Genomic DNA, 288,358 nt, shown 5'->3' on the forward strand with positions numbered 1-288,358 from the left:
CCCATCACTCCAGCTCTTTAGTAAGCAGAAAACAGATGTTCTATTCCATACCTACTGACCGCCAGAGGGTGCAGTGTTTTTGTTTTCAACAACTGAAGGATGCTTATTTCCATGTGCCAGTGTGCGCATGCGCGTGATGTATATCCAGGTGTTGAAAACACTGACGCGTATATTCTTTCTACGTCCGAGCATAGACATGGAAACGCCCCGCCTGCCTCTGATTGGCCTACCGACACTGCCCGTCTTGCCTGTCCTCCGAGATGCAAGGCTACTTCGTGGTGGGAAATAATACAAGTACAAGAGAATGGCAACACGCAGCAGTAATTTGTAACTAACTAACTCACACACCCACTCACACACCCACACACACAGACTTTTTGTACGACCCCTCCGTGCACATGTGCACTGCGCACTCTTGGACCCACTCTTGCACGCATGCACGCACGCACGCACGCACGCACGCCCGCCCGCCCGCACGCACGCACACGTCCGACGCGCACGCACGGCGCACGCTCGCTCGCTGTTCTTCTTCTTCTTCTTCTTCTTCGGAGGAGGAGGAGCAGTCGTCTCGTGACGACCCCTGAAAAGTTGAATAGAAACCGGAAGCAGTGTTTTGACCGGAAGCCGCGTGGAGAGACACACGCGTTGGTCTTCTCCTATGGGGTATGTACTCGCATGGACCCCACAACGCTCACCCGTATACATGCCTACATAGATACACACATACACATATACCCGCGCGCGCATGCGTGCATGCACCCACGTGCGTATCTCCATACGCATATGTGCAGAGGGTCAACAGCAGTCGTGGTAATTGTTACTGAGAGGTGACGTCGCGTCTTCCTCCAGACCCGAGCATGTTGTATCTCCCGCCTAGTCTGTTTGTTGACAGGGGGGCGGTCAACTAACTAATTTTTGTAGAAGAGGCAAAATAATATTGTTTGTGCCGTTTGCTTTGATTGAATAATTGATTTTACACTTAGGCCTATGTACTATGATTTGATTTGGCTGTGTTCTAAATTAAAGTGTTAGTGTACTATTATACTATTAAAGATCAACGGAAATTAGACTTTTTTTTACAGTACAATAATGTTTAAAGTTTACACATGTATACAAATAAACAGGCCAACAGCATAATCAATATTAGTTTACCTCTTCTACAAAAATAAAAGTTGCTGTCGCGAATGCCAAGCTGTCATTCTCTTGTAGATATTATATATCGTACTTGACTTGTATTATTTATTTCCCACCACGGAACCTCGCGCAGCAGACTATCCAGTATGTATCTTCCACCTCGGCTGTGTCGGTAGGCCAATCAGAGGCATGCAGGCGGGGCGTTACCATGTCTATGCTCGGACGTAGAAAGAATATACGCCCTACTGACAGGCCAGAGGGCGGTGTTTTCAACACCTGTGCATGCGCATAGGCCACTGGCATGTGGAAATAAGCATCCTTCAGGTGTTGAAAACACCGACCCTCTGGCGGTCATCCGGTATTCATAGAACCTTAGTTATTATGCAAAACTGTCGTTCAGGTCAGAATACGATCCAATCAGGAGAAAGAACACCTCAAAATCAATTATAAGCTTACATGTTATCGTGTTCCAGGACCAATTGTGTTTTCTTTCCTCATCACTTGTTTTATCCATTCCTGTATCTTGAGTTCTCTCTTCTGATTGTATAGAATTGCTATCCCAATGTAAAAATGCATTTTCTGTTCACTTAAGACCTGGAAAATAACCGAAAACAGCCGATCTGCAAGCTAAGGCATTACATCACAAAGTGATGATCTGCTAAATTTCTACAATCAAAGTGCATGGTCATCATCCACTAGCTATGCTGAGAATGCATGCAAGTGTCCATCTGCACACATAAATGTTCACACAATGATTTGGACACACACACACACACACACACACACACACACACACACACACACACACACACACACACACACACACACACACACACACACACACACACACACACACACACACACACACACACACACACACACACACACACACACACACACACACACACACACACACCTCTAAATGAAAGGAATAAAGTGATAATGGCGCCATTATGCCGGCCGGCTCACATTATTGATAAAGACTGACAGCTGTGAGCGGAATAAATTAGGTATCAACAAGCCAAGCCTTTTATACAATATTTCACATACTTATGCAAGCCATTTGCATAAGGTAATAACAAGATAGGATATAGAAACTAATTTGGAAGTTTGGAAGTTCTTTTTGTGTGCCATATTTGGCAACCAATGACGTGCAGTCAGACAGTGACATAGGCCAGTGGTTCTCAACCTGTGGGTCGGGACATCCAGGGGGGTCACGACATGATTTTGACAATAAAGTGAGAATTTAAGGACTTTTCAAAATAAAAAAGACAGTTACTGCCTCAAAAGTAATGAACAATCTACACTACAAAAACTGGTCAAACATTGGCCAAATTGTCAAATAAATAGACAAAAATCTTGCAACCAAGGAATTGTGAGCTTGTAGATTTGCTATTTTCACAATATGTATCTGTGGAACAGAGTTTAAAAAAGTAAATGAATGTGCCAACTCTCACATTCACAAGTGTTATTATGTTGGATTCACATGTGTATTTCTAGACATTTAACCTTTTAAATCCTCAATACTTTGTAAACTTGACCTTTGGCTCTGTACTGTCTAGTGTCTACTCTATTTTTCCTTTACACCAAGCCTCTTCCTGCACTCGCATGGAATTCAGACCAGCCTCTCGTCTGTAGCGAAAATATAAAGAACGTTTTAGCTACTCACAAATGCAAAGGCGGCTTGTGTTACTAGAAAGCTTACTTTCCTTTGTGAGCCCCCCACCTCTGAGCCCCCCACCACATGTATAAAATGCACTTTTTTTTACCAGAAAGGGATTTGTTTTTCACCGCAAGGAAAAATCTTGTCTATGGGGGTTTCTCTTAGCAATATCGGTAGAGGGCGCAGTGGAGTAACTAACATTATTTTTCTTCAGGTGATCCCTTTATGGCCAAAATGTGCATTTCAGAGTGCGTCCACTAAGGAAAGTAGGCTGTCTTATAACACAAGCCGTCTTTGTATTGCTGAGTAGCGTAACTTCGCTACAGACGAGACGAGACGCTGGTCTGCATTTCATGCAAGCGCAGGAAGAGAAGAGTATAGCATAGCTCTAATGCACATGCATTAGAGCTATGGACCAGAGCTTCACAGTAGGGATGGAACTACACTTTTTTAACCACTCGAACCCTAGTTCAAGTGTACTATATATTTACTGGCCCCCCTGTAGTAAATCTGAGGGCCCCCTATTGAAGACCTACTGTATGAGCTAGTGCATATGTATGGCAGACATATTATCTCCTTGACACATGAGAGATCATAGCCAATCCCCATGGAAACCAAACTAACACCCCCTTGAAGCCAAATAGCCCAGAGCCTCACATGCAGGATGTGAGGTGTCGTTTGGGTTTGACAGAGACTAATAGAAAAGCCGTGCAGACAGTTACAGTGATGTTACAGGTGTGGAGTAGTTTTTTTTGATCATCAGACATTTTTATTGACACCGAGTTTGAGACTACTACTGTATGTTAAACGCAATCAATGCCAACCTCGAGATATCTTGTGAATAGCTATTCCATTACAAGATTACGAGATTTGATTAAAGAGCATTAATCCAGTTTTTAAAATAAAAATTTCCTTTTCTTTCCTTTTTTTTTGTACTCTCATGGTAGAAACAGCCTACATTCCGACTGTGTGTTTTATTAGTGTGTTTTGTGCTCAGAATGGGATGAAGTGGCCCGGGCAGCTGGCGTAGCCATCTGGGCACCTTGGCTGGTAATCCAGTCTGGCAGTGTGCCGCGGGTTCGACTCCCTATCCCGACGGCCTTTACTGCGTGTCCGCCCCATCTCTCTCCCCATTTCCTGGCTGTCAGCCTGCTGTATACCTATCCCTCTATAAAAATAAAATAAAGGCGACATTTCTTGTGCACATTCAACAGACTCACAGACCCTCTTATAGACCAGTGGTTCCCAAAGTGGGGTCCGGGAACCCCCAGGTGTCCTTGAGGGAGTTCCAGGGGGTCCCCAACTAAATGATAGTTTGGAACCAAATGGACCCTTATGGGACTGTAACTCTGAGAGTGTACAAATGGAACCAAATGGACCCGTTAGGGTCCATTTGTACAACATTGATTTTACAATACAAATTGCGGGTCCCAGAGATAGAAATGCCATTAAATGGGCGGTCCGTAGTCAAATGCATGTCAAACTGGGGGTTGGTGAAATTAAACGGGTTGAGAATTTCTGCTAGAGCCGTAAAAGTCCTCTCTTATGGGGGTCCCTGCATGGCATATCTCGCGTCCGCGGGCTAATTAGTGTCAATTTGGGGGTCCTTGACATGAAAAGGTTTGGGAACTACTGCTAAGACAGCATCGCGGCCAGAAAGAAATCCCCCAAGTCTGACGTCCTTGGCTGTTTTGCATTCATAGTCATTAGTCACTAAGCCCCTTTGAAAACTTCAGCTATAGCACATCTCCTGTGGGAAAAGATTAGTCGTCTTCCTATTGCATTTGTATTGCACAAAAAATGAAGCTATAGCGCGTTTAGTGCCCAGTTCAACACTGGCCCATTTCAATGCATCTGCTGCTACAGTAGGTCATTAAATATGGATCTTCTCCCCAAAGACTGTCAGAATTTACTGCAGTGGGAGGATCGAGGGAAGAACAGTTATCAGAGGATGGGGCTGGGAAGTAAAGTGCAAGCAAAGCACATAGCATTTACTGTTCCCCTGTGCATGGCTTTAATTTGATCCATAACATAGTGATTTGTATTCATCTTAAATCGTATAGTTTTGGGTTGTATCGTCCTTCTCACTGTACTATTTCAATCTGGCATCCCAATGTTTGGAATATGATTGTAGGCAAAAATATTTCAAACTTCAGGAATAGCTCAAATAGCTGAGCTACAGTACAGTATATACAGTTCATTACTTTGTGTAACACTTACACTGTTATACGATAAGGTAACCGTGGTTAAAATACATTGAGCTTGTCAGACATAAAACAGTGAAACATAATCCTATATAGGAAGTGACATACCACTGTATATATGAAGGAACGTTGAGAGCCTTAATTTCCCATTTAGTTCGCCATCAACTTCCACCACCACCCCATGACAGCCTGCCATTGATCCCCCGCCCTCCTGCCTCAAACTCACTGACCTTGTGGTTTTGGGGATTTAGGCCAAGTGATGCATCAAGTATCTCACTGCAATGCTGCTGCAGCGCTCTGTCTCTCTCTCTGTGTGTGTGTGTGTGTGTGTGTGTGTGTGTGTGTGTGTGTGTGTGTGTGTGTGTGTGTGTCTCTCTCTCTCTCTCTCTCTCCCCCTACCACAGAGAGAGAGAGAAAGAGAGAGAGAGAGAGAGAGAGAGAGAGAGAGAGAGAGAGAATCACCTTTTCTCTTTTGTAAAACAATGTCTTTGTGTCCTACCCCCGATTACAGGCACATGGTTTTCACAAACGCTGAGGAAGGCCAAACAGGCCGAAACGCGTACGTTTTCAGTCTCAGAGGTAAATAAAATCATGTCAAAGTGCTGCGGGTTGTCTGCTACGGCAGTACTTCTCTCTTAGTTCACATGGTGAGAGACCACATTTCAGCGAAGATCCAATATGTTAGCATACTCTACCGTAGCCTACCTTTCCCCCCCCCCCCCCCCCCCTCTTTTCATTAAAATAAGTTCCGGATTGCAGTTTTAAATTTACACGATGGTATCAAGTTCAGTCATCTCAGTCTTTTCTCTTAGTGGGACTGGAAACAAAGCCGTTTTCACTCACAACAGGAAATTACATTTAGCTATGGAAGGACACAGGAGACTGTCCTGACGTCTGAGGTGCCTATATAGTCATAAAAAACCTCCTGCAAGAATGGCAATCGGCTTCCCACGGGTGAAATGCAGTCTCAGGCTCAGCTACACCCAGCTGAGCCTGGGTGTAGCCTGGGCACCATTTCATTTCGACTACAAAACAATACTACAACATGACGTAACGATATCATCCTCTCCCGACAGGGACCAGAGACCAGGCTTTCCTCCGAGGTGGTGGAAAGCCTGCTGGGCGAGGTTAGCTGATGTCTGCTCAGATGGTCATGAGAGCCGAGGAGGACAGAGGAATCGATCAGGTTTAAGGAACGGGAATGTGCCTTGTTGAAGTGATGGCAATCGCTTACGACGTGTCACTGCTATGGCCTGGAGGGCTGTCATGTTGTGGTGGAGAATTTAACATCACAGGCAAAAAAAACCCAAACAAAAACAACAGAAAAAACTGCCCCTTTAATATAGCAAACGGATACAATCAGCATACCCCAAGATGAGACTCCAACCCACGTAACATGAACTTTGTTATTCACAGAAGGAGCATGGTGGGAGGGGGGGGGGGGTGCGTGCAAATGATCAAATAAAGATAAGAATGAACTGTTATTCTGATGCTGTGGTTTGTTTTAAAAACTGCAAGACTCCATCATTGTTACAGACTGAAATGCATTTGTCACCAGAGTGCCTGCCTGTGTCCTTGTCTTTCAGCAGACACTGAAACAAACAAACAATAAATGCACACAAATGTGTGTGTGTGTGTGTGTGTGTGTGTGTGTGTGTGTGTGTGTGTATGTGTTTGTGGCACATGCTTGCGTGAATGCCCAATCTCTCCATGTGCAGAGTGTCCAAGAGTCACCTCTTCACTTCAAAGTCAGAACATAATCAATCATTTGAGGCAGCTCCATGGGGGTCCGCGTCCATCCCCTGCAGACGAGGCCCCCCCGCCGTGCCCACAAAAGCAGCCCGTAATCAACTGAAAACGCAACGCTATTTCTCTCAACACAACACGCCTTTAATTGCTCGTGTGAACAAACATATTGCGGCGGCATCGGGGGAGGTTGGCAACTTTTTCAGCCTATTAAAATGAGTTAGTTCCAACCGAGCAAACACTTTTTAAATGCAGAAAAAACCTGACAACAAAGACAGCATGTAGATTGTATCATGCGGCCATGCAGCGCTGATCAAGCGAATTCCTGCATGGTGGACTTTGTGATGTGGTTATTATTATTGCCTTGTTTTTAATTAAATAATGAAGTTGATCAGCCTGGCAGCTAACCACACGCATTGACCCCGGAGTGACTCATGATGATAGCAGCTGATCTACAGCTGAGCTGATTAAGAGCGCTAACTACTGTATACTAATTTCCACTTCCACTTCCAGTCTTTTGTAATTAATGAATGTACCAGTGATGGAGAAAGTAGGCCTGTACTCACTTTACTTTTTTTTACTAATTAAACATTTACTTGAGTAAAAGTACAAAGGTATTGGTATAAAATGTACTTAATAGAAAGTAGTCATTGCGCAGAATGTCTCGTTTCTGGAATATACTGTACACTTCAAGACAATGGAATTTGATCAAATAATATCATTAACCAAATAACCACTTTGACCTGATCTCCCTATGTTGGGAGAGTTTCAAGATTTTCCTAAATGTTTCAAATATTGTGCAATATCACAACGTGTCAACATCGCAACATGCTTGTAGATTTTTCATTTTCACAATTTCCATACGACAAACTACAAAATAGGGCTTAAAGGTATATTCAGTGATTTCACTCAAAAAACCTTAGGTTTCGTTTTTGGCTGTGGGACCCAGCCTTTCGTCCAATCAGGATAGAGAGTCAAAAACGAAACCTAAGGTTTTTTGACCCCCAGGGGTTAACTGGGGACAGGAAGGAACTCCTTATATGGTCAACACACTCTATAGTATAGAGGATTATCACAACAAAACAAAAAAATAAGTGATATTTGAATTAAGTGAAATCACTGAATATACCTTTAATTTAATCATAATCATTATGAAGTATGAAAGTGTGGACAAAAAATACATGGGCACACTGTCCCTGCATTCCAAACACTCAATTTAGTTTATAATGGCTTAGAAACTAATGAGAACTTTGAGAATTCGTTTTCACAAAGAAACTATATGAGATGAAGTCTTTATTTTAGAATAATTATGTAAAGTTGTACTTAACTTCACGCACTGTGTGCAGCCAGCCAGCCAGCCACTGTTCTAAAATCTCAATCATGATGGTGTTGTTATTACTGTGCTAATCCGTACACACGCACACACTTTCAACGGAAGTCAATCAATTAGTATTGGTTGTCATTCATGTCAACTTGTTTGCTGTATTATATAGCGTTCACAAGGGCTCTCGCCTTCTCCCCCCCCCCCCCCCCTCTCCCCCCCCCCCCCCGGGCAAGCGTCAGGGAATGGTTGATTGTTGTACGACTAGACGGAGGACGCTATCAGCTGTGGGGCCTGATGGTGGGGAACAACATGCTGTAGTGATGATGAGCAGGTCAATGAACCACCTGGGTACTGGTCACACTGCTCAGTCCCCAAAGACTGACAAACAAACGCACGCACACGCGCACACACACATATTGCCATGTTTTTTGTTCTTGCTTAATGTAAATCGCTCTGGATAAGGGGCAATTGCCTAAACTTTACCACAGAATGTGATGATTTGATTGGCTGGTTAACAAACCTCCTGCGGTCCCCGAGGCTGTCTCTGGACTAATCTCTCAGTCAGCACCACTGCCCTAAACATGTAGTGTTGTTGTTAGTATGAATAAACACAGAAGCACATGGGAGGAATTGGACTAACAAAGACAGAATCAAAGGAAAAACGTTTTCTCCCTCTTTGTTTACCAAATGGCTTCTCACACACACGCACACGCACACGCACACACACACACACACACACACACACACACACACACACACACACACACACACACACACACACACACACACACACACACGTTCAAAATCGCCTAAATTCCTGTTTAACCCTGAGGGTGTACAAACGAGTGTACCAATGTTGTACATTCTTACGAGTTTGTAAGGCAAGTCAAGTTTATTTGTATAGAACATTTCAACAACTGGGCAATACGAATGCTTTATATAAAACATAATACACAGACGGTTAAGATAATGCAAAAGAAACACATTATAAGGACATTCAGACATAATGACATAAAACACATTTTGTGTAAACGCTGAATGCTAAAAATGGATAAAATGAACACTCATTTAGTGTGCTTGCATCCTATTCCAGGCCCATCACAAGTTAGTGATTGGAAGCCCTGTCCCTCTGCCAGTAATATGTTTGGGAACCCATAATAAGGACCACATTTCCCAATTAGGAATGATGCATGCGGAGAGACTTGGTATAGACGACGCTGCCACGATTGCGATGCCGATTAATATCACATTAATGTCCTCATGGGTCATCTGACTCGTCTCCCAACGACTCAAGCTTCCATTTGAAATGTTTCCCTGCACGTTGTATACATTGTGCATTTAATGTGCCATGTGCAAAGCAAGTTAATTATAGTTATTCATTAGTTTTTTTTTTTTTTTTTTTTTTTTATATATATTTTTTATCCCACAATTTTGTAACCCATTTTTTACCCCTGTGTCAATCATCTAATGTGATCCTGGGCTCTACACACCCTCCGCCAACCTGGGGAGAGCAACGGACTTAACTCATGCTTCCTTCATGCTTGAGTGTCCAAGTTGCTCCTTTACACCTGACAGGGGGGAGTTTCCCTGGTTGGACGTAGCGCATGGAAGGAACACGTTATTCCAACCAGTTCCTTTCCCCTCCATCAGGCGCCCCGGCTGGCCAGGGGGAGGCAGTTTAGAGACCAGGATTACTGCATGTTTTTGTGAGGGTATCTACCCTAGGGGACACGGGGAGAACATGCAAACTCCACACAGAAAGGCCCTTTCGCCAACCCCGCCTTTGGGTATGGGCACTGATGACGCGGAGGAGGAAACACGCCGCCAGCACCCACAGCGCCCCGAGCGGGAATCGAACCCAGGACCTTCTAGCTGTGAGGCGAATTTATTATTTATTTTATTATTATTTTGTTTTTGACTTGTGTTTTCAATTTCAGTTTAGATTAGTTTTTAAAGTGGGTTTGCAGTTTAGTTTTAATCCATTTTAATGTGAGCTTTCGTTTTTTTTTTATGTAATAATATAAAGGTCAGAAAAATTATTGTTTTTAAAATAACCATTAACCCATTAAAGGGTTAGTTCAGATTTTCGACTTAAAGCTGGAGGAAATTACTTGCCATTAATATATTGGTTGGCTGTTGTATAGGCCAGATTGAAGAAGTTTGCTTCACACACTCGCTTCACAAACTACTTCCATCTGGGCTCACTGTAGCCCAATCGCTACTTTCAAGCTACTTGGCAGGTGATTGGCAGATCCCGCCCGTAGCTGCAGCTGATTGGTCCGAGCCGTGGTCGGCGTGTTGTGGACCATCGCTACTGCGTCAGCGATTCCAGATGGAGGCTAGCGTTGTGAACTTGTGAATCAATACCCCCATCCCCATCTGGCGGAGTCAGGGTCGGCACTGGGGGCCACTCTTTAAAAATAAATGAACCCAAAACTCGCGTCATTTGTATTGTTGACCTATTTCTACCATATAGCACAACTTTGTGCTGCTGCTGGCGAACTGAACACAAAAAAATTGTATCATGTGACAGAGGGGTCAAAGTTGAACAAAAGTTGCGCTATGGTAGAAATAGGTCAACAATATAAATTACGCTAGTTTTGTGGATTAATGTATTTTTAATACGTAGCCCCCAGACCCCCACCAAATGACTGGAACTACTTAATATTAACCAAAACCAGACCAGAACTCCCACCATGGGACCCAGGCAATTAATAAATAACCTTGAACTAACCCTTTAAAACCGGGAAAGAATCTGTGTCATTTTAGATTTTTTTTTTTACATTTGCTATTCAAAAATAGCTGAGGATTGATTTCTGACTGATTCAGGTCATTGTATTGCATTTTCCTTTTTGAGGGGAGCTATCCCCTCCTATATGCACAGCTTTGTGTGTTTGTGTGTATGAGCATGCAGCGCGTGTATGAGCACGGAATGTGCTCAGCTGATTGGCTCACGGAATGTGATGTATGATGATGAGAGCGCCCCTCACTTCACACGAGTGTGATTATTTTGTTATTGAAGATGGTTTGAGTCCTGGGGGGGTGTGTTTGGGAAAGGGTGAGCAAGTCAACTGTATGTGTGTGTGTGTGTGTGTGTGTGTATTGTGTATTTGCATTGTACTGTATGTGTGTATAAGGTAAGGCCCCTCAAAAATGAGATGCTGCATCACCAGGGGGTATAATAATATATATTATATATAATAATTATCCCCAATAAATTCTGGCCAGATTCAGACCAGATCCAATGGAGGAGGTGGGGATGGATTCACTGGTCTGTGGCGTAGTCTGCAGGACACTGTAGAGGGCAACATCCATCCTGTTGACCCATGGGGGTCTACGGCATTGAGACCAGACTGCAGGACCAGTCTCCTCTGTGGAAGTGTGCAGTGTCTTTGCCACGCAGTAGCTCATGTGGCACGAGCCTGGTGGTGTAACGGCTCAGCACAGACAGTTCAGCTTTTACAAGCAAGCACATTATAGAGAACTGCTCCAGAAATACTTCTGTCTCCATTAAGCCTGATTTATGCTTGTTGGGGTGCCTTCTTGGTGCAGATCTCACAATGCGTCACTTTGCGACATGTTGTGACCCTGTAGATCTTCTCTTTTTGGGTGCAACAGCAGTACACAATCAAATATAAATAATTTGTCTGCTGAACTGGGCACTTATATAGAACTGGTCCTGGCCGATTCACAAATGAATCACTCATGAACAACTTTTCCTGAATTTCCCAGGACGTTTGGTCACACAAAAACAGGTCCTTACAAAACAGGTGTGTTCATAATTTGCATTAATCTAAGCTGCTATTTGTACCTCGTACAAGGTTTCTTCGACTATGCATGCACCTCCTGGTACCACAGCACCTCTAAGGCCCTTAAAACTAGGCTCCAGACTTCCCAAAACAAACTGGTCAGGATACTACTTGGCCTCACTCCCCGAACCCACCTCACCCCTGCCCACTTTGACAGGCTTACGGTTGACGACAGAGTACAGCATCTTGCAATGGGTCTGGTCCACAAGATTTGATACACCACCAAGATACCCATGTACCTGCAATACTTCCTTAATGTCAACGAATTCCACACCCACAACACCAGGGGGAGTTAAACTAACCATGTGCAACCCAGATTCGGCACAAACAAGACTAAATTAATTTCGCTCCTATGCCACCAAAATGTGGAACGCCCTACCAACAGTCATTAAGACATGCGAATCCCTTGACTCTTTCAAAACCGCCCTCAAAGGGCACCTACGGACGGCTGAAATTAGAAACTGGCCTCCGTAAAATCTGAATCCCCCACCCACCCCTTTTTCCCCTCACTGTATATGTTTCTTTTCCCTTTTTACCTCCTCTAAGATGATTTCCTGTTTTGACTATATAGTTGTGTATATTCGTACGTCTCTAATTGTTTTGATGAATTGAAAATGGTGGGCCCTATTGTAAACAAGTGTAATGCTTTATGGTGTCGTCCACTCACAGTTAACAGTTGTATTGAGTTGTATTTGAAATGTACTGTAATTCTGCAAACGGTTAATAAATCAATCAATCAATCAATATCAATCAATTAATCAATCCTCTGAGCCTGGGGTGCAGTGAGGCATATCCAAGAAATCACAATGGAAATGTGGTTGTTTTGAAAGGAGCTCAGAGGTTAATTAGGTACTTCAAGGTGCTTGTACTCTGTGTATTCATTCAAGGATGCAAGATATCGCATTTGCATATCTGTTGTGGTTTTTGGCCTATCTTTGGCTTCCGGTGTATGTTCATCATCTTTACATCTTTATATCATTATGAATATATTGATTTATTGATACTATGTTGCGGGTGATTAGGTGGGGAGGGAGCGGCTAGTTTTAGGAGAGCTTTGTTGTTCGTTTTGTTCTTGATTATGTCTGCATGAATGTACATGGATGTATTGTTCTGTACATACATGTACATACGTACATGCATACATACATACATACATACATACATACATACATACATACATACATACATACATACATACATACATACATACATACATACATACATACATACATACATACATACATACTTATACATATTTAACCAGAATTAAATATGGTTTACAAATTACAAACTGTAACACCCACTGGTCTTAATGAAAGAAGTAGATTTTTATCCCCTTTCTGTTCATTTTTCTGTACAATAAATAAATGGTATCCAGGCCTTGCTGTGAACTTTTACTCCTGTATGGTTTTAGGTTGTTTTATTAATGTCCATTTTTACATCCATTTTATCATTTGGTTTTAGAGTATGGTTTAGGTATGCGGTCTAGCTTAAACTTGGACTCAGGGGGGTGAACGCCTCTGCCTTGCATAGTCCCCAGTGAATAGGCAGTTCGCCCTTCACTGGTAACCTAATTTTAAATATATGAAGGCATTTTAAAATACATACACACATACATACCTACATACATACATTTCAGAAGTTTTAGCAGTTTTTAAGGACCCACTTTTAGGCCAGTGCACCAGAGCAAACTCTTGCCTTTATTTAAACCCTACCCATTTTAACCAAATACATACTTATACATATTTATATGTTCTCTTGATAGCAGCATCAGCATGTGACTTCAAACTGTCAGCTTCTTCTTTCACACAGCATTCCATTAGGAACAGCTTAATTTATCATCGATGGTGTGAGAAGGTGTCTCTTGTGGAGCTTGCCAGTTCTTTTTGGCAAGAAAAACTCTTGTAATACATAAATTAGGATTCATTTAATGGCTTGACACTGCTGACATGTCACAATAGATTCTTCAAATCCACAATCTCAGGTTTTCCATCAAAGTCGATGATTTATTCCCAGCATGCCACCACAATATGATTCAAACCAGCAAGGCCTCCCGAATGACGCTGTGTGACGCAATGATACAATGATGCTAGTGTCACACTGAGCACTAAAACTATGTGCAGTATGTAGGCCTATATAACTATGAGAATATAGATTTAAAAATCAACGTCAAGTGGATGGCAGAGTTGAATTCACACCGACTATGTAAAATAAAATGGTGAACGATATAGTTATAGTTGTCTTATCTTTATAGTTCTCAGAGTGAAATTTTGGAGCTCTGGCTCATGGAATAAGAACCACAAAGAACTGAACCGGAGTGAATGACACTCACTTCTCACTAGGGGCGCTGCGGAAAACGCTAGAGAGTGGAGAGGAAAGGAAAAATAAAAAAAGGAGGGAAGGGGGAAAGGAGAGAGGGAGAGAGGAGGAACAGAGGTTGATTCATTCATTCATTCATTCATTATGTCTGTTGGATGTATTGTTTTACTGTGAGACTAGAGTAAGAGTTATTGAGGTAACCTATACAGTCAGGCTGAGTTTTTCAGTGGTGCAACCACTCCTACAACCAGCAATGTCCGTGTACACCTATGTACCCATGTGGTACTGTATGTATGTACCCATGTGGTCATGAGCACCAGTATATGACTATAGGGTACCAGTAGGGGACGCCAGAAACGTGATAGAGTGATAGTGCTGCAATGTTGCCTGCTAATATATGAGAGAGAGAGAGAGAGAGAGAGAGAGAGAGAGAGGGGTGGGAGCTGCACCACTCAGTTCACACGGGTGTGATTTATTTATTTATTTTGGTATCGCCTTCAACCAAAGAAAAGTACCAGGTACAGTATGACTTTTGCCCAGTGAAAAACCAAAAAAGATGAGCGGTCGAGTCGAGTCAAGCCAGCACTGTGCAGCAGAAAAACTACAATAGAAGTTTGAAAAAATATATTTTCAATTCTCTGTGGAGTTCAGAGGAATATTATATATTCAATCCGTTGTGCAAAGCAAGGAAGATCCTACGGTGAGCTGCAGATCACTGCCAACACCAGCATGTTTAATTTAGTTAGTTTTAGAATTTAGTTCTACTGAATCCTTCGCACCACTTTCTGTCTGGACATTTTTTTACACTTCCATCGACGCCCATGGGCACAACACCATAGGGAGCTCCTCTGACCTTGTGTCCCCCCCCCCCCCCCCCCCCCGCCCCCACGGATGTACAGTATCAATAGTGCTCGTCGTCATCTTGTCATCTTGTACTGTGAACTAGATCTATACACACTTAACACTGTGGGCAGCGCCTGCAAAGTGTCCTCTCTACAGTAAACATCAAAAAGAACTGGTAGCAGATTTGATCAGAAACGATAGGAAAGAAGTGTGCTCTGCGGCGCTATCACTGACACTGTGCCATCAAGTTCAGACACAATTCTCAGCTGGATTATTTCTCCAGTATTACACCCACTCTGTCGAGTGGAAGCCTCAAAACAGTTACTTTTCAGGATTCAAATTCAGTAGCAGTAACAGTAGCAGAAGTAGCATATCGACGAGATTGTGTGTCTGCTACTCTTGATGCTTTTGTTTTTTGTGTTGGGAAAAAAGAGGACAGACAGACAGACAGACAACTGACCTGGTGGTGTCAAGATAATAAGCTCCAACATCAGCAGCGTCAGATGGTGGAAGCAGGATGATGCTCACATCAACATGTCTCCAGTGAACAGAGTGAACAGCCTGTTCAGTGAGTGATTAAGGACCATTTGGGCATGAAGGCAGCGAGACCACGACTCTCCTTCCTGCATGGTGAGCAGAGGTGGACACAACAAACTACATTCACTCGAATAATTAAGTACTTTTTGAAGTATCTGTATGTAACAACAGTACAACCAATATGCCTGACTATAAACCTTTAAAATGTTGAAATGTGACTAACTACTGTAGAGGCATGAGGACAGTAAGGCAAAGATTACTTTGATAGAAACAAAAGAGCACACACATCCACTAACTAAACGCCAGGTGCTGGGCTGAGGAAACTAACACAAAAGAAAGTAAGGTCTCTGGACTGAGCTCCAAAAGCTTACGGTTTTATTTTCTCACCACAGGAGACATTTTCGTTTCGAGACTCTTCATCAGGCCGTTTGATGAAGAGCCGTGAGGCTCAAAATGTCCTCTGTGGTGAGAAAATAAAACCTTAAGCTTTTGGAGCTCAGTCCAGTGTGCGGACCTTACTTTCTTTTCTTTCAAAGATTACTTTGATGAAATGACAAGATACAAGATACTCTCTACCAAACGACTAATGGAGAAAGACAGGGAAACACAGGCCTGGCACCAAACAACATGCAATTATAAAATCATAGATATTCAATAAACAGCCGTGCAGTGTCCGGGATTAACATACTCACCAAAAAGTTCAGTCCTAGGACAGAAAGGAGGCCATGTGTATCAGGGCAGACCTGGCCTTGTACAGAGTCCCACTGTAACACAAAGAGAGGAGAGCAAACTCATTAAAACAAATCACTGGCATCAATAAAACCTGAAAATCTATGCCTACCAACTACACCTCAACTCATTTATAAACAGCAATAAACAGTGGCTGGACTGGTCCCTTTAAACTGGAAACAGACAGAGCACATTATAGTTGCCAGCTCCAATATCACAATCTGTTTGCACATTGTGGAATTAAAACATTTGTAAAAAGAACATTCAACATAAACCTACTTTGCTTGCAGTGACATAGAACTCCTGCGGCACAACAATGACAAAACATTTTTTCTTTTAAATACACAAGGGAACACATAGAACACAGAATGTACTGTATGCTGTTTTACAACTCTCAACGTCCTGCTGCCTCCTGTATTATGTGCAATTTCAAGACCGGTGGTATGCAGGACCGTTGAGTGATTTCCACTCAACACCACTTAATAGTTTGGGTCAGACAATTGGCAAGTGGTGTGATTAATTACCCAGCACCTATCGCAAGTCTTTCAGCAAGTGGATTCATGAATGTTTGTATATCCAATACGCATGTAGGACCAACGCATTGCTGCAGAAGTGAGCGGCAGTCGAGTGACATAATCCCCCGGCAGATGCCGGCCCTCCCCCCGGCAGCGTCGCATCTCATTGCCGTTTCCGGAGAATGCACTCGCTGCTTCTGGACAGCCGGTCACAGCAAGTGGATTCATGAATGTATAGACAATATTTTAGGCCAATAAAAAAAGACCACTTTAAACAAGAAGCCTGTTGGCTGTCAGACTAAGAGTTCTCTAGCCACAGCAGTATATGGAGGTCAGGTAAAAATGAGTTCTCCTTCACCCTTGTACAACTTCCTGATTCACCTTCTTCTTCTTTGTGGGGTTTTATGGCGGTTGGCATCCAAATAGTTGCATTACCGCCCCCTTCTGTTAATATGTTAACCAGTTTCTTTTATAAATCTAAACACTGTGCCTCGAGCTCCCCGCATTATCCTCTGCTGCACTAATTATCCTTTTAAAAGTGATCTCTTCTTCAACTCCCACCTCCCTCAGCTCTTCCACCATACTCTCTCTTTCTCTTTGGTATGGGCTATCGACTACAGTTCATCAGCGACGTGCACACAGACATCAAAGGGGGCTTCAGCCCCTGCCCTTTTACCCATCTGTAAAACAACTGCCCTCTCCAGACCATGAATGCAGCATTTACTACGGTGAAAGAAATGCAAAATGCCACTCCTTTCCATGCCATACATACCGGAAGGCAGCATTCAGGAGAATTTCTTCTCCTGGACTTGGAACACAGCATTATGCGCTGAACAAATTTGTCAAAAATCCATGTTGTACACCGCATCTCCACTAGCTAAAGAGTTCTGGGTTGCGCTCCGAAAATAGCTGATCTACAAGCTCTCAACGCGTCGCAGCGCGTGCGATGAGAGCTTGTAGATCAGCTATTCTCGCTATATCTTTGTCCAAAAGTGCCCTCTTACGGGATTTGAGCCCCTGCCCCTCTAACACTCTCTGCACGTCCCTGCAGTTCAAGGGCATGCTCCACCGACGCCTCCTCCTGGCAGTGTTATCTGTCTCTGCAGGCCTATAGTCACTACAGCATACATATAAATAAATGCAATAAACGTAAATGATACAAACAGCCTCCTAAACAGAGTCTGAAAACTGTTTGCCTCTTGTCAGCAACACCTGCTGGTTGATTGAGACCTGATTGACCACACCCCTCAGAGGACATCATTGGACACAATTAGGAGGCTCAAAAGGCGCTTACAGGGACCCTGTGCCTCCTTGCTTGGCACTCAGCATCAAGGGTTGGATTATAAATCCCTGCAACATAGTGTAGTGTACTTAATACTTATACATCATGTCGAGGGGGTGTACATCAAGCTAGCTGCCTGCCTCACGCTAGTGTGTGTGTGTGTGTGTGTGTGTGTGGAGAGGGGGGGGCACAAATGTCAAACTCATAAATTTGGTACAAGTGGATGTGCGTGCGTATACGTGCGTTTGTGAGGCACAGCACAGTAGGCTGCAGAGTGTGGTCTTGACCAGCGAGGACCACTTGCCTGCTTTCTGCACTTTGATGATGTGATGAATAATGTACACCTGCTGAAAATAGACACACACATAAGCTTCAGCCAAACATCATGCAGAGACACCGGGAAAGCATGTTAGCATCATGCACTTGTGCAATAAAATATAGGGTACAGAATGAATTACTTAAATAGCATTGGCTGGATAAACTGCTGTGTGTGTGTGTGTGTGTGTGTGTGTGTGTGTGTGTGTGTGTGTGTGTGTGTGTGTGTGTGTGTGTGTGTGTGTGTGTGTGTGTGTGTGTGTGTGTGTGTGTGTGTGTGTGCACGCATACAATCCTTTGCTGTTTTGATCATGTCTGATGTGAACATATAGGGAGCCGAGCTGCCGAGGTAAAACGTGCAGGATTCTATTTTTAGACACATATAGCTGCGACCTGGGAGGAGATCAATCAACCAACCTGGTAGCGTTCCATTGTACCACTACCAACCTGGCTGTTCCTGCAAAAAAAAGAAAAAAAGAAGGGTGATAATGAGAGCCTGTCTCTGTCCAGTCAGGAGTTATAAGGGGCTCTCGCCACATGCTGTATGTGGAACCGGTGACATCCATGCCTTTCTGATGGACTTTGCGCTTATCCTCTCCAGGAAAAAGCACATCAGTGGAAGAAGATCGCTACAGAGGATAACTTTTTCTCCAAGAATGCCAAAACATACTCTCCTACAATAACAGATGTCGCTAACATTTGGGGACTTCATGTAGTCAGTCGTTTTGATATTCTCACACTTACAAAAGAACACTGCTGCTGCGTCTCTGGAATGTTATAAAGCTCTAAATAAAGTATAGGACACATTTAGGCGCCTGCTACGTCCATTCTCCTCAACCCTTTACCCCTCTTCTTGAGCGGACCAGCAGATCTTTTTTTTCCTCCTTTTTATTTTTTGCTCTTATGGGAATTAAACACTCGTCCCGCTGCATGCTGCTCCGGAGAAAGATGGCGGAGTCGGACAGTACTGAGGTAAGTAAAGAAATAAACGTATCTGATTTTGTTAAAATGTCGACTCTCCAGCTAGGGGTAGGCTAATTAATTTGGAGCTAAACCCAGAGCGTCTCACCTTGAGAAGTCGCATGTGGTGGTGCTGCTATACCGAAATTAACTCCAATCCTAGAAAATCACACATTTGGGCTATGAAGTGAAGTTCATATTGTTTGTTTTACAATTTACTCTGGGTTAAATTAGCATAATTTAATAGTTTTCGGTTATCGACATTAGTCTGACTCACGTTGTCCTGTGCAACAATTCTTCACATTAATTGGCATATAGCATAATTAGGCTATGACTGGCAGTCTGGCACAATGAGCTGGACAGGACAACACGGATAGCTGAACAGTGCATGCAGCGCACCGGCCAGCTGGCTGCTGCGGTGAAACTCCAGGCGCTGTCCATGGTCCTTTACTGCTCCACACTGTTAATTATACTGTCGAGGTCCAGACAGTGTTATTATGGGTCCCACGTGTATGGGTGGGGTCCCAGGTTCTCAGTGTGACTATATAGAGTTAGAGTAGATGACCATATGCACACTGCGGCCATCTTGCCAGCCAGGTGGTATAACAAACTAGCTGCAATTTCCTATTGACAGCCCATACATCCAAACAGAAGATCATAACATGTGGATTTTTATGAAACAAACACAAATTCAAGCTTTTCATACAGCTGCAATGTTGATTGCAGCTAGTTATACCACCTTGCTGGCAAGATGCCCACTTTTTAATGACAAGGACCCCCAAATTAATATGTATACCAGTGGCCAGTGGAATCCTATCAAGGAGCCCTGTGTGTCCCCTGGCCCCCCACTTTTCAAGTGCTGAAATACACAACAGCCACAATTATACAGTAAGTTTGTAAGTTAGAAACTCAAATAAAATGAATGAATTATACTTTTCTTTTGCAATGCAGAATGAACTTATAGGTCTAGAAGTCTGCCGAGATATTATCTTGATACATTAAAGGTATAGTGATTTCACAGGCCTTGGTGTGTGTGCCCCCCCACTGTAGTGCGTGCATGTGCACATCTTGTTACCGGGGCGGACCGGGGTTTTTTCCAAATCACTAATGCTCCTTTAAAGGCTTTTGGAAGCTTCACTCTGACTCATCAATGTTCATTTACCATCACTTTCTTCACGGAGGGAGCAAGATATTCTATAGGCTGTTATGTATATAATATAATATTGTATAAGCGACATCTGATACATTATTAGAGGCCTAATGGACCACTCCCCATCAGCTGGTCTCTGTAATGTAGGAATATTGGCAGTATATGAGGCACCTGAGTGCCATGATGGCAGCATACCAAATTCACAGTTGAATATAGGGGGCTAGAGTGCAGTAGCACATTAGATAACTACAGTGATAATCCCCATACTGTATAACTTGATAAGTGCTTACAGTAAGTCATACAATTATGTTTTCATGCAGTTCAGATTCAGATTTACCTTTATTTGCCATTGTGTATACAGTACACACATAGGATTCCTTTTTCACAAAAAACACATGACTGAGTGAGCAATGGCATTGCAATGTGCATGAAAGTATAAAAAGGAGATCTGGGAAGAAGCAAGTATTAAGAGGAAAGAGAGTACAAACTAGAAAAAGTGCCCTTCCGGGCACAGGTCTCCACCAGGTTATCCACAGATCCGTGCAGTTAGAGGTAAAAAATACTTTTCGGCCAGTTATAGCGCCACCTTGAGGCTGAGTTGAAATTGTTCATGTGGCATTTCGTCCTCGGCCTAGTGGGAATGTGGGTGCACAATTTCACGGAAATCACGCGATGTGTTCATGATTTGCAGCATTTTGTTTGAAACGGAGCACTCCTGTGAACTTTGGAAGCCAATCTTAACCAATCAGGATGGAGTCTGATAAATCTGAAAGACCCGTTTCGTTGAATGGCTCTAGAGAGACTGTGTACCAATTTGCGTGATGTTTGGACAAAATCTGTAGGTGTACTGTGCAAAAACTTGTTTTGCACAAAGCGGCCTCCTGGTGGCGCTATAACAGGCCGTTCTGGAAAGTTTGGGGCAGAGGTTCATCGTTGGCATCCAGGGAGTGTGTGTGCAAAATATGGCATCGACCGGGTTAACGGTGGCCGAGATTAGCTGTTCACGGACACACGGACGGACACACGGACGGACGGACGGACGGACGGACGGACGGACACGCGGACGGACGGAGTGCAAAACATACTCTCCCCACATGCCTTCGGCCTGGTGGAGACAATGATTGGATCAAGGGTAAACTGAGACAAATATAGCTGGGGAAGAGCTATACCAGCCTCAAAACGTTACCTTTGGTGGTCATATATATTTTTTATATATATATATACACAATTACACAGGTCTATACTGTTGGAACTGGATCCAGTGTATGAACTCCATTTTCTCTTACTATACACTTCTTATCAAAAACTTCACTTGTCCAGGTGCACACTCGTCTAGGTGGGCATTCTAGTTATACTGTATAGGTGTAAGATACCGCATGATAGGACGATTCACACTAGGATGCACGTCATGCTGCCCCCCTCCGAAAAAACCCCAAACAATCTACAAGCACATTGTGTCGCGCTGCCACACGCTGTGAGCATATTAATCTGGTATTTTCAGTGCACATCACCCTTTATGTTCTGCTCATCCCTTGCAGCAGTCATTGAGACAGGTGTAAGCCTGTAAGGTGACTCTTTGGCACGACTCAACCGCATTCATAGAACCCCACAAGAAAATGTCCTTCTCCGATACCACCACTGTCTGGAACCCGAGTGTATAGACCGATTCACAGAGGTTTTCCTGGGTGCGGCCATTACTGAGGTGTACCATTAAGCGCAACAGCACTGATTAGCTACACCTGGCCTACGGAGCACCTGCTCCATGGATTACACCTCAGTAATGGCCGCGCCCAGGGCACCCCTCTGTGAATCGGTCTATAGATGTGAGAGAAATATAACTCCAAACCAATTATCTATGTTCGATGCAGCCGGTCTCACCTGGCACAGCACAGCACTGCTATTTTCAGGCTTGCACTCTTTATCTACTGGAGATATGAATTTCGAAACAAATTAGTTCAATGCAAAATGCTGCGTTCAAGTTCAGGAGACTTCGGAAAAAAATCAATTCTCCTGAATGCTGCCTACCGGTATGGCATGGAAAGGAGAGGAGGGCATTTGCATCTCTTTCACCATAGTAAATGCTGCATTCGTGGTCTGGAAAGGGCAGTTGTTTTACAGACGGGTAAAAGGTCAGGGTCTGAAGCCCCCTTTGATATCTATGTGTGCACGTCTCTGCTCTAAACCATTCATAACTTTGTACATAGCAGTTTTGTCTCTGCATTACAATATTTGGGGGGGGATCTGTTTAATGCCATGTACTTTGTATCACCTTTTCAGTCAGCAGTTTTTCATCATGTCCTTTTGATTGGAAATACCATCACAACATGACTCACTGTCAAGACACTAAGAACAAGATCAAATACAGTACAGCATTAGAGTGTGAATAATGTATGAGTTTTACACCAAAGCAAATTCATCTACAGTTGTGTATAGTGTCGGGCCTGGGATGGAAACAAGCATTTTTGCAAGTTTGTTAACATTTTTAGGGTTATAATAATTTATACACAGCAAAGAGCAGAATGTTATAATTTAACTCATGGGGGTAACACTTAATCTGACTCAGGATTTTGCAGCATGGGCAAGGTTGATGATCTATGAATAAAACACACCTTCAGCTTACATAATCATATCTCCTCGAAGACACACTCTGAAAATATCGAATGCAGGGACGTACAGTAAGCTTAATCTTAGAGATAAGCCAACAAAGTTCAGCAGTAATCTGCTTCACAGCGACTTCCTTGTCACAATGTTTCGTGACAACATCAAAAGTCTGAACTTCACTCCATACACAAATGTTGCAAAAACCTCTCCATATTTCAATGTTTTATGTTTTTTTATAAATGAATGCCCTACTTCACCATGCAAGAGTGTTGCACATAAAGTAGTGAAAATTGCAGATATACAAGCTTACAACGGCCCAAGCTCTGCTATTTTGACTATTTTAAGTTCCAAGTTTCCACCCAACAGCGACTAAATGTTGATCTAAACATTGATTTTGCTAATTTATTCATTCATTCATAGTGTTTGTCTGCTGCCATTTTCAAAAAAAGCGAGTAGATGTTTTTCTCTGCGCGTTCTGAAACACAAAGGATATAATAACATCTTAGAATGTTTGCACGAATGGTTCTGCATGATAAAAACTATTCCTGTATACCGTACACATTTTGTTTGGAGCGAAGCGCCATTATCATCCCACCCAATACTCAATAATGGTCTTCTCCAAGCCAACACAGCTTGATCAGCAGGTCTTATGAAAGACGGCTTTGTGCCAAATAAAACCAGATTGCACAGCAGTAACAATGGTTGGAACATATTTTTTTCTACTTCTCAGGAATTAAGTGGCTGCATGCTGTCAATCGTCAAAGCCAAAATGGACCACGATGGAAATAATCAGCCATGGCTTTTATGCCTTTATCCTTTTGATAATGGTGTCACAATGCATGTATTTTTTGTTATCAATAAAGATGTGAAAGCTTTACCACTATTTTCGTTGTTCCCGATAATTGAGAACGCTGTTGTAATATTAATGCATCACTATCACTTTAATACCACACTTATTTTTGTCCACCTTATACATTTCCTAGCAGACATTTTGGGAAAGGACATCTGAAAGTAAACCACTGCTTAAAGGACCACTTCACCACTTTTCCACCTGTGAATTCATCGATAGGGAATCCAAGCTAATAGACACTGTAGGCTTTCTATTCCTGAAAAGTTGCAATGCGAAAATGGAAGCCATCGTTCTCATGATAATGAAAATCTAAACATCTTTGAAAAATAAAATGTTTAAAAAAAAAGTCTGCCTAATGATGATGTCACTGGAGGACGGTTTCTAAACTGCCCACAGCCCTCCTATGAGACACAGACTGAGTAGAAAAACATCGTGCAATTTTATCATGATTATTAGTGAGGACCAATTATATGAAGATAGGTTGAAAAGTGGTGAAGTGGTCCTTTAATGAAATACCCCTCTTTGTTCCCTCCTTCCATCCTTACCAGGGACGTGCACACATAGACGTCAAAGGGGGCTTCAGCCCCTGCCTTTTTACCCGTCTGTAAAACAACTGCCCTCTCCAGACCACGAATGCAGCATTTACTACGCTGAAAGAAATGCAAATGCAACTCCTTTCCATGCCATGCCATGCCATGCCGGAAGCACCATTCAGGATAATTGCTTTTTTTACCGAAGTCTCCTGAACTTGAACACAGTACTTTGCGTTGAACTAATTTGTTTAGAAATCCATGTCGTACAACGCATCTCCACTAGCTAAAGACTGCTGGGTTGCGCCCCGAAAATAGCAGACCTACAAGCTCAACACGTCGCCGCCTCTTACGGGATTTCAACCCCTGCCTCTGTAACACTCACTGCTCATACCTGATCCTTCCTGCCCCTTTCCTTTGCTCCCTCCCTCCCTACCTACCTCATTCACCCCTGTCCAGCAACAGCAGCCACAGCCAATACGCAACATCCCCTCCCAGTTGGCACAACCCACTCCGCTGCCTAAGCCTGTGCCCTCCGTCCACTGTGCCCCTCGACGCCCACCATACCCGCCTCACACCCCCCATGTTGCCAGCCTGCCCAGCAGCTGCCCTGGGCGAGGAAAGATGGCCAAGTTCGTCTCCGAGGAGGAGATGACATCCAGAGACTACTACTTTGACTCTTACGCCCACTTCGGCATCCACGAGGTAGGTCTAGTCCGGTTGTTTCCTCACGGCCATCATTTCCTGTGTCCAAAGTAAACTATTCATAAGAGAGGTCAGTGTTTCTCAACCTTTTGAGAGTTTCAAGGGGCCCCTGTTCCAGAAAAGGTTGAGAAGCACGGCACGTAGATGATGCCTCATACAGATCGATGCCTTTATCCACAGTTTTGTGTTGATGTATTCATGACACAAACAACAGTTTGTGGAAAAGCCTTAAGCGCCATTCATTTCCATTATTTCAGTTCTCTGAAAATGCTTGACTTAGCCACATAAGCTGCCACTCTGGGGGTGAGAGACACGGAAAAGTGGAGAAGCTTACGTTGTACGTGAGAACCATATAGCATCCCTATTCTGGGGAGCAAACATTTGGCAAAAAAAACAAACGTTATTCCCAGAATAACGACGGTAGTGGTCAAAAAAGAGCCTCATTCACTCACGCCAGTCGCCATGATGTAGCTCCATGATATTATGTCACTACACAACAAAACAAAACAAAACAAAACAAAACAAAACAAAGAAGGTGCAAAAGCGAAAGCGGTGCAGCCATCTGTCACTGTGCCCGCCAGGAGATGCTGAAGGACGAGGTGAGGACGCTGACCTACAGGAACTCCATGTATCACAACAAGCACGCCTTCAAGGACAAGATAGTGCTGGACGTGGGCAGCGGCACCGGGATCCTGGCCATGTTCGCCGCCAAGGCGGGTGCCAAGCACGTGTACGGGGTAAGACAGACACAACATAAAAGTCATCTGTTAACTTGAATTTAAATATTCGCCTCGGTTCGTCCCGTTTGTGCTGCGCCAGGTCGCGCTGCACCCGTTTGTGGCGCTCGCGCAACTCGTTCTCGTCTTTGCATTGACTTTGTATGTAATCGCGCCGCTCTAACCATCCAGGTCTGAACCTTCGAGTATATATGAATAGAGATGGCATGTGTTTGGGTCCACGCTGCAATACCAAAGTCGGCCACTATGTCCATTTCGCCTCAGGGTTTCCTCTGGGTGCCGTCTCTATTCATATACTCTAAGGCAGGGTTTTCAACTGGCGGACCGCGGACCACCTCTTTGCGGACCAAAGAAGTTAATAATATAAATAACATCAGATGGTATACATTTCTCATGTGAAATTGCTGTAAAGGCCCCCAAAATGTCCCCCAAGGGCCCCCAAAATTCTGGCGCGCGCTACGCGCGCACAGTGTGGCCTGCCAGGGCGTATAACTCCAGGCCTGATTTGGAGTTCCACTCCGGGCCTGCACTCTGCACCCCATTATTAGTTGGGTGGAAGGGGATCTGATTTGTATAAGCTTGGCTTGACCATACTAGACGGGCATAGAGCCCGCTCTCCGATGGACGCCGCGCATGGGACCGGACCTCTGTCTTATTCAAAAAGATATTTGTGGACCTTCATCATTTCTAGTTGAGGACCCCTGCTCTAAGGTCTGAACACACCTTTACAAGTAAACGTCCTGTATTAAAATTTCACTTGAGTAAAAGTATTTGCATCACAGTATACTTACAGTAACAAAGTAAATGTCAACATTTTCAAAATGTAAAAAAATCTACAATAGGGCTTAAGTGGTTTATGTAGCCTATGTTTTGTAATAATTATAACTATACATCTGCAAAGTAACCTTTTTCTTAATGTTTTCAAATAAAGTAATCGAGTACAAGCCTGAAACGGCTAGTGCAGTGCATCACAGGAACAGGGAGACGACACTGGAGCAGCTCATACAGCTTAAGCCTTTTATTCAGGTGCTAGTACCAGTAAGGGCAGTGTCTTGAGTGTACAGGGTTTGATGAGGGCCCCGGTAGGGCCGGGCCTTCATTTTCGGGCCTGTAGTTTTCGCCGACTGCCGGCTGCAGCTGCACTCAGGGACGGATTAACCCCCCGAGGGCCCCTGGGCCGTTAATTTTTGCAGGGCCCCCATAGCGTGCGTGCGCGCAATTCTTTTGTGTTTTTCCGTGTTTTTATCATCTTTTTGACCTAAATTTAACAAAATCAATGGCCAATGAAGGGCCCCAGGAGCCCTTTTCAGGGCGTCAATCCTAGTACCTTACGGTCCAATTTCCCTGAAGGGCCCCTGAGAGCCAAGGGCCCCTGGGCCACGGCCCCACTAATTTGTCCCTGGCTGCACTAATAACTTTGGGGCGGGCCCGTCTAGAGTTTGAATGGACAGGTATCAGTTAAAAGGGAGACATCGAAGAGGAAGGACGGGTGGGGAAGGATTAACATTATGGAACGTCAGAACAGGTCAGCTCCATATATGGATATCTAAGGGTTTGAAGTTTGAGGTCAGATGTAGAGTTGCTGGTCGGCTCCATAGATCTAGGTGATGATCCAGTCTTCTCCATGTATGGCTATCCAGGGTTTAATGAGGTCAGTGTCATGATCTTCATACGCTATATGGAGACGGCCATATATGGAGCGTGTCACATATATGGTGCTTTGAGGTGTCACAAGGCATGATGTCACAAGGCATGATGAACTGACAACCATATATGGAGGTGTGACTGACTGATCGACGGATTGACGGACGGGTTCTGCAGGTTTTCATAGTAATCTGCGACCTACAGTCGCAACAAATAATGTAACGTTTTGACCTGACTCTGATGAAGACCATCATGGGGGGCACGTCCGGTCTTTAACCTTTTTTTTTTTTTGTAAATCCTTGACATAGGCAGGTTAGTTACTGAAGGTACTTTTTCAGATTTTTTTATTGGTTTTTGATTTAAGGTATTGTTGGTTTGGTGGTCTCTGTTATCTTTGCTTTGAACAGACGACTCGGCTTTCCTAGTCTCGGACAAGAACAAATTGCAAGTTGAAAAAGCCCTTAGCTCCGAGCTTGGTCAAATCTGCAATGGCTCGCCGATAACAATCTCTCATTACACCATGGTAAAATCTGCACATGGCTCACTGATAACAAACTATCAAATGCACATGGCTCGCTGATAACAAACTCTCATTACATCTAGGAAAAATCTGCACATGGCTCGCTCGCTGAATCCACTCTTTTTGGGTCCAACATTAACCTCAGTAAGGCCAAAGACTTCACCTCAGAGTGGGTTATAATGTTATCACAAGAAAAGAGGAGATTACGCCCACTGAATTTATAGCAGCCAGATAACGTCTTATGTTGTTTACTTCACTAAACAGACATTAAAATCCATAGACATGCCTGGCAAAATAATTTCATCATAACTGCCCTAAACAAACATTAAAGTCTATGGACTTGGCTGGCAAACGGTTATTTTTAATAAGGCTAAACACTAAAAGTCCATGGACTTGGCTGTCACATGGAAACATTTCAGAAAGCCATGCATTGGGGTTAGCGCCCCTTAAAAATAAAGAAAGAATGAAAGACAAGAAAAAGACAATTTCTGCATCAAAAGTAATCAACAAACTATTAAAAACTGGTCAAAGATTGGCAAAATGTCAAATAATATAACATTGTGAACATAACCCATTAACAGTTTCCGTGCCGCGAATGGATTACTCCAGGTTAATGTCGCTGCCATAAAAGACTTACGCGACTTTTGTTTTATGTGTTTAATCCGCCGTAATGTAAACAAAAAAAATAAATTTCTTTTTCGCCGCTTAGGAAGAGAGGAGGTGCATTTCGTGTTGACAATGAACCGGAAATCGTCACATGCTGTGAGCTGCTAGGGCTTCTGGGAAATTGAGGCCAATGCAAACGCATTGGGTTCAACGCCTCATGGAGGCGGGTCCTGTGCTGCCTCTTCTCGGTGTAGCAAGATGGCGGGTGGTTCGATCGTTCATAACAAACGGGGGGAGCTATTTTCGCTCGATTTTCGCGGATTAAAAGCCCAAATAATTCAGCGTGTGCTCTAAAGGTAATACAACAATCTCGGCAGTGAAGGGGGGTTGATTAAAATGCGGGTTAATCGTAAAAAACAGTCAAACTGTTAAAGCCTGGAAATCATCTGTGTTATTTTAGATTTCTTTGGCTGTTCAAAATAGCAGATACTGTATACAAGCTCATAGTGTGTCACTTCATGCCGGTCATGCTATGAGCTTGTTTTGAAAAATCTTTGTGCAAATCTGTGTAAATTTTTGAATATACATATATTTTTAAGGCGACCATTTGTAGAGAGAGGTAACACAAATCTTCTATTCTGGGGGTCTCTGAAACTAAGATATTTTGAGACGTGGGTCCACATCCAAATACATATCATTTTGGGGGAATGTAGGATTTACTAAAGATTTTGTGAATAGGCCTCATGTCATAATGGTTACCTCGAGTCACCCCTGGTTTGACAGATTGGAGGTAAAGGACTGTGTCCTCTCAAGCTGTGATGTGGACAGGTATATTTCAGCTCCCCCAGATGCCATGTTGTGGAGCAAGAAGCTATTATCCACTCTGGGGCATGTGTGTGTGTGTGTGAGTGTGAGTGTGAGTGTGAGTGTGAGTGTGAGTGTGTGTGTGTGTGTGTGTGTGTGTGTGTGTGTGTGTGTGTGGACCAGGTGGATTGCGATAACCAGGTGGAGCTTTTTTCGGCACGTCGCCATTCTTCACTTTAGGAAATGATTAACATTGAATTGCCAGAGGGGGTTTCTCTCTCGAGTCACACAGTTTGAGTCACAGACTCTGGTTGCTGAAACTTCCAAATGAGATACCTGGCCTGAGAGCTCCGGGCCTCGGTCCAAGTCTCTCCAGCAGAACGTCATTCTGTCAGTGTCAGACATATAGTTCTATAACAAGCGATCATGATAATACTCCACTGAAATGCCTGTAAAGAAGCGAAGACTTCTCTGGCAATAGAATCCAAAAGGGCCATTGGCCAGTGTCAAAACTTAAGGATAATCCCTGACCTTGAAACTTGAACCTTACTCGACAATTTCGATACTGAGGCACTGTTTAACTGCCATATTGGGAGATTGGTGTGCAAAGGCAGAGTGGGACTTTAGCATCGCAGACTGTGGACGGTGCCCATGCTTAATGTTGTGTGAGCATTTATGGGACAGTTTTAATTAAGTGCAAGCTGCATGCTCTTTCTATAGTCGGTTGTTGACCATCTGCTTAAACATTTATGTCATGACACCCTAGGGTCTCTCAGCAGGCATTCCAGGATGCCGCGTGGCCAGTGTAGATCTATCAGGCTATTTCCAACTAAAGCTGCAGGTTAAAGGTGTCAATCATGTGAGTGTCCACCCTTGCCCTGGCATACTCCACGGCGGAGTATGAGTCACAGCAGCCATACAGCCTCTATTGATGTTGTGCTCAACACCGCCATGAGGCTAATCAGTGGTGCCTTGCCATCAACCCCTGTCCAGAGTTGCTTGTAAATATTGGTAGTTGCGGGTTGCTTTTTTTTTTTTTGGGGGGGGGGGGGTGCTTGTTTCTAAAGTGTATAGTTGTTTATTTGGGCTTGTTTCCTAAATGTTGTTTAAACCAGTGGTTCACAAACACTTACATGCCAAGGACCCACCAAATTAATATTTGATTGTATAGGCGTATATCCCCATCTGAAAACAATTTGTGCCTGGGATGCCATACCAGATTTGTGTTGTTAAACTATTTCAAAAATATTTCAAATGTTTCACCTTTTTCCAAGGATTTATTTTGAAAACAGCTGATGTGTATAGGTTTAAACTAAAGGGCTCATGTGTTTATTAGTCGCTTATAGACCCATGGTTGCTTATTTCTCTGGGTGTCAAAATTTCAGTGAGTGTGAACACTTACTTTAAGTAAGGGAACATATTTATAATTATTATTTTAGTAACGTGTATGTTTCTGTGTCACCACCTTGCAGCCGTTGTTTGCATTTGTTTCCGACGTTCTGTTCGTGGTTCAATCACTGTGTTTTGTTGTGGCTTTCCTGCTGTCCAGTTCAGTTAATTCGCTCATAACATTAGCAGCTGTTGTCGCTTCGAGCTGCGGTCTTAGAGTGGCTGCGGTGCGACGTTGCCAGACTTCTGCGGTGCGGGGCAGCCAACTAGGTCCTAGGCAGCCAACGTAGTAGCGACCTACAATAGTCGCTACTACGTGATTGGCTACACGAGTGGTTGCAGACTCCCATTGGCTTAGGCAACGTTTCAGTATAGGCTTAGGCGGCATGGGGTCAGACTCCCATTGATGACTATAGGTCGCTTACATTTCATGAACTGTTATATGCCAGGTTTCACCTGACAAACAAAAAACATAAATATGGGGACAAAAAGGCATACAGGGATGCTACTAAACTCCTAAAAGTAAAATGAAATGATCAAAGGAGAAATTCAGCCTGATGGATGGTTGGTATTCTTGTCTGTGCCATTAGAGAATGTGAGAGCAAGATAGAGAGCACTAATAAGGCTGTCCTCATTGTTACAACCTCTAAAACAGCTTGCTAACATCAACTCAATAACATAAACAGACAACTTATCGTGCATGCCAAAGAAACAAGCTGGGATTATTTTTATTGAAACACGATAATATAAGCTGTATAGGCCTACCAACCAAATTAGAATCATCACAACATAGAACAGAAATAGAGGATACAGGCCAACATTATCTCTTGCCACGCACACACGCACGCACGCACGCACGCATGCACACACGCACACGCGCACGCACACACACACGCACACACACACGCACACACACATGTGCTGAGAGAGGGGAGTTGCACCACTCAGTTCACAGGGGTGTGATTTCTTACCAGGGACCCATAAGAGAAGATTTGTCAACAGTTGCATCGTGACACATTCAGATAGGTGGAAAAAAGAAAAAGAGCTTGTTTTGCTGGGGACCCCTAGAACCACTTCAAGGACTGCCTCAAGTCCACCAGACCTCACATTGAGAACCAGTGTTGTAGAACAACTTTTTCAAATTCAAGAACCCCCTATATGATCTGCAATAGGCCACAGGCACAGACATCAATTTCATAATCCCTGCGGGACAGAAATCTATGAACATTCTTAAACGTTAAGCATGATTTCATCTGATGTAATTTGTTCCAGAATATAAAGATAACAGTGAAACTTGCGTCATAATGGTGTAAGCTTAACTATTCATTGGGGATGGGGGGACCCCTTGGAACCCCCCTCAAGAACCCTGCCCTTACTTTACTTTGAGAACTTTTGCTATAAATGTCAGAATGTTCCATACACAATTTGGGGAGATTATTTCTTGGAGCAGGAAGTGATAAATGATCAAGGCTGGCATTCCTAGTGTAATAATGGTGTGTGTTGCATGATATTAATAACTGTTTGCAAAAATAATCGATATCGATATTGATTTATGTTTCTGAAGAATATGAGGAGACTACAAAGCATTGTGTTCGACAGATAACCAGGACAGGCGTGAATGCATAATATGCAATGTTGAATGGTGTGTTCTGATGGCTTTCCCTCTCATTTACACGATCTATTCAATTCACAACAATCTTCTCTATGCCTAATTTATTCTCTGCCGTGTAGCAGTGTCGCGTTCTAGTCATATTTTGTACGCGACACCGTCCTATCACCTATGGCTCGAAGTACAGATGGTGGTTTATGTCAAGCTGACATTTGCATGGTGGTGGTGGGTGTGTTTGCTCTGTACAGATCGAGTGTTCCAGTATCTCAGAGTACTCAGAGAGGATCATTAAGTCCAACTATCTGGACAGCGGTAAGAACTGCAAAATGCACGCACGCACGCACATATGACTATGTTATCATCTCTTGTTTCTTTCTCCCCCTGACAAACGTCCCACAATGACTCAGTGGAGATTTTCACGTATCTCATCTTCTTCTGTCTCTTTATTAGATTCAGCTTCGTTCCCATGGGAGTACTACACTTTACCAATAATATGTATTTGTCTGTGAACCCCCATATTGATTTTTTTTTTTACACACACACACACACACACACACACCCTCACACACACACCCTCACACACACACACACACACACACACACACACACACACACACACACACACACACACACACACACACACACACACACACACACACACACACACACACACACACACACACACACACACACACACACACACACACCCCTGATGTAATTTGTTCCAGACTATAAAGTAACAAATAACATTGAAACTCACGTCATAATGGTGTAAGCTTAACTATTCATTGGGGATGGGGGGGGGGGGGGGCCTGGAACCCCCTCAAGAACCCTGCACTGGGGGTCCCCGCAGACCTTACTTTGGGAACTATTGCTATATAGAGGATAAAGAAGGAAGGTTGGGAAGAGGGGAAACTGTAGGAAGAGCAGAAAGTGGTGTTTCACACAAAGTAAACCTCTTTGTGACTCTTTGGGTCGCAAACCTCCCGGTATATAAGCTGTTTTGTTTGTTTGTGTTTTTTTTGGAACTGACGCGAACCATGTCCACAAGCGTTGATTTTTGCAACAACATCCATGCAAATGTAAAAACAAATTGACTGACTGCCACCCCACTGCCATGGCATCTATAAAAAAAAAACAATAACAATACCTACAATATACTGTAGGCTAGCACAATGTCAGCAAAATGCATGTCTGTATCTGTAAGCCCATGCATATCAAGTATGCCAGCTGAAATTGACTAGAGCGTCACTAGGATGTTTTCTGTGGTGTGTCAGGTACCATAGAACACAGCCTGGGTCATAAGTCAATGTCATGCTAACCAGGAGCAACTAACCAAATACATTTACTCAAGTCAAGTACTGTACAATATTGAGGTAATAAGAGCACCGAAGTCTGACGTCAATATCGGTAGAGGGCGCAAATCATCATGTACTTTTTATTTGCATTGTAATCCCCATAGGGGGATTTTAGATCGCCTCATAGGAACTGCGTTCAATCAATCAACTGACTGAGAGAAAATAGCTATTGTTACTGCTGCTGAATTAGTTACATTTTCGCTAGAAACCGACTGTATCATACTGTACAGTATATGAGTGACTGATACAGAGACACCTCCCTGACAATAACGCAGAGACAGCTTGTTTATTTTTGGACCACAATGCTAATATGAAACGATTTTAAGATCACCCCATGTTATTCTCCATAGAGAAATGACTTCTGTGAACCGGGGGAATCACTGGGTCACTGGGTCCTTCTTCAGGAATCCTTCATTCCTGAAGAAGATCCCAGTGATCGAAACGTTGAATCAATAAACCAGTGGAGCTGAGTTTTTTCTACCAGTGTTGCGGACTCTATTTCTTCCTCTAGCCCTGTAAACAAACACACAATGTCATTCAAAGTTAAACATTGTGCTCAAGAGCGTTTTTGAAAACATTTGAAGCCGAGAAATACAAACTGCAGTATCCGAAAATGTATTTGATCAACACTTACTTGTTTTCCAGGGCCCAGAGCAACTATTTATTTTTATTTTTCTTAAATAAATAAAAATGTGTGAACCGAGTGTTGCAACTCCCCTCTCTCTCTCTCCCCCCCCCCCCCCCCCCCCCCTCCCCTCCTCCTCTTCTCTCTCTCTCTCATTAGCAGCTGGTACTCATTATATGCTCATTAACCAATACATAGGCGGACACATAGGTTAACCACACATAGACACGGACATTGCTGTTCCTTGGAGTGGTTGCACCACTCAAAGATATATTTAGAAAATCTGCCTATATTGACCTGACCAAAAATAGGGACGGTGGGGAGGAGCTGCTCCTGTACTGTGCACAGATCCCAGCTGCTCTGATTTCATATAAGAACCACAACATGCATACTGTATGTAGCTACATCTTCACGCACGCATGCACATACAGTACAGCACAAGCCTATGAGGTCATGTGCATGCAGATGAGCCCAGATGGATGTGGAGAGTTGCAGTTGGCGTACATTCAAGTGATGGGCCAATGGGCCACCTGCTCATTACAGCATTACTCACTCATTTCATTCTGGAGCTCATAATATATTTTATTACATAATAATAACAGATTTACAGTAACTTAGCACATCCTTCGAGTGAGTAGACAAGCCCTACAGTTTTAGTGCCATGTGCGCTTTTTATCTGGTGAAAAGAAGTATTTATTCACAATCACAGCAGGCAGGACATACGTTTTGTGTGTACAATCATGTACAGTTTGTACACACATTCGCACATTCAGCCCCATTTCCAAAATTTAACAAATAGTGGATCTATGATCTACAGAGCTTGTATATCTACAATGTTGGAGGGAATGGGGGGGAAGAGAACATGTTTGCCAATAATGACATGCCAAGAACAGGGATGTCAGGTTGACAGTTAAGTGTTTAATATACATGTGTCCCACCAACCACCATGCATGTCACATGTACAGTAGATGGACGGGCATGGATTGAGCATTGATCTGGAATGACACTAATCCGCAAAGAATGTTCAGAGTTTGGGAAAATATGCATAAAAATAACTTGAACTTGTGGTTAAAATGAACACTATAGGGGGTGGCACTTGCCATGAAGACCCCAGTTGATGATGCCCCTGACCTGCACACAGGTCAGACCTATGAGCGTGCTAAGGCCATTGTTCCACTAGTGGGCCTTGAGGGGGTTCCAGGTGGTCCACAAAATAGATCTTCAACTCTTGAGAGCGTAAAATGAAATCAAATGGACCTGTAACACTCTCAAGAGTTAAATTATTGTTAAACATCTGCATTTTAAAATAAGTCTACACAATAGAGAATGTAAAATAATTGTTACTTTGATCAACGTTTGCCTGTTATCTCTCCTAATGGTACCAACATCAATACAGCATGGAATTGTGGACATCTTATCCAACATTAACAAAATATTATTTCGTTTAGAGAGGCTAAATCTCATCAACATCAAATGGTGGTCTGTGCGGCTCAAATGCCCAATAAATAATGGGCCTTGATATGAAAATGCTCTGGTGTTTTGCAGTGATCACTATCTTCAGAGGCAAGGTGGAGGAGGTGGAGCTTCCTGTGGAGAAGGTTGACATCATCATATCGGAGTGGATGGGTTACTGCCTGTTCTACGAATCTATGCTCAACACCGTCATCTTTGCCAGGGACAAATGGCTGGTACAGTATACTGTGTAGCTTTCTGTGTGTGTATGTGTGAATGTGTGTGTGTGTGTGTGTGTGTGTGTGTGTGTGTGTGTGTGTGTGTGTGTGTGTGTGTGAGAGAGTGTGAGTGTGAGTGTGAGTGTGAGTGTGAGTGTGAGTGTGAGTGTGTGTGTGTGTGTGTGTGTGTGTGTGTGTGTGTGTGTGTGTGTGTGCATGTTTGTGTCAATATTGCATGACATTTTAATTGGTGTAAAGCAATTTCATTCGGAAGGTGTAAAAAATATTTCCCACTTATTTCAGAGCTAAATGAATACTCAGGGTTCTGTTGTGTGGTAACAAGATGGCCGTGACTTGAACTCGCATGTGGTTTGTCTCACAACTAAGGCACACAGATGAGAAATGACACGTTCATGTACTGTACCTATGTGGTTATGCACAGTAGATGTTTTATGATCACAATTACACACGGAGCTGCCTCTCTCGTTTGTCGAGCAGAAACCAGGTGGACTAATGTTTCCAGACCGCGCGGCTCTGTATGTGGTGGCCATTGAAGACAGGCAGTATAAAGACTTCAAAATACATTGTAAGTCCATTGTGTGTGTGTGTGTGTGTGCGTGTGCGTGCGTGCGTGCATGCGTGCGGCGACCATCAGACAGTTAAGAGGGGTTTGATATTTCTCAGGAATACTTTTTGTGTGCATGTAACCTTCCCCAAGGGTAGCTTTAACCCAGACTAAACTGTATGTTTCCATGTAACGAACCATCAACATAGAACAACATCACACACACAGCATTTCGCTGGAGGCAGTGATCAATTTCACAAAAGCCAAACTCTCACCACCCCGATCGGGTGTGCATGGCATTTCTTACTGGACCAGAACAGAGTCAGTCCAATGACATCCTGCTCACAATCACCAGACTGTACATTGTGTATCACAGACATTATCACAGTGTTGATTTTGACAGCACATTTTTATTTAGTTTCAGTCATAGTCGTTTGACTAAAATTGTATTTAGTTTTAGTCACATTTTTGTCATCTGAAATGTTTTAGTTTTAGTGTAGTTTTATAGTCGACTAAATATGATAATATTTTAGTCAACTAAATCTATAGTTGATACTGAAATGTGTTTTGGCGGTTGGCATAATGGATGATTTTACACTTGGTTGCATGCTGAAAATAGACAATATACAAGCATCACAACCCGTCATAGCACGAGGCGTTGTGAGTTTGTAGATTTGCTATTTTCAAAGCAAATACCCGAGCACAACCAAACATAAAATTACTTGTCTTTTAGTTTTCCTGGATTTCTTCTCAACTAGTCCCTTAATTTTAGTCATCATAGCTTACTTACTTACTTACTTACTTAATCCTCTTCGTCCCAGGTGGGACATAAGGCCTTAACGATCTTCCTCCATCGGGACCTGTCTTGTGCTGCATGTTGTGCCTCACCCCATGTGAGGTTCATCTCCTTCAGCTCAGATACCACAGTTCGGCGCCAGGTTATTTCGGGCCGACCTTTCTTCCTTTTCCCTACAGGAGTCCATGCTAGAGCGACCTTTATAGGTATACGATCCTGTGCCATACTGAACACATGGCCCCAGCCATCGGAATCTGCAGTGTTTGATCTCCATCACGACTAAGCCGTTGCACTTGGTCATCCGGTGTAGCTCTACGTTAGATATCCTCTCAGGCCAGAAGATTCGGCAGATGTTCCTGAGGCATCGGTTGTGAAAGGCATCGATCTTCTTCATATTCTGAGTTGTGACTCAGTGAAAAAATTTAGTCGACGAACATTTTTCGTCATAATTTTAGTGGACAAATCAACACTGCATCATAATCACTATAGACAGATCAACAACGATGCGAAGGCCTGTGGATCTAGTTCAGGACAATTATTTCCTGATCAGCTGCTCTCCATCTGTTTGGAACGGGCTCTGTTCTCATGATTCTCTTATGGGGGTTCATTTCATTCCATTCCCTATACAGTAGTTGGCAAATAATTTATTATTCATAATTCATGCTTGCAGGGAATGAATGAAATGAGACAGAGCCGTGACGCAAACTATACTTTTACTTTACTTAAGTATTTATATTTTTTTGATATAAATACTTTGACATCTCAGAGGCAAATATTACTTTTTTACTACACTGCAATTATTGAACTTGTTACCATTTACTGTACTATTATTATAGGTACAGTATGCATAGCAGTACATACAATAATACAAATCAGGCATATATGAGCACATTAATGCATTAATAATTACAATCAAATAATATGATTGAAGTATATTTTGATGCCATTTGATGGACTTTTACTTGTTTTAACTAATATTGTATTTCTACATTGTGGTATTGCCACTTTTACTTAATTCTATTTTATTTTTATTTTTTTTCCCATCGTTTTATACCGTTTAAATGGGACTGGGGTGAATGGCGAGGCATGCACACATATCGACCCGCAGTCTTTTATCTACCCAGATCTGGTGGCCTCTACTGTATATGACCTTTAAGAGAGGCTATTGGGCAATCCTGGAACAAGTCCGGTTTGCAGAGACCATCCTAATGGTCAATAGTGCTGGGCTGGAGGCCATAATATACTGCTTTGTTTTTGTGGACAGAGGGAAAAGGGAAATTTCCAACATTCTCGGAAATGTGTGATGTGTTCAAATGGTTCTTCTCCCCACGGCCTAATGGATCACAACGCGCACGCACGCACGCACGCACGCACGCAGCACTGAGCACCATGAATAATGCAGACAGACATCCAGATTAGGGGTTGACTTTATTAGCCCATTAAGACCTGAGGCCGGTTCTCATAAATGTCTTCTAAATCAGTTTTGAAAAAGTGTATGAATGTATTTGGTCTCAACTCAAAAGATCAAAAGATTTTGATCCATGGACTCTCAGAAGCAAAGATTTGAGATAAAAAATGTTTGCTTATAAATATATATATATATATATATATATATATATATATATAATATATATATAGTCAAAGAATATCTGCTATCTTTGATTATCCAAAGTATAATATATGTATAATATTTATAATATATGTAACATTTGATTTTTTTGCATATCTGCTATTTTTGATTATCCAAAGTATAAAATTAAACTTAACATTTAAATTGGTTAAAAGTTATCAGCCCACATTGTGACATTTCCTTTAGACATCGTAGAGATTTCTTGTGTACAGAAAGGCTAACACAAACAAGTCGTGGGTACTTAAACGAGGGTCCATTTGGTTACAATCGAATGCGCTCAGAGTCAGATTAACACTGAGGATTATATTGCATAATTGAACACACTGTGGTCGCCATGCCGGGTGGGAGAACGTGTATTGAACACATTGTGCTCGCCATGCCGGGTGGGAGAACGTGTACTAAACACATTGTCCTCGCCATGCAGGGTGGGAGAACGTGTATTGAACACATTGTCCTCGCCATGCAGGGTGGGAGAACGTGTACTAAACACATTGTCCTCGCCATGCCGGGTGGGAGAACGTGTACTAAACATATTGTCCTCGCCATGCCGGGTGGGAGAACGTGTACTAAACATATTGTCCTCGCCATGCCGGGTGGGAGAACGTGTACTAAACACATTGTGCTCGCCATGCAGGGTGGGAGAACGTGTATTGAACACATTGTCCTCGCCATGCAGGGTGGGAGAACGTGTATTGAACACATTGTCCTCACCATGCAGGGTGGGAGAACGTGTACTAAACATATTGTCCTCGCCATGCAGGGTGGGAGAACGTGTACTAAACATATTGTCCTCGCCATGCAGGGTGGGAGAACGTGTATTGAACACATTGTCCTCGCCATGCCGGGTGGGAGAACGTGTATTGAACACATTGTGCTCGCCATGCAGGGTGGGAGAACGTGTATTGAACACATTGTGCTCGCCATGCAGCGTGGGAGAATGTGTACTAAACACATTGTGCTCACCATGCAGGGTGGGAGAACGTGTACTAAACACATTGTTCTCGCCATGCCGGGTGGGAGAACGTGTACTAAACACATTGTGCTCGCCATGCAGGGTGGGAGAACGTGTACTAAACACAATGTGCTCGCCATGCAGGGTGGGAGAACGTGTATTGAACACATTGTGCTCGCCATGCAGGGTGGGAGAACGTGTATTGAACACATTGTGCTCACCATGCAGGGTGGGAGAACGTGTATTGAACACATTGTGCTCGCCATGCAGGGTGGGAGAACGTGTATTGAACACATTGTGCTCGCCATGCAGGGTGGGAGAACGTGTATTGAACACATTGTGCTCGCCATGCAGGGTGGGAGAACGTGTATTGAACATATTGTCCTCGCCATGCAGGGTGGGAGAACGTGTATTGAACACATTGTGCTCGCCATGCAGGGTGGGAGAACGTGTACTAAACATATTGTCCTCGCCATGCAGGGTGGGAGAACGTGTACTAAACACATTGTGCTCGCCATGCAGGGTGGGAGAACGTGTACTAAACACATTGTGCTCGCCATGCAGGGTGGGAGAACGTGTACTAAACATATTGTCCTCGCCATGCAGGGTGGGAGAACGTGTATTGAACATATTGTCCTCGCCATGCAGGGTGGGAGAACGTGTACTAAACATATTGTCCTCGCCATGCAGGGTGGGAGAACGTGTATTGAACATATTGTCCTCGCCATGCAGGGTGGGAGAATGTGTACTAAACACATTGTCCTCGCCATGCAGGGTGGGAGAACGTGTACTAAACATATTGTCCTCGCCATGCAGGGTGGGAGAACGTGTACGGCTTCGACATGACGTGTATCCGTAACGTGGCGATGAAGGAGCCTCTGGTGGACATAGTGGACCCCAAACAGGTGGTGTCCAACTCCTGCCTGATAAAGGTATGTCATTGTTCTAATTGAAGATGTCTGAGATGAAGGGGATGATGGCCGCGTATAACAATACAGGTCGTTTGTTTTTGTGTGTTTACGGAGCCCGAGTTGGAGCATTCACCAGTTTACATCTCGGTGATCCTAAAAAAAGTGAATTATTTCACCAGCTAGTTTACCCAATGAGTGAATAACTGTTCAGGTTCCACTCGGCTCACTTATAACTTATTTACATCATGATTTAACGATTGTATAAAAATAGAGAAAAAACTAGAAAAGGAGAAAAAGTTTTAAAACATTATTTTGACAAAACTGAGAGCAGTAAGTCGAAGCCCGATTTTCTTTTTCTGCCTGCCTCTCACTGAATACAAGTTTGGAGCATCTTAAAGTGAGTTGCGAGCCCCTGCTTCTTTTTCAGCCTAGAATCAAGCCGTCCAAGATCCTGGTGAATCATGACCATAACACCTTTGATTCTGTGAAGAAAGAAAGAAAGATGAAAACCCCTAATCAAAGGGTATTTATTAAATATAATATAATATATCATTAATTATGAAAACGTTTTTTTCTCCACAGAATCAAAGGTTTTATGGTCATGATTCACCAGGATCCTGGATGGCTGGATTCTATCAATATTCTTGTAAATCGGGAAAAATTACTGGCAGATCTTTCAGTGCGTAGCAGGGAATATACAGTACACAGCACATGAAAACGCTGTCAAATAATGTACCACCGCGCCATGTTTACCGCGCATGCAGCAATCATTTCTGACGAGCAGGACCCCCCCCCCCCTTACGCTGCTGCGTTAATGATTTGCCGGCTGCTTCTGACACGTGACGTGAGAGATGAGAAGTGAAGCGTAGATAGATGGAGATCTGTACCCATCTGTTCGTGTCTGACCGACCGCTCCGGTGGGCGGGCAGGATGAGCGAGGCACCAGATGCCCCGTATAAAACGTGTGACTGGCTGCAACCCCCCCGGGGGGCATGTCATGTCACAGAACCTGCAACACCACGGCTGCATGCGAAACGCTGCATGCCTGGAGCACGGCTTTGACCCTCCTCATACCAGGTGACCTCCCCCCATAAAGGTTTGACCCTCCTCATACCAGGTGACCTCCGCCCATAAAGGTTTGACCCTCCTCATACCAGGTGACCTCCCCCATAAAGGTTTGACCCTCCTCATACCAGGTGACCTCCCCCCATAAAGGTTTGACCCTCCTCATACCAGGTGACCTCCCCCATAAAGGTTTGACCCTCCTCATACCAGGTGACCTCCCCCCATAAAGGTTTGACCCTCCTCATACCAGGTGACCTCCCCCATAAAGGTTTGACCCTCCTCATACCAGGTGACCTCCCCCCATAAAGGTTTGACCCTCCTCATACCAGGTGACCTCCCCCCATAAAGGTTTGACCCTCCTCATACCAGGTGACCTCCCCCCATAAAGGTTTGACCCTCCTCATACCAGGTGACCTCCCCCCATAAAGGTTTGACCCTCCTCATACCAGGTGACCTCCCCCCATAAAGGTTTGACCCTCCTCATACCAGGTGACCTCCCCCCATAAAGGTTTGACCCTCCTCATACCAGGTGACCTCCCCCCATAAAGGTTTGACCCTCCTCATACCAGGTGACCTCCCCCCATAAAGGTTTCCCCCGTATAATACACCTTCCCTGCCGAGCCAATTAACCGTTTCAGTTCATACGACGAGTGAGGCCGTCATAAGGATCCCGAAAGATTAGTGCCTACGACGTCTGTGGACGTCCTAGCGACGTCCTAGTGACACGGGGCGAGATAAGAATATTCTGAATTTTTCCAATTTTTTTTTTTGGCATTTCGCTTTTCGCTTTCCATACGCTAACGCTCTGTGCAACTATTAGCTTGTCATTGACTCCCATGTTAGCGCGGTGGAAAGAATGACTCGTATCTCCTAATCCAAGGCGCTCTCCGTGGTGATGAATGGATCGATATGCTGGCACTTCATTTCTGCTCCTCATCCGTCTCTCCCGCAAAATATGAATGCTTTTTGGAGCGTACATTTTTTTAATTAAGATGATCGGGGATGTGAGGTCACTTTGTAAAGTCAACTTTTTTAGGAAAGTGTTTCCGGTTCATGGCTTTCAGAGTAAAAGCGATCAGACAACTCTGGCACCCCGGAGCTTCTATTTTGATGCACTTCCGGCACTAAATGCGTTGCTTAAAGAGGCAGTCAGTTTGCATTTTTTGTGGTGAGGCCATTATTTTGTGCAGGTACAGCCTGGATATATGTAAAGATTGTGTGCATACTGCGTACTGTATAACCATGAAACAAGACGGCTGATGTGTACCACAACAAGCAATTCTGAACGGGTACAGGCTTTAGTTCCGACTCAAACCTCAAACCTCAAACCTTAACCTAATTTAGAAACTCTTAGTGTTTCTAGTAAGACTAAATCTTAATTGTCCAGACTCTTCTTCAACAAAGATGACGGAAGCAAACATTCTTTGTTCTGTACAATAGTATGGTACAAAACACTGAAGTCCTTCAACCAGAAACCTAACCACAAGGACGGGAGCAGCGCATGTTTGACAGCATTTCCGACCGTTTTCGGTCCGCATGTCGGACCTTTGGTGTGTCGGATCTGCATATGCATCCCTGTACTGAAGCTGCCCCTAAACATCAAGCAGCGCTGGTTGACGGAGACGTTGTGGAGAGTAAAATAGGAGTGTACAAAATGCACTCTTTGCAGGACCGTTTTATCAAGTATAGAGGGTTTACCAAACTAGTACTGTACTGAATTTGCAAAAAAAGCTAATTCATCCTATTGTATGACACTGACGGAGTACAATTTACGATAAATTGTAATCTCTGCGATACGATTATTGAGAGCTTGAGAGTTTGTTTTTATCACGATAAACCATAATAATCTTTAACAGGGTCAGGGAATGTGAAATGTTAATCCGACGCCTCGCTGAAAGCTTATAAATAACTCTAGCATTTTTACTAGCAGCCGGAGTGCAGAGTCCAGGTGTTTGACAGGGGTCTCTCTCCTCCTGCAGGAGGTGGACATTTACACGGTGAAGACCGAGGAGCTGTCGTTCACCTCTGCCTTCTGCCTGCAGTGCCAGAGGAACGACTACGTCCATGCGCTGGTCACCTACTTCAACATCGAGTTCACCAAGTGTCACAAGAAGACAGGTTTCTCTACTGGTAATAATGTCTGCCACTTTGTTTCCGCTTTGTTGGTTCCTTTTCATGCAGAAGGGTGCGTGTGCATGCTGTGTGTAAAGTATATTAATGCTGGTGTTTGTTTGTGTGTGTGTGTGTGTGTGTGTGTGTGTGTGTGTGTGTGTGTGTGTGTGTGTGTGTGTGTGTGTGTGTGTGTGTGTGTGTGTGTATTTTACGAAAAGCATCTAATTTCCGATATCAGACTGTGAACAAACAGGATCGACCGCTGGTCAACAACCACTGAAAGCCCATCTCTTCTTGTCTTTGCATTGACATTGAGCCTCTCGTTTGGAATATTAATGCTTCTAGAGAGACTTTAGCGTGACCAGCGCAAGGTAAGAATGGAACTTTATGCCTACCCGTTTTGGTGGGGAATGGAAGGGGGAGACCTTTCAGAGTAAAATCTCTGCAGGCTCTCTAGAGCTCATATTTTCAAAATAGCAGCTCGGGGTGCCGCGCAGATATGGCAGCTTTTAATCTGAAAGCCCCCTTCCGTTCCGTACAAAAACCGGGAGAAATAATGTTGCTTGCTTACCTCGCTATGACTACGATAAAGTCGCTCGAAATCGCTGGATCTCCGACGCCGGTGATGTAACGAAAGGCGCCGTGTACCCTCCATGCACGTCAGTGGTTAGAAGAGGCGTGTGTGTGTCTGGGGTCGGCGATCTCCCGTGGTCGTTTCACCAGCACCACCTCATGGCGAACAAGTTTGATCCGCAAGTGGACGACATTGCCATTAGATGTGTCGAGGCGATTCTCAGTTTCAAAGCGTTGAATGGTTCCCAGTTCAATCCCGGGGCTCCCCCAGAGTTAGTGTCGAAGTGTCCTTATTGGGCAAGACTCTGAACCCCCTATAATTGCTCCCGATGAGCAGGTTGGTTGGTGCCTTGCATGGTTTCCTCCACCATCGGTGTGTGAATGTGTGTGTGAATGGTCTAATGCAGGCTTTCCCAAACTGTGGCGCGCGCACCCCTTGTGGTGCGTGGACGACCTGCAGGGGGTGCGTGACATGAGAAGGGTAATGGCGGACAGTTTATTTATAGTGTTATTTAACACGAACGTCACAATCGGGTAAAACACCGTTTTTGTATAGAGCTGCGTGACTCGAGACGGGAGAGCAGCAGCAGCTCAGTCTCTCTCTCTCCCTTCATTCCTCCCCACAGCCCCCCCTTTCCAACTTAAGTTCTCTCACACATCCAGCGTCACAGTTTCAACTCAAGAGGACATGAAGCCAACTCACATTGTCCATTATTTGTCCACGCTTTGCAAAGTAAAATCCATAGGGTGTAGCATTAGTATTTAGTAGGCTGTGTTAACCCACTTTACATTAGACTCTAATGTTAAGTGCTTTGGATAAAAGCGCTAAATGCACCATTTACCAATCACCATTGACTTGTTATCCTTCAGAGATAATGTGATCAAGATCTATGAGTTTTGCACAAAATCTGTAGGTGCAGTAGCAAAAAGTGTGTTTTTGAGGGGTGCCCAACTTTCCGGGTTTGTGTAAATCAGTGCAGGTCCCCAAACCTTTTCATGCATGTGAAGGACCCCCAAATTGACACCAATTAGCCCGCGGGCCCCCATTTGAAAAGATATGCCAGGGACGCTCATGAAATATATATATTTTTTTACGGCTCTAGCAGTGATTCTCAACCAGTTTAATTTCAAGGACCCCCAGTTTGACATGTATTAGGCTAAGGACCCCCATTTAATGGCCTTTCTATCTCTGGGACCCCCACTTTATATTGTAAAATCACTGTTAATTTAACTCTGAGTTACAGACCCATAAGGGTCCATTTGGTTACTGTCACACCCCTGTCTGAGGCTAGGGTTGTATGAACAAACGGATGGCAAGGCACGCAGTTTGGCAGAAGTTCAAGACGATTTATTAACCCAAGTGATACAAGTGACAACAACAAAAGAGACCAAACGTCTGCAAAATAGAAATAAAAAGGTATATTCAAAACAAAGTACTGCATATCATATATAACACCATAAATCAAACCAATCATTTCCAAATAAGTCATTATCATATGATAAGCATTCTAAGTATTTATAAATCCGGCCTTTTCAAATGTAAATTAAATTATAATATATATAATATATACAACATAATATATATATAATAATAAACATCACAATAATAGATCTATGTAAACAATGGCATCAAACCATAACATAATAACATCACCTCCTCAGAGACAGCTTCTTCCAACACCAGCACCAGCAGAGTGAGCAGACAGACTGACTGGGATATTCAGTCTCTGAGCTTTATACCCCCCATGGCCCCTCCCACTAGACTGGACCAACTGAATAGGGGTCAACATGATCCACCACATGTCAACTCTGCTTGGCACAAAACACATTCATATATATTATTCACATTCAGTTCAGTTGAGCTTGTAGCTCTTCTATTTGGAAGCACTTCTAGTTTTCCCAAAAGTCCTTTCCTCCTTTGATGTCCCTCTGTGACAGGCAATCCTCCCCCTCCCCAGAAGGGGAGCTGGCCTGGCCCAAATTGTGTTCAGCTCCCCAAAGCGACAGGAATCCAATGAGCAGTGTGTGTGTGTGTGTGTGTGTTCAGTTTGCTGCTTCTTAGTAGTCTTTGCATAACCTAACAGTGCGCGCTTACTGAAAGGCATGTACACTAGCAGCAAACAGTGACAGGGTGGGGTCACACTGTCACAGTTACAAACTATAATTTAGCTGGGGACCCCCTGGAACTCCCTCAAGAACCCCTGGGGGTCCCCGGACCCCACTTTGGGAACCACTGGTGTAAACACAAACATTGAAGATAAAAGTGAAGACACAAATTGTGATGTGCCATGCAGAATGAGATGATGTATGATGATAAGAGCGCCCCTCACTACACACGGGTGTGAGTTTTATTATTTTAATTATAATAATAATAATAATAGTAATGCACAGTGGAAACAGGGAGAGAGAGAGAGAGAGAGAGAGAGAGACACTTGAGGAACTCGGGACTCAAACCATGCGCCTGGACCGCTAGGCCAGCGGGCGCCCCATCAGAAGCCAATCTTTTCTAATCAGGATGGAATATGAAAATCACACCTTCACATAATGTGAAGTGAGCGGTGGGTGCCGTTGGAGTCAAGCACAGATAGATTTTTTTAACCACTTCAGCCGTGTATACAGTATATTTCAGCCATTTGAAAATAGCCAATTTACAAGCTCTATATTTATTTTTTTAATCCCACAATTTTGCAACCCATTTCTTTTCACCCAGTGTCAATTCAATTATCTAATGTAATCCTGGGCGCTGCACTTCCCCTGCCCCCTACAAGCATTCATAAAATTACTGTCCTAAAATGTAGATGTTCTGTTGAGTGACTGGCCGGTGTGTGTGTATGTGACGTGTGTGTGTGTGCACTATGCGCGCACATGTGTGTGAGAGAGAGACGTTCTCAGTGATTACATTACTTTTGTAGTTCCTTTTGCACTCAGGCCTTATTATGCACAATAGCTTCGAATTGCTATCAGTGCGAAGCAGCTCTGCTTATGCAAAGCAAAGGCCTCTCTATCTCTCTCCAGCCTCGCTCTGTTTCTCATTCAGTCCAAGCCCTGGTAGACCTGGCTGGTTAGGGCCTTATCCTTGAGACTAATTACCCCCTGGTAGGAGATTACTACGGCATGGCTAGACTGTGGAGCAAAGGAATCCTTGCAGTCTCTTCCTGGCAGCTGTTGAGGAGGTCCCAGGCCTTGCGCTCATGCTGCATTCTATATCCCCCCGTGAGGGCAAGACGCAATCTCAGGCGGAGAGGAGGAGGGACAAAAGACTGGACTGCAAATGAGGTCTGTGATAAGGCTCCTAAACTAAGGCCCGAACCGCACGAGCAACACAGTGAATTGGAGCGGTGTGGAGAAGGCTCCTTCTGCATGATCCAGAGAGAGAGAGAGAGAGAGAGAGAGAGAAGGGTATTTTCAGAACAGGAGTTAAGGCGTCGCTGTGACTGACTGACACCTAGTGGCGATTTGTTAGAAGACATGCTTCCTTCCAAATCAGAGGCTATGTCAGAAATCACCCACGATCATGATATATCGTGCAGACTGATATATCATAATAAGTGGAAGTTTAGATTAAGCCATGCTTCGACTGTTAATAACCTTCTTCTGTGCCATCAGTCAAGAACATATAGCCATACGATGTAGACGAGTGTTACGAAAGAACCTCAAAACTCTCTTGTGTCGATTTGTTGGTCTGCCATGCTGAATTGGTAAAATGCCGTGCTAGCCGGCCTTAACTCTAGGATAGCAGATCTAAAAAACGTATGAAAAGCCAGCGTGCGTGCATGGGCATTGATTTCCCATGAAATGCCACAGGACAGGCTGTATCGGCGGATTGCAGACTCACAGCTCAAGGAGAAGAAAGGGGAAGGAGGGAGAGGTCAACGATCGGGACTCGTTGCCAGTCAGGGGGAAATGGCATCTCCCAACAGACAGCCTTATAGAGCCTTGGCCACGTCAATGTCTGTCCATACTGAGCGATCATCATGCAGGGTGTCGGTAGCCGTAGCCGTCGCACTGATTGGCAGCTTGGCATTTATCTCCGGGCCTTCAAATAAGACTGGCCAGAAGGCAGAATGTGTGCGTTGACTGAGGACAGATGGCACAAATTCCATGTTAAGTCTTATTGACCCGGAGGACGCGCACATTAGTTTGGTCAGTTTGGGCGTCCGTTATCAGCAGTGAGCAAACGGAGCTTCACATTCAAGAGTAGACGAGCACAATGACGAGTTGGTTTTGCTCAACAATGAATGCAGCGGCAATAACAACAGAAAGCATTTAGAAAATTAAGATAAAAGATAGCAAAGTATGTAGTCGCAAGACTCGCAACTAAACATGTGAAATGACAAATAAAGTGAACCGATTGGTCACAAGACATTTTGTGGTGCATGAAGGTGCAGTGTGCATGGTTCCTATACTTCTAAATGTTATCGATACGTACTGTGTGCACATATACGCGTTTCATAAACGGGTAGGGCATGCATTCCCAGCTTGCATCATTCCAGAGTAAGCTGATCTTCCCATTTATAAATAACCTATTGAATGTATATGTTAATAGTACTGTGGTAACGGGTACCTACTACCGCACTGGGTACTACAACAACGGTACAGTGAATACTTTGGTACAGCAGGTATTGCATAACCACGTTCTCAGGCCATTCCATGCATGATCCTACGAGGAGGCAGGTGGTTCACTCTGGTCTTTAGATCACTGATGACATCTTAGGTTCAACGTCAAAGTTGAGACAGTTGATACAAAGGACGAAACAAACAGTTGTTGAAGGATTACTGATGTCAGAGTGGTTTCACCCTCAAGTGTGAAGCAATCAGGGTCTATCTAATCTCTCTCTCGGTGTGTGTACCTGCCTGCCTCGTGCGTGCGTGCATGCGTGCATCATTGCTTGCATCACACCACAGAGCAGGTCATACTGCTGTAGGCCAAAGTATTAAAGTAAAGTACCGAGTGATGTGCTTATTGTATCATGAAGACATGATTTTGTAAAAAAATGTAACTTTACTGCACCTTTGTGAAAGTAGCCAATCTACTGTACAAGCTCACAAGTGACCTGAGAAGATTGGGAACCCTTGTTTTATGTGGCCATACTGTAAATGAACTGTACAATGTGTGTGTCCCGCCGCAGCACCTGACGCTCCCTACACCCACTGGAAACAGACGGTATTCTATCTGGAGGATTATCTGACCGTACGGAGAGGAGAGGAGATCACTGGCAGCATCGCCATGAAACCCAACGACAAGAACATTGTGAGTTAATGTGTGTCACATACCTAGGCTGTTGACCCATTAGGTCACATTCATACCAGAGAGCTTTGCTGCGATTAAAACGAATTCTGCTGCGCATTTTCAGAAAGTGCACTTCATTTGGCAGGTGTGAAGGCTCATTCGAACCGTAATGCGTATCAAAGAACCGCATTATACTCCGAGCAAAAACGGGGGTTTCGCTTCGCTTCCAATCGCACTTGATTACGATTCGGTGCAGGTGTGAATGCAATCCGCAGTAAATAAAGGAAATTAAGCAAACAATGTGGCGGGTGAGGAGCTGAACACAGTTGGAGACGGAGGAAGCATATTTTACGCAGCGCAAAGATGTCCCGTTACCGTGGATAGACGTGGTCGAATGAGGAGACTGAAGCCCTGATCGAAATGAGGACTAGTACATTAATCAATTGCTTAAGAAAGAAGAACACTGCAGTGCAGTGTAATAGTATTATAGCCTACAGAATATTCTGTCTGTCTGTGCGTGTCGTAAACATGGAGTGCTGTCACTGTGTGGGGACTAGTGGGGAGTAGGAACTTTCATCTCAATAAACGTGTAAACATTTTGCGCTGCTGTCTGTTATATCAGTGCGCTCAGCGCTGTGCCTGCATGCCCAAAAGAACAGTGTGTGGCACTGTGGCTGCGTGCGTATAGTGAGAGAGAGAGGGGGGGGGTCCAGTCCCAGACGGCACGACACATGCACGTTATGAGTATAATTTTATAGATTTCACTGTGTTGTAGGCTGTGTTGTAGGCTAGGTTTATGAATGGAACACATTGATAAAGGTCCCCCCTGCTGCGTTTCCAATTGCTACGGATCAGTGTGAAGGCAAACCGCAGCAAATTAAATATGCAAGAATCCCAAAGTCTCCGCCCATACGCATGAGTCTACCGAAGTATTAGGTGAGAATGTGACCTTAGACCAGGCTGCATGAGGCTGATTCTCACTCCATTTCTTATTTGTATTTTGTATATTCTAAAAAGGTGGGTTATACTAATTAATTAACACATTAAGATTCCCTTCTGTCTAGGGGTTATCAAAGGATGCAACAAGGCTGGCAAGTGAACTGTTGTTTATTCACAGTGCTTCAATAAGGTTATATACCAGACAATAAATTACAACAGGTATAAATATATGGGAGTATCTATTATCTTCTATCTAGACAACCATGACGGACTAATAGCGATAGTTTAATGGGTTTCCAACCAAATCAAATATCTGGGGCTGAGCACTCTGCTCGAGCCGTATCGAGTTACAACTTAAATAAAGATAATGTTATTTAAATTATATATTGACCAAAAATGGCTGTATGGAGCAACCCAGAGAAACAAACAAAATGAACAATCCCTAACCTGAATGCAAATGAACCCTCTACCTAAACCTAGCCAACAAAAGGAACATAACTGACCCCAATCTCAAAATCTTGTTTACGCCAAAATATAGTTCAAAAACCACTGATGTGCACAACGTGTTTGGACAAGACAAAGTCAATGTACCGTGAGCTGCACAGTGCAACAGAGTTCAACTTGACAGTCATAGCAGTGCAGAACAAATGTTTTGATCAGTTGCAGTCTTGAGATGACTAGATTTACAGCCTAGATCATCCTATTCCTTCCCCCGTCTGCCACACAAGAGATTTATTTGCAGGTATCTGATCAAGGTCAAGGTGGCGGCAGCATTGTGATCACATCTACTCTCTCATCCCAGTCGGACATATAGACAGATAGTTTGCCTGTGTTCTAGCGATCAGTCAACGCTATCTTCAGCTGACCTTTTTGACTCTTTGAAACACTGATTAATTGGTCTTGCCACTCACAGTTTTTTATTTCTTCCCGTCTGCCTTCTCTATCGTCACCGACGCCGCCATGCAGCGAGACCTCGACTTCACCTTCGAGTTCGATTTCAAAGGACAGCTATGTGAAGCGGCCGTAGCTCACGACTACAAGATGCGCTAAGTGTCGATTGGGGGCAGGGGGGGTTGGTACAGTGCGGAAGCACACCCCCCAAGTGCAACAGACACATGACGTGATGCCAGAGGTGCAGCTCTGAGAAGGAGTGAAGCAGGGCAAAGGACTCATTGGAGTGGTTGTGGCTCCAGAACCTTCCTGTACCGGCCATGACCGTCTTAGCCTGGAAACCAGACTAACCTGCCAGTACCCTCTGCAGATTTGGTCTGGCCCTTATTCTGTTATTATTAATCCTCCCCCTTGTTCCACAACAGAGGTTTCAGACTTCTGAAAAAGCTATGTTTCTATGTCAGTCGTACTTCGATTTTTCAAAAATAGCAGACCTACAAGCTCGTAGTGTGCCACTCGGTGGCGCGCTATGAGCTTGTAGATCTGCTATTTTTCAATAGCTAAAGCATAACATGATGCTAACACCAAAAGGGGTTCCCGTTAATATCTACGCAGTGATATTAGTCTGGCCATGCCAGGGTAAGACCGTCTAGCTGCCAGCACAACCTTACCAAGGCAGCATGTTGGCTTACTGTTTAAAAAAAAGGTGATACTTTGAATGTAACATTTTATGCTTTCAACAACATCTCCTGTAGTCTGAGTGTTAATTATTGGACATTATTGTACATGTGATTAGGGTGGTGGTGGTGCTGGTTGTTTTATCAGGTTGTTTTATGAACGCAGTGTTTTTTCTACAACCGGTCCTTGACAAAAGTAAATCACATTTCTCATTTCATTTGACATCCTATAGTACTAGATGCTGGTATTTCTATTATAGATGGGATATTTTTGTGTCGTGGGGAAGAATTATGAAAGAAACAACCCAACTTGTATTATTTATTTGTGTCATTTTGGAAAACTACAGTAAAGGTCAGGCAAGGAAAAACAAATCTATTAAAGTGTGTGTATGTGTGCCTGTGTGTGTACAATCAGTCTGTACAGTACTAGATGCTTCCCTCGCTTTTTGGGAGTGTAACAGATGTGTGAAATGTTACACTTTTGCACAGCATGGATTGCATACATTCGCCTATAATGACATTCCCACAATAGGGATGCTATAGGGTTAATGTGATTCATTGCCTTCAGCTGTGCCTGTCTCTACCACAGCATATTACCCAATAATTTTCAATGTTTTTATTTTCTCCATACTTAATTGAGTTTGACTGTTCCATAGATGGACAAATTTTCACTATAGAAACAACTAAAATTGTCGTACAAACTGAGTGACTTGATGTAAATAATCTAATTTGATATTGGTTTGGTTGTTGACTCTCAACTGTTCATGCTGTTGCTGCTATGACACCTGAATTTCCATCCAATGGATCAATAAAGGTTTATGTTAACTCAGCACCTCTACAGGCTATTTTGTTTCAACTACCACACAACATACTGTATTACATTGTGAGTAGTTAAACTATAGCTTAACAAGTTCAACAATGTGATTTGAGTTGACGTGGGCTTAACCCTATTATGGTCAATTGGTCGAGACACACGGAGCCACTGGCCAAATACAAACTTCAGCTTTGTAGAATATATAGTGTCAAATATAAGTGAACCCAAACTGACAAATTTAGAGACTAGCTTAGACCTAACCTCGCATCACCAGGCTTTCCACCTCGGAGGAAAGCCTGGTCTGTGTTACAAAATTGCTGTGTGAACCGTCTGGAGCGGATGATATCGTTACGTCATGTTGTAGTCAGTTCTGTAGGCAGGAACCTAGCCTGCCCCCAGCCCTGAATTGCTAGCCACGCCCATTAAGAAAATATACTCTGGCGATTCATGAAGTGAAACGAAATTAAAATTCAGACTGAGTGTCAGGCTAGCAGGAACCATCAACCTTTCCCTCAAACCGTTAGAATAACAATAAAAGCTCTCGTAGCCTGTGGCCTGGGGGGGGGGGGCAAAAGTAATATAATATATTACTCTTGAATCCAAGTAAAAAGTCATATAATAGTATGTATTGTTTAAGGAGTAATATAATATATTACTCTTGACTAGTAACAGGTCTAAATAGATTAAATGAACACGCATGGTCATGCATGCCCATGATGTTATACTGCAGGCTATACAAGTTGGTGGACACACATGCATGCATGCGCACCACAGGGCCATGCAGTCAGTGCCCAGTACCCTAGTAGTGCCCACAATGCTTTGGCACCCACTCTTCTGGCATTAAACAAGAAATGATCACAGTGATATTTGTCAGGTGAAAGAAGTGCTGGTTTCTTTATATAGTAACGAACACTCCTCTCAACTGGCTGGTCTCAATCATAACATTACTTTTCATAACATGGTTGCCGGTTCGATTCCCCGGACGGGCAGGAAAAGTCTGGGTCGGGATTGGTCGCATTACTCACCCAACACCGCTGAAGTGCCCTTGCGCAAGGCACTGAACCCCCAACTGCTCCAGTGGAACTGCTTAGTGGCCAACAGTATTTAGACTGTGGTGTACTGCTCAGCTCCCAGGTTTTAATATGTGTGTCTGTCTGTGTGTTTCTATATGTGCAGGGCGTTGCTGAAAATGAGCACTTGTGCTCAGCTACTACCCTGGGTAAATAAAGGGAAAGAAATAACAACATGGGTGTCTCTAAAGATTTCTGTCACCTGCTTCCTGTTACCTGTTTCCTGGTCATGTGACCTGAGTAACCAATACAATGACAGCAGCATGTGTGGCAGCCATTCAGGACTAGGTCCTCAGCATGACTAAAGCCAAATTCCAATACCCAAAATCGGCCACTCACTCACTTCACACAACTTACATGGAGGTCTTTAAATATACCGCTAGGTTGAACTCTTCTAATGAACAAACCATTAGCATCCGGCCACTGACATTATGTGATGTCTATTGTCTACATACACGATTGTCACATATTTCAGCAGGTCACCAATTTCACCGTAACACCACCATGCTGGAGTGAGCGAGTGAGAGCGGCAGAGATTTGGATTTACTATGACACTATGGCATATTAGGAGTTGTTTACTACAACACTATGGCATATTGTTTACTACGACACTATGGCATATTAGCAGTTAATTATTTTCAAAGACCCCCATACCTCTGAGAGTGTACACATGGACCCGTAAGGGTACATTTGGTTCCATTTGTACACTCTCAGAGTTACAGACCTATAGACACGTCACCTAATGGTCATTCAAGGACAAGCTCATTAGCTTCTGGATATCACAAACATAGGGCAAGCTCATTAGGGCAAGCTCATTAACCCTCTAACACCCGCATTAATTTCTACTTGCAAAAAATAGATTTCAACCTTACTACTACTTTGTACTACTAGGACTAAGACTAAAAAATATGTTAAAAAAAATAAAAAAAATGAAGTTTGATGAAAAATGTATAATAATTATATAATAATATAATAAATTAATAATTTACATTTTGGGGATATCTTTCACAATAATGAATAAAACATGTTATAGACATTCTAATGATCACAAAAAAACATATATTACAATTATTTTACCTACTTTTATTAGGGTAAAGGTCAAAAAAATTTATTTGTGTGAAGTTCAGCCTCTGTGGGGGGTATTTATATGCAAATATCATGACCAATGGCATTGAAATGGCATTGCAATGAACATCACTGATGACGTTTAGGTGAAAAAAGAACAGAAAAATAAATAAAAAATTAGTAATTTAAATTAAATTAAATTAAAAAATAAAATTGTTAATAATCCATTTTATGCATATCTCAATGGATGTCCATGGTGTTTTGTTCTGAGGTCAATGACCCCTCAAGGTCACCAGAGGTCAGTCAGAAAGTGGTTCCACGTCTGAAATCAAACCTTGGGGTGTGTAGATGATATGCTGAAAGTTTCATGCTTTAGTCATAAAATGCACAATTGGTTGGGTTATCCGCCGCACTACCTTGCTTGGATTGTTTTACACCAATGGCACTACATGGTGTTAAGAGTTGCAATCCATAACTTTATTATTTTGTGAACAAAATGATATGTTGCCCAATCTGTATGGTAGAGTATGTTGAATCTAATTGACACAAGTTAACTGTCCCCCTGCTCTTCTATTCAGACATGTATACCGGTATCTGTGGTCTGGTAGGACACCTACTGGTTGACAAAAGGTACTGTATTACATGAAGGCCAACGTACAGTAGATCAGCTACTTTTGTGTAAATGCACTGTAATTTATGAAAATAAATAAATGACAATAATATGTTACTTATTACTCCTTAGAAAAAGTGATATTATATTACTTATTACTTGGAATCAAGAGTAATATAGTTACATATTACTTTATATTACTTTTCAACCGGGCCCCTTCCACCCACAAAAGAACACAATCTGTGTTTAGCCAGCTCCTTTTACAACTGAATCCAATTAATTGGAATAAGAAGTCTCCAATCAGCCAAACTGAATCATTGCCAGATATAAAACAAAGTAGTCAACAGTCTCCCATCAGTCTTTTTCTGCTACATATTCCACATTTGGAATTCAACATAAACAATCTGAAATGCACACACATGGCTGCAGCATCTCAAAACAGACAGTATATATTGTGTACGGTGTTGGGCAATATTACAATATTTTCTTTTACAAAGTAATATGGTATAATATAATATTAGGCCTACGGTTTTGGCAGAGTAATACTGTACCTAGCCTCGATACCCAGGCTTTCATTTCGTCTGCGCGAAAGATGAAAGCCTGGAAAAAGCCCTGGGCTGAACCAGTCTAAAAGTGGAAGTCAACCCTTCCGGGTGGGCGTCGCTCTAAATGATGTGACGTAGCGCTGCACTAGGGGGGAGAGGAGGGGCCGGGGGTGACGGACAGATCGATGAGATCCAATCAGGGTGCGCGCTTTTCTGAGGCGCGACCCTCCCATCTAGGCCAGAAATGTCTCTGCTTAGGTCAGGCTATACTGTACCTTACTTTACTCGTTACTGGGTAAAGTAACAATATTACAGTAATATATTACTAGTAAATAGTTACTGCCCAACACTGTGTATAAGTAAATGTATTTTGTAGGCCTATGTTTAATCAAAAGTGCATTAATGACGGTAAAGAACACCCTCAAATATTATATTGCAATTATACAACAGTTACCCTTAAAACTAAGATATTCGCAATATATTCTTGTAATGACAGATGTAGCCACTACGACCACAAATGTCCCATGAAACTCTCTAGCCTAGCCACCCAGTCGGCTGCGCTCCGGGAGAACAGAGCAGCTGATTTCTATGTTTTGATTAGGTGTTCCATTACACTCGTTTAATGGCTAGAAGGCTGTTTCAAGTTTCAACCAATCAGATTGCTTCCTCCAAACGACCTGTTGTATAATATCTGTTAAGTCTAGTTGAGTAATCCTCATCTACATGTTTTCCTGAGATGAATTGTGTGCTGGGGTAAAACCTCGAGTTTGAGTAGCCTACAAAGGTATCACTGATGATTCTATGATGATTAATTCAAAAGCATGATCATTGATCATGTACCCTGTTTCAGAGATGCATGCAGCCATCATTTTCCCAGTATGGCTACCAGAAGTAGCCTATAATTTATAATTACCGGTAAGCCCGTTTGTTGTTATGATGTTGGTCATGTCATTTTCTTTAAAGCAGCTATAACATGCATTATTAAAATGTTTTTAATAATTAATATCATATCGTTTATGTCCCTCTAACTTATTTCTAATGGTTTGAGCATTTCTTTCTGGACTATGAAAGCAGTTTTAGCTGTAATACCACAATGTCCTGAGGAGGTGGTGGCGCTGATATGCAGATTACTTAATATTTTAGTCATAATACTGATGCTAGATAAAACCAGGCTTGTTTCCATTCCATGCCAGCTTGGAAAAACAATGGCAGACATTGTAAACCAAGTGGAAATGCAAATTTGAACTGAAGAGGGGGAGGAATTGTACAAAGTAGGGCGATACTGATGATCATACATACGACCAAAATCAGTTGAGCTATTCCTGAGATAAATTTCAAAATTGCGTATTTGTGGGGATAGAAAACACATAGCCTATAGGGGAGCCCAAAACCCCTTTTATTTTTTAAGTTGAATTTTGTTATAGGTCCTAATATATTATAATAGGTCTATTGATTAGTTGAAGCAAGTTCCACGGTTTTGGGCAAGAGTTGGTAAAAGGGCGAGTTTGTTGGTATTCATGCCCATCCATGGTACAAACATCAGAAATGTGAATAAAAGTGAATCATTTTGGAGTTGAATTATGTGGTTTTGCATATTCAGGTATACCCCTAAAATGATACTCAGCTACTCTTCTGAAACAGGCTGCTATCACTGCTACATTTTATCACTCCTGGATGTCAGACGAACAAACTGATACCACACGTTTTGCATCTTAATGGTACCAAAATCTCACCTGGCCCATCATACCAGGAAATGGGGGAAACAATTAAATAACCACTGATCCGTTTTAAACAGGTTTACTTAAAAAAAAGAAGAAGTACATCACATTTTTACAATAGACATCATTCTCTTTTTAAAAACTTTACAGAAATGTATAGAATTACAGCTTTATATAAAATCCTTGTTTGTTAGTATCAGCTCACAACTAGAATGTGATCGAGACAATACATTATTCCAAAGGCTTTTTATTGGACATACTGGTTATGAAGTATTGTGTAACAAAAAAAACAAAGATGGCAGGTTCCCCACAGATAAAGAGAGTGTTAGAGTGAGAGGCAGCAGTTATCAGCTATTAGCAGCTGGCGGCAGGATAATAAAAAGTCACAATAAAGGCCATGTAACACATTGCAGGTCTTGCTCATGGTGATGTTATCTATTCACTGGTTGGTTTGTAGGAAGAGAACAAATAGCAGATCTACAAGCTCTCCGACACTGTGAGCTTGTTGATCTGCTATTTTAGACAGTCACACGTACGATAACACATAAATCCTCTCTTATACTTGACCATCTTTTGACAGAATTATGGGTTTTTTAGGCTACCGTAGAAAGCTTCACATTGAATGAAGGTTTATCTTTCATTCTGAAACATGTAGCCTACAGAAAACGTTTTTTTTTTACGTTCAGGCATCAGTGCAGCATTTTTACGCCCCCGGGTCAAATCCGGCGGTCGACCTTAGAACCAAAAAAGGGGGGCGGTTGTGGTTTGGGGTGAGCGCTCCGGTCCAACTGTTGTATTATTCCAACCTGAAAATGCAACAGTGTTATGTCAGTTGCACTCATGGGTTGGACCAAGTCCAAGACTAAAGGGCCACCGAGCATACAGGCTACGTAACTTACTGTAAAAGTCAAGTGGAAGGCAGAGAGTCCATCACAACTATAGAACAAAGACAACGGTGAAAGATATAGTTACGGTTATCATTATAGGTTTAGCGCTCGACGACCCTTATAGTCAGTCTGCAGTGGTTGATTGTACATGATCCATTAATTCATGGCTTCCGATCCCCGCAATCATCAGAGATCAGCACTGAGTGACAGAAAACGCCAGATTAAACAAACATCGGATCATAATAGTACAGTTCTGGTCACCATTATTGGCTCCTCCTATATGACAATATTTTTTAAGTTATAGGCCTATATCATGTAGTCTACTGTATAATAGCTCCTGGTGAAAAAGACACTCACAGAATGACAAATGGAGCTGGCCTGGAACATGGAGCGACGGTTTCACTGTGTAATCAAAGACTGCACTCCAAACCACTTGAACCCCAGCAGGTTATTGGTTGGGTAGCCTATAGCCTCCAAACTGTTCTTGTAATCATCTAAAAACACCGGTTCTCAACCTGGGCTGGGCCCAACTGGTGGTCCAGGAGGATATTTCAGTGGGCACTATCCCCACTATTTCCACTCAATGGCAGATTTCAGCTCTCCAATGATTTTCAGTTGGATTGAAATCAAGACTCATTGCTGGCAGTTTAAATCTCTCTGTGCTCAAAAACGGTCAGGAACATTGCCATTAGCACTGGAGAGTGGAGACTGGCAGGTTTAATGCCACTCTAGAGGAAGAGAGATACTGATGGTTCTGTGATCTTGGTGAAATTGAAAATGAGATCCACTGTTTTACTGTTCTGGTGACATGAGAGAAGTATTTGTTAATAAGATGTCTTCTATCTGTACGGATTTCCTTGAGTCAGATGACTATGAAAAAATGGAGATGTTTTGATGAAGGAGTTTGCCCCCAGAATAGGCATTGAAACCTCTTATCTCCATATTATTAGGGTTTTGTGTTTTGTTCCTATAATGAACTAGTTTTAAAACGTAATAGATTAATAAGAATGACATTTATGATGTCTCTGAAACAGAGTTGCATATCTCTGCTGTCGGGAATAATCTACAAAATATTCATTTTTCAGAAGATTTAAAACCCTATATTTTGAAAACAAAGCAATACTGCCTCATCAAAGTTGGTACTAGTTAAGGTTTCGTCCGAAGCACTTTTTTTTAACCAACACACAGATGTAAAGGGTGTTCAATATATAGCATGAAAAAAATCTTAACCCTCAAAAATTGGTGGTTTCCTCCAGACAGAAACTATATGCTATTTAAAACTGCAGTATTGGGTTTAGCTGGTATAAATTACGACTTTTTGCCTGCTAGGTCATATTTTCTAATTCTTTGAAATTAAAATAAACTTATTTTATTTGTATTACTCCAGGCAGCCAATTAAAAGATTCTGATGATACAAGCTCGGTACATTTCAATTTATTACTGAAGATATTGTAGCCTACTGGTTATACAAAATAAATGCCAATAATGGTTGGAGACCAGTACTGTACAAAAAAAACATGGCTTCTATTGAATCATTAGAAAACCAAAACTTGTGCGTTTCAACAATTCTGAGCGATAAAGAAACGTACATGTTGGCCATCTTAGCTGTAGGCATCTTCAAAAAAAACTAAAACAAAAAAATCATGAAACATACATTTCAGACAAGAATCAGTCAGAAACAAACAAATTAAACAATTAAAATCTATTATAGCAGGGTGCTGAAATAATGTTAATTTATGGCACAGTTGTCATTCTCCCCATATAAAGGGAATCAAACTGGCCTCAAACAGTGACCTTCTGTAAACATTACATTTTCTAACAGAAAACGGCAACAAAAAAATATATTTGGCAAATATAAGACTATCACACCATTAGTACATTCTGTGCCTTCGAAGGAACGGCATCAAATGGGCCTCAAAAGGCTCAGTTCAGTGTTAATTACCGTGGGCAGATAAACACAGGATAAAGCACAGCTTTGCTAATTAGCTAGTTAACTTTTTTTCCCCCTCAAACCAGCAGTAGAGGGTGTAACCTGAAGTTTTCAAGTACTCATTTGGTTTGACACTAAAGGGGGGTTTGTTAATACCTTTGAATTACAGTCTTTTCCCTGGGGTACGCTTTTATGTGGATAGACTTAAACACACCATGACACTTTGGTACAGGTTTGGGTTGTGCAGTTAACTTGTCATGGCATACTTAACTCCAATAGTTACTCCATACAATTATGATTAAACAAAAAATACTCCTCATTGACAATGTCTGGTGAAAAAGGACTCAAAATCACTTTTAGCACAACAAACAAACGCAAAAGTAGATCTTCAAGGTCAAAATTTCGAGCTTGCAGATATGCTACTTCTGTGTGACATTGTAGTATGATCAAGTAGGGCGTTCATTTAGTTGAAACCGGTTTCACCATACAATGTACAGTTAGTCAATGATGACTTAATGATGAATTTTTGGATCATCAATTTCCAATCAGCGGAGCAACTATTAAATGTATCTCGCCAGTATTTGGAGATAGATCGCATGCCAAGTAAACAATAACCTAAACCTCTACCAAAGCATAATTCTGCTCCGACATGATCACCAAATAGATGACCATCCCAAGGAGGTGCTATGAGAAACAAGTTAAAGCAAAAAGGACTAAGCATCTGGTTAACATTAAATCTCCTCCGAAATGCATCGTTGAACATTCATATACAGTACTGCATGTCCAGCACTGCCATAGATCACTCTCATACATCGTTACTGACAAAGAAAGGTACCATACATTACAATGTAGAATGCTGATGACAAAAAAAGAAGAAATTACACTAATTTTCATTGACTTCAAGTTTTTACAAAAGTCCTATGTGAAATGCATAACAGCTCTTTAAGACACAGTTAACATATATCAATGCTTAATTCAAATTCTTAAACATTTCCATGTACAAATGGAAACTACAAAACAAATCGTATGTAGACAAAGGCCTATAATATCGGTGCAAAGGTACTGACCTGGAGCCTCTAATGATCCAACATGGATTCCGCCTCAGAAAATAATAAAAATCACTAACATCTTAATCTTGTGTGCTGTGCTGAAAAGACAACTCATGTCGCTCTTCAGCAAATCTAGGCAGATTTTCTTTGTTTCAATCACCATTTTTCCTTGATATTGGGGCTCAAGACTTAAAACTCCTGAAACAACAGGGGGGGAAACAAATAATAATCGTAGGAATTTTATGAAAACTACTACATTTCTCTTTTTTGTTTTTAAATAACACCTTAAAAGTCAACAGTGGTGCACGTTCCCTTTAACTTTTCACATACATATCTCCAGGTGTCAGTTTAGGAAACTGTTGCTGACCATCCATCCATCCACCAAGCCGTTTCACAAGAAAAATACCAGCTTTTTCTCCAGCCTGATCCATGCATTTCAGTCAGATTACGACTCTTCTGCATTATAACTAGATTGCACAATGTATTAACTACTTAAAGTAAGCCCTATGTTTATACTTCGTCATACGATTTTGTCACGTCAAAAACAGCCAAACTACGAGTTTACAGCTCGCCGACGGCCTATTCTTGCCTCTAGTGACACTGAAAGTGGTTAAAGTAGACAGAAAGAAACACTGCACATTCATTCATTCATTTTTGGGAACATATTCATTTTCGGCTCATTTATCCAAGAGATTTTCAGTCAGTTGAGATATTTTTTGTCAGTAAAGGCTCAAGTCAAGACATTCAATAACTTCAGTGATACACGTTTTGACTTCCGTGTCGTATTGTAATGTAGGTGTATAGCTTTTAACATTTTAGACAATTAATATTTCATTAGTGTTGGAATGAATCGACTCCATCCCTGAAAGTGATGAATGGCAATGAATGTATCAACTACAAGCTGTTTTGGGGCAGCAATCCTTATAATAACCGATAATAATAATAAACCCGGGAAAGCATCCGTGTCATTTTAGATTTTAGCGTTGGCTATTCCAAAATAGCAGATTTACAAGCTCACAGATCGTCACTTCGTGCCACACTGTGACCGTCTGCTAGCTTTTTAACATTTTTGAAAAATCTTGAAAGTGCGAGAACTACTGATTTAGAAGGCATTTGTAGATTCGGCCTCAGGTCTTAAAGGACCACTTCACCACTTTTCAACCTATCTTCATATAATAAGTCCTCACTAATAATCATGAAAACATGGCGGAATTATTTTCTACTCTGTCTGTGTCTCATAGCAGGGCTGTGGGCAGTTCAGAAACCGTCTTCCAGTGACATCATCGATGGGGAATACACGCTAATAAAAACTGCAGGCTTTCTAGTCCTGAAAAGTTGCAATGTGAAAATGGAAGTCATCGTTCTCACGATAATGAAAATCTAAACATTTTTGTAAAAAAATCTTGTTTAAAAAATAATCTGCCTAATGATGATGTCACTGGAAGACGGTTTCTAAACTGCCCACAGCCCTCCTATGAGACACAGACTGAGTAGAAAAAAATCGTGCCATTTTATCATGATTATTAGTGAGGACCTATTATATGAAGATAGGTTGAAAAGTGGTGAAGTGGTCCTTTAATGGGAAAAGTTACTCCTAATGTGCCAGTTGTGAACCTAGTATAAATCTATAGTACAGCGTGTGGCTGTTCTTCTGAACACTGAACGCTGCTGTTCTGGAGCGCATGTTAGCCCGCTACTCCATTTGTTCCTTCCAACATTTCTATGGGCTCTTTGTGAGTGTAAACCCAGAACCTTCTTTGTTTTCTCCGTTCTAACCAGAACCAGGGAGGTAAAATTAAATAAATAAATAATTATAATTAAAAACAAGTGAAAATGGGCTGGTCTCACAAGGCCTGTATGTGAGCTTTTCTTCATATTTTTGGATTTTCTTTTTTTAAAGTACAAAGTTCTGGGGTTCCAAGAGGAAGTTTAGCGCTGTCATCTCCTGAGCAGCACGGCGCAAATAAGGTTCTGAGAACCGTGTTTGAAACCTAGCCGTGTAGCGCAATGGAAACAAATCCAACGCGCGTGAAACATGTTCACATGGCACGACACCGTTCACGTAGTTATTGAAGTTGAGAAGAGCCGTATACGTTTTGCAGCTGGTGATGCACGGGATCACCTGCTGTGCCAGTTGACAGGATACATTTAAGAAGACGCTTGTGCTGTTTTGAAACCTGACAGGGTCCCAGCCTTATTCAAAAGAATTACAAAAAACACAAAACGGAACCTGTGGGACAACTGTTAATAACAACAACCAACAGTGATAATGGCGTTCATATCTAGAATTATGTGCCATTTCCCGTCACACAAAAACAGTGGGGATATTCTCCTACTGCACACGTACGTACATTAGAATGTTTGAAGTTACTAAAAGAAATAACGAATACCACCGATTATTATTATAGAATTATTTCCACGTACTGTATGCCTTCCAGTGACCTTCCTAAGAGTGAGAAAACACCTCACTTTTCACCCTCTAGTGCCACAATGTGGCGTTCCGTGCAAAATTGCTTGACCGAGAAATGACTGCGACAGAATTGCGACAGAGAGGCATTGAGAGGGACCTCATACATTACTGTATTATGCTCTAGAAATAATTCCCACTTGAATGCAGACGGTCGTTCTACACAGAGCAATAGCCTCTACCCCTTCATAGTGAGTCTACAGGTTGTAAAACGGGGAACATCAAGGATAAAGATTGGTTTATATCTAGTTTCCCGTTGGCAGCTACTTAAAGGAGTTCACCCGAGAAATAACTTTATTTCTATGGTTTACCGACCTACTCTTTGACTCACGGAGAGTTTCCGTTTGTTAAACATTTAACGGTGAATCCAGAATGTAAAGACGATAAATGGAATTAATCCGAGACAGGAATCAACCAAAGTCATTTAGCCCATTAAAACCGGGAAAGCATCTGTGACATTTTGTTGGCTATTCAAAAATAGCAGATTTACAAGCTCACAGGAGAGATTGTAAAGCGTATCTGCTATTTTTTAACGCTTTTGAAAAATCTTGAAAGTGTGGGAACTACTGATTTAGAAGACATTTTGTAGAATCGGCCGCATGTATTAATGGGTTAAAACACCTGAACAAGTTTTGCTGTTAATTCGGGATTAATTCTATTAATCAAGTTTCTTTCTTCATTTGTGGATTCTGGAATGTTTAACAAACTAAAACTCTCTACCACTGGGTAGGTAAACCATTGAAATAAAGTAATTTCTTGGGTGAACTACTCCTTCAACTTGGACGTGCCTTGGCCACGTAAAACAACATGTAAACTCCCACCACATTTAGTGATAATCCATAACGCTGACTGCAGTCGCCTTATCTCTACTCCTGTAGACATAGATAACGCACGGCTAAATGAAAGGCAGTGGTGTACGCCATCTGTTCCTAACGAGGCCACAGAAAGACTGGAGGGCTTTCATGAACGTGAACAAACATAAACAAACAAACAAACACAAGGCGTAATGTGCGTGTATATATAGCAAGTGAAATACTAAAACAATTTGAAAACGTTGTAAAGACATAGTAATACCAAAGGCAGACGCAGTGAGGGCTGCAAAGGACACACGCGCACACATACACACTACTTTGAATGACAGGTGGCTAAAGCCAGAGAGATGGATGGAGAGCCAGCCTCCATCCCATAGTTCAGTCTACACAGCAGTGTTTAAAAGAGATGCTGCTACCTATCTACCGCCCTCCCACCACACACACACACACACGGTCAACCAGACAAACACAAGCAAATACACGCACATACTGACGATTGTGTACAAGCAGGCGCGCGCACGCACGCACGCATGCACGCACGCATGCACGCACTCACGCACTCACACACACAAAATACCTAGGTTATCATCAACATCATCATCCGTGTGTCGTTTTCTAGGAACCATCCTTACAAGCCTGGAGAGAAGGAGCTGCTCCTCCTCCTCCTTCCTCCCTCCCACCTCCTCAGCGCTTCGAGGAGGTCCGTGGGGAGAAAGGTCTCCGTGTTACTGGTTGACACTACGGGTTCTACCGGCCGCTGGCCTCGGGTCAGCTAGTTTTGATTGTTATACAACGAGAAAGTTCGATGGCGAAACGAACGCAGCGTGGGCGGCCCGTCTCTCGTCCCGTGCGCCCCCAAACTACTACGGTAGAGTCGCTACTGGTGAAGGCAGTTCATTCTGGTGCGCACCGAAAGAAGAAGAGGTCACCTTTGTTTTCCGTACAAAAAAAAGCAGCCGCTATAGACTTAGGTGGTGCTAGAAGTGGAGCGAGTTTTTTACTACTGATGGAGAAAAGCAGCCGTTTCGCCAGTCGTATTGGTGGTGTGGGTGTTGGCAGCGGTGCTCGTCTCCTCCTAGGTCTCCGTGCTGCTGCTGCTGGCCACCGTGGTCATGGTCAGGATCTTCATGTACTGCGTGAAGATGGCTTCAAAGGCCTCGTCCCGGTGGATCATGGCGCCAAACACCAAAGGCTGAGAGGGAGAGAGAGAGTCAAGAGATATTTGTTATACAAACATTCGCGATTAATAATTTCATTGTGTTTTTTGGCAGTAACCTCATATCTCAAAACAAAAGCTAAGACACAAGTCGCACCCTTCAAATTAATTATTTTCTTGCCATCTATGCTTAAAAACATAGCTAAGCTATTTGGACCCATCTATGTATGCCAGCTACGTTTATAAGCGTAGACATTATGTTAATCCATTATGCCGTCGGTCTGTTTACCTTTTAGCATTGCTCCGACTAGTATAGCACCTCCTCCTTCACCAGCAGCGATGCGATTTCTAAATCCAGCTCCGTTGAGCCTCCATTATAACCCGATTTTCAAAGCACCGTATCTCCAGGTTAGAGAGCTGTCCACGGTGAGCCGGCGCGCACCCGACGATCGTAAATCATTTGAGATTTTGTATCACATCGCTGAGAAAATGTAGCTGGTTGTTCTGCTAGCTAAAGGCTGTGGGCTGTGTTGTGTGGTGTCGGTCCACTTCTGGAAGCCCCCCACCTTCCTGTTTAACCCGGAAGGACAACAAGCTCCATAGAGTGGGCCTAGACGGGCGGCCCCTGGGGCAGTACAACCATGCTAACACTAGGGGCAGCAAAGGAGTTAAAACTGTGTTTGAAAGATAACCAGACATGTGATCACATATACTATTTTTTATAGACTAGGCCCACTCTAAATTAGATTTTAATATGTTCTATTGTTGATTGATAATGTACATTGAGTGTTGTTTTTAACTTATGTTGTATCGTTGTTATATCACTGTATCGCTGTATCGTTTCTTGTTTCTTTCTTGTTTTTTCGGCATATTTGCACATTGACAGTACATATTTGCATCAGAAAGAGACAGAAGGGAGAGAGAAACATCGGGTAGAGGACAAACAGGAGACAGTAGTGTGAAAATGTCAACCACAAAGCAACAGAGCTGTCACATTTGACGTGCCATCAGACGATAACAGCTCCACAACACTTCTCACACATCTGACGAGCAAAGCAGAACGACTCGAAGAAGTAGACTTCGAAGGTTTTTTTTCCTTGTCTGCAGTAAAGCCCATGGCTCAAACCAAGGCTGCATGGAGCCTAAGTTATTAACACAAATTATATATAATACTTGTAATACTGTGCAATATAGATCTGCATATATATATATAGCCGGCCAGCAACTCTACATCTAACCTCACTGACACCAGATTAATAGTTTAACTCCTGCATCTCAACTGTGCCGTATTAAGAAGCTCTGTTGTCTCAGCGCGACCTCCGTCGTTTACTCGCCCTCAGGGTGTCTTACTGGGATTATGTAATTCAATTCATCATAATCAAGTTGTCAACTTTTCCTTGCACAGAATAATTGCAGCGTGACTGCTGCCAGAGTACCGTATTAGTCAATGTTATATGAATAATATTATTGTGATATTTTTATAATGTCCTACACATGCTCCCATAAGGGCAAACCTCCTACCTTCTGTGTGGATGGAGTTGCTATAGAGATACCCATTCCAGAACCAGGCAACACGGACAAGACTTTATACTGTGGGCATCATGGGAGAAAAAGGAGAGAACAGAACATATTATTTATCATTTAAGCATTTAGAAATAGAAATAATAATAATATCTGGGATTCATATAGCGCTTTTCTAAGTACTCAAAGACACTGTACATGCTATTATTGGTGCCTTTTAGTCTATTCTCACCAATAGACTATACAATGTAGCCCCCCATAGGATCTATAATGAGTTGCAGCTTGGTAAAAGGAATGAATTTCGGTGCTTGAAGGTACAAATATATATTTTAAAAACAATAGTTCGGACGTCTGCTTGAAAATACCTGCCGAAGCTCGAATCCTAAAAACAGGGCTCGGGGACAGCCTTAATTGGCACACACCGATGCACTTAGCGTCGATTATGTGTTTTGGCCAACAACTAGCTTCGTTGATCCAGCAAGTTTGCCTTCCATGCCTGTCTGAACTAAGTAAACCTACACAAGAGGATACAAACGGAGCCAAAAAACATACCTTCTGAATATCTGTGATGTCGATCAATTTGATAACTTTGTTCTTCTTGGTTGAGCCAGATCTGGAGGAACTGGAGCTTTCAAAGCACAGGTAGCTGGTAGAGATACAACAGTAGAGACACAACAGCAAGGTTTAGCAGTAAATAAACCAGAGGAGAATTATGACAGCAAGGTTTAGCGGTAAACACAATTATTAATACACTAGCGCAGTCGTTCTTCAGGCTGCGGCCCCAAAATAAATTCATTTCCGCACTGTTGACAGTGTAAAATGTAAATGGTTGTTTCTAATCAATGCATTATTGTTTTAAGCACATCAAAGGCTCTTTGGCGCGGATCTCCACTTAGCTCCACTTGGACTACACCCTGACTGATGTTGTGCTGGCATTATTCCTTCTAGTTTAATTGTAAATGCCTGGCAGCAGCCACTTAATCCAGTGCCTGTGTGTGTGTGTGTGTGTGCATGTCATCACTTGTTGTTCGTTGTGGTTGGTTTGAGATGGAACAGCTTGCAGAAGCTAATGAGAGGCTTACTTCTCCGTGACAAAGAGCACTCCGTTGCGGATGTAGTCTGTGGGCATCTTTCTGTCCCGGTTGATGAGACAGCATCGCCAGCCGTTCTCGCACACTACAGGAAGGAGGAGACGTTTAATACAACGAGCTGTAAATGTACTAGGCTGCATAAAGACTGGCGTGCATATTCATCAAGAGATTTGGTGTAGAGGGGGGGAAAAGAGTGGACGAAGTTCAGAGCCAACTCAGGCCACATTTGCCAAGTAGCACTTGCCCTGCAAAGACTACCATTAAACCTGACAGGTTCATTTGTTGACCTGGCTAAACCTATAGTTTGTATAGTTTCAATATACATATTATTTCTTTTTTATATTATACTGTTTAGACTGATGATGAGTTCTTAGTTTACTATTTCTATGCATTTGATGTATTACCTCGTGTTTTCCTTTCTTATTGTAAATCTGGAATAACTTTAGAGAGCGTCTGCCAAATGCCTAAATTGTAAATTGTTATAGTGGGGACTTTTCTGTTTGGATGTATGGGCTGTAAAGGCCAGAAAGTATGTTTTTTGACACTCAGTAGGCGTTCCCGCATAACATCCGGGTATGATGATGTTGTCACGCATGCCCTCTATTTACAGGTTCTTTAACCAATCAGATTTCGAGTTTGCCCTGCTGGGCGTTGTCTTTCACGTGCCAAGGCACTCTAGCTGGCCTAGTGGCCTACCTCCTGACCTTAACATCTTGCTTGCATTCCATCGTTGGGGGAATTTGTCCAATGACAAAAAAGAACCGGCTTATTTCAAAAACTTCTGCGAGTTAGAAGGCGAGTTAGTAGACAGACAAACCGAGACAAACAAACGTAAAATGGCTGAAGGGTTTGTGGTGAAGTTACAGGGAAAGCCTTTTTCAAGAAGGACTTTTCATGAAAAGCTGGACATTATAAAAAAGAGCTACCTCTGACAAAGCAAGAAAAGGGATTTGTCCGACATTTGGCTTACGGGATTGCTGACACATTCTAAATTATTTTGCTGGGAATGCATGTTATTTTCAACTGACAGACAGTTTGGAACCACGCCTTGCCTTACCAAGGCAGCAAACAAACACCAAAATACAGCAGGACACCTGCAAGCAACAGTGATGATGAAAACTTTTGGGCAGACCAGGGTGGATCTACAACTACATGAGCAAGAAAGAAGGGGAACTGAACTGCACAACGAAACGGTTAAGAAAAACAGGGAAATACCGAAGAGACTGATGGACAGTGTCATCTTCCTGGAGGAAACAAGAGCTCCCGTTTCAGAGACACGATGAAAGCAAGGAATCTACGAACAAGGGCAATTAGGTCGAGCTGTTTCAGTTTCTAGCGGAATATGACAACGAGTGTTTACAGGAACTTCAGGGAAGATCCAAAACGATCTGATTAATGCCATAGCTGAAGTGATGGGAGATAAAGATAAAAGAGCAGATAAAAGCAGCACCATTTATCGCAGTTATGGTGGATGAAACGACAGACGCAAGTGATGCAGCACAGCTTGCACTAATGGTTCGTTATGTGACAGTTGCTGGTGTCAAGGAACAGTTTGTCAGGTCTGATGATGTGAGTGGTAGTGGTAAGCGGGCTGATGACATTGCTTCTCTCATTATCACATTCCTGGAGGAACATGGATAAGGTTGTGGCACAGTGGCCTGGGACGTGGCTCATCGGTCCAGGCACCTTGGCCGGTAGCCCAAGTCTGGCAGTGTGCCGCAGGTTCGACTCCCGATCCCGACGGCCTTTACTGTCACCCCTCCTTCTCTCTCCCCCATTTTCTGTCAGCCTACTGTCTGTCCCTCTAGAAAACAAATTAAAATAAAGGCGAAAGCCACAAAAAACATTAAAAAAAAAGGGATCATCGAAGCTTAGGGAATGATTTATTTTATTTCGGTTATTTATTTTCCGACTCTAAATGGCCTAGCTGCCCTTTTTTCTAACCAGGTCTCCTAAACACACGCAGCTTCTAGATGACATCTGTCATCTAGAAGCTGCGTGTGTTTAGGAGCTGCGTGTGTTGCACCGACAAGGTGGAATCTCACAGAGCTCACAGTGATGTATGCTATGGCTGATTTTGCAGGCAAAACCCCTGCTGACCTCCTCCTCGATCTACAGTATGTAAAAGTCTGCATCAGCTTTATAAATGTTTGGCAGTGACATTTCCAGTATCCACAGCCTCTGTAGAGCGCTCATTTTCTTTTTCGCAGGACAGGCTCGACTCTCAGCGCAGAAAGAAAGAAGGATGGACTTTGTCTTCAAATGATCAGCCATGGTAAGTTTAATGGATCTTTAAATACATGCTGTGCCTTATTGTTGATTGATCGTTTTATAGGCTATGGTTGTTGTTGATATGTTGTTGGTTCTGTCAGTGTGTGTGGCCAAGTCTCAAGTTCAGTCCCCGCCTGGACTTGGATGTGCTGTTTGGATCGTGCACGAGCACGTGCGAGCGGCCGTTCCGCGACCATCCTGGACATATTTACTTACTAAAAAGCTTTTTACTGCACTTTTAATCATGCATAAAAATAATAAACAAAAACATGAGCAGGCTGCATGCAAGATAGATACAATTCTGGCCATGAGTTCCAACTGTACTTGGTACGCTCTGTTTTTCACTCTACACGAGATCTCTTTGCCAAAATTAGCCAAGTAGATCCCCCCCTCTCCCCCGCCAGTATTGGCATGCTGGGGTTATACAAATGGTTAGAACAATGCAGTTCCAACTCCCCCCACCTGGTAGAGGGCGCTCATTCTCAGACAGGTTGAAGACTTCGTGGAAAGCCGATTTCTTGGTGCTGTACGCCCGGCCCGCATCGTCCTCTCGACCGACGCCCAGGGGAATGCCGGCTGCCAGGCTACCCCGCGCCACAGAGGGAGTCACCTGGGGACAGGAGGGGGGGGGCATGGGAAGGTTAGGATTCTTCTGGGGGCCACAGTTATGTGGGAAACATAATATAATTCCACTATAATTCATTTTATGTGCCGAATCTTCATTTGGGTACATACGGAAATAATATAATTATGCTTTCTGAATCCATATGCATTTCTTGGAAAGATGGAGAGTAAAAACCAAGCTACAGTTTTTTGACATTATTAAAGCCAATCTTATGCCTTATAAAGCCAATGAAATACCCATGAATTAGACAGCGCTCAAACAAACGTAGATTATCAAATGAAGACATTGGAAGACAGGACTACTGCTTGACTGTTGCAATGCTTTGTGTGTGACCATGGTTTCAGACTAAAACAAACTACATCTACTTCACTAGCTACACTACAATACACACTGCTAGCTCTGAAATCACCTTACCTTGAATTAAGCCCAGTTCAAACACATACACACACACAGTCACACACACACCAAAATGAATGAATACATCTGTAAAATGGACCAAAATATTCCTGATTCTCCTTTTGAACCAAATTTTGGATACAAATGCCATTGCATTTAATTCGAATGAAACATTTTTGGCAGAGGGAGAGAGGCACATATTTTGATCCTTCACAGAGACACTTGTACACGTTAACCATTTGTGTACGCAGTGTCTCTCTCTCTCTCTCTCTCTCTCTCTCACGCACGTACGCACGCACACACACACACACACGCACACACACACACACACACACACACACACACACACACACACACACAGGCTGTGTCAAAGCAAAGGGCACACTGGGAGGACCATACCTTTTCAAAGCCAGAAAGCTGAGAGAGGGAAACACAACAACTCATGTGATTGGAACCAAAAGAAACAGAAATAAAAAAGCCCCACTGGTGTCACTGTCAGTGAATATACTTTACAATGAGAGCACACAAAACACACACACTTGTGAGGATATCAACATTTACTATGTGTACTATGTGCTGCTTTTGTTGTTTTGGTGTTGAACAGACCTGTGAAGATGAATATCCTTCGGGACAATAAAGATTATTATTATTATTATTATTATTATTAGCCCGGTTCGATCTCCGTTTCGTTAGCCCCCCCGCCCCCCGGAAGCACCCGGAAGACTGCCGGAAGTACAATTATAACTCAATGGCTCGAGCGAGCAGAAGTTTAGCCTAGCCTAGCCCGGGACCCCAAATTTGAGGCTTAAGTACGTGAACGTCTGTCCACCTCCATGCAATTCCACATTTCGCCAATAGGTGGTGGCAGCTTCAACGTTGGATAGCCTTACTGGGGACTTGGTTATGACCCATAAATCCCCACATACATTTCTGTGCTGTCACTGCTGTCGTATCCTACTGACTCACCTACCAGTGAGGAGCCCCCACCGGGTGGACGTAGAAGAGCCTTCGTTCTAATCCTCCCGCCCAACAGTCCCTGCTGACAGGCTCTGTCCCCAGAAGAATAGAGCATCGCAGCCCCCGATGAGCAGCCCGCTCGTTGTTCTGAAAGGGGGCGGGACTGCAATGCTCTATACATGCAGAGACATCCTCCAAGGGCCAAATGTTCGTACAGATGCTTGACAGTCTATACAAAAAATACTTTTACCACCACACCACCCGAGCACCTTAAATCAATGGCCCTTTTAATAGATTTTGACATTTTTTACCGTAAAACATCTGATCGCACGCACGCACACACACACGCACAAACACACGCAGGCTCACCCGTCTGGCCAGCATGGCGTTGGTGCCCTTCAGCTGTGGGTCTGTGGGCAGGTTGGTCCAGATGATGTGTGGGGTGTCGTACTTGTCCCTCAGCTTGGGACAGCTCTTGAAGATGAAGTCGATGACGAAGAACTTGATGCCCGCATAAAGCCCTGCATGGGAGGAGGAGGAATATTAGAAGAAAGCAGGTGGTGTGAAGGAAGAATATGAACTTAAATATTACAAACAGTCAAGCAAATCAATTTGCTGGATTATAAAAAAAGATCAATGCCTCCGATAAAAGATGAAGCATTAGGCGGGTCCGTGACTTGAGTATGGTAAACGGTAAACAGGTGCTCTTTGGGAAGGGTTTAGTTTCAAGTTCATAATTCAAGCACCATACCACTGGTCGTTAAAACTCGATGGAAATTTGGTCGGATCAACGGTTGTCCAGAACCAGAAATCCATTTATGTATGTATCTGTCTGTCTGTCTGAGTCCACAGAAATCGGCTTCCCCGATTGGCCAAACCCAACCGACCGCATTCACGGATCAGCCAAGCTTTGGATCATGTTTAGTGTCACTGTACTAATTGCAGTCACATGATTTATCTTTCATACCCATAATATGGAGATCCTGGCATAATAAACTAGCCTTTATGATACTAATGGGTCACACACTGGCTAATCTGATAAATGGGTACAATGAGTTCTCTGCCCACAAGTACAACGGATATTGTATAACCAGATAATGGCATGTATTATTGCATTTCCCAGCTTGCGTTGTCCCCCCACTTACATCGTGTCTCGCGGAGGTCTGTGCCTGATGGGCATGGGAGACGCTGTCTCATGACAACCGGCTCAGTTATCAGCCCAATCATTTTATTAGATATGAATGCTAATTTACAAGCTATATTCAACTTTCGTTTTTGTGTTTGTAATGTAACGTTGAGACATCGGTTATTTTCGGTGCAAGTATAAACGAGGCTATTAATTAGTAAATATTATCCTGGAAACTAGACAAATTGGCCACAGGAAAAAAAAATACTCCCTGGTGAGATTGGTCTGGCACTTTTGATTTGCTCACCCCAGAGTTGTGGGTGACCAATCAGAGCCCACTATTCAAAGAGACTGTATTTGCTGTGAGGTTGGAATCTGTTTGTTACCTCCCCTTGGAAATAAATGTTCCACACCAAAGTTCCAGACTAATATCTACACAGTGATATTAGTCTGGCCATGCCAGGCTAGGTTAATATAGCATCACAATCATTTAGACAAACTTTAACAATATTTGTTTTGACAATTGGAACTCTTTTGCTGACAACTTGTGGCCACAGATGGCGGTTAGCTTTACTAAAATAATAATTAGAAGTGTGGGGGTCTTCTAATCCGTCTGGGGGTCTTTGGCACGAACCACTGGTTAATTTACTGTTTGTAATGTTCGACACGTCACAGCCTCATAGATCAGCTATTTTCGGTGCAGCTAAATATAAGTAAGCCTTATCCTTTCCCTTTGTGTACATGAGCCAGCTCTGTCTGGGGGATGCCGAGGTGTTCCCAGATCCCTCCAGCTGGTCCAGGGTCTGCCATGTGGCATGCTCCTCGAGTCCATCCAGCTGGACAGGCCTGGAAAAACCCTCCCTGGGGAAGCGGCCAAGACACACCAGAACCACCTCCTGTCTACAGCTCTACACTAAGGAGCAGCGGCTCTCGGCTATCACCAGGCTGGTCTTGGACCTACCAGTGAATTTGCCCTTTTGCAGACTAGGTGTCTGCCACACGCTGAAACACGGCACCTTAATGACGTGTACAAAGGGTTAGTCCAGATTTTTGGACTTAAAGCTGTAGAAAATACTTGCCATTTAATATAGTAGTGGTTGCAAAGATATTAATTGATTGCCTGAGTGGGATATTTCTGGTCTGGTTTTTCTGAATATTAATAGTTTCCAAAACAAAACAAAAACAAGTGCTTGAAATAATAAGAGGGAAATATCACCGCTCCGTGCGTAAGAGCTTAGCCAACTTAAACAGATCAGGATGCGGGGATCGTCCGTTGTGGAAGGGTTGCAGCTCTGGGGATTGTCCACTTCAACAAGCCAGAGTCTATGCCACTTTTACGGACTAAACGTATCAAACAAACATGGTGAGAATTGAGGGACTGGCTTCCTCGTCCACACACACACACACACACACGTCCAATGCTGAATGTCTCTCTCTCGCTCTGTCTGTCTGTCTCCACACTCGCACACCAGGCGCAATCAACGGGGCATTTAAAACAGGCGGTTGTCAGGGGTGAGTGACAGGTGTCTTAACCACTAGACCAAAGGGATATCCCTATGGACGGGGGAGATATTAGACCTTTGAGGTCATCAGGCAGGGGCTCTGAGCCACACACACACACAGGTTGAGAATCACACCCATGCACACGCATAAGGTACGGTAAGTGAGTGGCGTGCACGTAGCCTACCCATCATGAAGCCCACTAGCTTGTACGGCAGCACGCAGGACGTGATGAAGACGATCCACAGGCCGATGTACAGCTTCTGGGTGATCTCTGGCTGCACCCACATGAATAGACTGGACACACACACACACACACACACACACACACACACACACACACACACACACACACACAGTTACATTTCAATTCAAAGGAGCTTTACTGTCATGATGAGAAAACATACGTTTACATTGTCAATGCAAGTGTTAGAATATAATAAAAAGAGTTTAAGGACATGGGGCTAAGTATGTGCTGTACAGTTGGAGGGGGTACAGCATTGTGTTAAACAGAGCTATGTCACAATGCGTTAATACATGTTATATTCAGCGTAAATATTTTGAGACAAATAGCAGAAATCTTTTGCAGTAGCAGCAATTTTCTCTAAACTATTTGAATAGTCTATAATAGATTTCAAATGCACATGCGCAAAAGACGGGTAAACCAAATACAAAAGCATCTGAGAAATATTTGATAATGACTTATTAGCGGATGATAAGCAATGTTCGTTAGCACACACCCCCACATTCATTAGAGTAAAAGGAAACATTGACTCACTTCTTGATTTTCTCAAGGACATTGGACATCTTCCCAAACAGGTTCTGGTCGAAGGAAGAGTAAAAAAAACATGTTTGAAAAGTTAGAGTTAAGCTTGCCAGTGTTCACGGCCCACCCATCTGACCACTTAACTAATGATATATAACGGGATAAATCTTTTAACAAATCTGGGGCAGTGGTGCAATATCAAGTGAGGCAATAAAAATATGACTGTAAATGAAATGTCATGTCGTATCAGAGTGGCATAGACTGGAATACTCGCCGATACAAATACCAGCATTTCAGCCAGTATTGGCAGCTTACTGATATTGGTACAACTCTTAATACCCCAATCGCCCAGGATGAAGTTCACCGTCCTTTCTATTAGTAACACCCAGCGCCCAGGACGAAGTTTTATCCGAAAGACGAAGTTTATTGAAATGAAAACCGATCGCATCGCTCCACAGCCTAGGAGCACCTGTTGCGCAATACTCGATGTCGTGTAACAGTGGGATGTCATCAAAAATGTTCCCCAACTGTTTAGCCGACGAGAACAGAAATCTTAAAACGTTAATAACTCGCGATCTAAATCATCCCGTCCAATTCTAAGAAAAGATCATGTGTCCAGTCGCTAGTCGCGGTAGATTTAATACCTCCCATTGTTGTCGATCGGCTCTAGAGTGTTTTGGCTACATTTAGCTGCTACATCCACATCCGGGATAACATCCGGTCCGTCGGTAAAAGTGCTCCGCTGCTATAAATCGCTTGGGCGCTATGATTTAATAGAAGAAAAAGGAAGATTCCAGGCTAGTGAACACAGCATTTACAAAACTAAACGTCAGTTCACGTCACCATCCATACACTCACAGCTCACCTGGGCCTTCTGCGCTACATCAAGTACCAACTGAAACTTCTCCGAAACCGTCAGGTCTTCTTTGGGTGGCTCCTGTCAAACAGAAACATGTAGTTATTGGACCTACAGTAGTAAAGGGGACCATACCTCCAACCACTGCAGATGCACTAGTTACATTGTATCAGGATATTTCGCTTCCAAACAAGTTTGGGGTAATTTTAATTATGTACTCTGGCTTTTGTGTTTCACCCCAGTTTTTAAGATGCTTGATTCAGTATTTAATTTCCCTTCCTATACGAACCCATTGTAACTTCAAACTCCATTTGAACCATGTTAGGGGAAAAAAAGAAAAAAAAACACAGTCCCAGCCCTCACGCAATTACAAGGACAATATCAGGTGCCAGAACCAAGGACAGGTGTTTTCAAAAATCCATCATGGTTAAAATGGAGTTTGAAGTTTGTATAGATATTAATATGAAATTAATCAAGAAACTTAAAAACGGTCTGGGGTGAAACACAAAAGTCAGAGTTAAATCATGTTAAAATGACCCCAAACATGTTTGAAAGTGAAATATCCACAATTCTTTATTTTCTATCAACCCCATGAAGCCTTGAATTCATGGAGATTCTCTTTTGGTTTTGTCACATTCCTGAGCCAATAATTTGATGGAGACTCGAGTGTCTTTGAGACCCGACTCCGCCGATCATCAAATTATTGGCTTAGGATTGCGATAGAAAACAAGTTCTGAATATATGAACAGCAAATGATGTTCAGTGTGGGTAATGTGATGTAATACATTACATTATATAAGCTATTAAACGGTGAACGCGGAGGTAGGCTTTTTGGGCTGCAAATCAAGTTGTAGTTTGCTTTTGTTCTTTATATAATCAGGTTAAGAATGAGATGTTTTGTGTGATTTCGGAATGTGTCATTTGTGAGCTACTGAGCCAGCGTTGGTGATTGCATCTGTCTATGCATTTTTGTCATTGTGTTGTTCCGACGGCACGGGATCTGGATTCCCCGGATTATAGTATTCATATGTTATGATCCAACAGATATAAAAGTGCACAGTATTGTAACTGTTGCAATGCCCCGTCCGGGTGGAGTTCAACCCTGTTGTTGTTGCGTGCTAACGGTAGGCGGTTAAGAAAACGTCTCCATTAGTCCATTTGGCCACCCCGAGTCCCCGACAGATAAGCATGGGGGATGTTGCGCGGAAAACTGTGTCCCAGTATTAATCAGTGTCCGGCCCAACATGCATTTCACTGAGTTGTTTTTGACGCAAATTAATTTAATTAAGATGATTGTTAGGCGTGTGTAATGCAGGGCAGATTGAGGTTGGAGGACAGGGCTGTGCAGCGCTAGGTTCAGTGAGGCGGTCCGTGCGTTGTGGCGTTGTGGGGAGGCGCTTTGTTCTATGCGGAAGTGGACTGACTGACTGACTGACTGACTGACTGACAGACAGTGGTTGTTGAATTTAATAATAATAATAATAAATATATATATAAACTCGGCAACAAAAGTTCGGAAACTTAACTTCGGTTCATTATTTCTCCACTTTAATAATACCAATATTATTTTAATCGTTGATTATTCACCTTTACAACGATGTATAGATTGTAAGGATCGGGTGTTCGTGGAATGAGCAACACAGCTAATCATGTGAGAAGCGCCTCCAAAAGATGTGGTTGGTACTATTCACCCTCGCTTTGAGTTGCTTAGTGGATTGGATGATTGCACTCTACTCTCACACAGTAATAAGGAGGAAAGAAAACACAGGTAGGGCATTTTTACACTTTTTATAGTGTTAGGGAACTCAGTATAGCGGATGGAAAATCCAAAAGCACCTGCAACAGCTTGGCACCATGCTGGTCACCAAACCTAGACACATTTTGCTGCGGCATGGCATCCCATTCCTCAACCCTGTTTTGTTGCAAGTCATCCAACATGGTTCTGTTGGTCACTCTAGCACATACAGCACGTCCAAACTGATCCCAGGCGCTACCCACACGTTTAGCTGTTTTGCTCATTCCATGAACACCCAATCGAATCCTTACAATCTATGCCTCGTTGTAAAGATGACTAATCAACGATTGAAATGATATAACATACAATACCACTTGTAGTGGTATTGTAGTTTATATATATATATATATTCTATCATACAGATTGGTTAAAATAACATTTTATTTATTGAAAGACTGCAGCTACAGTAGAAGTACTGCTCTCACCATAGGCTCTGAGACTTCAGGCACTATACTCCACTGAATCCTCCAGCCTCTGAAAAGCACCAGAAGGAAGAAAACAATGTCATAATGCTAGTTAGGGCTTCACACTGACTGCTTACTGTAGAGATCGCCGTTTACCAAACAGTGGGTCGGGACTCGGGACCAATTATTATGGGTCACGAGTCACGACTCGAGTAACAAATCCCATTTATTTTACCTACATTTAAAAATATATACTGTATATATTTCAAAAGATTATATATATATATATATATATATATATATATAATAGAATCTCCAAATTATTGTAAATTATGTTAAAACAAACAATGAAAACAAATCTACGAATAAAAATATATATAATTAATAGTCTGCGAAATCCACACTGGTAAATAAAGGTGAGTGTGATCTGAAATGAAGTGTATATGTGTCACCTTGCTATGAGGAAATACAGTGTATATATGTCACCTTGCTATGAGGAAATACAGTGTATATATGTCACCTTGCTATGAGGTAATAGTATATATGTGTCACCTTGCTATGAGGAAATACAGTGTATATATGTCACCATGCTATGAGGAAATACAGTGTATATATGTCACCTTGCTATGAGGAAATACAGTGTATATATGTCACCTTGCTATGAGGAAATACAGTGTATATATGCCACCTTGCTATGAGGAAATACAGTGTATATATGTCACCTTGCTATGAGGAAATACAGTGTATATATGTCACCTTGCTATGAGGAAATACAGTGTATATATGTCACCTTGCTATGAGGAAATACAGTGTATATATGTCACCTTGCTATGAGGAAATGCAGTGTATATATGTCACCTTGCTATGAGGAAATACAGTGTATATATGTCACCTTGCTATGAGGAAATACAGTGTATATATGTCACCTTGCTATGAGGAAATAGTATATGTGTCACCTTGCTATGAGGAAATAGTATGTGTCACCTTGCTATGAGGAAATACAGTGTATATATATCACCTTGCTATGAGGAAATTAAGTGTATATATGTCACCTTGCTATGAGGAAATAGTATATGTGTCACCTTGCTATGAGGTAATAGTATATATGTGTCACCTTGCTATGAGGAAATAGTATGTGTCACCTTGCTATGAGGAAATACAGTGTATATATGTCACCTTGCTATGAGGAAATACAGTGTATATATGTCACCTTGCTATGAGGAAATACAGTGTATATATGTCACCTTGCTATGAGGAAATAGTATATGTGTCACCTTGCTATGAGGAAATACAGTGTATATATGTCACCTTGCTATGAGGAAATACAGTGTATATATGTCACCTTGCTATGAGGTAATAGTATATATGTGTCACCTTGCTATGAGGTAATACAGTTTGTATGTGTTACTTTGCTATGAGGTAATACAGTGTATATATGTGTCATCTTGCTATGAGGTAATACAGTGTATATGTGTCACCTTGCTATGAGGTAATACAGTGTGTATGTGTTACTTTGCTATGAGGTAATTCAAGGAGAGCCTCAGGATGGCGAGGAACAGGAACATGGGGATGGCCCAGCCGTGCCAGGCGGCATACATGTAGATCTGTGGAAAACACACAGAGAGGGAGAGAGGGGGAGAGAGGGGGAGAGAGAGAGAGAGATAGAGAGATAGAGATAGAGATAGAGATAGAGAGAGAGAGCCCCCGTTTACATTTATCAAGTGAATGAAACATTTTACACAGTGTTGGAAGAAGCACTGTAGCAATACCACAATAGCAGCTTCTGATAAATGCTGATGGTGTGATGCTGATGTTGTCGCTGTCGGGCAGAAACCCTGTCTTTTTCTTTTCTAACTTAATGCCCTATGTCATCAAACTAACAGTGTCACACAAAAGTATTAAAAAAAATAGCAGATCTACAAGCTTAAAACATGCTGTGACTCGAGATGGCACATTTTGAGCTTGTAGATTTTATTTGATTCACTGTTTTTGGACATATTGAGGTTTCCACTCAGCAGCAACAGTGCACATACACTGTTCATTGTATATATGCTGATCTATTTTTATTATCTCATTTGCATTGCACTGTGTGTGTGTGTGTGTGTGTGTGCACGCGTGTGCATGTGTGTGCGCTCGCATGTGTCTGCCTGTACTGTATGTCAGTAATCCTGAGTTAATGCCGGGCACTAATGGGCAGTCTTTATATCAAACCATCTCCTTCTATGAAGTATGAACATTTCCCCGTAGTGTTTGTGTCTGAGCTAACAAGCAGAAGTCACTACAGTGAATAATGGATGCCGAGATGCTTTCAGGGAGCAGGAGAGGATGCTTCTATAAATAGAGAGAGCAAGGGGAGATGGGAGGACAGGCACTGTGCTGTGATCTAAACGACACAGTTACACCGTATGACCACAAGAGGGCACACTGAGTGCTGGTGATGTGGGTTGTGGTGGGAAAACAATAAGTTCTTACCAGTAGGGTTTGTTTTTAGTAAAAGTACCAACAATATTGACTTAATAAATCAGTGCTATTAAACACCCTTTAGGTCTGTGTGTGTGTGTGTGTTTTACAAATATTGAACTAATGAAAAGTAATCTGTTCTGTTCTGACTAAACCTCCTAACTCGAATGGATCCTCAAACTGTCAGTCAAACCTCCTAATTCCAATTTTGGACTCCAAGTCAGATGGGGGAAAAATAATCTTTGCATTAATGGTCAAAAAAGTAGAAGTAGTCACATTTGTAAAGTATCTGAAAATGGAAATAGTGTGTATATTTTAACACTTTTTTAAATAGTAAAAATACTACCCATTATTTCAACCAGTGTCAATTATCTAATGTAATCCTGGGGGCTACACTTCCTCTGCCAACATGGGGAGGGCAGCGGACTGACCTCATGCTTCCTACTATGCATGAGGAGTCCAAGCTGCTTCTTTTCACCTGACAGGGGGAAGTTTCCCCGGCCGGACGTAGCGTGTGGAAGGAACACGTTATTTCCGACCAGTCCCTTTTTCCAGGAATATTGCATGTTATTGTGAGCGTACCTACCCTAGGGGACATGGGGAGAACATGCAAACTCCACAAAGAAAGGCCCTTTCGCCAACCCTGCCTCGGGTATGGGCACTGATGACAGGAACACGCCCCCAGCGCCCACAGTGTGCCCAGCTGTGGAAACGAAACCAGGACCTTCTAGCTGTGAGGCGACAGCACTACCGACTGTGCCACCTGCCCCCTATATTTTAACACTTTATCATTGGCTATTCAAAAGTAACAGGGTATACAACAAGCTCACAGCGTGTCACTTCGTGCACTGCGAGCTCGTACATCTGCTATCTTTGAACATTTAAATTTGTTTTACATAAAATGAAAGCACTAAGAACAAAATAAGTACCTACAAATTGCACTTAAGTACAATAAGATTCCAACCGACAATGTAGAATAGATCCTCCTCTTGGGAGTAACAGGGATAATAGGCTGTATATATGAGCGTGGTTGCACGCATGCCTGAGTGCATAAGTGGGTGTGAGTGAGTGTGGTGCCTGTGTGTGTGTGTTACAAAAGAAAATCCTGAAAAGTAACAGTTTCGGACATACCAGGTTTCCACCCGACAGAGACTTTAAGTGGGTGTGTGAGAGAGAGAGAGAGAGAGTGAGTGAGCGTAGTAGTGCGTGTTGTGTGTGTGCTGTTTTGTTTGTCTTTATTTGTTGTCATGAGCCTATTCCCGCTGCAACTCAAACACGTCAGTTTGTCCCTGGCGGGCCTCCAGCTGTGCGTACGTCAGTGGAAAATAGCTCTTAAAGACGTTTTCCATGAGGTCTTTCCGCAAGCCTCGTGGAGATTTCCGGAAACGTCTTAGTAATTAGAGCCCGGACCGGATGCCACAAATTTGTCTGGGGGTCCGATGCCGATGGATTACTGATGATTTTATTTACATTTTTTTAGATTCTTTGAAAATACACGTCATTGGATGTCCTAATGCATGAGGGGGTTTTGTTTTTGCATTTGTTTTTTTATTTTTTCATTTCCCCCACAAAAATATAAAAACACGAATGAAAGAGTAATATAAAAAACACAGCCCCCTGACACATTAGAAGGACAACATCCATCAGCAGATCAAAGGACGTGTAATAGCAAACATCTAAATACTGAATCAAGCAGTGTTGTTTTCGGCAGCAAATTTTGATTTTAGTTTAGGTCATAGTCTCTTGAATAGTTTTCATTTAGTAGTCACCTGGAATGTTTAAAGTCTAAATATCATAAGATCATAAATATCATAAATCTACAGGTGATTTAGTAGACTAAAATGTACATTTGCTGAAAATAGCAGATCTACAAGCTCACAACGCGTCACAGCGCGAGGTTGTAGATCTGCTATTTTCAGCATGCAACCAAGTGTAAAATGACTTATACTGGATCTCTTGTCCACTAGTTCCTTCTAGTTTTCATTTGTTAACGAAATTGTCAATATATTTAGTCTTTGTTTTAGTCATCATAGCGTAGTTTTGATTTAGTTTCCATTTAGTTTCAGGGTCCAGGGTGTTCACAAAAAGTCTGAGTAGACGTTACAATGTTTAACAGTGGTTTATCTCATGAACTGTGTTGAAACGTTGTGCGTTTCACTGTTTACACAACGTGAGCTCCCCCCAAATTCCATGAAATCATCTCCATGCTTGTTTTACTTACATGCTGTATCTGGTGTTGTGCAACTGAATGACTGAATAGGTGAGTCCGTTTTTTGTGTGTGTGTGTGTGTGTGTGTGTGCGCGTGCAGTCCAAACAACTGTAGTAAAATTCGAGAAATAAATGTGTTTACAATTATCCTGGTTTTATGGTTTAAAAATATTTTTTAGACTGTAAAAAAGAATATGGTGTTCTCCGGTCTGATATGGACGTAAGATAAAGCCAGTCAGTCACACAAAGGGAAATGACAGAGCTTGTATTTTTCAGCTACTTTTCAGCTAGTATTTTCAGCTAGTCTTCACAAGTATAGTAAAACACAGGTGTGTGTGTGTGTGTGTGTGTGTGTGTGTGTGTGTGTGTGTGTGTGTGTGTGTGTGCGCGCGAGTGTGTTTGTTAGTGATGTACAATATTGAAAGACTGGATACTATTTTCCAGTGGGGATTACCTTAAACCTGTTATGCAAGGTAATCAATGGGGAGCAGGTCATTATTGAGAAACCAAATAAACCCTTTAAATACCCCTGAAGGGCTTTATTTCTCCCACAACTGATTATGCTGCTTATTACATGGCTACTAAAGAAATACATTTTTCATTTTATGCCAGGTGCGTCCACGCAGTGCAACGTGATCTGCTTCCCGATAGACACTTACTGACACAACTTACACTTACCGAAAAAACAACAGTAAGTGTCGACTACCCACGGGTGTCTTCTGAAAGAATATATATTAAAAGATTTGTGCCGCATTTTCATGATTTTTCAAAAATAGCAGATCTACAAGCTCATAGCGCGCCACCGAGTGGCGCTCTACGAGCTTGTAGATCTGCTATTTTTCAATAGCTAAAGTATTACATAATGCTTAGGTAAAACACCAAAAGGGGTCCCCGTCCAGGTTAATGTACTGTAGCGTGACTAGCGTCACAATCATTTTTATCATCTTTTACATCAATCTTCTTACATCAATCTGTCCCTGCCTGGCACAAATAATTTTCAGATAGGGGGTCCACGGACAAATATTCGCGGTATATCAATGTATATCAATTTTAGAGATTTAACTGTGATTGTAGTGTGTGTGTGTGTGTGTGCGCGTGCGTGTGTACCATAGACTGTAAACAAATATGGACAAAGCGTTCCCCGGGTCTAACATGGACGTAAAATGAAGCCTGTTATTCCTGCACTGTAAGTCGCCATCTTTCTAGATCCGATTGGGCCCAGCTGGCCATTGGCTGGCTCCGTTTTGGCCCAGCTGGCCATTGGCTGGCCCAGACACGAGGCGGGACTTCCCCCCTTCTTCTCCGTTGGTTTTTATTTTGACTCGAGTGGGAGGGGAATCCCGATCATAGACTGTAACGGTAGCCACGCCCCTCAGAACCTGCGCGACTTTATGGTCATTTTTTTAATAAATGGGACCATAATTTTCCAAAAAGAATATTATGACATTAGAAATGACTCTTTAAACTAGTGACTGGAAGCAGAAAGTATTCATGACCATGTTTAAGGTAATACAGTCTAGGTGAAGTTGGGCCCAAATACATGGACTTCTATGGGGCTATGGGTTTTTCTGGGTCCAATGAGAGCGCCACAACAGGCCATTATATGAACTTTCAGGAGTTTCAGGCTTCACAAAATATCTGTCTGACTGCCCCCCTGGTGTGTACTCACGATGAAGGCGATGGCAGACGTGTACACCGAGTGCCAGCTGGATAAGGCAGAGAGGTTCCTCATGAAGTTGGTGACAGGTTTGGCACCGCGCTCTGCAACCAGGACAAAAGAGACAGAGCGTCAAGGTGATGTCGCCAACATTAAGAAAAGTCAACAACTCATGTATGTATGCATGGGGTCAAGGGTTTCCAAACCTCTCAGGCCCATCCCCTGAAAATAATCAAATTGGAAATTGGGGACGCTCCCCCCCCCCCCCCCCCCCCCCCCGCCCCCCCAGCTCACAGTGAATTGAGCGAATTTTGATGTCAATATCTTAAAAATAAAACAGCATAAAAAGGCAAATAAGTATTACTTTCTACTCAGTAACAGTTATTCAAGTTATGGATTTAATGACATGCCCAGAATGTAGGGCTACTAGGGTTAAGTGCTTAACCCATTTAGACCTGAGGGCGATTCTACAAATGCCTTCTAAATCCTGACAGTTTTCTGAAAAACCTGTTTCTATGTCAGTGGTTCTCAAACTATTTCATGTCAAGGACCCATAGAATTATATGTATTTGGCCGCCGACGCCCATCTGATAATATGTAGTTCCAGGGACCCCCCCAGAAGCAAAGATTTGAGTTAAAAACGTTCGATCTGAATATATATATTCAAAGATTTGCGCCACATTTTCACGATTTTTCATGAATAGCAAACATACAAGCGGCACTGAGTGCCGCGCTATGAGCTTGTAGATCTGCTATTTTTCAACAGCAAAAGCTAAACATAATGCTTAAAACACCAAAAGGGGTTGCCATACTGAAACTGGTTAAAAAGCAGATATGGATGTAAGTGATCACTACTTACTGAGTCGTCTCATGTTTTCCGTCAACCTGAAAAGACAGAGAGAGAGAAAGAACAGTTAGATTTTCAGAGCAAGTTATAAGCTATATTAAGAAGACCAAACCATTATACACTGTAAAGTTAAATGGATGGAGGGATTCTATTTCAGAGAATTCAAATACACCGTCTTGGAACTTCCGTTCCCAAAAATGGAACTGGAAAACAAATGCTATTGGGTGGAAGGGGAGCGAGGGTGAGGGTTTAAAATGACCTCTTTGGGTATCTCTCTATACAGTACTGTCTCTGAATTGTTGGCGTAATCGGCAAGGACAATATATTGCCTTGATTGTGTTGAGCACAGCCCTACAATCCATCCATCCATCCATCGCTAGTACTAAAGTGACCTTGTTTTCATTTAGCAGCGACTGTGACTCACTGTCTTCAGTGTCTTGTCGTGAGGACTGAATAACAAACGAGAGAAGGCGAGTGTAAGATTCAGCCTCCTTAGTACTTAGTCGAAAATAGCCGATGTATAAGCACACAAAGCGTTACGGACGCGACACGCTGTGAGCTGTACATGGCTATTTTCGGTGTGCGACAAAGCACGCAACAAAGTACAGGATATCTTTCGGTCTCTCTCTCTTCCATTTTATTTTCCAGTCTAATCGTCAAGGTCAGTGTCTGCTATTGAGTATACATTAGCTCTCTCCTGCTCTCTTCATAACTCTGTTGTTTACCCTCTTGACATGATTAATACTGTTCCAAATTTAGCTGGTGGCCCGCCGCAACCCTGGAACCCCACTGAGAGCCACTGCCTTGGTGTATAAAATGTAAAAAAAAAAAGAAAAAAAAAAAAAGAAAAAAAAAAGCGTCACAGCGTGAAAGTAGAGCAAAGAGACTTCTAGCAGGCCTAGAAGCCACTGAGCGGCATAGATTATACACACACAGACAATCCTCAGCCATTTGTATTCAAATCCACTCCTTATCGCGACAGCCCCACTCTCAACCTGTGATATCAACACTCATTATAGAGTACCACAGTTCTGACGTCACTCCAGCACTGCGTCTTGGTTCAGGGAGTTCTTTTTGTACAGGAATCCCCATGGGCAAATCTCAGATCGTGTCATATGAGAACCGTGTTCCAAAAATAAACAAACCACCCAGGAGATTTTGTCAGGTATGTGAAAAAGCCACCCACTGACTAATCTAATATACGGCAACCTTCCCCGTGTCTCTTCACTAGTCCGATCCAGAAGAACACAGTTTGCCGGCCATTGCTACAGAGCTGACAACGAGCTTATATCTTCCCTTCTTCTCTGGAATCCTGCCTCAAAGAAGACCAGAGGTAGAAAACTGTCCTTCCCTGATGTCGTCGCCAGGGACACATGCATCAGTAAGCAGTGAACTGGGGATGGCAATGAAGGACCGGAAAGTCTGGCGTGGCATTGTGAAATCCATGATCTCGACCGCGGTCGAAAAATGGTAATGTGTCATTTATGATAATGAGTTATATATCTGATAAAGTCTGTGTTTGGAGAAAATCTATCTATGAATGCAAGTCTCTGTAAGTGTGTGTGTGTACGTCTACAATCCACGTAACTCGCCCCACCGACTTCAAATTCGAAACACGCGTTACACACCCCCACAGGGAGTGCAGTGCGGTCGAGTCGGTCGGACCCACGGTTGTCCAGAACCACCACAAAAGGCTCTGGTCAGGCTCTGCCAGTGGACCTAATGAGCCTAAGTCCCCTCACATGTAGATTCAATGTCGTCGCACTGAGATTAGGCAACACAGTTCAACACAGAACTAAGAATAAAGGGACACAGAGAGACAGATACATTACATCTCCATATATGGGCATGAGGGACACAGCCAGATGGGTAGAACGGGTACTCTGACACGGGTATAACGGGTATTGCATAGCTGGGTGGGGTCTCCAAAATAGCTGGTTGGAGACTGGAGATGACGTCACAATTCCCACGACCATATTGCCGAATTTCGTACACAAGGCACAGAACTGGAACAGAACTGCCAAAACTGTGAAAAATGGTTGTACAAAAACAAAAGGCTTCACCCCTAATAACATCTGTCAGTTGATGCTTCCATATGAGTAAAACCGCCGGGTGATTTGTTTATTTTTGGAACACAGTTCTTATGAAGCGATCTAAGATTTGCCTATATGCAAAATCCAATAGAATAGAAAAACTAAAACAAAACATGAGGTAATGCATATCAAACGCTCTTGAAAATAAAAATGTTTGAGAACCACTCCATATTACGTTTATAACGTTTTCAAATAAAGGACCCCCAAATTGAAACAAATTAAGCTCTTGAGTTAAAATAGATTTAAAGGAGAATTCCATGCTAGAATGCTTTCTTATCTTTCTTACCTTTCTTTGTAGTCGTTACGTCCCCACCATAAGCCCTCAATGAATTGCATTGGATTGAATGGGAATTGAATGGGGCTATGGGGTGTTATGCCAGTTCACTTATTTCCATCGAAATAAGTATTAAAGTGTGCCGCTTGGGATATTATTTACATTATGAAGAGAGGATGTATACAAAGAAATTATAATTTTGAGCGATGGAAATAACCTAATTAGCACAACACCCCATAGCCCCATTCAATTCCCATTCAATTCAATGCAATTCATTTAGGGCTTATGGTAGGGGAAATTGCCAATCAGGAGCTTTTGCACAAAAAAACACCTGGACCTCTTTGATGGGGACGTAACAACTACAAAGAAAGGTAGGAAAGCCTTTTAGTATGGAATTCTCCTTTAAGTGTTCATAAACTGCTCCTAAATTTGCAGGGAACGCCCCTGGAATCCCTCTCAAGGACTGCAGTTTATGGGGCACACCACCAGAGGTCAAACACAATATTAATCATGCACGCACGCCCCATTACAAAGCCATCGGTTTTATTATCTCTCTCTGTCTCTTCCCCTCTCTCTGCCTGTCTCTCTCTCTCTCTCTCTCTCTCTGTCTGTATGTCTGTCTATCTCTTCCTCTCTCTCTCTCTCTCTCTCGTAGGTGGAAACCTTGTATGTCCAAAACGGTGAGTTTTGAGGCCACGGTGGGAACAAAGAACCTACGTTCTAATAGATCCAATTACCCTCCATTGGTTGCATTGACACACACACACACACACACACACACACACACACACACACACACACACACACACACACACACACACACACACACACACACACACACACACACACACACACACACACACACCACTGTCAACGTATACAAGCTCACAACGCATCTGCATGACACTCTTTCTATAGGAGTCGTTAGCACCACTCAACAATGAAGAAAAAGGATATACAAGCTGCTTCCCACCCTGAACAGAGGAGGACGGGCCCAGCATTCCACTGGTGGAATGCTGAGGTGATCTGAATAGATGAACACACACAAGAATGTCATAATAATGATAATGATGCTGAATGAATGGATGAGGTAATAATAACCACTACTCACATACAGCCTAGAATGTTATGATGCTGATGTTGGAATGGATGGATGGATGGATGCGTGGATGGATGGATGGAAGAATGAATGAATGAGGTCAAAATGAATGAATTAAGTAATAACCACTACTCATATACAAGAATGTCATGACAATGATGCTGGAATAAATGGATGATATACCGGTAACCACTAGTCATGTACATTTAATAATGTCATGATGCTGATGTTGGAATGAACGAACGAACAAACACTACTCACTCACACAGGGCAGGAAAACACAAAGTAAGTGAATTTGTTTTCAGGAAATGGAGAAATGGAGAACTGAGTGGTGCAACTTTGTGGCGTTTCTCCATTGGTTTTCCGAAAAACGCGTCCAGTGTGCAACCACCTTTACTGTGTGGGGGAATTAGCAGAGAACAACCTCCCCCTCTCACCTCTCTCCCCCTCTCTCTCTCATGTACGCTCCACATTGTAATTAGCAGGCAACAGTGCAACACTATCGCTCTCTCTGTTTCTAACACAACAGCGCCACTTTTGCCCCTACTGGTACCCTAAACATAGGGATGGACATAGGGACATTGCTGTTCCTTGGAGTGGCTGCACCACTCAAAAAGTTAGGGGCGCTCATATCATCATATGCCATCTCATTCTGGACAATAATTAGTCTTTTAATGTTTGTGTTTACACAAACACTCAAAACTGGCCATTCATTATCAATGGCATTTAATGTTTGTGTTAGGACAAAGTTTGTGTTTACACGCACACTAAAAGCTGGGCATGGGAGGGGCTAGCGCCCCTCAGAAATGTAGGTTAAAATAGGTACAAATCCTTGTGCACGTGCCCCAGCACAGATTATTGCATTATGTGCAAATACAAAACAGTGAATACGATTATGGTGTTAATTTTTAATTGACCATGATCTGCACTGATAATGTGAGCTGTTAAAGGGACGCACTTTTTCTTTTAAAGATGCCAATGGGGACATGGGGATCCCCTGGAACCCACCCACAGACCCCTGCAGGGTCCCCGGACCCAACTTTGAAAACCACTGACTCAAGTATTGCATGCTTTTGAGGTACTTTTACTTTGGAAGCCAGCGACATGAAGATACAAAACAGGATGGGAATGTCTGGTTTATTACACCTCACTAGAGGGCAGCACGGGTCCACCCGGACCCGAATACCCGAGATCCGACCCGAGAACAGAGTCCGGGTCGGGTGCAAAATATTGACGTGCCGTCGGGGATCGGGTCGGTTCCATTTCAAAGCTGCGGAACTCGTTTCGGGCATCTGAAATGCAGAATACCCGAATTAACCATGAGGATCCGAGATTTATAAATTAAACCCTTCAACTTAAAAAATAGGTTTCAAAAATAGACCTGCGTTACATTCTAAGTCCATATTGTCTGTTGAACAGAGTCAACGAGGGCTGGGTCTCGTCATGCACCTCGACATGAGCGAGAGCGCTCTCTCTCTCTTTCGCTTTAGGCCATCAGTTTATACCACAGGCATGCAATATTATTTTTAAGCAGTTTCTTCACAAGTATTATGGAGTTGGTTACCTTGTACAGGTTATGTACATATACTTATTGGGAACATCAATTATTGCATAAAGTTGGTTGGAAGAATATTCGCCAATACATTTTCACAATATGTATGAATTTTAAGCAATTTCCTCACACTTGATTTCAAATCAGAATATTGAATTGTATTCCCCATATATGAAAACATAAAAAATTATACTTCAGTCTATATTTCTACCTTGTTTAGTCAAAAATATAGGCGTTTTATTACGTTTCATCATAATGGTGGCCACCATCTTTAAATGGTCCATTTTGAGGGCTTAGCATCCATTTTGAGTTTGGCATACAGCAGATTTGGATTCAGCAGACCTTAATACCCCTAGAAAACATGTATGCCATAAATTAACACGATTTGCCTTCAGCACTTTAAATAAGCACATTCTCTGAAATCCTGCCTTAACTACTTGCACACAAACATATATACATACATAATATGCTATATTAATGCAATCATGGAGGGCCCCTTCAGCAAGCGAGGTGAAACGCAAAGCAACAAGCAATGTGGGACTAACCTCGCATAACCAGGCTTTCCACCTCGGAGGAAAAATGTGGGACAGTTTTGTTGCAACCCGCCTCCTCCGCTGCGCTGTCTCGAGAGGCGGTGGGGTGCACGTTGCTCATAGAGAGCAGTCTCATGTCATGTTAAAGCATATAATATTGCAGAGAACACACTATGGGTCCGGATCTCGGATCGGATCCGCGCCGTTTTGACAAAAACAGTCAAATCCTTCTCGGCTCCGTTTCGGACCGGACCCAAAACTTTCGGGTCCGGTTCCGGGCCGGGTGCGGCCAATTAGAATGCTTCTCGGATCGGTTCGGTTCCGATATCACCGGGTCCGTTTCGGACCTGGTCCAATTGTATGGACCCGTGCTGCCCTCTACACCTCACCTCTTAGCACTGAGTGGCTCCTCGGCCTCCACAGTGCTCTCTTCTGGCTGGAAGCGGAAGTCCTCGATGTACGCCCCGAAGCGCTCGTAGAACCACCGGTGCGACCGTGCGTACAGCGTCTCCTGTTTGTCTGTGTGCACACAAGAGGTCAAATCCAACATCTTAATCTAGGACAAAAAAATCACACCCGTGTGAACTGAGTGTTGCAACTCCCCTCTCTGTGTGTATATACAGTACAGTTTGTTGATTACTTTTTACACAGTAGTGGTCTTATTCTTTTAAGGGCTTAAAACTCATGTGAAATGTGCAGATACCCTGCATACACATATACTGTATGTTGGAATGTCCCCTGATCCACAGGTTGACAACCACGTGAGCTAAGTGCACAGCAACTAGTGATGCTTTCGTCACTTTTGAAAACCTAACCTCTAGGTCAAGTTATTTTGTTTGTTTGTGCAGCACTTTGTAACTTTGTTTTGAAAAGCACTCTACAAATCAATTCACAGGATCATTATCATTATAAAAGAGGTTTCCGACAGCGAGGATATCTCAGCAGTGTGCCGTTGCTAGTAGAGAGCCAATTACCCAGAGAGCATCGCAAACACGGCGGCAGCACCTCCGCAGCACAAATAGCAGTGTTGTGCTGTGTGCCGCCGCGTCCAATTAACCCATTCTGACCTGAGATCAGATTCATACAAGGTTTCCGCCAGACACACACTGGTCTGATGAACCCATTCTGACCTGAGATCAGATTAAAAAAATGTCAGTCGCTCTTCGATTTTTTTCAAAAATAGCAGACCTACAAGCTCGTATCGCGCCACTCGGTGGCGCGATATGAGCTTGTAGATCTGCTATTTTTCAATAGCTAAAGCATAACATGATGCCAACACCAAAATGGGTGCCCGGTCAGAATGGGTTAAGACGGCAGACAACAAGGTTATGTCCCATGAGGGAGGCACATAAAACAGCTTAAACTGGTGCCAAGCATATTACAACTGAAGGTCAAGAAAAGGTGGGTAGGGGTTGGAATTAGGGATGTCCCGATTTCCGTTTCCGATCCCGATACCACAATTTCTGTGTTAGCCGGTACCGAATACCGATACCATGTCCTGTTGTGTTTATAGCTATCTAGCTATATCGTGTTGTGTTTATAGCAGACTCCTCACTCAAATGTGCACTTCCAGGTTGGGCAGCTCCAAAGCAAACTCCACATGCCCCAACATTTTATTTACCTGCCATAGTGCCAAGTGCCAACCCCTTATCCCTGTGACGGATCGGTGGTTAGACTGGCATTTTCACTGATACCGAGATGACCCGATATCACAGATAAGGGCCGGTACAGATACTTTTCCGATACCGATACAGTATCGGGACATCTCTAGTTTGAATCCACCGCGGTGCATCTGGATTTGTCTAGCACCTACTGTATACCGTAGGTTGTCAAAGTGGGGTGCACCATGGACCCCCAGGGGTGCTTGAGGAGTTACAGGTCTTTAAGTCAGAGAGTGTACAAATGGGGAACAATAACTCTGAGTTACGTAGGGTTTTATCATGTATATTGTGGCCCTCAGAGATAGAAAATTATATCAAATGAGGGTCTTTGGGCCTAATGCATATAAAACTGGGGGTCCTTGAAGGTAAAACATTTGAGAATCACTAATCTGCAGAGTAAACAGAAATACAAAAAAGAAAAGAAAAAAACAAACGTGAGTGAAGGAAAGAGACAAGTGGCAAAACAGAGAAATAGAGACATAAAAACAGACGAGCGAAGGAAAGAGAGAAGAAGAGGAGACGGACAGAGCTGTAGAAGAAGAGTGGGGCTGGGGTGCATGAAGTGGTGACGTCCGTCTACATCTTTGCAAATTAGAAACTGTCACAACTGCCATGCAGCGTGCTTCAAAAGGCTGCCGGGATTGTTCATTATTCATAAGAAATCTCTCTGAGGGCCACAAGCTGCAGTTTGACAACATACTTTTGGTTACGAGACCCGCTGCCATGGCAGTGTTAAAACCAAACAAAAAAAATACAGGGGGGGAGGGGTGTGTAATATACAAATCTAATTCACTGGTTCCTTACAGAACACTTAAATAAAAATACGTTAAATACAAAAATAAAACATATGCAGATAATTCTGCATATGTGCGTTTATGACCTAAACACATGTTTTATACAATCCGGTATTCATTACACACTCTTCACCCTAAAGGTCTTAATGATGAGTTGTTGCTCAATATAAAGCTATAATTATCTTAACTGAACTTGTGATTGTTATTGGAGGGTTGAACTTGCCTCCTCCATCTTTTGAACTTTTAGCCTGTTTCTTTGTGCATTTCATTGTATTTTCTCTATATCTTTCCATGTTATTGTCGTCTTCCTGTGTATGTCCTTTCCTTTTGTATTTCTGTATTTCTTTGCGTCATTGGAACTCTGTGTTCTCACATCAATGATGTATGGTGTTCTTCTCGAATGATGTCAGTGGCCACTGATCACCACAAAGGTGAAGGTGACTTGAGCCACAAGAGGCACCACTGAGCGAGCTTAAGTGGCACCATCCAAATGATGTCCCGATCAAAGATAGTTGACTAAAACTAACGGAATAACGAAAACTAAAATTGAAAAAGAAAACATTTCCGTTAACTTTACCAATTAAAAACTATAATAAAAAAAAGATAACTGACTGAATCTACATTGTGTGCTTACAAACCTAACTGAAAAGAACCAAAATTATAGAGAATATGAACTTAGTTTTAGTGTTTCTTGTTGCCAACAGTAATATATATCTGTGTCTACATTTGGCAAAGACACAGTCATCGTTAGAAATGGAGCTCGTTCATTTTTATTGATATAATGAGCACCTTATTGAGCAGGCTTATCGAGCCAGGCTTTTATCGATCTCACTATTGAGTATTTTCTATTATTTTTTGTGTACTCTAGGTTGTCCACACAGCCCTCCATTGTCGCTTCCAGTCATCCCGGTTCTCCATACATCTGGCCAGCTCGTTGGTGCTTTGCGCCCTGCGTTTTTCTTGTGTACATCCACATATGTTAATGTGGGACGTCCTTGTGACCGATGCCCAGCACTAGTTTGCTGGCTAGCAGCTCTTGGTGTCTTTGGCAGTGTCTTAGTCCCATTCTCCTGGCTGCTATTTTCTGGCTCACCCTTGGCATTCCACATTATAGTCTGGCAGCCGGGGGTGTGGAGTGGGACATTTGGTATATATATATTTTTTTATTGACATAAAATATTGTCTATATACATACATTCATGAATCCTATTGAGCAATTTGTTTTTTATAGGGGTTTGTAAAAAAGTGTCAACATTTCTGAATCCATTCCAAGCAGTAGCTTTGCACAAAAAACACTAAATTTGTGATGACGGCTAGGTCAGCACATTTTGGGCACATTTGGGCAAGTGTCTATGGCCGTTTTTAGCCCAAGGAGTGTTTTTTGTGCAAAAGCAAAACTAATGCTTGGAATGGATTAGAAATCATGAAAAGTTCGATTATAATACGGCCCCGTTTTTTAGGATATTTCCATTGGAAAAAACAGTCAACATTCAGGCCAATAGGGTATATAGACAACATTGTAGGCAAATAAAAAAAAACTACATACCAAATTTCCCACTTTAAACAAAAGAAGCCTGTTGGCTGCTGGATTAATACAGATTATTGTCGGTAACAAAGGTATCACAACAAAGATGCTTCATCACGCAACCCAATCTTTGACAAGATTTTGGAAAGATTTTGAAAAGAATTACGCCTGGTTTCATGTTGCTAAGTGTGTTTCTCCAGCTCACCTGTACCGTTGGCTGTGGTGGGGGATGCAGATTTGGGGGGTAGAAGAGGTGAATCTTCAGGTCTGAAACATGCAAAAAGCAGAAGACGACCACATCACATACACATACTATGCGTTACAGTGTTTCCCATATATTTTATTCCTTGGGGGCTAGGTAGAAAAAAAGGTAGAAAGGTAGAAAAAAAGTGAAGAATTACAATTTGACGGATATCACCACTCAACGTTAGAGGTCCTATGATTAAAGACGGCCCTCAATAATATCAGAATTGGAGGCCAGAAACGTAAAAAAAAGAAAAAGAAAAAAACTCAACAAAGAACAGAATACCCATGAGGCAGTCATGTTTTATTTATTTTTCTTTTTATAATTCTCTCTGGCACAAAGCAGTACTGTAGTACGAACGCGCACACACACACACACAGTCACACACACACACAGTCACACACACACACACACACACACACACACAGTCTGCACTAGGAGACGCCGCGTCTTATGAAATAAGGACAACCATTGATAGTGCAATGTCCTAAGTGAGCGCAGCTGACAGCGGACCCCTCGGGGGGTGTCGGGGGTCTTACTGTACGTACCTGGGGGTTTTCAGCACTTCGTTCATCTTCTGCTCCAGATCCAGCCTCCGGGTTCTCTCTCTCTCCAGGTCCTGCTTCAGCGTGTCGATGTTGGTCTCCTCTCGGAGCTTCCTCAGCTCCTCTTCTGCAACACAGAACAGGAGGAATAAACACACGTGAGGATCCGCTGGAGCTTCAACATATAAAGGATCCTGATTCCACATTCGATTAAGCTGCTGATTCAGAAAGCATGCGGGTCATGTGCAATACATAGGGAAGTGCAATCAAACCATGCAACAATATATGTTGTAAGTTGTAAGTTATGTTTGGGGGATATACGGTAAAATGTATACCGTCGGTCGGGTGGAAACCTCTTTTTGCGTTTTTAACTACTTTAACTACTCGATCATACTACAGTCACACAAAGTATCACTTGGGATGCAAGCAGAAGCCTCCACGTGGCGCATCCCGGGCAATGCTAAAGACAGAAACTGTACCACAGTGACTGACTTGAAGTAGCCAATTCTGCAACCACTGACCGTCAACGACAGTCACGTTCTTTCCTAGCCACTATGCCAGCGCTACTAGTAGTGACCTCAATCAATGTCGAGGGATATACTAGAACGAAGGGTGATGTGCTAGCGGCCAGTTGCAATGGAAGCGACATCGTCTGTATGCAGGAGACTCACCTGGGTCAGACGAGCAACCGGCCAACACTACCAGGGATGAAACTGGTAGCTGAGATCCGCCATCCCAAGTACGGATCAGCCATTTTTGTGAAGCCCCTGCTGGACGTCAGGGACTTCCACACTAACAGTAGAAAGACCCCAACCTCCCCAAAAGCTACCGGCCCATCTCCCTGCTATGCACCACCTACAAGCTTTTCGAGAGACTACTCCTCAGTCGACTATCCCCCCAGATAGACGCTGAGCTAATCCGAGATCAAGCCGGATTTAGACCGGGAAAATCCTGCACAGGCCAACTGCTAAACCTCACCCAGCACATCGAGGACGGCTACCAGAAGAAGCTGATAACAGGCGTTGCCTTTGTCGATCTTTCGGCAGCTTATGACACCGTCCAACACAGGCTGCTGATTAAAAAACTTTTCGACATCACAGCGGATGCCAAACTGTGCAACACAGTCAGATGTCTCCTGAGCAACCGGATGTTCTATGTCATGCTCAACAATAAAGAAAGCAGATGGTTCCACCAGAACAACGGGCTGCCACAGGGCAGTGTCCTGGCACCTCTCCTCTTTAACATCTACACCAACGACCAGCCCCTACCAGAAGGATGCAGCAGGTTCATCTACGCAGACGACCTAGCGATGACAACGCAGCAGCATACCTTCCCAGAAGTGGAGTCAACCCTGGAACAAGGACTGACAGATATGTCCACATACTATCTGGAAAACCACCTGCGTCCAAACCCCGGGAAGACACAAATCTGCAGCTTCCACCTTAAAAACAAGGAGGCCAAACGGGAGCTCAACGTAACCTGGGACGGAATAAGGCTTGAGAACCACCAGCACCCAGTCTACCTGGGAGTGACTTTAGACCGTACCCTCAGCTACAAAGAGCACATCCAGAAGACGAGAGCCAAAGTGTCCACCAGGAACAACCTCCTGCGCCAATTAACCAACTCAAAGTGGGGAGCTCACCCAACCACGCTGCGCACAACGGCACTAGCCCTGTGTTTTTCCACCGCTGAATATGCCTGCCCTGCATGGTATAAATCAAGTCACGCACACAAACTAGACCCCATCCTCAACGAGACCTGCAGGATAATGACTGGGTGCATCAAAACAACCCCCACACCCTGCCTCTACGCCCTCTCTGGAATTGCCCCCCCTGACATCCGCAGAGCAGTCACCGCCAAAGCCGAGCGCACAAAGCAGGCCCATGACAACCGGCACTCACTGCACGAACACTCTGCCCCCCAAAAACGGCTCAGGTCCAGAAGCAGCTTCCTGGATACCACTGCAGAACTGGAGACCACACCATCTGTCGCCAGGACCACGGAGTGGCACAACCAGTGGAACAGCATGGGTAGCCGGACAGCCCAGTGGACAGAGAGAGGCATCACCCCAGAGGAATGTCTCGCGACTGGCCATGACCAACCTTGGGCCGTCTGGAAGACCCTGAACCGTCTGCGGGTCGGCGAAGGACGCTGCAAGGCATCCATGAAAAAATGGAATATATATTTTTCTGATGCATGCGTGTGTGGCGAACCACAAACAATGGACCACATCATGATGTGTATCTCTGCTCCACAATGTACTGGAGATGACCTGGCCGGGCCAAATGCTGCTGCACTCGCCTGCGCCAACCACTGGAAAGACGTGATATAGAAGATGGCCAGACACGAAGAAGAAGAACAAAGTATCAAAAGTAGCAGGTCTGCAAGCTCAAAACGTGGCGTAAAGTGACACTAAAAGCATATATTGTACTTCCTGTATAGATGTGACGTCAGTCATTTGATGTGTGGAGACAGTTTTTTGACTGCGTGCTTGACTTTGTAATTCTTTGTTTTCTACATGAACTTTTGTTTTTTAAAGACATTTTTTTTTTAAGAAAGATATCTAAAGAAAGATATCCGTTGCTAACTGGCAGAAAGCTTGTATCTCTATATTTCATTTTGTATGCCCCCCCCCCCACCTATAAATGAATGCCCTACTTCATCATACAAGAGTTGGAGTAGTGTTAATAGCACTCTCACAAGCAATGCAACGAGTTGTGAGCTTGTACATCGGCTATTTTCACGATTGTTTTTATTTTTATTTTATATAATAATAATAAAAGGATACAGTCTTGTTAAGACTTACTCCGGAGGCACCAAGTGCCACTATTGCTGATAGAGTGCAGGTCATGTGCAATAAACAGGGAAGTGCAATCAAACCTTGCAATAATATACAGAGTATGTTTTATGTTACATTTTGGGGATATAAAATGGATATCGTTGCTGTCGGGCAGAAACCTGTAATCTCCATGCTTTAACTTTTTTATTTTCTAAATGAACCCCCTATGGCCTATGTTGATCATGCTACAGCGTCACATGGAAGCATCAAAAGCAGCAGATCTGCCAGCTCAAAAACACAGCGTGACACGTTTTGAGCTTGTCATACTGTTTTGGACATAAGAGTTTTCCACACCGACAGAGATGATATATTGGGGTGTATATGGGAAACTGTTTGGCTGCAAAACATAATGCTCCGGCTCAGCAGGAAAATAAAGTTATATCTCCTCTCATCATCACCATTTCGTCCTTCCTGGACGACCGAAATGTCATTAAACCAAGACTTTCAAACAGCTGCTGCCAACTAATGGGACATCTGTCCAGAGGATTTCTAATAATCTGCACTGTCTGTAATAGTTAATCAAGAGAGGCTCAACACAGTCAACAGTATGCCAAAGGAAAGTACACAAACTCTTCTTCTCCTAAAAGCACAGTTGCATAACTTTAACTGAGCACATGGGACTACCAGTAAGACGCCTGAGGGCGAGAACGCGCTGAAACAACAGAGCTTCTTAATACGGCACAGTTGAGAAGCAGGAGTTGGTGTCAGTGAGGTCAGATGTAGAGTTGCTGTCTGGCTCAATTATGTGCAGATCTAGTACGTCAAACCATGCATGGCTATCCTCAGGGTTTGATGCAAATCACAAGCAAATCATTGGTTTCCATAGAAAATTCACCTGTCACTGTCATCAGGTCAAAGGGAGAGAATGTGATTGCCCGCCCCTCTTTATCCCCCCTCCCCTTTTTCCCGAATTATTTCTAATCCAACAATGTACATAGATGTAATGTGTTTGAGATATATCATTGTTGATATCATTATATATCTTCTTTTTTTTTTAATATATTTTTTATCCCACGATTTTGTAACCCATTTTTCACCCTTGTGTCAATCATCTAATGTGATCCTGGGCTCTACACACCCTCCACCAGCCTAGTCCCCATATATGGGGGACAAGGGGAGAGCAACGGACTTGAACTCATGCTTCCTTCATGCCTGAGTGTCCAAGTTGCTCCTTTACACCTGACAGGGGGGAGTTTCCCTGGTTGGACGTAGCGCGTGGAAGGAACACGTTATTCCAACCAGTTCCTTTCCCCTCCATCAGGCGAACATGCAAACTCCACACAGAAAGGCCCTTTCGCCAACCCCGCCCGCCTTCGGGTATGGGCACTGATGACGCGGAGGAGGAAACACGCCGCGCGCGCCCACAGCGTCCCGAGTTGCTCCAATCCTCACCAAACATGGCACACACGACAATAGTCAACAACAAAAAAGAAAAGATCACATAGAATGCTCACCGAGAATATCTCGGTGAGTGTGTGCGCGCACACACACATCGTCGTGGTAGCCATTAAGGATGTGTGACATTTAAAAGTGCTGCATTCATAATTACCGCCGGATAAAGTAAAGTACTGTGAAACACCATCACGTCACACTCGTATAATTTATCGTCAACATCGGGCAGAAACCTTGTATGTCCATATTTCAAACATTTATGGTTATTATTTTTCTACTACATCATACAAGAGTGCCACGCAAAAGTAGTGACAATAGCCAATCTACAAGCTCACGAGTCACAATGCATTGTGAGCTTGTAGTTTGGCTATTTTCACTATATAAAAACATATTTTAAATAATAATAATAATGAAGGAACAGTTTCTGTGGGACACACAAGGTTTCCACCCAACATGTCCTCCTATAATGACCTTTCTACTTCAAGGGGAAAGAGCAGGAGAAAAGGAAGATAAATTTGGCTGCTATGAAAGCCTGTCTCGTTTAGCACCTGTTAGCGCTCATTAAAAATGAATGGTCTTGGCATGGAACACCTTGACCTATATGGTCCCCAGTGTGGTGGTGGAAAGTAACTAAGTACATCATGTACTCAAGTAAATGCACTTAAATCTTTATATCTTTCACTGGAGTATTTCACCAATTTCCAATACAATTCCTAAGGCTTAGGAAAGCCTTCATTGTACCTTCGTGCCACAAAAACAATGCCATGTCAACTAGGTTTTCATTCCAACAGATTATTGATTTGGGCAAATTAAATGTATACATTTATAAGTCAAAGTAGGCTTGTTTTTTCGGTAACTTTAACACTGTTTTGGGGGCGGAGAGGAGCAGTTGCGAGATTTGCATGTAGTTTTCGATTGGTCTTTGTCCTCAGGTTTCACGCTCTGAGCCCCGCTATTAGCGTGCTTGTAAACACAGAATTCTTCAACATGGCTATAGTATGGAGGAGAATTTGGGATTTTATAGCTACGGTGGACTGTGGAAGTAACTCTTAGTGTCTCTCGGCTGGAGATAAACTGTGGAATACCGTGGGATAACGCCTCTGCTGCTCACAGGCAAAATATCCCCCTGCCGTGCGAGGGGTTATACTTTACAGAAAATAAACAAAACCATGTAGCTACTCGCCGAAATAAAGCCTGTGATCCGATCTTTATATTTACACTTACGCCATGTGAGAAATGTATTTCACTCTAGTCTAGTCTGTTGCCTTTCAATTATTCGTATGTATGTATTCGCAAACGTATGTGACTACTTTAGAACTATAGAAGGACTGTCATTGTGGATTTGTTTTTCCATGTCATATGAAAGCAGGGAATCATAGAACAAATGATGATGTATTGGTTAATTAGCAGTGAAAACGTATGGAACTGAAGTCAAAGTTAAAACTCTCGTAGAGAAAACATCATTTGCATGGCTTTGGTTATCATCCAGATATAGATAGTAGGCCATGGTCATGCATAGTAGGGGTTGCATTCCTTTGTTTACATCGTGGGTCTATTTCACGCCTCTGTGAATGTCTTTGTTGAATGATCTGGAACTATAATGCCCCAGGAGGACAAACATCAAGCAAAAACATGTTTCACAAAATATCATTGTTGTCTCCACCAGGCCGAAGGCATGGGGGGAGAGTATGTTTTGCACTGCGTCCGTCCGTCCGTCCGTCCGTCCGTCCGTGTGTCCGTGAGCAGCTAATCTCGGCCACCGTTAACCCGGTTGATGCCAAATTTTGCACACACACTCCCTGGATGCCAACGATGAACCTCTGCCCCAAACTTTCCAGAACGGCCTGTTATAGCGCCACCAGGAGGCCGCTTTGTGCAAAACAAGTTTTTGCACAGTACACCTACAGATTTTGTCCAAACATCACGCAAATTGGTACACAGTCTCTCTAGAGCCATTCAACCAAACCGGTCTTTCACATTTCTCAGATTCCATCCTGATTGGTTAAGAGTTTCAAACAAAATGCTGCAAATCATGAACACATCGCGTGATTTCCGTGAAATTGTGCACCCACATTCCCACTAGGCCGAGGACGAAATGCCACATGAACAATTTCAACTCAGCCTCAAGGTGGCGCTATAACTGGCCGAAAAGTGTTTTTACCTCTAAGTGCACGGATCTGTGGATAACTTTGTATGCCAACTCCCTAGAGGCTAAGGAAAAACCTTTGCCTGGAATTTTTCACATCTGCTCTTTATAGCGCCACCAGGAGGCCGACATATGTAAAACACATTTTCTATTATTACTCCTTCAGATTTTATCCAAATTTCACGCAAATCGGTACACATGATCTCCATAGTCATGTGATCAAGACAGGTTTGTTTGATTTCTCATATTCCATCCTGATTGGCCACGATTGGCTCCTACAGTTTTCAGGAGTAGCCCGCTTTGTACAAATCGCCACAACTCCTCAACTGAAACTGTGCACATATATTCCCACTAGGCTGAGGAAGAAATGCCACTTGACAGGTTTCAACAGCCTGATGGTGGCGCTACAACAAGCCAAGTCGCGTCATGCACTCGTTTATTTGTGTTGCCCTGCTACCCAACCACCAGATGAAGGCAAGATGCAATGTCCTACATTCCTATCCTCCTGGTGTAGACCTGTGCCCAGAAGGGCACTTTTTCTAGTTTATACATCTTTCTTTGAGATTTACATTAGACACAAGCCTATTTAGACACTATTTTATTGAAATGAAAAAAAGAAAATCTCAGATTTATTTATCCCGATCCCGATAATTTGAAAATGACATGATCGGCTCCGACTTCCGATCCGATAAGGACATCCCTAATGTCAACAGTGTCTATTATGGGAAGTAACTAATTACACTTAAGTACAATTTTGAGGCACTTTTACTGGATTATTTCCAATTCTCAATTATTTTACTCATCTCAGAGGGAAATACTGCGCTTTTTACTCTTATTTGAAAACTTTACTTACTATAGTTACTTTGTAGACTTTGGTAAGAGATCCACTGTAACCTAATAGGCAGTTTGCAGGATGAACCCTTCTGATTTAGGTGATCCCCATTCCCCAGCCTTTCCTATAGTGGCTACAGGGAAGGGAAGTGAAAATGCGAAGAATTCGCTATTTTTGACAATATTTAGTAGGAACCCCAGATTGACATTGGTTAATCCTGAAACTTTCTCAGTGACATAATTCCTTGACACTAAATGTTGCATGACACTTTTTTTTAAAGATTGTTTTTTTGCCAATGCATAAATTAGGCTTAGGCTAAGTATATAAGAGCACCGAAGTCCTGACGTCACTGTCAGTAGAGGGCATCAATCCCCAGGTTTGTGTACTTTTTATTTGCATTGTAATCTCTTTAGGGGGATTTTAGATCGCCTCATATAAGAACTGTGTTTGAAAAATATACCGATATGAAGCATCGCCTGAAGGTGGAAATGTACAAATATACCCAAAGAGTAACCAAATAAGCGTTAGAAATGAGTCAAACAACCGAGAGACTACATTTCCGGGTAGGCGGGTGGCTGCATCTGCCCGTCGCACAACAGAAACTGAATGTTAATTACGTTTATTTTTATTTTTATTTTATTGATATTTAATGTTACGTGGTTAGTACGAGTCGAGTCACCACCAGCTGAGCTTACGTCAACGAGGAATCTCAGGAACGCAATGTGTTGACAGCTGGGCGTGACGTATATTAGCAGCGACATTGCCTTCATATGTAGTTTCAAGGCTTTTGCGGCCACATTAATTCCATTTTCTCCAGAAACTGGCTGTATCAAATATGAATGGACATCATTAACGTCGCACAGCCACTCCCCTGACAGAAAGGCCGGGGTGGTCGGTTTATTTTTCAAACACAGTTCTTATATGAAGCGACCTAAAATCGCCCTATGGAGATTTCACTGCAAATAAAAAAAGACATGAACATGTGTATTGGCGCCCTCTACTGAAAGTGACGTCAGACTTCGGTGCTCTATAATTTCCACTCAAGGACATTCTGAATATCAGAGTTTTATTTGTAACAGAGTATTTCTAGATTGTGGTATTGATACTTCTACCTAGTAGTAAAACAATGTGAGTACTTCTTCCCACCCCTGTTGGTCTCTGTTATTGAGCTGCAACAGGAGGAATGAGGGCACTGGGGGTGACATTTGTCTTCTGAGGAGACCAGAGGGAGGGAGAGAGGAGGGGACATTAGTCTTCTGAGGAGGATAGAGGAAGGGAGAGAGGAGGGGACATGAGGGGACATTAGTCCTCTGAGGAGGAGAGAGGGTGACATTTGTCCTCCAAAGAGGCGAGGAGGAGGGAGAGAGAGAGAGAGAGGACGTGACATTTGCCCTCTGAGGAGACAAACCCCTTTTTGCCGAGGAGGGAAAGTAAATGCAACAGTCAATCACTGTCATTATAGGTGAAAAGCAAAAAAAAGGCAACTGGTCTATCGGAAATCCCGATGTGTTGCAATGCGACACTTTGTGACCTTGTACATTTTAACAATAATACTAATAATACTAATAATAAAGATCCATTAATATATTCTTGATTATCCGATTAATCAAAAAAGTAAAGTAGAATAATCACTAATACAATTATCGATAGTCGCAACCCTAGAAGCGTCTTTCTTTAGCATGTTTAGCTTCAACCAACGCTAAAATGATGTGTCTATTTACCTTTTTGTCTGTTGATAAGAGTTGATAGAGTATACAAGACGCTCTGGAAAAGAGCATCCGCTAAACGCCTAAATAGTGAATTGTATTTCCCTCTGAAGCAAGCAACAGCAGGTTCCTGAGCCGAGCGACGGTCCCACAGCTCTAAACCAGGCACAAAGATACATTCCTTGGTGTAGAAGTGGATTAAACAAAGGTCATTAGCCTCTCATAAAACATAAACATGACCGTGTACTGTACTGTACTGTACACAGTGCACGTTTGTTTACAGTCTTCCTGTTCACAACTCGCACACAAACACAGATGCGAAGGAAGTTGTTTTGGTAGCAGTGGGAAATGTAACTGTGTAGACGTGGTAAACTGGACCGGAGTTGGCTCTGGACTTGGACCCGTTTTCACCGATTACAAGCTCACAACGTGTCGAGATGTGACTAAATAATAACTATATTGCATCATTTGGGACATGGGTTATTTGTTTCCCTTTTCCTGGAAAGTAAACGTTTTGGACATACAAGGTTTTCACCCGACAGTGATGAAATAGGACTTGAATATCGGGTGAATATCTCAAAGTGAAAACAGGAAATGAAAGTCAAACTGTCACTGCCACCTGAACAAGCCTACGGCAAGTGATAATGAAGAGAGTGCGTGCAGAAGGAAGTGTCTCTTCTCACCTCATACACGTGTCATGTCTCAACAGTGTAATCACATCAGTCACAAACTGCGCTGAAGCTATAATTACAGACTAGCAATGTTACAACCTAAGTGCTATACACACTTTGCGAGAAGTAGAGCTTCTGGGCTTCTGGGCTCCCCCCCTTTACAGAAAAAGTCACTTATAATAGGCAGCTTTGGCAACACAGACTAGTGAGGTGGCTCCTGACACAGTCGGCAAAGGACAAGAGAAGTCAGAGCAGTGAAGTAGACCCTGGAGAGAGGAGGGAGAGACACACACAGACACAAGTCACACAGAGAGAGAGAGAGAGAGAGAGAGAGAGAGAGAGAGAGAGAATAAATGAGAAGCTGGGGGGCCAAAGTACATTATGTGAAAAAAAGGAACGAGAGTGATGTGGAATATAAAAGAAGAGTTGTAGCCAATGTTGCCAAGTCTGCTTATTATAGGCGACTTTGGACTCATGTGGCCTAGTCGGGTGTTTTTGGTTTGTTTTCATAGACCTGGTTGCTTGTTTCTCTCTCAAAATCTGGCAGTACAGGTTGTAGCAGAGAGAGAGGACAGTGACAGCGAAAAGGACAGGGTGGGGGGAGGGGTGGGGTGGCATGGACGTGACCAGAAACACAAATAAGCATAAAACAGGAATCCAGCCTTAGGGGACACGACCCCCCCCGAAAGCGCGCGTGCGTGCGCACACACACACACACACACACACACACACACACACACACACACACACACACACACACACACACACACACACACGAATGTGTGGGAAAGATGAAACGGAGAGAGGAAGGCAGCGCGACGAAGATGAGAAACTTGATAGAAGGCATGTGGCCCAGATGGGCGACTCAGTGACAGATGATATTGTACACAGATATACTGTATAATGTTTCAATGATACAGAGATATAAGTGGATTCATTTAGTCAACTGTACTGTGTAAGAAAAGAAGAAAATAAATAAGAAAATATATGCTCCAACATTGCATCACAATATTGCAAACACACCAGTCTAAACTGCAGTGGTCCCCTAATAATTTCTCCAGTCTTTGTTGACAACACCAGCTAGCAATCCAATGCTAATGTGAGTATAGCATCTCGACTCGATTGATCAAAAGCACTATAAAAGACCAATTCACGGGATTGGCACTGGGCCAGATCAATCAAATTCACGTAGATTTACGTGAAACGACGGTTAACTGGTGAAATAATATTTACGAAAGAGCAAACATTGTGAAAATAGCCGATCTACAGGCTTTTAGTTTGGCTATTATTTATCTGTGGAACAGAGTCCATATCATACTGGATATAAATAATCTCTGACTACTTGAAAGGTAAGGAAAAAACGAGAAATCGCTGACAAGGGCTGAATAATAAAATTATTTATTCTGGCAGTACATGAGTTAATGTGTTAAATCCATGACCGCGGGGTGACCGCACTTTTGCTGCTGCTGCCCCCAGTCTCTGGAATAGTTTGCCCCTTTCAATTAGATCAGTGCAGTCCATTGAGATTTATTTATTCGTTTCCTCCATTGTGTTATGTACTGTATGTCTAGTGCCTTCGAAGGCTCATAGGCACGTGTACAGTATATAGATTATTTTGATGTTTTGTTCTTTCTGTTCAGCCCTTTGGTTGTATGAATAGTAAATGTGCTCCATGAATAAAGTTTGATTTGATGACATTCATTATTTTCAGCGGGCCAGCTCTTTTTTCCCCACCCCATTCTCCATATGCAGACCGCGGCCATTCTTCATGGCAAGGTGCTACCTAGGTGCAACTTCCAATGGCAGCCCATTCATCCAAACAGAACAGTCCTATGATCTAATTGTATTAAACGTCAAACTTACCAACATTGCGGCTGTACGGAAAGCTGGGGTGGGATTTTAGTTTCAGTGTATTTTCTGTGGTTAAATAATAATATTCCTTCCTATCACACAAAGATTTGGTGCTGCCCCTGTAGTAACTCTGAGGACCCTCTAGGGGTCCCGGACCCCATGTTGAAGACCCATAATCAATGCACACACACACACACACACACACACACACACACACACACACACACACACACACACACACACACACACACACACACACACACACACACACACACACACACACACACACACACACACACACACACAAATTAGGTCTAGTGTGGTTGTAAATATACAGTGAGTGAACAGCCCATTTCTACCTGTCAGGTTAGGCACAGAGGTGTTTACAGTAACAGATGGCAGAAGCCCAGAGTCTAGGAGGCTACGCACATAATCTGTAGCTTAATTAGTCAACACTGAGTCCTCACATCACCGGAAAAAGTGTCAAAAAAGTGCAAAAAAGCGATAAGCCTCTTAATTTGTAGAGATACATTTTATCTGCCACATACATGTAGCCCTAATCACAATTATTTGAGATAATCTCAATTATATTTGCACAATTGTCACTTCCATTTTCCAAAAATAGCAGAAATAGATGAACTATAAACTCACGTGTCACAATTGTCAGATTTTATTACAATGCCTAATATATATATTAGAGATGCTTCAATCTCTTTTTTTGGGACCGATCCCGATCACCGATTTTTGAGTGGTGCTAGCCACTCAAAAATTGACCAATGCAGTTCAGTTTTTTTTAGTGGTGCAACCACTCCTACAACCAGCAATGTCCGTGTACACCTATGTGTTCATGTATGTGTTCACCTATGTATGAGCACCAGTATGAGTACCAGTAGGGGCGCTGTTGTGCCATGCAGAAACAGAGAGAGAGAGACAGTGCTGCACTGTTGCCTGCTAATGAGAGAGTGAGAGTGAGAGAGAGAGAGGGGGGGGGGGGGGGGAGGGAGAGAGAGAGGAGAGTTGCACCACTCGGTTCACACGGGTGTGATTTTTTTATTATGGCCGATACCAATTTATTTTCAGTACTTTTTTGCTTCAATATATCAGACAAAGTGCTGAATGAAGAGAGGGTTGAATGCTTGAATACTACTACAGTAACTAAACAAAATACAGTACAAACAAAAAACCTGAGGTATAGTAGGCTATAGTAAAATAAATTTTAATTGCGACATTCCATACAGTATATGATCTATATGATACCTCTATAGATGATAGGTATAGAGGGTATAAAGAGGGTATGCACATGCACAAAGTGAGTGGCAAAGTGAGTTTAACGCCATTACAATCAGATAGGACTTTTCTGTTTGGATGTCAAGGCCAGAAAGTAGTTTTTTTTGTACTTTGTATGTCGACGTCTTCCTCTCCTGATGAAAGGTCTGAAGGTCTGAACGTCATCATGAAATAAAGCTTTTTCTGGTTTCTTCCACTTCAAATGAGGACCTACAGTACACTGCCCCCTCCCTGGAGAACCCACCTTCAAACGCTGGGCCTGGACAGAAAGAAAAGGAACAGAGCAGCGAACTGATTCCTGACCCTCACCTTGGGGGGCTGCTTTGGCTCAGGGAGGTATGGACATGCTTTGTATTACACTTTAACATGAAGCCTACCAGCGGTGGCAAGGCACTAAACTGGTCAATAATTCAATAGTGGTAGAGCGAGCCTACAGCACTATGTTAATTTTGTCGACTACCTTTTTTCACTGACAGAAACTAAATAAAAACGAATCTATGATGACATGCATGGTGGGCCCTGAACAGCATGCCAGTGTATGGAACTCCAACCTCCGCGTCAAATCAAACTCAGCTTCTTCTATGCACGGTAGAGTCTGTTCTCCTATATGGCAGTGAATGCTGGACCCTGAAGCCAACCCTGCAGAAGTCTCTAGACATATCCTACACCAGAATGGTGCGTGCCATACTTATCAAGAGTACACACAATGTTTCCAATAAGAATCCTTATGACGGAATGCCAAGGATGGGACAGAAAATGGTAGCCAGGAGAATGAGACTAGCAGGACACTGCCAAAGACACCAAAAGCTGCCAGCCAGCAAATTAGTGCTGGCTGGAAGCGACGATGGAGGGCTCGTCTGAGGACGACCCAGAGAGTTATATAGGGCCACAATGGAAACAAGTCCTCAGACCTTTTTGTGTTATCCTTTCAGCCTTAAGGTCCTTGCAGACTGCTGTCATTTTTCAGAAAAACGGTGGAAGAATGTTGCAAAAAAAATATATTATAAAAAAATGAAGCAGTCTGCAAGGACCTTTAATGTCTTACTACAAAGCTGTTTACATTTATGACTAATAAAGTATTCTACCAATTAAAAAAGGCCAAAATAACAATTAATCTGCTCAGACGTGTCACATTGTGAGCTTTATTGAAGATGCATGATAGAAAGAGAAAACAGAAAGGTTGCTGGTACAGAGCCACGAGGGAGTGGTTTAACTTGACAACGGTGACACTGCACCGTTGGCAACTTTAAACATTGACAATGGTGAAGGTGCAACTGTTGCATGTTTAAACACAGCACTGTTGCATCATTAAACGTGACAAAAGGGCAGAGAACGGCAGAAAACCGAGGCTGCCATGAAAGTTTAAAGACAATGTCACCAAGGCCTACGGGACAGAGAGACACAGCGGGACCAAAATGTCATGCTAAACCTGTCCTCCAGCTGTCTTCACAATGAGTCAACAAGTCTTCTACAGAGAGTCTGTGGAAGTCAGCCAAAGAGGCAGCAGTGTTCATTTTGACTAAAACGTTTAAACTATGATGAAACGCCGGCTTCGGCTATCTTTTTTCACAGACGATAACTAAACAAAAACGAATGATTAAAAGTACGACTTAATATTAGGGATGTTAACAATGAATCGGAAATTGATGAATCACCGAAAATAAATTAGTCAATGGATTTTACCATTATTGGGGGAAATTTAGATTATCAGATTATTAAAAAAACTAATCTTATCAACTAACCGGTTAAAGGACCACTTTTGAACATCTCTTCATCAATAATGTTCATGATAAAACACCACCATTCTTTTCTACTCAGTCTGTGTCTCATAGGAGGGCTGTGGGCAGTTCAGACACCCTTGTTTTGAAATATATTTAGATTGTTATTATCATGAGAACGATGGCTTCCATTTTTGCATTGCAACTTTTCAGGAAAAGAAAGTTTGCCGTTTGTATTAGCTTGGATTCCCCGTCGATGATGTCACTGGTGGACGGGTTTCTGAACTGCCCACAGCCCTCCTATGAGACACAGACTGAGTAGAAAGAAATTGTGGTATTTTATCATGATCATTAGTGAGGACCAATTATATGAAGATAGGTTGAGAAGTGGTGAAGTGGTCCTTTAATGAATGATGAGGTTATCAATGATCAATAATTAACGAATTCATCGATAATTTGCATCCTTGTTTCCTACTTATAATAATAATATATTGACAATTTAATCAACACATAAAAACTAGACTAAAATGTTTAGGGAGGGAGAAACGACCAGTAGAACTTAGACAAGTAATCTCATGTTTGTTGTGTGACAATGTCACGCTCCGAAAATAGCCGTTCCACAAACTCACAACACGTCTAATTTGCACTATTTTTTTAGTTTATAGATCTCTCTTTTTTTTGCACAAATATTTCAACCCATTATCAAGAGCTTGTGACTATACCATTATAACAACATTGGTTCCATTGGAATTCTTTTGGAATTCTTTCCATTTCCTGAACAAGTAGACTAGTGCTTTGGACAAGATTTCCACCAAACATCTGTGCCTTCACAGTTCACACAGAGAACAGGCAGAAAGCCACAACACTAAAGGGAGCAATCATGACCTGGTACCACCCGAATTTAGAAGAACCATGGGAGAGTTTTCATTCTACTACTCTGCCCCCAAAATGTGGAATGCACTGACACCATCCATAAACAGGATGTGTATCACTGGTTTCTTTCTAAATTGGCCTGAAAAACATCTATCAGGAGATCACAAGTCATTTTACCATCTCTTTTGTACATACTAGTGTGTTGATGATTGTTTTGTGTATATATTTATCACACAGAGACCAGGACAGACAGTGACAGCAATCACACACATGGGGACCGGCAGCCACCATCCACCTCCTTGGAAGAGTATCAACACACACAAACCGGTGACACTGTGACTGTGGGATCAATGTTATTGGGTTATAAATATACAAAATTGAACCCCTGCGGGTCCCAGATCACCTCCCCCCCTTCCTCCTGATGAAAATACAGTACATAATGAGAAAGCTGTCAAATCCAGGCAACGGCCGTCTGCTTGCTTTTCCTCCCACCTCCCTGCCACACGTTTAACAACAATAGAGTGCTTGTTTTCACCAACCAACTGATGCTGGGACAAAATAAATAAACTAAAGCAAGGTATTAAGAGTTTGGGCATATCCTTCGGATATCCTTTTGGAGGACTTTGTTGCCGACAGCCAGGGTCTGAGCCCCGGGCTCCATAGAACCACACAGGTCAGGTAAGTGATGCTGTGATCCGACGGCTCTTAATTTAGACATCTGGAAAAGAAGGTGACTCATGCCAGGAAGGAAATTAACTGTCTGTCACGGCGCCCTCCGCTCCATCGACCACCTCCTGGATTTCCTGCCCTCAAGTACGAGACAAGTAATAATAGACAACCGGGTCAATTAAAACCAGCGCAAAAATAAGTGCCCTATAGGCCAATAACAAAAAAAATCAACATGGAAACGACTGACAATTATGCAAAAACAATGATTATGTAATAATTGTGAGAGGCCTAGTTGTGCAAACCACATTCTAAGGCAGTATACCTTACCTGTATGCAAGCAGTGCATGCACACATGCTTGTACCCATACCGCCAGTGCTTGCTACAGACCTAGTAGAAAAACATTGTACCGTTAGTGAGGTCCAATTATATTATGATGATACTGTAGGTTGAAACTGTACGTCGTTCTTTAAGCGGTTTTAAAAACAATAACAATAAAGATACTTTCTTTTGGACATACAAGGTTTCCACCCAACAGCGAGTGACTATATGCTCCTTGTGATCGGTGAGGACCCCAGTTCCCAAATGACCCCGGTCCCCCGTGTGTTGCCTTACAAATTCTTTTCTTTTGTGTCTATTGTTGCAGAATAGAAAATCAACATGCAGTGTGTGTCTGTCCGGTGGCTTAGGTGCATAGCGATGCATCAAGCAATCTCTGTGACCGAAGATTATCTCTATGACCTGATCCCCCAGGAGCAAATTGAACTCTTTGTTCTGAAGCCTCAACAAATAGCTTTTGCACCTCCACAGACAGACAGAAAGCCGCACAGAATGCGGCACAGGCAGCACTCAGGAGGTGGTATTTGAGGTTCTGATTGCTTCGGTTGAATGGCTGTCATGCTGTACTGTGATATATTGGCCCTTTCTTTTTTTTTTTTACTATATATGCAGCCGATGTGTCCACATTTTAAACTGATGAATAGAGTAAAATGGACCACAATGGAAGTCTCCAGGATATTTTTGTGTTATCTTTTTAGCAGAACCTTTCACTGTACTACCTGCCCTGTAAAGTAAAAGAACGTTCAACCTGGAGTCACTATTTTGGTTTTCAACGTTTCAAGTTCAACAATAGCTCAAGCTAGTTGTGAAAAAAAAACACCAAATGCTAACACCAAACGTGTTAGCCATTAGCTAAAAGTGGGTCAGACTGAGCATTAACTGCAGTACAATCTATGGCTCACACTCTTATGTAAGTGTGGAACACATGAAAGCCCAGGCCGCCGGTCTTGGCCAGTAAACTGCCATCATCACCACATGCATCATTGAAGGGGAGAGTGTGACAGGAGGAGCTCTATTCACTCAGCCCAGGGCCATGCTTCTATGCTACTGGTCACAGACACAGACAGGGCCATGCGTCCATTCTAGTGGTCACAGACACAGACAGGGCCATGCTTCCATTCTAGTGTGGTCACAGACAGACAGACAGCCCTACAGCCCTTCAGACAGACAGGCACTGCAGGCAGGCAGAAAGACAGTTACAACGGGCACTCTGACAACGGGTATTGCATACCAAGGTGGCGATGGGCCATGCCCATGCGTATCCCTATTGCATCGTTCGTTAACCAACATGCATCGTTCCCGAGCAGGCCGGTGCCCAACAGAGAGGAGAAGCTCTCACTGTTTTAACCGTAATAATACAATGAAATATACTAATAACTAAACAAACATCTCACTTGAATTGGATTGCAATAGAAACGTTACTCTGACTTAGACATACCATAAACACAGACCTCAGCATGGGGTGCATAATTATAGGATATTTCTTTTAAGGGGGGGGGGGGGGGGGTTGAACTTCCCCTGAAAACGGTAGTTTCCTGTAGATTCACAGGCTGTGAAGAGTTGTACAAACCACATCCTAGGGTTACAAAGTCACCTGCAAGCATGCACGCACACGCACGCGCACACGACCGCAACGCAAAGACAGTTAGATGCAATCACAACGACTTGTGACCCGCCCATTTCACTTTGCAAGCCTCCATCTGTCACAGAACCACTGCGTGTATGAGCTGTCAAGTGCTGCCGTGGCAGACTCTACCAGACGATGCTGCTTCACGTATACTCGTATAGGGTTGGGTTTATGAAAAGAACATGCTGTATATTTCTGGCGGTTACGTGTAACGAATCTACAGATGTGTCAAGCAATCTCTCTAGTCTCACAAAATAGCGAGAAACCCTCGGAGGTATTCATGGGGGATAGTGGTTGTGATTTCTTTCGCTGAAAGGCTGACATGCTGCACTGCGGATAGTGCTGTCACAATTACAAATTTAGGTTGCCGATTAATTGTAAAATAATGTAAAAAAAAACAATTAGAAATTTAATTGTGTTTTTGGCATCAAACATTGGAATATATGAATACAATTTAAAATTGTTTCATTATCACAAATTGCACCGGACAGACATGCCAAATAATTTAAATATACAAATACATCATTTATTAACAATATACTTTAAAAACTGTAAAAATAGCGGAAATAGATTATCTGATTTGAGCTAGATCTGCCATTTCTCCTATTTTTTTAATATGTTTGGTGTAGAATCATCAGATGAAGATCAGAATCTTCATCTGATGCAGAATAGACAACGCTCCAACTGATGTTCACAAGGGCTCTTCATTTACCCCACAGTGAAAAATTATAAATGAAACCACACAAACAAAACAAATTTTAACACAATGATTTATAAACACCATGGATGTATATGACATGTCATTTTTGACAGTCACGCTGTATTTTTCCATATAATAATGAAATCCACATGTCACACAAACATACACGATGCAATGCAATTTAACTGTACAAACAAAATAACAGGTAACGCAATTGCATGATGGTAACCATGGCAGCGAATGGTTTCTGTTTCCTGTTTCTGCACAAGCAGGGCGAGTGTATTTCCAATCAGTTTTTTATACCCAGCATCCTAATCAAGGGAACTTGAATCGGCTGGAGGGGCACTTCCTGACGAGGGAACCTCCCGGGAGCACTTCAAGTCAAGGGACTGGTTTCAGAAAGGGCCTCAGTCTAGTCTATGTCTGACTCCTCCTGGTGGGGGGCTCCGCCCTCACAGGCTGAATAGGAAGACTAAATTGGGGAGCAAGAGGGGGTAATTCTGGGGGTCCTCGACATGAAAAGGTTTGAGAACCACTGAGTTAAGGTTGAAAACTACAGCTGAGTAAAACACTTGGCTGGTTGTATAAGACGGACCTTGGAGCCGGGGGGTGGGGGGTTGGATTGCCTGGTCTATATTTATGTTTTGCCACCGGCACTGGTGCATGCCATGGTCTAGCACTGTTTCCATTTTTCCAATAGTCGTTGTGAATTGGCTTCATACGTGCAACTGCAGTTGCTCTTAGTCTCAACTCGATCAAGGTGTCAGATGGGCTAATACACAACAATGACCCCCCCCCCCCCTCCCCCAAATAATGTCCCAACACTTTTTTACGTCCTGACGGCGCCACTGCCTTAGAGACAGTACACTCTGATGTAATGCTGTTATATACAGTAGATAATTAAAAGAATAATGGGTGTTACTGTTATATACAGTAGATAATTAAAATAATGGGTGTTACCGTTATATACAGCAGATAATTAAAAGAATAATGGGTGTTAGATTGAGATTGTGTCAATATTGTATTATGCTTGGCACATTGGCACACCCATGGCTCTGAGCACAGCTACATCTATCACGCAACGTCATTCATTTGATTCGCTGCAGCTGAGCTGCTTACTGCACTAGCCTGCCGCGTTTATCTAACAAACTCCAACACCGGAGTGGTTGGCAGAACCGGATCCAACGTTGAGGAACCGGAATCGGTTCCATCACATTTAATTAATCCATTTTGGGCGGGAACCCCTTTTGAGCTTGTAGGTCTGCTATTTTTGAAAAATCGAAGAACGACTGACATAGAAACATAGCTTTTTCAGAAAACTGTCATTTTCAAACAGATTTTTTTTAAATCTCAGGTCAGAATGGGTTAATTGTAACTGTTTCCAAATACCAAGCTGGTATGTATAATGTACTATGTAGACGTCACCAAATGGATCCTAAGGGTCCATTTTGTTCCTTTTTTGTACACTCTCAGAATTACAGACCAGTAAGAGTCTATTTGGAACCTATAGAAATTGTTAAAGGGAACCGTTAAAGGAATCAGACCGTTAAGAGGGAATCGTAAATGAACGGGCATATACAATCTTAATATAAAGGATCCCAACCCTTAACAATTTCAGCCTTGGTTTTCATGCTAATTCATGTTAAAGGTTTCGTTTTTGGCTGTGGGACCCAGCCTTTCGTCCAATCAGGATAGAGAGTCTAAAACGAAACCTAAGGTTTTTTGACCCCCAGGGGTTAACTGGGGACAGGGAGGAACTCCTTATATGGCCAGCACACTCTATAGTAGGGAGGATTATCACAACAAAACAATAAGTGAAATTTGAATTAAGTGAAATCACTGAATATACCTTTAATTATCAGTGTAAACAACAGCTGCATACTGTACATGCAAGTGTCAAATTATGTTTTAATTTTCTCCCTCTTTTCATCTCATTGCCAGTCTCATGCCAGCTTGCCTGCATTCTGGGTTCACACTGACATCCATGACGATGCAAACAGCAGTACCTTTTTATCCTGCTTACGGAGGTGGAATACTAAACTGCTGTCATTTCTGCACAGCTTGCATACATAGCCAGCTGAATGTTATTGATGACGCACTGCCCATATGACACATTGACGTTCGTGTGAAGATGGAGCCGTATGATTCCAGCCTTTCCAGGTCATTTTTCAATCTCGCTAAGACAATTTAGGGCTGAAGGCATCAAGGCAGGGCATTCTATACAGAGTCGTGGCCGCGTGATAAAACACATTTTATCACAACGATTGATTTGTCCGTTCACCATGACGCGCTCTAAAAATGTGTCTGAACAAAACCAGCAGCTTTCGTCCATCCGCTTGGACTGAATGGATATACAGTGTGACATATACAGTATGAATATACAGACGTGACATATACATACAGTATGAATATACAGTGTGACATATACAGTATGAATATACAGTGTGACATATAGAACAGAGCTTGGAGTGAATGAATCGGGAAGAAAAAAAAAGTCTTCTAAATCCTGACAGTTTTCTGAAATACCTATGTTTCTATATCAGTGGTGCTCAATATTTCATGTCAAGGAACCCACATTCCCTGAAGAAGGCATGTTGCTTGTTGCTGAAACGTTGGAAAAATAAAAAATTGATGGCATCGTGACTACGAGCCTCTTTCCTTTTTCAGTCAAAGTTTTATCTCCTGCGGTCAGCACCTCCCCACTACTGGTGTGCGCTCCTACCTTTTTGTTTGTTCGATGTCCAGGAACCCAAACAATATATGTAAGAGGCCGCTGAACCTCATCTAAAAATATGTTGTGGGACCCCCCAGAAGTAAAGATTTGAGTTAAAATTTGAGTTCTGAAAAAATATATATTCCAAATTTGCGCTACATTTTCACGATTTTTTGGGTTAACTGGTGCATGCTTAGTCCCTTCCCACAAAGCTGGCTTTCTCAAAGTGCTTCTCGTCAGAATTAGGGGTGCCGTCATCACTCCCTCAAAATCCCATTGATCTACAGTGTTTACATCAGACAAATCCAGAATCTGCTGAGCAACAATTTTATCATTTAGTTTTGCTCAAGGAAGACCCGCCAGAAGCCGGCACTCGATTGGTTTCACATGTTGATCTCTGGTCAGATCTCTGAGAGATCATAGCGATGAGGGACCATCAAGATCCCCTGAGAGCATGGATTGCTCTCCTGTGATTTTAAAATGGGATTGTTTTTAGCATTCATTGACAAACTTGGCATCATGATTAAAGGCAGAACTGAACCCTGGGTAAATTCAAATATTTTTAACAGCCATTAAATTAATATTAAATAACCCCATTATCCCATTTTGGTCGGGAACCAGTTTAACTGTCAGAAACTGTCAGAATTTAGAATACATTTTTAAAATTTCGACGTCAGGCCTAAATGGGTTATTTGAGAAATCAAAAACATAATCAACAGAATAATCGCCAAGACAATAACGGATACTTGTAGTCAGATTTCATGCCAAAAAGAGTGCAGAACAAACTCTAGTACGCTCTTTTGTTTGTTTTATTATTTTGCATCTACTAATGGTTCATTCATTATGCAAACCTGACCAGCCCAGGTGCAGATGGGATTGTAAGTGTTTCTTTCCTTTCCAGTATCAATGTTCTATGCTTCTATCCTTATCTACAGAGCTGCCAGGACAATTCAATTTCCCCTGGGGATCAATGCAGGTTTTATCAGTCTATCAATGTTATCTTGTATGAATAGAGTGTAGCAATGTAGCATTGATACGGATACAGAACTAAACTATAAACGTTATATCATCCTTCATATTATAAAGAGTAAATATTGTGTGTATGTGTATGTGTGTATATATATATATATATATATATATATATATATATATATATATATATTTATTTTTATTTGTTTGTTTTTTTTGCACTTTTTGGACACCTTTTCCGGTGATGTGAGGACTCAGTGTTGACTAATTAAGCTGCAGATGATGTGTGTGGCCTCCTAGACTCTGGGCTTCTGCCATCTGTTACTGTAAACATCTCTGTGCCTAACCTGACAGGTAGAAATGGGATGTTCACTCACTGTATATTTACAACCACACTAGACCTAATTATTCTCTGCTAGGAGATTGTGTGTGTGTGTGTGTTGTTTTGTTGTTAGGGGTGTAACGATATAGTATCAACTGTATCAACATATTAATTTTAATTGAGACCGAAGGTCGCAGTTAACTACGGAATCGAGCATTTCCCATCAGTGTCAGGCACCATTATGGTGGCCAGGTCTCGTGACATCATCACGGATGGATATGTGGAGACCCTGATGTCATCGTAAATGCGACCTGCTGTCGCAGTTAAGCCCATAAATAGAGATCCCTGATGTCATCACTATTGGCCAGCAACTCTACATCTGACCTCAAACCCTTAGATCTCCATATATGGATATATTAACCTGTTCTGACATTCCATATGTTGATCCTTCCTCTTCGATGTCTCCTTTTTTATACCTGTCCATTCAGATTAAGGCCTGGCAAATTAAGGCCTGGCTGTTTGATGAGGGCTAAGCCCTCATCAAACCCCAATCAGCACCAATCGCTCCCACATTTCACACAGGCATTGACCATAATAATATGGAGGTCTTAACAAAGCCCCTTTTCCAATTGAACAAATTATAAATGAATAATGCATTTATTAGTGAGGGGGGCAATATCTCACAACGGGTAAGGGTACTATATAAATTATATGTAGCATATACCAATAGCAGCTTTGCCATGCAATGAGTCTTCTCAGACCTTTGGTTGCATTTCCTTTTTTTTTTTAACACAGAAACCCTGTACATGTCACAGTCTTTAGCTTAGTATAAAGCTTTGGCTTCATGTACAGGTATGACCAGTAGCAGCATGCCAGGAGGGGAGTGCCAGATTAAACAGGGGAGGTATTTACTACTACATGCTTTAGTGAAAAGGCAAACAGGCTTATTGGTTTAGTGTCGTGATGAAAAATGTCCTGCTGTGCCGACGACACACATTAAGCACTTAATCCCTAGAGTCCATTTCTGAGCAATGTCAAGCGGTTGTAGTAGGCAAACATTCACCAAGAAATAGCAGATCTACACGCGCCTGTGCAGAGCATTGGTGTAGAGATTAGGTGTACATCCATGGCTTAATACGTGACACTTGTTCCTTGACATGAAAATGTTTGAGAACCACTGATTTAAGTGATTAAGTCACTCTGCTAAAATGTACGGATACATTTAAATACATTTAAATTAAAAGTGTGTTCATATGAGTCAGTAGCACAGGTGAATGTCCATATAAAAGCTGTGCAATGTCACAATTAGAGAACGATGACTTCTGCTTAACCTCAGGAAAACGTTTGTCATTCCTCCCACCCAGGTCAGCACGTCGACCCCTGACAGAACACATTGTTCTACGCAGCTTGATTTCCTCCCTCGCGCCAGCGTTGCCACTTGCCAAAAACAACAGATCAACAAGCTATAGCAACATGCCACGGCACGTATGAATTGGGTGTAACAATCTACAGTACAGGGCACTTCACTCTTAGGTACAATCTCAGTGATGAAAAGGACATGGTTACACAAAACTATAGGTTGATACAGGCACTTGGTACATTGATTGATTGAATGAAATGCCCAGGGAAAAAATCCAATCCCATCATTTTCTTTCCCCTCCCGCAGCGCAATTGCGCAAATGAGCCTCAGCTGCGCGGAGCTCCGCTGATTTCATTCCACAGTGGCGAGGCAAGCACAAACTGATGCAGGTGGAGCCTTTCATCATAACATTTCATTTTGATTTATTTATTTTAATTTAAAAATTAAAACGGCGAAAGTAAACAAATATGTTTGGCTTGGCATCACCTATCCAACTTAACTTTTTTGTTTAATATGTTGACAAGAGCATGGGATTGTAGTAGTAGTAAATCTTTATTTCGGTCCATTTGAAAAAGCAAAAAATAAATAAAAAATACATACATACATTAGATACATTAGAGTCCACTTATACAAGTGGGACCGAAAAGGTGTAGGCTGAAGCCGAGGCTTATTTTGCCTACCCTTTTAAGCTTCAAAGAGCTTAATTCATCAGATAAATTGAAAAGAAAAACAAAGAAATCTAGGCAACCCTAGGTTTTAACAAACTAAGACATATCTAAGCAAAAAACTATTTTACATACTCTAGTTTAAGGAGTAATGAAAAAATTAACTTTCCAGGCACAAAAAAATATAATTTGATTCTGGTTCCCCATTGACCAACACCAAGCGGGGGAGACCATACTGTGTGGCTTTTTAACCACAGAATATGGGTCCATTTCTACACCCCGGTGCTTCATCATACTATACTCTGTGACTAGTAGGTCACAGAATAAGGTTCTGGCTCACACACAGATTTACATACACATACTGTAGATACTCATCTCAGCACTAACTCCCATATCATGCTTACACACTTATACACATACATGCAGTACATACACTCACTCAGGCACGTAACTATGTTCAAGGAGAAGCACATTAAACAATTCAACTTTTTCTTCTATACACTGGTTATACTTATCTGTTTGTTTGAGTGCATTATCATAGTGAAGTTTTATATTTATTTAATAGCTTATTTTTTAACATTTTTAAAAGTAGTGACAGTTTTGCACATTTTCAGTTCTCTATCTAGGTTATTCCATAAGATCACCCCTTTTACCGATATACTCCTGCCTTTTGTGTTGGTTCTAGCACTTCTTGTTTTAAATATACACGTACCCCTGTGCATACTGGGATTCCCTAGGCTCGAACAGCTCCTGGATGGAAGTATATTATTATGTGCCTTGTACATGATTACAGCTGTATTTAGGTCCACTAGATCTTCTAATTTGAGAGTTTTTGTACTGATGAAAAGTGGGTTGGTGGGTGCAAGGTAATCACTTTGGGTTATAATTCGTATTGCTTTCTTTTGTAGCATGTAGATTGGTTTTGTGGTTGATTTGTATGTGTTCCCCCATACCTCCACACAGTATGTTAAGTATGGAAGTATGAGGGAGCAATACAGTATATGAAGTGAATTTCTATTAGAGAAGATGATATATTTGGTTTTGGATAAGTTCAATGATAATTTGTTGATATCAAACCACTGTGAGGGGAAGGTTTTTGAAACATCGGGTTTCATGGATCATGTGCGCTGCTGGCCTCGTTATTAACAAATTACGAAAAGAATCACTGCATCATCGTTGTGTGAACCTGGAAGTACCACAGACCAGGATATCAGCAGACAGCAGTGACTGGATTTATTCTGACAAAACAGACAACGTGGCAATCACTGCTCTGTTCTTCAGTGTGTTCAACATTAATACTGTCACTTTCATAGCACAGATTAAATAGGAAGTAAATACAATATATGTAATTATGTACCTGACAATGATGTCAGGTAATGATCGTCAAGTCCCATATACAGTATGTTGCCCACCATGCCCACGTAATGTTACACTACCTGGCTACAGGCTTATTTGGATACAAACATGTTTAGTTGTAGCCTATACTCCATTGCGCGTCGTGCATCATTGATTATGTGTCCAAAATAACAGATCTGCAAGCTGTCAACACGCCATGAAACGGCATGTCGACAGGTTGTACGTCTGTTTTTTGGGAGGGTAGCCGGACCCGACGCACGTTACGCATTGAAACAAGCCGTGGGTTTGAGAGGCTGATTGATATAAACCGTAAACTTAGAGTATTGGCCTGGGCCGTAGCTCAGCGGTCCAGGCACCCTGGCTGGTAAACCAGTCCATTTCCTGTCAGCCTACTATCTATCCCCCTATAAAAAATATAAAATAAAGGTGAAAGCCACATAAACAAACATTAAAACAAATAAAAAAACTTACAGTATTAGCTAGCCTATTTAAAGTTGTCACGACGATATAGCTGTAGCTCTGTTTTGGAACGAATAAGATGGATGAAAAAGGTTCACTTTTCGAACGGAGACACTACTTGGACTTGGCGTTACTTCAGTGGAAACTAAATGGAGATATACTTCAGAGGACTCCTGTCCTGGAAATGGAGCCATGAGAAGGTTGGAACTCTGTTCAGCCAACGTGAGTAGTACATTGTGCCTTACCTCCTAAACCTGGCTGTGCATGGTGACTGGATGGACTGTGAACAGCGGGGAATGTCGATGCAGTGCACAATTGTCATTGATTTGATTGATATTGATAGATATAGACGCAAAGAGCGGCGGAGCCTAAATTAATGTATAGTATGTACTAGATACTATTCTGATAAACATTCATTCTGTGCAAGGCTGAAACTGTATTTCAGCCTTTAGAGCCGTCGTATAAATAAATAACTAAATTAGGTTAATTAAAACAGGAGTTATTTTTCTTTTACTGAGACTCGACTCGGACTCGGGCTCCGAGACTCTTGGGCATTGTTATGTTATAATCATGAGCCCATGTCTGTGTACTTGATCTTGAGATACAGTGTAATTGATATGTATTGTGTACTGCCTGTCTCTCGTAGCATCAAGTACACTGTATCTCAAGATCAAGTACACAGACATGGGCTCATGATTATAACATAACAGGCATCTCTGTAGATTGATTGATTGGACAGACATTTTAACAGCACAAGTTACAGTCAGACATTTGAGCTAAAAGGATAATAGAAAAATGTCTGGGGCTTTGTTTCCATTGTAGTCCTCCCATGTATTTTATTGATCAACATTGTATGAGAAATTACACCAAAATACAGTATCATCAACACATGTAAAACACTATAGGCTATGTGTACAAAGTAGAGAAAACAAATGTCTGCAGTGAAAGCCATCACCTTTCTATGGGAGAAGTGAGTTTACCTCCTCTTTAGGTCTCTTGAATTATACACCACAGTATTAAAAAGAATGTATTTCATTATTCTATTTATTATTATTCTATTTATTTCAAATGATATTTATTTCCCTTTATTTCAATAATTTATTTCATTATCTACAATCTCACAACAGGTGGCGGCGAAGAGTTGTTGTTGTAGAGAGGGAAAGAGGTTATCCAAGTAGAGTACTGTAAGTCTGTGTGTGTGTGTGTGTGTGTGTGTGTGTGTGTGTGTGTGTTTACAATTTTAAAAGATTCAGGTCGGAGATAAGCAGGAGACATAGGGTTAGGTTTAAATGTCAAGTGTCTTGCACCTAAAAATAGAGTTGACAGCTTGTAGATCTGCTTTTTTGTCCTCCACAAGTAGTAGTAATACAAATGCGTGCGTGGTGTGATGACGTGATGAGGAGGAGATTCCTGGGCAGTCACTGTGAAACATTAGCCTCCCTGCCACCACAGTGTCAGGAAGCCAAACACCATGTGACTCGTCCCCATTTAGCCCATGGGTCACAGTGGTATAGTGACCTCCCAGCACACCCTGCAGCGCTGCTGCTGCTGCTGGGTTACTAAAGGCTAATCTGGGTTCCCAGAAGTTGTAGCAGGACACAACATGAGACAATAAAGGCTAGCAGTCTCTGATCCAACTGATCAACCGAAGAAATACTCATTGTCCCCACTCCCCATTGCGGTTTTTTTGGTCACTTATTAAGCCATTTAGACCCGAGAACGATTCTACAAATGTCTTCTAAATCATGACAGTTTTCTGAAAACCATATGTTTCTATGTCAGTAGTGTTCAACCTTTTCCATGTCAAGGACACCCAGAAGTGAGGCCGGGGGGGGGGGGGGGGAGGCAGGGAGAGAGATAGAAAGCACAAGCAGGGGAAGACCACGGAGGCGGAGCGCAATGACCACGTTTAAGACAGATGTATCTCGTGTTGTGTTTATAGCGAACTAGACGGTTGTATCCCCACTCAAAATGCACACTTGCCCGATCGGACAACCCGGTAGCAACCTTCACCTGCCATGGGCAATCGGGCAACCGTTAGTGTCAAGCCCTGCAGACAAACAGACAGACAAGACACACATTCCTTTGAGGGAAAAAATTGAGAAATCACTGACTATCCACTGTAATCACTGTAATACAACCCCCAACTCGGCCTTGGGAAGACAAAGGTTACTGGACAATGAGTGTTAAATGCCTGGATGAATTAGCAGTCCATTAGCAAGGCTTTTCCTTTAGAGACTTGTTCTCATAATTAACACTGGATCTGTGAAATGAACCGACTCACATTACTTTTAGCAAGGCAAAAGGTCCCTGTCCAAAATGTCTAAAACTGTTACAGGATTTAAATTAAAAACTACAAGCTAAAATGCAAAGATTTGTGCAGTGTTTCGAGGTTGCAGATCTTGCAGATAGGTTTGCTACTTTTGTGTGGTGCGTCTAGTAGGATCAGGTTCGGGGATTCATTTACGGGAATTTCGGGAAAACGTAGAATATGGAGAATTGGAGATAAGAGGTTTCTGCCGGACAGCAATGACATAAAACATCATCCTTTCATTTAATCGACACTTGCATACTCCTTTGTGCCCAAGCCACACAGAACAGCAAGGCCTGTTCAAGAAAAGGCTCAAATCTCATTACTACAATATGAGTTACTGCCAGTTTACTGCTGATAAGTGTGAGAACAGGCAAATCCCAGAAGTGAACTTTGAATTTTTTCTTCTAGCATTTCTTTTGAAAATGCATTTTTTTATGCATCACACTACAGTATTTAAATTTAATTTGTCAAGTTGCCTTTGTGAATAAAATGTTCTAACATATAAAACCTCAAGTCAGGCGCCCAGAGCAGAAATCTGTGACAAACCTACAGTATACGTATGTCAGAAAGAAAAATAAATCTAAAAAAAAAACATAAATATGTGACACCCTGGGGCCTGGGTGGTATAGTATTAGAAAAAAAACAGTGTTTCAGAAAGGGCCATTACTCATCCCTCTGTCTGAAAAGGAGGCCAGAGGCACAAACGGGTCGATAAAAAAATTAATATATCATCACTTTCGGGTGAAAACCTTGTATGTCCAAAACCATTCATTTTCGCCCCCATTGTTGTGTCTAGGTAGCTCAGTAGAGCTCTCCCATTTGGACCATAGGACAGGGTCATGGGTTCAATCACGGGCAACGGCAACTCAGCGTGTGAGTAGTACGGCTGGGGTGCGCCAAGTCATGTGATAAGTACTGTAGAGCTGGAGGTGTTTGTGCTCCACCTCAGCAATCCATCTCCCAGGGGTCTAAGAGCTCATTGTAGGGGGGGTAGACTCACACATTCAAATCCGATGCCGACAATAAGCCTCTCCGACCTACTAGTAGTAGTAGTACTACTACTACTACTACTTACTTTTTTGAGTGGTGCAACCACTAACAGTATGTGACTATGTTTAGAGTACCAGTAGGGGCAAAAGTGGCGCTGTTGTGCCAGAAACACAGAGAGAGAGAGATAGTGTTGCACTGTTGCCTGCTAATTACACAGAGAGAGAGAGAGAGAGAGAGAGAGAGGGGGAGAGGGGAGTTGCACCACACAGTTCACACGGGTGTGATTTTGTATTATAATTGAAAAACATTAAAATAGTAAAATTAGATGGTGAGTGTGGTGAGCTTGGAGATCTGCTATTTGCACTACTTTTGCGCGGCAATCTTGTATGACGACATATGCCATTCATTTACCAAAGGAAACATTGCAAAGTTGAAATATGGAGATACGAGGTTGTATAAAGCAGCAGGCACACATTAGCCCGATGGAATCAAAAGCACGGAAGGTTTTGCAACATGGACTCAACAGTGTTTGTTGACAGGGGGAGAGAGTGGGTGGTAAACTGCCTCTGACACAGGTCCATTAGTGGAATGAGGATGGCTTCATTCTACTGTTATGGCACCAACATTTCAAATGCCTACCAGCAGCCATTACAATGTTTGACTCCCTAGTAGTCACTACCGTCCTTCAAAAACCAACATAAAAGAGCACCTGTCCATTTGCAAATGGTCCTAGACAAGACTTCTAGCTCAGGGGTTCTCAACCCGTGGGTTGGAGGGTCCCCAAATTATTATTATTATTTTTTGCAACTGAATGGCTGGAAAATAGAAATGAAGAGTTTACATATAATACACATAGTACATGCATACACCTTCCCTAATTATTATATCTGGTTTCAAAATGTATTTATGGTGTATTGTCTCCATTATTAAGGTTATTGTAGCAGTCAATTTATATTGGGGGTCAGGGGTCCCGAGACATTGCCAAAGCATTTCCGGGGGTTCCCGGCCAAAAATAAATCCCCCCACCCTCCCCGCCACACACTGTTATTTTTTCTGTAAATACATTTGTACAGCTCTTAGAATTGATGATTGTGAAATATAGAGGGTATGTGCGTGCATAAAGGGAGTGGCAAAGTGAGTTTAACGTTGTTTAATGTAATCAGATACCGTAGGACTTTTCTGCTTCGATGTATGGGCTGTCAAGGCCAGAAAGTAGGGGTTCTTTTGCAACTCGGTAGGCATTACCCGCTAACTGGGTGATGTCAGATCATGTCACGTGCATACCCTCTACAGGATATGTATTGATGAATTGAATACATAGCACCGGAAGGGAACAAGCGGCAAGCCATCATGGCTTTTTGTGTAATCCTTGTAAGCATTATTGTATAACTGTACCTCTGTACTTTTTTCAAAATGTTAATAAAGTATAGAATCAATCAAATAAAATGTATTGTCACATGTCGGGGCAGAAACCTTCTATGTCCACATACATATATATTAATTCCCTACTTAGTCGCTCAACCAGTGTTGTGATAAATAAACAAATACAGAAATAAAACCAAAACCAAAAAAACAAACAACTAAATAGCCAATGTACGAGCTTGTAGATCTGCAAATTTTCCTTTTTTTCGTTTTTTACATTTTGAGAGTCAAAGTTAATGGTTAAGTGTCTCTGCCAGTTTCCTTCATACATATTGAAACCAATGTACTGTAAGTAAGTAGCCGTTTTTGGACATACAGGGTTTCCAGCCGACAGCGCCCAGATCTCTCCCATCATGCATTGTAAGATAAGCTGTTCCCAGGGCAGTGAACCAGAACCGGCCCTGGCTGGCCCTGGCCACGCAGCACGGACAGCAGGTCATCAATACATTGCTTTTCTTTCTTTCAGGAGGGCACACACACATACACACACACACACACACACACACACACACACACACACACACACACACACACACACACACACACACACACACACACACACACACACACACACACACACACACACACACACACACACACACACACACACACACACACACACACACACACACAGGCTTTATGTAATAGTTGTTCTATTAATAACCCCACTGTTGGTATTTACAGCCACGCTGGATAGAGAAGCACTGACCTGTCCTGTGCTACTACTGTAGATGAACAGCTGAACTTCAATGCACTCATAATGTATAATGCCGTCATTGTTGGGCTATAAACCTTGTGTGTCCAAAACCGTTCTTTTGCCATTATTATTTTAAAGCTGAGCTATTATAACTACTTTTGTGTTACACTAATATGTGACGAAGTAAGGCGTTAATTTCCGAAAAGGAAAAAAAAATAAGTTGAATTATGGAGTTATGAACCAGACACAGACACACACACACACACACACACACACACACACACACACACACACACACAGTCTGTCTCTGTGTCTGAGCACGGAAAGCTGCAACACAGTAACTCTGTCATTTCTCAACCGTTTCGGACGCGGGAAGGCTCGCCGGAAGCGGGCCGCCCCCCTGGGCGTGTTCCTGGGTGTCTGGATGTTGTGGGGACCCCCACACGGTAACTTTGTCATTTCTCAACCGTTTCGGACACGGGCGGCTCGGCGAAACCGGGCCAGCCCCCTGGGCACGTTCCTGCGGGTCTGGATGTTGTGGGGACCCCCAACGGTACAGTTGCACCGCTCACTTCACAGAGGTGTAATTTTTATATAGATAATCAAATCAAGTGCCAATTAAATATTTTTTCTTTTTTTAATGATTGACAATTTGACGTCTGTGATTAAACCGACCTGAGGCCGATTGAGAACCACAGATATAGAAACATACGTATACGTTTTTTCAAACGAAGCATGGCTTCTGGGCAATCTTTTTAATGTTAAAAAATTATATAATTCAATTCAAAGATTATATTCAAAGATTTAAAAAAAAATCACCATAAAAAAGCAGATCTGCAAGGCGTACGAGCTCATATTGCGGCACGAAGTGACACGCTATGAGCTTGTCTTGTAGATCTGCTATTTTTTAATAACCAAGTATAAAACAATGCTTTCCCGGGTTAACCCACGGCATGTACAGCATGCCGTGCAAAGGGTGTCTTGCAAAAATAGCACAGACAGGCGCTGCCAACTCAAAAGGGCGCTAGCTCTCTGTGGCTGCCTCTATTCCGCCCACTCAGTTAACTGTCACCCGGCAAACAACAGCTACATTCATGCACTCATTCATCCATAGTCATGTACATAAATTAATACATGGTGCACACACAATTCAGGAGCAGGAATGTTGACTAAAAAAGGGGCAAGGTCTAATTATAGAGCAGCTCTGTGTGCTTAAAGTACAGAGATAAGGTATTCACAGCACGCCTAAACACAAGAAGCCATTCGATACACATCAACGGCACAAAGATAAGAGGGGTGTAGGCATGTACGCACATACGTACTGTAACACGTACCACCACCCAATGGATAAATATAGACCAACTCATTTGCATCGGCGCACGTGCACCAATTTACAATTCAGGCAATTAGTAGATGCTCTTAAATTAGCATCTTAATCCAGAGTGATTGACAGTAAAAAAATAATAATACAAATGTCAGAAATAGTGGAAATAGCAGATCTATTTTGGCTATTCCCACTATTAAGCCCAAGTATAGTTATTAAATATGTAAGTTATTTGGCATATTATCTCACCTGTGCAACTTTAGTGAAGCCTAAAAGCCAAACAGAAATGTGATTTTTATTCCAATGTTCAACGTCAGAAACACACACACTCAATTATTTGAGTGACAATTTATGTGACCCAGTCCTAGCTGTACCTGTGTAACACACACACACACACACACACACACACACACACACACACACACACACACACACACACACACAGGAAGAATGATATGAGGTTGTTATTTATTTGTTTATATCACCATCCTTGTGCCAATATGATAGGTTGCATCATGTTCTAAGAGCCTAGCAGGTCGATTATCCAGTTCCAATAATATTACATATCATATTACAGTTTTTAGAGCTGGGGGCGTGTAGAATGTCATATTGCAATTTTGGGCATGTTAAGAAGCGCTTTCGACACCCCGTGGATTGCGCAAAACGGCCTTGAATTAGTCATGGGAGTGTTTAAGGAGTGTTTGAGACGTACCCAATCAACATGTCCGTACTATTCTCTTTACCAGTCAGCTGATGTCACATACGGAATGCGCACTTTGGGGATCGTGGTATTACATTTCTTCATGCTGGCACCATAGAAGACATGACATGACTTTGTCACATTTGGGTTAATTATTCCTATTGCACTGCATGCGGTCACCTTTATGCCTCAAAATAATTTGATTCTATTGAAAAACACCAGTAAAATAAAGTTTATTATATTTTATTTCATTCAAGTCACGATGAAGGAATGAGTTGAATGGGTGCTGCTTAATGCTGTGCCTGTGGCCCCGATGGTATATGGTCTTCGCTCGTAGCATTTTATTGACGAAGACTTGAATTGGGTGTGATACAGCGTATGAAAGCAAACTTCCCAAGGATTATGGAGATGTTTTTATTTTTTTTAAAGGTTGAGAAATGAAAGAATTATGGCCGTTTCTAATCTCAACATTTTACCAAAAAAAGACGCAAAAAGAGCGCTGTTGCCATGTCTCATAGAAACAAGTAAATAGGTCTATAAAAATAATCCCAAAAGAAGCGCATATAACAGGGGTCTGTATATTTTAAATGAAGTGCCATGTTTTTATTTTCTAGATAGTGAGTCTGCCATATCCAGATTAATTTTAATGACACCACATTAAAATAAAATAAACATTTTGATTGTCCACAAATATAAAGTTTTTCCTTCTTTTTAAATATGTTCTTGCACATTGTTATAATGATCATTATATATCCCCCTGCAGTCAGAGTACATAGTTTTAATGAATGAATGTTATGCATTGTGAGCTGGTAGATCTGCTATTTTCAAAAGTAATCTTGGAAATCTTTAATTAAATTTTTGGATTAGCCGTCCTTAGTTGGGCAAATGCATTCATCTGGGGATCTTTGACATGGGAATGTGCTGTGTGAGGATCACTGGTTTAAACAACATTAGGAGAAAAGCCCAAAATAACCACTTTAGAAACAAGAAAAGCAACCACAACTAGTACTACCAATATTATTTATACAAGCAACTTTACAGAAAAAGAAGCCGCTTATAATAAACAGACATGGCAACACTCCAGCAGAGTTCAGAGCCGCTCAAGTGTAAAATCAAACAGTGCTTTTTGCATTTATGAGGTGGTCAGACCCACGTCTAATCGTTATGCGCGAGTGTTTTTAGGTCAAGGGGCTTAATAGCAAATTGCGCAAAGCGAAAATAATTTACATATGGACACTCCCACAATGCTAAAATATTCAGGAACGCCGTATGCCATATGTGTGTGTGTGTTCAACACGGGCCGATATGCCTTTCATAATACGATTGTGCGCAGAGCGAGGGCAATTTATGTATTACCCCATTGTAAAACGGACCTTCAAAATCCAGCCTTAGATGTCTCTAGATAGCTAGTGTTTTTGGTACAGCTTATCTTGCTTTTGGTACAGCTTGTCCTTGGAACACTAGAGCAGGGGTCTTCAACAGGGGGTCCTCAAGATATTACCAAGACTTTATGTGGGAAAGGAACATTTTGTCTTTTCTTTTTGTAAACATTAACCACTTGAACACTAGCATCCCCTATTCTGGTACGTAGGCAGGCACGCACACATCATACAAAAATAATCTGATAGGAAGGGCAGGGCCCACACACCTCTTTAAAGGGACACTTCACCCTTTTTGCAAAAAAATATATGTTAATGACGTTTAGAAGCTTTAGATCACTTTCCTGGGGGTATTTATGTGTGTAATATGTGGTTTTAGTTATTTTAGATTGTAGCAGTGAGCCTGTTGTCTCTGATGTCATGGACACTGGTCTCACTACCTTCCTGGACTACAATTCCCATAATTCTTTGGTGCACTGCTCCTCCTTGCGGATAGGGGGAGAGCTGTCTTACTGAGACAACATGTAGTCCAGGAAGGAAGTGAGCCCAGTGTCCATGACATCAGAGACAACAGGCTCACTGCTACAATCTAAAATATCTAAAACCACATATTACATACATAAAGACCCCCAGGAAAGTGCTCTAAAGCTTCTAAACGTCATTAACATATATTTTTAGCAAAAAGGGTGAAGTGACCCTTTAAGAATGACCAGTCAAGCAGAAACAATGTGTAAACCTGTTACCTGTTTTAAGGACAAGACGAAACAACAGCTTGGGAAACTAGTTTGGAGAGAGGCACCAAGAGACAAAAGATATTGATTAGAAGGCGATTATGATGGACCAGCCCCACTTCCAAGGCAGTGATGTAAATAGGTTTTCAATGTAATGAGTCCCGGGATGCAGGGATGTTCTTTTAGATGAGTCCCAGGGACATTTGAGGAGTCATATTTTACAAATCGCAGCATTTAACTCCCATTTCATTTTATATGGTTATAATGTGGTTATATTCATGTAGAAAACCGAAGAAGAAATGATTATTATAACTAAAGCTAGCAAAATAAACTAGAATAAAAAAAACTGTACAGTAGTACAGTAGTGCATCCCGTGGATGCAGAGGTCGTCGTTTTATTGCGACCCTTAGCTATAAACTGAGTTTTGGGATGCAAAATGCACCCTATTTTAATCTCTGCCAAGGCAAGATATAAAGCCATATAGTGACAGATGACCACCTCGTTGCCTCTGAGAATCGCAACCAACATCTTGCAACCTGACATTAATGGAGTGACAGCCAGTAGCAGCCAGTACCAACTCTCTCATTAATAAGGGGGGAGACTCGCTCTTCCGAAGGAGTCAGTTATGTGTTGATGCAATAGACAGCAACAGATGTTAAATTAGATTTCATTCAATCTTCTTTCTGCAAACTTTTTCTTTTCTTCTTTTTTTGTAAACAACGTGACACCAACGGAGACCACCACAGGGTCAGTGTGTATGTAGGGATGGTGAACAAACAATTATCGTTATTATTGTTTCATAGCAATAAATACTCACAATAATCATAATGGTCGAGATATTGATTTATCGTGAAATTGTCCATCATACGTTGGACGTGAGTTGGCTCTGTACTTGGATCTATTTACGCACGCGCACGCACACACACACACACACACACACACACACACACCCCCCCCCCCTCGGAACTGCCAGCGTCCCAAATTCACTTCTATGGGAGTGAAGGGTTTAAAGGATCACTTGACCCAATTTCGACCTACAGAATCTTGAATCTTCATATAATTGGTCCTCACTAATGCTCTGATAATATGGCACCATTTTTGTCTATGCACTGTGTCTCAGAGGGCTGTGGACAGTTCAGAAATCCCCTGGAAAGTTAGCACGCTATAATAGAAGCCATTATCATTGAATTAAAACAAATTATAATACGATTTTATGAAATATTGTTTGAAAGGACCAGCTGAACTGTCCACAGCGATCCTCTACGACACAGACAAAATTATAGAGCAATTATATGAAGAATGAAGTTGAGAATGGGTGAAGTCGTCCTATAATTTGCCGCGGCTAATGGACAGCGTTGACGTGTATGTATGGACATGTCATGTTCAAGACAGTACGTAGATAACATTGATGAACTTAGACCAGGCGTCAACCAGTATTGAAAGAGTATTGCCATGTTTTCTTCGGGTATGTGTGCTTTACAGATAAAACCTGCCTTGCATTGATTTGTTTGAGACGGTGCACACAACCAGTTGGGCGGAAACCACTTATCTCCATAATTTAACTTTTTTGCGCCCCATTTGATCTTACTTGGCTACAGACTCGCACAAAAGCATCAAAAGTGGTGTCTGGCTGCTATTTTTGCCATTTTATTATTTGAATCCTGAAAAGTAACAGTTTTAGACATATGGGCTTTCCACCCTGCACCATATGACTGAATATCAAAATGTGAAAGGAGACGGAGGAGCTGGAGTCCATGGATTTCAAACAACAAGTCTATCAGCCTGCCTACGTATTAGGCAAAACAAATCTAATATTCAAAGCTTCGTTCGATGGCACTGGATTCGAACATTAAAATAATATTATTATTTTTTAAATCAAAATAGCTAACCCTAACCCTGAACGCATTGCAGCAGACATGTTGAGAGCTTGTACATCTGCTGCCTAAACTGCTGCTGACACACACACACACACACACACACACACAACATCAACGTAAACAACCTCCTCATGGTAAAATAAATGTAACGTGGATGACTTTACAGTCGAGTCCATCAATCTTCGAAGTTCGCTCTTTTTTTCGGACCTATTATTACTGCTGCTTTTATATTTGCGGTGTTGGTTGTCCACAGTAAAAAATGCTATTATATTAAATATTTTGTAAATAAATGGTTTTGGTCATACAAGGTTTCCACCTGACAGGAATATATGGTTCTGTATCAGTCAGTCAGTTTGAGCAAATTCCATTCAAATTGGCTACTATGACTGCCTATGAATTCCACAGGCCTGGGTATACAACCTGACCTGGCGGGGATATGCAGCCCGGGCCCGGCCACTGAGTCAGCGCTCACATCAAGTGAGTTGTCTCTGTTGTGCAAACTGTTGTGATTCTATCATGATTGTTGTAACAGCTGAAAACTTCCCAGTTAGATCAATGTTTAAATGATGCAGTTGGCAACTGGCACGATAATCAGTCACTCGCTTCTCTGTCACGAGCTCGCGGCCGTGGTTAGATCTTCTATTGTAAATAACAGACTTAACAAGCTCACTAAGTGGCTCGGTAATGAAGTTTCAAAGATGTATATGCTATGCACATAGCGCAAACAGCACATATTAACTGAGCCATGTATGATAATGAAATAGATGAACAACACACATTTGTGCGACCACGCGGCAGACTGTATCAAATATGAATGACTGACTATTGTAAATGATACAGACTACAGAGACACCTCGCCAACAATATCGCTGAGAGCTTGGAGCACAATTCTTAACAGCAGGAAATGTCCGACTCACTCATGCAGTTGATTTGATTGACATCCGAACACGTTGACATGTCAATCATTCCTAAAAACAAACTGTAGTCTCTACTTGTTGGCCGACGGCCATGCACCCCCTGGATGCGCTGCCTGTATGAGTGACGGGAGGGGGGGTGCGCGGTCGGGGAGGTGGAATATCACTGCACTCAGTGAGAGAGAGAGGAGGCAGAAGACTAGAGGTAGCCAATCAGGAGTAGGGATTGGGTATGACTAGCTGATGACGATGTCGTCTACATTTCATGAGCTTTCACTAACCAGCCGCTAAAGCAGCTGGTAAAAAAAAATGTTCAAAGGTCAGCCCTTCTAAGTACAGACACAGATAAAGAAAAAGAAAAAAAAAAGATGCCACGCTATGAGCTTGTATGAGCTGACAGGATGATAATGCAGAACATGTGGGCCACTCAGAAGATGTACTGATGGATTGGGGCCACGTATTGATTTCAAAGCCAGTATGTGTACACAATACACATCATCATCGCTGTCGGGTGCAAACCTTGTATGTCCAAAACTGTTACTTTTCAGGAAAATGTTAAGAAATTATACAAATGTTCTAATGCAGTGGTTCTCAAACTTCTTCAAGTCAAGGACCCTCATTATGTATGCATTTGAGCACATACCACCATCTGAAAAGAGCTAGAAAAAGATATAGAAAAATATCAGATTCAGAAGGTTGTAGATCTGATAAATATAATAATTAAACCACATAGACCCCCATTAACTCTCAGGCCCCTTTTCCACCAAGGTTGAACCGGTTCGGTTATCTTTTCCCTGTCTACTTTTGAAACAGTTCAGATTGTTTCAGCTGAAAATTACTTGGTTCAGAACCTTAAAAGTCGCTTCTGAACTGGAAAACAAAATAGTTTTTCTTTCCGTCACTATTCTACAGGTTGTAAGATGGAAAACAAAAGAATGGGAAACTGTAATTGCCATTGATGATTGAATTCCCCTGTGAAATGGACACTTTGAACAGTCATATTCAAAAAATTGATGATTATAATCATGCCCAAAATAGGGACACAAGTGTAAGTGCTTATTAAACTCAAACATGGGGGCTATTGGAAATTAACACAACGCTATTTGCTAATAGCCATTAGCCAATCGGCGATTCTCAACATGTGGATCAGGGCCCACTGGTGGGCTGTGGGGATATTGCAAATAGGCCCCCAAATACTTGAGAAAAGTATGATATATATTATATAATTTTAATCTTTGCATTGTGATCCCAATAAAGTATACCACGTTAGGTCAATTGATTCAAGCCAGAACACAATCGATTGGACTGATTGAACGCTAAAATATGCATGCTCTAAAAATGGGCGTGGCCCAGGCCAGAACACTTGAGGGATTTCCATGTGGGCCCTGCCTGATCCAGAAGAGATTGACGACCACCGATTTAGATTTCCCCATCTACTCTCTCCTGCTCTTTCCACATCCGTCTATAGTTCTGTCCATCTGCCTGTCCTTCCCAGTGTAAATAATTCCAAACTATTTTCCTCATAAAACGTCTGTTCTATGTCGAGACCTGCTTCATTACCCTAGCAAAGATTATTTGAGCGTTTTGTACGTCTCTAAACTCTATTGTAAACAAGTGTAATGCTTAATGGTGCTTGAAATGTACTGAAATTCTCAGTACATTTTTCAGTACAATTCAATCAATCAATCAAATCTGTGACGAAAATGTCACACACACACGCACACACACACACACACAGCTGGCTAATCTCTGACACCTGCTGTCACACTGGCTGAGATGAAGCGTGAGAGACGTTTAGACAGATTAAGAGAGGTCGATGCCGAGCCCTCCACTCCCTGCGGAGCTCCAGCAGCTCTGCACGTCTTAGTGACTCATCAGTGTAGACTTAAAGAGACAAAGACGACCATCACTCAGTCAATCATTTACCTGGAGGTGAAAACAAACAAACACGACTGCCTGTGTGGCTCCCCAACTGCAGCACTGGCAGTCCATTAGCCCGACCCTTGAACACCAATTTAAAACAAAATACATTCTGAAAATTGTCGGCGGATATTCCGCATAAAATCTATAGTTGATGCCTCCTTTATACAGGTTAATGTATTTATTTAGTTTTTATTTGTAGTTTTACACAACTTTTCTCCCAAATGTTGTCGTTATTGCCAGTTGACTCACTACACACATTTATGTGTGTTGCTGTTGTATCCTACTAGCTCACTAGCCCTTGAGGAGCCCCCACCGGGAGGACGCTGGTGGTCGATAGCTGCTTTTCCACTTGGCCTTGAGGAGCCCCCACCGGGAGGACGCTGGTGGTGGATAGCTGCTTTTCCACTTGGCCTCGAGCTAATGTTTTGAGGCTCAGCACCTCTCCAGTGCCCAATACTCTTATAGCTCACTCACACACAACATCTGTGTTTGTAGACCAGCTTATATTCGGCAAAAAGGTTTTGGTGTAGAGGGAATAAAAGAGCAGACTGAGTACAGAGCCATGGTCAATTTGACAAAATACACATTAACACCCTGAGTGCACAGGACGAAGTTCTCCGCCTTTTCAATTAGTAACGGCCATCGCTCAAGACGGAGATTGATCACAAAGACGAAGATTATGTATTTTTAGCCGACGAGATTGAAAATCTTAAAACGTTAATAATTCTTGTCTTGATCTAAATCATTCCGTCCAATTCTAAGAAAAGATTATGTGTTAGACGGCCCACCGCGGTCCCGTCGCTAGTCGCGTTAGAATGTATTATACCTCCCGTTGTTGTCGTCTTGTCGATCGCCTCTAGAGTGTTTTGGCTACAGCTAGCTACTTCAGCCACATCCGGGATAACATCCGGTCCGTCGCTAAATGTGCTCCGCTGCTATAAATCGCTGGGCGCTATGATTTAATGGATTAAAACCTGGGTGTTCGGGTTTTAACATGAATCCAACATATTAACATAAAAGATAAGCCAACAAACAAAAATAGTGATGATAGTGAAATATGAAAAGGTTCAATCTGCAACACGCATGTATGCAATATAGGGGGTCCCTGCTTCATCTCCATCTCAGCTAAGGGGGTCCTTGGCCTGAAAAAAACAAGCCCCCAGGTGGCTCTCCAACGTTTAAGCGGGGCTGTCGCTTCAACGCTCCGGTTCGGTCTCTATCCTTTTATCACTCCATGGAAATTTCATTTGAAGAACCACTGCTCTAAGGCCTGACGGTAATGAGTCAGTTGATCTAATACTGCAGTCTCTCCACAGCCAACATTGCCAGACACGAATATGAGCCCGTCTAAATCTAATCTTAAACCCATGCAGAGACCCCGTTAATCTGCTAATTCAATTCACACACACATTGCACAGGGTTCACACACAGGCAACCAGGGAATTATTGTCAATGGCAATTTGTTGAATGGCAGAGATGTGTAAACAGCGTCATTTTACGCTGAGCTACAAAACAGGCTTTAATGTTGAAAACGTTCCTTCAAATATGTGACCAGTAATGGGACTTTACCTTAGCCCTGCCACAATTATTAAATAATTATGTGATCACAATTATTTAACATAATCACAATTCATTTGCATAATTGTCCGAATTGTCTCAATTTTTCTGTAGAAAATGTGTCATGCATTTTATTGTTTTCCAAAATAGCAGAATCCCTTCAACAAGGTCTGCAGTAGAATAGTGTGTGTGTGTGTGTGTGTGTGTGTGTGTGTGTGTGTGTGTGTGTGTGTGTGTGTGTGTGTGTGTGTGTGTGTGTGTGTGTGTGTGTCATTGACAGTGTGCATGCTTCCAACACCTAAAACCCCCAGTGTGCATGCTCTATTGACACCAACATTGGTGTCAATAAGGGAAGTAGAGTGTTCTTGTGGGGCTTCATGCGCTGGGTGAGCAGCTTTCATTGAAATGAATAGGTGAGGAGGCCCAGGGCATCCGTCCTAGTTTTTATACTCTACGGTCAATTCAGAGTGCCGTTATCAGGAGATATGGCCACTCATTAGAATGCGTCTCAGCCTAACACAATGTGACGTGGGTATAATTAAGCAATAACTCACCACAGCCCATGATATAGTTTCATCATATAATGCCTAAAGGGACCCAACGGCCTGACGCTCAATACCCCTTATGTGTGATTTTACAATAATACCATGGGCTGGAGTGAGCGATTGCTTTAATAAAACTGACGCCACATATGGCAACATGAAAATGAAACATGAAAGTCCATGACACAGTTGTTGCATGCAGAAGTGAAGAAGAGGCGGTCTCCTCTTTGCACAGATCTGTGTGACAAACGTTTCGACGTGACTTTCGTCGTGTGACGCGTTCGTTCATTACTCGTCTGTCTCCAAGCTAAAAATTGGCAATATTAACAATGTGGTGAAATGATTTATACATTTGTCCAATACCCGTGGTCATAATAAGGACATGTCTAATCAAACGGAAATGTACTGCGTGATGACATTATACACTTCTGAATATCAATAAATCTTGATTTCATTCACCACAGTTTGATTAATACTGTAGCTTTTCAGTCTAGATGACATCCAGACAATGTTATTCACTTTAAACTTAAATCACCACACACATTTCTTTATCTGAAAACATTATCGGTAAGACCGTCTCGCTCTCCCTTGGGCAGCATGATTGGCAGGGTACAAACACTAGAACATACTTGATAGTAGAGTCTTTTTTTTCAATCTCTACCAAGCCTCCAAGTCTCCTTGCCAAAAAGAAGTTGTGCTTGAAATGTACTGTAATTCTGCAAACTGTTAATACATACTTCAATCAATCAATTTATCAATTGTAGAATTAGCGTACCTAATCACTACAAATAACACCAATCAGACAAACCATCAAGCCAATATATACTGTAGATAAATGGTAAATGGTGCATTTATATAGCGCTTTTATCCAAAGCCCTTTACATAGGCATGCAAGACACTAACCTGCACATCGGGATCAATTAGGGGTTCAGAGTCTTGCTCAAGGACTCTTTGACACGAACTCTGGGGGAGTCCGAGATCGAACTGGGAACCTCATGTTTGTTTGTTTTGCTGTGAAACATGCTTTTACTTTCATAGAAGTCATGTTGGCTTCTATAGAATCCAAATGACTGAAATCTGTCGTGACGAGTGAGAACTCTCTAATCAACGTGTGGTTCACCACAAGCTGAGTTTGCACGCATCAAGTGCTTGCCCAGACGCTTTCCTTGCTCTTGCGCGAGGCTGTTTATCACGGAAGTGTTTAAAAAAATAAAATGTGGTCGTATGGATGTGAGGATACAGACTGGATACAGACATATTCTGAAAGCCATGTTAAGATTTCATGAAAAAATGTTAATCTCTGACAATATTCTTCAATTTATCAAGTATTTCTCTTTGTTTTGGGATTCTTAACAGCTTTAAGTGACAAGTACTGTAAATGAGTGAAAATCATTTTGAGGATGAAGTTTACTTTTGTTTTAATCCATAGCTCTTCAACAATGGGGTTCTCTGAGTTAATACAGTCAAATATTTTGTGCGAGAAAATGCCTTTCTTTTATTATCCAAAAATAAATGTCTGTAAATACACATTCAGATTAATCCAACAACATACAATATCAATTTTAAAACAACAAACAGTGTATACAACACTGCTGATAGTGAAAACAAATCTATGAAGCCATCAAAGCTGAAACACCACTTGAAGAAAACCTTCCACTTAAAACAATAGTACCAAGCTAGGGTGACCATACATTCAGCCCCTCAAACTGGGACCCTTAAATCAATGCACACATGTGTCGTGCATGATAAACATCAATGCAATCACTAAAAACGTGAATGTTATGACATAGTACTTTAGAAAGATGCTTAAAATCGCTCGAGTCGGATCAATCCAGTCTAAAAATCACTCACAAACTCTGAATCCCCTGGACAGACAGGAAACATCTGGGTGGGGAAGTGAATGTCCATTACCCAACACCGCTAAAGTGCCCCTTGAGCAAGACACTGAACACCCAAGCTGCTCATGGTGGCCAACAGAAAGCATGGCCCAGGTGTGTTTAAGTGTGTGTGTGTGTGTGTGTGTGTGTGTGTGTGTGTGTGTGTGTGTGTGTGTGTGTGTGTGTGTGTGTCAAGTTCAAGGTCAACTTTATTGACCACAAGGGAAATTTGTCTTGGGCTTTCACCCCAGCTACAGCCACACATAAAACTTCAATGACAGACAAAAATACATTACAGAGGGAGACAACATTACACCATTGCACACATGATGTGGATAATCTAGCCTCACACAGTTACTACTGTTTCAGAGCCTCGTTCAATCTTCAATCGTTCATCTTTTGGACCTCAGTTGCACTGAGAGATTACCGAACCAAACTGTGACGCGAAACCTGACAAGGCTTTCCAAGACTGCTCGATAGAACACTAACATACATTTTTGGTCAACACCATGAACCCTGAGACGTCGAAGGAAGTGCAGTCTTTGCTGTAGTTTACTACAGAGACTGTAGAGACTGAGTGTGTGTGAGAGAGTGTGTATGTGTGAGTGTGTGTGTGTGTGTGTGTGTGTGTGTGTGTGTGTGTGTGTGTGTGTGTGTGTGAGAGAGAGAGAGAGAGTGAGAGTGTGTGCGCGTGCGCACGTAGGCAGGGCGTACGTGTAGCTGAAAAAGAGCACTCGTGCTCAGCATACCTACACTGGGGAAAGAAAGAAAGAAAGAAAGACTACACCACAGCGTAGGAACGGGAGGCTACTTACGCAGGAAGTGCTTTTCTAGTAAGGCAATTTCTAGGTGGCCTTTGACTTCGTTCAGACGGTCCGCCTCTGTTCTCTGGAAGTCCTGGAGGACCGCAGCCATCTCCAGCGACCCTGCACCAGCCTGGAGGAATCAAACACATTCATCAATACACATTTATACACCAGCACACATGACATGAGCACATACATAAGTAATGAGGTCGAGCCGGGAGGCTGCCATTTACTTGATACAAATCACTGATTTCATGGGGCGCTCGGGTGGTGTAGTGGTAAAGGCTCTACTCCTCACTGGCAGGTGCGCCAGTAGGATACAACAGTGACAACACACAACCGTGTGTGGCGAGGAATACATTGGTGTTACTACAAATCGATTCGTTCGATGAATTGTTGCACTCCTACACATGAGCAAATATACAAGTAATGAGGTCGAAAACCAGAAGGTTGCCATGTACTTTAAAATCACAGCCGTGTGAAGTAAGTGGTGCAACTCTGTGTGGGTGTCCCCAGGGGGTCCCCGGAACATCCAGACACCCAGGAACGCACCTAGGGGGCAGGGCCGTTTCCCGGTGAGCCGCCCCACGTCCAAAACGGTTGAGAAGTGACAGAGTTACCGTGTGGGGGTTCCCAGTGGGTCCCGGACCACACCCGAAATCATCATAAATACAGTAAATGTGTGTGTGTGTGTGTGTGTGTGTGTGTGTGTGTGCGTGTGTCATTAGGCAGTGACACTTGGTTGTGAAAACCAACCAACCAAACGCAAACAGACCCAGCCAGCCAGGCAAAATGTAGCTAGGCTACATTTTACAGACGCAACTGTCATATTTACTGTACAGATATTGTTTTTACATCACCACACGATCCCACGGGCAAAGTTGCTGTGACGTCATAATCGTCACACTTCTCCACCAGCACAGAGGCCAGCCATCCACACCGTTTGCACACATCTCACCATGCACAGCAGCAACAGCTAGCCTGTCCACACATCAACCTTGAACCACTACTTTGCATTCATATTCATGTCATATTTACAGTACTACAGCCTTCACAGTGACCGGGATCCCCCTTTGCACAGACAGGCGATTGACGATTCAAACCACACACGGGTAAAAACAGCGCAGGCACCATTGTGGCAGACAGGCAACTGTTACACACGGCTCATAGCCTACTAAGGTTATTTAACCACTTTGCAATGCAATGTGTGAACGTCACTTCATAATTCATATTATAACTTCAAACCAAACGCGGGTGACACGCCTGGTCACTGACGACGCGCGTTGCGCAGTTACAGATCTCATCTTTCCTGCACCTAATGTGAAACATTGAACAACACGGCCACGATCACAACGGAATGATTATCTATCGGGGTGGCTCTGTTGGATCAGAACATATCAATAATTTAAGCCACCACTCGACGGAAGGGAAACACAGCGCAGGCACCATTGTGGCAGACAGAGACAGGCAGCTGTTGCACACGGCGCATAGCCTACTACGGTTATTTAACCACTTTGCAATGCAATGTTTGAACGTCACTTCATATTATAACTTCAAACCAAACGCGGGTGACACACCTGGTCACTGACGACGCGCGTCGCGCAGTTACAGATCTCATCTTTCCTGCACCTAATGTGAAACATTGAACAGCACGGCCACGATCACAACGGAATGATTATCTATCGGGGTGGCTCTGTTGGATCAGAACATATCAATAATTTAAGCCACCACTCGACGGAAGGGAAACTACTAAAATACAATGATAAAATACATAGACAAATGCAATGACTATAACGTTTGGCTGCCCTGTCGACACCACTTGAGTACTCAGGAACGAAACATTCCTAAATCACAAAAAATGTCTCATTCTTATCCTGATTAGATAAAGCACAAACCTCCCACTTTAATACAGTAGATTATATGCATCTCTATGGGCAGCAGACGGTCAGCTGAGCGGTTAGGGACCGTCTACAAAGTGCAACACCAAAAGTGAAAATATTCAATAGCTTTATTTCTATGCAGAATATTACCAACAAATATACATCACACATCAATGGTGTACTTATGATTGTACTACAGCATCTATTAGTGAATAGATTTTTCCCATTGACTTGCATAGGAAAATCTACAACTATAACATTATGTCCTACAGTCAACTTGCCCCCCCCCCCCCCCCCCTTCTCAGGAGTGTAGGCTCATAACGGGGAACAAGTTATAAGACTGTGGGTGCCCCGTAGGCTTTTGTTTTCATTTGCTCGGTTCACCAGCAGCCTTTAGGGTTATCGGTTAGGGTTAGGGTAGCCGTTAGGGTTATCGGTTGGCCACCAGCAACATTATCTATCCTTCCATCCATCCATATTAGCCTATACTTTTGTGCCTATAACCCAACTTCCCAAGATCATCTGTAAACTATTCCCTGCCTATCAGTAATGTGATCTATTACATCGCATTACCCACACTGAATATCATTTGCTGTTCATATATTCAGAACGGGTAAGGACTAGTGATATTAATTAATTAGAGTGACAGAGAGAGAGTGTGCGTGTGTATGCGTGTGCATCAATTTAACAAAGGTGCAGACTATCAGAAATCAGCAGAGAGTGAGCGACGTTTGCGCTACTTTATGCCGAATTTAAGTGGCCTCGGGCCCCAGACTTTTTTTCTCTCCCTGGAAATAAAAACATTTGGGTTTCCGAGGCTAGGCAGCCAGACACACACAAAGCTCCTTAATGAAGTGATTGCACCACTTAAAAAAATCACTGATCTCATCCATTGATATCCAAATTCTTACCAATAACTGCAACATTGCATTTTCATATTCTCCGTGAGAGTGACCAGCGTGTGTGCACTTAATCCTCTTTAGGCTCCTAAGGTCTAACGAGGCATGAAGTTTTATAAGCACTGAGAAATACAAAGTCCTCATACTGTACAACTGTAGTATTACAAATATATTATGTAAAGGTTCAGCTTTAACCTCTTAAACCTTCTGGACTTACCTAGACCTTGCTAGTTTCTAATATTTACGCCATACAAATAGGCATGCCAGAGTATTGTCTCTAACCAAGTTAGAGACAAGCAAAAACAAAGTTGAAGTGATGTCGTTATAATGGATTAATATTAAGGGTGTAACAATACATTTTAACAGCGATACGATACATATCACGATACATGGTTGACGATACGATAGACGGTATTGGTTCATTATGGCGATACGATTCAATGATTTGAAATCGATACAGTAACTATTTAGCAAATACATTAAATATGTGTGAAACTTGTGGATAGTGCAGGTTTTTTAAGGGAAATATATATTATAATGAATGAAAATAAGTAAACAGTGATTCTCTGGCAAAATTATTATTATTTTTCTTCTTAAAATTGCTACAATGCACAAGTACCTAGTACTGATTAAATTGATTTACATTGCAAAACGATTCGATACCGATATTTGTTGTTTACATATCGATATACTTCAGTTTTTTTTAATTAAAATCGATATTTAGATACAGTTACTATATTGTTACACCCCTAATTAATATGTGCATCAAAACCTGTGAGGAGCAAGTCCAGCATTTGTGCTCTTTATGGGAGTGGAAACCTTCTTTTGAAGGTTCAGCTCTTTTAAGTTGATGCCAGTATCACTAAAAAGACTAAAAGATGCAGGAGACAAGAGTGCTGCTGCCAGAATGGAGAGAGGCACTGAGGCACAATGACCAGCCAAGATGTGCGGGTCAAGTACACGGAAAGTGCTAGGAACATATCCGAGAGCTCATTTAGACTTTCATCATCACTTATGACAGCGATGATGCATTTTCAAGGAGGCCGTGCATGGATGCTCAAAACCTTTCCGTAATATTGCCGGGGTCAATACAGAAATGAGAAACAACCGGGGTTCCAATGGACCCAATATGTAGTGAGAATTACTGTGTATACTTTCTTTTCTTTTTCCATCCAAAACTAGCACAACATAGCTGTATTAAAAGCTCATTGATTTACCAAAAAACAACTATGAACAATATGGAGATATGAGGTTTCTGCCTGATAGCAACAATATGCTCCATGCTGTTACACAGAAACTAACACTTTATGCACACTGTGATGTCTTGTACTTGGACATTTTACATTTCTTATGATTATTGTATCAATCAACTGTGTAACTGCCAATTGTGGAAGCTTGTACAGAAAATAATTCCAACCACTCTTATCACTTGTTGTTGTGAATGTGATGTCAGCTCAACTTGAACTTGGGAGTTCCTGGTTGGCTCAACCAGCAAATCCTTAGTCATACTTCTGTGACACGTTCTGGTGAGGTTTGTAGATCTGCTATTTCTGTGTTGTGTTGTGCACCGGAAATAGTTATGTGTTGGGTGTCGTGCATATATATGCTAAGTACAGTATAAGTCAGGCTTTATTTACTTTCCACCACATAAGCCCCGGTGTTGTGTGTTGCGGTGTCACCGGTCTGAATGTGGCTCACATGACCTAAAATCATGTCATCGCTGTTCAATTCTATACTGAACTTTACAATAACCGGCCAACCAAAACCCCAGTAATGTTTAACTCTCTTCTCAGGGACCCCTATATAAGATTTTCCCTTTTTTGTCAAACAATAAAATAAAATAATAATTGAAAACAAGTTCACGAGGCGTCACATCGCAGCTCGTTGTGAGCTTGCAGATCAGCTATTTATATTTTGCTGACATATATAGGGGTTAAAGTGGTTAAACTTATTTTGATGCAATATTAAATAATGTTGTAATCAATCACCCGCCTCAAAGGGGTCCCCTAGGGGGGTCCACGCCCGGAGCCCACTTTGAAGAACCGACTGGTTTCGACCCATAGTAACGCGAGGCAGGAAGAGGAAGAAGGCAGATCACACGTTCACATTCAGTCACAAGCTTTTTTTACTTCCTAATCAGCAAAATCTTCTGAGTCCATCGATGAAGCCAGATAAGCTGTTTCGTTGAACCTCATTTGGGCCCTGATTGGGAGGTGCTACAGTTTCGGTGTTATTCTTGGTCGACTAAAACAGTTGTTCTCAACCTGTGGGTCGGGACACCCAGGAGGGGTCCCCATATGATAAGGGTGTGTGTGTGTGGGGGTGTGTGTGTGTGTGTGTGTGTGTGTGTGTGTGTGTGTGTGTGTGTGTGTGTGAGGTGGGGGGTCCCAGGTGACAAATAAATGACGATTTAGGACTTTTAAGACCTTTGTAATACCTCAAAAGACCATGCTTCAAAAGTAATTAACGAGGTATGCTATAAAAACTGGTCAAACATTGGCCAAAATTGTCAAATAATATATAAGAAACAGTGAAAATAGCCAATCTATAAGCTCACACAATGCCTCCCAGTGAGCTTTGTGTAGATCTGCTATTTTCACAATATTTATCTGTGGAGCACAGTCAAACAAAGTTGAATTCCTCAACTACTACATTCCAAGTGCTTATCAGGGTGGGGGAGTCAAACGTGTTCAGATATGATTGACTACCAAAACATTTGACCAGTATCCAGTAGAACTAAGTCAAGTCATTTTATGCTTGGTTGCGCTCGGGAGTCTGGTGCTCCGAAAGTAGCCTATTTTTGGAACACAGCTAAGTATAAATCAGGTCTTGTGATGCCATCACGGCACCAGCAAAAAAAAAATTACTGTAGAAAATGTGAGATGACTATGACAAATATAACTAAAACAAATTCAAAATTTAAACAAGTCTGACTTCTGGAAACCCACAACTCAGGACTCAGAACATTATGCTTGTACAGTAGACTGAATTGTGGAAATTACAGAGACTATTTTAAGAAGCAAGACCATCTAAGTTGTAGTGCTTGTGTGCAACTCAATGTGCACATTGAATTGCGTTCTTTGTTTTGTTGCAATGTGCTCTAAACTGCCTTGCCTTGTGAGTTAAAATGGTGAGGTTTTGAAGGGTTCTACGTATGTTCCCTGCTTAGCGCAAAAGTAGGTCATTTTGAAAACATAATTAGGGTTGCCAAGTGCCAACTACCTGAAATCCGTCTCTGTCAGGTGGAAACCTCATGTCCAAAACTATTACTTTATAGGAATGAAATTCAAAAATAGCAGTTCACGACACGTTTCGAGCTTGTTTTTACTCACATGTTAGACAGCCTCCACATGACGGATCTGACACAAACACGGCCGCGTGCACGCTTATTACTCTTACTCTTACTCTACTTTTTCTTTTAAATTATTTTTTGTGGACTTTATTTTATATTAGGATAAGGGACAGACAGTAGGCTGACAGGAAATGGGGAGTGAGATAGATGGGGGGGGGAGTGACATTCAGTAAAGGCCGTTGGGAACGGGAGTCGAACCCGCAGCACACTGCCAGACTGCATTACCAGCCAAGGTGCCTGGACCGCTGAGCCACGGCCCAGGCAATTACTCCTTTTTCTGCTCAAAATGAGCCAAAATCGTCGTTATTCCCTCTTCTTACATCCACGGAAGGAAAACACCACATCGCCGTCTACCGCAGCCTAATGGTCTCCTATGACTACAATATTAGGGGGGCTACACTTCCTGGTTGCCCTCAAGGTATATGAAATGGAGGTGAAATGGAGACAGCAGATTCATCGCACCATGGGACATAAACTACACCAGGAAGTTCGGCAGAATGCACTGGAGTCAATGAGAGCTCAGTGACCAGCTCATGAACAAACACTATTTCTGAATGACAGATGACCAGCTCATGAACAAACACTATTTCTGAATGACAGATGACCAGCTCATGAACAAACACCATTTCTGAATGACAGATGACCAGCTCATGAACAAACACTATTTCAGAATGACAGATGACCAGCTCATGAACAAACACTATTTCAGATGACAGAAGTAATCGCGTCTGGAAAATAACAGAAGGCATATAACACAAATATTGTCTGCTGTGTTGCTTTTCGATGTGTAGTGTGTAATTTTATAGAGGTATCTAAAGAGCAAAAAGTATGTTTTTGAACGTGCCAGGTATCGCGAGACTTTCCACCGTTCCCTGTCTGGCAGCCAAATCTCACGATACCTCCGGAACAAAAACGATACTTGCTGCTGTTTAAATCCTCAAATTAATGATGTACAAAGAAAACTGTGATATTGTCTTATTTTATATTCCTGAACCGATTATATGACACAGGTCTCAATGGTTAATAAATAATGTTTGTTATGAGCTGGTCAAGCTTGCTCCATTCACTGCTTTGTATTCATGTAACTTCCGGTGCGAGATTTGGCTCCCATGAAAGTGTCATGGCGCAGCACTCACGTGACCATGACACTTCCTTCTCTAAGCTTCCTTGGTTGCCCTGGGATCTCTTCTTCTACTGTGATATTTCGTGCATTTGACTGGCACTGGCCGCATGATCCCCGCCTATGGTTCGTGAGGGAAAGTGTATTAATATCTGTATCTGTGTTAATGTCTCTTCAGACTCCACCTTAGCCCGTAGGACTTGCTGTAGCACTTGCCCAGTTGCCCTAGCCTCGACAAAATTAATGCAAAGACTGAAATGTGTCATTTAGCATGTTATGTAGACAAATGCCACGTCAATATTGATCTGGCATTCTATAGTGTTTCAATGTACGGATATTCTATGATGATTACCCCCCGGTTTAAATCTGGGTTAAGAAACCAAAAGAATTGTGCTTGACGTGCACGTACATAAGCTGTAACAAATGAACAACAAACAAATCTAAAATGCTGGAACGTGGCCAGACAGCAACGGCCAGAACAGATGGGAGATCAAAGCGGGGGACCCAGGTTAATTCCACAGCACAGAGGAAAGTGACTTCCAAGTCATCCAACTAATGATGGACAGTAGCTACTGCGGTCTATAAAAATTGAACATTTCCCCATTCATCATCTGCAATAATTAGCCCTATAAATAACACTATGTCCATTAATTACATGCACCACGTGTGGTAATAATTAGTTTCACTGTACTGTGGACTGAATCATATAAATTACAGGCTATTTTAAGATGCAAAGACCATCAAAGCTTATGACATGTACTGTAGTATAGTGGTGTGTTTTGTGAGTGAAACTGAGGGGTAAAACTGAGGAACTATAGTAAAATAAAATACGCACATCACTTCGTGGAGGTGCTGGGTTCAAAAAGTGACACAGGAAAAGAGAAGGGAACCCGCACACTCATATGCTCCAAAAGATAAATGTATTGACAAAGTTTCGAGCCAAGGCTCTTCAGTCTTCATCTGGTCAAAAAAGACTTTGATTAATTAACAGCGTTAATTAATTTAGTTATTTAATTGTGCTAAAAAAATAACAAAATTAACGCATTGTGAAGGACCGAAATGGTCCCTGAGCCGTCTGTTCCTGACGCATGTCACTCAACCCTGTCATCCACCTGTTTTAAATAGCCTGTTGATTTCGCCTGGTGTGAGAGTGTGGAGACAGACAGACTGACAGAGCGAGAGAGCAGAGAGGAACGTCCAGGGCATAATAAATCTGTGTAGTGCACAGTCATGATTGAACAACACCAGAGATAGATTGTGTATTGTAGTTGAGTTGTCAAGTGGTTTGATTCTGTTGTGTTACTTTGTCTGCCTAGCAAAGCGGCTGGGGGTACCACCATCATGATTCATCATGCACGCACGCACGCACGCACGCACACACACACACACACACACACACACACACCCACACCCTCCTCCGCATGCTTACACACACGCACAAATCACTCACAATATGTTTTGTGAGTCTTGTGGACAGTTTGCAAATGCGGGTCGTGCGTGCATTAAGCGGAGCCATTAACGTTGGTCCGGCTGGTTTTGTTTTGTCCAACGCAATTACGCAAATCAGCATGGCTGCGCCTGCAGTATAGGCTATTACCAAAACAAACACATGGTACTTTTGTGTCACACATGGAGAGCAACTGAAAACGGCCGTGGATATAAAGCCAGTTCCCCTGCGCTGCTGTGCACAGCGGAGGTAATGTACAACTCCAGGTAAGAACTAAAACACTGACTGAAGCTGATCATTCACAATCACGACCGTGACTATCTCCAGAGTCCTGCAGTCTCTCACTTCTCTACAATGACATTCTAGCCTTAAAACCTACATTTATGTTATTCAATATATTACTTTAGCGCAAAATATAGGCATTTCTAAACCAAGCCACGTTTCAAAAATGGTTATGTGCCATGTTATTGTATTTTGTGAATTCACTATAGTCTACTTAGTACTTAAGCAATAAGCCACGAGAGGTCTCAGGTTACCGGGTATTTTACAATGGCTAGGCAGACCTGATTGTAAAATACCCGGTAAGCTGAGGCCTCGAGTGGCTTATTGCTGTTCTAAAACGGTTACAAACATATAGCAATATTAACCTAATAAAACTATTAGATTCAAGAAAGTAGCTACGCTTTGCGCCACCAGAGCGAGCCACATCACTTCCTTGTTTTGCTCGGCAAGTAGGCTATGTGACGGGAGAATAGCGCTTGATGTCTTTATGGGGCTGCCTGGAGCCACACATTCACAGTCATATGAGCCGGGCGGTGCTTAGACGCCCGCACGGCATGGGTTTGTAAGGCAATCAAGCGCTCCCCTTCCCCAGTACAGCTACAGAGATGCGGAATCAGCTGCGAATGATATAAAGTGATTGAAGGTGTGGGTTATCGGTGACATTTACAACAGTCACGTGACGGTAACCAGCCAATCAGAATCAAGTATTGAGACTAACCATTTTAGGAATCTACAGTTTAACCCATTGATTCTCACCCATTTTAATTTCAAGGACCCCCAAATTAAATTGATTGAAATTAGCCTAGGCCATTTCATGTTCATGTTAATTTAACTCAAAGTGTATGCTAGGCCTATAAATGCTCACATCACATCATATAGCCTACTAAATGCATTAGAAAACAAAAAGCATAAAAAAACAAATGTATGGCATTTATCTTTCCATTTCCACAATATACAGGAAAACATGGCATATTTTGGACATAGATCGAATGGTGATTAATAATGATTAATTTTGAAGCTGTGATTAATCTGATTTTTTTTTAATGATTTGACAGCCCTACTTATTTATTTACTTCAATTACTGAAACTATCTAACCTACGCGTTGTGGTGGGACATGATATGAGCTTGTAGGTCTGCTTATTTGTTACATAATTTATGGAATAGTTGTTAATAAAAATAATCAAACGCTCGGGTGGCACAGTAGTTAAGGGCCCATGCCCACCGGAGGTTGTGAGTTTGAATCCACCGCGGTGGTGCATCCGGCTTTGTCGAGCATCTATACAAACACAACTGTGCCTGTGTTTGGGGAGGGAAAACGGGCAAGAAGGGTGATATTTGTCACTGCACAACACACATACTCAATAACGACTACTGGTAGCTAAATAAGGGCCTTTCTGGGCAATGTAAACAATGGGAGTGGGGCGGGGCTCAGAAAGGCCATTCATGGCCTTTCATTAGCAGGCAACAGAGCAGGCTGCAGCACTATCTCTCTCTCTCTCCCCCTACTGGTACTAATAAGTCATATACTCGTGCTCAGATACACATAGATACAGGTGTAGGTAGGTAGGTACGCACAGACATTGCTGGTTGTAGGAGTGGTTGCACCACTCAAAAAATTAAGAAAACAAAAGGAAAAAACTAAATAACCGGTATAGTTGCAGCCCTATTTGTGAGATGAGTGAAGAGGTTTTGAATGGTACGACTCTTTGCTTGTGTTATTCCATGGCCAGACTGTCACAAAGAGTGTGTGAATGCTTTGAGATAGTAGTAGAGCGAGATAGTAGTAGAGATAGTAGTCACATGGGGTAAATTAAACCTCTCTGGTTTCTATGGGAACAAGAGCAAGATACTGTGTTATTGATATGGAGAACCAGGGGACCCCTGGTTCTCCATAAGAATAACACAGTCAGATCAACTCAGGTCCTCTTTATACTGTATTTATAATAATATTGCAAATGGGTCTTCACCAAGGGCTACAGGACCGCTATGGGGGGGTTCTCTGAGTTACTAGAGAGTAGAGCCAAATGTGTGATAGGATTTTTTTTTTTTTTTTGTATTAACCTTGAAACCGATCATCTCTATTCTGGGGGAACATTCACCAAAAATAGCAGATCGGTGTGCTTTTAGACCTTGCTATTTTTGGCAAAGAGGTTTGATGCAGAGGGGGAAAAGAGAGAAGACCAAATACATAGCCAGAGGACAAGTTTACTAAATATGGAGGGTTTCAGTCATTGAACGCCACAGACGTAATGTGTATTTCATAAAATCCCATGTTTTTGAGCTTTGAATTAATTAATAATCATCTCGCTCATATTTACCGTAAAGCAGGGCTCCCGGTCGCTAAGCAATGCTTGGCTCCAAGAGTCCTAGGAAAAAAGATCTCGTGGCCCGCACACAATGCTGGGACCGCCGGTCTTTATAGTCCTTTAACTCGGAATTATGGCTCAGATTGAGCTGGATTGAACAACACGACGATGTTGCGGCTCAATACTAAATCCTGGTTACTGCAAGGTTAAAATATGAATGCTTCTAAAGACTCTTACCGCATTTATTGCGGCTAACTGTTAGCATAAACCCCAGTTCCAGGTGCCACCATACGTGTTCACTTTAAAAGACGGAGTTTGCCCACCCCCCCGCCCCCCAGACACACTCGCTGGCTTTAACTGCTTTACGCCGTGGTTTTATTTTCAATCCCATAGCTGGAGCGGTGGGGCGTTGACATAGGAACCGGACCAATGTTAAACGCTGCTGTGGGACTCAACAATTATATAGACGGAGTATACGTTGGGGTACGTATATACGGACCTGGGATATGACGCCCCCTAGCGTCGGGGTACGTATATATACAGTATGGGCATGGGAAAGAAATAATTAAATAGATTATGATCACATTAGCTTTAGCAGATTTTGGCTTACTATTTTTGGAGAGCTGAAAACGGTTCTCCAAGCGAAATAGAACGGGAGTATATATGGTGGCAGTAGCCAACAGCGCCCGGGGGTTTTAGGGGCGGGTTATGAGTTATTATAATAAATCCAACATTGATAGAAAAGATAATATATGAACATTTTTAATCTGCAACACACTTAGGTAGTGGTGGGGCCGGGTCCCTGCTGAAGGGGTCCTTGGCCTGGGAAAAACAAAAGGAGAAAAAAAAGGGGGAAAAAAAACATTCCTTTCAAAATGTTAAAAATGGTAAATGGTAAAGCGCCTTTATCCAAGGCGCTTTACAGAGATTGTGCATTACATTCACCCAGTCACACACACATTCATACACCGATGGCAGCAGAAACCATGCAAGGCACCAACCAGCACATCGGGAGCAATTAGGGGTTCAGTGTCTTGCTGAAGGACACTTTGACACCAACTCTGGGGGAGCCCCGGGTTCGAACAGGCAACCTTAAAATTGTGGACAACCACATTCCTTGGCGGCCCCAAGGGACATATAGGAGTTCACTATGAACCAAACATAATAAGCATACGGTATATAGATTTCACTATGACTCAGATATAACCTTATATCTATGACTATGACTCAGACATGAGTGTTTGTGTCATAGTATTACTATACATAGTATTGCTATTCTGCAGTATAGCAATGATTACAGAATCAGAATACAAAGTTAATAACACTTATTTTAACAAAAGAATAGCACTGCACCTTTAATCCCATATTACCGTGGAGTCTTCTATGTGTGCGATACCTTGACAACATCAAATATGTGCAAATGTCCAATAATCCAAAATTGCCTGTTTCTAGCTTCAATACAGAGGAGCTTGACCTGTATTTCAGTTGGGTTCCTGCACAAAGACAGAGACAGTGAGTCTCTGCTCAGCAAGGAGACAATGTAGGCTACTGCAGAGGGTCACAGTCAAGGTTGCCAGATTTAGTAAGAGAAACAAGCGGCCGGGTCACCAAAAACAAGCCCAAAAGAAGCAACCTGTTTTATCAGTTGAGAAATATTTGAAAATAGACGAGAACTACAAGCTTGCTTGTGAGCTTGTAGATCAGCTATTTTCAAAAGATGTGAAATATTTGGACTATTTTTGAAACATTTTATCTACAGAAATCTTGTATGCGGGTCCCTGGCGCGAGTGACAAATTCTCGTACCAGTTGCCGTGCGCTCCCCCCCCCCCGCGCCCACCCGCCTCCCCGTTCTCAGCGCGAGCTCCGAGCAGAGAGAAGACAATGAATCTGCAGCATGACAGCCAGGCAACGCTGAAGCGGCACAACAAGCTGATAATAATAATATTCATGTAAGTTCACAGAGGTTTCTCTCTATGGAGAATAACATGGGGTCATCTTAAATCGTCTCATAAGAATTTACATAGCGGTCCAAAAATAAACAAACCGTCTCGGCAATATTGTTGGGGAGGTCTGTCTGTATCGTTTACGATAGTCAGTCATTCAGATTTGTGCAGTCTGTCGCGTGGTCATGGCCAGTGGAGTGGGGAGGCGGTGGGCGCGGGGGAGCCCACGGCAACTGGCACGGGAATGTTTTCAGGTGTTGGTCCGCTGACAAATATAATTAATTTGGGGTACTGGACATGAACCACTGGTTTAAACAGACGTAGGAAACTCGCCCAAGTAAGCAACTCCACAAAACAAAAATGCAACCCACAACTACCAATATTTAGAAGCAACTATACAGAAAGTGAAAGACAAGGCCAAAGTCACTTAATAAGCAGACTTGGCAACAACATAACCCAAAACACTAGCAAGGATGAATGACGCTTTAAAGGGAGGTTCATGTTTGAGCGGAGCCACAAACATAAAATGCACTTGTGCAGAATGTTTCAAAGGCAAGGCTTTGAAAAGAAGGAAAGGACATGTTCTACACCATGACATGCACCACAGATGCACTGGGAGGTAAACTGGAGCCGAAGGAATGCACTGAAGTCATTAGACAAGCTTATGAATATTATTCAGTTATTGACCTCTTCTCCAAAAGGAGTACACTTTGTCTTCTTCCTTGCACAATAACTTGTCTTCTGTTGATATGTATTGTTTCTATTTCATATTACATCGTGCTACTAAACTGAACATCATAAGCAATACGTCTTGATGATTGCAAACTTTGTCAGATAATCGGTTCAGGAAAATACAAGACATATTTCACAGAGAAGAAAATAAGGAGGAAGTGTTTTCTACACCAAAAAGGAGTAGGTGCCCCTAGAGGTAAAAACAAAGGGGGAGAAAAAAAACATGTTCCTTTCTTTTACTGAATAGTTCCCAGATTGGGTAACAAGAAACAATAGAGACTATAAACTACCAAGGTTTGACAGAGATTATATTAATGTTCCATTATCCTACAAAACGTAATGTTTTGCTAGTTATTTGGGGGCCCACCAATGGTCCCGGGCCCACAGGTTGAGAATCACTGGATTCATGTCAAAGCCGTCAGTCAGCCTTGGCATGCTGGGCCTATGGGTCAGTCAGTCAGCCTTGGCATGCTGGGCCTATGGGTCAGTCAGTCAGCCTTGGCATGCTGCGTCTATGGGTGCCACAGCTTGTGCCCGTGTGACGCACGCAGCCGTTGGAGGGCATTCTCTCCATCTTGCCCGAGAGGAGAGGACAAGATCAACAGGAAAGGGACTGAATAAACAGGAACGTCATGTATCAAGGGAGGGGGGGGGGGGGGGGGGGGGGAGTGAGAGAGAGAGAGCTTCTGGCAAAACCGCCTCCAGGCAAAGTGGCCAGCAGCTGCAACAAGGCAGCATCTAAGCAAAGAGAAGTGACTGGACTTAATTAATGAAGATATTCTGGAAGGTCCCACGTAATACTGAAGGAGAGAGATTTCCAAAGAGTTTGTTTAATTTAGATGTAGTCCCCACTCCCCAGTTCAAATATGAGTATCGGGGATTGATACATCCAATCAAACAAGAAAAAAATCATTCTCGCAAGAGATTTCTGTAAATATTTAACATTATTCCATGAATGTCTTAAAAGAAAAAACACATTACACATACTGTACAGATAACAATGCCAAATCTACAATTTCCACAAAATGTTAATATTGTTTATTGTATATTGCCGACAGAATACTTTGTTATGCTATGTTCATGAATTGAATAGTAAATACCACAACAGATACAAGTCCCCAGAACTTGTTTGTTTAAATGTCTGACTGTACCTCCTGCTGTTAATATTTCTGACTAATACAAAATTCAAACAAAAAAATCACCTGTGCCTGGTAAATAACCCTACAGTATATACTTAGTTAAACGGGCCCCCCACGGCGCTATACTAGGTCCGCTCCTTTTTTCCCCTCTACAGTCTACAGTGTAGAGACTCTGCATAAACCTTGTTGGCACAAATAAAATAGTAGATTGACAATCTAAGATTGTCTCGGCCCAGAATAGAGATGCTAGGATTGAAGTACTATTGAAGTGACTTCCATCACTTGGTACGGTACACCATTCACCACAGTACAGATTGCCCTCTGGGGTGTCATTACTGAGAGCATTCAGCTGACCTGGGGCGCAGGAGGAGCACACATCACGATGATTAAAGCACACAGATGAGGCACAGGTTGAGTTGCCAAGCGTCCCTTTGCAAGGGATTCCCGGATTCCTGCGCTATTAGGCAACGGTTTCGTTTTTGTCGTTTAGTGTTTAGTGATCCCCATTGCAATAGCAGCAGCTACACTTTCTGGTGGTCCTTGGGGGGGGGGGGGTCCCCAACATATATCAAAATCAAAAATGTCATTCATAATGAATTCGTAATTGAGGCAAACGTTTGAAATAATGGTGATATTGAATTGAATATCGCCCAGCCACTAATATGCAGCCTTTGATCGGCAAGAAACGTTCATGACAACGACCAATTTTCCAAAAACAAGGCAAAAGGTAAATACCTCCGCCTGCAGTTGCAGGTCAGCCAGCTCCTCTAGGTCTTTGGCGGAGGAGGTCCGAGGGGGCTTCATCATGATGTCGTCGTTACATTCGGAGTCAGAGTTGTTGGGCGACTCGGCCAGGTCCAGGAACTCGTCCCGCCGCTGGCCCCGGAAGCGGATCTTGTCCAGCCGCTTTAGCATGGTCAACAGCACAGTGCTCTGGGTCTTTATCTTAACATGGTGAACAGCAGCCCTGTAGAGAACCACGACAGAGAGACAAACGGGAGGTTTGTGATAAGCTTTTTGTTACAAAAGGAATCAGGGTGCAACTCTTACATACCCCCCACAGCCCCCCATCTTCCCATCCCCCGGCTGAATTTGTCGGGTTTTGGGCACCCCACCGACTTCAAATTCTACACACCCGTTCCACCCCACCACAGTGCCGGGAGTGCCCGGTGTCGAGGCGGTCGGACCCACGGTTGTCCAGAACCGACCCAAAAAGGCCTCTGCCCGGGCTCTGGACAGGGCCCCTGCCCATTGTCCATATATGGAACTGGCCTGCATAGACTCCATATTTGGGCATGCCTGACAAAGAACTCCATATATGGGCATAAAAGGGACACAGACATAATATCTGGGTGGGGGATGCATTTATAATGAATTGCATTTTTTATAGCGCTTTTCCAAGTGCTCAAAGCGCTTTAGAAAGGTTCATTCATTCATACATTGGAAGGTGAAGCAGCGAACAGTCAACGCCAGCGTCCTCACTTCCCACATTCACACACAAATGGTGGCGAGCTCTCACCGACCAAATCATTGGAGGCAATGTAGGGTTCAGTGTCTTGCCCAAGGACACTTCGACATGTGGACAGGAGGAGCCGGGATTCAAACCACCGACCCAGGGATCATTGTACGACCTGCTCTACCTCCTGAGCCACAGCCGCCCACACCGGAGCTGGCCGGTTCAACTTCTGACATCACAACACTCCATATTTGGGCTTGCTCCATATAAGAATAAAGGGACACAGAGAGACAGATACAGAAATCTCCATATATGGGCACAAAAGGGACACAGACAGATGGGTGGAACGGGTACTCTGACACTGTAATCAGTAGCACCTGTGTTTCGACGGACGCGCAGATATGGAATCAAACTGGTGAGCTTAATTTTCATTGGCTTTTATTGATGTGGGCACGTTTTCGTAATTAAAAAAATAGTTTTATGGACTTTTGATATAAAAACACAGAAATTAGAATTTGCCCATTTTTTTGGCATCCATTGTTAGGTATGCCCATATGATGACCACGGATATGGTCTAAAAGTGTGAAAACCGTATTTCTCATTTCACTACAACTTTAAAGGAATAATAGTTCACCCCAAAATGACATTGATTACACAAAGACTCTTTGCGTCTCCACAGGGAACTACTGCTAGTCATCACATTATTGGCTTAGGAACGAGACAAACACTAAAGCATAGTCTCCATGAGGAGAGTAATCAATAGGAAAAAAAATACTTTTGGGTTGAACTATAATCCTTTAAGTCACTTGTTTTGACATTTTAGCCCAAATAGATGTGGCTAGAAACACTGCACAGTATATGAAGCATATGTTGATGAATCCAACAGGATAAAGTAAATAAATAAATATATGTATATAATAAATATAAAGTAAGTCAATATTAAATGTTGTGAGATGGAGGATGACTGATTTAAGCAGTCACACCTGGCCTGAGTCAAACTAGAACTGGACTCAGAGCTGGGTGTGGCTGTGCACCTGTTGTGCATGGACTTGATCAAGGCACAACAGGATAAATCAGTCATCTCCACAAACACTCAGGAGAGAGCCTCTGTCCGGATGTAAAAAATTTAAATTGTGAATGATTCCCTGAACTGAGAGGAATAAAGCTACAAACTTAAGGAAGCTGGCCTGTGTGGTGTCCTTCCTTGCCCTGGGTGGTGACTAGTCGGTATCCATATTTTGATAGAATAAACGCAATGCTGCAGCATGTATCAGAGCAGCACCTCCTCACAGCAAAGGCATTCCAAATTATGTTAAATCCAGTGGATAACAGTGGGACAGTCACTTTGAAAAACAGAATGAGTGTTACTGCTAGTTGTGATAAGGTAGAATTTATCTACCTTCATTAATTCTTCATTAATAGCCAATAATAATTCATTATTATAGAAAAAGGCTGCTGCTGCTGTTCATAAAAATGTCAAGTTTGTCCCATATTTATTGGGCTTCAGGCTGAATTTCTGTCGGGCTAGGCTAGGCTCAGATTTCTAGGCCGGATTCAAGCCCTTTGCTGTGATGCAAATAAGTTAGCAAAATAGAAATTTTAACAGTTAAAGTAACATTTAACCATTATTTAGATTATCGCGATAACATTGTTAATCGCAATTATTTGGGCCACAACATTGTGGTCTCATCCCTAGTCATACTTAAAAGCTCAGTAGTGCTGGTCACTGAGCAACCCTCCTTTTGCAACTAGGGATTAAATGCTAAGAGCCCTACGCTTTCCATTCACCAAAATGTTAGCCTAGTTTGCCTATACGCCATCCTGTGGGCGTAGCACTGCAACCTTGGTGCAAAGTGTGTAGGAGGCCACACTGTACCGAGATGAAAAGATATCAGCAGCCTACAGTACATGTGTTTTTTGTCATCGCAAAAGCATGGCCTTGTTGCAAAACTTGCATTGTGTGGCGTTGACTTGACACTTCACATTGTTTAAAACAGTGGGCCTGTGAGGATGACTGCAAGTGCGCCCCCAAATAATTGGCCAAAATCTACGATTTTATTGATATTACTGTACTGTATAGCATTAATAATACAAAAAGATTATGGTACTTGTAATACCAACAAATAGGAACTTAAAGTATTAGTTCCATTGATCCAAGCCACAACGCAAACAATGGAAAATCAAGGAGCCTTTGTTGGCAAATTGTAATATGTTGAGCTTTGGAGAGAAGACAGAACAGAACACTATAATTCTGAGCTGTAATGGAATGGATTATGTGAATACAAGCACGCTGTAATCATGAATGTTGTTTTGTAAACCCATCCAAATTATTTACCACTTAAATGTTATTTTATATCGGATTGTGACGTGCTATGAGCTTGTATATCTACTATGTTCACTTTATACATTTTATATGTATAAACAACTATTTGTTATAACAGATTTAATTTATTAATTCCATGAACTGTTCCACCCCTACAAAACTGTCCAAGTAAGTAAGTTACGAGGGTCTGCTAAATGCCTAACCTTTAGGCATTTGGCAGACTCTCGTAATTTACAGCGATTCACAGTTGAATAAAAAACACAAATCTTGTATATAGTCAGGGGATGAATACATTCTGGGAATTAATTTCTTACCAAGAATTTTCTTCACCAATGTGTTTGTAAAGGTGTCTACTAACATATAGCACATTGGTTTATATTCAACCACCCTAGGGGAATATTTGACAGCTGCTGAAAGTTGGGGTACCATCCAACCATTATAAGGCAAAATGTTCTAAATGTATTTATTTATTTATGTATTCTTCAAGTAGCATGTGGCATGTCAAACTAGGGTGTTTTCATGATTCTGAATCCATTCCAAGCATTAGTTATGCATGAAAAACAATCCTTGGCCTAAAAATGGCCATAGTCATCATCACAGATGGGATGAGGTCAGCACATTAGGGCACATTTGGGCAAGTGGCTATGGCCAAACTAGGAGGTCTATGGCCAAACTAGGGGTCAAACTAGAGGGTTTTCATGATTCTGAATCCATTCCAAGCATTAGTTTTGCCCAAAAAACACTGCATGGGCTGAATTTAGCCTAAGGAGTGTTTTTTGTGCAAAACGAATGTTTGGAATGGGTTCAGAATCATGAAAACCCCCTAGTTTGACCCATAGTTGCCCAAATATGCCCAAATGTGCTGACCTCATCACAATTGTGATGACGGCCATGGCCATTTTTGACCCAAGGAGTGTTTTTCGTGCAAAACGAATGCTTGGAATGGATTCAGAATCATGAAAACACCCTAGTTTAATGTCACATGCTACTTAAAGCATAATGAACTTTAGAACAGTTTGCCTTATAATGGTTGTATGGTATCCCAAACAGCTATTTAACATAGCTGTTTAACAGCTGTTTAACATAGCACCCTAGGGTGGTTGAATAGAAACCTTTACAAACACATTGGTGAAGAAAATTCTTGATAAGAAATGTATTCCCAGATTTGACATTATATTGATAATATTCCCGGACTAATAGGGTCCCTGGCACAGTGGCACAATATATTTTCAGATGACATGAACATGTTTGAAAACCACTGTCTTTAAACATCTGGAAGCAAGCAAGCCCAGATAAGCAAACAGATTGTTATTAACAGATTGCAGAATGGGTACAGTTCAAGGAAGGTACACGTAAATACAAAAACTGCTAAGAGGATAAAACCATAAAAATACTTGTTTACATCAGGTTCCTGTTACTACACAAAAGAGAAGGTGGTGCCCCCAGAGGCAAAAACCTTTCCCGTTTCTTTTACTCTCTTAGAAGAGTTAATATTGTAACCTGACCAGAACATTCACATAATGTTCAATCTGCATGGAGGTAGTGTAGATTCAGAGAAATTAGGGTATTTTGTCTGACCGTAAACAAGGAAGTAATGGGTGCGCATTCCCAGGCAGGGCAGGGCTGAGCAAAACGTTGCTTAGCAACGGCCATTTAAAATAATATATATATTTTAGCTATCCCGTTTTACAATTACCTTAAGACGTCACCACACGTCCGAGGCACGCCACGGTTAAAGTTGATAAGACGTGTGTGAACGTCCTGGGCATCAGAAGTGTTAATCTCGCTCAAATCGGTTATTTCGGTTAATGATTTCCCTAATTTCCACAATTGCGTGCGTTCATGAACTGTCCCAAAACCGTTCAGCTGGTTTTAGGTTCAGTTGATAATTAACAGTTCCAACTTGTGTGGAGTCCAGACAGTTGCCACCAGCCACCAATCTCTCGATAGATACTTTATTAATCCCAGAGGGGAAATTGAATTGAATTCTGAAAATAAATGTATGTTCTATGTTGCTATATCAGTGCTCCTTATGTCAAGATCCCTATAATTATATGTAGCCTATTGTATATTGTTGTTGTATTGTTGTAGCCTATTATTAGGCTTATTATTATGACACTTTTTTAGTTATCACCTTAAAAATATAATTTTGGTTATTTTAGACTATCAAACGATAATTCAAGATAATTCATTCAAAAATGTATTTGATTAGCTGCTGATTAGGCTGCTATTCAAAAAAAGACAAACTAAATTAATTGAATTATATAATTGAATTAAAGCAACTCATGATATCTTTAGCCTTATTCTGACTGCATACATTTGATTAAAGAATAGATACACGTGTGTCAGTCTAAAAGGAACAGTAGTCTTCTGAACTCAAATAGGTCATTTAAAAATAAATATTCAAGCCACATGTTTTGTTCTTGATACTATAATCGTTGTTATGTGTCATATTTTGCTTTGCAGTCGCTACTGTGCATGTGCGACAATCCGCAGATTGTAAGGGAAGAGATGCAGATAGATACTCTACTGCCTTGCTTTGTCGAGGCTCACACAAACAAGCCCTAATACCACCACTTTTATACTGAAATGTGCAGAATGGAGCGGCCCATTCGTGGTGCTATATAGAACACAACAATGGACATATTATAGCATTATTATGGTTATTATTAGAGCCTGCTTCATACCGCATTTATGCCTTCTGATATTTGATACAGGATCATTTCTGGGCCAGTATATATTTCAGTGTTCTGAGATGGTGTCCCTGGCATGGAAGTGGCTTTGTGAGAATAGTATTGGAGGCAGACTGGCATGGTGCTTACATGTTCGTATTAAAGTGCCGTGATTTTTTTCCACCCTAAGACATGATCATCAGGTCTTATTGTTAAATAAGGAGGTATAATTTTTTCAAAAAAAGTGTACAGTATTTGTTAAAATGTTTTTTTTATGTGGGCACACCCACCAGTTCATTGAGTATGCCTGGTTTGCCTGGTGGGTGGTGATGGGTGGTGATCCACCTGAACTGAAGACCCCACAGCTGTAGTTGTATGATAAAGGGGGAGGGGCTGATAGTGTGATGTCACTACATTACCGTTTCATTCATTGGCCCCTTTGACTGTCAAGGGTTCAGCCTCCAGGAAGAAACCCTAAATACAAAGTTAATAGAGCGTCGCAGTCCCGCCCCCTCGAGATACCCGGAAAAGAAATCGCCGTTCATTTTCCTCATAGTCTTTAAATAAATACTTTAAGAAATGCCTATGGGACAAATGCATTGGGATTTATTTCCTGGGCCACTCGTTGTTCTGAAAGGGGGAGGGACTGCAACGCTCTATACACCATTGCACATAAAAACGACTCCAGGGTATCTAATGAAGTACTGTCACCTCATAGACACATGAAAAACTGGAAAAATACAAAAGATGTGGCACTACCTCTAAAGGAACAGTATATCTTTTCTCCCTTTTGTTCACCCAAGCTCATGCGGCATATGCACAAGCTCTTATGATGTGCTGTGCTTCATTATAATCAATAATGGAGAGTTAGACCTTCATTCAGCCCAGGACAAATGAATCATACTGTGTAAAACCATAGTGGATGAGATGGAGAAGACAAAACTAGCTAATGGATGTAAAAGGAGAATTCTTTCTTTGGTGTAATGGACAGCAGACACTCAGAACTAGCTACAAAAACAGCAGATGGTGTTACAGTGAGACACGCAGCCTCTATGCACGCAGCTATACATCTCCTTACAACAGTACTCTACCGGATTTTCAATGAGAGTGGTTATTGCACCATGTTTGCACATTTATGAGAAAATATAATAATCGGCAGTTTTTTTTTTTTTTTGCACCTATACTAATAAAAAGCAATTAATATTGAAGCCGATAATCGCCCTTTGCCGATCTCCATTGCTCTGTAAAGGTCCTATACAAAATGTATGTATGTATGTACAGTATGCATGTACAGTATGCATGTCGGTGTCCTCTCCTGTTTATATTTGAAGTCACCATCAACAGCCAAAAAGGGACCACCATTCTTGGTGACGTAACTAAGGTTGGAATAAGGTCAATAACAGGTCTAAAGGATTTAGAACAGCAGTTGTATTAGACATTAGTTAGTAGCACTCAAAGTAGAGATACAATACAAAGTGGTGATGCCAGTGGTGAGCGCACCTCATGGCGTGCTCTGCATGCGCACAAGTAGGCCATACATGGATGATGGATTGCATGTGTGCAAGGCGCAAGTTGGCATCTCGACAGTGCATTTCTAGTAGTTATTATTATCACCTGGAACCCCTCAAGGACCTTGACCCCATTCTGAGAACCAATAGTTATATCTACTGCATCAAAAATACCATAATGTCAGACAATGTCTAGACTGGAACTCACCTATGCTTTTTATGGCATAGGCAGCTCCCGGCAGGATCCGCCCGGAGAAACTATGCGCAGCTGCTGGACAAGAGACTAATTAATTAGAGCGACAGGGAGAGAGAGTAGTGTGTGTGTACATGTGTGCGTTAATTTAACAAAGGTGCAGACAATCAGAAAATCAGCAGAGAGTGAGCGCTACTCTATGCCGAATTGAAGTGGACTCTGCCCCAGACTTTCTTTCTCCCTGGAAATAAAAACGACTGGGTTTCCGAGGCTAGACAATTTCTGTATCTGTTGTACTAATGCTTCTTGCCAATAACTGTTATACATAACATGATAAATGGTACCCGATTGACAGGGCAGTGGTTCTCAATATATTTCATGTCAAGAACCACCAAAATCAATGTGTATTTGGCCGCGGACCCCCATCTGAAAATATTTTGTGCCAAGGAGGACCCCATAGGTTTTGTGGCGTTAAAATGTAAAACAAATATTCAAACTATATATATATATTATTTTTTGGAGTGGAGTGGTGCAACCACTCCAAGGAACAGCAATGTCCGTGTTCACCTATGTGTTCACCTATGTGTCACCTACGTTAATGAGCACCAGTATATGACTATTAGTACCAGTAGGGGCACTGTTGTGCGCTGTTGAGAAAGGGGGGGGGGGGGGCAGTTGCACCACTCAGTTCACACGGGCGTGATTATTTTTATATATATAGCTGATCTGCTGATATGCCGCCATGAGAATCCTTTGAGAAGCGATGCCTTATTAGACCACGAACCACCATAACTCAACGTTACAGCCACGTAAGGGTCCATTTGGTTCCTCACTAACCATAATTTACCAGGGGACACTTTGGAACCCCTTCAAGGACCCGTTCCCCATTTTGAGAACCACTGTTCTCAAAAATGCATTTAGGGAACATGTATTTGTGGGATGAGCGGCACAGCCGAGTGTGTACAGTAGGTTGCACCTACTTTATGAAAATGAAAATATTCTCTGCCGGTGCCAAACTGCCTATTCTGCAGTTACAAAGCAGGCTTTTTGAGAATGTTAATTTCCCTCAATGTTCAACATCAAAATCTACATTTTGCTGATATACAGAAATAATACAAAAGCCTAAAAGGCATATTATATTCCTTATTCAAATATTTATTTGACCATTGACGAAACGGCCAGGGAATGGCTTGACCACACACGTGCGCAGACAGCATTACTGTACATTCAGAGAAAACCACCCAATGGTAGAACCGCTTACTGCATGAATTTGATTAATTATGATTAGTTATTAACTGTTAAGTTTAACACTCCAATTGCCCGTGGTTATTTAATCCATTAAATCATAGCACCCGGCGATTTATAGTAGCGGAGCACTTTTACCGACGGACCAGATGTTAACCCGGATGTGGCTGTAGCAGCTAAATGTAGCCAAAACACTCTAGAGCCGATCAATAACGGGATGTATGATTACATCTAACGGGACTAGCGACGGGACCGCGTCTAAGACATGATTTTTTCTTAGAATTGGACGGGATGATTTAGAATAGATCAAGAGTTAACGTTTCAAGATTTTCGGTCTCGTTGGCAAAACAGGGGGGGGGACATTTTCGATGACGTCCCACTGTTACGCAACATCAACAGTGATCGGTTTTTATATCAATAACCTCCGTCTTTGTGATAAAACTTCGTCCTGGGAGCTGGCCTGGGTGTTACTAATTGAAAGGACAGTGAACTTTGTCCTGGGCGATCGGGGTTGATTAATTTCTTAACGGTGATGAATCGATTAACAATTAACATCCCTAGTTACTATTGAATTATACTTGTCATTTACAGTTTCAAATACAAAGAAACACATACTCTCACAAACGAACAAACACGCACACACACAATCCCACACACCCACTAACATACACAAACAGCAGCACACACACATAATTTGTTTGGTCTCAGTTCCCAAGCAGCTTTTTCTTCCATTCCAATACACATGACACCCAGGGGAGAAATGCCACAGGCTTAACTACTGTAATGAGACAGAAACTAGGCAGGCACCGAGCTTTTGTCTGAAGTGAACATAGTACCAAAGCAGAAGAATGCAGTATGCTGTGCTACTCCCCACAATGTAGATATTTAGTAAAATACCGCCAAAAAGGTGGCATTGTGAGCTTCCGGTTCTTCCTCAGACAAAGAAACAAACGAATACAACATCAAATAGGCCAAGGGTTCCCAAACTTTTGAAGCCGCAACCCCCCTAAAATAACAATTTTTGAACCCGTTCTGAAGCAGGGTCCAGTGTGTTGACTGAGCACTGACGAAAACAACAGTAAGAGCTGTAAGAGGCTAATGCTTGCTAAACAAGGCAAAACGAGCTGCTACTGCCAGTCACTGCTGCCAGTAAACTGCCGTTTGCTATTCGACGCCCTCCAAGAAGGGCAGACATACAAGCATGTACAATTTATAATCTTACAATGTAGGTACTTAGCAGATGCTCTTAATCCAGAGCGACTTAGTAAGCAAGAACAACATGGTAATAATAATAATAATAATAATGAATTGCATTTTATAGCGCTTTTCCAAGTGCTCAAAGCGCTTTACAATGGTTCATTCATTCATACAAAATGGTCATCAAGAATCATAAGCAAGCTACACGTAAGAACCTAGCATCTGACTAACAGTAGAGCTGTACAGTGAAGCTATGAATATACAGTTAATACACAGTATAGAGTGCCATGTCTACATAAAATGCTATCTAAAAAAATGATCTATTTCAGAAAATACCTGGGGGATTTTCTTTTTTTTAATTTTGCATTCTGTAAACAGAAATCTTCCATTCTTGGAGTCATTAACACCAAATATTTTCATGGTGGGTGTCCGCAGGCCGCCGCCATTAATACTTTAAATAATTTGGGGTCCTTGACATGACAATGTTTGAGAACCACAGCTCTAACACCGTAGCAAAACAGAATGAAGGAACTGGAACACGACTCCTTCAAAGATTCAATCAGACAGACTTGTTGCTGAGATTCAGAGGGCCAAGGCGAGCGGATTTTAGGCCTGGCCTAATCATGCAAAACACAAACAAGCAATCCAACAGCCAGGAATCAATAAATCCATAAATATTCAGGATGGCCAGGGCAGGGCCTTGGGATCAAGGATCGTGATGAGGTAATAAAAAATGTAAGTGTGTGAAAGGAACACTCAGTGCTTTAACTGCTTTTACAATGGCTCTTTATTTCCAAGAGACTGCATTACAAGATTACCGTAGTTCAGGGAAACGGCAGCATGTCTTCAAATAAATGTGGTTTGTACTTTGAATGACAATTGAAAAAGGGGTTTGGTGTGTGACGTGTGTGTGGAGGTATTTTGGTAAATAATTACTTTATTGAATAAACGACAACGTTTCGATCTTAGTAGATCTTCGTCAGGTCAGTATACAGATGCACACATAACAGATGTACAAATACAAGCAACGTGATCCGTTTTTGTGGCGAAGACATTTGGGGCTCTATTTTTCTCCATGCTAAACCCCTTATCCTGACCCTAAACTACTTTGCCTTGTTTTACTATTTAAAAAAAAAACGTTGTTGAATAATTAAAATAGCGAATCTACAAGCTCACAACGTGTCCATGTAGATTGGCTATTTTAACTGTTTAAAATGTTTTTCAAAATAGTAATATAAGGCAAAGTAATTTAGGGATAAGGAGTTTAGCATGGACGAAAATAGAGCCCTTGGCGTGGATTTAAAAAAAAGTGGTCAATGTACAGTACAGTCGCAACGTGGTTGCAAACAGGTCTTATCTGTTCTTATCTATTTTACTTTTTAAGTCTGGTAACGATCTAATGGGAATGTGTCTAGACTAGTAGAGCACGGTTCTCAAGCTGTGGGTTGAAGGTCCCCAGATGACAGTGACAATTAAAGGACTTTAAAATTGTAATACCTTTTTAATACCTGAAGAAAAATAAAAGAAAGAAGACGATTAAAAAGTAATTAAAAGAAAATCAAACATTGGCCAAATTGTCAAATAATAATAGAAAGAGGCAAACATTGTCACAACATGCATGTACAGTATCTGTGGAACAGAGTCAAACTAAATGGACTGCTACAATTCAAATGCTTGTCAGGGCAGGGGGGAGGGGGGGGGTCCGCCAGTTAAAATGTGATTATTTTGGGGGGCCACGGTCTGAAAAGGTTGACCAATGTTCTAGTAGGGTATGTGACATACGTACATGAAAATGTGCATGTTGTGTGTTGCAATAGGTCTCCTGAGTACACAGCCCAGTGTAATGGGCAACATACACAGTTTGTGAACAGTAGCAGCACAGTATCGACGTGCATGAAGTGCCACCCATTAGCACAAAAAGAACGCGGTATTCAAAATATTGTTTCACCGCGCGGCAAAGCCTGTAAATAGAACAGCAGCGCATCTGGGGACCAGGCAAGGCATGAACGCGCACCTGTGTCTGACGCCAACCAGTGTGGGATAAGTCCATTGAAAATAAGGGAGGCTGTTTCTATTTTTGGGGGGGGGGGGGGGTTTATTTATGCCTTTATTGATAGTGAACAGTATAGTAGACGGACAGGGGGGGGGGGAAGAGAGAGAGAGAGAGAGAGAGAGAGAGAGAGAGAGACGTCGGGTTCGAGTGTCGAAGCCGCGGCATGCCATCCGGCTGGCTCGGCAGCCTAGGTTGAGCTAACCAGACGGTTGAGCTAACCATCTGGGCCTGGAGGCCGCTGTTTTGACGTGCGCCTTTTGCAGCCTGTGTGTTGCCCTTAAGACGGTCATCAGTGGTAAGGTGAGACAAACAGCTCCGTGCTTACTAAAGAACTGTCTATTACACAAGAATGCTGCCAAGCCAAGGTGCTGATTGTTTGTTGACTGAAGGGTTTCTCATTCTTAATTCTGACCGGGCGACCACGCATCGCCCAACCGCCCAGCTCTAAACTCTGAAAGTGACTCTTGTTCTGTAACATGACATTTTCGGTCTCCCAAAGCCCCATTGCCCACAGCCAGCAGCACCCCTCTGAGGCACTCAACATAAGTTGAATGAAGTGTATAGGTGCGTTGTTGAATCTCAGCCAATGTGAATAATGGCCAGCGGGGACCAGGTAACCGTATTTGGAAACGGTTTGATTCAAATTAAACCGACTCAGTCAGACTCAGTGTGAATCCCCAATAAGACTCTCTGGTTTAAGACCGTCAACTGAATGCCTAAATTGCGAATCGCAAGAGGCTGAAACTGTTTGTGTAAGAGGGAAAGGTGTGAGGGAGAGATGACAGCCTCCCTTCCTTCTAAATGATATAACAGTATTCTGGGCAAAATGCCTGCCCTACATATCGAGCTGTGGTTCAAAGAAAGACATATCGAGCTGTGGTTCAATTCAAAGAAAGACCATTATATTGCAGAACCTAAGGATTAGCTTTTTTCCCAGTCCTTAATATATTTTCATGATTATTAAAGTGGCAAGACAATTATAGATTTTATAAACATTTGCAGTATTCACACAAACAATACAGTATAATTTATAAATAAAAAAAATAAAAGTCCACAAGTATACAGTAGAATATTTTTCCTGTATACAATGCCATGTGAAGGGACTGTAACGTCAGGCTAGTATAGTCTGAGAAGGCAGGAAAGTGAAATACTATACTAGAGCTCAGCCTCTTGTGATTGGAACAACCCTGATAGAAATGCATGTTCAGTTATATTTCCAGACAGAGTCAACTGTGTAATTGCACTCTCCCTTTCTTTTTATTATCATCATCTATGCTGCTGCATTGTCTGAAGGAAGACATACACATACCAATGTGGATACTGGCCACACATAGGGCAGTTAATCAAACTAATAGATTTAATCGATTATGAAAATAATCTCAATAATAGATTTTTACTCTGGGGGGTAGCGCTTTTTTCTTTCAATTTGTGATTATAAGATTTGTATTTTAATTATTTAAAAACCTGTGCTTGTTTGATTGTTCAATTAACCGTAAATGAAATCAACGGAACAATCCATAGCAAAACATTCGATAGGTGCCCTACTACACATTATGCAGCAATTAGTGGCTCCAGTGCAAATCAATGGAAACCCTGTTATCTCTCCAATCAACCTTCTGAACTGTGCTCTGTTGTCAGCTAAACATATTCAAGTGAGGGAAGACATTATTTTCAAAACCAATCTTGTACACTCAATCCATATTTGTCAACGTATGTTGTGTTGCATGCACTGTAGCTCAAAGGGTTGCATTTTGGCTGATTAGTTATGACATAAAAGGCTGACTGTAATTTAGCAATGACATTTAAAAAGGTAGAGATGCTTCGATAATCGGTCAGCGATCGGTGATTGGCCATTATTCACTCTGATCGGTAATTTACCCTATCTGGAGAAACTGATCTTTTACCCCATTTAAGTGGTATAAATGTCAATCAGATATAGTAGAACATAATTTTGCCTCTTTGTGACAGGCCTAAACATTCTCCCCTTCCTCCCCACACACAGGAACAGTTTTGACGTGGGTTTTGACATATAATCATTTTGGAAATATTAAAATGGGCAACATTTCATAAGATCAGTATCGTTATCGGACCTATCCTAAGTAAATGAAGTCTATAGGAGCCAACCCAGGGCAGAGCCATGCGGGGAAAGAAGCGTACCACGTAGATGTAGATGGCGCAACAGTTTAACAACAATACAGAGCTCAAGAACCTGATGTTACAGTAGATGGGAAATTGTGGAGGGCAGCGATCCAGGAATCCCGAGTTGGTGTTGGCTAGACCTCACTCTTGCAGTATGTGTGTTATATAGCCCATTTCAAAAACCCAAGGACGCTTCACATAAAAAATTAACAACCAAACAAAACTATTTGCCATAAGCCTGAGAGAATAGTGTCTTCATCGTGTAGCCATTGTGTAGCTGCCCATAAACTGTGCAATTGTACTGAAGCTTCATCAAGAAATGTCATTATAGTGAGGGTATATTATTGCGACCATAGGTCGCAGTTTACTATGAAAACCTGCATCTCCCTTCAGTCGATTTGTTGTTTGGTCGGTCACGCCTCCATATATGGTCACGCCTCGTGACACCACGCCTCCATATATGGTCACGCCTCGTGACATCATGCCTCCATATATGGTCACGCCTCGTGACATTACGCCTCCATATATGGTCACGCCTCGTGACATCACGCCTCATAACATGGAGCTGACCTGTTCTGACAGGTGAGCTGACAGGTCAGGTCAGCTGACCTGTTCTGACAGGAAGGACGGGTGGGGAAGGAATCGAGGATCAACATACGTTCCGTATGTTGATCCTCGATTCCTCCCCCACCCATCCTTCCTGTCAGAACAGGTCAGCTGGTCAGCTCTCTCTCTCTCTCTCTCTCTCTCTCTTCCCCCCCCTCTTCGATGTCTCCCTTTTGACCGATATCTGTCCAATTTCAAACCCCAAAGTTTAGTGCAGCCTGCCCGGCAGCCAGCGAAAACTAGAGGCCCGGAAATTAAGGCCCTGCCCTACCTCGGCCCTCATCAAACCCTGTACACTCACCTACACACTGCCCCCGCTGCCACCCTTAGATCTCCATATATGGAGCTGACCTGTTCTGACATTCCATATGTTGATCTGACCTCATCAAACCCTGTACACTCAAGACATGCTCCATATATGGCCAGACCTAATCAACTCCTGTACACTCAAGACATGCTCCATATATGGCCAGTACAGAATTCATTCCATATGTTGATCTGACTCCCCATGCCAAAGCGCCAATGCTTGCCTAGCCCCATATGTTCCCTCTCCCTACGCTCATTCTGTAGCTCCGAGATGAGGTCACACACTGGGCCCCTCCCACCGCGTTTCAGAAACGGCGCAAGTTTCCGCTATGTACGTTTCTTACCCTGACGCCACGATTAATCCAAACGTGAAGGGGACGTGAAGGGTTTACACCAATTCAACCATAACAACGCCCAAGAAAATCCAACTAGAGATTTGAACTAAGCCTTTACGTCCCGTATTTTGTCAGTCGCTTCCATGTTTATCAAGGAAGTTGAAAAGCTTTAGCGCCTCCCCGGCGCCTCCCCTGGTCGAAATTTCCAACTGACTTCAGTTCACTCGACATGCACGCGCACACGCACACTTCCTTGATAAACATGGAAGCGACTGACAAAATACGGGACGTAAAGGCTCGGTTCAAATCTCTAGTTGGATTTTCTTGGGCGTTGTTATGGTTGAATTAGTGTAAACCCTTCACGTCCCCTTCACGTTTGGATTAATCATGGCGTCAGGGTAAGAAACTTACATAGTGGAAACTTGCGCCGTTTCTGAAACGCGGTGGGAGGGGCCCAGTGTGTTACCTCATCTCGGAGCTACAGAATGAGCGTAGGGAGAGGGAACATATGGGGCTAATGCTTGCCCAGCAATCTGCCGTCACCCCAGGATGCGTGCAAGGGCGAGGTCGCTTCTCGCCCTCAGGGCGTCATACTGGTTTTACCTAAAATATCAAGCGAGGTCGGTTCTCGCCCTCAGGGCGTCATACTGGGTTTTTCCTAAAATAACATAAGCTATGACCAAATTTTGAATACACGGAATTAGAAGAAATACATTCATATTAAAATGCATTTCATTATAATGATATTATATTACACCTCGATCGTCCCCGAATTCAAACTGGACCTCTTTTGATGCATGCATTTTTCTTGTGGCAGCATCATCTGGACCACTATAGGTAAGGTTCTCAGCGTGGGGTCAGGGGACCCTTGATGCGGTTCCCCAAGCTAAATGACTCGTATAGGAAACAAAATCAAATGGACCCTTTTAACCCTTTAAGCCAGCCACCCTGATGCAGGGTATGTAACTTTCTCTCTGAGACTGTGCAAAATGGAACCAAATTACCAAATGGTGACAGGGTCCATGTGGTACATGCCATTTGTGTACCGTCTCAGTTACACTACACACACTGATTGAGGATACAGTACATGCATTTCATCAAAAGGGATCCATGGCCATAATGCATATCATTGGGGTCATTGCATTTTAGAATCACTGATAAACTGAAATAAGATGGACCAAGCCTTCCATAGATGTGATTTATAGATTTTTACATTTGTATGATGAATACGAAAGTAAAAGTCAGACTCGATTAAATAGGCTACATCTATGACTTGACTAGTCTTGATTAATGATCCAAGGCTAGAAATATGGGAGAACTATAACGCAGTCCCGTGGCTGTATTAAAGGAAAACAATGCTAGTGTTCCCTGGCGTTGCATAATTATTATTATGTATGCCAATTGCCTAATGTGGGCCTCTGGAACATAAAACGTGTCGCTGCACAATAAACCCCAGGTCCCTGCAGCTGTACATCACCACAAAGCACATGCTTTGCTTATTAACGTTACGGTAAGTCGGTAACTTGGCGTTATGGTAGAGGAACCACAACAATGTCTACAGTCAGTATAGCTACAGTATAAAACACAACAACATCGCGATGAAGGGCTCGCGTGCTTCCCTCCTGCATGCCTGTTGATCATTGGCAATTTAAAAAAACAATAACGGTGGGAATATAAAGTTCCTTACCCGGATGGAAAGGTGTAACAAAGTTTCATCAACGCAGCGGTTGCCTTTGGTGTTTATTTCAAATCGATATTCCTTCCTTCTCCTCCACCTGCCACAGTGTTGTCGTCCCCCCAGTCGGTCCGCCCCGCCGCCTGCCCGCCTGCCTAGTGCCTGGTGGTGCTGCGGCTGCTGCTTCTGCTCACACCCAAACACACGCATCGAGCTCCCGACAACTAAACATCAACGTCTCCGGCCGGCCCTATTATTCCATGACAAAAAACAAAAACAAAATAAAATTCAACTGAATTCACTTAAAAAAGAAGAAGATGCATCGCCACCAGTTTAACGTCCGGTAAAAATAGAAAATACGTGTTGATAACATTAAAAAAGAAATGTTAAAACCACCGGCAGTCGTCAGATAGATAACCTGTTTGAGATATTATATCCGTATGTTGCTTGTTTTTTTTGTTTTTTCTTTTTTGGAGGCACACGGCACACAACCGAAACCACCAGGGAGTACAATGAACAAGGAGAGGACACATACACATCACGATCACGCTGTCAAATATTCGGGAAAACAGTGACCCCTGTTGTTCCTCGAAATTGAGTGTCTTGAGAGACTATAGTGTGTGTGTGTGTGTGTGTGTGTGTGTGTGTGTGTGTGTGTGTGTGTGTGTGTGTGTGTGTGTGTGTGTGTGTGTGTGTGTGTGTGTGTGTGTGTGTGTGTGTGTGTGTGTGTGTGTGTGTGTGTGTGTGTGTGTGTGTGTGTGTGTGTGTGTGTGTGTGTGTGTGTGTGTGTGTGTGTGTGTGTGTGTGCGTGTGTTTAATGTTGATTTCTTGTAGCTATTTTCACTATTTTCTTGAAAATTATAAATGATAGCCTATTAAAATGTAACATTTGTTTTAACAACGGTTACATGATCGATTAGTTAACAATGTGCACACTTGCACCCCTATGAAGTATGTACTACGGTATATTTTTGTGACCTTTGTGCTTTGTCAAATAATGTCTTCAAGGTAAATCATCACAAAGGTGTCAATATTTCAGTAAGTTTATTTGGTTTATTTGCTCACTGTCCTCTGTCCACCTGGTTCTCACTCTCACATCAATTAATTCTAGACTAGACCAGGCTTTTCACAATTATTTGATAAATGTATTTTCGTACAAATCGTCATAATCGTTTCCATGTTGAAAAATTGTCATACATATTCAAACATTTTCCAAAAATGGAGGAAGTTTTCCTTAGTTTAGGCTATTTATTTAGGTATAAAATGATTGAATACCGGTATGTCAATAATGTAAGTTATTTGTCATTAATTATATGATACAGTATTTGCCCTGTACATTTTTGAGGGGCGCTAGCCCCTCCTATACACAGGTTTAATGTATGTCTTTAGTTCAAAGTTTAGTAAACGCATTGTCATTGACAACTAGAACTGCACTCTGTCGAGTGCCTACTTGCTTGTTGCACCCAAGTAGGCCATAAATGGCCTGCTACAAACTTTCAAATCTCAGCCTCTCTGTGAAAGAACGTTTGCAATATTGAGTTATTAGGTTTAGCTATTTGCTACGTACCTAGTTTTTGGAGGTAAAAAAGTTTTATTTTGAAGTATGGTAAAAGCTTCTATCTCTCTGTAACCTCTATTCTACAGATATATTCCTTATTTTTCCTTTAAATAACCTGAAAGGTATTTTGAAACTATTTTGACAACTGTTGAAGAAGATGGTAATTAATTTTAAACAATTCAAAAACATTCTTTCGTTACGTAATTAACAACAATCATTGTTAACAATACATACATTACATATACGTACATATCTTCATGACGTCATGGGACATAGGCTACGCATCGTAGCACCGGACGAAAACATACCTGCACAGTCTGCTTGCGTATGTCCCGTGGCAGCGTATGACGTAATGATTACTTGTGCTTGTTATGGCAGTGGTGTCGGATTACATACAAGTATACATAGGGGCATTACCTTTAATCCACCCGACACTGAAACATATCATCTTTACCATCGATAACCAATTACACCCTGGCATTGGTACATATCTTCATCACGTCATATGCTCATGCTGCTACGGCCCAGGACATACGCATCGTAGCACCTGGCGAAAAACATTACTTGCACGCTCTGCTTGCGCAAGTAATAAAGGGAAAACTTACGTCATAATGTGTCGTTTACGTCATATTGTCTCTTTAATGGCGCCGTTTAATGTTTGTGTTGGCACCGTTTGTTTTACATCACTAATCAACATGAGTTAGACTTTAATATATTAGCGCCCCTCACTTCACACAGGTGTGATTTTTTTTATTACAAAACAGAAATGTAGGCCTATTATGTTCCAATGTCCAATGCCAAAAACACAATGAAATGGTTAATTGCAATTATTTGTGTGACAATTAATCGTCAACTTAAAATTTATAATCGTGACAGGATCGACTGAAAATGTATTTCAGATAGGCCTATAATGTGGCTTAGGCATTTTCTTTATCACATTTTCAGCTCCAGTTTTCCCTGTGCTTTAGAACATGACGTATATGACCTCTCCCCTTGTTGTATAGCCTCCTTGAGTGAAACCAGGAAATGTCGTCAACGTCAAGCCCATGACACTTAAAGGAACAGACATGTATTATTCACCACAGCTCAGCCTCATATGGCAGATGGCTGCATGAGTTTAACTGTAATAAATCATGTAACACGCCCTCGTCGGGCAGGGCAGAGCATGGGGCAGAGAGCTAACAGTCACGTACTACTCCACCAGCACCCGAATTATTATTTTTTTAGGACCCTTATAATGTCTATTTACGATTTATTCTTGTTGCCTGGGTCAACTAATGTCCAATGGGGGTTATTTTTTAACCCTTTCTTACACCTACCCCCAAAATTAACCATACAATGGAGCTAACACAAAATACCAAAACTCTTGAACTAAACAATATACAGAGACAAATGAACACATTTTTCTGTATGATTTGGACCCAATGAATTCATTAAAGTGGTTATTATTAAGATTCAAGCACATCTTCACTCAATTTCAGGACAAAAACAGCCAGAAATGACCAGAAAACGTTCAAATCACATCTAATGTCTTTGTACACAATGTTTGAGGTGTATTCTTTTTTTTACCACATGCTTTATACTAGGACCCTTATGGTGTCTATTTAAGATGTCTTATTGTTGCCCAGGTCAAATAATGTCACAAGGGGTTCATTTTAACCCTTTCTTACAAGTATCCCTAACCCGAACCATAAGATGGAGATAGTAGAGAATACCAACTTGTGAAGTAAACAACACAGAGACCCCCTTTCCACCGGTTCAGTTGTTTTAGGTTCTTTTCCATTTCAGGTTGAGGTCACTGACATTCATGCCCTCCGGTCAGATCAGGGTTGTGCTCTACCTGCATATCATGCCATCAAGCTCGGCTTCAAGTCGGCAGTGGTGAGGACCCCAGATACGGACATATTTTTTATTCTCCTGCATCACGCATCAACCTTGACATCTACCTTGACACTGGTGCAGGCAGGCACCGCCAGTTGGTAAATGTCTCAGAGCTGGCAACCGCTCTTGGGCAGCCATACTGTAGCACCCTTCTTGGGTAGGCCTACTATGTATTCAGTGGTGAGGACTGCACTAGTTCCTTCAATGGCAAGGGCAAGGTGTTGCCACTCAAAATGCTCCAGAAGAACCCCAAATTCCAAAAGGCTTTCAAGTCGCTCTGGATTAAGAGCGTCTGCTAAATGCCTAAATTGTAAATTGTAAATTGTAAGTTGGTGGATTGCGCGTGCGTGGGTATGTAGGCTATAGTGAATAGAATACAAGTTTTGGAAAGACCAAACTTAGCTTTCAGTCTTAACAATCTTTCTACAGTTGAGTGGAAGTTGAAGCCGGAATTGGAGAAGCAGCTGGAAGCCTTCACGTGCTTGATGTACAATCAAGCACGGGAGACATCAGTAAACCTGGCTAGGAGCAAGATGCTGATGAAAATGGTGGGAGAAGGCGAGACCCTCAGCAGCAGGTCTAGAGTGGATTTTGCTGCCCCCCTGCCAAGACACACTCATCCCCCATGTCCAGCGGGTGAACTATAGCGTGGCCTGTTACAAGCAGGCAGCTGAGCCAATCTTTTGGAGGCCTAAACCCTATGACGAGGGTCAGGGGTGGCAGAAGACAGAAGGCGGGATTTTGGAGCCTATCTGGTCTTGTGGACCAATTCTGCCCCAATCTCTCATTGCCCTGTTGGCTGCTGTGTCAACAGTGATGAAGAGGATGATGATGAGAGGGAAGAGGATGAGATGAATGACATTGCTCAGTGAAAATTAAGCCAAACATTTGATATGTGCGTTTACACCAATAAAGAATGTTCATTCTGCTCGTTTTGTTTTTGCACTTTCTGTCCTGAAATAGTCAAGATGTGACTTAATCTTAATAATAACCACTGTAGCGCCGAATCCTATATTTGTGGCACTACTGGTTGCCGACAGTCGGGTTGTAGTTAGTGTGGTTGCCCAAAGGGCAACCAGACTCTAGTAATTGTAACACTTTATTATTTTTATTTTTATTTCACTGGAGTCTTTAGTTTGCCGCATTATACCTCCCACAGTTTTGATTGTACGCACTTGAGCCATATGTCAAAGAAAAATCGGGAATCGTGTGCTTGTATTTTGTTAAGAGAAATGTTGTATAGTTTAATTTATATGAATTTATTAGTGAATTAAAATTTCCCATTGACATGAATGGGAAAATGCAAAATTCACATTCAAGTATTTTTTCCTCTGAGACTGTGAGGACTATAGTTACAAAACTTGGAGGATAAATTCATAATTATCACTAAAATTAATTAAAATTATAATTTTATAGGTCGGCCTCATGGTGGCGCTATAACAGCCCACTTTACCTTTTGGCTTATAACTCTTGAACCGTTGGTCATAAAATCTAAATTATTTTTTCCCTGGATTCCTTGGGTCATGACGCATCTTATTTGTTTTTCATTTGTCCAAAACACACTTTTTGCTTTTCCTCCTACAGATTTTGTCCAAATCTCACAGAAATCAGCACACATGATCTCTGGACCTATCCGATTAAAACACCAACTGCAGAATTTTCGTAGTACGTATCGTTCGGCCGTAATCATCTTCCGAAGTTAGTAGAAGGGGCCTATATCACAAAAAATGCCATAAATCACGAACGGAATGTCCAATCCATCCCAAATTTGAATCACATGTCCGGGGTGGTTCAATCAACCAAGTTCTAAAAGCATTTCATTTCATTTTCATCCATAGGGGGCGCCGCAAATGCGAGAAATGTAACCCCCAAAAACATGAATTTTGGGGGTTAAATCCCCTCCAAATTACTTACGCATGATCACAGGGGTGACGCGACATTGTAATTGGCTGTCAATATTAGTGGGAGGGGCAACCACACTTTAGATTTTTCTAGACGTGTGCTCCAGAAAGTGATGTCCAAACATGTGCGTAGAGTTGGTATAATGAACATGTATTATCTGTCTCTGCAGGCCTAGTCACAACAGCATACATCTAAATAAATGCAATAAACATAAATGCTACAGACAACAGCCTCCTAAACACAGCCTGAAAACTGTTGTCAGCAACACCTGCTGGTTGATTGAGACCTGATTAAATACCCTGCCAACCTTGACATTGACCACGCCCCTCAGTGGATATCATTGGATACAATTAGAAGACTTAAATGGCTCTCACACGACACCAGTCACCCACCCCTAATTGCTACTGGCATACAAGACAGAGCCATTTAAAAACAAAAAACAAATATAAAACCTTTTAAGCATTCATAACTCAGGCAATATTCAAAATTGCAAACATAAACTGGCCTACTTAGAGAGGGTGTATGCGAGTCACATGTTGTTACTCCGTTTCTTGGAGGCGGACATGGCCTCGGCGACCTGCTCAGCAATGCCGGGGCTGGTCTTCTTTGGTGGTGGAGCTGCTGCCTTCGCTGCCTTCATGGCCGCAAAGAGGGACCCTCTTTGCGTGGGACAGTCCCTCATTTCCAAGACTTTTCAGGCGTCCCACAAATTGAGACCCTGTCCCACATTGTGACTGGCAGGCAATTGCACCAGTGTTCAAATGCCCTAATAGTTAGTCCCCTAATAGTTGTAAAGCTCTCTCAGTGTCTCTGCCTGCAAGATGTGTTTTAAGCCTGTTAAAATAGCATAAAAATAAAGCATGATTTTAAAACAAAATGTGAGACATGCACCAGAGGAGTTTATAAATGATAGCCAATACGCCTATGGTCGAATATGACATCAAGGCATTAATAGCAACTCAAGTAAGTTGCTAACCAGGTACTCCAGTATTGCTTGTGTGGGACAAGTGGGATGGGGGACGGGGTCCCCCGGATGTAGACCGTTCTTCTGGGTGCTTCAAAACGCCACTGAGCAACTTCCGTCTAAATGAATAGCGGGGGGGCGGGCTGTCGCTCCAGTTCTATCCTTTTATTACACCAGAACACCAGAGAAGCAGAAGGCACAGTGTCAGGGAGCTACAGGTTGTCTGATATAGGCGAGTGGTGATCAGACCAGAGAAAGGGGCCCTGTTGAGAAGCTGAGAGAACGAGAGAAGGATAACCTGACTCCAACAGATGGGAGCAGTATTGATTCAAAAGTTCACAACAAGCCTACGTCTGGATTCTCTCCCGCAGTAGCGATGAACCAAACCAGCCGTTCGGACCAATCAGCGGCAGCTACGGCAGGATCTTGCAATCACCTGCCAGGTAGCTTGAAATAAAAGGACCCGCCTTCTTCAGCGATTGGGTTGGAGAGACACCAGATGCAAGTAGTTTGTGAAACGAGAGTGAAGCAAGCTTCTGCAATCTGGCGGAGTCATGTTAAGAGAAGGAGACAGCAGACCGAACCCTGCCCGGGATGAGTGGCATCGCTGATCAATGGCATGCTAACCAAAACCCAACACTAAACCTAACCTCACAGGAAGCCACAGGTTAGTTTTAACCTGCCATGGGTTAGTTTTAACCTGTCACAGGTTAAATACCAAGTAGAGATCCACGCAACACTGCACCTTGACTGGGCCCATTCGTTATAGTAGGAAGTGTCTGGTGGAAACAGTAAACTGGCCCCTGTTTCCGTTGTTCACAGATCTGTGCCCAAATATGGGGTTCAAGCACTCCAACCATTCCGGAAGTAAATGTCACATATCTCGCAAGAGGATTTCATTACCACTTAGATCCTCGTTGTAAAATGGTGCTATATGTAGAAGCCACCCGTCTGCATGTTTTAGTTCCGATGAACTAACTGTCCGACAGGCATTAGTCCGATACCCTACCAAAACCTAGCTCTGGTCCATAGCTCTAATGCCGTCGCAACGGCAGCAAGAGCAGTAAGGCTATGGACCAGAGCTAACCAAAACCCAACACTAAACCTAACCTCACAGGAGGCCACGGGTTGCACGACCTGCAACGGGTTAGTTTTAACCTGTCACAGGTTAGTTTTAACCTGCCACGCATGTCCGGGAGCCATGTCCATGGGTGAGTTTTAACCGTGGTCACGGGTTATAGTTTCTAACCGGCTACACATGTTGGGCTAATGGACTAATGCCTGTCGGACCTTTTTTGCGGTTTACAAATATATATTTTTTTATAAACAGAATCAAATGTTTTATGGTCATGAATAAACAGGACCCTGGTTGGCTTGATTCTAGGCTTATGGCTTTTCGGAAGTCTCTTATTATATTATTATATTAAATAATCACGCCCGTGTGAAGTGAGGGGCGCTCCCATCATCGTTCATCATCATCATTTGCTCAGACACATGACGTAAATTCTCCAATCATTGTCATTGGCATTCAATGTCTGTTAGCACAAAATAGCCGATTTGCTCATCCACATATGACGTAAATTCTCCAATCACTGTCGATGGCATAATGTTTGTGTTAGCACAAAATAGCCGATTTGCTCAGACACATATGAAAAAAAATTCTCCATTCATATAGAACAAATATCTATCTAGCGCCCCTCAAAAATGGCCCTATGACATTAGTCTTGCCCAAATATGGAATTACAGACAGCTCCTGACCTCCAAGTACTCTGAAAACAGTTACTGCACTAGCACAACGCCAAATTAAGGACTCACCTGCACAAATTAGCATTGTTAGACAACGGTTTGTGCTGTATGTGATGTCAGATCACAGCTCAATCAGACTATATAATGTTGACAATCACTTTAATCATTCTCAGTCTTTGAGGCTTTGTTGTTAATTAGCTGTTATCTTGTTCAAAGTTAGTCAACAGAATAAAAATGTCTTCAACCATGCACCAAGAGGAAGAGACTGAGACCTTTGCCTTCCAGGCAGAGATCGCTCAACTTTTGTCCCTGATCATTAATACCTTCTATTCCAACAAGGAGATATTCCTCAGGGAGCTGATCTCCAATGCCTCTGATGCTTTGGACAAAATCCGCTATGAGGGTCTCTTAGACTCCACCAAGCTGGACAGCTGCAAGGAGCTAAAGATTGACATAATCCCCAACCCGGCTGAGCGCACCCTGACCCTCCGCGACACCGGTATTGGTATGACCAAAGCTGACTTGATCAACAACCTGGGGACGATTGCAAAATCTGGCACCAAGGCCTTCATGGAGGCGCTGCAAGGTGGTGGAGCTGACATCTCCATGATTGGTCAGTTTGGTGTTGGTTTCTACTCAGCTTACTTGGTGTCCGAAAGGGTGACCGTCATCACCAAGCACAATGATGATGAACAGTATACCTGGGAATCTATGGCCGGAGGCTCCTTTACAGTCAAACTAGACAACGGTGAGCCCCTTGGCCGTGGGACCAAGGTGATCATGCACCTGAAGGAGGACATGGTGGAATACCTAGAGGAGAAGAAGATCAAGGAGATAGTCAAGAGGCATTCCCAGTTCATCGGTTACCCCATCAACTTGTTCGTGGAGAAGGAGCGCGAGAAGGAGATCAGTGATGACGAGGCCGCTGATGAGAAGGATGAGAAAGAGAAGGAGGATGCTGACGACAAGCCCAAGATCGAAGACGTGGGTGCAGACGACGAGGAGGACACAAAGGACGACATGGACAAAAAGAAGAAAAAGAAGATCAAGGAAAAGTATATCAGCGAGGAGGAGCTGAACAAGACCAAGCCCATCTGGAACCGCAAGCCTGATGAGATCACCAACGAGGAGTACGGAGAGTTCTACAAGAGTCTGACCAATGACTGGGAGGACCACCTGGCTGTCAAGCACTTCTCGGTGGAGGGCCAGCTGGAGTTCCAAGCTCTGCTGTTCATCCCTCGCCGCGCACCCTTTGACCAATTCGAGACCAAGAAAAAGAAGAATGTCAAGCTGTATGTCAGGAGGGTCTTCATCATGGACAGCTCTGATGAGCTCATTCCAGAGTACCTGAACTTTATGCGCGGTGTGGTCGATTCCGAAGACCTGCCCCTCAACATTTCCAGAGAGATGCTGCAACAGAACAAGATCCTCAAGGTGATCCGCAAGAACATTGTCAAGAAATGCCTGGACCTCTTTGAGGAGCTGGCTGAGGACAAAGAAAAGTTCAAGAAATTCTATGAAGCCTTCTCCAAGAACTTGAAGCTGGGCATCCACGTCGACAATCAGAATCTTAAGAAACTGTCTGAGCTGCTGCGCTATCACACCTCCCAGTCTGGCGAGGAGATGACCTCCCTCACGGAGTATGTCTCACGCATGAAGGAAAACCAGAAGTCCATCTACTACATCACAGGTGAGAACAAGGAGCAGGTGGCTAACTCTGCATTTGTGGAGCGTGTGCGCAAACGTGGCTTCGAAGTGGTGTACATGACAGAGCCCATCGACGAATACTGCCTCCAGCAGCTCAAGGACTTTTCCGGAAAGACCCTTGTCTCTGTCACCAAAGAGGGCCTTGAGCTCCCCGAGGATGAGGAAGAGAAGAAGAAAATGGAGGAGAACAAGAGCAAGTTTAAGAACCTCTGCAATCTCATGAAGGAGATTCTCGACAAGAAAGTAGAGAAGGTGGTCGTGTCCAACAGACTGGTGACGTCTCCCTGCTGCATCGTGACCAGCCAGCACGGCTGGACGGCCAACATGGAGCGCATCATGAAGGCCCAGACCCTCAGGGACAACTCCACCATGGACTACATGGCGTCCAAGAAGCACCTGGAGATCAACCCTGACCACCCCATCATGGAGACCCTCAGGCGGAAGGCAGAGGCCGACAAGGACGACAAGTCCGTCAAAGACCTGCTCATCCTGCTGCACGAGACGGCTGTGCTGTCGTCTGGGTTCAGCCTGGACGACACCTACAAGCACTCCAACCGCATCTACAGGATGATCAAGATCGGCCTGGGCATCGACGACGACGCCACCGCAGAGGAAGAGGAGGCGGCCACCTCTTCCGCCGTCCCGCCGCTAGAGGGTGACGATGACGACTTCTCTAATATGGAGGAAGTGGATTAAGCACCACACCCTAGGCACCTTTCGCCTCACATTTTTCAAACAGATGTTTTTCCCTGTAATTGCCAGGGGAATACCTTTAGTGATTGGTGTTTTAAATAAAAAATAAAATAAAATAAAAATCTGTTAAAAAAACAAAAAAAAACATTTAAAAATATAAAAAGGAGGGGGAAAAGGTTTTACAAATGTAGTCAGACCAGTGTTGTCTGCACTCTTGTCCCGGAGCTGTGCAAGATAGGTCCTAAAGCAGTTGATTTTTGCTGCATACAAAAGAATGTGTGAGAGAAATGACACGATATGCAAAATCGGTCAGATTCAAACTCAGGCCAGGAAGAAGGACTATAGCCTTATTGATGCGGTATGCACGTTGAGAAGGTTCTTTTCTTTTTTCACCAGTACACCTGCTGGGCAAGAAGACGCTTGTTCAGAGACGTTTGTTCTGAATTTCCGAGAAACGCAATTTGCCTTTCGTGAAAAGCGATCAAGATTACAGCTGTGTCCAAAGTGCGGTCCGTGGGCCAAATGCGGCCCTGGGGCAAATTTTGTATATGGCCTGAATTGTATTGTGAGCGGCCCGCCCAACAGTATGGGACATTTTTACATGAAAGTTTTTTAACCTGGGCACCCAGAGTATACTTTGACACCCCACCCCGCTGATGTAGGCTATACTACTAAATAACTAAATACATAAAAAGTAATTGATTGCTCCCCACCCAGCATGTGAAGAAAAAATATATATAACAAAACAAAAACAAGAGGACTTAAAGGATGAGAGAGAGAGAGAGAGAGAGAGAGAGAGAGAGATATCTACAAGCTCACAACATTTATTCTATTTGAACAATTTTAAAATGTTTTTCAAAATGATAAAAAAAATAGCAAATACGTTTAGGTAAAGAGGTAAGGCCCAGGCAAGATAAGGCCCTCAGACATGTACATCAACTGTGATTGCGCTGAAGCCTTGAGCAAATCCAGAGGAATACTGTACATCAGAGATACGTGACGTCATAGACAACATGAAGTCTGAATTGTCCAATTGTAGCCATGCCGTTTCTATGTGGATCCCGAGATACGCATCATTTCCGAGTTTAGTGGTTAGAGAATATGCCTTTCATGCGGAAGGATGTGGGTTCGAACCCTGCCTGAAGAAGGTCAGTGTTGACCGAAAGCTTGCAATACATATTTGGATTATGCACAGATCTGAGTGTGCTGAGCTTCCCTTTATTTTTTTCCATCATCCTTTTGTGACTCCAGCACCTCACTTAAGTTTATTCAGCAGATGGTGGTTCTTTTACATTTTTCACCGTTGGCTATAAAAAATAATAGCTTTACAATATACATCTGCTATTTTTTACCACTTTTGGCGGGCGCTAGCCCTTCCTATGCCCAGCTTTGTCTGTTTGTGTGTACCCCATAGCGACGATTTGATTGGCTGACTTTCTGGACAGAAAGTGAAGACGGAAAAGTGAGGACGCAAATTGTGATTGGCTAGAATGAGATGATGTATGATGATGTATAAGAATAAGATGTACGTATAAGAGTGCCTTTCACTTCACACGGGTGTGATTTTTGAATAATACGTTCCTCTCCCTGGCAGAAAACAGGGTGTCCATGGACAAATACACATCATTTTAGGGGCCTTAAAGTTAAATTAACACAATTCTACAGTATTGATTCACCAGTATCATTCAGCTCAATAGCCTAATTCTCAACTTTTTTCTAGATTTCAAAGACCCTCAGTTTGATATACTGTATTAGACAAGGGCCACGAGGCCACAGACCCCCATCTTCTTGTTTAATCCCTGGGACGCCAATGTACACAGAAAACTGCTTTTGTCCATGGATTTTGTCCAACGAGAACCGTTTGTTTGCCCCACCAACTTCTAATTTGACACACGCGTTCCACACCCCCGCAGGGAGTGCAGTGCCCGGTATCGAGTCGGTCGGACCCACGGTTCTCCAGAACCACCACAAAAGGCTCTGCTCAGGCTCTGCCAGTGGGCCTAATCAGCCTAAATCCCCTCACCTGTGCAATTTCATGCCTCTGCCTCAGCCAATTGATTGCCATGGCAACCCCACACCTGACACAATTGATTACTTAACCAGTCCACTTTTCGCAGTCAATCAGTTTGCCATACTGATGATTTGATTGGCTGAGCAAATGAGCAATGTGTGTACCCCATAGCGATGATTTGATTGGCTGAGCACGGAATGTGATGTGTGACCTTTTTCCTACTCTGTGTCTCAAAGGAGGGCTGTGGGCAGTTCAGAAACCCATCCACAATGACATCATCGATGGGGAATCCAAGCTGCAGCCTTTATATTCCTGAAAAGTTGCATTTCTCACGATAATACAAATCTAAATATATATATTTTGAAATCTTTTAAAAAGAAAGAAAAAGAAAAGAAAGAAAAATCTGCCTAACGATGATGAGACACAGACTGAGGAGGAAAACATTGTGGTATTTTATCATGAATATTATTGAGGTGAGGACTTGTGTTTCATAAAAATCCACCGTAGACATGTTGTGAGCTGCTTCCTGTCAAGTTATTCCATGCAGGTTATTTTTTTTTAAGTGTCAGAGTTTGAGAGTGCTCACTCGTTGGATATCACTCAACAGACCTGCGTATCACCTGTTTTGAATTTGCACAAAATTCAGGAGGCAGCAGGAGGTTGCTTTACTATAAACGAGTGCTTCCAAACTCCAATACAAATTTATTGATTGATTGATTGATTGATTGATTGATTGTAAATGTTAATCGCAGTATGCAGAATAGATACATTTCAAACGAAAGCACAAGTCAATACAAAAACTGTTACTGTGGACACACGACATGCATATGATTAAAGGTTTCATGATCAAAGGCTGCAATTAATGAAAACAGGCAAAACAGGGAAATCTGCTGGCAGATTTCTATGTTATATAATGGGATTTGCTGACTGTGACATCAGAGTCAGCAGGAAAATCAGAGCACTTGTTTGAGCCAAAAAACCCCAGATCATAGAAAGTCTATTCAGTTCAGGATTTTTCTTTGGGTGCATTGAGCTCAGAAAACTAAAAAAATTATAATTAAAATTAAATTATAATTAAAAAAAATGTTTTATGTCACAATCCCTTTAAGCATTACACTTACAACAGGGTCCACCAGGTTTTTGAGTGGTGCAACCACTCCAAGGAACAGCAATGTCCGTGTGTCTGTGTCCACCTATCTACTGTGTTCGTGTGTCTGTGTTCACCTATCTATGTGACGTTAATGAGCACCAGTATATGACTATTAGTACCAGTAAGGGCGCTGTTGCCAGAAACAGAGAGAGGGATAGTGCTGCACTGTTGCCTGCTAATGAGAGAGAGAGAGAGAGAGAGGTGGGGGTTGCACCACTTCACACGGGTGTGATTTCTTTAGTATAGCAAGATACTTTTCAACCTGTTCATAGACTATTTTTTTCCTTTCTTCCTTTCGAGATGGAGCTATATACAGTATATAAGAATAGAAATAGGGCGGTAGTTGCTGGGGTCTAAGGGTCTTGTGTATTATTTGTGTATTGTAGGCCTATGTATTGTGTATGTAAAAGTTAAAGAGTGAACGGGCAACCTTCTCCCCATGCCCATGCAATTATCCACACCCATACCCAACAAGTTATTGAGCTTAGTCCAGTTACCCTGGGTAAACATAGTACCTTTTCTTTCCTTATACAGCCCCAAATGGGTATAGGCTGCTGAGGACATCTGGTGGACAAGGAGGGTAACACAGAAGGTACAGGCGTGTTTCTTTTTTAAACTTTAGTTTAGTTTTAGTTTTTTTATTTTTTTTAACACATCTTCTCTGCTGAGGTCTCAAAATGCATAGGCCTACATACAATTGTGGACTGTGGTCCTTTTCAGAATCAGTATCTGTATCTGGATCTAAAGCAAAAGTTTCCAAACCTTTCAGATCCAGACTCAAAATATACAGTTGGTGTCTCCCGGGACCCAAACTTACAAAAATAATACAGTAGGCCTATTTAAGAATGAACCCCCATTTAATTGTGAAAATAGATCTACAATCTCACTGTAAGAAGAATGAAAAAATATGCTCAAAACACACAACACACAAAAAAACGGTGCTGTATACAACCAAAAGAGGTTTTTTGGCTCATAGGGGAACCATTTTTGGTGCTATATAGCACCAATTTTCAAAGGTGCTATGTAGCACCAATCTTTAAAGGTGCTATATAGCACCTTTGTCAAATGGTGCTGTATATAGTAGGCTACCGATTGTTAAAGGTGCTATATAGCACCAATCTTTAAAGGTGCTATATAGTATACCTTTGCCACCCTTTGCAGGTTGCCATTTTACAACTTCAATGACAGGGGCTAAATAGCACCATTTGGTAAAGGGTGCTATAGCACCTTTAAGAATAATGGTGCTAAATGGAACCAAAAGTCGCAAATAGCACTATATTGTTTACACGTTAGTCATGCCAGATACCAGATGACTTAATATGCTTCTAAATTACACTTCTACTAAAAACATTCTAAATGGGGCTTAAAAGATTCAGAATCCTGTACATTGAGAAACACAATAGGCCTACATAACTTTTTCGGGGCCTCATGGTGGCTACAACAGGCCATGTTGCGTCTCACACACCCAAACAAACATGTTTAAATTACTCCTAAACATTTTGCCAAACATCACACACTCTCCTATCCTATCCTCCTGGTGGAGACCTGTGCCCAGAAGGGCACTTTTTCTAGTAAATTTCTGCATCTCTTAGGGCCCATTTAACCATATAATGCATTTGGATGGCAAAAATGGCAGATCTGCAAGTTCAGTGTCTTGAATGAGATGTGCTGTGAGTTTGCATATCTGATTTTCCAGCATAGGACCATTGCACAGTGAAGCACAAACAAAGCCGACCACGGCAACGACAGTGTTGCAGATCGATGCAGTTAGTAGTGTAGCAAGCAACTCTGACAATAGTACAATAGTATACAGTATTATTATTACAAGCCGTGCATATCCACGGACAGTTTTCAAATCAGCCTCATGGTGGCTACAACAGGCCATGTTGCGTCTCACATGTGCACACACACACACACACACACACACACACACACACACACACACACACACACACACACACACACACACACACACACACACACACACACACACACACACACACACACACACACACACACACATTTTAACCGTTTATTTATCCACACAAAGGATATGCATACAAGGACACAAATATTATAGGTGCATTAAAGCCATATGACAGCTGCCACTTATAGCAGAGACACCACAATACTTTTCCAGCCTTTTTGCCTCCTTTTTGGGCATCCCAAGTTGTTGGAACCCTCTAACAACCAGTCTGTGCGTATGCCCTATAGGCTGCCAAATATAAATCGTCGGTGCCCCACTCACCATGAATCCAAGCAGAGGTCCTCACAAGTATAGGTAAAACACTGCCACTGCCAGTGCTCAATGGCCGTTGCAAAGACTAAGCTATTAATTTCTGTGCAGGACTTGCCAAGTCGCCAGAGCAATGCTAAAGTGTCTATCATTTTGAAATGATATGGAAAGAAAAGTCGAGAGTCGAGATCTGGAGATTTACGCACATAGTGTACATGCTGACAGACAATCAAAGAAACATATAGTTCCACTCACAATTTAGGTGGCTTTTAAAAGTAGCCTACTTATTCCTTCATAAGTACTTCATACTTATGAAGTAGGCCTACTTATTCCTTCATTAAAAAATATGATTGGCACCTCATAAGTGTAAATATAAAATATAATATAGCCTACAATTGAAACCTGCTACTGCAGTGATTTTATCCTGTGTTCAATGCGTTTTTGCTTTTGTGTGTGGACATAACCATCTCTGTCGTATGGCCAGGGATTTCTTCTGGCGAAAATATCCGTTTTGCTAAAGATCCAGAGCAGTGTGGCCTGCCCTTAAAGTCACGGAAAAAATTAAGAATGTTCAAATTGCTTTTGTCTTCTCTTCTACTGTGAAGCCAAGCTGGGTCATGGGTCTCCATGACCCTCTCTCTCCTATGATCCTTTGATAATGCTGGTCGTTGGCCGGAGGCTCCAGGGAGTAGACAGGTCCACAAGTACTTTTTAGGCTTTTTATTTACCTTGAAAGTGCAGTGCAAGTCAGCGACAAAGTACAACAAATAAATAATACTGGCCAAAACAACATTCCAATAAAACAAAACAAACACGTGAAAAACTATATACAATCAAGAGACAAGCAGGAACTGGTACAGGCTTTTCCCTGGCTGGCAGTTCTCCCCTGTTGTCTCTTACCTAACCTCAAGTGAGACTGAACTGCCTCCACCTGCAGCAATCCTGCTCTTAAACAGGTAGGGCAAACCATCTTCTAATTAAGTAAGTGGTCATTAGTTAACTCGCCACACGGCTAACTATATGAGTAATTCTTCCACATTACTATATATACATTAAAGGAATACAAGATATACAAACACTCAACTATTTCACAGGTCCAATTCATTTAGAGAACATAACATAAACAAGACCAAACATAATACAGACAGGAACAAAGACCCCTCCTCCTCTACAGTACTTGGCACCCTCCAATCTAGAGAGGCGTGCCAGCACTGCAGAGGAGAGACAGGCGACAGACATACCAATGCAACTTCAGTGTCAATAAATACAAGTAAACATTTAAAACTATTTCAACCATTGTGTTAATTACAAAAAATGTCATGTGTACAATATATATAAAACCGTTACTTCCAGTCCAGCTGTTTGTCAATTGATCAAGTTGACTTAACTCTGTGGTCTATTTGCAAGGTCTAAGGGCACGGGCTACCCCATGACAGATCCCATCTCTCACACGTTACAATTCTGGAAATTCCTGGAATAGTGGAATACAACAGGAAAAAAGGTTTCAGCACCACGGAGAGCGCTCTCCGCACTGACAAGTTGCAGCGGTATAAAGCGGACAGATAGACTGATGATCCACAAACAGCATTTTTGCAAGTTGGAACACTGAGGAGACAGGCTGTCCACATGAGTGCTATTGAAGAGGACCTGTCCACATGAGTTCTATGGAAGACAGGTTGTCCACTTGAGTTCTATGGAAGACAGGTTGTCCACTTGAGTTCTATGGAAGACAGGTTGTCCACTTGAGTTCTATGGAAGACAGGCTGTCCACTTGAGTTCTATGGAAGACAGGCTGTCCACTTGAGTTCTATGGAAGACAGGCTGTCCACTTGAGTTCTATGGAAGACAGGTTGTCCACTTGAGTTCTATGGAAGACAGCCTGTCCACTTGAGTTCTATAGATAGAGGACAGACTGTCCACATGAGTTCTATAGAAGACAGACTGTCCACATTAGTTCTATAGAAGACAGCTGTCCACATGAGTTCTGTAGAAGACAGACATTAGTTCTTGCACATAGGAACGAACAATCACCATTTGTTGAAGCTGGTGCAGTTGCTCTACCAGGGCTCTGCCGTCCAGTACAGTTGTCATGACGATGTGGTGTTTGTTGTGATGGATACAGTACAGTACATGTTGGTGTTGGTTGGCCATCTGGACGGTGAAGCAGGTTTATCCATAAATCAGTTTGTTCCGTGGGGACTCCATTAAACATTTCCACTACGCTGCATTTTTCGACTAATTCCCACACTGTTCCTTATGTCGCCTCCACCATATACCCTCTCATTGTTGCTATCCTATTGGACAGAAACCTCTTATCTCCGTATCTGCTTTTTCGTAAATTAAAGGAGAATTCCATAATAAAAGGCTTTCTTACCTTTCTTTGTAGTTGTTACGTCCCCACCAAAGAGGTCCAGGTGTTATTTTGTGCAAAAGCTCCTTATTGGCTATTTCCCCTACCATAAGCCCTACATGCATTGCATTGAATAAGGGCCTTTCTCGGCCCCACCTCTCTCTACCCCCTTTCTGAAACCAGCTCCTCGCCACTCGCCCTACACACTTGCCCTCGATATGCGCGTTCACGCGAGGCTATTAAGTGTCGTCCGAAACCAAGCAGCCTTGAGTGGAAGTGGCTTATAAAGCTCTCAAGAGCGAGTCTGTGCTGATCTAGACTCGATTGCCTTGTGCAGCCCTGCTCTCTGTCCGCATGGAAACCGCAACCTACAAATGTAAGTACCACCACAAATAATTGATAAATAAACTCCTCCTAAACAATCTTCATCTGATGCAGAATAGGCAACGCTCCAACTGATGTTCACAAGGGCTCTTTATTTACCCCACCGTGAAGAACTATAAATGAAACCACACAAACAAAACAACTTTTAACAATGATTTATAAACACCATGGATGTATAGGCCTATGACATGGCATTTTTGACAGTCACGATGTATTTCCTTTTTCCATATTAATGAAATCCACATGTCACACAATACACGATGCAATGCAATATAACTGTACAAACAAAATAACAGGTAACACAATTGCATGATGGTAACCATGGCAACGAATGGTGTTTCTGCACAAGGAGGGCGAGTGTATTTCCAAACAGTTTTTAATACCCAGCACCCTAATCAAGGGAACTTGATTCAGCTGGAGGGGCACTTCCTGACGAGGGAACCTCCCAAGAGAACTTCAAGTCAAGGGACTGGTTTCAGAAAGGGCCTCCCTGTGTTTTTGGATCCAAGATGGCCACAGCACCAGGAGGGGGTGGCCTTACTGGGCTGTGTTCACAAATTCATGATACCTGTCTTGTATTTGTCTTGTGTCTGTGTTTAATGGCCACTCCAATGCATTTCCAATGGAACCCCATGGTTTGACCAAACATTTTGTTTGATGGGGGAAGGGGGGCAGAACACATCCATCAAAGCTGTGTTCAGACACAAGTCAGGTGTCAGACACAAGGCAAGTGTCTTGAATGCAGCCCAGTAAGGTCATAATATGACCACTAGATTTCTAGGAAGGGACACTTGGGACCCAAACAAACAAAAATACATGAATTAATTTAACCACTATTTAAAATATAGTGAAAATAGCCAATCTAAAAGCTTACAACAAGTCGTAAGCTTTTAGATTGGCTATTTTCACTATATTTTAAATAGTGGTTAAATTAATTCATGTATTTTTGTTTGTTTGGGTCCCAAGTGTCCCTTCCTAGAAATCTAGTGGTGTCAATAAACCAATTCACTCTTTGTCAAGTCCAGCCCGTGGTTGTGCCCCTCTTTGCACCCATTGGTTACGGTTTCGTGGTTGGACAAAAATCCTCTCTCTCCATACATTGAAATAACATGTTTTTCAGTTGCTTCATATTGATATTCTGTGCACTCATTTCTTATTTTAAACTTGGTCAAAAGGAACATCACAGGTGCAGCATAGTGACTGGGCATCATGGCATGGGTCTGCACCTGTGCAGACCCATGCCCTGGTGCCCATGCCCAGTGCCCAGACCCAGACCCATGCCCAGTTTTTTCCCAAAATGATGTTTTAGCTAATTCAACATAAACAAGGTGGAACGAGGTCAGTCAGTCAGTCAGTCAGGGACCAATCAGAAGGCTGACAAAGGGTGAATTGGGGTGGTTGTATTTAATTGTCTCCCTGCTCTTGTAGATCGTATCAAAGGTAATGTCTCACCTAGACACAGATTTTGACCTGAAGATGACCTGAAGATTACTGTCAAGATTGACAGTAATAATATGCAATGTGGCCCTCTGGAGTGAGTGTGGAAATGTAGTGGCCCCCTGTAGTGAGTGTGGAAATATAGTGGCCCTCTGGAGTGAGTGTGGAAATGTAGTGGCCCCCTGTAGTGAGTGTGGAAATATAGTGGCCCTCTGGAGTGAGTGTGGAAATGTAGTGGCCCCCTGTAGTGAGTGTGGAAATATAGTGGCCCTCTGGAGTGAGTGTGGAAATGTAGTGGCCCCCTGTAGTGAGTGTGGAAATATAGTGGCCCTCTGGAGTGAGTGTGGAAATGTAGTGGCCCCCTGTAGTGAGTGTGGAAATATAGTGGCCCTCTGTAGTGAGTGTGGAAATGTAGCGGCCCTCTGTAGTGAGTGTGGAAATGTAGTGGCCCCCTGGAGTGAGTGTGGAAATGTAGCGGCCCCCTGGAGTGAGTGTGGAAATGTAGTGGCCCTCTGGAGTGAATGTGGAAATGTAGTGGCCCTCTGGAGTGAATGTGGAAATGTAGTGGCCCCCTGGAGTGAGTGTGGAAATATAGTGGCCCTCTGTGAGTGTGGAAATGTAGTGGCCCCCTGGAGTGAATGTGGAAATGTAGCGGCCCTCTGGAGTGAGTGTGGAAATGTAGTGGCCCCCTGTAGTGAGTGTGGAAATATAGTGGCCCTCTGGAGTGAGTGTGGAAATGTAGTGGGTGGCCCTCTGGAGTGAGTGTGGAAATATGTGGCCTTCTCCATCCAAAGTTGCCCACCCCTGACCTAGAGGATCATGAGAGATGAGTTGTAGTGACAGTGACACCCCATTAAGGGTAGCCATACTATCTCACCACTGGGTGGCAGTGTGACCACATGGAAGAACCCTGGTGTTACTAGCTTACTGCAACCATTTCTACTGAAAGGCCTTCTGAAAGGACCAAGCCAATTAGCACTGATGAAAAATTGATAGCAAAGATAGAATTAGCAAGTCACACTGAATGTGTCCAATTCTCAATTATCTGTGATATTTTATATATATATATATATATATATATATATATATATATATATATATATATAATGAAAAAACATTGCATATATAGTATGTGTGTGTGCTTGTATGTGTGTGTGTGTGTGTGCGTGCGTGTAAAGTAGGAGGAGGGAAGGAGAGACAGACAGACAGGCACACAGAGACAGAGAGAGAGAGAGAGATAGAAGTGGAGAGAGAGATCTTGGTTTAGCAATGCGCTATGTAGAGGTATTTTGGCTTACATATGTTGCACGTAAGAAGTAGGCCTAAGAATCAATACAAATGTTAAATGTTCCGGATTCAAATTCAAAAGCAACAAATCAGCAGATCTACAAGCTCAAAACATGTCGATTCACACCGAATTTAGAGCTTGTAGATCTGCTACTTTTGATGTTTTTGCGTGTCGCTGTAGTGTGATAAGGTAGGGCATTAATTAAAAAGACACAAAAGGTTACAATATGGACAGTTCTGCCGACACCAAGGCAGTGGGCCCACAGAGACACCTTTCACTTCAGGTGGGCCCTATAGTCACCTTACAACATCGAGAAGCGAATAAGAGACCATTATTTTTATCCTGACATACATACCCATTACCCAACTGACTCGATCGCATTGCACCGATCACAGTAGCCTACCAGCTTTGACTCACACAAGATATCATCAATAGCCAATAAGGGCACATTATGGTATAATTTATTTTTCCTGACAATACAACGAGTCAAACTTAATACATAACTAACTCTAACTCTAATATATTAAAGTCTAACTCATGTTGCTATAATTAGGTGATGATGATGGTGTCAAAACAAACATTACATTCTCTTGATTGTTAATGGCATTTAATGTTTGTGTTAGGGACAAGATGACGTACATTTTCTCTTCATTGTCAAGGCGTTTTTAAAACAAACATTGAACTAAACACAAACACGTATATACAGTACAGTATGAGGGGCTAGTGCCCCTCAAAAAAGGTTGGGAACCACTCGTTTACAGCACATAGTTGAAGAGTTTATAGTTGAAGAGTTCAAAGGGATGTGGAGAACAGGGGTGGGCGGGTGGCAGTGATAAAGCGACCTCTTGGGAAATGTAAGGTTCCCAGTTGGACCCCCGGGGCTCCCCAGAGTTTGTGCCGAAGTGTCCTTCATGAGGAAGACACGGAACTGCTCCTGATTAGTAGGTTGCCTATAGCTTGCATGGTTTCCTCTGCTATCGGTGTGCGGATGTAATGCACATGATCGTAAAGTGCTTTGGATAAAGGCACATACTATTATACAGCTAGTAATTGCACCACTTTGAACATTTTGTTGTTCCAGGCACATTGTATTTGTAATGTTCTCAGAAACGGATGGTTCTTGGAAAGGAACGGTGACTTCATTTTCGTCCTTCAGCACAGCATGTTATATGCCCCACATAATAGTGCACTAACGTGGGTGTATAAAGAAAGAATGAAGAATGGGTGGTTGCAGCTCAAGTGTGATTACTCACATACTATAGCCCACTCGCCGTGGTTAGTGTTATGATTATAAATGGTGCATTTAGATAAATTGGATCGCTCTAATCTGTGTACATGATAGCACATGATACGCTTGACGATCGTACAAATTACATCTCTGTTGGCTCTTAAGTGTCATTTGGCCAGAAAGGTTCAAACATCTCGCATGTGATTAACCTACAACAGTGGCCAACATGACTGTCAGAGCAACTTTCAAAGTTGTAATATTTGGCCAGGAGCAGGGCAGGAATTTCATGGAAGCCATGAAAGCCAGATGGCCGCCGTTGCCCCTTGCTTTGACCTCATGCCCTTCAAAATAGGCCCGGGGCGGGCCTATGAGGCCTATAGTGGCATTGATGACCTGTACATACTCCCTAGTGTGCATGCCAGCCGGTTTCTAACTAGCTTATTTTCTGCGTGTCAATATGTTTTTTTAGACACCAGTGTCTTGTTGAGATTCCCATTTCTGAAATAATGAAAATCTATGTTTTTATATTTAGCTGATATTCAATTCATAACGGAATATGGTTTAATTTGATGGCCTTATTGCTGTCCTGGCATTTGTCCTTTGTGCATGACTAGTCTCATGAAAGACCAAGTGGCCTGCTTGCCCCTAAAACGATGATATTCCAGGGCTGGCCAGGAGCTGTATACTTTGACAATAAGCAGTTATGAACTCAAACTGTTTGAGTACTCATAACAGCTTATTGTAAGTCACTCTGGATAAGAGTATCATACATCAAATGGTGAACTCCGGGGAGAGTACAAATCAACCAAATGGGACGAGAGGCTTTGAGCCCTTGACGGTCGTTCAGTCATCATCATCATCAATTCAAGATCGCGGAGCAACGTAATGCCTCTCCTCCTAAAGGACCTTCAACGGGATCAAGATGGCGGCAACGTGGCCTATTTTTGTTGACAAACATATTTGGGGGAGGCGACTGACAAATGAGACGCCACGGGTTTAATGGCCTCATTACATAAAAAATGACAGTTGGGGAGAAAAATAAAGCTGCACAAACGCTTTTTATCCCCCCCCCCCCCTCCCGCCTCTGGCGTGATGGTGAGGTGTTTCTCTCCCTCTCTTTCTCTCTCTCTCTCTCTCTCACACACACCCTAAAGTAGACTCTTTGCTCACAGTTATCGTCTCTGTCGGGTAAAAACCTCACATGTCCAAGGCTGTTAATTTTCAGCATTCAAATCCATCCAAAATAGCAAAAAATTTAAGATCTACAACCTCAAAATGCGTTGCTTTGTGTATGCTTTCGAGTTCGTAGATCTGCTTCTTTTGATGCTTTTGTGTGACAGTGACACTGTACAGTGTGATTTATGTTTAATTTAATTTATGGAAAAAATTAAAAAGTTAGAAAATGGAGATAAGAGGTTTCTGCCCGACAGCGACGTTATAATATCAGCCATACATTACGGCGCTATCTGGACCAGCATGACAATGAAGCAGGGTCATTTTCACCGTCGCATGTGCCGACTGCTCCATTTCACCCTCGCGTGCACACAAACATACATACATGCACGCACGCACACGCACATGCACAAACACACACAAACACACACACACACACACACACACACACACACACACACTGTGTATTACTATACTTGCGAGGACATTTTAGGACACTATTTGAAAATGGCTGAATATATAGCCGAAGAATAGCCGATCTGTGACGTGTTGTTGTGAGCTTGTAGATCTGCTATTTTTCGGTGCGTGACGTCTCCACAAAACTACGCAGAATATTGGGAATGCTCTCCAACCCGTCCCCCTAAACCTAACCTATAAATGTCTAAAAGGACTAACCCCAACTGTTTGATTTAACCATACAAAAACAATTTATCTTGTGAAGACAAGGAAAATGCGTCCTCACAATGGACTATTTCTCAAATTGTTGTGGGGACATTTGGTCCTCACATGCATAGTAATACACGCACGCACACAGAGACACACACACACACACACACACACACACACACACACACACACACACACACACACACACACACACACACACACACACACACACACACACACACACACACTCACACTCACACTCACACTCACACTCACACTCACACTCACACTCACACACACACACACACACACCTATTTCATCATACTTGAGTGTTATTTATTGACTTGTTAAGCAGCTTGGAGGTGAGGTCATCAGTACATGCGTGAAGAGCCATGCAGTCTCAAGGACATCACACGAACACACACGCATGCTGGTCAAATAGTACTCCACTACAGGTGAAGGTTTCTCAGGCAAATGTGTAGTATTTGCTTTTAAAAACACGTATTAGTTAAAAAGTACAAATTACAATTATTCTGTTTATTTCTATTCTATATATAATCTAATAATTTAGTGTCAATGCATTGCTGTCCAATTTTTTTAATCAATAGTAGCCTACACACACACACACATGCACACACACACACACGCAAACCCGCACGCAGCAATAAGGCAGGAGTCGAGACAATGTGGTAATGGTTATGCTTTTATGTACATAATTTCATTGGGGAGAAGTACAATAACACCCATGTCGGTAGCCATGATTCTTAGCCAGACACATATCACACTATCAGTGGCCAAAGGCAATTTATTTAGCCACCGGCAGATTCGCGTCTGGCTACCAGGCGAGGGTTCCAGCATGATGACTACAAAACAATGACTACAACATGACGTAGCGATATCATCTGCTCCCGACCGGATCATACGGCAATTTAATAACACAGACCAGGCTTTCCTCCGAGGTGGAGGTGACGTGAGGCTAGTGTTACGGTAGTTCTGCCAAGGAGCACAGGGCTCAGACCATAGCTATAGTGTAGCTGCTTCAAGGACAAACTGAACCATCAAGAGATAGGCTGTACCAAAACAAAAGCTGGCAGGCATATTGGAGGCATATACGGTAAGTACAATAGGATGGATTTGTTTTTACGTCTTGATACCCCGTCCAGGACAGGCTTCAGACGCACCTCCTCAGGACACTTGGCTCATATCTGAACCCATTTGATTTGGCGCTAGGAACCCGTTGCGACCACATGCCCATGTCGACATCGAACCCAGGCAGGGTTTGAACCCACAACCTTCCACATGAAAGGCATTATGTTCTAACCACGACACTAGGCCCTACTGTATACATAAGCACAATAAGTGATGGTAAAATATAAAGGTTATAACAAGGCATAACAATATTGTTGCGTTTATCTCCTCAAGATGCCTCTAATTCCATTTTTACCAGCTTGTAATAATAAAAAACTAATTTCAATTCATGAGTATAATGACCCCTCGTGGAGACAGGGGTCAGGAAATGAATTTATAAATAAATAGATTTGATCATTTTCATGTATTTAACACATAGTTCACCTTTTGCATTTTACAATCTATCTCAGGGATATTTAGATATAGTATAAGTTAATTTGGGTCAATGTGTTTCTGTTGAGGACGAGGAGTGAATGTTTGCACTAGAAGCATGAAAGAAAAGTGACGGAACAGCATGAGGAAGTATCATGTTACTTGGACCAGAAGGGGCGTTAAAGTTTACATTGCATGAATCAGTGCGCTTTGGGGAATTAACCTTCATTCTGAAAAGATGGTTTGAAGCCCATTGTGTGAGTAGCCTACTGTTACTATAATTGCTTATAAATGTGTTATTATTTACGTGTTCTGATTACAGTCATTATGTTACAAACTGTAACATAATGACTGTAATCAGTGTAAATGCAGTGCAGTCGCTAAATCTGTGATGCTAATAGTGTGAATTCTGTGTTTTCAGTCAATTACCTACTAACTATCTCAAATGAATGAACAGCACACAAGTTGTTGCTAATGCTACCTTGTGTAAGAAACACATAGGACATTTAACTGTACACAGTATAATACAAGTATGTGTGTTACGTGAATGTGTGTGATTAGTAAAATCAAAGGCAAAAAGACAAGTTTGTTGTTTACTGACATTACTACAACTTTTGAGTGTGTGAGTAATTTACATTGGTTAGCCGTGTTCCCAAACTTCCCTCATGCGGTGGGATGAATCAAGTTATATTAAGACAAAGTTTAGCTACAACAGTACAAAATATAGTATAACCAGTAAGACTCCTGAGGGCGAGAAGCTACCCGAGGTTGTGTGCACGCATCCGCCTCGTTGACGGCAGACTGGAGCATGTCTTGAGTGTACAGGGTTTGATGAGGTCAGATCAACATTATGGAATGTCAGACCAGGTCAGCTCCATATATGGATATCTAAGGGTGGTAGCGGGGACATTCTCTTGAGTGTGCAGGGTTTGATGAGGCCTAAATTTCCGGGCCTGTCTGTTGAGATCTCTAGTTTTCGCCGGCTTCCGGGCGCGGCTACACTAATAACTTTGGGGTGGTCCCGTCTAGAGTTTGAATGGACAGGTATCAGTCAAAAGGAAGACATCGAAGAGGAAGGACGGGTGGGAAAGTATCAACATAATGGAATGTCAGAACCTGTTCTGACATTCCATATGGGCTTCAATATGGCCTTAATTTTGACAGCAGATCGCATTTACTATGACACCAGATGTCATAGGGATGTCACGAGACCCGGGCGGCGGGCACCATATATGGGGATTTTGAGTGATATACACTGACTCATGGGAATTGCACGTTTTCATAGTAAATGCGACCTTCGGTTGCAATAAATAATTATTCTGCAGCGTGTACGGACATATTGATGACCCCTGGGACTCTTACAACCTCTGTGTGTGTGTGTGTGTGTGTGTGTGTGTGTGTGTGTACAGTACTACTAGCTCAGCAAGACGTTAGCCACCGCCCACTCCGCCATTGTTCCCAGCGGGAGCAGCAGAGAGTAATGACTGGCGCTCGCCGCCCATATATGCAGAGCAGCCGGAGCGCTGGAGTCGGTCAACCGGTAGCAGCCAAAAACCCACGGCAGGAGACTTTGGGATTTGGTCCAGATGTCACGGAGAGAGACTCCCCCGATGAAGGCACACACACACACACACACACACACACACACACACACACACACACACACACACACACACACAAACACAAATAAACCCACCCACCGCCGAACACCAGTACCAGCTGTACTCTAACCCCATATTGGCTTGTCTATACATGTGTGTGTGTCACAGAAATGTTCTAGGAAAGCGGCCAAATGGCCGCATCAGATTCGCATTTTTTCGCGGGCAAAAGCTTTTTTTGTGACCTAACTAACCTGCCGTTTAGTCAAAACCCCACAGGGGGGCGGGGCTTCCAGCCTCAGCGAACCGGCTGTGTCGGAAAAGCGAATGCCGCATAACAAAAAAAGAAAAGAAAAGGCCATCAACCCCCCCCCCCCCCCATTAGCTGGTGGGGCTAATTATAAAACACTCACAAATTATGAAAGACAATCATGGCCTGCCGTGCCAAGCTGGCCTCCATTTTAGAGCGCCCGCCCGGCTGGCGGGTCAGTTTGTCTCTATCTGTCGCGCAGGACAGATGATGCCGCAGCGCAACAGAGGAGAGCAAAGGGCCTCAGTCCAGTTATCTCCATTAACCATGGAGCTTGGAGAGAGAATTAGAAAGAGAGAGAGGCTTGTCACCTTGCTGTGTCTAACCAATTAAGACCTGAGGTCGAAGTACAAATGCCTTCTATCAGTATTTCTCAAAGTGTCACGATTTGCAAAGACTGGCGGAGCCAAAAGCAGCACACAACAAAAGTCAAAGAGCAAGTGTGTTTATTGAAACCAAGGTAGAAAGGGAGAGACTGGGAGAGTTTATAGATCTTCCATATTCGGCATTGGTTTGGAATGGTCGAGGGGAGAAGGCTGAGGCTGGTCACTGAGGAAGAGGTTTAAAAAACACGGGGTGCCCGCTGGGCTTGCGGTCCAGGCGCATGCCACACATAGGCTCTGGCCTGACAGCGCGTCGCGTGTTAGAGTCCCGTTCATGATGACCTTTGCTGCATGTCCCCCCACACACACACACACACACACACACACACACACACACACACACACACACACACACACACACACACACACACACACACACACACACACACACACACACACACACACACACTGATCCACTGTTTTAAACCACATATAGCATATATCTCTACTGTCGGGAAGAAACCACCTAACTCTAAAAAATATTTTTTTTTCAGGAAATAAAGAAAACCTTATATTCTCAAAACAAAGCAATACTGCCTCCTCAAAGTTGGTGTTGTGACTTTATACTGTATATTGTCAATGTCAAGTACTTGCATGAGAGGGGAGAGGTGGTGGAGTTAGCTGTTTTAGCAGACAGCTTAAGGGTCCAATGGAGTTAGGAGGTTTTGTCCGAAGCACTTTTCAATACATTCCATTGGTTCGATAGTTTTTTAACCAACACACAGACGTAAAGCGTGTTCAATAGCATTGATTTATGCAAAATAAATCCAAAACCTAAAAAAACTCCCAACGGCAATAGCTTACTGTAGCTCAAATCTAAACACGGAGGCTTTCCTGGTTTTAATGGGCTATAATACACTAACTGTTACCCAGTGTTGGGGAGTATTAAGCTACATGTAGCTGAGCTACGTAGCTTAGCTACATTTTGCTGTAGCTTGTGGTATTTTAGCTACATTCATATTTGTGTACCTCGTCAAGTAGCTCAGCTACTTTTTGGGTCATTTTTTGTAGCTTAGCTACTCAAGTTACAAGCTACAATTTTGGGGAGCAGGGGTCTCCCAGAGGGGAGGAGGGGTCTCCCAGAGGGGAGCAGGGTGGGGGGGTCTCCCAGAGGGGAGCAGGGTGATGAGGGGTCTCCCAGAGGGGAGCAGGGTGGGGGGGTCTCCCAGAGGGGAGCAGGGTGGGGGGGTCTCCCAGAGCAGAGCAGGGTGGGAGGGGTCTCCCAAAGGGGAGCAGGGTGGGGAGGGGTCTCCCAGAGGGGAGCAGGGTGGGAGGAGGGGTCTCCCAGAGGGGAGCAGGGTGGGAGGAGGGGTCTCCCAGAGGGGAGCAGGGTGGGAGGATTGGTCTCCCAGAGGGGAGCAGGGTGGGAGGAGGGGTCTCCCAGAGGGGAGCAGGGTGGGAGGAGGGGTCTCCAAGAGGGGAGCAGGGTGAGAGGAGGGGTCTCCCAGAGGGGAGCAGGGTGAGAGGAGGGGTCTCCCAGAGGGGAGCAGGGTGAGAGGAGGGGTCTCCCAGTGGGGAGCAGGGGGAGGAGGGGTCTCCCAGAGGGGAGCAGGGGGAGGAGGGGTCTCCCAGAGGGGAGCAGGGGGGGAGCAGGGGTAGAGGGGAGGAGGGGTCTCCCAGAGGGGAGGAGGGGTCTCCCGTATGTACATTCTCAATTTAACGCTGAAAAATAAAAAGTAGCTGAGCTACTTTGAGCTACTTTTTCCATGTAGCTGTAGCTTTACAAGCTACATCTCTCCAGGTGTAGCTATGTAGCTTGATCAAGCTACTGCCATGGTGAGCTACTTGTAGCTTTACAAGCTACGCTTTCAAAGTAACTTGCCCAACACTGCTGTTACCATTATGCATCGCTGAAGTCCCGGCGGACTACTATGCCACGGACGGACACTGCAGAGCGTATGTGTGGGAGGCAGATGGGGCCTCGATGAGGCATGATGCTAGCCAACATCTAGTCTGGACAATCGGTAAGGCAGGGAAGACAATTGGACAAGGGGGTATTGGTGGGGTTGATGGCTGCATAATGGTAATGGTCTTAGACAGAACTGTGTCCCCAACTGAGAGACAGACGACACACTCTTTCTTGATTAAAAGCGAATAGTCATTCCGCTGTCATTTTTAGCTGCACTCACCCGCTGTGGTGGCGGAGGCTATACTTCACTGAATAAAACAACACATAGGAAGAGTCCCATTTAAACTTGAGTGCAGTGTTCAAAGTTCAAACACGGTTTATATGTTCGAGTTTGTGATGAATTGTGGAAACTTTAGGAATAAATTAAGATAAGTGTTGCACATAAATAAATAAAAACATGAACCACGTTGAACCCCATGAGTAAGCCTTGCCGAGCCATGTGACCTATAGTGCAGGAGCCTATCTCCTGTTTCTGTAGCGTGAGGCAGCTTATAAATGCACAAGTACACTAGCCTGGTTAATCACAACCCCCCCTTGAAATCACATTTCATTGTTACATTTCATGATGCAATGAAATGTGATTTCAAGGTGGAGTGATTAACCTGTGCAAGGACATGATGCTATAGTATGTCACATGTATTGTACAAGTATACACCCTGGACATGACGCTAGTATGCAGCAGGGATCGACTTACCCCCAATCCAGCCCTTGATGCTGAGTGCCAAGCAGGAAGGCATTGGGTCCCACTTTTAGAGTCTTTGGGACGACCCGGCCGGGGAATCCCGTAATCTCATGTCAGGAATAAAGATAAGTGTTGGTGCAGACCAATGAAAACGTTAACCACGTTGAACCCCATAGCGTTCCTATTCCGGGGAGAACATTTGCCATAGTATAGCCAATCTACATGTTTTGAGGTGAACCTTACTATCGAGGGTTTAAGTGGTTAAATTACTCCAAATACACATTAACATGAATCCAACATATTAATAGAAACAATATGTGTAAACAAATATAACAAAAACACGGATGATATTGCTGTGAAAAGTCTACGAAGCAATCTATGAAAATGTTTAATCTCTTCAACACAGCTTTATACAATAGGCCTATGGGAAGAGGGTCCCTGCGCTCTCTCTCTCTCTCTCTCTCTCTCAGCTGAGGGGTCATTGTTGTCCTGAAAAACGTATGAACATGATAAACATCCATTTTGATGTGAGCTGGCATGCATCCACAGCAGTAGGCCTACTCCAGATGGGCAGACTTGACCAGTGTATAATGTCTGTTTATGAGTGTGAATGGCTTTTGCTGGGCATATTGCACCAGTGTGTATTAGCTCCCCCCCCCCCCCCCCCCCCCCCTCCCACACACACTTTATTACAGGCTATTTATGTTTCTCTGCATTATTATTGTACAATCCGTGTGTGGCCATGTTCAAAGAAAATGGTAGTACTGGGAAATGTCGCCTATTTATTTTGGGCCGTTTATTTTTGACCCCCTCCCTGTAGTACACCGTAGTGTACTACAGTGCAGTGTTTGTGCATTTGTTGACAGTGTGCGTGCGGGTAAGTCTTCCACCGTGATATTGTTGCCGTTTGGCGGAAACCTTTTATCTCCATATTTTAACTTTTTCGTAAATGAACGGCCTACTTCATCACACAAAGTGTCGCAGGAAATAGCAGCTCTACAAGCTTGTGTAAAGAGCCAAATCTTTGTTTGAATTCCTTGTAGATCTGCTATTTTCACCATTTTAAAATGTGTTATTTAAAAACAATTAAAAAAAGGAACGACTATTGGTACAAAAACAGCAAAAGTAGCAGATCCACAAGCTCCAAGCGTGGATGGAAACGCGGAGCAGGGCGACGTGTTTTGAGCTATACCCTTGATACTTTTGTGTGACGCTGTTAGTAGGGCGCTAATTTACACAAAAAGTTAGAATACGGAGATGAGAGGTTTCTGCCCCGACAACATCTATATATTTCACGGCTCCTCGCGCCACTTCAGAGACCTACATAGTGAACTGTCCTCAAGCGCTAGTAAGATAAATGCAAGGCTGCATGGCCCCCGCAGGTGTAATGTTCCACCGTTTCCCTCCAAATAGCTGAGCTAATGTGGCTGTGAAGTCAGCGCTGGCGGAGGACTCCATTTATTACTCATGGGGGTGTAGCTTAAACAAGCAGCACGCCACCACACAGGTGATTACCCAACAGCAAGCCCACTATGGCCTCCTACCTGGCTGGAGGTAAGGAAGGAAGCAAGGACGAAGAGAAATGTTTCTGTATAATAATGTTTAATTAGCCAATATGTTTTGTCTGGAGGAACATGCTGACCTGGTAGTTTGCTCAATTTATCCTTTGGGGATATCTATATACTACTAGAGGTTTGAGCCGCCTCCATGATACCCACCTGGCCCTCAAGTCTAGAGTCCGGGCCGCTACGCGGCGTCCCTCACACCTATACGCCGCACTGCCAATCTTACTGATAAGTGGAAAAGGGGGATTTCATGAAATAAAGAAACTCAAACTTTATTAAGAGAGTGCGGATATTCCCCTTCTTCCATTGATCTTCAAGGATCTGCACCCATCCGCTACAGAGTCTCAACTTGACTCCCTGAGTAGAGCACGCCTTCACCTATAACGGTTTTGCTGTTCTAATCTAACCGATAAGCCCATATATCATATGTCAATCTGTGCATCTGTCAGTCAATGTCCCTTTTATGCCCATATATGGTGATCCCTGCTGTCATCAGTACTGTATATGGCTGTGCATGCCCATATATGGGTATGCTGATATGGCAACATGGAGATCTACAGGTACAGGTATGTATTTGTCTTTATGTCCATGTGTGGAGATGTCTTTATATGTCAGTCCTCTCTGCCCATATATATATATAGAGAGAGAGAGAGAGAGAGGGAGAGGGAGAGAGGGAGAGAGAGAGAGAGAGAGAGAGGGAGAGAGGGAGAGAGAGAGCGCCTCAGGTCTAAATGAAACAAATGCTGTTGTGCAATGCAGTTTAATTTGTTCATGTGTATTGATTGAGTTAGTGTACGGTATGTCAGAGCAGCGTATTGATTGAGTTTTCCTGCTGTACGTCTGTGTACGGTATTGACCTAACACAATGTTTATTGGAGTTTACAAACTGTGTTAGCAATATAATAACAATAAGTTATTCACACTTTGCCAGCAAGATTCCTCTTATAAACTTAACACATTAAGGCCTGAGGCAGATTCTACAAACTTAACACATTAAGACCTGAGGCAGATTCTACAAAAGCCTTCTGAATCAGTAGTTCTTAGTACAGTAGTACAGTAGTACAGTACTTACAGTTCTTAGTACAGTAACTGTAAAATTTGATAACTGTCCAAGAATGCATTTTGTTTGTTTGTTTTTCACAAAAAATCACCAACAATCTTGTGCCATAATACTTGCAAGAAAGAACACGGGCAAAAGGCTAAAGCAATATAACCTACAGCTACATGAAAGGCTCTCTGGCTGTTCTGTAGCCTGTCAAAGATAACTGACTCCTCTCCACACCTTGGCCCTTTTAAAACACGTGGGTCATACCAAGAACACAGATAGTCATGTGTATTAACTATGAATTAAGTCCCATAAGTTATCTGCAATTACATCATAAACATTTTTTCCCCCCAAACCATTTCCATTTCATATTTAAGGTGCAATACTTTGATTAGAAAAACTGCAAGATAAAACATGAACAAACACCCCTCTACTCTACAGTACTTGACACCTTATCAGCACTGGAGGAGAGACAGCTGACCAACCACTTTTCAACAAACACACATCATGTGTGTCATGATTATGAATTGAATGGAAACAAGGTGATATCGTTTTAGACTGTTTGTCTGTACTGAAAGAAAGAAAGAAAGAAAGAAAGAAAGAAAGAAAGAAAGAAAGAAAGAAAGAAAGAAAGAAAGAAAGAAAGAAAGAAAGAAAGAAAGAAAGAAAGAAAGAAAGAAAGAAAGAAAGAAAGAAAGAAAGAAAGAATATAGAAATAAATATACAGGCCTATAAAAAGCGACGACAATTAAGGACTTTTTTTCCCCAGTGATATCGTTTTAGACTGTTTGACTGTACTGAAAGAAAGAAAGAAAGAAAGAAAGAAAGAAAGAAAGAAAATAGAAAGAAATATATAGGCCTATATAAAAAAAGCAACACCATGGTGGAAAGAGGTTAATGAAAGTACGGTTGCAGAAAACATGTTTCTACTCGTATAACGTGTCAAATGGTACATGGTAGATGTATGTTGTGATTAAGATGCACTCAATGCTGATCTAGAATAAGATTACTCTGCAAAAAAGCACCAACAGCAACGGTAATGTAATGACTGCTCAGAACAGTACAGGCAGCTCACAGAGCACAGTAGCGCGCCTCATTTAACTACAATAGCATGCTGGGACTGCATGGCTTTACAGTGCATACACATATTATACAGTAGCTGAATCGGCATCACATTAAAAAAAAACATGCACGTACGCACGCACGCACATATTATTTACCATATTTGTGGAGACAAACAATTTTAGGGCGGCCTTGCAAATAGCAGATCTACAAGCTCACAGTGGGAGTGCTGCGACATGCAATGTTTCCCGATGCATGACGTATAATTGAGGTATAAAATACGGTTAAAATGCTCACCCCAACCCCTAAAGCTATAACCTCTAAATGTCTATCCAAACCCTAACCCCAAACTGAACTTTTTTTTTCCTTCTAATTATAAGCCTAACTCTAAATGTTTGTTTTAAAATCATAAGACAACCTTTTCTCTTGTGAGGACTTGGACAGATTGTCCTCACAATACATTTGCATTCGGTTCCTCACAAGTATACAGTACAAGCGCGCGCACACACACACACACAACACTACAGTCACGTTATCCCTGCAGGAATAATGGCTCCTTTCGACGGAAACAAAAACACGAGCGAATCCATAGGGGAACGTTTGGCCTGCATGCTGGCGTCAGCAGCTCTGGTTCCTGTTCCTCCTACAATACTTCAGAGAGGCAGAGGAGGCATCAATGACAGAGGAAGCCACCTCTACTAAAGCCTTGCACACACTAAGCACCGACCGATCATGTGCCAAGTGGATGAGATTGTTGCTGGCACAGCACCAATGTTGTTAAACTGAAGCAAAAGTAGAAATACCTCCATGTTACAATGTTTTATAATTTATATATTTTGATGGTCTGATTAATTTCATAATCAGACCATCAAAATATACCAACAGTGAAAGTAAGTAGCCTAGCCTTGACCCAACCTTGATGACCTTGCAGACGTTTATGCAAAGGACCCACAGATTGAGAACCACTGAAAAATAGCAAAATCGTGAATTTTACTTGAGTACACGACACGTGCGTGGTTACTTTCCCACCACCACTTCCACTTTCACAAGCGGATGCTTTTGATTGTTGCTGGCACAGCAGTTGTTGACTTTTGATCAGGCGAGCTCAGAGGAGGCGGAAGTTCCAGTAGGAGGAGGTGCCTTGGTGCTGGCAGATTAATTGGGAGCGTTTGTGCCACGCTTCGAATTCCAGAATCTTTGGGGGATGGCTGGGACTATTTAGCAGCCATCTGTTTGATGCAGCTTGGTGGACCTAACTCCAGGCCAGCTACGTTGTAAGCGGGGGCTGTGTTCCAATCGATCAACTGTAGTAATTAGTCACACAAGCTCTTGTTGGGTGTGGTTAAAACAAAACATTTTATTTTTTGATAAATAAGCTTTTTTTTTTTTAATAAAACCAGACAGATTTAACTTCCACTTTCAAATAATTTCTAGTATTGCAAAAATAGCAGATCACAACATAAAGAGCAATTATTTTGTCTTGTATGACAAAGTATGGCACTCATAAAAAAGGAAAGAAAATAAACATTCTGATATGGAGATACAAGGTTCCCGCCCCGACGGCGATGAACTCAACATGCCGTCAGTGAGTGCTCTGATGCATCGCAGGGCGCCGGCAGTGGATATTCACTAATTGCACAGGCGAGCGGGAGGGATTGGTCAATATGCCGCTGGCAAGGATGAGAGTGTTGTCCTTCAATCGTCCATTTTGTTTTGAGGATTTGCGGATGTAACTTCCCCCTGGTTGCTGAGCTTATTAAAGCATCAGCAGCAGTGCAAACTATATGGAATAGATGGTTCCAGGTATTTCAAGCAGCAGCAATGGATTTATGTGCTGTACTGTTAGCATTCTCTAGTGAAGTGGTTCTCAAAGTGAGTTTCAGGAACTCTCTGGGGTTCATTTGATGATGAATTAATGTGCTGTACTGTCAGGATTGTCAGGATTACCGTCTAACTCTAGTGGAGTCGTTCTCAAAGTAGGTTCTAGGACGATCCTTTAGGTGGTTATAAACTGACCATTACAATGACAAATGTACAATACAAATGTAGGCTACACTGTCAGAGTTTGAGAACCACTGATCTAGTACAAACTGTGACAGTATACAGCTCCCCCCGAATGCCTGAACAGTATCACGTATACGTTACCACAAGAACAAGATATATTATCATGCCATAAAGTATGTGCAGTAGTGCTATTATGTGATACTTAACGACAGCCCGAAATCAAAGTCAAATATTCCACTGCTATTGATTATTCGACCACAGAGTGGATTTTGTTTTCCCTATCGATGGTGGACAGGTTTCTGAACTGCCCATAGCCCACAGCCCAAGTAGAATTAGGAATTGTGGCATTTTATCATGAACATTAGTGATTACCAATTATATGAAGACGGGTTGAAAAGTGGTGAAGTGGTGCTTTAAAGGACGACTTAACCCATTTCCAACCTATCTAACATATCATATAATTGGTCCTCACTAATGCTCATGATAATATGGCACCAATGTTGTCTACTTTCTTTTTTTCCCCGTTAAGGTAGGCTAATCAGAGCCCATAATGTACAGTCATGTGGAGTAGTTTCTACTACAAGGTAATGAACAGACATCGCCATGGTAAGAGATCCAGCATCTTTAATGGAGAGAGAAACAAAACACAATCCAAGGACAGTAAGACAAAAACAAAACACAATCCAAGGACAGTAAGACAAAAACAAAACCGGTTCTTTCATTATCATCCACAGATCACACAGCAGTGAACTGACAGTGTCTATAATAATGCGTGTTGGGATTTCACTTTGGAGTTTGTGTACACACATATAGACAGTACCCAGCGGTTCCCAACCTTATATGTGGAAGGATGGGGATCGCTGATGCAAACAACAAGACATTTGAGGAATTACAAAGACTAGAGTATATACACCGTATGAACATTTAATTATGCTGCTTTGCTTCTGAAATTATACAGACACTTTGTTAATGGAATCCACTTGACTAAACAACATTTTCGACAGTCGATAAGGTGTACATTATCACACCACGTGCGCACGCACACACACACACACACACACACACACACACACACACACACACACACACACACACAATGAAAGACATTGGAATGAAAATAAAACGGCTAAAGGAGTCGATGGCAATGTGTCGGATTTACTGGCTAAAGTCTGTTAGTCAGAACCCTGCTACCCTGTCGTACGACTTGAGAATATGAAAGTCTAGTCTGTAAAGACTGTTTGCCGTAGTCTTACTGAAGCTACATCATTTCTCTAGTGACCGTCACCTGTTTGCAGTACAAACAGCCAGGTGACAAATTAAAAGGTCCTGTTAATGTGAACCTTTATTGAAAAGATGCATCGTTATCGGTCCTCATGAGAGGATTATTAAGGCTATAGGCGATTTTTTAAATGTGATGGTGGTATTTGCAGAATACATTTTCCCAGTATAAGAGGTACCTGCTTAATCTTCTCTCATTTAATCAATGTTGTGGAAGTTGCTTTCAATGTATTACATCTTACTTCTGATTAAACAGATGAGAGCATGATATTTAAACAGATGCCAGGTTTTAGTCAACACATGGACCTGGCATCTGTTTAAATATCATGCTTAAGCAACAGCGGTTTGAAAAGTAATACTAAATAGTGAATTGTAGGACAAACTGCATTGTTATTAGTGTGAATATTAAAGTAAAGCATTTTTTTAAGATAAATTATCTAATTTAACAATATAGTTCCTGGACAAAGAAGTACAGCAATCTTGACATCATAATTGGAGCTACATCACAGCAACAGTATATGGGCTGACATTCTTTCTAAGAAAAATATTAAAATAATTTTTTCTATATTATATTAACCACTTGAACACCAGCATCAATATTCAATGTTCTGTCTAGACAGAAAAGAGCAGGTCCAGTTTACTACGTTTACAGGGTTTAATTGGTTAATCTGTTATTATAGTAGAAGAATATAATTATAGTAGCCTATGTGTGAGCTGTTTGAACTTGAATGATGTGTGCCATTGATTATTTTTTATCAGTTCAATAAGTGACCCATCTTTCCAAATAAGGGACGGTTGGCAACCCTAAGTGGAGATTATTGGTATTTTGGTCAGGTATGCAGTATATTATGGACACACATGTTTAACCCATTCTGACCGGGCACCCATTTTGGTGTCAGCATCATGTTATGCTTTAGCTATTGAAAAATAGCAGATCTACAAGCTCATATCGCGCCACCGAGTGGCGCGATACGAGCTTGTAGGTCTGTTATTTTTTGAAAAATCGAAGAACGACTGACATTTTTAGAATCTGATCTCAGGTCAGAATGGGTTCATCAGACCCAGTGTTTGTCCGGCGGAAACCTCATATGAATCTGATCTCAGGTCAGAATGGGTGAAAACCCTGTGATTTTGATGCATGAACAAGCACATCATGCATGTTGAGCATCGTGATTTGCTACCATTTCCCTCACATGCAGCAAGGCCAGCTCGCAAACAAGGGGAGGGAGGGAGGTCAACTGCACCGTATACAGTGCTGACTCTTTTATGACTAGCAAGAACTAAGCGAAACCGCCGTGAAAACGTATTTAGCGTGAATTGAACTAGGTTTGTTAGGTTCTCAGAACCTAATTCAGCACCACATGCTCATGGGAGGTGGTGCTAAGCATGTGGGACAAAGTTCCACTGTTTTTGGAGTCTGCCTTTATACTTTGTACCGGTAAAAGAGCCAGCCAGAGATTTGGAATCGAGAGCAGCGCACCACTAGTGCAACACATATTCAACACTATTGTTTTGACAGCTATTTCAGACATTTAAGAATATCACTATGGAATGATACTGCAGCAATTATAGAGCTGGTTATCCTACTCTAGTTCATTTTCGATCAGTCAGTTCATACTAAAAAAAGAAAGAAAAAAAAGTCCTTCTCTACTGGTACAGCCTGGGTCAATGCTCATTTTGTTGCCAAGTCACGAGTCAGGATTTTCACAAGTCCACATCTCACATAGTTGTAACAAAGCCACTGAAATGCTGTTTGAACTGAACCCATGAAAAACATAAAATACAAATACAAATCTGACTGAATGGTGTCTGGTATCACTTAATCTGGGTACTACAACTAAAATATAATGTCCTACTTACTCAATATAAAAAAATGCATGTTTTCACAAAATTAAATTGTGACACTAAATTAACCTACAGGAACAGGCAAGTGTTACTTCACACAGCATAATTTGATTTGTAGCATAATAATAATAATAATAATAATAATAATATCAAAATAAAGGTTTTAAATTGAAATGTGCGAAACATTCCTTTATACTTTTCTACTGTACCGAAAGTCACTGTGCAACGTTTTCAATTGTTCAATTGAACATTGCTCTTGACGTGTTGTGAGACAGTAGATTGGCTATTTTCACTACTTTTGTGCAACACTCTTGTATGATGAACTAGGACATTCATTTATGGAAAAAAGTACAAAAAGAAAATAAGATGCTGGAAGGACCAAATAGCAACCACAGCGGTTGCCAAAAACTCCAAAAAGCAAAGTAACAAAGTATGACTTTAATAAATAAAGAAAAAAAAAACACTTGTTTCAAACACTTAACTTTCTCAAGCAACAGACTGCTGGCTAATGTGCAAAAATGTCAGTTTAACAAATATTGACAGTATTGCACTACTACAGTTACAAATGCCTTTCATAACTGCCTCAAAATAACAAAAACAAACTAAAATAAATCCTCAAAGAATGAGGGAAGATATTCCTGCAAGAGTTTTAGGGGTCAAAAGGTTTATTCAGGATAATTCTTTAAATACATCAAACACAAGGAGGCTCCATAAAAGTCACATTACTTTTCCCATTATATTTCCCCATGCCTCGTGTAATAAGGTGCCAGACCTTATCCAGACTCTCCTCCAGCCTTCCAATCAGTATTAATCTAACAGCAATGAAAAGGCTGGATCATGGTCTGTCTGTCACATTTCCTGAAGCATGATAAAAGAAAATGACTTATTTCTGAGTGCGACGACCCTCCTTGTTTTTGATGTATTGTAGACAGTAACAGTTTATTTGTAACAACGCACCAGAGGGGTCAGAACTCAGAAGGGGTCCAAGTACAGTTCCTTGCATGGGTACCACAGCGAACAAGGTACATTGCGTTTCAAAGGGATATTTCACTTAAAAAATTAAAAAAAATCATCGTCTACTCAGGCTTATGTGAACACTCCAGACAGTTTTTAAGTTGCTTGATTCACTATTTTGAAAAATGAATATCAAATATCTAAATACTGAATCAAGTAATTTAAAAACGGTCTGGGGTGTTCGCATAAACCCGAGTAGACGATAAAATGACCAAAAGCTTCTTTTTAAGTGAAATATCCCTTTAGCCCATTTTGGGCAGTAACCCCTTTTGGTGTTAGCATTATGTTATGCTTTAGCTATTGAAAAATAGCAGATCTACAAGCTTATAGTGCGCCACGAGCTTGTAGGTCTGCTATTTTTGAAAAATCGAAGAACCACTGACAGAAACACTGACAGAAAAACTTTTTCAGAAAACTGTCAGGATGTAGAAGAAATTCATAGAATCGTTCCAAGGTCAAAATGGGTTAAGTATAGTAAATTTAAGCTAAGTATTAAAGGGGCTGATTAGGGGTACTCAAATGAAGTGAGACACCAGACACCATTCAACCTTCATCCCCGTCGGTATCAAGACACAACCATGGGGATTGCACCAGGAACAAAAGGGAACGATGCTCTTCTTTGTCTTTTTTTCTGCGCTACTGCAGTTGGTTCTCAACCTTTTCTGAATCAGAGCCCCACTTGAAATCTGGCCCACCCATCTGACCACTTAACATGGCAGCCGATAGATAGGCCCCGGCCCCGAGCCCACAGGTCCACAACCACTGCGCTACTGGAATAAAAATAGTTACACTTTCCTCCTGCCCACCCCCACCCCCACCCCCGGTGTCACAAAGCCACAGGAATCTCGATCTTGAACACATATTGGTGTGTGTGTGTATGTGTGTGTGTACGGGGGCTGGGGTATATATTGACATCAGTCTACCTCTGAAGTTGTGATCTTCTCCAAAACGCAGTTTAAGACATATCCAGTGTCTATGGGTGGGGGTGGGGGGGGTTCTTATATTGCACACGGGTTGTTGGTGAGGTCTTCGTACACCCCGGTTTCTTCAATCCCTCGAGCAAACAGCCGGATCAACTGGCAGTGCACTCTGGGAGGGAGAGAGAGAAAGAAAATCTAAAATATTAGGATTTGAAAGAATCTGAAATTGGAGGCGGGGGTGGGGTGTTGGTAGGTAGAACATTTACAGTGGTTTTTTTGCTATTAGCATGATGTGGAATTATGACGATTAGGTGTTGTCATTGTAAAGCAATGTTCTTGCTATTCTTACAAATAGCCAACCATTTGAATAAATTGCAGATAGTGGAGTAAAAAGTACAATATTTGCCTCTGAGGTATAGCCTGGCTAATAAGCCAGACCGAATCAGCCGTTGGCAAAAAAAAACCTGCCAAATACCACACAACAGTGTGATTTGAGTCTGGCTTATTAGCTTATTAGGTAGGCCTATAGTAGAGTATAAGTGTAAAGTACTGTATCACAAGAATATAAATACTCAAGTAAAGATACCTACAAATTTTACTTTAATAATCTTAGTACTTGAATAATTGTACTTGTACTGAAGAGAACATATATTCGACCTACATGCTGGCGAATACACCTACATGATTCGACCTACATGATGGAGCTGGCGGGCAAGAAGGTTGGCGGTTTGACATCGCGCCCCAGACCACCGCACAAATGTGGAGCACATTACGCCTTGCCTGCCGGTTACTAGGTGACCATCAATAATAAATAATAATACATTTTAACAACTCTCCATCCTGATTAATTATGCCTCCACCTAAAGCCTGCATTTATTTTGAATACATTCATGAATACATTTACAAAATTCAGCCACAGCAATTATGTATCAACCCAAAGATACAATAAAACACTAGCTAAAGTAGCCAATGGCTAACCTTGTGTGAAAAGGAAGGCAGTTGGCCCAAAGGTTGTTTTTCATTCATCAAAACTTGAAAAGGTTTTTGTAGGAAATGTATAAAGTTATTTTTCAAGGCGCAGTATGGATAAAAGTGGTTGTCCGACACCCAAACATGGGTCCCAACCAACCCAAACTGTAACGAAGTAGCAAATATTGAAGTTTTAAACTAGCAGTAAAGTAGATGGATATCGTCTCTGTCAGGTGGAAAACTCATAACGTCCGAAACTCAGGATTCACATTGCAAAATAGCAAAAGTAGCAGGGGGAGTAGGGAGTGCTTGAGGGCACAAGCACGCACTGACAAAATAATAAGCCAAAAAGCACCCACTGACTGAAGGCTGAAGCTCCCCTGGTTATTTTGTCACGTAGGCACAGACCTTTACGGTGTTCACAGAACAGGTATTCAAATGCTAATACGGTGGCTTTCTTCCAGTGACCGCACGGTTCATTCACACTCCGTCTCTTGCAGCAACACAACACTAACACGGTCAGCGGAGAGGCTGCTGTCTGTGTACCGTCGGCCCGTCTGTAAAGAGCCATGAGCCGGGAGGCTATAACTGCCGTTATAGGAACCTTCCGCCACTGATACAACCCATCCCCAGCACCGTAGGTAGAGACTAGAGAGCAGAGACAGCTCCAGGCCAGCTGCTCTGTCCAGCCAGAAGCGCTGGTACTATTCGGCACAGAAGAGAAGTACAGACAATCGTTGCTCGTCTCTGGCAGCTTGTTTGTAAACAGCCTATTCATTTCAGGCAGTAAAATGGGTCATGTAGTTGCTCCGTCTTGATTAATTTCACATCTACAGCTGCTAGTTAAAAAAATTGCTGTTTTATCAAAATGTGCTAGTTCCAAATGCTTCATATATAACCCGGGGAACATACAGTTACAGTAGGGATGAGCCCATTCATTGCACTTAGTGATGTGTGAATTAAGATGGCCAGGTCAAACTAGAGATAGAGAGAGAGAGAGAGAGAGAGACTGTTTTGGACATGGAAGGTTTTGACCCTACAGTGTGTGTCACTATAGGATGTTTTGGATACATACCCGACATCTATGGCTGTGTGGGGCAGGATCTCGCCGTCGCAGTTCCAGCTGCTGAAGTCGGGGGCGCAGCCGCACGCCGGGTGGTCCCGGCAGATGTGGCTGAAGAGGCGCTTTCCGTTCTCTTGATGCAGGTCCAGCGCAAGGTCCGAGTCGCTCTGGCAGTGGCGCGGCACGAAGCGGAAACGTCGCACACGGTGCACGTCCACGAAGGCCAGGTCAAACTGGAGAGACGGAGGGAGAGAGAGAGAGAGAGATAGAGAGAGAGAGACAGAGAGAGAAAGTATAGGGAGGAGGACAGGAATTTAGTAAAACAGTCCCAGGCCCAACACACACAGGCTGCAAACGACACGCGTCAAAACAGCCGCCTCCGTTATTTTCAATAGACCTATCCCACACCGGCTGCGTCAGACGCGTGTTCACGCATCGCACGGCTCTCCAATGCGCCAATGTTCTATTTCCAGGAGTTGCCGTGCGGTGAAAGTGTTGTATTGTTTGTTTTTACTACGACTGTACCAAGTTGCCAGCCGCGCGGTAGAGCGCTGCATATGTGCGGCACGTCGATACTGTGCCACTACGCTGCGCAGCCTGTGTGCGTTGGGCTTAACGTGTCACTTGCCAACAAGAACAAATCTACAAGCTAGAAACACTTGACCCAGATCAACAAAGTCTCTGTCAGGTGGAAACCTCATATGTCCAAAACTGTTACTTTTCCCGGATTGAAATTGTGTGCCTTCGAGCTTGTGGATCTGCTACTTTTGTGTGACGCTGTAGTATGATCAAGAAGGGCGTTTGACGGCCGCTAATTGTTTAATCCAGGGTTCGATGGCACTTACTACGACATTATTTTGTTTTGTGCGTTTAATCCGCTGTATTGTAATAATTAAAGGTTTTATGACATTCATTTTCATTTCTTTTTCTTTTTTCTTTTAGGTTTTATGACCTCAATTACACCCAAAAAACCTGAACTTTGAACATTCAGTGGATTTTCTGTGGTCTGAAGTTTTCTTTGGGGTTTGGAGCTACTTTTGAGCTACAATGAAAACAGGCAACACAGTGAAACATTGACATCTGCTGGCAAATCCCATTGACATATATGGGATTTGCAGTAAGTGATGTCACTTACTGCCGGCAAATCAGAGCACCTGTTTGAGCCAGAAAACCCCAGATCACAGAAAATCTACTGAATGTTAAAAGTTCATGTTTTTTGGGTGCAATTGAGATTAGAAAACCTAAAAAAAATAAGAACAATTCCAAAACCTTTTTTTAAATGTCACAATCCCTTTAAAAAGAAACTCCGTCTTTGCCGCAGAGTAGGAGACGAGACCTTCATGTTATGATGACGAAACCGGAAATCAACACATGCTGTGGGCTGCTAGGGCTTCTGGGAAATTGAGGCCAATGCAAATGAACGGGGTACAACTCCTCATGGAGGAGGGTCTTGTGCTGCGGTCTTGCGGCGCACCAAGATGGCGGGTGGTGCGATCGTTCATAACAAACGGAGGAACCTTTTTTCATGGATCAAAAGCCCAAATAATTCAGCGTATGCTCTAAAGGTAATAAAACAATCTCGGCAGCGTAGAATATTTGATTAAAATGCGTTTTATGGAGTCAAACTGTAAAAAAAAAAAGAAAAGAAAATACACTAAAATATTAAAGCATGGAGATAAGGTTTCTTTCTGCCTTTCGGCAACGCTATATGGTGTACCTGGTCGTCTTTGCTGGTGTGTCGGATGAGGTGCTTGAGGAAGTGGAAGCGGGAACACTTGCGGACCAGGATGAGGTCGGTGGTCCCGTCGGCCAGGTGTGCGGCCGGGGACAGTCCCTTGGGGCTGCGGGGACACGCACAGCTCATGCTGGCTGCGTTGATGGCCAAGAACTTGCCTCGGATCGTTTTCCACCCGCCATCATCTCCCTCTGAAACAGACACATTCAAAAGGTTCGGTATAAGGCACCGTTTCCCAAACAGTGGGTTGAGACCCATTTGTGGGTCGCAAAGCAATTTTCATGGTTCATTTTCTTTTCCTACATTTAAAAAAATATATTTCTTTTTTTGAAATAAAAGATACATGTTAAAACAAATAATGAATGTATTTGCGCTTCGTGCTGCGTTGTGAGATTGGCTATTTCACTAGTATGGGTCCCACTAATCTCTCTTATTGGTCTCAACCTGAAAGGTTTTGGACCACTGCTATACGGGATAGCTTTTGTTAAAACTAAATGATCTTCGTTAAAAGGCTATTATATTGTGTACGTGGTTAACAAGGCTCATTACACGGCTTGGTTGAATGCTGGATTCAGATTGGTCAATCAATGAATTCAGCGGATCGTTATTTCTGAATAACGAGCGATGAGCTCAATAACAGACCGCTGTCTAATCAAAGCAGTAACAGAACACGCATTCTATTTGATCAACACTTTTTTCCCGAGGCGACCGTGTTGCGCTGGACGGATGGGATGGAATACTTTCCTGTACGTTAAGCAAGGAAATACTTTTGTTTTGTTGTTGCTTTTGGGTCAATTTATTAATGTACTATTTATCAAGTAGCCGTTTAATAAGCAAGATGACGACGAGGCGGTCATTGTTTATAAATAAACCCCTTCAGGATGAATAATCGCCTCAGGGTTTAATCATCCCGTCAGGGTTTATTTCTCAACAATGACCACCTCGTCAATTATCCCTTGCATATATACATTGTGTGCGTGCATGCGTATGTAATGTATGTGACGAGTCCAAGACATGTGATTGTGTGGACCAGCATACTGTATCCTCTGCAGGAGTTTTTTCTTTCCTCCTTGAAAACCATACGTTATTTAAATTGGAGCAAAAACCTGAAATATCAGTACATTTTACATCAGAATTTTACAGTAACCCGCTGACTATAACCCAAAGAAGATTTGACTTGACGGGGAGGATTTTTCAAAGCCACTCTCTGCTACACTGAATCTGAAAAGGGACTTACCGCTGTCGGAAACCTTGTCCGTCTTGTATTTCTCCGCTTTCTCTTCAGAATGTAGCTGCCCGCTATGCCTGCATATCAGGCAGCTGAAATGCGGAGATAGGGGTGTACATTATGTACATTAATAACTTGAGTCTTCATACAGGGCACACTAAATTCACAGGAAGATTATGTACCGGTACATTAATAAGAAGAGTCTTCATACAGGGCACACTAAATTCACAGGAAAATGGCATTACAAATATGATTATTTTCGGGGGTCGTGACCTGACAATATCTAGATTAACCACTGATTTAAAGGACCCTGCTGCTTTTATTGAATACAATTTGCATACAGTGTCACACTGAAATGAATGGAAACCAATAAATGCAATGGAATGTCATGGAAATTAAAGTTTTCAGCCGTAATGTAAAGCAGGCCTTTTCAGTAAATGACTTCTAGACAGTGAGCTAGTCTTTTTTAGTATACATTTATACGGCTGAAATTAAAGTACGGTATTGGATTCATGGACCAAATATTACCTGAAACACTAGAATACCTAGATTACGAGTCTGTTTTGGACCCGGCACTCTCTTTTATATAATCTCGGCAGATCTCACAAATGTCATATGTTTACTGGTGCTAGATCTCGCGAGAGTGAGTTGCTGGGACAGAGAAAGGTCAATGACAAAGTTGATTTTCTCCTAATTTGTGATTGATTGATTTGAAGATTGTGTGGCTTGTGGTGACTGGCTCCAATATTTAGTTCAGTGACCATGATGGGGCTAAAGAACGGTTCGGTTCAGAGGCTGTGTTCTCCCATTGGAAGAAATCGACGCCAACCTAAATCCCCACGTCACACAGAAACGGGAAGTAAACCGTGGAGGGTCTTTATTTTTTTGTCTTGGTTCAGACTTCAGACTCATGTGATTTATGAATGGTGAGGCCTTTACCCTGCTCGACACCTGGTCCTGTCCCGCGGTGTCCCCAGGATGTCGTTAGCTGGTACGTAGGACACAGTCCCCTCGTAGTAGTGGTGGGTCAGGAATGTCTTCAAACCTATAGGGGAGGTGTCGTCGATGCAAAGATTATTTTTAGTGTATGAAAACTGTTTTCACTATAATGTCTACCAAACACATGCTGGGCATACATTATATCGGGCAGAAAGTCCTTATTTCCATATTCTAACTTTTGCTAAATGAACGCCCTACTTGCACAAACATATCAAAAGTAGCAACTTGAAAGCTTGAAATGCGGCACGAAGATTGTAGAACCCTTTATACTACAGGTTCATTTCCTGATGTGCATTAGCCACCCAATAACAACAAAACAAACAAAGGCTTGACATTTCTTCCACTGCCAGCATCCTCATTAGTGCGTTTGCTGCTGCACTACAATTTATCCAAGCAACAATGCAAACAATGTAACATGGTATGGTGTAAAACTGGGCAATTACTGATGACAAAATTAATGTATTAATCCAGGCCAGGTTTGCTGAGCACCAGCAACCCCAAACCCCCCCCTAGAGGCCAGGCCTGGGGCATTGCAGCTGCCATGCACCATCAGTGGTGTACAGCTGCAGGCCGGAGCAATCAGGGTTAAGTGCCTTGCTCAAGGGCAAGGTAAAGAACATTAGTTATTGTTGGAGGGGGCGAGGAACATTAGTCAGAGCATATTGCTTTCCCTGCCCCATGTTTTCCCCAGCCGGCCCAAGGATTTGAGCCGCTGACCCCTCTGGTTATAAGCGGGCAGCAAGCATTCACCGCTGGAAATGAGGCTATATAATGAAGTATTGAACATGCTGCAGTTCTCATTTACAAGGTGTTGCTATTTCCCTGGTTGCAGAAAACATGTCATCCTACTATACAGTAAATGCGCCACATCTCTGCGTGCACATAACTCGAGAACCGTTTGACCCACCGACTTCAAATTCGACACACGCGTCCCCCCCCCCCCCCCAGGGAGTGCAGTGCCCGGTATCGAGTTGGTTGGACCCATGCTTCTCCAGAACCACCACAAAAGGCTCTGCTCAGGCTCTGCCAGTGGGTCTAATGAGGCCAACTCCTTTCACCTGGGCCAGGCTCTGCCAGTGGGCCTAATGAGGCCAACTCCTTTCACCTGTGCAATTTCCAGCATCTGCCTCAGCCAATTGAGGCTCAACCAATCAGGCTCTGCCAGTGGGCCGAATTGGACGGGTGCTATGACAACATATACAGGGCTTAAAGCCAAAAAAGACTGAAAAAGATTTTTTTCAAATCTGCACTGATCTCATTAAATGACCCCTATGAAATCCTCAGGACTGAAATCAGTCCACAGGACTGAGAACTTTAAGCCCTGCGTATATCATTAGGTTCCCAAGTTGCATCGTTCCCAAGTAGGCCGATGGCCGACTGCGACGGGCACGTACAGGTCTAGTTAAAGTAAATGGGTATTTGACCAGGCTTAGCACACTGTCCTAAGTTCTTGAAGTTTTCAGTCCCTAGTTTAAATTCTTCTTTCAATTACGATGAGATGTGTTTTAGAAAATTATGGTCCCATTAATTTTAAAATTGATGATAAATTAGGGTAATACTTCTAGGGCTTCTACTGGATCGACCCACCCTCGCTCCCCAGCCGGCCAATAGCATTCGTATTTTCTGGTTCCGTTTCGGGACCGGAAATCAAAAGACGACGGATCTGAATTCTCTGATATAGTGGCTTCAAAACGCCACTCCCTCCTCCCTTCGTCCATATTTTCGTTTACAGTCTATATGTGTCAAAATAATGTTGATGGAGATCATTTTACCTGAGATGTCGTATCTGGCCGGCCCCATCCATCTCTTCCTCTCGCTGTCAGTCAGCACATCGCCATAGAAACCGTACCCCAGCAGGGAGATGGAGTAGCGCAGGAAGGTGTTGTTGTGATGAACCGAGCACACGTCCATAGGTTGACTGTCTCCTAGCAACAACAACAACACACACACATGTAGGTTGACATGCTGTGTGATTGGCCAGTAGAGTGGCAGTCAAGTGAAGTGTATTTATATAGAACATTTCACACGACAAGCAAGGACTCAATGTCAATGTGCTTCAATGAAATACAATACAAATAAGAATAAGAAAATAAAAAAAATCAATAATTATACAAAAATGAGTCGTCAGAACATTATTTACTATTCATTATTATTATTAATTATTATTTACTATCGGGTTGCAACTCGAGTGTGGCTGAGGCGGCTAATCGAACATCGCAACGTTCAACACGGCAATTCATCCACTACTTCTAGTAGGAGGGGGCGTGACCATTTATGCGAAGGCCAGTCTGCACTCGCGGCTGACACTGCCTGACAGTCTCCGAGCAGGGATTGTTGTGAAAGTGTGACAGAGTAATATATATAGAGAGAGACAGGGAGAGAATTAAACAAACTGACATTTCGATTGCAGAGAGGTGATGTAGCAGAGAGGTGATGCGACGCTCACTTCACACGAGTAATAAAAGATTACAGAGCTGATACAAATGGTCAGAGCTGCTCCAGTGTCTTATACTTCATACACCTTGTGCATAATGATAATCACATGTATAACAAGTGTTATCAAAAGTACATTATAATTAGGGCTGTCAAAGTTAACGCACTATTAACTAGTTAACTCACAATCCTTTTAATGGCACTAATTTTTTTAATGCGCGATTAACGCACTGTGAAGTTTGACAGAATGGTTGAGAGACGCATGCATGTGAATGCAGGCAGTCAGTGAGACCCGCCTCTCTCCCCCTCTCTCTCTCTCCCAGTGAATTAGAAAACTTAGAAAGAATGTTATTTTGATCAACATGGCCTGTTATCTCTCGTAATGGTACCATTGGCCAACATCAATACAGTTCTTTAGTTTGGGTCTGGAAGGCTAAATGTCATCAAATGGTGGTCCGTGGCTCAAATGCAGAATAAATAATGGGCCTTGATATGAAAAGTCTTGAAAACCACTGATTTAAGGTATATTTAGAACGTATACAAAATATGCGATTAATTTGCGATTAATCACAGTTAACTATGGACAATCATGCGATTAATCTAGTTAAATATTTTAATCGATTGACAGCCCTAATTATAATGCATTATAAATGTGCATAATCCTGCATTATAGACCTAACCTTACAGCAAGGTAATAGCCCTTTGTTGTGTACGTACGGGGACAGTGGATACAATGGTTGTTGTGACTCACCCACTATGATGTGCAGAGCTGAAGTCACAGGATCATTAGCCCCGACAGTTGCATAGCAGATACAATCTGTGGATCCTACAAGAGAAGAGACGACTATGTTAATACAGTACATGGATTAAAGCAAAATTAAATCTCACATCTGAAATACGTTGTATATTTGGCCACGTCCTGAATGTGCGATTAGTGAAACAGTCCCGAGTCTCCACCCACACTGGTACTGTTTCCTAAGCAATTAATTAACACAATAAATTATGTAAAATTATGATGTTTTAGTAATAATCTCCCTACAATATTGCTTTGCTTTTATGAAATATCCGAGACCATTAGGCGTTCGCTACTTTGACCACTTGCACAAAAAAAACAACAGAAAAGCCTATCGACAAGTTCTTAATGCGTCTCACACACAGAGAGTTTGTAGATAGGCTATTTTCGCTGGAGAACATTCTTCCATAGAAGACATGCTGGCTTTTATGAAACCCAAATGACTGTAATCAGTTATGGTGACTGAGAACAATCCATGTTAAATAGCTTTATTACACGGCTTGGTTGAATGCTTGATTCTGATTGGTCAATCGCTGAATTCAGCGTTATTTCTTGATAACAGACCGCTGCGCTCTATAACAGGCCTGATCAAAGCCTGAGGGCACCTGCTGTGCTGCTTGATTTACTGCTGTATCCAACATGACAGCCATGTAAACACACACACACACACACACACACACACACACACACACACACACACACACACACACACACACACACACACACACACACACACACACACACACACACACACACACACACACACACACACACACACAGTAAAACATTGCTCTCAAAAATGTTTTTGATAACATTTTGAAGCAAGAAATACGATGCAGTACCCGAAAATCGATTCTATTTGATCAACTCACTTACTTGTTTTCCGACTGTGCTGCAGCTGGGCAGATGCCCAGCGGCCAGCGCGACACTTATGGAATACTTTCATTACCGTAAGGAAGGAAATAGCTCGTTTTGTTGTGTTCTGGGCCAATGTATTCATTTATGTATTAAGTAGCTGTGTAATAAGCGGGATAATGCATGGCTAGGTGGTCATTGTTTATATATATAAATCACCTTCATGGTAATTAGCCACCACCACCGTGCGTGCGTGCATACGTGTGTGCAGTTGTGCACGTGCGTGCGTTAGGGCATTAAGCAACTAGTCGACTATTCAACTAGTCGACTAGTAAATCCACTAGTCAACCTTGTTGGTACTAGTTGACTAGTTTAGTTGACTATTTTTTTTCTTCTTTCTTTCTCGATTTTGTAGGCATCAAGATCAGGTAGATTATAGTTATAGTCACCAATGTACAGTTTAAAAAAAAATATATATATATATATATATATATATATATATATATAGTAGTTAACCCTCTAAGACCCAGCGTTGCTTTTTAGCAACAAATTTATTTAATTTAATTACTATTTCTTTTATTTTTTTTCACCTAAACGTCATCAGTGATGTTCATTGCAATGCCATTTCAATGCCATTGGTCATGATATTTGCATATAAATACCCCCCACAGAGGCTGAAATTCACACAAATAAAAAATGTCTGGACTGTGCAATTTTGAATTTTTTTTAACCTAAGACATTTGACCTTTACCCTAATAAAAGTAAAATAAATTGTAATATATGTTTTTTTGTGATCATTAGAATGTCTAGAACATGTTTTATTCATTATTGTGAAAGATATCCCCAAAATGTTTTTTTTTTTTTTTTTTTTTAACATATTTTTTAGTCTTAGTCCTAGTAGTACAAAGTAGTAGTAAGGTTGAAATCTATTTTTTTGCAAGTAGAAATTAATGCGGGTGTTAAGAGGGTTAAACAACTAGTCGACTAGTAAACTAGGCAACTAGGCAACTAGTAAAAATGACTAGAAGTTAATTGCCCTAGCGTGCGTGCATGTTATCTCTGACCTGCAGGTATGACCCCGATGCGGAGCGCACAGGGCGTCAGCTTCTGGTCGGGACAGTTCTGGTCCACGCCGTTGTCCCGCTGCGTGCGTCCGATCAGCCCGTGCACAATCTCACTGAACATGCCATCCCCGCCCACACACACCACTCTGGACACCGACGGAAAGGTCAAAGGTCACACACAGGACTGAGAGAGAGAGACGAAGCAACTGCATATTGGATAAAATTGTGTTGCTAGATTAAACGTCTTCATAGGACTTGTTTGACAGCACTAGCATCAGTGTTGTGTAGACGTAACCCAGCAAGCCAAATGACGTCATGATAACGTTATGATGATGTCCTCCAGTGACCCCGGTGACGTTCAGGACGAGGCCAGATCACATCCGATTCATCCAGGGACGTCCGTCTTAGTGGGTAAAATGTATGTTGGTTGAAATCAGTTGATATTCTGGGCCAGATCTGACTAGTCTTGGTTTGACTTGATCTGGCCCCAATCGAGACGTCACTAATTTGTTCAGGTCCTGACCGTGCTTGCTGGGAAAGGAGTAATTCACCCCCGGAAAAAAAACTTATTTTCTATCAATGACACACCCAATGAAGCCTTGAATTCATGGAGATTTGTTTTTGTCACATTTCTAGGCCAATAATTTGATGACCGGCAGAGTCTCAAAGAGTCTCCTACCGAGTCTCCTAGAATTGACCGATGACATGTGTGTAATTGAAAGAAATAAGTCATTTTTCGGGAGGGTGAACTACTCCTTCAACGTGTTTTGTTTGTTTACACATTGTATTTTCTATTAATATGATGGATTCATGTTCACTGCAGGTGTGTTTTCACTTTTCCTATCACACAAAGATTTGGCGGCCCCCCTGTAGTGACTCTGAAGATCCATTATAGCCTACAAAGATAAGCTGAAAATGGGTCACCCGACTCACCCGTCATATTTCTTTAGCTCCGAGTCAGTCTTCAGGTGATCTCTTGCGTGGTTGGCATACTCCGTTACTGTAGCAAACAGAATAAATACATTTAAGAAACCAGAAATACATGCATTGTGTTTGTACACCTCCATCTAGTCATCGTTTACGTTCATGATATAGCAGCATGTGAAGTGAAGACTTTAAATTGAACCCATTAAAAACCGGGAAAGCCTCCGTGACATTTTAGATTTTAGCGCAGGCTAATCAAAAATAGCAGATACGATGATATCAGCGCGGCACAAGCTTGTATACACTTGACACATAATAACCATGGGTACATTTTCCAAGACCTATTAACTGATATGGAGTGTGGACTGTGGATATATTGATTTATTCCCCGCAATTGGATTGCTATTCATAGCCTGTACTGTAGTCACTGGCTGCTTATAGAATGTAGCCTATTATTTGCGTGTTTGTCACTGGAAATTAATTAATAAATAGACTATCTTTATTTGTTTTTGTATTGTATTACTTTTTTACACGCACACATCAAGTGCCTGCCCAGGCACTGCGGAGTCTGGGGATTTGTCGAGTGTCTATATACGAACACAATTGGCCCATGTTTGGGGGGGGAGGGTGGTATTTTGTCACTGGACAGGCACCTGTCAGCAGGGAGGGATGGGTGGGAGGAGTAGGACGAAGGCTCCATGTCCTCCCAGATGGGAGGGCTCCTCATTGGCAGGTGAGTCAGTAGGCTATACAACAGCAGTGGCAACACACAGAAATGTGTGTGGGGGAGGAAATAAATGGCATAACAACAAAATTGTGGAGGGGGGAAAAAAATAAAGAAAAATAAATCAATGACAAATTATTTCTTGGGGCGACTCACCAATGACGTTGGTGGAGATGTTGGCTTGTGCGAAAAGTGGGGCAACTTTGTGCTCGTAGATGTGCTTGCCTTGCTGCTTGCCTCCATAGGGGTTGATGTACACCAGGAGATGCTTGGGTCGGTTGGCTGCGATGCAGAGAGAGAGAGAGAGAGAGAGAGGGATATGGACCGTTTTAATCAGAGTGGGGAGAGGAATGCTTTCTCTGCCAAAAATAGTAAAAACCCAATTCAAGTAGTCAGCATTTTGTGCAGAATGGGTCCTAGAAACGGGGAGGTTGAATGAGGGCAACCTCCTTCTTACTGTCACACAGCGCTGGCATAGAAGTACTCAGATGTTTTACTTAAAAGTAAACGTAGAAATGCTGCAATACAGACATACTCTGTTAACTCTTCAATTCAGGCATTTAAATGTAGTAGATGCTAAACCAAGAGGTAAAACACATCAAATGCAGACAGTCAGTGTAGTGCCTCAGTAAACTAGGATTACAGGTAAACCAAGAAACTAGCATCAGTCTTAAATAATTACTATTGGTGCAACACTTTGTGAGCTTGTAAATCGGGCTATTTTTGAATAGCCAAAAGTATAAAATATGGCTTAATTGGTGAATGCAGGTTTTGTACTGTTAAGACTAAATCTAGTAGGTAACTAAAAGCTGTCAACAAATTGTAGTGGAGTGAAACGTAGACTATAGACGTATTGGCTCTGAGATGTGGTGCTGTAGTAGCATAAGAAAATGGAAATTATCAAGCAAAGTAAAAGTACCTCAATAGATTGCAGTACGTAACAGTAAATGTACTGTCTCCTTTGTATTTCTGCAGTCAGATTCCTCCCTTTCTTCTACTTCTACTTCGTCATATATTATTTTAAAATCACTTATAAAAGCACATTTCTTTACAGACAGGCTTTATTTTTGACCCATTTTATTCCTGCAGCATTGACCCGTTTTATTCTCCTGTGTCCCCATTTTCAATTTATAATATGTCTGGTTGTTGTTTAGTTTGTTTAATCATTAATTTCATTGGGTTTGCATTTCAAAGTGATTTAGAACTTTCCCAAAGTGCAGTGATGAGATTATTGACTTGGATGTTTTTGAAGGTGCACTAAATAGCACAATCACAAGAGGTATTTAAAAACATCACTGTGGAGTGTAAACCTTGTACGGCCAAAAACCATTGTTTCGTTATGAGAAAATGTTCACCCCCTTTTCTCTCCAATTTCCATGTCGTGCCACTTGATTCCACTCCTCACATACGTAGTAGTAGTTTATGCTGTTGTAAATCATTGCTGTCGGGCCCTACTGTATGTACTTGATCACACTACAGCATCACACAAAAGCATCAAAGCTTGATATGTGGTGCAACGCATTTTGAGCTTGCAGATCTGCTACTTTAGCCGTTTTTGAATCGTAAAACATTTAACATTTTTGGACAGACTAAATTAATGCAGTTTAATTGGATCTGGCAACAAACAGAAATACACAATGAACAGTCCGAGAAGGGAAACAACAATATTTGCTAGCATTGGTTGTGAGGATGGTTTTGAATCATACAAAATGTTACAGATTACAATATAGTAATGTAATATAAGTTCCAGTGCTGTTGTAACTGTGGAACTTACGCCAATTCATGTAATGGTCCGAAACCAACTGTCCAAGTACCGTATCATGTTGTTTTAACGCTAATAACTCACTGTTCAGTCCGTATTACTCAGTTATGAACCAACTGTCTACTCTAAATTAATGGCCCATGTCATTTGTGCAAGTTTTCCAGAAAAATGACAAGACTGAAACAAATACAGACTGTGAGATGTTTCTTCGTCATTTCACACAAGAACGTTTATAACTTAACATCATTTATGACTATTGACATAGAAATAACGATGTCTGTCAGCTATGTAACATAAGAGGATTAAGTGGCTTTATGTTTTGATTTAGGCAAACCTCACTCAGGCCAGATTATGTCTGGACTCTGTAGTATGTGAATTTTTGTTACTTAGACAATTGTTATTTCTTTTTTTGCTGAGGTCTTGTGACTCACGCAGAATAAAATGGCCTAGGTCACACTCTTGATATAGGCCATGGGAATAGCATGATCCTTTTCAATAAGGATATAGGCAATTTTACCAGAGGTGGCTGGTGTTATGAAGAGATGATTTAAAAAACAAAAGCTTTTCCTCCAAAACAAAAATCACCTGGGCCATAATTTTAAGAAGGCGACGATGCCGTTTTTAACGCCAATAACTCAATGTTAAGTCAGTGTCAGTATCATTACCCAGTGATGCAAGCTGCTCTTTGATGGTGCTGACCCACAGCTGGCACAGCGCCCCCTCTGGACAATGGAAGGTGACCTCACAGCATCGCCAGCGATGCTGTCTCATCCTCTCCACATAGGACACTGCAGATGCACGCAAACACGCACACGCACACACACACACACACACACACACACACACACACACACACACACACACACACACACACACACACACACACACACACACACACACACACACACACACACACACATTAAAAGCCAAGAGAAAAGGTGGGTTTATAGTAGGGATGTGAAAACCTCAATGGACTGGGCAGGTCGGATGGAGAGAGGCAGGTTGTTCCAGAGCGTGGGGGGCGGCAGCAACGAATGCACGGCCTCCCCTGGTCTTTTTTTGTTTTTTAGAATGACCAGTAATAACGTCATTGAGGGAAAATAACTACTCCTTTAAGGTGTGTGAACATAGCAGCCGATATAACATGTGTATGTACATGATATGGACGTCAATTAAGGTGCAAGGATAATAACTATTGTGCAGGTTTTGGACTGGTTTACCTGTGAACGCGTATGGGTAGGCTTCTGTTGGTCTCTGCTGCGGCATCTTCTGCCACCTGCCGTCATTCTTAGATGTATTGTTCTCCACATCCTCCTCTCTCACCGACAGGATCTCTGACACCGGCACACTGTGGCAAACACCTAGCACGCACACACACAACACACACACACACACACACACACACACACACACACACACACACACGTGAAATTATGGGGAAATTGAAGAGCAGACTTGAAGAAAGTAACCCATTCAAATGTCTACTGGCATACTGGCAGCTGAAAGAACGTTTTAATTTCAACCACTGACATTTTGCTTAACCACTTTAACCCTGGCGTCTCCCTATTTTGGGGCAAATTATAGGCAGATTCTTTTTCCAGAAATCTTAAAATGTTTTTCCCACAATAAAAACAAGAAGCAAAAGCCACAGATCTACAAGTTCAAATGCATTGCGAGCTTGTAGATCAAGGCCAACATTGGCACAGGGTTTTGTTATCACTGGCATAATATATTAGAGAGGATTTTTCATTTAAAATAAATTGTATATTTTAAATGTAGTCAATAAAGATTTAATGAAGTCCCCTCACACGTCACACCTATATGCAAATTACGTCATGCACATAATTCTACATTTACTCAAACTCCTAACCGACATCATTACATCCTGATCCTGATGTATGTAATAAAAAAAAACATAGCACGTTGTCGTAACAAAAAGGCTGCCGATTCCTTACCCGTCAGCTTTGGCTTTGTTTGAAAGTAGGGCTGAAGTGATTCACACAACTAACTACTACTAAACTGCAGAAATGACCCCAACGCTACTTTAGTTGGAAGTCATCCAAAATGTTAAAAAAAGTTCACAGTAGCAGATGTCTGAAATTTTCAGCACACAAACAGCGTATTGTCTTGCCTGTTTTTTTCACCAGCCTGAGCCAAACAAGGCCCTCTGCTTGCACTGTATCAATTACCCCTGTCGGATAGCTTTTTGGCCAATAAACTTTAATGTGATGAGATGGAAGCTGTAATGGAGCAATTAAGAGTTTGATTTGGGCACTAGGCAGCTAGGTACGGCTGCAGCTATAGCTGGGGGACTGCCGGTTCGTTGGGGGCGGGTGGGTGGGGGGTTGGCAGTGGAAGGGAATGGAAAGAAAGTCTTCTGCAGGCAGAGTTGCCGGATTTTGCCACAGAGAAACAAGCAATTAAGTGAGTGAGGTCTATACTAAAACAAGCCCAAAAGAAGCAACTATAGAGGGTTTGCACATGACATCACACACACACACACACACACATTATGCTCTGATGAAGGCAGCATATAGCCAAAACGCGTAAGCGTTCCTTTTTTGTGATAAAGAAATAAAGCAATGGAAATGTGAGTACTTTGTCCGCCGTTTGTTTAATTTTTGGATGTGCTACCTTTTTTGATTTTTTTTAAATTCCTATTTTTTGATAGGAATTCAGCAGTGTGTTATTTCTGGATAACAGACCGCTCCGCTCTATAACAGACCGATGCCTAATCAAACCCTCGGAGCACCTGCTGTGCCCCGCTTGATTTACTGCTGTTTCCAACATGACAATCATGTAAACACACACACAATGTCATTTACAGCTAAACATTGCTCTCAAAAATGTTTTTTTAAACATTTCAGCGAGAAATAGACGAAGTAGTACCCGAAAATGGATTCTATTTGATAAACACACACTTCCTTGTTTTCCGACAGTGCTGTATTATGTAATACTTTCATTACCGCAAGCAAGGAAATAATTAGTTGTGGGTCAATTAATTAATTTATGTATTAAGTAGCCATGTAATAAGCGGGATAATATCTGCCTAGGTGGTCATTGTCGGGAGATAATTCACCTTCAGGGGGTTTAACCACCTCCGCTTCGTGTCAGTGGTTAAACCCTGTCGGTGAATTATCTCCCAACAATGACCACCTAGGGCAGATACACAGTATTATCCCTTACTTAGACAGCAAGCCCAAAATAAGCAAAGTAGAAACAAGCCCCATAAAAAAACACAACGACCAGCAGCATTTACAAGCAACTGTACAGAAAAGCAAGCCCACAGTCACTTATACTACTTGGCAACACTGGCTTCAGCAGGGGGATGTTATTATGAGGATGTGGCGATTATGAAGTCTATTTTATCTGGAGAAGGAACAATAAAGGCCTGGAATTAGAACTATAAACAATGGTGCAGTTAAGTGAGGACAAAGATGTTTTAATAGTTTATGTTTAATCTCTTACTGCAGAGTTCAGACACAGTTAAAGCTTTTGGTCACTTTGGTTTAAGGGTCACATTAAAAGCCAAATACTTCCTGCTCAATTATTTTAGGGCAGTGGTTCCAAGGGGCCAGCTATGCACTCCAATGTTGAAGCGCTGGGCCCTAGTGGTAAGAGGAAGGACTGCAGGCGGACCCGTGGATTCTTGACGAGGAAACCCCGTGCAACCGAGCGCCCAATGTTAAAACCCAGCTGCACTTCCGCATTTGGACACCAAAATTTGGTGTCAAAACGCCACTGAGCAACTTCCACTGACATGAATAGCGGAGGGGGCGGAGCTTCGCGCCAGTTCAGTCTCTATCCTTTTAATACTCTATGAGTGGTTCCCAAACAATGGCCAGGACCCTTTTCTTTTGTCACAGACCCATTTTTGGAGGGGGTCATGATTCGCACACGCACACACATTTAAATACATTTAATACATATCTCATAACTTAAGAAATGTCAAACATTTTTCTACATAATTTCTGAAATATTAAAAAATATATAAAATAAATAAAGATATAAGATAAAGATATATATATTTCTATATATTATATATATTTTTTTTAATAATGGCAAATCTACAAGCTCTTACGATACACCACATTTTGAAGAGCCTTACTATAAAATAGGGTTGAAAGGGTGGTTCCCGGGCTACACCTTGAGAACCCCTACTAGTCTCTAACCTATAATAGTGGTCTGACTACTATACTACATAACCTTGTGGAAGGTGAGGGGAGAGATCTGATCGTCTGTTTATTCAAATCACGACGAGCCGCTGTCAAAAACGGTCAGCGTCTCCTCGTAAGCGCTCTATCAGTTATTATTACCGTCAACACCGTGATTACAGTATGTGAGTGTTTTGATGGCAGGCTCAGGCATCCATCCACACAAACAAACTTAGGCACCGTGGGACACAGTTTCCTTTGAAACAGCAGAAGTGAGAAAGAGAAGTTAGTGTGTGAGCCGGGGGAGGACAAAATTAAAACCACGGTACTACTACTTCTTTTAGGATTTTTTTAATTCTGGTAATTATTCCTAAGGGTCCAATTCCTTAACGGTTCCCTTTAAAGATTCCCATATAGGGGGTTCCAAATGGACCATATTTGTAAGTCTTAGTCAGACAGTGTACAAATGGAACACAGGTCCATTTGGTTCCATTTGTACACTCAGAGTTATGGTGGTCCTTGAAATTAAACCTTTTGAGAACCACTGGTATTGTAATTATATAGCAGACGTGAAGTCCAACTCACCAACTCTAACAGTGAAATAAAACGGTTTTGGAAACGGTTCCAAATCTGATGGTTTCTCAATGTTGGATCCGGTTCCGGATCTCAACTGTAACAAAAGTGGTTTTGTTTGTGATACCGATAGATCTTTTACTACGTTAGTTCCATTGATCCAAGCCGGAAGATAATTAATAATCGATTGATTATTAAAATGTTCTGAAAATGCACTTAAGGTGCATGCGGTGTACTGTTGTATTATAGGTTGAATTTATTGTGATTTCCAATCTTGTCCTGAGGTGTACAATATGCATATTCCACTCTCTGTAAATTAGTTTGTATTGTCAAAATAATAAACACAGCACGTGCCAACCATAACCACTCTATAACTTTTACCTACACAGCCTCAAAAGACATTATTTTCTGGCAATTACACGCGTCACGCAGCATTATCTTTTCACACAATTCACACAACAGGCAACCATTGGCTCATTATGAAAGTAAACTAAGCAGGGTAATGGTTGTCCCGAGGGGGGCACAGGGGGCTAAGGAGTGTTTGAATGAGAAACTGTGCCGTGCGGGCCAACCTTGAAAGAATGCTAGGATACGCTCGCTGGAGAGCAATTACCTCTATCTCCAAAGGGAAGAGCAATCTGTTAGCGTTTAGGAGCGCAGGTTGTTTTTTGTCCTTTTAACAGTCAGGTGTTAAGAGTGGAAACACACCTTAAAAAGGGGAATTAGCTTGCTTTATGGCCGTGACCTTGTGCTGCGGCTCAGTCGAGCTTGAGGTATACGCGGACGTTTTCTTTGTCAGAGGCCATGCGGGACACACAGGAGACCAACACGGTCCGGTGTGTCACAAGAGACATGCTTAGATAAGTGCTGAATAGGAGCTTCTCTCTGTGACACGGTATAGTAGCCATTTAATGCTGCTTTCTAGGGGTAATAGTAAGAATACGAATAAGAATTACGACATTGAGGAAGTGCGTGATTGTAAAGACGAAACGGAAGTGGCGAGGAGGCTCCACTTCCGCTTTATCGCCTACTCATGAGACCTCTTCCGTTGGCCCAGGCTGTATGATGAAGCGTTTGGAAATCAGTCTGGTAACGCAAGACTATACCTCATCCATAAACCTCATATTTGGCCTTCCTCTTCCCCTCATGCCTGGCAGCTCCATCTCCAACATCCTTCTCCCAGTGGACATCCCTCCTCTGCACATGATGCCCACATCATCTCATCCTTCTCCCAGTGGACATCCCTCCTCTGCACATGATGCCCACATCATCTCATCCTTCTCCCAGTGGACATCCCTCCTCTGCACATGATGCCCACATCATCTCATCCTTCTCCCAGTGGACATCACTCCTCTGCACATGATGCCCACATCATCTCATCCTTCTCCCAGTGGACATCCCTCCTCTGCACATGCTCACATCATCTCATCCTTCTCCCAGTGGACATCCCTCCTCTGCACATGCCCACATCATCTCATCCTTCTCCCAGTGGACAATCCCCCTCTGCACATGCCCACATCATCTCATCCTTCTCCCAGTGGACAATCCCCCTCTGCACATGCCCACATCATCTCATCCTTCTCCCAGTGGACATCCCTCCTCTGCACATGATGCCCAGTTGCCCACATCGGGCTGTATTTTGCGTGTCTTAAGTACCAGGTCTTATTCCCTAACTTGAGTAAACTAAAGACCAATCAATGCCAGATCAATGCCATTTGGCTATTCTGAGTGGCCAAAGAGCATTGATCACGCCTCCAGGTCTTTAGTTTACTCAAGTTAGGGAATAAGACCTGGTACTTAAGACACAAAATACAGCCCATCATCTCATCCTTCTCCCAGTGGACATCCCTCCTCTGCACATGATGCCCACATCATCTCATCCTTCTCCCAGTGGACATCCCTCCTCTGCACATGATGCCCACATCATCTCATCCTTCTCCCAGTGGACATCCCTCCTCTGCACATGATGCCCACATCATCTCATCCTTCTCCCAGTGGACATCCCTCCTCTGCACATGATGCCCACATCATCTCATCCTTCTCCCAGTGGACATCCCTCCTCTGCACATGCCCACATCATCTCATCCTTCTCCCAGTGGACATCACTCCTCTGCACATGCCCACATCATCTCATCCTTCTCCCAGTGGACCCCACATCCCTCCTCTGCACATGCCCACATCATCTCAGTCTCACCTCTCTTGTCTTATCCCCAAACCTTCTCTAAAGGTGATCCTCTCATGTCTCATTTCTGATCCTGTCACTCCTAAATGACAATCCTCAACCCTGCCACATCTAGCTCTGCCTCTATCAGTGTCACCGTTTCCAAGCCGTACAAAACAACAACAATAATGGGAAATTACTTTTCTGCATTCACCAAGCAGATGGCTTGCTCAGAGGAGTGCCCAGTGGAGAGCCATTAGGGGTTAGCCACATGAAGCCTAACCTACCTATTCACCCAATCTTCCACGAAACAGGCAGATCTAGTGAGCATAAAATAAACAAATAGAAGAAAGAAAATGGGGAAAGAAATTAACTACAGAAAAAAGAAGAAACCAACCAAAATAATAATCAATGAATCACATTCACCTTCAGGCCACAACCTATTCCTTATGACTGCATAGGCCATAGGCAAAGCTTTGGGATGAGTCACCGATATGAGATAATAATGGCTTACATAACGTAACATAACAGCAACCCTGCCTGGGGGGACGGCCTCTGTGATGCCTCCTCCATAACGCTTATACAATAACACACAGCGCAGCATGGGCGTGAAATCAGCGGATCAAATTGTCTCTGTCCCACAGAGAAGGGAGAGGATCGAGACTCATATAGCAGTGTTTGCAAAGGGGCCTCTCTGTATCGGCCTTAAATACAGAGGAACTGGAGAACTGAAAAAAGACAAGGGCAATTTGAAGTTACATCATCATAACTTTGATTGCTTTAAAATGACTGCATCATTCATGCATTAAAAAAGGCAATGACAATGTCAATACCACTATTAAGTCCTTTCCGTTTTAAGGATTGAGCCTAGAGGAAACTTGTATTGAAAATTGTACAGCTGATTAAGATAAAGGAAGCCCAGTATGAAAAAAGTACTGTATTAAATCGTCCGTGTAGACTCTTTGTTCACAAAACCACGGTTCCATCTTGTGGATCTGCTACTTTTGATGCTTTTGTGTGATGCTGTACTAGTAGTATGATCAAGTAGGGCGTTAATTTGCGGAAATAAAATAAAAACACAAAAAGGTTCAAATGAGAAGATAAGAGGTTTCTGCGCGACAGCAACATCCTAAATTATCACGACAAAGGGACAAGAATCTGCCTTTACTCTCGGAAGAACAGAGCCTATTAAAAGGATAATTGTGGCAAAGGTCATGTTGGCCCTTTTATCAGGAATGGGCTTAGCAGACATTTGCTCTGCAGCTGCAGACAAGTGCTCACTATGAGGTCCAAACCTGACACCAGCGAACTGCCCCAAGGTACCACATCCTTCTTAGGAAGAAAACTAGGTCAGGTCAGAACAAGACACTAAAAACTAAAAGTTCAGGAGAGATCAATGTGCACTCAAGTCACGAAGAGACGTAAGGTTATACCATCATGTGCCCTTTAGCGTCCCTATTTTGGGGTTATCGTAATAGGCGAACATTGGGGGAAACATTCTGTGAAAATGTACGGATGCACCAAGGGGCCTTTTTGGCCGATATCCATATCCAATGTAATTAACAGCTTCCCTAGGTAACCCGCTAGACAAGCGTTTTATTCCATTGTCTTTCCCTGCGTAACACGCTATACCCGCCATTTGTTTTATATGTTTAATATTTCACAGTTTTGTAATGACTTTAATGAAAAGGCGGCTTTGTCGCAGACAACGTGACAAGGCCGGAAATCGACCTATCCACTGGCTTGCAAGGGCTTCTGGGGAAATTAGTTGAGTGAACAGGGTTTTACACTTTGATCCATCCGCCATTACCGTTTGCTGGTTCTTCAGCATCACGACAGTGGATTATTTTTCGGCTAGGCAACAAACCATGGGACTATTTTCAGGGGGATTTTCATGGATCAAAGGCGCAAATACTTCAGCGTATGACCGTGGCTTGTTATGATAGGCTATAACGCACGGAATGTGACCGAATTTAGCCCAAGGAGTGTTTTTTGTGCTAAACTAATGCTTGGAATGGGTTCAGAATCATGAAAGCCCCCTAGTTTGACAAGTCACATGTCACGTTGTTGATGGTAGCCCAACTTTCAGCGAGTGTAAAAATTCCCCTAGGGTTGTTGAATAGAAACCAATGTGGGATATGTTAGTAGACACCCTTACAAACACATTGAAGTGGTGAAGAACATTCTTGGTAAGAAAATGTATTCCCAGATTGTATTAATATCCCGACTAGTAGGCCTACTTGCGGTTAGCACCTATAGCTGTTTAGGGCCTAAACCTTTTTGTTTAGGCTGCCTCTCACCTTTTGATACAACACTCACACAGCACATTCCATGCACTGCAGACATGACTGATTACGGACTTGCTCACACCTCATACTATGTTATGATATAGCCTTATTTCCTAAATTCAGTAAAATAAGCATACATTTGTTTTCTATTTCCCTAACATACATTAGAAAGGTGGAACGGCGGACCTCAGCAGACTGTAGACGTACGCCCGGGCATGTCCTCGCGAAGCTCCATGGTGGTGAACGCACGTGCCGAGGAGTCATGTACCGGCATGAGACTGTGTCACCTCCACATTGCTGTTGCAGTGGAAGTTGTTTCAGCTGTTTTCACAAGTCTATTCAACACTTCCATCAGCTATCACCACATCACCATGAAACTTCCCCGGTTGATTACTTACGCGAAGATAATGATTTATTGTCCAGTGTTGTTTTTGTCAGCAAAATTTAGATTTGAGTTTTAGTCGTAGTCTCTTGAATAGTTTTCACTTAGTTTTAGTCACATTTTAGACAGTCACCCGGAATGTTTTAGTGTTAGTCTAGTTTTAGTCGACTAAATATCGTACGATTTTAGTCGACTAAATCTACAGTTGATTTAGTCGATGTATTTTGGCGTGCATTGATGCTGTCGTAATGACTGATTTTACACTTACTGAAAATAGCCGATCTACAAGTTCACAACGCGTCACTGAACTTGTAGATCAGTTATTTTCAGCATGCAACCAAGTGTGAAATTACTTATACTGGATATGTTGTCCACTAGTCCACTAGACATTTTTTTCTAGTTTTTATTTGTCAACGAAATTGTCAATATATTTAGTCTTAGTTTTAGTCATCATAGCTTAGTTTTCATGACCAATGTTTGTGATTAGTAGCATTATTATGTCATACCCTGTATATTAGCCAGTAAAGCCCAGTAGCCACATCTGCGACCAAACCAAATACTGTTCAGTAACATAATATTATTATGGCATGTATTGGGTCAGGGAGGGTTAGGTATGAGATATGTTTGGTCACATATGCAACCAATAATGTTCAGTAGCATTATTATGACATATATTGGGTCACAAATGCAACCAAAATGGAGCCCTGTCCTTGGCAGGAGTATAAGCAACAATTCACAACACACATTGCACTATAGAAACCAAACCACAGTCACCCACAAAAGCAAGGCTTCTGCTGTATTTGATGTTGAATCTGCATGGGTATATAATTATGACTATGTCTGGACATAGCACTCAGAGGACATGAGGACACACCATGAAATTTGGAGCTTAACCACTCGAAACCCTATATATATATATATATATATATATATATATATATATCGTAACTTATTTTCCCCTGAATTCTCTACACCAAATCTCTTTGCACAAAAATACCCCCCCATGGGATCCTTGGGAGAGTTCCCCAGCTAAATTAGTTAATATAGCATCACAAACACTTTAACCGCTTTATCCATTCATACGTTAAAAAAAGAAAAGAAAAAAAAAGATCTAATTTCCTGCATAGCCAGGGCAGCAGTGGCTCAGGAGGTTGAGTAGTCGTCCCCTCCTGGCATGGTGTCAAAGTGTCCTTGAGCAAAGATATATAAGCACCCCTAACTGCTCCCTGGGCGCTGCCGTTCGCTGGCTGCCCGCTGCATCCCAATATTTAGGATGGCTTATACAACGCAGGGGACAAAAGTCCAGGTATGAGCAAAAAATAATTGGCCAATGACACTTTTCCTTTTTTAAAAGCTACAATCCGTATGTTTATATTTCCGTTGTCCCGTCCCAGACCAGTTATAGGACAATATTAATGTCCTATAGAGATCTTTTTAGTGTCCAGTTAATGCGGTGGTGCTGCGACCTCTGCTTCATTGACATGGTCTACCAGGCTGTGTCCGACCGTGAAACGAGGGTCGAAATGTCTCAATGGAAGAATATTGGGAGACTTAAAACTAGCATTTTAATAATTACCAATTAAGACCAGAGGCTGATTCTTTAAAAAATTAATCTTCCTAACAGTGTTCTGAAAAACTTAATCCATGTATTTGAGCAAGAATGAGTTAAAATTATTCCCTTTATAAAAGTGTATAGTCAAAGATTTTCACAAATCAAAAATAGCAGATTTACAAGCTTATATATAGCGCAGCACGAAGTGCACGAAGGCTTGTACACCTGCTAGTTTTAAATAATGTTTAAAGTGCTTAAAACACGGATGCGTGGATGGTTGAAAAGAAGTCCTGGATTGTAGCTTTGTTTTTTCAACTTCATCAAATACAGCAGACAGGAGAAGCACTTTAACCACGAAAAGCAACAAAACACAGTAAATTATCCACGAATAACTGCAGAGGAGGAGGATGTTAATGGCCAGTGTTATTTGACCATTGGCAGCATGGTGGTGGTCAAGAGGTTCTCCTACCTGACTCTCCTCTGCGGTGGAACCTAGCAGGGCAGAAACCTGCAGGAAAAGGGCAATGCACGTTACTGTGGAAAGAAAGGTCACTGAGAAACAACGGAAACGTCTTGCATCTCCTTGACACCTGTAGCCCTCCCTCTGGAGGACAAACTACAACACGTCTGTTTATCTACGGATAAATAGGACGTTGTAAAGATGTGCCGTGTCCTCGACTCTCAGCAAAGAAGGAAACTGATTTCAACTCAAGTGCACGCAAGCACACACACACACACACACACACACACACACACACACACGTTTAAACAACTACAATACACAATTTATATTTACAATAACCTTTACAGAAAGGTCGCTTAAAATAAGCAGACATGGCAACACTGTCAGAGTACTGGGGAGTGGGGGGGGGGGCATTATGCAAAATGCAAAAAAAAGTACTGAAGGCAGTAAACTATAAAAACAAAATACAGAGCCTGTTAGATAAAAGCTTCACGTGTTCACCTTTTGACTGTATGCTGGCTCTTGTCCAAGGTCTTTGAAAGATATATTTCTTTTCAGCCTTTGGCACCCTCACTTCATCTTTCTTTGTGTTGCCGTTTGATTTGAGCCCCTAAAGCGAGTGCGACTATTTATATTAAACATGTATTGTTGAACAGGAATTGAGTGGCAGCGCCATTTAATCCAGAATTTTCAATTATGGGGTGAGACCTCGGGGTTGTGTTGCTCCTCTCAGTCAGAGAATGATCCTTCACACACGCACACAGGAAAAAAATCTAGAGAAATCAATTATGCCCAGAGGCTTCACAGAAAATGACAAAGGTTATTATATCGCAAACTTCCATTTCCCTTCTCATCTGTGGAGGTGATTATTTCACTAAAAGGTCCTTGGAATTGCCCCATTTTGAGAGATTTCTAACATTTTATAGGCTTATGATCACCCCAGATATATCTCTAGCTGAACATAGCCTCTCAGCTTCAGAGATGAATTGGATTCAGTCCAAAGCTCATACTGTATATCGGGGAAATAAACGGAGGGGGGGAGAAGCCTGACAACTTCAGATGCTAGATGGTAGATAGTGTGGAGCAAGCGAAATGAAGTAACATGACACACAGATAAGCTATAGCGGTATGGTAAATGACTATTCATCTTGAGGCATGTCGTCACCGTTGTGGGGCAGAAACCTTGTTTCTCCATTTTTTCAATTTATTTTCCTTTAAAAAAAAATTACACCCTACTTACAAGAACTTGCCATACAAGAATGTTCACAACACATCGCATTGCGGCGTGTCGTGTGAGCTTGTAGATCTGCTATTTCTGCGAGTGAAAGTTTAAGGGCTTAAGCTGTCTGTGTTACTTATAAAATACTGAACAAATGAAAGGTATTAACGAGAGCTAGTGACTTAAAAGAATAACATACGTTGGACCCATTGGAACACGGTTCATTTTTGTCCATTTCCTGAACAGCAGCGGTGTTGGACATACAAGGTTTCCGACCCGACAGCGACGATGGAGTCCACATGCAGCTCCATTACCCAGGAATGACAGGATAATTACAGTTGTGTTATGATAACTGTAAATCCACTCACTGCCGTAGCCATCTCTCTCAATGGAGGTGACTCACATTATGTAAGTGTACAAGGCTACCGTGTGCATTCTGAGACACAGTCCACGATGCTGTTGTTGTTAGACGCAAATTCAGAATGATAGCTCAAAGATGACTCACTAGATATTATCTACCATTAGAAAGAAAAAAATACATTGTCATTTTAGTGCCAGCTGGCTACCCAATTTTCTGTGTTGGCTATTGTTCAGGTTTCAGTTTCAGTTCAGTTTGTTTGTGGTTTGCAATATTAATAATAATAATAATAACTTTTAAAACCTAGAAAGCATCCGTTTCATTTTAGATTTTAACCACTTTAACCATTATTCTATACTTCGGCTATTAAAAAAATAGCAGATACACAAGGTGATAGCGGGGAGTGAAAGAAAAACAGTGTAAATAGTTATTGATTTTAGCTTAATATCGACAAGCAGCACACAATGCATTAGTATGTGACGTGTTGTGAGATTTTAGAAGTGTTCACGAAGTATACGTTTTTTTTAGTGGGTAACTAAAGATATAAGGATTAATGAACAAAATAATATTTATCTTTCTTCGAAATGGAGTCAGTGTTTTGCAAAAGAACCATACAATTTTAAGAGTTTGTCTGATTATCCAAACCATGCATAACATGCAAAATAATCTCAAAACCTTTGCAACCAACTCAGTTTTAGGAGTTCGCATGAGCATTTCTACAATTAGTGGAGTCGGGCCAAAAGATTAGATTTGAAAAATAAATCAGATTTGGCTGAATTTGACTGCATTATAGATGGAGCCTTATTTATATTTGTACACTCAGAGTTACAGACCTGCAAGGGTTCATTTGGTTCAATTTATTTTATAAACTCTCAGAGTTACAGACCCGTAAGAGTCCATTAAGGTCCATTTGTAGTACACTCTCAGAGTTACAGACCCGTACAGGTCCTTTTCAGTTTATTTTGTACACTGAGGTGCAGGCCCGTACGGGTCCATTTGGTTCACAAAGACCACTGGCAGTCCCGGAACCCCACTCTGAGAACCAAGCTATAAGGAAGCACTTTTTCTTCCAAGCTATAAGGAACCAAGCTATAAGGAAGCACTTTTTCTTCCAAGCTATAAGGAACCAAGCTATAAGGAAGCACTGCTTCTTCCAAGCTATAAGGAACCAAGCTATAAGGAAGCACTGCTTCTTCCAAGCTATAAGGAACCAAGCTATAAGGAAGCACTATTTATGTACATAGCCTGCCAGTGGTTCCCAAAGTGGGGTCCGGGGACCCCTAGGGGTCCTTGAGGGAGTTCCAGGGGGTCCCCAGCTAAATTATAATTAGGACCCTTAAGGGTCTGTAACGCAGTGTACAAATGGCACCAAGGTTCCATTTGTACACTCTCAGAGTTAAATTACAATATTGATTTTACAATATACATTGGGGTCCCAGAGATAAAAATGACATTAAGTGGGGGTCCGTAGCCTAATTCAGGTCAAACCTGGGGGTCCTTGAAATGAAAATCGACTGCCAGAGCCGTAAGAATCTTCTCTTATGGGATTCCTTGGCATAAATTATCTAATGGGGGTCCGCGGGCTAATGAGTGTCAATTTGGGGGTCCTTGGCATGAAAAAGTTTGGGAACCACTGTGCTATGCCATATGACATAATCAGGTGACCTGATGTTTCGTCATTAAATTGAAAATAACGGTAGTGGGTCGCATGAAGAGTCATTAGATTGACCCATATAATCATGATGACCATGATTATAAGGGTCAATCTAATGACGAAACATTCATGGAGCTTTAGAAGGAAACACCAACAAGAAGCATGGCAGAGGAGCGTTTAGGTTCAAGCAGTGATGCAAATAGGTTTTCAATGTAATGGGTCCCGGGACCCAGGGGTGCATGGTCTTTTAGATGGGTCCCAGGGACATTTCAAAGAGTCCCACTTCAAAGACGTTAGGAGTCATATTTTGTCATTTTTACATTTCATTTTATATAGTTATGTATCTGAAAGAAAGAAATACAATTCCAAATGTGACAACTTAATATTAAGATTAATGCAAACAGTGCAAAGTATAGAAAGTATATAAGTATATAAAGTAAATTAAATAGCACCAAAATAAAGCAAAAATGCAATAAGTAAATTAAATACTTTGTGGTGCACTCAGTGAGGTAAATAAAGTCACAATTAAAGTCCCTCATTGTCATCACTAACAAAAAATAAAGGGTTTGTAGTGCATTTGGGACTCCATTGTTACACTTGGATTTAGGTTTCCCATTCAATCGGGAAACAATGCTCGTTATGCTCAAAGAAGTGACCCTAAAGAATGTGGTCTTTGGTCTGACCATCTGAAGCAGCGCTGTTTAGATGAGAGTTGCGACAACTGCGTTCACTTCATGGGGCCACTGACTACAGCTCGTCACTGCATTGATCACATGACCACGCCGTTTCCTGCCATCTCTGTGACACTCTCTCTAAAAACCTCTGGTCTGCGGCCGCTTCTCAAGATAGCGGCGCCCCCGTTTTGATTATCATTTCTATCGTGTTTCTACAAACGATTCCTACGTGGATTTTATTGTTTATAATGTAGGATGAGGCCTGATGCGGCCATGCAAAATTAGTACAGTACAGTAGTGCGTCTAAGGACCGCCGGAGGGGGACACGATTGCGTACTTTATCAATATATTGCAATATATATGTGTCTAGGGATGCAAAATGCAGCCAATTTGCATCACTGTTCAAGTACTCGTCACACAAGGTTAGTGTTTCAGTACAGCTATACCTGCACCCAACAACTCAATGAATCATTTACACCACAAGTGGTGCTTAACCCAATAACTTCTACACTGGCATCCTGTTACATTTATACTGCGTATCGAATGTACTGTATATAATCTCAATTATTTTCTATGATGTTGGAATCTTTTCATATGTCATTTCTTTGTATAGGCCTATTGAAGTTATACTTTTGTATTTTAAATTTAATTTAATTTACAAAGCCTAAAAGGCAAACAGAAATACATATCCCTATATGTTACACTGTAAAAACACAATTAAAATTGTTAACCACAATTAGTTTTATGACAATTAATTGTCAAATACAATTTCATGATTTTGACAGCCTTTAACCCATTTTGGGAGGGAACCCCTTTTGGTGTTTTAAACATTATGTTATAATTTAGCTATTGAAAAATAGCCGATCTACAAGCTCATAGTGCGACACCGAGTGGCGCGCTACGAGCTTGTAGGTCTGCTATTTATTTTTTAAATCGTGAAAATATTTATTTCAGAAAACTGGAGGATTTAGAACATTTTTTTTTTCAATTTCGAGGTCAGGCCTAAATGGATTAAAGTCGCCCACATTTCTGTGTCCTTGTATGTGCTGGTCAGTCAGTCTGCTGGTCGGTCAGTACGTGCTGGTCAGTCAGTCTGCACTGCAGCTAATATCACAAACACTACAGCGATGTCAGCGATCAGTGCCTAGACTGTCCAGTCAGTGCGCACGTCACTGCCAGTAGGCCAAGTAAGTCAATCTAATTGTGGCTTTTCTACGACTTCAAGAAAAAATGTGAGGAGCACAATGGGTCTGGTTGTGACTGTAATGTTAGAATGTCTTTTTAACACTCATGCTCATTGTTACAATTTAGCAGCTTATCCAGAGCTCAGAGTATAAACTGTATGAACCCTAGTCCACTATTTCCCAAATATATGTACACACACTCTCTTAGCTGTCCATCGTGTCCGATGATGACGCTTGCTTTGGGTCGTGTGGGGTGTGGGGGGGGGGTCAGCGGTGTTGCCGCTGGTGCCACTTGGGGTGGCTGTCGAGGCCGATGCGCGAGCCGCAGATCTTTCCACAGGCGGGGCAGGGGATCCCGTCTGTTGGAGGAACGCCGGCTTCCCTCCGGTGTCGCTGGGCGCGTCTCTCGGACCTCCTTTGATGGTTGCTGTCGCTTATGTGCGAAATTGCCCTGGCACATGTGACCCGCCAGGCTGAGTGGTTGTGTGCCAGAGTTTCCAGCTGCATGGGATTGATGGTAGTACGCTTTAGGAGATCCTTGGTGTAGTCCTTGTAGCGCCTATTTTGTCCACCAGGGGCACGCTTTGCAGCATGCAGTTGGCCGTAGAGGACTTGGCGGGGCAGGCGGTGGTCAGGCATGCGGATGGTGTGTCCTATCCACCGCAGGTGTTTTTTTGCCACAGCTGCTTCCATGCAGGTGGATTCTGTGCTGTCACGAATCTCCGTGTGGGGGACTCTGTCTTCCCAGGATAGGCCAAGGATCCTCTGAAGGCAGCGGATGTTGAAGGCTTCCAGGTTGGTGAAGTGCCGCCTATATGGAGTCCATGTCTCCACCCCATAGGGTAGACACACAAACCGCATTGTAGACAGCAACCTTGGTGCTGACCTTCAGGTTATGGTTTTCAAAAACCCTGCTGCGCAGTCGTCCGAAGGCTGAAGAGGCTTTGTTGATGCGGGTGTGTATTTCGGTGTCGAGGGAGCAGTGTGTGGACAGTGTGGAGCCAAGGTAGGTGAAGTGATCGACGGTTTTGATGGGGGTACCGTTTATATGGAAGCTGGGGGGTGAAGAGGACTGGGTAGTGAGTTGGGACATGACTTCAGTTTTTTTATGTTGACCTGAAGTCCGAAGGATTGGTACAGAGTGGAGACTGTGTTGAGGGCCTGCTGCATGGATTCTGGGCTGTGTGCTAAGATTGCGCAATCATCAGCATACTGTAGCTTACATATTTGGCAGGTCAGACCATGTCAGTGGTAGATCTGCTCTTCCTGAAGCCACATTGTGTCTCCGGGAGAGCAGCTTCTGAGATGTGCTCCACCAGCCGGTTGAGCATGATTTTTGCCAGCACTTTCCCGGCGATGGAGAGGAGAGATATTCCGCGGCTGTTCCCACAGACTGCTCAGTCACCTTTGTTTTTATAGATGACCACGATGTTGGCATCCTTCCAGTCCTGTGGGAGGGTCTCATGTTCCCAGATGTTGCAGATAAGGAGGTGCAGGCGGCGCTTGAGGAGGTATCCTCCGCGTTTTAACACCTCTGCCGGGATGCCATGCCAGCTTTATGTGCTTGATGTTTAGATTGAAGAAGTGACTGTATCTCAGCAGAGTTGCAGTCAAACCAGTCCTGGTGACATTTCCTTGCATGCCCAAGTGCTTCTGAGGCTGCACTGTGGATGGCATGACACAGGACAGGCCATTCAGTGGATTCCTCAGGGATGTTGTCAAGGTTTTCTGCAAGGAGCAGTCGGAGGTTGTTTTGGGTGGTGGGGCTGTTTAGTGCTGCGCAGTTGAGTTTTCGGGTTGCAGCTGTTCTTGGACGACAGGGTTGGATGATCATGCGGAGCTTGGATCTAATCATGCGATGATCAGTCCAGCACTCTGCTCCGCGCATGACTCTGGTGGTGAGAACATCCTGTCTGTCCTTTTGACGGACAATCACATAGTCCAGGAGGTGCCAGTGCTTTGAGCGGGGATGTTGCCAGGTTGTTTTAAGCTTGTTCTTCATCTGGAAGGTGGTGTTAGTGATGACCAGGTCGTGTTCTGCACAGAGGGAGAGGAGCCGTAGCCCGTTGCTGTTCATTTTCCCCACTCCGTGTTGGCCAATAACTTTGTTCCATACCAGGTGCTCCGTACCCACCCTAGCATTGAAGTCTCCCATGAGTATAAGTTTGTCAGTGGTCTGGGTTTTCTGTATGACAGAGTCAAGTGCCCGGTAAAAGTCCTCCTTGACGTTGTGCTCGGCATCAAGAGTTGGTGCATAAGCACTAATTAGAGTGGCGAAACGTCCCTTTGTGAGGGGAATACGCCATGTCATCAGTCTTTCAATGATGCCAATGGGGGATTCTGGGATGCTCTGCAGCAGCTTGGTCTTCACAGCGAAACCTACGCCATGGATGCGGCGAGTGCCTTCAGGGACCCCTTTCCAGAAGAAGGTGTAACCTGCACCAACTTCTGTCAGGGAGTCCTCTCCATGTAGTCTGGTCTCACTGAGTGCTGCGATGTCGATGTTGTATTTCCCAAGTTCCAGGGCCACAAGTGCTGTCCTACGTTGGGGCCAACAGTGTGCGTACATTCCATGAGGCAATACATAGACTTTTGTTTATTTTCTTAGTTTTTCGACCGCGAGGGGGGATGCTCCGACGATTGCGGTTTACCGTCCGGAGTTAGAGGAGCAGACAATGTTTGGACAATGTTATTCAGGGGAGAGCAGTGTGGGGCTGCTCTGTCACAATGGAAGCTGCCGAGGTGATGCGCTGCTCCATCCCGCAGTCACAGCGACCTTCACTCCATTGCCACCTGTGTGCATGGTTTTACTAGGCACTCCCAGCCACATCCTTGGCCTGTGCCTGCCGCCATTCCATATCGCCACAGGGCTTCTTGGGGGGTGGGGGAAGGTAAGGGGGGGGGGGGGGGGGGTGAAGCAAGAAGCTTGCGCAGAGGTGGGGATTAAGGTGAAGGTGTGGGTGCGCAGTCCTCACTTCCACCATCTTCGCTCCAACCAGGTGGACTTCCAGTGGCATGAGAAACCCATGACGATCTTCAATCTGGCTGGAGTTGCAGGGGACTGCCGGTGGTATTTTGGACTCTGCCTATGCCTGTCCCCATGTGCAGAGGGGCAGTGGTGTGTTGGTGGGGCCCACTGCTGCCCGGCGATGAGGCAAGGGAGGGGTCTTGGTGAAGGAGAGGCTATGTACTGACCTCGGAAGACTTACACACTCAGCTTCCTTTACCCAACTGGGTTGGTCAGTGGCAGGAACTAAGGGAGGGTGGTCACATGCAACTTCTCTCTAGCATGCTGCACAGACGCATCACCCCACACACACACACACACACACACACACACACACACACACACACACACACACACACACACACACACACACACACACACACACACACACACACACACACACACACACACACACACACACACACACACACACACACACACACAGGTGTATATATATATTTGGGGAAATGTGTCAGGTTTCACAAGAATCATCATTCTAAAAGTAAAATATATAATCTGTATGTTGAAACTATACACACGATAGGATCCCAGGTCAACACTGACGTGACATTGGTCTACAGACACATACACATACATGCACCCCAAACTCTGCCCAGTGCAAAAACCAAAAATGAATTTGTGTGCTCCAGTCTTCCATTTTAGGCTGAGACTCTGAAGTTTCTCTCTCATCAATCTTCCTTCTTGTGTAAGTGCTGGCGAGGCTAATTTTAGCCCCCACAGACAAAAGGAGATCAGAAAAATGTGGGCGTTTTGGTGTGGAACAGACGTGGCCTCTTACAGAGCTGACCTTTGCACAAGCTCAGGGCATGATCATTTTGGACGGCTACTTAAGTGTAAGTGTGTGTGTGTGTGTGTGTGTGTGTGTGTGTGTGTGTGTGTGTGTGTGTGTGTGTGTGTGTGTGTGTGTGTCAGCCAGCATGTTCACCTCAGAACAGGGGTGCACCGTGCTGATATAAGTTTATAACAATAATTATAAAAATAAATAAATAATAATAATGAACTATTTGTAATGTATAGCCCAGTTCATGACATGAAATGCTATGGTAAGGTTCCCTGTCGTGTGTTAAGGGAGGGTAATCAGCAGGCCATCTGGTGCCCTTTGGTTGACACTAATGCTGATCACAGGGCATCCTTGGAAATGCCAAAGTGTCCTGACAACTGGGAGAATGTCACCACAGCATGTGACAATCATATGAGAACAGGTGGAGCTTTAGACTAAATAGTATTGCACTATACTTCTCCTTAAAGGCCAAACGGACCAGGACTACAAATATCTTTAGTCAAATCAGACAGAATCTTTGAGTCTGTAGTTAGTTACCACCATTGTTGTAGTGGTGATGTCTCAACTGGTGGGACGCTGTTTTAATGATGTAATTCGCACGTCTACAGTACTTGTGCAGGTCACACAATGGACCATTGATATGCATACGGCCAGGGTTCGTTTCTACATCCTACTTTAATTTATGCCAGGGGTACTCAACTGGCGGACCGCGGTCCGCGACCGGACCGCGGACCACCTCTTTGCGGACCCCCCCCCCCCCCAAAAAAAAAAAACATTTTTTTTTCTTTTTCAAGTTAATAATATAAATAACATCGGATGGTACATTTCTCATGTGAAATTGCTGCAAAGGCCCCCAAAATGTCCCCCAAGGGCCTCCAAAATTCTGGCGCAGTGTGGCCTGCCAGGGCGTATAACTCCCGGCCTGATTTGGAGTTCCACTCCGGGCCTGCACTCTGCACCCCATTATTGGTTGGGTGGAAGGGGATCTGATTTGTATAAGCTTGGCTTGACCATACTAAACGGGCATAGAGCCCCGCTGTCCGAAGGACGCCGCGCATGGGACCGGACCTCGGTCTTATTAAAAAAAAAAATTGTGGACCTTCATCATTTCTAGTTGAGGACCCCTAATTTATGCTTTTGACACTCTGCAGTTGTTGTATGTCGTGCAATGAGCACTGCACCGCTGGTTACCACCAAAATGTGGAATGCCCCGAAACCATCCAAACCAACACTGCCGTCTTTCAAAATTGGCCTGAAAATAAAACCATCTCAACCACAAGGGGAGTTAAATTCCCATTGGAATGTGTGCCATTAACTGACACCGTTTTTCCTTTTTCTCCTTTGTACATAATTGTGTTTGTATTTGTTGATGACATGCATTATTGTATAAAAGTTTTCATACTATGTTGATGAATTGAATACTAGCCTATAGGACCACAATGGAAACAAGACCCCCAGGACTTTCCGGTGTCATCCCTTTGGCCTCTTAACCCATTCTGACCTGAGATCAGATTCATACGACACACACTGGTCTGATGAACCCATTCTGACCTGAGATCATATTCTAAAAATGTCAGTCGCTCTTCGATTTTTCAAAAATAGCAGACCTACAAGCTCGTATCGCGCCACTCGGTGGCGCGATATGAGCTTGTAGATCTGCTATTTTTAAATAGCTAAAGCATAACATGATGCCAACACCAAAATGGGTGCCCGGTCAGAATGGCCTTAATGTCTGACTTCACCACACACCGTTTACATTTATGACTTTAAAAGTATTACATCAAGAAATCTAAATTCACACGCAAAAAAAAACATGAATTACAAGTAGATCGAGGGATTTCAGAGAGGGAATTCATATCAAAGAGGGAATTATCTTTAAGAATGTCCTTTTTCTGCATCCACTCGTGTTAAAACACTATCTTCGGTAATCCTGAATCTAAATCAAACATTAACTCATGGACTTTGAATGTTAATCCTGTTAACTGCAGGAAATGCTACACGATCCTCTGCAAAAAGCTCATTCTCTTTAGTCCATGGCAGTAGTTATGATTTCAGGCTCCTGTAAAGTTCAACAGGATTGTATAAACCTTCCTTGTAACATTCAACATTTCTCCCTGTTGTATGCCGTCTCTATTTAGACTATATAAACCAGCTGTGAAAGATATGCACAGGCTAAACAGGAGACTGAAGATGGTTATTTTATTTGTATTCATTTGTGTTTAATGATTACAATAAACAATAACATGAATGTTATTTTTCTTATGTTATTCATTATTAACTATAACTTGTGAGAATTATAATACACCCAGCTCTGCCTAATTTGAATAATATTCAAAACAGTTTCTTTGCATTGTGTGCCTGTCAGTGAGTCATAATAAATAGCCTAGAAACAGCCTTGTGACGCTGGAATGGGTTGGGGGGTCGAATGTTGTTACATTCCTATTCCCAGATGCCTACCCCTCGACACGTGTGCGACCCCCGCATGGTTTGCAAAACATGGTTTGCAAAACAGGTTCTGAGTTCTGACACATGCGTGCTGCTGCTAGAGGCCCTTATCTTGCACTACTAGTCTGTATGATCATGATAATGATGCTCATATGTTGGCAACGCACGCGCTGTCTGCCAATGTCAACAATGAGGCCACTCTTCCTCACATGCATGGAGGCTGAAAGATAATCTCTTACATAAGGACACCGTCCGGCGTCTGTAGGTGAGTATAGCCTCGGATCAAGAATAGCCTATCCATGTATTTGATAGATTTTGACAGTCAGACTCGATAAAAAAAATCTATAGTCTTGACTCTTGATCCGAGGCTAAGCCAGGCAGCTACAATGCTTGTGTGCAACTGTGCATAGTATGCATGTATACAACAACGTAGGCCTACTACTGTACACGCAGAGTGGACCCAATGTTATGAATGAACTGTACTGTGCAAGCATCGCACAATAAAGAGACAGCGCTTATTTACCTATACAATTCAGCATAGCTCACTCCACGTAGGCTACGCCAGAAAAACATTAATTTATTAAAATCCCCATCTGACAAGAGATGTCGCTTGTCAAGCATAAAAATAACCAATGAATCTACAAGCTACAAACGCGTCGCTTAAAGACGGCTTTATAGCTTGTATATCGGATCGTTTGGGGGGGGGGGGGGGGGGGGGGCTAGCGACACTTTATTTGCGTCGCTACATTGTACATGCGCACAATGAAAAAGTAGCGGAACAACAAAGGGGTGTTATTGTTGTTGGCTACATTGTATCCCCATGGCTGTCAGCGGTGGTTTCTCGGCCTCACGGGCGCCGTCAATATCACACGGATCATAACAATAACCATCACATCACACCAACAATAACTCACTGAGTTTGAACGGGAGGTGGAGTCCCCCGGAGAGCCGTCGCTTCTTGCCGGCGGACGGCGGCAGCTCCTTCCAGGACAGCGCTCCGCGGCTCAGGGTGACGGCGAAGACGCTGCTCTTCAGCTGGAGCTGAGACGATAGAAGCTTCGGCTGTTGTTGTGGCTGAGGTGTCTCCATCACAGACAGGCAGGCAGGCAGAGGCATGGCTGGATGTTATCTCCTTCTCGACATCTCTTTGTTTTCTTTTCAGTGTGTGGGGTTTGTCAGAGGAGCCATATATGGAGCAGCTACTGTAGCTATACTAGTATAAAACAATGCTACCGTTCGTTCACCGTTCACACACTCTCCAGGTCAGAATATTATTGGATAGCGGTTTCTCTCTCTTCATTCAGGATGTGGGACGGGCTTCTGAGGCAGGGGCTGTGCGTGTTGCGTCATCACGCTGTTTTTACTCGGGTTCCCTCCCACTCCGAGGGATTATCATCATCAATTGTTCTCTACTCTGGAAGTGGAAGACACTTATTTATTACAGTCACGTCACGTGATGCAAATAATAAAATGTCGATATTTATATAAGACTCTAATAGGTCCATATGAAAGGGGACAACACAACAAATAGGCCTATAAAATTACACAAACAAAACATTTCATTTTGATATCAAGTGTATATTTGTGCGTCTTTAAATGTTCTGATGAATTGAAAATGGAAAGTGCTTTTTATAGTTGTATCCTCATAGCAGTTTTTGTATTGACTTGTGCTTTCGTTTGAAATGTAGCCTACCCAATCTCTACCCATTCTACATAGCCTACTGTGAATACAAATTACAATCTATCAATTCAATATAGCCTAGCCCCCCCCTCTCTCTCATTAGCAGGCAACAGTGTAGCACTCTCTCTCTCTCTCTCTCTGTTTCTGTTTGCCTCTACTGGAATAGTCACAGTCACATACTGTAGGTTAACACGGACATTGCTGTTCCTTGGAGTGGTTGCACCACTCAAAAACAGGCTATACTTTACACCAGTGTAAAGTATAGCCTGTTTTTGATACTTTACACCAGTGTAAAGTATAGGCACACACACACACACACACACACACACACACACACACACACACACACACACACACACACACACACACACACACACACACACACACACACACACACACACACACACACACACACACACACACACACAGGTCAGAGGTGACAGATGAGAAGTCAGAGGTTAAGTGTAGAATAAACACAGCCCTTTGGTCATCATGTCTAACATGACATTGCAATGATAGGCCACCAGTGGTGGAAGAACTAGCCTACTCACAGTGTTAACACAATAGACAAACAAACACAGCATGACTGCCTGGTGTAGTAAAACAAAAATATATATATACGTACTGCTTGAGAATGAGTTGATCTGTTATTGGATGCATAAGAGAACTGCATATTGCATAAAGCAAACAAGATACAGCACTATTAGGATTCAAGTGTCTATAGTCTATACTCTTCATTTTAACTCGCATTTCAGGATTCGTTCCTAATATTCACATAAGAAATGGCGTACAAATATAATACACGTATAATAGGTCTAGCGATGCCAACTCCAAACAGCCCCAAAGACATGATGCCAGACCCCACTGATACCAAAAACAGAAATTAAGGAGGCAGATTGTTTTTGGCAATACATATTTTGTAGCCAGGAAGTGAGAAAGGGGGGGCACCCAAATACATTTAATAACAGTGTGCGCACTCGATCAGTCCTAAAGATTATATTTGAGAAACAAATTGGATTTACCTGTAGCAGGCTGAACAAAGCCTGCGGTTAAAGGTATAGGGTAAAAGTGATATTTTGTGGTTAAAACAAAAAGTTTTTTGTTAAAAGGTAAAAACACTATATTGTGATGATAGTAATCATAGCAATGTTTTATTGTTTGTTCAATAGCGGGTCTCCCTGTCTCTCCAGCACTTTAATAAACAGAAACTACATTTTCAGGTAGGTGACAAAAGGCCAGCAAATCAGGAGAAAGTAGCCATCCACTGCTGGACTTTTTGGTGTTGGGAGACGAGATGACGTCATCTTTCTTTGTTATACGCTGATTGGCTGAAGGGGTTGTCTGTCAACCAGAGTCAGACTTCGCATGCATGTACAGAAATGTGATTTATTTGAAGTGGCCGAAAAAAGGCTGAAAAGGTGGATCGAGCAAATCATAACATTTACTTATTGGGAGATCTAAAGTAGTAGTTCCCAAACATTTTCATGTCAAGGACCCTCAAATTGACACAGCCCCTGCAGACCCCCATTTGAACAGATATTCCAGGGACCCCCATAAGAGAAGATTTCTACGGCTCTAGCAGTGATTCTCACCCCGTTTAATTTCAAGGACCCCCCAATTTGACATGTATTAGGCTACTGGTCCCCATTTAATGGCATTTCTATCTATGGGAACCCCGATTTATAATGTAAAATAAATGTTAATTTAACTCTGAGTGTGTACAGGCTATACTTTACACCAGTGTAAAGTATAGGCTACTAAGTACACGTGCACAGTGCACACACACACACACACACACACACGCACGCATGCTCGCGCGTATTTAACATTCTCATAATCACACTAATACATGGGGCATGCCCAAGTTCAGAACAGCAAAACCGTTATAGGTGAAGGCGTGCTCTACTCAGGGAGTCAAGTTGAGTCTCTGTAGCCGATGGGTGCATATTCTTGAAGATCAATGGAAGAAGGGGAATATCTGTGAGAATAATCTCTGTGAGACATACTCTAGTTTGAAACGCTGAGGAAGGCCTGCGTGCCGAAACGTGTTCGTTTCTCTAGGTGGACTGCTGCTGCATGTGATTTCGTGAAATAGCCTAAAGAAACTCAAACTTTAACCCATTCTGACCTGAGATCAGATTCTAAAAATGTCTTCTACATCCTGACAGTTGTCTGAAAAAGCTATGTTTCTATGTCAGTCGTTCTTCTATTTTTCAAAAATAGCAGACCTACAAGCTCGTAGCGCGGCGCGCTATGAGCTTGTAGATCTGCTATTTTTCAATAGCTAAAGCATAGCATGATGCTAACACCAAAAGGGGTTCCCGCCCCAAAATGGGTTTTAAGAGAGTCTGATCATAAATAAACCTTTAATCCACTATATTTCCACAAGCAACGAGTAACACAACCATTCAAATGACACTAACTGTAACTGTAGTCTATAACATTTCTGAACTGGAAAAAAGTACAACTAATACTATACATTACTAGAAACGGCAAAAAGTATAACGTTTGTGTTACAGTAACGCAATACTTATACTACTGCTTTAGTCCCAACACTGATGGTGTGTACCTGAAATGTCCTTCCTATTTTAGGCCCCTGGGAAGCGTACATAAGGTAAGCTCGACCTGGCAAACCCATTGTCAACTGGCCTGCAACTGATCCAAACCTGGCAGTGGCAACCCAACCCCGTACAATCCCATTCATTTATATGGCAGCTTTCCTGACTCCCCCCCTCACAGATGGTGGTAAAATGCCCACCTAAGTATCTGACACCAGAGAGAAAACAGTGCTGGAAGACGTTATGCTGGCATTACCTCAGAAACGAAGACACACAAAACCATATCTTAAAAGTAAAACATGAATGATTTGTATTACATTAGCGACAGCCTCATTGCGTAATTGCCAAAGTCATGTTTTGTCATTTCTGCCTATTCTCCTATCAGTCCTATGCTGTTTCATTGTGCCTTATTTCCTTTAATGTCCAAAACGGTTACTTTTCATGCAGCTAGCATCAAAAGTAGCAGATCTACAAGCTCAAAATGGCAAAGTGACGCGTTCCAGTTTGTGGATCTGCTACTCTTGATGATTTTGTATGATGCTTTAGTATGATCAAGAAACACAAACAGTTAATATGGAGATAAGGTTTCTGCCCGAGAGCAATGTTATATTACTTGAGTAAATGTACTAATTTACACCACCATTCTCGGTGATGTGTCCTAGCTATTACTCATTACTCTCTTTACCTCGTCTGCTCTGCTTGCCAACGGCTGGATCTTCATGTTGTTGGGAGATTAATGTTTTTAGAATCCAAATGGCAATGTGTGCCAAGACTGATCGAGATTTATTGTCATAACAACATCACATAAACTATTTTAAGGTGTATAATTTGTGTTCATTGGCTTTCCAGTCAACCTGAACACTAAGAATACCCTTGAGAATCTACATTTTTCTCCTTTCTTGTGCTTTTTACCCCCATTTTACTCCCTTTTTCAATTTAGTCGTTTTTGCAGATGAATTCCTTCCTCCCCACACACATTATTGTGTTGTCACTGCTGTTGTATCCACTGACTTACCTGCCGTGAGGAGCTCCCACTGGGAGGACATGGAACCTTCGTCAGCCCAACACTCCGACACTGACAGGCGTCACCTACCCCCCCCAGCCCGACAAACCTCCCTGCCCGGCTTCTGTCCCCCCCGACATTCGAGTGCCTTGATAATCTACATCTTAAAGACTTAAAGCACAAATAACATGCATTTTAAAACTGCTTTTAATATTTAATATCATATTGTCTATGTCCCTCAAAGTTATTTCTAATGGTTTGAGCCTCAATCACCACTCTGATATAACCAGGCCTTGTCATTTCTTTCAGGTTTTAGCTGCAGTACCACAATGTCCTGAGGTGGTGGGGGTGCTGATATGCAGATTATTTAATATTTTAGTCATTATAATACTGATGCTAGATAAAACCAGGCTTGTTTCCATGCCATGCCAGCTTGGAAAATCAACAATGGTGGACATTGTAAACAAAGTGGAAATGCAAATTTGGAACTGAAGACTGAAGAAGAGGAGGAATGATACAAAGTAGGGTGACATTGGTGACATCACGATGAGGCCAAAATCAGTCGAGCTGTTCCTGAGAGCAATTTCCATTAAAACACCCATATGACATGAAGGCCTGATTGTTCAAAATTGGTTATTTGTGGGGATAGAAAACACACATGAGAGCCCCAAAAACACAAAAGAAATTGAAAAAGTAGAATTTTATGTTATAGGTCCTTTAAAGATGCAGGAGTGTCATGATTGTTATACTTTTTCTGTTTTGCATGTGTCTATGGAGTTAACATTACTCTAGAACCGTGTGGTTATAATATTCAAATATGTCTTCCCTGTGTCTATATCTTCCCTCAAAAGGCCCTTTTGAAATAACACCATTTTACAACCCTAACCCCTCCCCTAACCCCTCCTCTAACCCCTCCCCTAACCCCTCCCACATTATCATACAACAATGGGTGAGGCTTAAGTTCAGGTGGGTGGTGCTAAGGTGAAAACCAGGTATACTTAATGAGGGTGTGACCACATAAAGACATCATTTTAACACTTTCTGTAAACTTTTTTTAAATAAATCTTAGTATAATCATAGTACTGTTCTCAGTCTAAATTTTAGACTGAGAACTAAACAGACTGTATAAAATAAAATAATCCCTCACTAGGGGGCACCATATTACACATTTCATCTCATGAGAATAATGCAAGTTTAAGTGGGGGAAAATAAATCTTAGACTTCTTATCTTAATCAGACGAAGTAAAGTAAACTTTAGAAGGAAGTGCTCACCATTAAAAATAGAACAAGCCAGCCAGGCCAGCCCGACGCACTCAAACAACAGCGCTTTGAGAAAAGCAGTAATTACACTTAATTTGAAATAAAGTACGTGAGTGTCGAGTGCCTTTAGACCGTCAGATTCTCCTTTTTTTCTCCAGTCCTCATGCCTGCATGTGTTCACTCTGTCAAGTACCAAATTGGATTATACATAATTAGCCATGAGCAGTAATTAGCCACTGCGTTCCTGATTTCCTCTCTCTGGCGACCGGCGGCTAGCTAGGTAGGTGGCGGTGGCTAGTGCGCAGACGTGCTAGTTGTTTGAAGGGCTGTCCATTAAGCCTTGTTTATTCTTCGTCGTATGGCGGTGGCAAGAATTCCACAATCTATACAAGCTGGAAGCGCATCACAGATGCAACACGTTGGGAGCTCTATGATACATACTGTAGGAAAGCTATTATCTCATAAAGTTTTTTGGGGCCTACTTTGATGTGTAGTGTGTGTGTGTGTGTGTGTGTGTGTGTGTGTGTGTGTGTGTGTGTTTTCAGGCCACTTCCCCCCAACGTTATCATATTTGATTCATTACATTTAGTTTGACTCGGTTCCTCACATTCAGAAAAAAATGTGCGACATGTTGTAGATGTGTAGATCAATATGTTCACCATTTAACGTACACAAATTATATTTTGTAGGGTTTAAGTGAGTTTAAAGGATAAAGCGATTGATTCAGAATCACAGACACCAAACTGTTGAGTTTTCTTTTTCTTTGGGTAGCTGCACGTAACAACTGCACTTTATCAAAGTGTCAGGGCTGAAGGTCAGAGTATAAGTATATATAACAGCTTTCGCACTTTGAATTTTGATCAAAGAGTGAACAAAAAGAAAGGAATGCGTGATGAAGACAATTTGCAGGCAGGCACTGTGACAGTGTAGAAAGTGTTTAGCGAGCAACTTTGTTCATGTGAGCATATGGCCATCTGTGGTGATCTAAAAGACGAGTGCTTTGAGTACAAAAATGTGTGGACGTTATTGAAACCAATTAGGGAGAGATTATAATTGGAGGCTTTGCATTTCTGTCTTTGTGGCTTTGATTTGCCACCAAACTGTGGCAACAATAAACTTCTATAAAGATGGAAAACTTAATTATCTCTTGAATCTGCTGATTATACACACTTACATACTTACTTACACACACACGCACGCACATACTAGACACACAAGACATTACTTCTAACTGTTATCTCAGAATTACTAGTCTTGAAAAATATTTATTTAAGGTTTCAGAAGTAATAAAAGCCTCAAAATAAACTCAAAGCTGAATTACTCTTTTTACTAAGCTTATTTGGTTGCCATGACAATCAGGGCCAGACTTACCGTTGGGCTAGGGTGGGCTGCAGCCCGGGGACCCTCGACTGGCCCCTCAAAAAAAGAAAAAAATATTATTTTTAATAATTTGAAATGGTAAAGTATTGTAATCCAAGTAAGATTTATGTTTAGTTATTGTTTAGTTATTATGCATTGCTCTGCTGTCTGCACTGCAGACAGTGACGCTGTGTTGTGGGGTAGCTGTGGAAGGTTTCGATGGGCACTGATGGGATGCTTGTTTTACAGCGCCGGCTGCTACGTACCTCAAATCCTAACCGCAAGCACGGAGCAGTGTGCATCCCTCACCAACCTTAATTCCGGTCTTTAACGGACCCCTCACCAAACTTAATCCGGTCGTTTTAACGGACCCCTCACCAACCTTAATTCCAGTCTTTAACGGACCCCTCACCAACCTTAATCTGGTCGTTTTAACGGACCCCTCACCAACCTTAATTCCGGTCTTTAACGGACCCCTCACCAACCTTAATCCGGTCGTTTTAACGGACCCCTCACCAACCTTAATCCAGTCTTTAACGGACCTCTCACCAACCTTAATACGGTCATTTTAACGGACCCCTCACCAACCTTAATGTGGTCGTTTTAACGGACCCCTCACCAACCTTAATCCGGTCGTTTTAACGGACCCCTCAACAACCTTAATCCGGTCACCTGTAAAACAAGCGTCCCCTCAGTGACAATCGACTACCAGGCTCTGCGTGGAAAGCCCTAGCCTATCAATGTCGCTGTGCATGTGTCTACTGTCTGTCTGTCTGGTTTAGAATAAAAATGTTTAGAATTCACATTAGTTAGTGTTAGGATTAGTCAATTAGAAGTTATTCAGTATTTCAGCCGTGACGTAAGCGCCCCCTCCAGAGATACTTCCGGGTCCTACTTTTGTGTCGCTTTTGTGTCCCCATAGAGTTATATTGTGTCCCTCCGTTGGACTAAATCTGAGACAAAAACAACCACGAAAGTCTCCTTTTACTGTCCGCTTTCCTTGCAACAACAAAGTTACCGGTCTCCCAAATCTGACTGTGACAGGCCGTCTGCCCCACACCATTGCCATTTTATTTCATTGTGTCAACTAAATCCTCATTAAAGATTCAACATACTTGGACTATACCACCTTCAATAATAATGTCTTTATTGTCTCCACATCATAGTGTCCTGTGTCCATTTGTCATGGACATCATAGTGTCCATTTGTCATGGACACTTGTACAGAACATTAATAATTCAACTCGAGTTGGAAGCATTAAGACCCATTTGAACCCTCAATGGCTTCCTTTCTGAAAAATAACGTCATTGTAAAAAGATTCACGCGTTTAGATATTCAATTTACAATGAGAAGCAGACGGGAGCTGGTGCCGTAACGTAACGTAACCCTACAAAATGACGTCGGACCTAAATACAGAATAGGTTTAGGAATTAGAGATATAGATATGCCTGCCTGATTGTCTCCGCCGTGCCGAAGGTGTGGCTGAGACGACGTTTTGCAAGCTCACAACGTGTCACAGCACATTCGTAAAATGTCCGTCCTAACCATAGACTGTACGTCCTAACATGTTGTTGACGTCCTCACAAGTATAGTAGTAGGCCTACAATTCTCACAACCATATCCACCACTTTTACATACTCCATTGATCGGAGTCCTCCCAGGGAATACGGACTGCGTAAAGTAAGAGTTTTTCAACCCCGCCATGAACTTACACTCATTAAAGTGAATTTAATTTTGTGGCTGCTCCCTATACATTTCCCAGACAAGTTGAGAGGGAGATGAGATGGGATTAGATACGCTTTATTAATCCCAGAAGGGAAATTATCAAATGAAGGTTTCACTCACCTTCGCAACTGTACATGCTCCCTATATCCTGCCACTAACAAGTTCAACCACACACATCAATCACAGACAGTTGACATGAGCAAGCAAACACAACGTTGTGCATTCGAGCTGTTAACAGTCAGTCTTTAACTCCTTAAAGGACCACTTTTCAACCCATCTTCATGTCCTCACTAATAATCATGATAAAATGCCACAATTCTTCTCTCGGTCTGTGTCTCATAGGAGGGCTGTGGTCAGTTCAGAAACCCATCCACCAGTGACATCATCGTTAGGCAGATTTATTTTACACAAATGTTTAGATTTGTATTATCGTGAGAACGATGGCTTTAATTTTCGCATTGCAACTTTTCAGGACTAGAAAGCCTGCAGTTTATATTAGCTTGGATTCCCCATCAATGATGTTACTGGTGGACGAGTTTCTGAACTGCCCACAGCCCTCCTATGAGACACAGACTGAGTAGAAGAAAATTGTGCCATTTTATCATGATTATTAGTGAAGACCTATTATATGAAGATAGATTGAAAAGTGGTGAAGTGGTCCTTTAACAGTTTTTTAAAACAATCCTCAAGGGAGGGGGGGAGGGTATTAACACATTAACAAGTGAGGGAGAGCAGACAACATAGTTTTGGCGGCAGTATATGGCGAGCTTTCAGGGTTCTGATTATTCGGGGGGAAGAAAATCTTGGACAGCCTGCTGGTACTTGCCCCGATGCTATTGAAGCTCTTACCAGATGGCAGGAGTTTAAAGAGGGGTTATCGAGGATGGAGTTGTGTTTGTCCCTCATACTCCTCTCTGTAACTACCCTCAGCCCAATGAGTTCTAGGCCAACAACGGAGCAGGCCTTCATTATGATTATATATTGGCCAGCTCCTGCGGGCCTTGATGCCACCTCGGCAGCATACCATAAACACAGCTGAAGGTATTAATCCTAGGGTGATTCATCGTGTTACAGCAAATATGGTGGATATTTAGACAGATCCGCCATCCCAATGTCAGCCATTAGAGGTGAAATGGTACACAGATGGCATACAAATGGTCTTCTGTTTAGGCGCCGTTTGACAGCAGATCTTGTGAACACACAAATGCTAGATCTCACATCTCATGATTGTGTGTTGCTGCATGGGACAAAGAAAGGTCGATGGCAAAGTAGTTTTTCTCCTGATTTGTCTCTGTAAAAGCGAAAAAAGCGATTTTAGTGTGCACATTTGGGAAAGACAGTTATAGCACCACCATGAGGCTGATTTGAAAATAAAAGTGGCATTTCTTACTAATACTCTGCCTAGTGGGTATGTGCGTGCAAAATGAAGCTGTGTTCATGATTTGAGGCATTTTGTTCAAAACGGAGCACTCCTGCAAAATGTGGAAGTCTCTTAGCCAATCAGCATGGAGTATGAGAAATCTGAATGATTTTGGTTAATCGCTATTAAAGATACTGTGTAACAATAAGTACTATAGACAAATAACAGTCCAAATGTTATTCTGAACCCTCCACGAAAAGGCCTAGTTGTCCTGACCCCTTATCCATCATTTATACATTATGGATAATTAGTGTGGACTGTTATTCGTCTATAGTACTCTGTGATGATGTTTGATGATGCAAAATCTGTAGGTGTACTGTCAAAAAATGCGTTTTGGAAAGATCAGACACAGAATACAAAACTCTGATGCTGGCATTCAAAGCAACCAAAGGCATGGCTCCCCGCTCCCCCATATCTCACAAGTATGATCGTACCCTACAAACCCTCCCGTGCACTCAGATCAGCCAATGCAGGGAAGCTGGAGGTACCTTCACTAAAAACGCCGGGACAACGCTCCACACGTCCCAAACTCTTCTCCCTTCTGGCTCCAAAACTATGGAATGCACTTCCCATCACAGTCAGAACTGCAGCCTCACTACCAATCTTCCGCCGTAGTCTGAAAACCCACCTCTTCAGACTCCCCCATGGCCCGTAGCACTTGGCCTAGCCTAGTCCCTTAGATAGCATTTTATGTCGACTTAGATAGTATTTTAGACAGACTTATAGCTCGTTACGTAGACAGCACTAGAATTGCATTTTTATGTAGTCATAGCACTTTATAGTACACATGTATATCGTATAATATATAATATAGTATAGTATGTATAGTTGACATAGATACACTATTACGTTCTTAGTTTATACACGATTCATGATAACTACTTTTTATATATGTGATGTATGACATGCTTTTGTTTCTGCTTAAATGTAAGTCGCTCTGGATCAAGAGCGTCTGCTAAATGCCTAAATTGTAAATTGTAAATTGTAATCAGCCTGGCCTGGCGGTGCTATAACAGGCCCATGTGAAAAATTGGGGGCAGAGGTTCTGCTCTGCCATTCAAGGAGTGTGTGTGCACAGTTTGGCTGCAATCAAGCCAACGCAACGGTGCCTGAGATAGCTGTTCACAGACGGACGGACGGACGGAATGCAAAACATACTCTTCACACGACTTCGGCGTGGTGGAGACAAAAATATCTGCTGTGAAATGGATCCATTGCTGTTGTTCAGAGTCAAATTCCGTATGTGGGAAAGCATACTTGACTATAATTAAAACCAGACTCAGATTTCAGCATTTTTTTGTATTCTCAAAATCAAGCAGGTGCTGTTTGAAATGCAAGCGAGAAAGACATGGCTATATGCTTCATTAGATTCACTCATTTTGGAATGATTGGGATTGATTGGATATGTAAGGATATTTGCAAATGCCCCCAACAACTCATTATCAGTTTGCTCAGCATGAAGCATCATAAATACACTGGTACATGTTTGTGCAATTTAAAGCCTTTGGCTAGACTCCTTCATCTTTCAAACCCTACTTACATACATATTGTTGCTGAAACCTTGTATATCCAAAACCCTTTTTTAGGGCCACTAGCCCCTCCTATACATTTGCCATTGACAATGAAAAGAGTATGGTACCATATTGTACCATACTACCATACTGTCCGGTATTGTAGCATGCTCTACCATACTGTACCATACTGATGCTTTTTTATGCATTTTGGAAAATTAAAACTAAAAGGTCCATGACCCACCCGGCTATGCAATGCCCATTGTAATTTGTACCCGTGTCAGAGTACCCGTTCCACCTATCTGTCTGTGTCCCTTTATACCCATATATGGAGATGTGTCAGCCATGCCCAAATATGGAATCTTGTGATGTAATGTCAGAACAGGCCCATACAGTATATGGGCCTGGGCAGAGGCCTTTTGTGGCGGTTCTGGACAACCATGGCTTTGACCGACTCGACACCGGGCACTGCACACCCCGTGGGGTGTGGAACGCATCGCATTTGAAGTCAGTGGGGCGAACAGTTCTCAAGTTACGTGCATTATAGCCATACAGATTTACAGTACAGACGTGGTACATTTATAGATAGATTTCCATGCAAAGAGAAGTTGTTGCTCCCCCTGTCCCGAGGGAGCAAGGGGAAGAGAGAGAAAGATATAAAAAAACAGCAACAACGTGCTGAGTGCAGTACTTTCATCCGACGGAGCATTGGTCCGAACGACAACCTACCTCCTCCCTCACCCTAACCCTAACCTCCCCCGGGGCAGACACCTAAACCTAACCGCAACCCTCTCCCGACCCGCAGCGCACCTCGGAGCATTGCTCCTTCGGAGCAATGCTCTGTCGGATGATAGTATGCCTCCCCAACGTACTAACATATTTACACATATCTGTCCGGTTAGAGGTTCGACATAAAGCAGCAGATCTGTACATCAGGGGTTCTCAACCTGGGGGTCGCGGCCCCTCTTTTTGCAACTGAATGCCTGGTAAAGGGAAATGAAGAGTTTAAGAATGGAATGTGGAAGTTCTCATTCTCAATCTCAATGAGGAAGTTCCAACGTTTAGAACTACAGCCCATATAGCACCCCACTTTGTGACGGGATCAAATTGTGTTGCAATTCTCCCTTGGTTCTGAGCCTATATACTATATATCAGTGGTATAAATAATACGCACGTAGTTCCATGAGGAAGAGTAAAACGTTATAAATATAAAATAAGGTTTGACAAACACTGCTGTGAGATTTAGGATAAACGTGATGTAAAAATGTGCACGGTTTGGCCTGCTATACGTGAGTCTGTTCATACACTGATTATCTTCAATGATACACGGACATGCCATGTCGGAGTAAAGTCACCTTGATCATATTATCTCTTTTACAAGGCAGACTTATCATTAGATTGAATGAGCGTTGAAATGGCATGAGATCGTCTGTTTGAAATAAATTGTGGAGTCTGCTTCATCTATCACTGGTGAAGTAAGTTTTAAAGAGGATTGATGTGGCTATCTGTGCATCTGTTCCGCAAGGCTTCAAAGATTGGCCCAAATACATTTCTGACCCCGCCATATCTGCCCCACCGGCCACCACATGATTCCCCGCGTATAACAAAGGAGAAAGGATAAGAAACAAATTTGTCTGAATTGTTCCACATCCTTGTGGAAATATGTCCAAAACATTCCCCTATACAAATAAGAATCGTCTGATGAAGAGCCGTGAGGCTCCCCTGTTGTGGTGAGAAAATAAATACTTAATCTTTTGGAGCTCAGTCCAGTGTGCGTAGCGGACCAATACTTTCTTTCTATTATTTACCTCAGCCCAGCACCTGATGTTCAGTTAGTGGATGTGCGTGTTTTATTGTTTCTACAAATAAGAAACAGACACAGACATAGCGGAATGTTAAACTGCACTCAACCTCCATTTGTTTTACTGATATGGTTTTGTTTTGTTTGTTTGCTTGTTTATTTTATTTATGAAAGAAAGAATAAGTCTGCACACCGTTTTGAAAGCTCACCAAAAATTGGGGAGCTTATTTACCAAGGTGGGGAAAAGAAAACACACAGCGTTTCGGCCTCTGTGGCCTTTAAAGGAGAATTCCATGCTAGAATGCTTTATTATCTTTCTTACCTTTCTTTGTAGTTGTTACGTCCCCACCAAAGAGGTCCAGGTGTTTTTTTGTGCAAAAACTCCTTATTGGCTATTTTCCCTACCATAAGCCCTCAATGATTTGCATTGCATTGAATGGGAATTGAATGGGGCTATGGGGTGTTATGCTAGTTCGCTTATTTCCATCGAAAGAAGTAGTAAAGTGTGCCGCTTGGGATATTATTTACATTATGAAGAGAGGATATATACAAAGAAATTATAATTTTGAGCGATGGAAATAAGCGAATTAGCACAACATAGCCCCATTCAATTCCCATTCAATTCAATGCAATTCATTGAGGGCTTATGGTAGGGGAAATAGCCAATAAGGAGCTTTTGCACAAAATAACACCTGGACCTCTTTGGTGGGGACGTAACAACTACAAAGAAAGGTAAGAAAGCCTTTTAGTATGGAATTCTGCTTTAAGGTATATCAATATACCTGATTATTTGGTTTACGCCTTCTACTACTGAACATAAAGTTCAAGTTCTGCAGTCACATAACTCACTTTAACTCACTTAACTCACTAGTTATTATATATTGAGAATAAATGTGCATATCATATTTTATCTTGGCTATTTTTCTCCCTGCTCGGCACAATCAAACACCATCATTAAACATTAAGAGCAGGGAGATATCTATATACAATAAAACCCCCATGGGGAACATGAATAACAGTGGTGCTGGGGTGGTGGTGGGAGCAAACATCACATAACAACCAGGAACCATAGCAGAAGTTAGGCAGGAAGAGCATGCAGTCTAGTGAGCTTAAGTAGCCGGCCCAATTGGTCAGCTGGTCAGCCACATCAGCGAATGACATGTGGGTCTTGCACACACTGAATACACCCACATAGTAAAGCAGCATATTAACCCCTTGAGTATATGTATGCGCCCTTGAGCACGGGATGAAACCCCTCGAGTATATCTGACTGAACTAACTCTGCAAGCTACAGTATGTATTATTTGTGTGTCCGCTATACCTAACAGTGCAAATTGGAGTTCGGCAGTAGATGACCTTGACCAAATGAAGTAAATGTGGATGAGCCAGTGGGATGCAACAGCAGCTGGCAACACAACGAAATGTTTGTGTGTGTGTGGAAGAATTAATTGCCTAATAGACAAAATTGGGAAGAAAAGGAATAAAACAAAGTAATTGGCTACTAAAAAGAAGAAATCTCTCTCTCTCTCTCTCTCTCTCTCTCTCTCTCTCTCTCTCTCTCTCGCTGTTGGATCCTTGGTTCTCTTCCTGCCTCGCTCTCACAATTTCAGTTGGGGGAGCTGCTGATCTATCACACGCCACCCGCTCTGTCTGAGACACACGCACGCACGCACGCACGCACGCACGCACGCACGCACGCACGCACGCACGCACGCACGCAGACACACACACACACACACACACACACACACACACACACACACACACACACACACACACACACACACACACACACACACGCGCACGCACACACACACACACACACACACACACACACACACACACACACACACACACACACACACACACACACACACACACACACACAATCGTGTTACACAGCAGTTTCAGTCAATAATACAATAGGATTTTTTTCCTCATAGATGGTGGTTGCTCTACAGTTAATATCCAGCTAAACACAGACTTAGCGTCAGCCCCAGAATAACGTTGCGTTCAAGGATGCTCTGTTAGTAAGGATGAAAATACTGCATGGAATAGGAGGATATGAAAGAGTCTGAGGCAGTGTGTATATTTGTGCTAAATCCACCGCAACATTGACACATATACAGTAGAGGGGAGGCAGTCTTTGGACACATGGCATTTGTGCCGGCGTGTATATGAAAGCACTTATTTCGGGGAGAAAACCTCCCATCTTCATGTTTTTCTTTTTCGTAAATTAATTCCCCTATACTTGATCGTACAGTGTCACACAAAAGCATACAAACTAGCAGATATACAAGCTCAAAACGCAGCTTGCCAGACAATGCTTTTGAATTCGAAAACTGTAAAAGTAACTAAGTTAGTAGTTTTGGACCTACAGTATGAGGTTTCCAAGCGACAGAGATGTTTTTTATACAGTGCTTGGCAATTAAGCCATGGGGCATTTTGTCTGAGGCTATGCCAGAGGACCATTTTTGTGTTACAAATAAAAGCCATAATGATAGAAAATTGCAGCTGCCTGGTGGAAATACAACCAATTTTGATATTACTCTCATGCAGTATTGGTGTCATTTAAGGGGGAGTAGAGAGGTGCGACAATGGTCTGTGACTGTGTTGACTGCATGGGAGTGCATGTCCAAAACTGTTACTTTTCAACATGGCATATGATATAACACGTGATGAGCTTGTATAGATCTGCTATGACTATATGTCCTCCAATAGTGACAGGCCATACTGTACATGAGTGTGCACATAACAATACTGTACAATGTACCGTATCTCCCCAGTCCCCACACATTAATCAACATGTGTGTGTGCACCTTACAGCACACATGTGCATGGATTATTCCACCTCTGCAAGTGCAGGAAATAGATAGTGATTTTTGTTTTTGTTAGTACATGGCCATCTTTATCCCAATACTACAAAGGCAGCAGAGCAGCCCAGTGCCGGGTGCAGCACAGACATGGCCACAGAATAGACTGTAGGCCTATCCCGAAGATGGTTAATTTATGAAGAGAGACCATCCTAATTGGAGCCACTAGAAGCAAAATGCTACACAAATCCTACAAATGGTCTCCTAAGTGGGCGCCGTCTGCAGTGCCGGATTTACAGTAGTATAGGGGCCCCGGGGCTAGACAACATTTCAGGGCCCCCCTCGGCTGTGCGGTGCACAATTTGGCTGGTTTAATTTGACCCCCCCAAAGAGACAGAGAGGCAAACAGACAGACAAGACAGACACATAGACATGACAGAGACTATAGTTTTGATTGATTGATTGAAGTATTTATTAACAGTTTGCAAAATTACAGTACATTTCAAGCACAACTCAATACAAAAACTATTTACAGTATGAGTGGACGACCCAATAAAGCACTACACTTGTTTACAAGAGTTCAATTCATCATAACATTTAGAGACGTATAAATATACACTTCTATATAGCCAAAGAACAGGAAATCATCATAAAGGAGGTAAAAAGGGAAAAAGGGAAAAGAAAACATATACAGTGACGGGAAAAGGGGTGGGTGGAGGATTCACAACACAGCAGGCACTGTCTGCAGTGCACACAGCAGAGCAGAAGCTCTCAATGTTTTAACCATAATAGAACTATAACAATAACAACTACGACTGCAAAATCTCACTTGAATTGGATTGCAATAATCTCACCAGTCGGGGGCCGGGTTCCCCGGCTGCAGCACATCCACCCCAATGGTAAATCTGGGCCTGGCCGGAAGCAAATTGTTGTTAGGCTGTGGACCCCCATAAGAAAATATGTTTAATTGCGACCGAAGGTCGCATTTAAATATGGAATCGTGCATTTCCCGTCAGTGTGTTGGTTGGTCGGGTGAGAGAGCATGTGACATCATCAGGAATGGAGATCCCTGATGTCATCAATATTAAGCCAATACGGAGATCCCTGATGTCATCAATATTGGCCAGCAACTCTACATCTGACCATATATGGATCTGACCTGTTCAGACATTTCATATGATTTCAGACATTCCATTTCATTCCTACGCAGATGATGTTCAGCTCTACTTACCGATAAATACAACCAGCACCTACCCCACTCAGCCGCTGTTGAAGTGCCTCTCCGATATTAAATCTTGGATGAATACAAACTTTCTCACTCTGAACGAATGCAAGACCGAAGTCATCATTTTTAACCATGACCAATTGGTCATGGTTCCGAGTGGGGTGATGGGAGAGCTATGGTCAATTGACCATAGCTCTCCCATCACCCCACTCGGTCCCCTCAGTGATAATATCCGTTATTCAGTTAAGAGCATAGTGTCACGTTTGACAATAACCTCAAATTCGACAAGCACATTAGCTCTGTGGTCAAGGCTAGCTTCTTTCAGCTTAGGCTTCTAGCTAGGGTAAAGGCCTATCTGCCCCGTACTGACCTCAAGAGATCATCATCCACGCTTTTATTTCTACAAGACTAGATTACTGTCTGTAACGCTCTTTATGCAGTTATCGCTCAATCAGCTATTAGGCGTCTTCAGCTTTGTGCAGAATGCCGCCGCTCGCCTCCTCACCAATAAAATAGGCGGGAGCATATCACCCCAGTCCTCACCTCCCTCCACTGGCTCCCTGTCCACTTCAGAATTGATTTTAAGATTTTATTGTTTGGTTTTTAAAGCCCAAAATGACCTGTCCCCTCCATATTTGGCTGAATTGATCACTCCATACGTCCCAGCAAGAGCCCTGAGATCGGCTAATCAGTCTCTCCTGATTGTGCCTGACACACATTTCAGGACCAGAGGAGATTGCACGTTCGCCACGGCCGGACCCAACCTCTGGAACGCTCCATGTGCGCTCTGCTCGGTCGTTGACGGCTTTCAAATCCCTATTAAAGACACATTTTTACTCTATTGCTTTTAGTTCAATTTCATTTAAGTCTACCCATGTACGATGTTCCCACGTACTGCTTATTGTATTTTACATTTTGCTCTCCTTCCTTTTTTCCCTATATTCTATCCCCCTTTTTGAGTGGTGCAACCACTCCAAGGAAAAGCAATGTCCATGTTCACATGTGTTGTTCACCTATGTGTCCGTGTGACGTTAATGAGCACCAGTATGACTATTAGTACCAGTAGGGGCGCTGTTGTGCCAGAAACAGAGAGAGAGAGTGTTGCACTGTTGCCTGCTAACTGAGAGAGAGAGAGAGTTCTTAACAGGCCCGAAAATCTTACCCCCATGCCAAAGCACCAGCACTCGCCCAGCAGTCTGCTGTCACCCGAGGTTCGCTTCTCGCCCTCAGACGTCTTATTGGTGTTAGATACTATTATGTTTATATTGCAAGTTGCCCTCAAATATTTGGAAAACACTAGGATTTTGATGATAACCAAAAGAGGCTCACTCTCCTGAATATGAAAATAGACCAGTACAAACGTTATTTCATGCCAACTGCAATCAGACACAGCATAATATTCATCAGAACTCTTTCCTTAATGCATATGGTTCTGTGTCGGCCCTGTTCTTGTGTACGTTTTTATCATAATTCAGCCGTAACGCCTTAATTTTCCTTTGGAGACTAATCTCATCTCATCATGATATAACTTAATGTACAGTAGAAACAATTTCATAGTTTTAGGGGAAAACGACCAGATTAAGGTTGGTGAAACATGCATGCGTTAAGGTTGGTGAACATGCGCTGCTCCGTGCTTGCCGGTTATGGTTAGGTTAGGGTTTGAGTTAGGTTGTCGTTGTCGGACCAATGATGGAACTTCGGAACTTAGTACTCCACCCTAACAATTTGTTATTATTATGATAGTCCACCCATTTGACCAATTAACACGGCACACTTTCGAGATTCTGAATCAGTGCCCACTTCAGGGCCCTGACTCTAAGGCTGCTCCCATAGAGTTATTAGGCTGCTCCCCCACGCTGGATCTGCTATTTTTGAGTCTCCTCCCTCTGAATGGTTAAGAAACTGTTGGACGACTAAAAACACTAGCTGGGGTTCCTGTGTTGCATTACATTGAAATCGGTGACCTATGAATACGGTTTCGATGGAAGCAACAGCTGTACCTATTTGAAATAGTCTCGGAGGTTAAAGATGGAGTGCCATGATTTTATGATCAATACTTCTTTAGACCCCTTGGTGTGGTTGTTCCAATGATGTCCCTTATATTTAGGGTTTCTTCCTGGAGGCTGAAACCTTAACAGTCAAACGTGTCAATGAAAAAACTGTGATATAGTGCCATCACAATAGCATCCCCCTCCCCCTTTATCATACAGCAGCTGTGGGTGCAGCTTCAGTTCAGGTGGATCGCCACCCATCACCACCCACCAGGCAAACCAGGCAAACTTAATTAACTGGCGTGTCCAGTTAAAATCTTCCACCTTATGTTTTAGGGTGGAAAAAGATCACGACATTCCGTCTTTAAACTTTAAAGTTACAGGCGTGTGTGTGTGTGTGTGTGTGTGTGTGTGTGTGTGTGTGTGTGTGTGTGTGTGTGTGTATGTGCGTGTGTGTATGTGCGTGTGTGCGTGCGTGGGTGTGAATGTGATTGATGGGCTGGGGGACCAGAGAGCGATGTCAGTGCTCCTGTCCAGAATGCGTGACGGAAATCTCTTACACAGGGTGACGGAGAGAGAGAGAGAGAGAGAGAGAGAGAGAGAGAGAGAGAGAGAGAGAGAGAGAGAGAGAGAGACCTCCTGCTTTATCCCATGCCAATTCAAGCTGTATTAGGTAACTTTCCGCTCCTACAGATTGAGGTGACCCCGGTACAGAATGATTCACTAAAAACATACATAATGCCATTTAAAAATAAATAAATGTTTTCCTGATTGTTTCCTTGTCTTTGATGGGACTTTACCATATACCGTACCTCAGGAGAGGGGTGAAGGTCTTTAAGAGTTCCAGTTTTGAGTTGTTCTTTTAAGCCTATAGCATTTCACTTGCAGATATAAAAAAAATACACAGCAGCTCTATCTTCCCATTGATCCTAACAATAAAGGCAACTTAGCCACCCTCCATAAGTGCCTTGCGGACATCAAAAGTTGGATGTTAGCAAACTTCCTCCAGCTTAATGACTCAAAATCTGAGGTGCTAGTATTTGGCCCCCCTCTCGCCATGAGCCCAAATATAAAATGACCGTGGCCCATAAATCTCAGGCCCACTGTCAAGAATTTAGGTGTCACTTTTGATCCTGACCTCAACTTCGAACACCACATTAAGAAAGTCACTCAATCATCATTTTACCATTTAAGAATTAAGAAACATCGCCTAAATCAAATCCTTTCTATCCACCTATGACTCACGCTTAGATTACTGAAACTCTCTGTATACCTGCCTCACTAAAAAAATATATTCATCGTCTCCAACTAGTACAGAATGCTGCTGCTCGCCTGCTAACTGGCTCCAGGACATTTGACCATATCACCCGCGTTCTAGCATCCCTGCACTGGCTCCCAATCTCCTTCAGAATCGATTTCAAACTCCTTCTCACCATATACAAGGCCAGGTCCGGTCTCGCTCCACTCTACATCGCCGATCTAATCTCCCCCTATGTCCCAACCCGCTCCCTGAGATCCTCATCCAATGACCCTCTTGATCCTCAAATTTGTCGGCTAAAGTCCAAAGGAGACCTGCAGGCTTTCAGCACCATAGCGCCAAAACTTTGGAACACACTGCCCTTACAGATCAAGTGCGCTGAATCAGTGTCCTCTTTTAAATTTTGAAAACACACTTTTATAGAATAGGCTTCACTGCCAATCTAATATTTTAGTATATATATTTTTCCTGCTGCTTATTATATTTTGTTTTCTATTGAAATGTCTTCTGCTGTATATCTTTCTGTTTGTTGATGTAAAGCACTTTGTAATGCAAATTTGAAAGGTGCTATATGAATAAAGTTTTATTATTACTAGGAAGACCATATCTGCATATGTTCGAAAGAGACCACTACTTCTTCATTATACATTTGCTACAATCTTGTCCCATCCCTTCCTATATCATAAAGAAACATGATCAATGTACTTAATTAGCATAATTGGTAACACCAATGATGAAAGAAGTATGGCAGAGGCCCAATTTCTTTCCAATACGGCTGCTGTGCATGGAACTCCATGACACCCAGCCATCAGGAATCATGTACGTTCTACAACGTTCCACATTTTATTTCTAGTACATTTCGCTGACCCCAGCCTTGTGGGTGACCGCCCCTTGGAAATAAATCTTCCACACCAAAGTTCCAGACTAATATCTACAGTGATATTAGTCTGGCCATATCAGGACACACACGCATGCACGCATACACACGCACGCACGCACGTGCGGCGCACCGGAAATAGCCAATGTAGCTCACAACATGTCGTATCGTGACACGTTGTGAGCTTGTACATGCACCGGCTATTTTCGGTGCGCCACACTGGCCCCACAACAACGTATAAATCCAGCTTAACATGGGGGCCTGTGTGGTCAGTCGGTACAGGCCTTCAACACACGACACGGCAGTGTCTGAATGATTGAACGGAGCCATTATTTGAGCTCATCAGCCCCATGCCGCTTTGTTCCACAGCTTGATGCCTCGGTCCGGGGCCTCGCAGAGGACCCAAAGTCACATCCTTAAAATCGCATTTTTGGAATGACACAATTAAGTCCCCCGTCCACATGCACGTGTGGTTTAATTCCTCACGAAAAAAAGAAAAGAAAAGAAAAAAACCCCATCCCTCTTCATTATCCTAGAATAGAGTATAACCACACCAAACGCATGACGACAAAAACACCCAAGGCTTTTCAAATAGAGAAATAAACTAGTAAATAAGGCAAACAAGGCAAGGCAACTTTATTTGTATAGCACTCTTCAACAACCCGGCAGTTTAATGTGCTTTACATTATATGTTACATTACGTCATAGTATAGTTCTGCCACTTCCCAAACGCAGCATACTCGACGACGTAGATGACGTGCGACGTCCCGACCCCAGGCACCTATACAGTATATGAAATTTGGCGACCCTTACCCCTCTGCCAAACACTGTTCAAAACTGTGTAGCAAGGGGCGGCTGTACAAATTAATACAATACTGATCTTGCACAGAATGTAGATGCACAGATTATACTCTGCGCCAAGTCGCCAACGATGCCTCCGTGCCAACTAACTAATTGATCTATAGTGCAGTGTGTGGTTCCCAATTTGTTTTAGCTCAACGCCCAAAAGAGAAATTAGACGTTTGCCCGGGACCCAACCTATATGTAGATCTGCTATTTTCACAATATTTATCACAGAGTCAAACAAAATTGAATGCCTCAACTACTACATTCCGACTGCTTATCGGGGAAGGGGGGGTCCCCAGTTCAATATTTTGTGCGTGCGAAGCTGTGTGTTTGAAGGAGAATTAATCCAACCATGGTGGTTGTTCCATTTCTTCGCTGCACCAGTGTGTCTAAATGTCAGAGGTGTGTACATGCAGGCTACTGTGTGGAAGGAAGGCTGGGTATGTGTACTATGTAGAACAGAAGGCTGGCGCAGATGTCCGTGCCACAGTGCCACGCACAGGGCGGTGTCCGCTTGTCACTGCTGTCGCTCCGGTGTGTGCCGCCGTGTCCTGGCAGGGGACCCGGTGCCAACGCAGCCCAGGCCCAGCCTTGGAGCCATATGGCTGGGGGAAGGATGTCACTTTTAGGCAAACGCTTCAGCAATCCACAACTAATACACAGTGGTGGATCAGTAAACCAAGAGCAGAAACCTCTTATCTCCATATTCTAACTTTCTGTGTTTTGTTTTGTAAATGAACGCCCTGCTTGATCACGCTACAGCGTCACACAAAAGTAAAGTAGCAGTTTTTTTTTTTGATTCATGAAAAGTAACAGTTTTGGACATACAGTATGAGGTTTCCACCTGACAAAGATTTCTTGGGAAAATCTGTACTTTACTTGAGTATTGAATTTTCTTGGATAATCGTGACTTTCACTCCATCACATTTTAACCCATTTTCGGCAGGAACCCCTTTTGGTGTTAGCATTATGCTATGCTTTAGCTAATGAAAAATAGCAGATCTACAAGCTCATAGTGCGCCACCGAGTGGCGCGCTACGAGCTTGTAGGTCTGCTATTTTTGAAAAATCGAAGAACGACTGACATAGAAACATAGCTTTTTCAGAAAACTGTCAGGATGTAGAAGACATTTTTAGAATCTGATCTCAGGTCAAAATGGGGACACATACAACTTTTGACTCCAATACCTTTCTTGGAAGGGATTAAGTAGTCTACATTATGAACAAACTACTTAATCCCTATTTCAAATATTGTGAAAATAGGATCTACGAGCTCACATGAGAGATGATGTGACTTGTTGTGAGCGAATTTCCTCAGCCTGAGACAGCTGAGGAAATTCCACCTCCCAAGGACCATGCTGGTTAACTTCTATACAGCCATCATAGAGACCATCATCACCCTCGCCATCACCGCTTGGTTCCCCGCTGCAGCGGCCAAGGACAAGGCCAAGCTGCAGCAGGTGATACGATCCGCAGAGATTGGCTGCCCTTTGCCCCCCCCTTGAGGCCCCGTTTAGAAGTATAGGGCTTTGAGGAGGGCCAGGAAGATCATGGCTGACCCCGCACACCCAGTCCACAGTCTGTTTGCCCCGCTCCCCTCAGCCAGGACGTTTGCGCTCTCAAATAGCTTTTTTCCCATGGCTCCTCAATGCTGCTGGTGTCTCCCAAGGGGCCAGTGAGGCACTCCAACGTTGAAGCGCTGGGCCCTAGTGGTAAGAGGAAGGACTGCAGGCGGACCCGTGGATTCATGACGAGGAAACATTTGGGCACATCTTGTCCTGTTAAACCTGTCCTGATGTTGTAACTGTACTGTGCTGCCACCAAACCAAATTCCTAACGTGTCATGGCAATAAAGACTTATTCTGATTCTATCTGTTATTTTCACTGTTTGATGTTTTCCTGTACTACTACTGTACTACCACACGCACGCACACACACGCACCATCAGAGATGGGCAGTATTTGAAATACATGTATTTGAAATACGTATTTGAAATACTTTTTCTGTATTTTGTAATTTGTATTTCGCTGGGATGGAAGATGTATTTTGTATTTTGTATTTAGATACATTTTTTGACCCAGTATTTGTATTTTGTATCAAAATACATTTTCAATGTATTTTTCGAGAAATACATTTTCAATGTATTTTTCCCATCTCTGCCAGTAGTAGACACTCTTGTGAATGCAGGTTATTGGTAGACACTCCCTACGCAGGCTGCACGCGGGCTCTTTAAAATCATCCTGTTGCCCCGAGGCTCCGCCCCCTTCCCCCCCACCTGCTGTAAACTAGTCTCGGAAACCCAGACGTTTTATTTCCTAGCTCAGCTGTAAACAAACGAAAAAAGAGCGTCTCCATTACAGCTGCGTTTTGTTTGAAGAGTGAGTTCAGTGAAATAAACAACTTATAGTGCAAGGGATGTTCAGTAGAGTTGTTGTCAAGGAGTGATACCAGCTGCTGAGTTATAGTGACAGTTGAAAGACGTGTGTGTGACAGGACAGCAACATGCTTGACACACTGTGTTTATTAGTTGTTCTCGAGGTGAGTTACATCTCAATAACATATCTTGCATGCATTTGATATTTTAAACCGCAATGAACGGACCATTAAGGTGCTGTGTGCATTGGTCCTATACTTTTTTATTGCCTAAATAAACGAATAAATAAGATAGACAATGTTTTGTTTAGGTGGGGCTTATATGAAACCTTGTTTCAAGTTGTTTGAAAGTGATATTGGAGTGTTACTCACACAACACAACATATAGAGCGCCAAAATACATTTATTTCGAGGCAAACCCAGTCAGATTTTTAGGTGTAGCCAGATGTAGCTCTTTTATAATGAGTGCATGTTTAAAAACCCATCCAGATAGTGAGGACAAATTAAATCAATGATGGGGAAGAGAAACATTTATTTTCTGAGCTGGAAGAAGCATGATTTTACAACCCTTAATTTGTCACTTGACAATTGAAGGACAAGTCTGTGTATCAATCTACAGATGCCTAGCATAGCAAGTACTCTGCTCAATCTAGGCATTATCATTTAATTCTGCCATTATTGCAGCAATTATTACACTATTCTATGATACGTCTCAAGGGTGTGCTCACATTTCAGGTCTTCACGGCTTATATCTATATCTATTCTACGTCCGAGCATAGACATGGTAATGCCCTGCCTGCCTCTGATTGGCCTACCGACACTGCCCGTCTCGCCCCAATGGTCTCACCAGACTGTCCTCCGAGACGCTAGGTACATGGTAGGAAATAATAAGTGCAAGAGAATGGCAGCTTGGCACGCGACAATAAATTGTTTTATTTTTGTAGAAGAGGCTAATATTGTTTATGTCGTTTGCTTCGATTTAATGATTGATTGTTTTCACATTTGATTTGTGTGTGTTTTAAATTAAAGTGTTAATTATCATGTATTAAATAAAAGTTAGTGTTGTGCATGCCAAGCTGTCATTCTCTTGTATTATATATCGTACTTGTATTATTTATTTATTTCCCACCACGGAGTAACCTCGCGCGGCAGACTATCCAGCATGTATCCTCCACCTCGGAGGAAACTCTGGTAAGGCCGGCAGTGTCGGTAGGCCAATCAGAGGCAGTTGGGGGCTGGGGCGTTGCCATGTCTATGCTCGGACGTAGAATAGATATACGCGTCTTCACGGGTCCAATTTGACCAACCCGCACTGGACCAACACCAGCAAACAATGGAGCCGGGACCGAATGGACCCGCTGTTAGAATTCTATAAGCTCCGAGAGGTGTCGGAACCGGAGCCGAACGGACCCGGCTATTATAATATATATGAGGAGTATCTCTGTGGTTAAATATCTGTCAACTATGCAAAATAAAACTAACTTTACCACGGCCCCATTGACCGTCTGGCAATGAGTCATGTTCAGTGACTGTAGGCCTACCTCTGGAATATGTTGTGACAGGATGTGTATGTTGTGACATGATACAGTAGGCTATACCTATACTAGGCTGTATACTGTGAGTTGTACAGTACATTACATATCTATGTGAAGTGACTCTTTCTTTCTTTCTTTCTTTCTTACCGGTGAGCTAGCCAGATGTATGGAGGATCAACGGCACTGGAGACACGCTGGAGGGCTCGGGAGAGAGGACGGCTCCATCATCTGTACCCATGGGTTCCATGAAGTCAACTAGAAGACGGCTCAAGGTAGGAACCTTTTTTCTTGCTGCTGCTGTTTGTGTTGTATGATGTGTGTATACTAATTAAATGTGACTCAAGCTGTTGTACTATTGCTGTCATTTTGGGACCCAATGGCCCAACATGTTCAGTGGCTGTTTCTGGCTCTTGAATTGAATGGGATGCACACTAAGATTAGACACACCGACAGTCCGACATGCGTCAGAGTACCGCTCGGACTGCCCTGGTGACATTGAGGGGTGAAAACTCCCGCGTGCAACTGCGCTGCTCCCGTTGCTTGCGGTTATGTTTAGGTTAGGGTTGTCGATGTCGGACTAACCCTGTCACAGATCACAATGTTCAACATCAGCCACAACACGGCAGACATACTGTGGAAGTACAAAACCTCTAGCTTGAACTTAAAAAGAAATGGCAACGTGTGAGGTCGCCATTTTTAAGTTGGGGTTGCAGATATTGGTTCATGTTCATGACTGGCTTGGTGGCGACAACCTCCTATGTACTGTAGGCCTACGTTGGTCTCTCTCTCTCTCTCTCTCTCTCTCTCTCTTTCTCTTTTAAGATTAGTTTTTGGCTTTTCTGCCTTTATTGATAGTATCAAGTGAAGATAGACAGGAAAGAGGGGGAGAGAGAAGGGGAGAGACACGCAGCAAAGGTCGAACACGCAACGCACTGTCAGGCCAAAGCCTACTCTATATGTGGCATGCGCCTGGACCCCTTGGCCAGCGGGCCACTGCGCATCAGTCAATTAAGACACTGAACTCCTAATTGCTCCTGATGTGCTGGTTGTTGCCTTGCATGGTTTCCGCCACCATCGGTGTATGAATGTGTGTGTGTGAATGGGTGAATGTAATGCACATTGCACAATCTATTTAAAGTGCCTTGGATAAAGGCGCTATATAAATGCACCATTTACCATTTATTCCATTATGCAAGAATACAAAGTATTGGTGTGTGTGACCCATTACCTTTATTTCTACTGACTAATTCCAGTAGACTAATTGTACTTGGTGATTTGTGTTATTAGTACTTATCCATGATGATACATAATGATGATAAGCATACAATTATTACATTGTTTGCATGTAATTAATTGCAATTAGCTGCAGCAGCTGTAGACTCAAATGTTAATTTTTTTGTTTTTGTGAGTGAATGGTTTATTAAAGTCCAGAACAGGCAGATTTCGAGGGTTCTCTTGATAATTCCTTTTCCTTTAATGGAACTCAATATATTATCATTTTAAATTAACAGATTTCAGGTGCTCAATGCACTTTATTACATATGATTAGCAAGCCTGCTGTTTGCATATTGCCAATGCCAGCTATTAGCTGCAACTATTTTAAAGCTACTCCTCCACTATTAACCCATGACCCATTTGTTTCCATTTTGTACATTCTCCAGAGTTAAAATAACTCAAATGTATTGTGCACACTGCACACACGCCGGATTAGAAAGAGTCTACACTACAGTGTGCATTCTGCTGGTCCTTTGAAAGTGGTCGTGTTGACTCTGCTTCATGATTGATGACTTATATATATATTCTTTCAGAGTGAACGTTTTTAACTCAAATCTTTGCTTCTGAGGGGTTCCTGGAATAACATATTTTCAGATGGGGGTCTATGGCCAATTACATATACTTTTTGGGGTCCTTAAAGGTATATTCAGTGATTTCACTTAATTCAAATATCACTTATTTTTTTGTTTTGTTGTGATAATCCTCCCTACTATAGAGTGTGCTGGCCATATAAGGAGTTCCTCCCTGTCCCCAGTTAACCCCTGGGGGTCAAAAAACCTTAGGTTTCGTTTTTGACTCTCTATCCTGATTGGACGAAAGGCTGGGTCCCACAGCCAAAAACGAAACCTAAGGTTTTTTGAGTGAAATCACTGAATATACCTTTAACATGAAATATTGAGCACCACTGATACAGAAACATGAGGTATTTCAGAAAACTGTCAGAATTTAGAAGACATTTTTGAAATTTCGATGTCAGGTCTAAATGGGTTAAGGCAGGATGGGTACAGATACTGCGACTATAATTAATTCATGAAGATACAAATACAGATAATAAAGAAGATTTAAGTGGAATGATAATTCAAAATAGGTTGAATGCTGATCTGGCCATCTGCACTTGGACTGACTGAATTGGCATCATGAATTAAGTATTAATACATATAAATTATAGTATAATGCTAATAATGCACAACCTATCACCAGACACACTGTACATCTTTCAATGAATGGATTGGGGATGCTGTTGGATGTCGAATAAAATATCTTTCAAATATAATAGTGGCAGTTTCCTTTTTAAATGTCAAAATCGAATAGTAAAAAATCTATCGTCGTCAGGGCAGTAGAATAGAGAGTATGCGCATGCAGTGCACAGTGAGTGGCAAAGTGAGTTTAATGTTTTATGCAATAAGATAGGACTTTTCAGTTTGGATGTATGGCCTGTCAAGCAACCCAGATTCGGCACAAACAAGGCTCCTATGCCACCAAAATGTGGAACGCCTTACCAACAGTCATTAAGACATGTGAATCCCTTGACTACTTCAAAACCGCTCTCAAAGGGCACCTACAGACGGCTGTAATTCGAAACAGTCCCCCATAAAATCTGAATCCCACCCCTTTTCCCCTCACTATTTATGTTTCTTTCCAGTTTACCTCCTTTTATGATGATTTTCCTGTTTTTGATTATATAGAAGCATATTGTACATCTCAAAATATTCTGATGAATTGAAAAGCGTGGAACCTATTGTAAACAAGTGTAATGCTTTATGGTGTCGTCCACAGTTAACAGTCTTTGTATTGAGTTGTGCTTGAAATGTACTGTAATTCTCCAAACTGTTAATACACACTTCAATCAATCAATCAATCAAGGCCAGAAAGTACTTGTTTACCCCTCGTTTCCGCATAACTTCCCGATGATGATGTCACATGTACGTACTGCATATATATTTGATTTAGACTTTTATTAGTTTCATGTCATCCCTAGAATGGCCTATGAATCTTATATTCCTGTAAGTGAGTTGTTATTTACCTGCAAAAATGTCACAAAACAAATCACTTGAACATTGATTGTTCTTGCTGAATAAACTCATTGGACCAGATTATCTGCAATCGGATTGAAAGCAAAAATAAGATACAATAAAAAGCGCCTGTTACCCGTTGAAGGCCCTCCAGATTAGGGCCCTTCCATTTAATTGTAGCTCAACTTCAAAAAATAAATTTATTTTCATCCTCATGTTGATAGTTCTTAGCTTGTCCGTATAACTAGAGTAAACCGGACGTATCTGTATCACGCACAAAAATAATTTACCCACAGGGCAGGCCTCAAGGGAGCCCTCTCACTTTGCGTCGGCACCACATTAGTTTCAGGTCGCATTGTTAAGGAAGGAATATTATTGGAAATGCAATTTGCTTTGCCTGCAACGAGACGGGCTGAGCTAACAAATAAAATGCTTGACATTCAACCGAGGCCGTTTGTCACAGGCTGCCTCTCATTGTGTGGTGGGGCTAAAATAGAATTTCCTTGTTGAATTACTGATTGAACTTGAAGCATGATGAGGTTTCATATGGTCTTGGGCCTGATATGGAAATTGGATCTTATTTGTGTTATAATGAAAGTACGATTCGGTGGCGCCAACTGACTTTAACATGTGCGCTTGTGTAACGGTGTGCTACATAAAGCCTTAATGTGAAATGGATCCTGTGGTCCTCCCAGAGTTCATGTTTGATATTGTCGCCTAAGGGTGGAACTCTGTGTTCCAATGGATCCAATGTACTGTAGTTATCATTTAAACCCAATCGCCAGAGGAAATGTCACTGTACGTTTCTCCAGAAATGTTTAATGACAATGTTTCTCGACCGCAAATAAGTTACATTTTAGGTACATTGCATTAGGTAATGGTTAAATGTACTGTATGGGTTAAGATTGGGGTTTAAGGTTAGGTTTACGCATTGTTTTTTGTGAGATTAGGGTTAGGGGTTTCGGTTAAAATTGACGATTGACTCTACAGCTCTTTGTTTCAAATATTTCTGGGCTTTAACTTATAGGGGAAAAAAACGCAACTATATAAACAATGCTTCTGTAGCATTAGATAAGACTCAATTTTCAATATTTCTTTTACATCTTATGCACGAGTGCACAATGCCGAGGGTGAACTTAATTTGGCTTTGGTTCAACATTGTAGTTGTAAAAAAAACAAAATAATTACGGTTAGCAGATGATACGGATACTAAAGAAAAATAGTAAATAATGTGCATTAATGCTTGAAGGTGATGTGCACAAGTCTTACTTCTAAATATTACATCCTTATGTAGGGGAGAATGGGGTAAATTGAATATCTAGAATTCTCTAGAAAACTTTGTTGTCATGACCTTACATATAGTAAACATCCTTCATTTATACCCCTGGCTGTGACATTGGGAAGCACATAGGGAAAGTATAGAAAACATTCTTCTATACAAAATCAGAGTCAAAGCAAATTGTCTAAACTGTAAGTTTGATCCTCGACCTAGTGTAATGTTTACTATCTATCACATATTGTTGTTGTTACTGAGAGAACAGACCGAGGACAGATTGTCGAAGGCAACACATAATAAGGTCTTTGGAAAGAGTCCGCTAGGGTGGTAAACACCATACAGTTATCTAAAATGTCTGTGAATATAGGAATTATTCTTCTTGCTTGCCTCTTGATGCAAGAAAGATGTATTTGGTGCTGCACTGCGGCGACATGGGCATAAGAGCTACGCTTGCATGCGGGCCCTTTGTCTAAGACAAATTTCTTCCTCGGGAGACAAATAATAAAGAACCTTGAACCTTTAGGAATCAGTTGTGAAGTGAAAAACAAAGTCAGCTATCTATTGAACAAAGTGCACGGGCACTGTCAAATCTTCACAGTTTAGACTTAGAGTGACATGAAATATGGGTGTCAAGAGTCAACCTCACAGTAGATGAGAGCATGAATGAATGAATGAATGAATGAATGAATAGTTTATTTCGGTGCTGTTTGTACAGTTACATAGTAAACTTCATCATTTGTATTCATGTTATACAAAGAGGTGGCACCGTATTTTGATTTAAGAAACAAAATACAAATAAAGCAATTTTTAGAACTTAGTCTGACAGAATGAGAACTTTCAGAACATAACACCATTCACAAACAATAAACACAATTTAGCTATAAGGAAGATTCGTTTTTCAAAGAAGTGTACAAGTGTTAAAATGATGAGTGAAATATGTTGTGTTGACTGCCTGCAGCTATTCTTTCCACCAAGCACATAGCTCAATAGATATAAAATGTAGACTATACACGCCATTTCTATAGCATATGTAAGGTGGTGATGATAAAAATAAATACATTTTCCTGATGGTGGAGGGCACGTTAAATCCGGCATTATAGCCTAGTGCATGGAATTGATTGTTCCACTCTGTATATTGGCATATTAATAGTATACCATATTTCCTCCAATAAAGTCCTCCTTTCTATTAATTACCGGCCCCCTATTAATCACCGGGAGTGGTGTTGAATTAAGTTTTTTTTGTGACCGTATCTGTTACATTCGCTGCCTGTGACTGTCACGTCAGTGGTCGCGCACAACACAACAAACTAACAAACAAACTTACTAAGCATGTTTTCATGGCTACGGACAATAAAACTAATGCGAGCAGCAGTATAACTGCGGAGATGGGGATTGGCGTGTCAAGGAAAATGACACAAAACCAAGCAAATCTACCCCACAGGCCACAGCCTATACCACAATGACCTGGTTTCACCAATACCTGGTTTTCACCTTAGCAACACCCACCTGGACTTAACACATTGACTGCCCCCTGGTGGACGAAAGTGGTGGTGCTTGTGTGCCACCGGATCTGCAGCTGTTTTAGTATTAGCCGCGTCCGGTTTTGCGTTCCATTTTAGATGATACATAATTATTAGCGTTAATGCTAGCGAGCTAAAATGAGGCCATCCTTGCTCTAGAAAACGCCAATGTTCCAATCGGGATCACCGGACAATCAGAAAAGACCTCCGAACATCTGCGTTTTGGT

General features: G+C 42.5%; 4 protein-coding genes across 10 annotated transcripts; 2 read left to right on the forward strand and 2 right to left on the reverse strand.

Annotated features, from left to right (window-relative positions):
- Positions 1-19,323: 19,323 nt before the first annotated feature.
- On the forward strand, positions 19,324-52,001 carry LOC310857904 (protein arginine N-methyltransferase 8-B; the record flags this gene model as incomplete). 4 transcript variants are annotated; one of them, XM_083763883.1, is made up of 10 exons in its annotated part: positions 19,324-19,392; positions 24,971-25,216; positions 25,798-25,953; positions 32,774-32,837; positions 36,054-36,196; positions 36,677-36,764; positions 40,938-41,053; positions 44,077-44,227; positions 49,912-50,033; positions 51,918-52,001. In XM_083763883.1, 10 exons carry the CDS (start codon positions 19,324-19,326, stop codon positions 51,999-52,001), a joined length of 1,239 nt encoding a protein of 412 aa, XP_083620009.1. The 4 variants fall into 4 exon arrangements, with proteins under 4 accessions (XP_083620009.1, XP_083620010.1, XP_083620011.1 ...); XM_083763884.1 differs by having other exon boundaries at positions 24,974-25,216; XM_083763885.1 differs by having other exon boundaries at positions 24,977-25,216.
- Positions 52,002-58,572: 6,571 nt separating this feature from the next.
- LOC310857599 (GRAM domain-containing protein 4-like) lies at positions 58,573-176,222 on the reverse strand. 3 transcript variants are annotated; one of them, XM_083763333.1, is made up of 19 exons: positions 175,811-176,222; positions 158,826-159,057; positions 142,998-143,118; positions 97,447-97,570; positions 96,860-96,921; positions 93,064-93,193; positions 87,136-87,161; positions 86,289-86,380; positions 81,463-81,554; positions 79,972-80,020; positions 77,761-77,832; positions 76,908-76,951; positions 76,317-76,426; positions 73,873-74,024; positions 71,988-72,135; positions 69,246-69,339; positions 68,716-68,809; positions 68,164-68,232; positions 58,573-66,678 (listed from the first exon to the last, which is right to left on the reverse strand). In XM_083763333.1, the coding sequence occupies exons 1-19, from the start codon at positions 175,837-175,839 to the stop codon at positions 66,562-66,564; spliced, it is 1,857 nt and encodes a 618-aa protein (XP_083619459.1). In that variant the 5' UTR covers positions 175,840-176,222; the 3' UTR covers positions 58,573-66,561. The 3 variants fall into 3 exon arrangements, with proteins under 3 accessions (XP_083619459.1, XP_083619458.1, XP_083619460.1); XM_083763332.1 differs by having other exon boundaries at positions 71,988-72,138; XM_083763334.1 differs by lacking the exons at positions 158,826-159,057; positions 175,811-176,222 and adding an exon at positions 155,629-155,718 and having other exon boundaries at positions 71,988-72,138.
- Positions 176,223-184,083: 7,861 nt separating this feature from the next.
- Positions 184,084-186,252, forward strand: LOC310858014 (heat shock protein HSP 90-beta-like; the record flags this gene model as incomplete). Its single annotated transcript, XM_083764061.1, has 1 exon — positions 184,084-186,252. The coding sequence occupies one exon, from the start codon at positions 184,084-184,086 to the stop codon at positions 186,250-186,252; it is 2,169 nt and encodes a 722-aa protein (XP_083620187.1).
- Positions 186,253-216,899: 30,647 nt separating this feature from the next.
- cerk (ceramide kinase) lies at positions 216,900-256,040 on the reverse strand. 2 transcript variants are annotated; one of them, XM_083763881.1, is made up of 14 exons: positions 255,728-256,040; positions 243,477-243,515; positions 233,118-233,258; positions 232,563-232,685; positions 230,292-230,417; positions 229,421-229,487; positions 228,488-228,633; positions 226,527-226,601; positions 225,115-225,267; positions 223,283-223,388; positions 222,353-222,435; positions 221,098-221,306; positions 219,393-219,613; positions 216,900-217,517 (listed from the first exon to the last, which is right to left on the reverse strand). In XM_083763881.1, exons 1-14 carry the CDS (start codon positions 255,927-255,929, stop codon positions 217,427-217,429), a joined length of 1,782 nt encoding a protein of 593 aa, XP_083620007.1. In that variant the 5' UTR covers positions 255,930-256,040; the 3' UTR covers positions 216,900-217,426. The 2 variants fall into 2 exon arrangements, with proteins under 2 accessions (XP_083620007.1, XP_083620008.1); XM_083763882.1 differs by lacking the exon at positions 243,477-243,515.
- Positions 256,041-288,358: the final 32,318 nt, after the last annotated feature.

Source organism: Protomyctophum parallelum (assembly GCF_964188405.1).
Source record: "Protomyctophum parallelum genome assembly, chromosome: 4".
Taxonomy (NCBI): domain Eukaryota; kingdom Metazoa; phylum Chordata; class Actinopteri; order Myctophiformes; family Myctophidae; genus Protomyctophum; species Protomyctophum parallelum.

Coding starts and splice junctions, on each gene's coding strand:
- LOC310857599 (XM_083763332.1), bottom strand. CDS start 175,839: ATGAAACTTTGTTACACCTTTCCATCCGG. Junction 93,194..96,859: donor CACCACAGCCAACGGTACAG/GTGAGCTGGAGA, acceptor GTGTGCACACAG/ACAAACAGGAGACGCTGTAC. Junction 86,381..87,135: donor GGAAAACATGAGACGACTCA/GTAAGTAGTGAT, acceptor TCCTGGTTGCAG/AGCGCGGTGCCAAACCTGTC.
- cerk (XM_083763881.1), bottom strand. CDS start 255,929: ATGCCTCTGCCTGCCTGCCTGTCTGTGATGGAGACACCTCAGCCACAA. Junction 233,259..243,476: donor CCACCGCAGAGGAGAGTCAG/GTAGGAGAACCT, acceptor TGTGCGTGCTAG/GTGTTTGCCACAGTGTGCCG. Junction 219,614..221,097: donor ACACCAGCAAAGACGACCAG/GTACACCATATA, acceptor CCGTCTCTCCAG/TTTGACCTGGCCTTCGTGGA.